A 239,952-nucleotide genomic window follows, 5' to 3' on the forward strand; every position below is an offset into this window, starting at 1 on the left:
AAAGGATTTGGTGGCCTCCCGGTCACCGGACGAAGACCCTTTGGGACCTTTCTGAAAGGTGGTTTGTCTTGATTTCCAGCCTCTACCGTTTTTTCGATTTTCCAGGTCTGTAGCTGCGCGCTTCCCTAGAACGGTTAGCGTTCTGTCTCCTTGGGAAGGAGCGCTTTTGAGCGCCTGGGCGTTTATCCTGAGGGAGGAACCCAGATTTTCCGCCCATGGCCCGAGTTATGGCTGCATCCAATTTTTTCCCAAAGAGGGAAGAACCCTCAAAGGGAATCCGACACCATGCCTGTTTGGAAGCAGCATCGGCAACCCAAGGACGAAGCCAAAGGGCACGTTTAGCCGTAACAGAAGCCAGCATAACTCGGGCCAAGAGGCGAATGGTGTCTAAAGCCGCCTCCCCCAAGAAGCCCGCAGCCATCTTCAGCTCCTGAATAGGGGAGCTCTGAAGAATTTCCTCCGAAACTCCTCCAAGAGTATCTTCGAGGGCGTTGACCCAAACTTCCATGGCCTTTGAAATTGTAGCCAAGGCCAGGGCTGGCTTACAGACCATGCCGGCTGAAAGATACGCCCTTTTAAGATCAGCATCAATCCTCCTATCCAAAGGATCCCTAAATGATGCTGTATCCTCCATTGGGAGAGTGACGTGCTTCGCAAGACGCATCACCGCGGCATCCACACTGGGTGAAGACTCCAGATATTTCACCTCTTCTTGTTTAAAAGGATACAGTTTCGCCATTTTAGTGGTCATGGAATTTTTCCTTTCCACTTTGCTCCATTCCTCAGAGATTATGTCTCCCAGCTCCCATAATAATGGGAAGTTCAAGCGCTCTTTGCACAACTGCTTGATATATTTCTTCTGCTTTGGAGAAGAGACAGCAGGATCTTCCCAATCAAGGGCCTCTCTCACCGCTTTAACTAACCGGGATACGAGGGTAACCTCAAATCCAGTACCGGAGTCATCTGAATCGGATTCGGACTCTGACAGGAGGATAGACGGATGGCTGGGCTGGGAAGACTCAAATGGATCTTGAACCAAAAGATCTCTGTCAGGAGAGCGGGACGGACCTGCGGAAGGACTTGGCCTGTGCAATTCAGCGAGAGAGTCTTTTAGAACTCTGCGCACCACCTCCTCAATATGTTGGTCCAATTTTTCCCTTTCACCCGTAGCTTGGGCATAACAGGGTTTACACAGAGAAGAACCATCCGTTATCAGAGTACGGCATCCCCAGCATTTTTTCCCATGCGGGCGTTCTGAGTGCCTATGGTGCGTGGAGGACTGGCCATCACGTCCCCTACTATGGGGGGAGCTGCGCTTAGATTTAGATGAGGAGCGCCGGTGCTGCGTTTTTGTATGACTGTCTTCACTGCGTGCGCGGGGCTGTTGATCAGACCTGAAAGAGCTGGAGACAGACATATACAGCAAGACATAAGAAGCATGATAGAGACACACAGACCATCCATCTATCAGAATACCCAGCACATACCTTGGAAGAGCGGGCTGGCCACTAGGGGGCGGCGATGAGTCCATAGCTCAAGCAATCCTATACAGTGTAGACTAGCTGGAGGGAGAATATGCACTATCAGTCCCAGCCATACTGCAAGAAAAAACCCCCAATAGGAAAGAAACCTTACCTTAAAACACTAGACCAGAGTCTGGGGGAGGCTACCGATATGCCGACCTTCCCACCAGCTCTGGCCGAATCGTATGTTTAAATAGACCGCCCTGCGGCCATCCCGCCGTATTGCGCAACCGCGAGTGACGTCAGACCTCGCTACTGCGCATGCGCGACGAAATCACTATCCGGCGCGCACTGCGCATGCGCAGAAGCGCCGGACAACCCGGAAGCGACGGACGTGATCGTGGCAACGGCCGCGACCGGACAGAAACAAACAGTAAGCTAAACAAAAGACCACATGCATAGCAACACAGGAGCATTCTGAAAAAAACAACACACTATACAGCATAGACACGAGCGGCAGTATAAAACACAGCACAGAGAGAAAATTAGAAATGGTCCCATATCAGGGCTTACCACCCTGCCGACAGCATAACCGAGTCCAGGAGACTCCAGCAACATCGGCTTGTGTCTTCAGGCAATAATGGCCACCCACAGCAGCAGGGCTCTCTCGGCCAGACCACAGAGCTCCTGCTAAGGGTCTCTTCCATTGCCCCCTCCATACCCCGCTAAGAGCCAGGGCTTATCGGAGACTCCAAGACTCAATCTGCCACCGATATATAGGACCGAAGATAGTAGGAACATAATACCATATGTATGAGGAGGACAAAAAAGGAACACTGATGCTGAAAGGGAGCAAAGATTTATGGGAGTGGGGTCCTATGAGGTAGGAGAGGAGGCGGGGCCTACCCGAACGTATGCTGCCATGGAGTCTGTCAGGAAAAACTAGTTGCTAACTACTCCTAATCCTTGTTTGCTCCATGTTAGGAAATGCGACAACATTTTCAAAATACAAATCCACTTCAGTAACATTTAGAAATTTAGGAGTAGCTCTTGTGGAGTGAAGTTGTGCTGCCCGCCACAAATGGGTGTAACAACATGAATTTAATCGGAAAAAAATCAGCGTGGGGGTCCCCCCCAATCCAAACCAGGCCCATTAGGTCTTTATTATACGATAAATAATTTTTATTGTCTAAGTCGGATTCTATTAGAATGTTTACTTATACATTTTTATTTTTATTTATTATTCTTTCCTCATGGTACTACTATATATTCTAGTTATAAATCTGATCAGCTTCATGGTTAGCACTCTGAGCTAGCAGCACTCAAATCAAGGGTTTGAATTTCAACCACCAGTGCTCCCTCCTCCTGAACCATACCAGGCCACATGCCCTCAAATTAAGTGGGGTATTTAGGGGCACTCATTCACCAAAAAATATTATAATAAGAATATAATTAGCATTTATTGAACCTTTACAGTTACATCTCAATTATATATCAAATATTTTTTAATGTATAATTTGGTTTTTATGAGAATATTGAGTTCTATTTATATATGTGAATTATTTAATCATGGTACTAATGTAAATTTCAGGCATAATTGTACTTATTTCAAATTTCCATAATTTTAATTGCTCAACATGTTTGTCATAGTATGCTATTTAGCAATGATATAGTTTACGTGTGGAACTAGGGGATGGCATCATCCAGGAAAAACATTTTACAATGCGGGGTGTAAATATATCATATTAACCACCTCAATACTGGGCACTTAAACCCCCTTCCTTCCCAGACCAATTTTCAGCTTTCGGTGCTCTCGCACTTTGAATCACAATTACTCAGTCATGCTACATTGTACCCAAATGAATTTTTTATCATTTTGTTCCCACAAATAGAGCTTTCTTTTGGTGGTATTTATTCACCGCTGGATTTTTTATTTTTTGTGATATAAGCGAAAAAATAGCGAAAAAAAAAAAAAATTATATTTTCTATTGTCTGTTTTAAAAGAAATCCAATAAAATCAAATTTTGTCATAAATTTAGGCCAAAATGTATTCTGCTACATGTCTTTGGTAAAAAAAATCCTGATAAGTGTATGAAAATAGGTTTTTGTGAAAGTTAGAGCGCCCTCAAGCTAGGCTACGTATCATTGAAAATTTAACAGTCCTGATGTACTGACTACCTATCTAATTTCTTCAGGCCCTAAAATGTCAGGAGAGTACAAATACCCCCCAAATTACCACTTTTTGTAAAGAGGACAGTCCAAGGTATTTAGTAAGAGGCATAGTGAGTTTTTTGAAGTTGCAATTTTTTGGCCACAATAGTTTTGGTAATGAAGATTTTTTTTTTTCCCACAAAATTGTTAAATTAACAAGGTATTTCTCACACATGACATACATAAACTTACAAATACACCCCAAAATATATTCTGCTACTCCTCCTGAGTATGGCGATACCACACGTGTGAGACTTTTCCACAGCCTGGCCACATACAGAAGCCCAACATTCATTTCCTAACAACCTATCACATTTTTGAAGGCCCTGGAGCACCAGAACAATGGAATTACCCACAAAATGACCCCATTTTGGAAAGAAAACACCCCAATGTATATTCTATGAGGCATAATAAGTCTTTTGAAGATGTAATTTTTTTCCACAAGTTTTTGGAAAATGTGGGAAAAAATAAAAACGTATTTTTTTTTACACAAAGTTGTCAATTTATAAGATATTTCTAATACATAGCATGTACATAGCAAAAATTACACCCCAAAATGCATTCTGCTACTCGTCCTGAGTATGGCGATACCACATGTGTGAGACTTTTCCACAGCCTGGCCACATACAGAAGCCCAACATTCAAGTAGCACGGTCAGGCGTTCGAAAGCCATAAATTACACATTTCATTTCCTAACAACCTATCACATTTTTGAAGGCCCTGGAGCACCAGAACAATGGAATTACCCACAAAATGACCCCATTTTGGAAAGAAAACACCCCAATGTATATTCTATGAGGCATAATAAGTCTTTTGAAGATGTAATTTTTTTCCACAAGTTTTTGGAAAATGTGGGAAAAAATAAAAACGTATTTTTTTTTACACAAAGTTGTCAATTTATAAGATATTTCTAATACATAGCATGTACATAGCAAAAATTACACCCCAAAATGCATTCTGCTACTCGTCCTGAGTATGACGATACCACATGTGTGAGACTTTTCCACAGCCTGGCTACATACAGAGGTCCAACATCCAAGTTGCACAGTCAGGCGTTCTAAAGGCATAAATTACACATTTCATTTCCTGAGTACCTATCACATTTTTGAAGGCCCTGGAGCACCAAGACAATGGAACTACCCACAAAATGACCCCATTTTGGAAAGAAAACACCCCAATGTATATTCTATGAGGCATTATGAGTCTTTTGAAGATGTCATATTTTTCCACAAGTTTTTGGAAAATGTGGAAAAAATAAAAACGTATTTTTTTTTTACACAAAGTTGTCCATTTCTAAGATATTTCTAATACAAAGCATGTACATAGCAAAAATTACACCCCAAATGCATTCTGCTACTCGTCCTGAGTATGGCGATACCACATGTGTGACACTTTTCCACAGCCTGGCCACATACAGAGGCCCAACATCCAAGTAGCACAGTCAGGCTTCTAACACATAGCATGTACAGATCAAGAATTACAACCCAAAATACATTCTGCTGAGCAAAGGGTAAAAAATAATGATTACCTGTGGTTTTAGCAGGCACGAATACGGTCCCAGCACAGGAAAAGCATTGGTCCAGGCAGCCAATGTAGATGTTCAGGAATTTTCCAGGCAGCAGGCAGGGATATTCCAAAGTATTGGTCCTGGCAGTAGTTCAGTTAGCAGGCATAGTCATGGCCAGTTCAGGTGGCAGGCATAGGCATGGCCAGTTCAGGTGGCAGCAGGCAGCACTATAAGGCTTGGGGGCCTTGGTCAGGTAAGACCTGAGGACAGGGGTAGAGGCTTCTCCCACCCAAATCTCTTTGAAGCCTCCGAGATCCAGACCCTAATCCGAGAAAACAAAAACCTGGAGAAAAAAAAGTTTTCTCCACTCGGAATTTCTATTCTGGATCCCCTCACCTGTGTGAGACCCCTGTGTTGAATAGTACAGTGGCAGAGCAAATAATCAGTTCCAGGAGGCAGGCAAAAAGAATGGTCATTCAACAGTCCGGGTCATACACAAAAATAGCAGAAACTGGAAAAATATCTTCACATCATAGTCGATAAACAGTCCGGGTCATACACAGAAATAGCAGATAGTGGAAACTGGGAAAATGTCTTTACTAATAGTGTACTGAAGTGTGATAAACACGATAGCACCCTACAATACAGAGGCCTGGCTGGGAGGGACATTGGGGACAGTAGTATCTGGTGTCGCGGCGAATTCCTCTACTTGAACATACACTACATTTTTTTTGGTGTCTGCGGCCTGTGCGGGTAGGAGGGAGGATATCCGGGAAGTGCCTTTCATGAAGTCTGGCTAATGCATCAGAGCGAATTTGTTCGGGGGGTGGCCATGGGGATAGAGAAGGGCCATGATAACGTCCTCTTGATATTTTAAATAGGTTAGGGATCCTTGGGTACACTTGGAAAAAATGACATAGGAATTGAACAGGGCTAGCTGAATGATATAAATGGCTACTTTTTTATACCAGAACAGTGATCTCCTGGTGGCCAAGTAGGGCTGCATCAGCTGGTCGCTCATATCCACCCCCCCCCATGAATAGGTTATAGTCATGGATGCATTTTGGCTTCTGGATGGGACCTCGTCTTGTCTGAAGTTCCACCAGGGTGTCCTCATGTATTGTGGAAAGGATGTAGACGTCCCTTTTATCTTTCCACTTCAGAGCTAGTACCTCTTCATTGCGCATACTGGCTTTTTCCCCCCGATTTAATCTTTGGCTGATCAATCTCTGTGGGAAGCCCTTGCGGTTGGACCGTGCTGTCCCGCAGGCCACAGTGTTTTTTAGGTATAGATGGCGGAAAAGTGGGAGACTTGTATAAAAATTGTCAACATATAGGTGGTAACCCTTCCCAAGCAGTGGTTCAATCAGCTGCCAGACAATTTTGCCACTTGTCCCGATATAGGTAGGGCACCCAGGGGGGTTTATCTGACTGTCCTTTCCCTCATAAATTTTGAAATCAAAAATGTAGCCCGTGGCCCTGTCGCATACTTTGTAAAACTTTACCCCATATCTGGCACGTTTACTTGGGAGGTATTGTTTTATCCCAAGCCTTCCGGTGAAGTGGACTAGGGATTCATCCACACAAATGTTTTTATCAGGGGTAAACATTTGCTTGAAGCTGGAGCAAAGAAAATTGATTAGGGGCCGAATTTTGAATAATTTATCATAATTTGGATGATTTCGGGGGAGGCACTGGGCATTGTCGTTGAAATGTAAAAATCGCATTATCATTTCATAACGGTGTCTGGGCATCAAAGAGGAGTAGACTGGCATATGATGGCAAGGTACGGTAGACCAGTAGGAGTGGACTTCTGTCAGACCCATGTTGAGGGTCAGTCCAAGGAAAAGTTTAAATTCTTCCACGGTGAGGGGTTTCCAAACAAAGGGGCGGGCATAGGATGAATCCGGATTGCTGGCAATATGTTGGCTGGCGTACAGATTACACTGCTCCACGATGTAGTTCAGCAGATCATTAGTGAAAAACAAATTAAAATAATAAAGTGGGGTTACATTATCCGATTGGATTTGAGGGCCTGGCTGTGCTGTAAAAGGGGGAATTACAGGTTCTGCTGAAGTATCGGGCAGCCATGTCGGATATAACAGAACATCCGGAAGGCTAGTATGGGCCCTGCCTCGTTGTGGGTGGGACGCCCCATTACCAGCAGCTGGCCTGTCATGCAGGGATGATGCCCTGTTTGCGTGGAGTGCTGCACTGCTGGTGGATGCCTGCGGAGTTGTTGCGCGGCTGGTGGATGCCTGCGGAGTTGTTGCGCGGCTGGTGGATGCCTGCGGAGTTGTTGCGCTGCTGGTGGAAGCCTGCGCCTGCTCAAATCTCCTGATCCTCTTTGTAAGGATTCTGTCATCCTCCGTTTCCATTTCTGAGCCACTGCTTTCTACTGGCTCATACTCGCTATCCGAGTCTGACGGAGAGAGTTCCCCGGTACTCTCATCCGACATACTCTGAATAATTTGGACAGCCTCTTCGCCGCTATAAAATTTTTTCGCCATGTGGACAGATGATTTCTGGGACAGGTGTTGAAGTGAGATGCGGCAGATGTTCACTGGGACAGGTGCGTCAGATCACGGACAGGTGTAGCAGATCAGGTGACGATGTGCGCGGGATGATCCACGGACAGATGTGTCAGATCAGACAGGTGTAGCAGATCAGGTGACGGTGTGCGCGGGATGATCCACGGACAGATGTGTCAGATCAGACAGGTGTAGCAGATCAGGTGACGGTGTGCGCGGGATGATCCACGGACAGATGTGTCAGATCAGACAGGTGTAGCAGATCAGGTGACGGTGTGCGCGGGATGATCCACGGACAGATGTGCGCCTGATGATTTTTATATTGGTGTTTTGGGGACACTGTGTTTGGGGACACCAACAGGGTGATCAGTGTGTAAATAGCAAAAAAATGCTTAAAACTCACTGATCCCCTGGCTGCAGCACAGATTGTCTCTTCTTCTCCTCACTGACAGGATCTGTGTGAGGAAAAGAAGAGATGAAAGCCGTAACAACGGCTGTGTTTACATTACATGACAGCTGTGATTGGACACAGCTGTCATGTGATCAGGAGGGCCAATCACAGGGCCCTCCTGCCGAATGTTGTTGCCGTGTGTCCGAGCGACACAGGCACATCGAGATCGCGCCGCTGCGCGTGCCCGCGGCGGCGCGATCTCTCTCCTTCTGAAGGACGTTCCGGAACGTCCATTCAGAAGGACGAGACTCCCGCCCGGCCGTATATGTACTATGGCCGGGTGGGAGGTGGTTAAAGAATGAGGTGCGCAAACAAAAAATTAATCTCCAGCAGCAACCGAAACTTTAACCTTGATAAAGTAAACGTGTGATGTGCAAAAAATGGGTGTGCTAGATGTGAACAATGTGTGTTAAACCAAAAGGAAAAACACAATGAACAAAATACCTAATAAATATAAATATACACCAATATTATAAATGGTGCACAATGTGAAAAAAAACGTGCTATGGAAATATGTGCAGTCCAAAACAAGTCCAAAATGAAAAAGGCTGAAATCTTCTTGATGGTGAATGAAGGTGAAGAAGAGAACGTGCAAACACCAAATCCCTCTTGGCACCCACGTGTAAAGAAAAGAGAGGTAATACCCTTACCAACTCAACATAATAAAACACTTGAGTAGATGACACCAGCCAGTGTAATAGATATGACGTCCCAACCTTTCACTCTTCCACCCGATATGTGGTATATCAAAACTCTTACCAAAGGCAAGTATTTTGCAGGTCAGATGGTGAGTGATAATGTTCTCCAAATCATCAGGCAAATTATCCAGACTAGCAGGTAGTGAATTTTCTTGTAAATCTTATTCTGACTCCTGTTGCTGTATGGGGGTTGGTCTCTCTCCTGTACCCCTCACACTCAGTGACAGATAGTGCCCAAAAAAATAATGGAACAGGCAATAGTGCATTACCTCTTAAACGACTTTATTAAGAAAAGGTAGAACACTTACAGTTAAGTTGAATAAATAGTCGAATACAAATTCAATTGTGGCCGCTCTCAGCCATCACCACCCATGGTCCGTTTAATGGTCAGTGAAGGAGAAAAATTACATATTTACAAAATTTTCTGCAAAAAAAACTAAGATAAACTTTTTTTTTCAAACTTTAGCAAAAAACAAAAACCCAGCAGCGAATAAATACCACCAAAAGAAAGCTTTATTTGTGTGAAAAAAATGATAAAAATGTCTGCGCAATTGTAATTTCCTTTGCTATGTGCTCTTTAAATTATAGAATCATATTAAGGAACAAATGTACTGACAAATCTGAAAGAATAACATGTCGTCAGATTATGGGAATGGTGCTTCCTTTTAAAAATTACCTGTTTGCAAAATGTTTTAACAAACTATGAAAAACTTCTTTTTTTTTTTTCAAAATTTTCGGTCTTTTTTTGTTTATTTAACATAAAATAAAATACCCAATGGTGATTTAATACCACCAAAAGAAAGCTCTATTTGTGTGAAAAAATAATGATAAAAATGTCATATGGGAAGTGTAGCATGACCGTGCAATTGTCATTCCAAGTCCGAAAGTGCTGAAAGCTGAAAATTGGCCTGGGCAGGAAGGTGTAATAGTGCCCAATAGGCAAGTGGTTATAGAAAAAAAATAAACCCCCGGATTTGGTAACAAAGGAACGAGGATCACCACCAGCAGATTTTGGTTCATTCAAAAACCTATTCATATGCTCATCGTCTTCTGAGTATTCCTAAATTTATTGCTCCTGGGCACTACTAGACAATGTAAAGTGCAATGATCACTGCATATTCTACAGCAACCAGATTCCACATTACTGCAGTTACATGGGGGTTGATTTACTAAAGCACTTAGTCGACAAATGGGCTCACTCCCTTACATTAGTGACTATGTTTAGTCGGAGAAAGGATTTACTAAAGCACTCAACAAATAGTCACGATTGCAAATTTACTAATGGTCACAAAGCTTAGCAACCATCTAAATGAGTTCTCCTAGAACGAGGTGCACAGCAGAGAAAAGTTTTGTTTAAAACATGATCTCAAGCAATTTACTGTATACTTCCTGTACATTTGTTGAACATTTTAAAGAAAAACTGCTTTAAAGAATTCTAAATTTGTTTCTATAAAGTGAAATATTTCAAAATATCCAAACAGGCATTGACTTCTCTTAGTTCAAACATCTCCGTAGTGACACAACTGAGCATGCCCAGACCAGAAAAGGTACAACTTGCCTTCCCTTTTTTTTGAAGTGCTATAGTAAATACCAGTGTTCGCAAATCTGGAAATGTTGTTCGAAATGCGGGAACCTGTTTTTGTTAAAGCCAGATTAATAAACAGGTTAACATTTACATATATATGTAACAGTATATATACATCAATACTTGTAACTATAGAACTTTTACCATGCACAGACACCATCAATATAGATGTTCTAAGAACTTTTACATTTCTTTTGTAATTGCATTTAGCTGTCTTTTTTTTTTTTTTTTGCCTCTTATACAATATTTATCTTTTCTCATTATTTAAATAATGCCAGTGGGCGTGGCCAAGCAGGGCATGTGAGCGGACACGCTGCACAGAGCTCCAGACTGTGATCCTCTCACCAATCCTTACTTTGGTCACCGATCCGTCCGAGACGGCCACCTTTCTTCTCCTTGTGCCCTGGGGAGTCGCGGGATCCTTTTCTGCTCAGGCTGAGAGCCTTGATGACCCGGAAAGGTCGGGAAGACGGCACGGCCTCGGAAATCCAACATGGCGCCGCGGCGGGCCTGCAGAGGGGAACGCCGCGCGGGGCGGACAAACCTAAAGAACAGAGCGGTAAGGCTGGCAAGACCACCCGCAGGGATCCCCCTAAGGACATGCTCTACTACGCCCAGAAACTTACCTATGCTCAGGTCACTAGCACCCAGGATGGCGTTGAGGCGGGGGCAGACATGTTGCAAACTGTGGACACTGACACTGTAGCAGAACCTGTGCCTTCCACCTCGGAGGTTGATAACCCTCATGAGCCCCAGGAGGATATGCAGGAGGGGGATCCTCAGCCCACCCTAAGCCAGATCCTTGCAGCGGTCCAGCACTGCACTGCTTCGATGAAAACAGTGAAGGAGAGACTGGGGGGCTTGGCGGAGGAGGTGTCACTGTTACGCCATGATTTACAGAAAATGCGGGAACGCACAACTGTGGTGGAGGGGCGAATTAGTGAGGTGGAGGACAGGCTGCCAGCTCTTATCGGGGACACCCAAGCTAACTCAGCCCTGGCGCGGGCTTTGCAAGGCAAGGCAGATGACATAGAAAACCGCCTCAGGCGGAACAATATTCGCATAGTGGGGCTCCCTGAGAAGGTGGAGGGCAGGGACCCCACTGAGTTTGTGGAGCACTGGCTGATTGACACTTTCGGTAGAAATATGTTCTCCCCCATCTTTGCTGTGGAAAGAGCCCACTGTACCCCCACACGGGCCGTTCCCTGCAATGCACCTAGGCCGGTCCTGGCCCGCCTGCTGCACTACCGAGACTGGGAAAAGGTGCTTCGGTTGGCCAGGGAAAAGGGCGTGATTAAGTTCAATGGGGTGCGGGTGTCCATATACCTGGACTTCTCGGCGGAGGTCCAGAAGAAAAGGGCTAAGTTTCATGAGGTCAAGCAACGCTTACAGAAGATTCAACTACCATATGCCATGCTTTACCCTGCTCGCCTGTGAGTCACTGCAAGGGGTCAAACCCACTTTTTCAACACGGCTAGAGAAGCAGCTGACTGGCTGGATGTCAACGAGCCCTCTCTGCGGGCCCGCCAACGTGAGGAGCAAGATCCTTGATGCGGAATACCACTTCAGATGCCTGGATTCCAGACAGCTGCATACCTTATGGTGCCAAGGCGCCTAATGTTCTCCTGGAGACGCTTGCTGTTTTCTTACTGTGATCGGTGAACTCCGACTGGAATGCTATGACTCTTTCTAAAGCTGCCTGGCAGCACCTCTGGTGTTGCTATACGTTATCTACTCATGTGGTGTCAGTACTGTGGATTGTTTCCTTGCCCCGTTGGCAAGCTTGTTTATCTCTTTTTGCAGTTGCGCTTTGCTTTTCTCTTTACACAGACTTCCCATTCCATGTACAAGCCATTTTTTCCCCAAGGAAACCTGCCTCCAACTGCCACCTTTTGCTGCCCCGTCACGTCCCCTTGCCCTGTCTAGGGGAGCTGTTCCTACCACCATGCCCTGTCTGATGGAGAACTTCTTGTACCATGGCTAATGTCCCTCTAGTCTCGAGGAATGTCAGGGGGTTGGGAGATCCCCTGAAAAGAGCCATGGTGAATGAGCTCTGTACTGCGCAAATACCACCTGGCTATTATAGGGCTTCAGGAAACCCATCTCACGGCTGAGACTGTGTGAAATATGCATGGGCCCAACATATTTACCACTCTACTCATACCTCCTACTCCAGGGGGCTATGTGTTCTAATCCATAAGTCTCTGGACTACCGGGAGTTGTCTACACTCTGTGACCCGGAGGGTAGATTTGGGTTTTTATACTGCACTATGTACTCGCACACCTATGTACAGGCAATGGTATATGTTCCCCCTCCCTTTTCACTGACATGTTAAGGGAGTTGGTGTGCTTTGTTTTAGATAAACCTTCTGCTTTGTTGTATATCATGGGGGACTTTAATGGGGTGTTGGACCCCTCCAAGGACAGACACCCTCCTCCCAGGGTTGGGCCGGGTGCTCGTGATACCCCTTTGGCAAGATTTCTAGGGAAAATGTCCTGGGTGGATGTCTGGAGGCTGCGAAACCCTGTTACAGCCCAATTCTCATGCTACTCTGGGACGCACTGGACTCTGTCTCGCATAGACCTCTGTGTTGGTACGACGAGATCTTCTGGGGTGGTGACTAAGGTGCAATATGCTCCAAGAGGGGTTTCGGATCTTTCGCCTCTGATCTGCTGGATCGAGATGCGACCTGACTCCCCCCTGCTAGGGCGTCTCAACGCTTATTGGCTGAAACTTCTCCCTCCTGACTGCGACATTGGCAGGGCCATAACCAACTTCTTTCTTGACAATGACTTGTACCCGGACGTTCTGATGCAGTGGGATGTGTTCAAATGCTATTTACGTGGGGTATTTATTGCAGCTGTGAACAAGACCTCTTCCCGGGAATGGGAGGCGGTGCTGACTCGCCATGTGTGGGAAAGGGAAGAGGAATATGTTGGGCAGCCCACGGATGCCTCTAGGGCAGCATGGCTGTCGGCGCAGGATGCCCTGACCGATTTTGTCTCATCCAAGGCAGAAAAGAAGAGCTTCTTCTCTAAGGTTACTTTCTATGAGGAGGGGGAGCAGACTGGCCGTCTCCTGACGAAAATTGTCAATGTGCGCCCAGCGGCGCCTGTTATCGGGGCTCTTCGCCGGCCTGATGGGGGCTTGGTCAACTCCCTGGAGTTGATCATGGAAGAGTTGGCACGATTTTATTCTGAACTTTATTCCACCAAGGCCTCGTATATTGCTTCGGCACTGTCCGAATATTTAAGGGAGGTGGAACTCCCCACTCTATCTGCAACACATAGACTGAAATTGAATGCTCCAATTACTGTGGAAGAGCTTCAGGAGGCGGCCAGCTCTTTTCCTACCTTTAAAGCGCCGGGGGATGATGGCCTTCCTATGGAGGTCTTTCAGACCTACTCGGGGGTGCTCATGCCAAGGCTGCTGCGGGTCTTTAATGAGGCTCTTCGACGTGGCGGGCTGCCGCCCTCCATGTCGGGGGCCAGTGTAATCCTGCTTCTGAAACCTGACAAACCCCCTCTGGACCCTAACTCATATAGACCAATTTCCCTGTTGCAGTTTGATATAAAGATTCTGGCTAAAGTTCTTGCCCAACGATTGAATAAGGTAGTTGCCACTATAGTACACGGTGACCAGGCAGGGTTCATGCCCAACAAATCCACGGCAGTAAACCTTAGAAGACTATATGTGAATATGCAAACAGTATCTGACAATAAGGGCTCCCGGGCTCTCTTGATGCTAACAAAGCCTTTGATAGTGTTGAGTGGGAGTATCTGTGGGCAGTTTTGGAGAAGTTTGGTTTTGGTCCCACATTCATTGCCTGGGTGCGACTCCTATATAGGGCCCCACAGGCGGTCATCAGGGAGGGGGGTAGACAGTCCCTACCATTTAACTTAGGGAGAGGGACCCCACAGGGGTGTCCCTTGTCCCCCCTACTGTTTGCTCTGGCCATAGAGCCCCTGGCTGCCAGCATTAGGGCCCATGACTCTGTGGTGGGCTTCCGGTATGGGACATCCCATCAGAAAATATTGCTTTACGCTGAGGATATGCTGCTACTGTTGGGTGACACTGGCCCATCCCGGGTACAGTGATGCAAATTATTACGGCCTTTGGTGAGTTCTCTGGCCTCACCATTAATTGGTCCAAATCGGCCTTGTTGCCATTGGATCAGGGGCTCGACCCCCAGTTAGCTACCTTGTGCCCCGTCCCAGTGCTGGAACAGTTTAAATATTTGGGCATCGTTATTTCAGCAGATATCACAGCATGCTGTAGATTGAATGTTTTCCCACACCTAACGAGGTTTAGAGATAAAATAGGAATCTGGTCTAAACTTTGGCTCTCGGATGCAGAAGGGCAAACTTGGTAAAAATAATCCTCATGCCCCAACTCTTATATTTTCTTCATAATACCCTGGTGGTTATCCCACTTAAGATTTCTAGACTGGTCAATTCCCTTTTCCGCTCTCGGTTATGGAAAAAGGATGCAGCTAGGATTAAGTTGGAGCAATTACAACGCCCTACAGATGCTGGGGGCCTGGCTTTCCCTAATCCCTGGATTTACTATTTAGCAGCACAGTTACAACACATGCTGGGGAACCTTAGTGTCCGGGGAAGGGGGCTGCGGGACTCCACACTTTCAGTAGTACTACAGGCGGTGGGAGTGGATGATCTTCCGGGGGCCCTGGAGTCGCACTTACTGGCAAAACCAAACAAGCTCTTTCACACATATAGATTGATGCATAAGGTGTGGGCTAAGGCGAAGCAACTTCAACAGGTGACTGGGTTTACGGAGTACAGCCCGATATGGCGTAATCAGACGTATCCAGAACTGGCAGACTTGCCCCGTGGAGCTCTGTGGCGTAGGAGGGGGTTACCCACCTTCGCCAATTGTTTGACCATGGCAGGTTGCTGACATTTGCTCAGCTACAAACCAGGTTTGATATACCCCGGAGTATGATGTTCTCGTACCTCCAGCTACAACATGCCATTAGAGCCCAGCCTTCTCTGCAGTCCCCGAAGCTGTCTCCAACACCGGTATTTTATATGATGAAACATTTCAATTCCACTAAAGGATTTATTTCTAAGTGTTATGCTATGCTACTAGGCGATTATTTGGAGCGGTTTCCTAGTCCGGCTAGGGCACAGTGGGAAGCTGACGTGGGCAACCTTACTGATGACCAGTGGGAGGAGGCGTTGGAGACGGTGCAATACTGCTCATTGCATATGATGCAAAGACTTTCACAACTGTATATAATTCTCCGGGTGCACCGCACGCCGGCCCGCTTGCACAGGCTGGGTCTGCGGGCGGACCCTCTGTGCACTAGATGCCACAGGGACAATGGGGACCTCATTCATCTACTATGGCGGTGCCCTAAGCTCCACAGGTATTGGACGGTGGTGGTTCGGACCATTAACGCTGCTTATCTCCTTTCAGTGCCAGTGGACCCAAATCCCAGCCTTCTTGGTATGGTGGAGGACTTCACCCAAGATGTTAATATCAGATTGGCGGTTACCAGGTCCCTGTTTCAGGCCTGGAAAGTTATCTTACACTGGATTTCCCCGTCTCCCCCTACATTGGAGATGTGGGTGCAAGCAATGGGTAATACTTTACGGTGTGAGCGCTTGATCTACCAACACAGAGGGGTCCCAAACAGATTTGACAGGATATACAGGGAGTTCAGAATTATTAGGCAAATGAGTATTTTGACCACATCATCCTCTTTATGCATATTGTCTTACTCCAAGCTGTATAGGCTCGAAAGCCTACTACCAATTAAGCATATTAGGTGATGTGCATCTCTGTAATGAGAAGGGGTGTGGTCTAATGACATCAACACCCTATATCAGGTGTGCATAATTATTCGGCAACTTCCTTTCCTTGGGCAAAATGGGTCAAAAGAAGGACTTGACAGGCTCAGAAAAGTCAAAAATAGTGAGATATCTTGCAGAGGGATGCAGCACTCTTAAAATTGCAAAGCTTCTGAAGCGTGATCATCGAACAATCAAGCATTTCATTCAAAATAGTCAACAGGGTCGCAAGAAGCGTGTGGAAAAACCAAGGCGCAAAATAACAGCCCATGAACTGAGAAAAGTCAAGCGTGCAGCTGCCAAGATGCCACTTGCCACCAGTTTGGCCATATTTCAGAGCTGCAACATCACTGGAGTGCCCAAAAGCACAAGGTGTGCAATACTCAGAGACATGGCCAAGGTAAGAAAGGCTGAAAAACGACCAACAAGACACACAAGCTGAAACGTCAAGACTGGGCCAAGAAATATCTCAAGACTGATTTTTCAAAGGTTTTATGGACTGATGAAAAGAGAGTGAGTCTTGATGGGCCAGATGGATGGGCCCGTGGCTGGATTGTTAAAGGGCAGAGAGCTCCAGTCCGACTCAGACGCCAGAAAGGTGGAGGTGGAGTACTGGTTTGGGCTGGTATCATCAAAGATGAGCTTGTGGGGCCTTTTCGGGTTGAGGATGGAGTCAAGCTCAACTCCCAATCCTACTGCCAGTTTCTGGAAGACACCTTCTTCAAGCAGTGGTACAGGAAGAAGTCTGCATCCTTCAAGAAAAACATGATTTTCATGCAGGACAATGCTCCATCACACGTGTCCAAGTACTCCACAGCGTGGCTGGCAAGAAAGGGTATAAAAGAAGAAAAGCTAATGACATGGCCTCCTTGTTCACCTGATCTGAACCCCATTGAGAACCTGTGGTCCATCATCAAATGTGAGATTTACAAGGAGGGAAAACAGTACACCTCTCTGAACAGTGTCTGGGAGGCTGTGGTTGCTGCTGCACGCAATGTTGATGGTGAACAGATCAAAACACTGACAGAATCCATGGATGGCAGGCTTTTGAGTGTCCTTGCAAAGAAAGGTGGCTATATTGGTCACTGATTTGTTTTTGAATGTCAGAAATGTATATTTGTGAATGTTGAGATGATATATTGGTTTCACTAGTAAAAAAAATTATTGAAATGGGTATACTGTATATTTGATTTTTGTTAAGTTGCATAATAATTATGCACAGTAATAGTCACCTGCACACACAGATATCCCCCTAAAATAGCTAAAACTAAAAACAAACTAAAAACTACTTCCAAAAATAGTCAGCTTTGATATTAATGAGTTTTTTTGGGTTCATTGAGAACATGGTTGTTGTTCAATAATAAAATTAATCCTCAAAAATACTCATTTGCCTAATAATTCTGCACTCCCTGTAGGGCGGATGGCTGGCGATTCCTGGCTTGGCTCCTAAAGATTTGGTCCTTGACCGCCTACTGCAGTGAATGCTTTGCAATTGAGGTGTGGGCTTCTTGTGGTTGGGTTGGGGGGGGGGGGTGCTTGAGCTGGATATACTTGATTTACCCTATACCTTTCAGTTGGGGATTGTTTCTGGCGGGGGGGTCATTTTTGAAATTGGTGCCATTATTGCTGTATGGATGTATATCTACTTGGGAATGATGTGAACTGTGTGCAATCTATAGTTTCTTGTTTTCTGTCATAGACTTTGTTTCAGATTTTTTAAAAAAAAATAATGCCAGTACTGTGTTTTAATATGACAATGTTACAAATGTTGTGCTGTGTTACTAAATTCAATGTGTGTTGATTATATGTATTCCAATACAAAGAATCATAATCTTATTCCAAAAAAATTATATGTGTCCAAACATTATCAATACACATAAAAATGAAAAAAAAAAAAAAAATCAGAGGGTGACACAACTAATCCACGGTGATACTATCAATCCATAAATCAATAAACATAAATCCTGATGTAACCCACCACCTATATGTAAATGTCCAAATAAAATAAGGAGTTATGTGTAGGAGGGTTCCACCATCATTGCAAATCTTGCCATAGGTTTTCCCTCATTAATGACAACAAGCAGCCTTGTGAATTCCACACCAACACCAATTACAGCCTCTTACCAAGTGCTAAGACATAAAATATAGGTGGTCTTATAGCAGCATGTTGTCAGTACTCATCTATCCATATGACATCTCACATATTTGTGTGTTTGCTGCAATTGTTGTGCATTTGTTTCTCAAAATGGGTTTTTGTGGGCATGGCTTTAATTTTGTGTGTATTTTTCCTGTCTGTTCATGCGTTTATGAGCATCTGCTTATCCTTTTCTTGTTATAGTTACTAACAAATGACAATTGTTCCAATCTTACAACTCCTAACTTTGCTTAATCATGTAGTCAGAAATGCAGCTTCCTGCTTACTAGGTACTTTTTCTTTTTTTTATGATTCCCCATTTTTTTTTTTGAGAGTCTTGCACCTAACAACAAATTGATAGGTGGGGTGGGCAGAGTTGTTAAACCTTAAAATGTGTTTGTTGGGTAATATTAGCCTTTTGTTCGCTGCTGTTCACCATAAAAGAGAAGTTGTGATTCCTTTTAGATTGTAAGCTCCTATAGAGCCCTTCTAAGCCTATATTAACACCCATACAAATCGATAAAGCTATAATTGTCTACAAAATAAACATTTTACTCTGCACACATGCAAGGCATTTCATACCCCTTAATGTTCTAATCCTCGAGATGTATGTCCAATAGTCTTTTGAAAGTAGCCATACTTCCCGCAGGAACTACCTCTTGTGGTAGTGAATTTCACAATCTTGTAGCCCTAACAGTAAAGAACCCCCTGCGTTGCCTGAGGTTAAAACGCTTCTTCTCTAATCGCATTGTATAGCCTCGTGCAATCCTTGCGACTGAATAGCTTTTTTTTTCTATGCTGAGATCACCATTGAGGTATTTGTTATCATGTCCCCCCTCAGGCGTCTCTTCTCCAGGGAGAATAAATTAAGCGATTGCAGACACTCTTCATAATTAAGGTCCTCCAATCCCCTAATTAGTTTAGTTGCCCTTCTCTGGACTCTCTCCAGCTCCAACACATCCCTCGTGAGGACTGGCGACCAGAACTGGACAGAATACTCCAGATGCGATCAGACAAGAGTTTTATAAAGTGGTAGGATTATAGTTTTATCTCTGGAATACATCCCCTTCTATCCCCTTCTTTATGCATGCTAATATTCTGCTGGCTTTGGCAGCTGCCGCTTGACATTGCATGCTATTGCCTAATCTATCCTCAACCAAGACTCCCAGATCTTTCTCCATTTTGGATTCCCCCCAAAGGTTCCCACCTAAAGTGTATTGTGCTTTTATGTTTTTAGTCCCCAAGTGCAAAACCTTAGCCATAGCGGCATGTCCTGTGAATTACTGCTAAACATACAGTCATGGTCAGTGTACCCCTCCTTTTCCTGTGTAATGACTGAGGAGAAAAAAGCATTCAGCACGGTTGCCTTTTCAGTGTCCTCTGTAACATCCTCCCATCATCGTTAATTATGTGTGGAACATGCTCTACCCTAGTTTTTTTTGCTGCTGATATATTAAAAACATTTCTTAGGGTTCTTTTTACTATCCTCTGCTATTTGTCTCTCAAAGTTGATTTTAGCCATTTTGATTTCGTATTTACTTTTCTTATTTGCCTCCTTGTATTGCTGGAAAGCCAATACTGTGCCCTCTGATTTATATTTCTTGAAGGCCATTTTTTTCCCCCCAATACGTTTTTTAACATTACAGTTTAGCCAGCCAGGTTTGGCTTTGTCTTTTCTAAATGTATTACCCATAGGAATGCACTGCGAAATGCATTTGTTTAACCACTTGCCTACTGGGCACTTAAACACCCTTCCCATCCAGGCCAATTTTCAGCTTTCAGTGCTGTCACACTTTGACTGACAATTGCGCGGTCATGCTACACTGTACCCATTTGAAATTTTTATCATTTTTTTCACACAAATAGAGCTTTCTTTTGGTGGTATTTAATCATCTCTGGGTTTTTTATTTTTTACAAAAAAAAAGAATAAAGACAGAAAATTTTGAAAAAAAAAAAAAAAGTTTTTCTTATTTTCTGCGAGTAAATTTTGAAAATAAATGTTTCTCCTTCACTGATGTGCGCTGATGAGGCGGCACTGATAGGCTGCACTGATGAGGTAGGCTGCACTGATGGGCACTGATGAGGTGGCACTTATGGGCACTGATGAGCACTGATAGGCGGCATAGATAGGTGGCACTGAGAGGTGGCACTGCTGGGCACTGAGAGGTGGCACTGATGGACACTGACGGGTGGCACTGATGAGCAGCACCATCAGTGCCCATAGTGCTGCCAGTCAGTGCTTATCAGTGCCTAGATGAGCAGGCACTGATGGGCACTGACTGGCAGCACTATGGGCACTGATGGGGGGCACTGTGTATGTTTTTTTACCTTTTAGTAATCAGGGCACTGGTGATTAGTGCCCTGATTACATCGCTGTGTGTCCCCGGCGGCTGACACCCCCCCACTGCAGGCTTCGTGTGAGGAAGGAGCACCGGCGATGAGAGATGATCTTATATGTTTACATATGAGATCATCTCTCATTGGATGGTCCGATCACGTGGTGAATGGCCGCTGTGATTGGCCATTCACCACGATCTGTGATCGGCTGTGTCCAAGGGACACGGCCGACACAGATTCTCCCCGCTCGCGGGAGCACGCGGGGGGTGTGTCACTGGGAGGCCGTTTAAAAACGGCCTCCCGAAAATTTCGAGTCCGCGCTGCAGCCGTATATAGGCTGTAGCACGGATGGGAACTAGTTAATATGTTCCTAAGGGTCCATGTACACTGCAACTTGTAAACGGCCGTTTAGGAGCAGGTGGGCGTTTTTTGCAGAAGCCCCTGAACCCACCTCTAAGTTATCTCATCTGTCCATGTACACAGGGTCGTTTACAGTCATTTACAGGCAGTTGAGTTCAGTGTCATTTTTTGGAAAGCAATTATTTGCATTCGAACATGTGTTTACCAGCGTTTCAAACGCAAAAACGCAACCGAACGCAATCACCCGCGTTTTTCCATTTTAAAGGGGAATGATTTTTTGACCTCTAGAAACGGTTCTGAGCGCAAACACCCGCTAAATGCTGTTAAACGCTGCATGCAAACGCGGCAATGGACGTTTTAAACGTCCTTTTAATTCCATCATTCAAGGGACTTTTTAAAAACGTCCCGTGTACATGTAGCCTAAAGCCTCGTACACACGCGTCGAAATTCGGCAGAGAATTTTCATCCGACGACCGATCTGCCGATTTTCAGCTTGTTAGTATGATGCTTCCAACAACCGACTCCGACTTTTCGGCCGAAAAAAATCTGGTGTGCAGGCTATAAAATTTTTGTTCTCCGTCAAAACACGGCAGATTTTCATGCAGTCAGTACAGATTTCAACAGGGAAAAATCTTATGAGCAAGACTGGGCATGCTCAGAGAAGAAAGAACACAAAGAAAGCAAAGCAACACATGACATCACTTCTGAAGTAGAATTTTGTCGGTCGACAAAAGTCCAGTGCAGTCTAGGCACATTCCAACCAACAAAACACCACTCTGGACAAGACGGACGACCGGTCGGTGGAAAATCGTTGCGTGTGTACTAGGCTTAAAGCATTCCCATTTTTCCTCCGTGGTCAGTATTCCTAGGGTTTGGTCCCAGTTTACCCTTTCCATCATCGAGCACAATTTGGGAAAGTTTGCCCTTCTGAAGTTTAGGGTTCTTATGTTCCCCTTCTTGCCTTATTATATTATTATTGACGCTAAATGTGATCATCCTGTGATTGCTAGAGCCCAGGTTGTCCTGGACTCCTACCTCCGAGATTAGAACCTCACCTTATACCTTTTTGGTCAAAGCAACAAAAATACTCCCTCCCAAAATCTCATAGGTTCTTTTTTTGGCAATGTGTCAACTTCATTCACACTTCATGCAGGGAAGGCAGCAAACGATTAAGGATGTCATTATCCGATCGCCTACTCCAAGAGGGCTCTTATACTATTTCAGACATCCACAAACCTCTGATCAGTAAAACCATCTCCCCTTTCACATCCTTTTCTGCAACAAATTGGTGTAAGGACTTCCAGATTTGGAGCTTTCAAACAAATATTACAAGGCTACAACAAAGTTCTTCAGCGGATTCCTTCGGAACAATGGAGGGAAACCCAGAGGAAAGATCTTCATCCTGCTCACATACCTTTTCTAGTGGATAAGAACAACCCGAATTCTGCCTCATGCCCTCTCTGCAACCAGCCAAGACCCTCCTTAACACACCATTTCTGGTCATGCACATATAGATCTTCTGGGAAAACCATCTTCTTCATACAAGGAATCACTCCGCTCCACCTACCAAAGGACCCTCTCCTAATATTCCACTATTGGGACAAACAACTCTCAACTAATCAAAAAAAAAATCAATATAGATCACCTGTTTACCAAATGTTTCCTTAGCTGCTGGCAGGCATTTAGGGAATCCGCTTTACCCCCTACCAGGGATCCTCAAACTACGGCCCTCCAGCTGTTGCGGAACTACACATCCCATGAGGCATTGTAAAACTGACATTCACAGACATGGCTAGGCATGATGGGAAATGTAGTTCCTGAACAACTGAAGACCCCTGCCCTAGACGCACTCAATTCTTTTCACCTGTCTTTTGTGTATCACAAGGATATCCAACTGCTTAATGACAAAAAGTACACCTCTTGAGATCTTCACTCTCTTCCTTAAATACTCCAAAGATCAGAACTTTTCAACTTCCCTCCTTTTCAAGCATCACTTTAGCAATCGATGGATAACAGCAGAGCGTGTGGTTCTTAAGGAGATTGTCACACCCCTCCCCCACAAGATCGACCCCGTTATATATTTGTTCATGGTCTATGGTATTGGACAGATTATTTTATTGTTATTTTTGTTTCACTATTATTCAGCATGCTCACCTCTCTTCCCCAGTTCTTGGAAGAGTGAAGCGTGCAACGAATGTTCAAATTAATCTCCTCCATTAATTCACAGTTTATGAGCACACTGTTATTTCTCTTAAGCATTTACCTCCTTTCTGACAAATCTGTAAACTCTCCTGAACCCTAATGACAAAATCTTGCTAAGCCATGTTGCTCAGATCTGTAAACAGCACTGTCACAAAATGTTTCATTTCAGGGGATCTGGTTTCCACCTGTCACTCATTTTTCATAGTGTAAAATCTTTATTAAATTCTTATTAGATTCTTAATTTAGAGTGCTGCTCACGTTACTGCTCGCTGGTCTCCTCTCCTGATCTGACAGCTGCAGGGGGAGATGCTGAGAATCCCCCACTGACATCAGCCGGGAAGAGGAGGAGACCGCTGAGCGATGCTCTGAAATAAGGTATTAGGCAGCAAATTTTTATGAATTGCATACAGTGGGGAGCATCATCCTATCTAACAGAAAACTATAGAAAGAAACCAACTCCTTTAGCAGCGAGGGCTGGGGAGTGGGTAGGGAGGGGCGAGAGGAGAGCCGTGGATGACGGAGGCACATAAACTGACCATAGTATCAGTGCTCAGCAGCCATGATAAACAGTGGTCAGCTTACAAGGGGGAGGGCAAAACCAGGCACAATCAGCCAGGTATTTGAGGTGATGAAAGATGCCACATTACACAGCATAAGCACTGCTCTGTATAACATGCTTTAAAAAAGGAACAGGATCCAATTTGTGAGGGTTACAAACACTTTAACTTTATCCATTATCAGTATTCTTTTAGATAGGCCCCCTAATTGCTTTGCATATGCAAAAGATTAGAACACACATATATATATTTTTTTTTGCATAGTCCCATACACATGCGTTTACTATAGCACCAGCTAACAGCTAGTCATGTTCATGGGAGACTGTACACAGCACCTGGCCTTCCTAGACAGGAGGAACAGATTACAGACTTTGTTGCACAGGCTCAGCAGCCCATGTGCAGAAGGCAACAGTCTGTTTAGAAACAAACAAACACAAAAATATGAACACATCCCTTGATCAGAAAAGATTCCTAGATGTGTTTTTTTTTTTAACTCCATGCTGGAAGACACAAAAGTTCTATAATAAAAGAATCTAACCAGATTTCTTAATACAGTGATAGAGTAAACCTTAAGATAATGGCTCATACGTTTCTTTATCCACATATTGACCCAGAAGCAAATGTTTTGATGAGAAAATATTAAACAAGTTCACAAGAACAGTACCGATATTGTATATCCTTGCACAACAGGCTCTGTTGTCCAGAGGCGACACTTCAGAAGACCCACCAAAATGTAAAGACCAACCACAGTAGCAGTCAACTTCAGCAAGTGACTTACTCAGGGAGAACATAATTACCAAACAAATGGGGGTGATTAACTCCTTTGTCTCCATTTTGTATTCTTGCAAGTTCTAGGTTTTAAAACCTCTGGGGGATGAGGACACAGAGAAAGCAGTATGTATTTATGTCCTCAGCATGGTGAGCTCCCAAGTGACTTGCTACTGCAATTTAACATTCATTTACCAAACTAAGATCTTGCTTATTCTGCTCACTAGTTTGCCCTGCTTGTATCTTGATATCATTGATCTCAAGGCTTAACATCCAGCTATCCTGATTTGTTTCAGTTTGATCATGAGCTTCTTTGTGGGTTCTGTCTCAAAGTGAATATTTAGCACCATGTTACACTTATGGTTACAGTTTGTGGGGTTTAAGGATGGTTTCTCCCTACAACCCTATTTTTTTCACATAAAATTAGAGCCACTGCTACCACCATTGTATTCCTTAGGCTGGCTTTTTTTGGTGTTGCCTATTAATGACTAATAGTGCTGTAAAGCCCAAGCTTTAGACTGTGGTAAAAGGGAGAGTGAAGTCTAATTTTGGTCATGGAGTGGCAACCTAGGTGTGATATCCTAAAGAGGCATGAAGCTTTAAGGGTATGTGCAGGGATGCGTTCTACACCTATTCGCAGGTCGACCAGCATACACTTTCCACAGCACCAAACCTTGAGAAAGGTCTTCAGCTCTAGAGATGTAGTGAATATGGTTTGCAGCAGTTCACATGTATTTAAGGCATTTTTTTTTTTTTTTTTTTAAAGAGTGAGGCACACCAATTCATCCCAACAAAATGGATCTCACAAACCATGCAGCTTGCTGGACTGCAGTTGTGTGTATACACAGTAAGCTATTTTAGTGCAGCAGGGCACATCTCACAGAATAGCTACTGAAAACTACATGGAGAGCACACAGGAAAAACTGTTGAGGGGAATTTATCAAACTGGAGCAGCTGTGCAATCAGTTTCTCTTTCAATTTTGAATCATATCTGAACACCCTGATTGACCACTATCAACTGTTGCTCCAGATTCTGGCTGTATGACAACCAAAGTGTGCTGTGTGCAACATCCATTTACCTTTGCTCTAATGTTTAGTGATCATGGATAATCCTTCGTCATTGTAACCAACAAGCTGTTTTTTTATGCATCTCAATTTCACATCCTTGTTAATGACCTACCAGTTCTAGAGTTCTGAACCCAGGACAGAGGTGACTGTATAGCATGCTAGACCACTTACTGCCTGCCCACTGTCAAATGACGGAGCAGTGCAGCTCTCATTCTGTCATGATTACAGTAAAGCAAGAGTGAACCGTGCCCGTCAGTGCCAACTCATCAGCGAAGAAGAGAAGATTAGTTACTGACAAACTAAGACATTTTTCTTAATTGTCTTTTAGTAAAAAATACAAAAACCCAGCAGTGATTAAATACCACCAAGGGAAAGCTCCATTTGTGAAAAAAACTTGGGTAGTGTTGCATGACCACGCAATTGTTATTCAAAAATTTACAGCGCTGAAAATTGGCCTGGGCAGGAAGGGATTGAAAGTGCCCTGTTTTTAAGTGGTTAAAATTAACTTTGTAAAAAAACACACACAAACACGCATAGAAAAACCAAGTGCTTTAATTAAGCAAGACCGAACAGTGCATGATGAATGGGTGGGGTCACATGCTACACTCTCTCAGCTTTACATCGGCTTGTTTGAGAGAAATCCAGGTGTTCAGGGTGCAGGAGCGTAGCTTGGACCATATCAAGTGATTGTTCAAACCAAAAATCTGAGCAGCGAACTGAGCTGCTGCTTCAGGGGACAGAACTGTAGAGCATCCAAGACCTGCAGCAAGATAAAGGGGTGCAAGAAAGGTAAACATTTTCAGGTTGATTTAAAATAAGAACTGTTTGGCTGCTTTTCAGCAGCGTGCATGCATTTCTCTTACCGCTGGGCATCCTCAGGGAAGACCAGATATCCTGAGCCCCCCAGTCAGCCGTAAGAGGGGGGCAGTTAATTACTGGATATGCAGTGTTTCCAGAAAGAACGGGACCCAAACCGTTGCTTCTGCCGGCAACTGCAACAAACACTGTGGGAATGCCATCGCCTAAGAGTGAAGCACAGAATGTGTAAGGCATTGCAGCAGTAAGTAGGTTTCAGATTTCTGTTCATCAGGACAGAGAACCAAAATGTTAAACACCTTATTACAGTAATGAATCGTGTAGTGCAAGGAGCCAAGCACTGTCAAGATGTGTATTTCTGAATGGGTCCCAACCTACTCTAGTCCCCTGTATACTTAATAGCTACCATGGCATGCGCAACTGCCATTATTCACATCTGTATATTGTGTGACACCAGATTCTTCAAACAGAAGTTAAACGTAAGAGGCCGAGCATAACATAAGTCAAACTCAAGCCTTGTTTTTTTCATAGACTTATCAAATACACTTCTGTAAAATTTACAGTATATTGGCATTTATGTACCTGCTAGTAAGATTTTTCTCTTCCAGTACCTCCGACAGAAGAAATGATGGGAGTGGGAGTAACCTGACCGCTTCTAAATGCCCTCCCATTTACTAGTCTTGTCGCCACCAGGAGATGAGAAGTCTTACAGTATGAGACAAAGGCTGCAATTCCATACCTTCCCACTTAAATTCTTACTTTACCTGGAGAATGCTACGATGTAGATCAAACAAAATACCCTAAAGTCTTCAAAGTGTGTAGTGCTGGTCTTTCCTATCATTTCCTTAATGATTTTAAAAGACTTAAATGCAAGAAACAGCTACAAAAAAATAAATACTGTAAACAAAAAAAAAAAAAAACCCCAACAAGCGTTCCACATTTCTTTTTAGAGGTAAAGTGACCCCACTCTAGCAAAACAGGAATTCGATGAGGTGGGCCATCTTACCTTCATATTCAGACTTGATTCTTAGGGTTTCATCAGGACCCTTGTGGGCAGAAGTCACCCTGAGCTCACATGGAATGCCGTAGTTTACACAGGATTTCTTGATTTTCTCACAATGCACCAAGTCAGAAATGGAGCCCATCAGCACAACCACCCTTCCTTGGCTTACACTGGTCAGTAAGAGCTGAAAAGACAGATGTCATTAGTCCTCTCAATCACCAGCAGCTCAATTAAAAACTCCACTAAATACAGATAAAAATACATACAGTAATGTTGAATGATTACCAACCAAATGATCTGTAATTTTTTCAGGTTCAATTATTTTAATGTATATTATACTACGCTCCACAGCCAGGATCATCACCTTCCAATTTAGCCTACAGCTTATCACTATTGGACAAAAAAAAAAAAAAAAATCTGAATAGAGATGGCTGAAGGTAGGAAGGGGACACATGAAGCTGCACTGCTGAACCAGAACACATAACCTAACTGCCAATGTAGTGCGGCAGTGTGTGCAAAAATCACAAGACTACATAGAATTACAAAAAATCCAAATATTTGGCCTGAATTTAGCAGTTTGCTTGGCCTGTAGCTTGAAGGTCATGGAAGGCAAGGGGGGGAATAATTTCTACTGTATAAGACTGGGAAGTAGACTAGTTCTATAACTGCACTGTGGAACTTAATCTACAACAGAAGTTCAAAGTAACATGCTCCTCATTAACAAAATACAAGTCACGCTGCAATTTTGGAAAGGGCTAAATAAAACCCTTTGTCGTTCTATATACGGACAGAAAAAAATTTCCCCATCTTCACAACTGTACAAAAATGATGCATTGATAGATTTATAATTTATCTTACCTCCACCCGGTCAGCAACCCACTCAAAGTTGCGTTTCACCATCTGCATCGCTTCTGGGGTGATTTCTTTTAGATCCCGGTATGTCTGCAGCAAACACATGTCACCATAAACATTTTCTACGACTAGTTTAGAAACATCCCCCCCCCCCCCCCCCCGTTAAAAAAAAAAAAAAACATTTTATTGCACATGTCGGTACAGATATCTCAGTACTGACTCAGAAGCAGTGCACTGCAAGGGATTAACAGGCCAGAAATTTTGACCTGAATAGGATTTGTTTAACACGGTTTTCAGTTTGTGCTTTAAGACCTGGAACACACCAAGCTGGATTACAAAGGAGATCTAAACCTGTCTGATGTCTCCTCAACACCCAGTCCACTAACATGTCACCTTGGGCATCACCCCTAGCCTGTAGAAAAGCCAGGATCAAATTTTCTCCTAATACCAAACATAACCAACACAGGAAAACATAAAACACAGGAGAGGACCACCCTGTGTCCTAAATCCCATATTCTAAATCCATCTGCCATCTTTGGGAAACATTCAATCCCGGTTACTACAAAATTCAGCCACTACATTTACACTTTTTGGGCTCATTAATATGGGTGCAGAGGCCCGTACAGCATGCAAGAACTGTTGGTTTGTCTGGAGCAGTGTGGAGGACCTCCCTCTGGCCGAGCAATTCTGTAAGCGCTACCAGAGGGAGACCTATTGGATATATGCCTTGGTTGTTTTGTCCCCTGGAGGCTTGAACGAGGAGCTGGAAGTTCATACTCAATTATAGTGGTTATAGGATCTAAGTGGCATGCCACTACACCTGCACTAGCCCCCAAGCATGCCCACTGATGCGAATTGGCACTATGGCTTTTGTGTACATGCCTATGTGGATATAAAGATGGACACTCTCCTGCAGGGGTAACCCTCTGGATAGATCAACTCATCCACCACACTTACATTATTCCCCCAATGCATCAGGTTCATATGCTCACAGCAATGACCATATAGCATTCCATTTTTTTTTTATATAGATTTTCCTTACTTGTGACGTTGCTAAAATTTGCTGTCCCCTGCTGCTCAGGATTTACATCTGTCTTATGTATCATATTTCCCCACCCATTTATGGTTTTGCCGACACTTCCCCCCCCCCAGTCCCATGCTGCACACCTTACTTTAAAGAAGGAGCGACTGGGCATGCTCAGAAACGTGTCCCACCCACTCTGAGGTCACTTCCAGTTGCCTGTATTCCATGCCGACAGCACAGCTCTCCATCATGGATCAGAGACAGTATTTCCCCACTGCTGGCACTTCCTGCAGCTGTCTTTACCCACAGGAGGCCATCCTGCTGGACAATATGGATTCGTTGATATGCCCGTTTATCACTTCCATCCTGTAAGTGTTTTTTTAACTTGTGAAAGGGTTTTATTACTGCACTTAGAGAAGCGCCTTCTTCTCTACTTTGTTTTTCCTAGAGTGTGCTTCCCTCTTCTGAAGTGCTGCATTAACCAAGTCTGTTATCCAGAGCGCCCTATTCTCCACACTCCTTGAGCTGCATGCAGACAGCATATGTCTGTCAAGACGCAGCAGCTTTACAGACTCACCATGTGACAGGGAAGGTGCATGCGTCTGTCAACTCATATGTATGGGCGAGTATATAGCCGTTGCATCTCCATTGGCTAAGGCGAGCTGCCTGCAAGCAGCTCCAGACACATACATAAATGGCCTTTTTCACACTAAGGGTCGCTGCATCTGTGTGGATCAGCCCCAACGCAAACTGATTTGTCTTCAGAGCTTCATGTACTAGCTGTATGTAAACAGCAACCAAATTACCTGTTTATCTTTCTGTTGGCTCTTATCTCCTGAAGGCCACAGACGCCACGAGTCATTGTCAATCACGTCAGCAAGAACAAGCTCCTTTTTGGTCACATCAACACCAAATTCAATCTGATGTAGAAAACAGAAACGATACTGGATTAGCTCTTAACTTCAGCATACAAAAAGTGACACTTACTTGAAATAGTGGCATGGTTTTCACATTCCTTTGCAGTTTTGTATTCTTGGATTATTAGATTTCATATACACATTAACCACTTAAGCCCCAGCCCTATTTCAGACACTTTTTGTTTACAAGTTAAAACCAGTATTTTTTCTTAGAAAACTACTTAGAACCCCCAAACATTATATATATTTTTTTAGCAAAGACTCTGGAGAATAAAATGTCGGTCATTGCAAAATTTTTTGTCACGCGGTATTTGCGCAGCGGTCTTTAAAACGCCATTTTTTTGGAAAAAATTTGAAAAATCACATTTCACTGCATTTAAAAAATACTAAACAGTAAAGTTAGCCCATTTTTTTTGTATATTGTGAAAGATGATGTCACGCCGAGTAAATAGATACCCAACATGTTACGGTTTAAAACTGCGCCCCCCCGTGGGATGGCGACAACTACGGTCAATAGAGATCTCAATCTCCGACGCTTTAAATTTATTTAACGGTTACCAGTTTAGAGTTAGAGTGTAGCTCTTTTTTTTTTTTTTTTAATTATTGCCCACGCTCTGGCGATCGCAGCGATACCTCACATGTGTGGTTTGAACAGTGATTTCATTTGCGGTTCGACTTGCGTATACGTTTTATTTTGTGCGCGAGCTAACGGTGACGGCTACATTTTTTTTTTCTCCTATTTATTTTTTCTTTTTTTTAACTTTATTGCAGGTTTTTAAAAAAAAAAAAAAAAAAAAAAAATCTGATCACTTTTATTGCTGTCACAAGCAATGTAAACATCCCTTGTGACACCAATATGTAGTGACAGGTACACTTTATAGAGGGATCGAGGGTCTAAAAGACCCTAGGACCCCTCCACTACACTTCCCTGTATGCAAAACGCCGAAAACGGCATTTTTGCATACAGCCGTTTTTCAAATCTGCCGCCTTTTGCAGCACAGTAACCCGGAAGCGACGTTATGGATGCCGCCTCCGGGTTACGTCATCGGAGACCCGATCGATGCCGTTTCCGGCATTCATCGGGACTCCATCCAGCCGGCGGACGTGCCGGCTGGGTGCTCGGGGCCCATTAGATACATCATACATACAACAAGTCCTGAGCAGGTAGCTTGTGCTCCATGCATTTCAAGGCTCTGGTTTAACTTTAAAAATACAATTTTACATTGACATCTTGTTCACACTAACAGCAGCTTTAAAATCATGCAACTTGATCTGAAATTGCACAATTTCAAGGTCGCATGCGAGTGAAACATCAGGTACAACTTGGGACGACATCTGTCGCTTCATGCACAGATGTCTATGCAAGTCGCACCTGAAATCGCCAAAAAATAGTGCAGGAACTACATCTGCAAATCGATGCGGCACCGCAAATTCAGCGTCACACCAATGTGAACAGTGCGATTGCTGGCAATAGGGTGCAACCTGTCATGCAATTTAGTCTTCCAAAAAATAAAAAGCATGTCAAATGCCCTAAAATATCCTGTCTTCCATGCAAGAAAAGCATACACGTACCTTCATGTCCACCAGGGTACAATCCTGTGTAGACCACGCTTTCTCCAGAATCTCAAAGATGGCCACTGTGGAATGTTTCATGATGTCTACCTCTGCCTGACCAATCACAAGGCCAGCACCAGTAAGCTTTGCAGCAATCAGCTGTTCTTCAGACCACTGAGGGTCATTATTGGCATCATCCTGCAGTTAAAAGCAATGCCGTGCATATTAGTGGAATTAAGAAAGTAGGACTAGTGACTGAAGCTGTTGAAAGTGAACAGAAATTTTGCACACCTTGAAGAACATCTCTACTTTGGGGGGATAAAACTTGAATCCTTCTTTGACTCCAGGATTTCTCTTGAGGAAGGAGCCAGTGGCTATTCTCCTGCATACCCACTCAATAGGAATCATCTCACAATGGGTGGCAATGAATCCTGTCTCACTACACTTCTTGACAAATGCAGTCTTGATACCTGAAAGGCAAAATATAGCCAAATATTTCTGTTCCCTATTAAACGATCTGACCAGACAAAAAAAAAAAAAAATTTTTTTTTATAATTTTGCTTTGGCTCCCTGTGGCCAATTGGCGCGTGCGCATCCCCACTAGCGGTCCCCTGAAAGGACGTACAGGTACGTCGTTTTGTGGGACAGAGCTGACCTGCCGCAGTACAAGTACAGTGGCTGGTTGGTAAGCGATTAAAGATAATCTTCTCTCTCAATCAATGACCATTTTAAAACCCTATGCTGCTAGCTTTAGGAAATAGATAGAAAAGTAGATCATAATTACTTGTTTTAAACCGTAAACATTTCTTTGGTTACTTCTTAGTTTTTATGTCTATGCAAATGAGGTGATTCATACCAGGAGTCTTCAGGAGGGGTTTTCTCAGTTAAGCACACCCTCCTGCCTGCATGATATAAAGGCAGATGGATTCCAGGAAATAAATGCTATATGAACCATCTGCCCGTAGTCAAGATGGCCATGGCCTAGAAATGCTAGGGGGGGGGGGGGGGGGTTGCTTTGAATATTACAAAATAAATTAAAATAGTGCTTTTGGTTTGTGGTGCTCAGATACAGTGTAGTTCCCAAGGGTACGCTTTACATCTGTAGTAAAAGATTTAATCTCCAAATGTGGAAAGGTTAATTCACAGTAAGAGCTGTGAAAATGTGGAATAGACTCCCACACGAGCAGGTTCTGTCCAGGTCAGTTTTTTTTTTTTTGAAGGCCTGGATTATTTCCCAATTGTACATAATATAACTGGGTACTAATAGTTATAGGTAAAGTGGATCCAGGGAATATCCAATTGCCTGTTGAGGGATCAGGAAGGAATTTTTACCCTGTGGAACAAATGGGATCATGCTTGATGGGTTTTTGCCTCTCTGAGTCAACTGTAGGTATAGGATTGTATGATTTTTCTCCACTTTTATTGGTTGAACTAATTGGACTTGGGTCTTTCAACTAGACTATGTAACTATATGAAGAAACGTTGTGATCAGTGGACTGCTGATTGCGCAGTTCTCGGTTACAGCTGGCAGGGGATAGCTACAGCATCAAGCCGGATCAATGCTGCAGACATCTAGTCATTTGTTGAAATATTTTAAGACTAAAGTTAAAGTAGACTCATTTTAGTGGGTTACCCAGACAGAAGCCAAAAGCAAATTAGCATGTAGGCTCCTGCAAGTGCACAGTGGGATTTGCACAGCTCATCAGCAAAGAAGCCCAGGTTGGCTGCCAATTGTTTTTAAAATTGGAGTGTAAAAACGTACTCCAAATATTATCAATAAATAATGCAAGTAAGGCTATCAAGGCTCCATTCACTTGTGCGATTTATCATGCAACTTTGGACATCAAAGTCTGACAAGGCACACCCCAATATTTTACAATGGTACACGTTCCAAATTGGTGCAACTTTAGGTCATAGTGATGTTGAAAAGGTGCCTGCAATACTTGGTGCCACTTTGACCCATAGAATGTAAAGTGAGATCAAACTCGCACCAAAAGTCTTTTGAGACATGTGAATGTAAATGAAGCCTAAAGGAACATGGCAAACATACATCATGTGATAAATCTTACCGGCCTCTTGAAGCAGTTTGAAGACACAGCTGGTGGTCTTGTTAGAGATGGAGGCTTTTCCCTCCATGTGATCCTTCCTGGCAGCATTCCCTGCCGTGATCTGATCCTTGGACTGCATGAGAACACATCCTGGGTGATCGGGCAGCTCGTACACCTCTTTAGTTTTGCCCTCATTGATCTTCTTGCCAAGTTTCAGTTCTTAATACAAAAAGATCTGTGTAAATTGTGCAAATCCAATAACTGAGCGTTAAGCAACATTTATAAACATCTATTTTTGTTTGCCAAGTAAACGTGACCTCCAGGCTACAGAACAGAGACAGGCCTAGAGGATCATTGCCATCTTTGCTCTAGGCTTGATGCACGTGCTCTATTTTAGAGGCGGCCAAATGACTAGGAAGCCTAGAGTAGTGTTTCACAACCTGTCGGTCAAGGCACCCTTTACAATTCCATACAATCTCAAGGCACCCCATTCTAAAGATTAAAACAAAAAAACACTAAAATTATTAAAAATAAATAGTTTTACATGTGCAGCAACACCCATATGTTTAGTACACTCAACATTAGCAGTGGTTTATTCTTCCAAAGCAAACACCTATGGTACCGACTAGTATTCCATTGTTGCTCTTCCTCACTCAGCTAACGTGACCACAACGCTGATTGAGGGGGGCAAGGGCCTTAACGTCCTCTATCAACTGATGTCATTGGCTGTTCGGACACTGGCAGCTAGAAGGTTGTAATGGTGCACAATGAAAACCTGTGGCTTTATGTAACTAATAGGCAGGCTTGATCCACCTGCTGGCTTGTATACAGTTTTCGGGCAGTTTCTAGGCCTTTTGCCAAGGCACCCTGTTTGACAAAGGCTGACTTAGAGAGTAAAGCCTCGTACACGCATCGAAAATCGGCAGGGAATTTTCGTTCAACGACCGATCTGCCGATTTTCGGCTTGTTAGTATGATGCTTCCGACAACCAACTCCAACTTTTCGGCTGAAAAAAAATCTGGTGTGCAGGCTATAAAATGTTTGTCCGCCGTCAAAACACGGGCCGATTTTCGTGCAGTCAGTACAGATTTCGACAGGGAAAAAAAAATCGAATGAGCAAGTCTGGGCATGCTCAGAGAAGAAAGAACACAAAGAAAGCAACCCAACACATGACATCACTTCTGAAGTAGAATTTTGTTGGGCGAGAAAATTAGTGTGCAGTCTAGGCACATTCCAACCAACAAAACACCACTCTGGACAAAAGACAGACGATCGGTCGGCCGATAATCGTTGCGTGTGTACGGTGCTTAAGGCTCCATTTCTCGTCTGCATTTAGGGCAGGGCTGGTTGAAGACCTTGTTGGGCCAAGAGCAAACCTCTCATGGGTGCCCTTAAACTTGCATGAACATAATTTCCAAATTCAACATTCTAAATATAGAATTAAAATTCTCCAAGTAAAAAGACAGTACTTGTTAGACTCATTGGCAATTTTTTATACAATGTAAACATACATGTTCAAAGGATAAGGAATTGAGAAGTCCAAGTAGTATAAATGTTAGGGTTGCACCGATAAGCATTTGCAGGAGTACTTTAACTCGTGCAATTGCTCTGTGGTGCAATTCCTATCTGAATCACAGGCAGTTTCTCCCACCGCTCCTGTGTAAACCCAGGCTTGTTAGTGACTTCAGCCTTGGTTCATACCGGAGCAGTGCGGGGGAACCACATGTGATGCAGATAGGAATCGTACCACAAGCAATTGTTTGCAGAGTGATTTGTATGGGCTTGAATCACACAGGGGCCTATTCACATTGACTTGGCATTAAAATATATGGAAAATGCATGTACATTTCCAGCCATTTTAGCCGTGTTTTAATGTGCGCTAATGTCCGTTGACATGCATGCGCAGCCTTATGGTGTGAATAGGACACATTGGAAAGTTTTTCAGATGTCCTTCTGTTAATTTGGGTTTTATAGCTGCACTAAAACACAGATCAAGGCATTAGTGTGAATTGGCCCCAATTAGTATCAACAAAGTATTGAGCAAAAGTATCAGTACAAAACAGGTTTTTGGTGTATCTGTAATAAAATGCATTTGCATATTGCTTTCAATTGTAATGTATTGTACTTTTCCTCCATTTACCCATAATGTGAGACTTGATGCCCAGTGAATCTGACCTGTTCCAAAATATTCCTTAAGTAGCAAGAGAGGAGCAGGCACATTGTGGTACCAAAATATACTTGTCCTGGTACCTGTGGAACTTCCAGGATCGTAGCCCTGGGCTGTACAGATCACATGGACTTTTGTGCAACTCAAGATACAGCCCCACCCCTTCTACTGACCCACACCCATTCAACTTTCACATGCCAGAGCCTACTGCCCACTGAATGTCTGGCATTTTAACAGATGAAGGAAAAGAAAGGGCTCCAATAGGATCCAAGGAAATCCCAGACATAAGGATTTAAATACAAAGAACACAGGGACTTTTCAATACATTGTTACCTTGTTTTAGACCAGGCTTATTTTAAACAGAGAAATGTATTCTGCTGGGACAGTCATCTGTAAAGTGAGTTACCCTCCTCCCACTTCTGCTTCTGTGTGCCCCTAATGCATCAGAAAAGGAACAAGACCACTAAATCAGATTTTCTTCTCCAGCACAATCCTGCTCCCTTTGTGGTCTCTGGAAATTCACTCCAAAGTTCCAGGAAGCATATCCCTGGTCCGCATCGCCAGTGTAACACCTTTTGCCTGCTGGCAGTAGCTATATCAAACAGTACAGATCTGGCTGTATCTTCGATAATGCAAATTATCGAAGAGCAATACTATCTAGTGGGTTAGAGGAAGGAGAAAGTCAAATATTTTTCTATGAAGACACTGGTGAGCCCTTTTGCCTGTAAGGTTGAATTAATCCTGATCTGCAGTGTGTTGCTATATTAATTTGATGGGGGCAAGATGGCACCCAACATGGCCCCAGCCACAAAATTACTTGACATGTGCCATGTTTTTTTTGGGGATTTTTCCATCCACCTTGTTTGTGTGAATGGAGGAATGTAATTTTGTTTCCATTCAGCCTGCTGAACCAACCATGTATGGCTAGCCTCAGAGCTGGAGTGCACTGTACAGGGGGGGGGGGGGGGGGGGGGGAGATTGAGAATTAGAGGGGTACATAACAGTGCTGCCTACACACGGGGTGTGCATTGACAAGGATTCATGCTTACAGTGCACTAAAAAAAAAAAAAAAAAAAACCCTCAAAGGAGGACAAGTTCTCCAAGCAGCAGCCTGCAAAACTGTGGCTGAAGGAAGAATCTGCTAAAAACATCCACCTTATAAAGCTTTGTGAACATGTGCACAGACGACCAGGTAGTTGCCTTGCAAACCTGCAGCACTGTCACCTGATGGAAGGCCCAGGAGGCACTAAGTGCCCGAGTAGAGTGTGCCTTAACAGGGAAAGGAGGAACCTGACCCTTAATGGAATAAGTCTGAACCACAGTCTGATCCATCTGGAAATGGTCACAGCAGAAGCAGCCAGTCCTTTGCAAGGTACATCCGTGAGGACAAATAGGGAGTCTGACTTTTTTTTTTTAGAAAAACCACACACACACACACACACACACACACACACACGACTCCATAGCTGCCAGGTAAGCCCTTATTGCCCAAACCACATCCAGGGAATGTAAAGCAACTTCCCTTAGGGTGCTTAGGCCTGGGACACAGGGAAGGAAACAATGTCTTCATTCAAATAAGAATCAGGACGACCTTCAGAAGGAATGACAGACATGGACGAAGAACCACCTTATCCTTGTGAACCACCAGGTAAGGTGGACAAGACAGCACCGCCAGCTCCGACACCCTGCGCGCAGAAGTGATAGCCACCAAAAAATGCCACCTTCTGGGATAATGTAAGCAGGGGAACCTCCCAAATATCTTCAAAGGAAGGCTTCTGGAGAACTGACACCAAATTGAGGTCCCACTGTAGCAACGGAGACCACACTGGAGGAACCAAATGTCTAACTACCTGGAAAAAAAGGCATGCGCCAGGGAATGTGGCCAACTGACGTTGAAAGAAAACCACCAAGACCTGGCCCTTGATGGTACTCAATCAAGGCACTGCTCAACCCTCCTTGGGAGGAAAGCCAAGGTCCAAGTCACCGAAAAGAAGCAAGGGTGAATCGAGGGATGTACGTCTTCCAAGTATGATGGTAAATCTTCCTAGAACCCAGAAGTATATTTTCTAGCTTAACAGCGTAGGAATCACTGACTCAAGACAAACCTCTATCCTTCAGCACCTGGCTTTCAACAGCCAAGATGTGAAAACCAGCGACAAAAGCAGGATGGAAGATTGGCCCTTGGGACAGCAGATCTTCCCTGAAAGGAAGTTTCCAAGGGGCATCGGCAACCAGCCGTACCAGATCGGCATACCAAGACCGACCAGGACAGTCTGGAGCCACTAGGATGACCGGAATCCCTTCTGCCTCGATCCTGTGCAGGAGTCTTGGCAGAAGCTTGAGGAGGAAAGGCATACATCAGACTATACTGACTCCAAGGAGCCACTAATGCTTCTGTGGCATCAGCCAGAGGATCCTGAGACCGTGCCACAAACCTCTGCACTTACCTGTTGAGGCGAGAGGCCAACAGATCCTACTGAAGACACAACTGACGAAACACCTCCAGAGGAAGTGACTATTTCCCCCTGGTCCTACACCGTCGAGTGAGGTAATGCGCCTGCCAATTTTCAACCCCTGGAATGTGTACAGCAGAGAGGGTTGGAAAGATTTGTTCTGTCCATCTGAAGATTCCAGCTACTTCCTGAGCCGCCAGGACACTTCTTGTGCCCCCTTGGCGATTGACATAAGCCATGCCATTGTCTGATTGAATCCGTACCAACATCCCCGGAGACGACTTGTCCAATGAGCCAGACAAAGTGATCACTCGCAGCTCCAGTTCATTGTGGTAGCCTGGACTCTTCCAGAGTCCAGACCCCCTGGACATACTCTGGCGTCCGTGTTGACAACCGTGCAGTACAGGGGGAAGAAGTGATTTTTCCCTGGTGACATGCCAGCGAACAAAGCCACCAAACCAGGGACCCCCTCGTACTCTGGCTCAACAGGATCAGATCTAGAGATGGAGGATCCTTGTTCCATTTCACCAGAATCTCCTTTTGCAGAGATCCTGTGTGGAACTGTGCAAACAGAATTGCCTCAAAAGGTAAACACCATCAGAACCCGCACCAGCATTCCGAAGAGATTATAGTCTTGCTGGACAGCAGAAGCCGAATTGCCTCCTGCAATTTCTGAAGCTTTTCCAGAGGAAGAAACACTGCAGCCTCAGACAGATAGTCCAGGCTTGTTGACAGAACCAGAGCAGACTTTTGAAGGTTCAGAATCCAACCAAACTCAGTCAGAGTAATAACCAAGTTGTCCATCAGCAGTCGGGAGGCTCCGCTCACAGAAGAATGTCCAGGTACCCCAGTACCGCAAGACCCGGGGGGCGAGACCAAGGGGTAAAGCCACAAACTGATAATGCTCCTTGTCCACGGCAAAGCAGAAGCGCTAGTGACTGGCACATATTAGAATGTGAAGGTAGGCGTCCTTGATGTCGATAGAAGCAAAAAAATAAAGAATCCCCCTAATGTAGGGGTGCCACTACTGTGCGAATGGACTCCATTCGAAACTTCTGTACCCGCACAGTTTAGCACCTTGAGGTCCAGAATTGGATGTACCTTGCCTTCCTTACTGGGAACTGCAAACAGGTTTGAGTAAAACCCCTGAAAACAGTCCAAAGTCAGAAAAATCGCCCTTGAAGTAACAAGTCTTGCACTGCCCCAAAGAGACCCCCATAAGTGCAGGTTGGAAAGAAGAACCTTTCCGCAGAAAAACTCGATCATGTAGTCAGTGCAGTCAGTTGTTGGGACCCAGGGGGCCCAACAGCCTCAGAAAGGATCAGGTGGTGAAATATGCTCCAGGGAATCCATGAATGGAGAAGGGAACCCACACAAAAGGGTATAACACTGCGAGGGACACCCCACCATGCTGACGGCACCAGAAGGCCCAGCACATAGAACTACCGCTGCAATAGCAGAGAGAGAAAGAAAACCCCTCAAAAGAACTCACCACCACTGGCCAGGTACTCACAGCCCAAACTGCACACCATGCTGCGATCAGAAAGGAATATCCATGGATCAGCACTAGAGGCCGAGGAAGGGCTTCCACCACCGAATCACCCCCCATCCGACTCCAAAAACATGGCAGTGGCTACAAGAAAATGGCGGACCCCCAGCAGCAACAAAAAAGGACCCCAACCAACCGGAAGAGGTGCCCTCACCAGCCCCCCCCCCCCCCCCCCAAGGAACAATCCTTCAGTCGCCGGCAGGTGGGAAGATGGGGGGGTAAAGGCCTGCATTGGACCACTGACAGCAGGAAGGAAGGGGGGGGGTTGGACAGCTACTTACCACACCAGAAACAGGTAACAGGGTGGGCACTGCTTCAGACAGACCACACTCCATTGTAATGGAATAGATCCTGGAGGTCTATAGATGCAGGGATTTTAGGGTTAGGGTGGACTCATTTATAAATTATAATAATGTAATGTATATTACATGCTGTTCATACTCCGTCACTGAGATTAGCTTTCTGTATTTTGCAAAAAACATGGTTCATGTCCCCAAATCAGCTAGAGTTTTCCAGCTGTGGTGGCAACTCTGCACATGCTCAGTTCTCAGTGAGTTTCAATGCCGAGTCTTTCACCCCATCACATCTGAGTAGCCCGTGTGACTAGATTCACACATGTGGGCATATACAGTGGTGAATGACAGCCCACTCCCTCCCTCCTTCATTCCCACTAACCAGCTAAACACAATGGGTCAGGATATTACATATTGATAGATTGATGGAGGCTTTGCCTCCCTTCTATGCTAAGACAGAGGCTGAAAGGGCATACCACAGCCTGTGACTGGTAGAAATCCAACTATACCATGTTATCTCCACAAACTAAAAAAAGTTTATGTTCAGCATCTCTTTAGCCTAGGTGCAGACTGAGGCATGTCTGAAATTGTGCGAGAGATTTCAAAACAGCATTTTTAGTCCGACTTCGGGGGCAATTTCACAGACATCGGTGCGGGTTCCTGTACAGAGGTCTATTGAAATAGCCCCCCGAAGTCGCTAAAAGCAGTACAGAAACTACTTTTGGGAATCAGTGCAGCAAAGTCGGCATTAACGATTCAGACAGTGCCATTACTGGCAATTGGCTCAGATTTAACATGTCAATTCGGACCAATGTGAGCGTGGGCTTAAAGTCAATTCACTAAAGAACACACACCTTGGATATTTATCCCCTGCCAGTGTTTTAGCAATGTACAACATAACAATGAGAAGTCTGCACTGGCCAGTAAAATGAAAGTATACAATGTATCAGTGTGGAAATGTTCTGGCCTGAGCTCAAGAATGAAGATAAATTGCAACATTTCACCAGAGGGAGATTCAGTGAATAAAAGCACGCTCGAATGTTTTATCAGTTTCATAGTATTTCTGTGCATTTATTTCTTCCTCTGGTGCAGTGTTAGCATGTAAAAAGAAAAGTTGTGAAGAAACACTAAACATAAAATTGAAGTGATAAATATTGCAAAACAAATATTTAACACTTTTTTTAAAGAGGTTGTAAACTCAGATTTTTTTTTTTCACCCTGCAAGAGAAAGACATAATGAGCTAGTATGCATCGCATACTAGCTCATTATGCAATACTTACCTTAGAACGAGCCCCCGCCGTGCTGCTCACTCACCTCTATAACGGGCGAAATGTCCAGTCGCCCATCTTCCGGGATCGCAGCATCTGGCCATCTGATTGGCCGGAGCCGCGGTGACGTCACTCCTGCACACACGCGCGGGAGCCGACAGTCACGGCACGGGACTCTGAAGGAACGGCACGAGCAGCCGTTCCTTCAGAGCGCATGCGCCAGTGACGTCACTGGCTGCATGTAAGGTAAATATCTCCTAAACGGTACATGTTTAGGAGATATTTACAGTACCTGTAGGTAAGCCTCATCATAGGCTTACCTATAGGTACAAGTTGTAGAGGGTTTTCTTCCTCTTTAAGTGAACTACTTTGGAGATAAATACTGCATACATTTTTTTTAACTCAAAAATTCAAGCAGTATTTGAATTAGTGAATTGACCCCTTTCACACAGTAGTTTAGATTGTGTCTGCCAGTCAGTTGTTTAGGCAGACCAGACCCACCAGTCTCTTCTATGGAGCGGCGGATGTCAGAGGACACATTTCAGCTGACACCCGCCATCCGATGCTGTCCATCAAAAACAGGCGGACAGGGGACCAATCGCCCATTCATCTGGGAAAACAGATGGAAATGGACAGGCGGTCTGTTTCCATCCGATTGCCCCATAGACAACAGCGGGCTGTATAGTGGAGACTGACCGGTCATACCTACTCAGCAGGGGATCAGCTGAGAGATTCCCCACTGAGCAAGCAGATCCCACTTCATGCAGGCACCCGTGTGGACGGGGCCTTAGTCTCCCTCCTTTCGGGACTTAAGACAGCTGCCTACCCAACTCCCATAGTGGGCTGCAGTGCCCCCTCACTGTGTTGCAAAACCTATAACAGAGCCCCCAGCCACCCATATTGCCCCAAACCTCAGCAATGCACCCAGTTCCAACCCCCCCCCCCCTAAAGTCCCTCTCTCCCCATACCGTATAGGGCTCCCAAGTCTGCTGCAGAATCCCCCACATCCCAGTGACACCAGCCCCAGACAGAATTTCAGTACAGATTATTCTCACTCTTTAGCAGGATGCTGGGCAGGGGGGGGGGGGGGTGCCAATAATTCCCAAAGACACCCCACACAATAGAACACAGAACGGTTTTGCATCATCATGTGGTTCAGTGTGATGGGTTTTTAAAAAAGGTTGAGAGACTGGTTTTCCTGTGGGTATAGCAGTACAGCCAATGAATGGGCTGCTGCACCAGTGACCTGCATATGTACATGCACAGACCCTGAGTGTGAGTATAGACTTTATTCACTGTCTGATTATGGAAAGTTCTGGAAGAGTGCACTGGGCCTGGTGCCAGACGACTGATAACTTCTGATCTACATTGACTACAGAAGACAGGAAGGGAAGTGCTCACCAATCACACAGCAATGAATGAAGTCAGCTCATCTGCTGCCCACACACATGGAGGAGGCAGGATGGCAGAGCAGTGTGATCAGGAACAAGTCACATGACCAGTGTGTACAAAGCAGCCAACACGTGTTCATCCATCACCCCCTACTCACCCGAAGTTGCTTCCATCTTCACCCAGGTGCACGCTTCTCCCTGCAATGACAACACACCATCAGAGCACGAACACAGTGACAATATATAGAACCCCCCTCCCTCTTCTACCAATCACCGACTACACAGGCCATTACAGTGCCCCCAGACCGGAGCACATGGCTATGTTATTACCTTAGCCTCACGTCCGTACAGCAAGACCACCGCTCACCACTGAAAGCACACAGCGCCGGGGAACAGATTAGTAAAGAAGGCCTCTGCCCCCGCCCCTTCTGTCAGTCCAATCCAACAATCAGTAAGGACGGACTCTGTCCCCGCCCCCTCTGACTATCCAATCCTAGATGCAGTAAGGAAAGTCTTTGTCACCGCCCCCTTACGCTTGCCCAATCTCAGCGCCCCTCACCGTGTTCCCTCAGCGTACTGACATCAGATGAGCACGGCTGGCGGGGGATTCGGAGGTGCGAGCTCACCCCGGGCTATGGGGTGGGGGAGTGTATAGCCGGTATTCGGCTCAGCACACTTTCCAGTGAATATACAGTGCATGGAGGGACACAGAAGGGGTGGAAGTTATGCGTCAGGATCCATTCACATTGGGCTTCATTTACTGAGGTCTGAGGGAACATTCGCTAAGCTCTTAGGAAACATTGAGTGCAAAGTGCAGTCTTTGTCTTTAGTAAATCAACCCTATTTTTTTTTTTGTTAACGTGCGTTACCCAAGGCACGGCAACCAGCATGCCACAGTGCATTACGACACCTTTGGTTTTAAATAGAATCCCAGTCTATCAAAATCAGTTTTGATTTGAAATCTCCACTCTTCTCCATGTAACGCTTCCAGGACAGACCATATCAATTCTGATTGGTCAGCAGCATCCAATCAGCATTGATCTGGTCCATGCCAGAAGCACGTCAGGAGAAAAGAGAAGGGATTTCACATTCCCAAACTGCTGGAGCGGCTTCAGGCTTTAGGGTAGCATTTGTCGATTCAGTACATATATACACTATATTACCAAAAGTATTGGGACGCCTGCCTTCACACGCACATGAACTTTAAATGGCATCCCAGTCTTGGTCTGTAGGGTTCAATATTGAGTTGGCCCACCCTTTGCAGCTTCAACTGCTTCAACTCTTCTGGGAAGGCTGTCCTCAAGGTTTAGGAGTGTCTATGGGAATGTTTGACCATGCTTCCAGAAGCGCATTTTTGAGGTCAGGCATTGATGTTGGATGAGAAGGTCTGGCTCGCAGTCTGCCCTCTAATTCATCCCAAAGGTGTTCTATCGGGTTGAGGTCAGGACTCTGTGCAGGCCAGTCAAGTTCCTCCACCCAAAACTCGCTCATCCATGTCTTTATGGACCTTGCTTTGTGCACTGGTGCACAGTCATGTTGGAACAGGAAGAGGTCATTCCCAAACTGTTCCACAAAGTTGGGAACATGAATTTTCCACAATGTCTTGGTATGTTGACGCCTTAAGAGTTCCCTTCGCTGGAACTAAGGGGCCAAACCCAACCCCTGAAAAACAACCCCACATCATAATTCCTCCTCCACCAAATAATTTGGATCAGTGCACAAATCAAGGTCCATAAAGACATGGATGAGAGAGTTTGAGATGGAGGAACTTGACTGGCCTGCACAGAGTCCTGACCTCAACCCAATAGTACACCTTTGGGATGAATTCAAGCGGAGACTGCGAGCCAGGCCAACATCAGTACCTGACCTCACAAATGCACTTCTGGAAAAATGGACAAACAGTCCCATAGACACACTCCTAAACCTTGTGGACAGCCTTCCCAGAAGAGTTGAAGCTGTTATAGCTGAAAAGGGTGGGCCAACTCAATATTGAACCCTACGGACTAAGACTGGGATACCATTAAAGTTAATGTGCGTGTAAAGGAAGGTGTCCCAATACTTTTGGTAATATTCTGTATTTAGACCTGGAGAAACCTGCGTCATATGTCAAGTTTTTTTTAAAGATATGTTAATTCGTTTTGTTTAACCACTTAAGCCCCGGAGGATTTGGCTGCTAAAAGACCAGGGGTTTTTTTGCGATCTTTTACTGCGTGAATTTGACGGACAATTGCGCGGTCGTGCGATGCTGTACCTAAACGAATTTCACGTCCTTTTTTTCCCACAAACAGAGCTTTCTTTTAGTGGTATTTGATCACCTGTGCGATTTTTTGATCATGCGCTATAAACAAAAAAAGAGCGTAATTTTTGCAAAAATAACAATATTTTTCACATTTTTTTATATGAAATTCCCCCCAAAAAAATGTAAAAATCACATTTTTTTAACATTTTTGGCCAAATTGTTTTACGCTACCTATGTTTGGTAAAAAAAATCACAAAAAACGTATTTTGATTGGTTTGCGCAAAAGTTATCGCGTTTACTAACAAAGGGAAAGATTTTTGTCATTTTTGGTGGGTTTTTTTTTAACGAGTAATGGCGGCGATCTGCGATTTTTTTTTTTTGCGGTACTGCGACATTGCGGCGGACAGATCGGACCCTTGACTGACATTTTTGACACTTTTGGGGGTACCAGTGACATTACTGCAGTAATCAGTGCTATATATATGCACTGTTACTGCAAAAATGACACTGGCAGGGAAGGGGTTAACTTTATTGGACAGGGAGGGGTTAAGTGTGTCCTAGGGGCGTGTTTCTAACTGTGCAGGGACATGGCTATTGGTGTAAAAGCAAAGATCAACGGTTCTACATAGTAGAACTGTCAGATTTTCATTTTTACACCAGGGAGAATGACGGGCGGCTTGTTTACATAAGCCGCTCCGCCTTTCTCCCTTCACAGGAGCGATCGTACTGTGACCGGCGGACATCGAGTCCGCCGGACACACGCACTGACTTGTCTGTGAACGAGCCGCGGCGCGCCCGCCCGCAATAGGCTCGCAAGTCAGTGACAGGCGAGTGACGTATCGATACGTCACTCTGCCTGGCCGGGGCTGACCGCCGCAGTATATAGTCGTGCGGCGGTCGGCAACCGGTTAAAGTTCGTAGTGTCAGAGTATCACAATGGAAAAGATACACAAGACCACTATGTAGAATATAGCTGGATACATTACAGTTTTATTTAGATTTTTCCTTTAGAGTCGGTTCACACTAGCGCGACTTGTCAGGCGACTTGTCAGCCTGACAAGTCGCGCTCCCTCGTGGTCCATTGACCGCTACAGGACCCGTTCTAATAGGAGCGACACAAGTCACTCCGAATTAGAAAAAGGGTCCTGTACTACTTCGAGGCGACCTTCAGAGCGACTTGCATAGACTTTCATTATGTGAAGTCCCTGCAAGTCGCTCCGAAGTCGTGGTGCACGGGACTGCACAAGTCGCCCCCGAAGTAGTAAGGAGTCGTGTTGCCTCAGTGTGAACCGGCTCTAAGATTTACCAAAACCATATAATATGAGGTGAAACCTAAACACTTCCAATTTGTATGCAATCAGGCAGGCCCTTGCAGTCCATTGTTGAAGGTAAATTAAAAGGAAATTGAACAACAAAAGTTGTATAGTGTGTATCCAGCTTAGGAATATACAAAACAAATATCCTGGCTGTAGAGGGGTCAGCATAAGTGGGCTAGACACCCATTTACCCCATATTTTATCAAAAAGTTTTGTTTTTTTTCTAAGTTGGAAAGTAAGCTTGTTTATAGTAAGGCCACTGGTCACTGAAGGTAAGTCAACAACATAGGGCATGCCATCCCTTTCCAGGACAGGAGTATTATTTTCTTAGCAATAAAATATGGGATATGTAGTAAATGTTTAGCATATTGAGATGCAGAGGGTAGAGTAGAGTAACCAATTGAAGCCCTATTCTGACGTTTTTTTTTAAATCAGCATTTTTTTGCTAGAAAACTACTTCAAATTCCCAAACATTATATATATATATTTTATAGCAGAGGCCCTACAGAATAAAATGGCAGTTGTTGCAATTTTTTATGTCACATTGTATTTACACAGTAGTCTTTCAAACAAATTTTTTTTGAAAAAAACCCCACAACAACACGCAAAAAAAAAACACCTATTTTTTTGTAAAATATAAAAGATGATGGTATGTAAGTAAATGTAACTTGCAATTAAATAGATACCTAATATGTAATACTTTAAAATTGCGCACGTTCGTGGAATGGCAAAAACGAAGATATTTAAAAATAATTATTTTTACAGGTTACCAGTTTAGAGTTACAGAGGAGTGTAACAAAAAAGAGGGAATAGCAAGAGAGCTATACAAAAGAAGGGAAGGTACCCACGAGGTGTTAAGGCTAAAATACGTCAATTTTTTTTTAAATACAAAGAGTAAAAAATACCACATGTATCGGCAACGGGTCACAAACAAGGACATACAAACAAATTAAAATGATCCAGATGGTGAGTTAGGGACTAACAATAATTCTAGCGGGCTGTGCACCTGAAATTAAATGTTGCAACAAAAGCTGACACACAAAACTGACAACCTACTGAATTCAATAAAAATAAAATGTTGATGCTGCAACAAGTCTTGCAATAAGAAGAATGTCATTAACTCACAGCTGGGAGATTAGTAGAGAAGAAAGTTCTCATGTAACAAACTCAGGCTAAACCTGATTACCGCTGGAAAAGAGGTATCAATGTAATGTGTGAATCACTCTTCATAGTGCAGCAGTTTGAAGTCAGTCAAATACAATCAATATAATAGGGTAAGGGCTCTTTCACACGGGCGTTCCGTATGTCCGTTTTTCATCCCATCCGTTTGCGGATGAAAAACTGACATAATGTATCTCTATGTAAATACGGATGTCATCGGATGATCATCCTCTGACATCCGTTTTTTGTCAGTTCAGTTCAGTTAAGTTTTTTTGAACGAAGGAGAACCCTATTTTTTCTTCCTTTCAAAAAACGGAACTGAAGCAAAAACGGATGTCAGTGGTGTCATCCGCAGACATCCGTATTTACATAGACATGCATTATGTCAGTTTTTCATCCGCAAACGGATGGGATGAAAAACGGACATACGGACCGGATGACACAAGTGTCATCCGTGTCCGTACAAAAAAAAAAAAAAAAAGGACCTGATCGGGCAAAAAAAAAGGAACGCCCGTGTGAAAGAGCCCTAAGGCTTCTTTCACACGGTCCGCCTCCGCAGGCGGATCCGTGTTGCTCAGCGGGGATCGATCCGCGATCCCCGCTGAGCCGGGCGGATGACAGCTCCGTCTCCGCTTGCAGAGTGGAGAGGGAGGTGTCTCAGCACCCGCTGCCCTCTATGGGGGATCGGAGGAGAGCGGACCGCTTGTCCGCTCTCATCAGATCCGCTCCGCTCCGATTACTGAACGGATGGAAAAATAGGGTTTCCATCCGTCCAGATTTCAGCACAGGATCGGATGCGGATGGCAGCGGGTGTCAGCGGAGGTGACCTCCGCTGACACCCGCTGCCCCATAGAGCTGCATGGAGGATCCGATCAGATCCGCCTAAAAAACTGACAGGCGGATCTGATCGGACCGCCCGTGTGAAAGAGCCCTAAGGGTCCTTTCACACGGCCGCTCCGTGTGTCCGCAAATCATCCAATCCGTTTGCGGATGATTTGCGGACATAATGTAAGTGAATGGCACTGCGGGTGTCAGCGGAATACCATCCGCTGACACCCGATTTTCCTCCTGTCAGTTCTGTTCCGTTTTTACGAACGGAACAGAACCCCATTTTTCCTTCCGTGTAAAAAACGGAAAGGAAGGAAAATCGGATGTCAGCGGTGTCATCCGCTGACATCCGCAGTGCCATATACTTACATTATGTCCGCATATCATCCGCAAACGGATAGGATGATATGCGGGCACACGGAGCGGATGACAGAAATGTCATCCGCTCCGTGGAAAAAAAAAAAAAAAAGTCCCGCAGCGGAGCTCTCACACGGAGCGGCCGTGTGAAAGGAGCCTAAGGTTCAGATGGAATGTATATTTTACAAACTGATAAACGCGGAATTCCAACAGCTTAGAGGTGTTGTAGCTCAAATTGCATATGGAGTGGAAAGGTGGAAAACTGTGCAGTTCAAGAACAAATGTTCTAAATTCAATGGAGACCATCCATGTTAATGATCTAACTCAAAATTGGGCGTATTAGATGCACTCAGGCAGTGCACTGCTGTAGTTTCCCAACGGGGTCATTCACAGTAAGGGAGGAATATATCCCAAATGGATGTACACAAATGAGCAACACAGATAGCAGTTCCCACCTCTATCAAAAAAAGGGGAAGCGCTGAGCAGGAACCATACGGAATCACCAAACAATTATTGGGAGTATTTACTCCCTGCTCTTAGCCGCTTCTTCGGGTCCCTCAGAGTTTAGGATGTTCGGCAGTTGGAAGACCGCTTGAGTTGTCACTCCAATCCTTATCCTGTGGTGTGTGTGTCAGATGCCTCTTGTTCATGGGTAAAAGCAATGAAGCAGTATAAAGCAATGACCCATGAATGCCATGAGTAAAATTGCCCAATATAGTTGCAATCAGCAGATCCGCAGCTGAACAGCTAATGCCGGTAATTACTATCTGCCTTGCACGTGGGCTTCGGATGGAACTCAGCCCAGCTCACTACCTTGAAAGAGGAGGTCTAGCACTATAATTATTGCTCTCGCTATAGCATTCGCAGCAATAACTCACATATATGGTACGAACAACGTTTACACATGCATTTGCTTCTGCGCAGCAACATGGAGGGATGGGGGCTCCTTAAAAAATTGGATTTTTGTCTTTACCGTAAAATCAATTTCTCTGATGTTCATTAACCGACACAGCTCCTGATCTTCTTAACCCTCAGGTTATACTGCCCCCTACAGGAGTAGGACACTGGAAGGAAAAAAAAGTCTGGCTATGCCTATGGGCAGCCCCAGGGGGTATACTCCCTCTCTGCTATAGGTACTCAGTTTTGGTACAAGCAGTATCAGAAGAATTACAACTCCACAGAGGGGGGTGGGTGCTGAGTCTGTCAATGAGCATCAGAGAAATTGATTTTATTGGTAAGTCAAAAATCCCATTTTCTCTTTCGTTCATTGACGGACACAGTTCCTGATCTTCTTAACCATTGGGACGTCCCAAAGCAGTCTTAAACATGAGGGGTGGGAACAGTGAAAAATAAATTCCCAAGGCTAAACTATAGCCAACCAAGTAAGCAGGAGCTCAACCAAAACAACTGGAGCCTACCTGAAAAGAACAATACACCCTCAAAGAGGACCAGGTCCTCTAAACAGCAGCCTGCAAAACTTTGCGTTCAAAGGAAGCATCCGCAGATGCCAACACATAGAACTTTGTAAAAGTGTGCACCGATGACTAGGTGGCCACCTTGCAAACCTGCGTCACTGACGCCTGATGACGGAAGGCCCAGGAGGCAATGAGCGCCTGAGTAGAATGCCCCTGACAGGGAAAGGAGGAACCTGACCCTTGATGGAATAGGCCTAAACCACCGTCTGTCTAATCCATCTGGAAATGGTCGCAGAGGAAGCGGACACCCCTTTCCAAGGCTCATCCGTGAGCACAAATAATGAGTCTGATTTCCTAAAAGACTCCATAGCTGCCAGGTACATCCTAATTGCCTGAACCACATCCAAGGCAAGCAAAGCAATTTTCTTTGGATGTTTTGGCCTGGGACACAGGGAAGGCAACACAATGTCTTCATTCAAATGAAAATCAGAGACAACCTTTGGAAGGAACGACAGACAGGGGTGAAGAACCACCTTATCTCTGTGATCCACTAAGTAAGGTGATCAACAGGATAACGCCACCAATTCCGACACCCTGTGCGCAGAGGTGATAGCCACCAAAAAGGCCACCTTCTGGTACAACGTAAGCAGGGGAATCTCCCGAAGATTTTCAAAGGGAGGTTTCTGGAGGACTGAGAGCACCAAAGTGAGGTCCTAAGGCACTAATGGAAACCGCCAAGTGCCGAACTCCCTGAAGAAAAGTGCAAACTAGGGAGTGTGTGTCCAAGGGCCATTAAAAGAAGATCACTAAGGCCAACACCTGGCCCCTGATAGTACTCAAGGCCAGTTTCTGCTCTAGTCCCCGTTCAAGGAAGGTCAAGATCAAAGCCCCCTGAAACAGAACGAGGATGAACCCCAAGAGACTCACACCACGCAATGTACGTCTTACACGTACAATGGTCGATCTTCCTAGAAGTAGATTTCCTAGCTTTTAACAGCATTGGAATCACCGACTTTCAAAGCCAGCGACTGTAAAGCAGGATGGAGGATTGGTCCTTGGCACAGCAGATCCTCCCTAAGAGGCAGCTTCCAAGAAACGTCGGCGACCAGTCACACCCGATTGGCGTACCAAGCCCAGCGAGGCCAGTCCGGGGCCACTAAGACGACCGGAATCCCTTCTGCCTCGATCCTGCGTAGAAGTCTTGGCAGAAGCCTGAGAGGAGGAAAGGTGTAAATCAGACAATACTGATCCCATGGGGCCACCAGTGTGTCTATGGGGTCCGTCAGATTATCCCGTGACCGAGCCACAAACCTCTGCACCTTTCTGTTGACCCGGGGCGCCAACAGATCCACCTCAGGGATGCCCCACCAGATACAAAACTGATGAAACACCTCCGGATGAAGGAACCACTCCCCTTGGTCCAACGCCTGCGGACTGAGGTAATCTGCCTGCTAGTTTTCCACCCCTGGAATGTGTACAGCGTAGAGGGCTGGAACAAACCATTCTGTCCACCTTAGAATGCCAGCTACCTTCAGAGCCACCAGGAGCTTCAGCTGAATCCTCCATTTTAAAGGTCTCACGCACAGATACAATCAGTGCATTCACCAGCACCTTCTCGTGTGCGGTTGCAGAAGTGGACGAATCATCCTCACTATCTGAGAACTCAGGACGTGTGGTCGCAGATCCAGCAGAGTGACCCACGTCCGCGGTGGCCAAATCAGATTCAGGATCTGAGGAGACAGATAAGGCAGGGGGCGCTTTTTGCTAGCCCGTCGCCCAAAGGACACAAAGGACTCCAGGACCGCCGTCAGTGCATCAATGGATGGTTGGGATCCAGAGTGCCCTGCAACCTCTGAGAAGGGTTCAGGTGGGGAAATGTGCTCCAAAGACTCCATGAGACAATAGGGGGACCCCACAAGAAAATGTGCAAAAACACTGCTAAGGGACACACCCACCGCTCCGGAAGCATCACTTGGTCGCCAGTAAAAGATCACCTAATCGATCCTCAGCAGAGAGGTAGAGGACCACACCAGACTCACCACTCAGCAGAAACAGGCATCTGCAGCCACCAGGATAATTTGCACTCTACATGCGGCGATCAGGAAGTGAAAAGGTCCAGGAGTCAGCACACTGTAATGACCGCCACTATTTTCATTTGCAAACCACCGCAAAATGGCTGCCGGACTACACAAACATAGCTGCAATGCATTGAGCACACAGACTACAGCAAAATGGCAGCACCGCAAGGCTCCCAGGGACCCAGGAGGGATTTCTGGGCCTCAAAACATGACAGGCAGGAAGGGGGCCTCTGGTAGGAGCCCCCACCAGGTACATCCCCGCCCACAGCTGATCATCGGGTCGCCTGCGGCGTACCAGGCGGGCACTGATCCAGACAGAACCGCCTCTCTATCGAAATGGGGGCTGTCAGCCAGGAGGAACACTGCGACTCGGGCCAGGCACTCGGTCGTATGGGAACTCACGAGGCGTTTAACTTGCAGGCCAGCCCCTGTAAGGTGTGGCTACGTCGTGGCCAACCTAGCGCCTAGTTAAGGTCTGCACACGCTCCCTGGCCAGACATAAGTGACCACTGGATCTAAATTATCCAATCTGTCGCCCAGTCCGGCAGTTGATTTTAAATCTCACAGGAAAAAAAAAAAACAGGAGAAATAATTCTAAAAAGAAAAAAATGCCAGGACCAAAGGTCAAAGCAAGGAAGTAGGTCTTTACTCCTGACTAAGAAAAAAAAAACTGAGTACCTATAGCAAGGAGAGGGAGTACACCCCCTGGGACTGCCCATTGGCATAGTCAGACTTTTTTCCACCTAGTGTCCTACTCCTGTAGGGTGCAGTATAACCCAATGGTTAAGAAGATCAGGAGCTGTGTCCATTAATGAACAAAAGAGAAAAACTTGTTTAATATTATTATTTATTTTATTACATTTTTTTTTTTTTTTTACACTGTCCCTTTAATATTTTCTTTTTTTTATCACTTTTATTCCTATAACAAGAAATGTAAACATCCCTTGTGATAGAAATAAGGAATGGCAGGTCCTATTTATAGAGACATCTGGGGTCTATAAGATCCCAGATCTTTCCTCTACAATGGAAAGCTTGAGATAAAAAAGAAAAAAAAAACATTGATCTCGTGCTTTCCAAAAAAAAAACATGGCAGGGTTTACATCTGCCCTAACAGAAAGGGACATCACTTCCAGTTTCCTAGAACACAGAGATAACCAGGGACCTTCCGGGAAAGCCCAGAGAGGTGGCGGCGGGCGGCAGGGGAATCCCCTCCTACTGCCTGTAAAAGCAATAAAGTGGCTAATAAGCCACTAGGATTGCTTTAAGATGAAAGAACATCACTGGCTGAGAAAAAATAAAAATACTGGGGTTATGGCATACAGCTGCAGCCATAGCCTAAGTATACCTACTTGAAGCCACTCACGTACATATACCTGATTTGGCAGAAGTTGGTAATATTCAAAAATCAACCTAGTTGTGTTGGGACTCCGTAGCAATTTTTCAAGGGGAGTGAGTAGGGGTGGGTCTGTCAATGACCCAAGTTGTACCTGAAGGGCATGTTGCAGTGGATAATTACAGAGTAGAAACATAGGGAAAAGGTTGAATTCCTCCTGCAACTGGAAGAAGCTCTAAAAGCCTTGAGTATTACACAACTGACACAAATATCTAATCCCTCGTGCAGATCACCTTTGTGGGTCAGGAACTGTGCGCAGCTCATTCAGTGTGGGTTTATTCCATAGTGGTTCTTTAGGAAACTAGTCCACAAGGCTGTACAGATATGGGTAACTATTGTAAGACATAGAGACAGAGTAGTTTCCAGCATGGTGGTACCTTTGCAAGGGGGTACTTGTCGTCTATAGATATTGTTATATTTTTTTTTTTAAAAGACGAGACTATAGCAGCTTCAGTGGTTGTACAGGCGTTAGCTGAGAAGGGATGAAGCCAGTCATGAACATTAACTAGCTAGGACGCTAAATATTAGATATAGGGGTAGTGTTAATACCAGCGCTATGGAGTTTCAGTACCCTTATTGGACTGGGATAAACAATGTGATGTAAGCTGCCACCAACCTACCTCTGAGGTAGTGAAAAGTGAAAAAGTGCAAGGTTGTTGGGTTCGGCGCTATCACTCTTAAGATATTTCAAAGATAAAAAATGTGTACTGTGCGTATTGGTGAAAGATAAAATACATAAAACCATACGTCTTTAGTAAAGTGCATATAGTGCGTTTGCCACTTAAATGCAAGGTGCTTAGTGCTGATTTAGCTGCTTGCCGACCGCCGCAAGTAGATTTACTGCGGCGGTCAGCCCCTGCCAGGCAGAGTGACGTTAATTAACGTCACTAGCCTGGCAGGGTCTGGGGAGCGAGCGCGCGCCCGCGGAGGCGCGCTCCCGCTCCCGCGCGGTCACGCACCCCCCCGCGCGTGTGACCAGCGGACCCGATGTCCGCCGGCCACTCGGCGATCGTCGGGGGAAGAGGGAGAATGTCAGGCAGCTTGTGTAAACAAGCTGCCTGTCATTCTCCTCGCTGTAAAGACACTGATTTCACGGATCTAGTATGTAGATCCGTTGATCAGTGTCCTTACAGCTAGAGCCACAGCCAATCACAGTAAGAATCACGCCCCTAGGGACACACACAGCCCCTCCCTCCCAAATAAAGTTAACCCCTTCACTGCCAGTGTATTTTTACAGTAACAGTGCATATGTATAGCACTGATTACTGTAGAAATGTCACTGTTAACCCCAAAAGTGTCAAAAATGTCAGTCAAGGGTCCGATCTGTCCGCCGCAATGTCGCAGTACCACAAAAAAAATCGCAGATCGCCGCCATTACGCTTTAAAAAAAAAACAACAAAAATGACAAAAATCTTTCCCTTTGTTAGTAAACGCGATAACTTTTGCGCAAACCAATCAAAATACGCTTTTTGCGATTTTTTTTACCAAACATAGGTAGGATAAAACAAATTGGCCAAAAATGTTAAAAAATTTTGATTTTTACATTTTTTTTTGGGGAATTTCATATAAAAAAATGTGAAAAATATTGCTATTTTTGCAAAATTGTCGCTCTTTTTTTGTTTATAGCGCATGATCAAAAAATCGCACAGGTGATCAAATACCACCAAAAGAAAGCTCTGTTTGTGGGAAAAAAAGGACGTCAAATTCGTTTAGGTACAGCGTCGCACGACCGCGCAATTGTCCGTTAAAGTCACGCAGTGCCGAATCGCAAAATACCCCCTGGTCTTTTAGCAGGAAAATCCTCCGGGGCTTAAGTGGTTAAAACATCAATAAAGTGCATAAGCTGTGTTTAGTGTACCATATCATATGCCACAATATACATAGAAAGTGCTGAGTGCTGGTATTTGCATTAAACCATGTGAGTGATTATGTGCCTTTAAATAATGAACATGGCGCTTGTGGATCTCCACTAAATGCACCGCTGCTTACCGCACATTTAAGGCAGATGATTCAACCACTCTTCGGTCACTGAAACACAAGAGAAGCCTCCATTGCATAGTATATGTTGGTTATATAAAAGCAAGTTAGCATCCACTCACATTTAGGGAGTTCACTATCAGCATACGGTGTTTGCCAGTTGCTTCCGCGTTCCAACGGCTCAAACCACCGTTACCGGAAGTGACGTCTTGGCGTAAACAAACCATGCCCTACGTGTTTCGTCATACGCTCCAGATGATGTCGTATGACGAAACGCGTAGGGCGTGGTTTGTTTACGTCAATACGTCACTTCTGGTAACGGTGGTTTGAGCCCTTGGAACGCGGAAGCAACTCGGCGAACACCGTATGCTGATAGTGAACTCCCTAAATGTGAGTGGATGCTAACTTGCTTTTATATAACCAACATATACTACGCAATGGAGGCTTCTCTTGTGTTTCAGTGACCGAAGAGTGGTTGAATCATCTACCTTAAATGTGCGGTAAGCAGCGGTGCATTTAGTGGAGATCCACAAGCGCCATGTTCATTATTTAAAGGCACATAATCACTCACGTGGTTTAATGCAAATACCAGCACTCAGCACTTTCTATGTATATTGTGGCATATGATATGGTACACTAAACACAGCTTATGCACTTTATTGATGTTTTAAATCCGCACTAAGCACCTTGCATTTAAGTGGCAAACGCACTATATGCACTTTACCAAAGACGTATGGTTTTATGTATTTTATCTTTCACCAATGCGCACAGTACACATTTTTTATCTTTGAAATATCTTAAGAGTGATAGCGCCGACCCCAACAACCTTGCACTTTTTCGCTAAATATTAGAGGTGAAAATTATAAAACGCTAGACCCACTAAATGGGCCAGTAATTTCAGGACTTCCAGTGCTATTTTGGGGGTGTGGCAATGCCAGAGTGGTGGTAATATACTGCGCCAACCTCAATACATTCACAATATAGTAACAGAAACTGGCACAAATCCTGAATAACAGATATAAAATAGAAAACAATAGGTGCAGCGCTCATGTAGATAGTGAACAGTTCATATAAAGTCCACAGGCAGGGGCGAAAATAGGAGATCAGTGATCAGCCAATCCCAACACAGATGTTAATCCAGGGGCCACCACCAACAATCACCCAAGTGTCAAAGCCTCTTACCGGACATGACTGACCCCCATTACAAAGGCCAGTCAAATGCACACAATCAAATCCCCAGGAGAATCCACAAACAGTCCCCACCGCGATCCTTGGTTTCCAGCCCGATATCAAACAGTACCAGACCTCAGATCAGACAGAGAAGGAGAGACTCCTCATGGTGCAGTATGTTCAACAAAATGTTTTATTAAAGGTTAAAGTAGCAACTTACAAAATGCCAAATGTAAAATCGCTCATCATGTTGTAGGCAGCTGCCTTGATAACCTAGAAGATGGCCGCCGTGTCTTCCAGTGTGTTGAGCGTCACGCCAGCCAGGCTCCTCCTACATGTTTCGTCATTACAAGACGTCATCAGGGGGCGTGGCTACGTGGCGCTACTATTACATTAAATATACCGGAGGAAGGCGGAGCACATCAAACAACAGGAAGCGGAGCTAGATGCGTTCCAGCAAACCGGACATGATCGCCCTCATAACCAGAAGGAGACCGCCGGCAATACCGCACTAATATCCCACCAGAGAAACCTTGTCCAAATGCCATTAATCTGTTCAAAAAGTAACTTTACAGAGAGAATTAGCCACAGCCTAAATCATTTTGGTAGATAAATCATTTTGAGCAGATTACCGCTACCCATGAGATCTAAAGAAGGATCCATCCACTATCTGGTCCACTGTAATTAAAGGGCATACATTATTCGTGACATACAAGATTAAAGAGGAACTTTACCCATGACAACTTTATAAAAAATAATGTTCTTTAGCAAGGAACATACGGTATCTCACAAAAGTGAGTACACCCCCCACATTTTTGTAAATATTTTATTAAATCTTTTCATGTGACAACACTGAAAAAATGACACCTTGTAATGTAAAGTAGTGAGTGTACAGCTTGTATAACAGTGTAAATTTGCTGTCCCCTCAAATTTACCCACAGCCATGTCTAAACTGCTGGCAACAAAAGTGAGTACACCTCTAAGTGAAAATGTCCAAATTGGGCTCAAAGTGTCAATATTTTGTGTGGCCACTATTATTTTAGAGCACTGCCTTAACCTTCTTGGGCATGGAGTTTACCGGAGCTTCACAGGTTGCCACTGGAGTCCTGTTCCACTCCTCCATGAGGACATCACAGAGCTGGTGGATGTTGGAGACCTTGCGCTCCTACACCTTCTGTTTGAGGATGCCCCACAAATGCTCAAAAGGATTTAGGTCTGAAGACATGCTTGGTCAGTCCATCACCTTTACCCTCAGCTTCTTTAGCAAGGCAGTGGTCATCTTGGAGGTGTGTTTGGGGTCGTTATCATATTGGAATACTGCCCTGTGGCCCAGTCTCCGAAGGGGGGGGGGATCATGCTCTGCTTCAGTATGTCACAGTACATTTTGGCATTCATGGTTCCCTCAATGAACTGTAGCTTCCCAGTGCCAGCAGCACTCATGCAGCCCCAGACCATGACACTCCCACCACTATGCTTCACTGCAGGCAAGACACACTTGTCTTTGTACTCCTCACTTTGTTGCCACCACACACGCTTGACACCATCTGAACCAAATAGGTTTATCTTGGTCTCATTAGACCACAGGACATGGTTCCAGTAATCCATGTTCTTAGCCTGCTTATCTTCATCAAACTGTTTGCAGGCTTTCATGTGCATCATCTTCAGAAGAGGCTTCCTTCTCGGACAACAGCCATGCAAACCAATTTGGTGCAGTGTGCAACGTATGGTCTGAGCACTGACAGGCTGACCCCCCCCACGCCTTCAACCTTTGCAGCAATGCTGGCAGCACTCATATGTCTATTTCCCAAAGACCACCTCTGGATAGGAGGCTGAGCACATGCACTCAACCTCTTCGGTCGACCATGACGAGGCCTGTTCTGAGAGGAACCTGTCCTGTTAAACCGCTGTATGGTCTTAGCCACTGTGCTGCAGCTCAGTTTTAGGGTCTTGACAACCGTCTTATAGCCTAGGCCAGTGATGGTGAACCTTGGCACCCCAGATGTTTTGGAACTACATTTCCCATGATGCTCAACTACACTGCAGAGTGCATGAGCATCATAAGAAGTGTAGTTCCAAAACATCTGGGGTGCCAAGGTTTGCACTCACTGGCCTAGGCCATCTTTATGTAGAGCAAAAAACATCTTTTTTTCAGACCCTCAGAGAGTTCTGTGCCATGAGGTGCCATGTTGAACTTCCACTGACCAGTATGAGAGAGTGAGAGTGATATCACCAAATTTAACACATCTTCTCCCCATTCACACCTGAGACCTTGTAACATGAACAAGTCACATGACACCGGGGAGGGAAAATAGCTAATCTGCAGATACGAGAACATCCACCTTGTAAAACTTGGTGAATGTATGCACAGACAACCATGTGGCCGCCTTGCACACCTGAACCACTGACACCTGATGATGGAAGGCCCAGGAGGCACTAAGCACCCTTGTAGAATGCACCTTAACAGGGAAAGGAGGAGCCTGACCCTTAATGGAATAGGTCTGCACCACTGTCTGCCTGATCCATCTGGATATGGTTGCAGCAGATGCAGCCAGCACCTTACGAGATTCATTCAGAAGGACAAACAAGGAATCCTATTTCCGAATCTACCCAGTCACCACAAGGAACACCCTGATTGCCCGAACCACATCCAGGGAATGTAAAGCAATTTCTTTAGGATGTTTTGGCTTAGGGCACAAATAAGCCAACACAATGTCTTCATTCAAGTGGAAACCTGAGATGACCTTAGGAAGGAACGACTGACAGGGATGTAGCACCACTTTGTCCCTGTGATCCACCAGGTAAGGTGACCAACAGGACAGAAGTAGTGCAGAAGTAATAGCCTCAAAAAAGAAAAAACCTACCATCTGTGATAGGAGTAAACAGAGGAAGTTCACAATTATTTTCAAAAGGCGTTTATTGAAGAACCGAGAGTACCAAATTGAGGTCCCACGGAGGTACCAAAGACCTTACCGGAGGAGCCAGGTGGCGAAACCCCTGGACGAAAATGTGAACCAAATAATTTGCAGCCAACGGCCGCTGGAAAAAATTGCCAAGGCAGAAATCTGCTCCTTGATGGTGCCCAGAGCCAAACGTTGATCTACACCTTGTGGAAACTCCAGCAGACGGGACACCAAAAAGGAATGGGGAGAAACCCCCCGAGACTCACAACAAGAAATGTATGCCCTCCAAACCCTATAATAAATCGTTATAGAAGTCGATTTTCTAGCTTTTAACAGTGTAGGAATCACCAAATCCGATAACCCTCTATCCTTCAGTACCTGGCTTTTAATAGCCAGGCCGTTAAAGCCAGTGACTGTAAAGCAGGATGGAAGATCAGCCCTTGAGACAAAAGATCTTCTCTGAGAGGGAGTCTCCAAGGAACATCGGCTACCAGCCTTACAAGGTCTGCCTCCCGAAACCAGGGAGGCTAGTCTGGAGAAACCAGAATGACTGGAATCCCTTCTGCCTCAATTCTGCACAGAAGTCTCAGCAGAAGTTGTAATAGAGGAAAAGCGTAAATCAGATAATACTGACCCCAAGGGGCCACCAGAGCATCGGCCAAAGGATTCAGAGATTCGGCCACAAACCTCTAAGCCTTCTGGTTGAGACGAGAGGAAAACAGGTCCACATCGGGAGTCCCCTACTACTGGAGACACAGTTGTAGATGAAAAGACCATTCGCCTGAACTCAGGGCCTTCTGACTGAGGTAACCCGCCTGCCAATTTTCCACACCTGGAATGTGCACAGCAGAGAGGGCTAAAACATATCATTCTGCCCACCTTAGAATACTAGCTACTTTTCTGGCTGCTAGGGCACTTTTGCTACCCCCTTGATGATTGACATATGCCAGTCGTGGCATTGTCCGATTCTTACCGGACACCCCTGCAGACGGTCCGTCCACAGGCAAAGCCTGATCGCCCGAATCTCCAGGATACTGATCGGCAGACCAGACTCCTCCTGAGTCCAAACCCCTTGAGCCGAATCCGTACTCAAGACACCTCCCCACCAGGACAGGCTGGCATCCGTGGTAACCACTGTCCAGTACAGGGGGAGAAAGGACTTCCCTTGTCGAAGCACCGGGGAACTGAGCCACCAAAGCAATGATCCCCTCGCACCCCGGCTCAACAGGATCAGAGATTGAGAATTCTTGTCCCATTTGGCAAGAATCTCCTTTTGCAGAGGCCTGGTATGGAACTGAGCAAACGGAACCACCTTGAAGGTGCATACCATCAAGCCCAGCACTTGCATGCAAGTCCTAAAAGATGACAGGTGGTTGGACAACAGGAGCTGAATCACATGCTGAAACTTCAGCAGTTTTGCCTCCGGAAGAAACACGCTGGCTGAGGCTGAATCCAAAGTCAGGCCCAGGTAGTCCAGGTTGTTGGACGGAATAAGAGCTGATTTCTAAAAATTCAGCATCCAGCCGAACTAGTGCAGAGTTCGCACAGTAATGTCCAGATAGTCTTTTAAGACAGATGGAGATTCTGCTCGCAGAAGGAGATCGTCCAGGTGCCCCAGTACCACGATCCCCCTCTGCCCGAGCAAGGCTAACACAGAGCCAACATTTTTGTGAACACCCGAAGAGCTGAGGTTAGACCAAAGGGTAAGGCCATGAATTGATAATGTTCCTCTCCCACGGCAAAGCAAAGAAACGCTGGTGCCCTACATATATTGGGATATGAAGTAGAGGTCGACTGATTATCGGCAACACCGATATATCGGGGGCCGATATGCACTTTCCCCGATATATCTGTATCAGCCATTCGGATTTACTGATATTGTCGATATTTTGATGATGTCATTGCGTATGTTGTGCGCACACTTTTTGCCTTCTAACACCGCCTCCCAAGTCTGCGCGGATCATATGTTACGCCATTTCACACGTTCTCTACCTTAAGACCGCCTCCCATGCCTCACACAGCCTTGTGTTACAGCCAGCTGCAGTCCGGTCTGGTCACTGTGCCAGCCATCCATCCACCTACAGGCCATGGCCTCAGCCACCCACCACAGGTTGCCATCCGACCCACAACAGAACAGGGTGCCAGCATCCAGCCACCCATTCCACAACAGGGTTTCAGCGAGCAAAGCAGCCACCCAGATGACACCACCAAGCCAGCCACCCGCTACCTTGACCACACAGTGTTCCAGCAAGCCAGCTACCCACAACAGGCCAGGGTGAGTGAGTGACCCCAAGCCAGCCACCCACACAACACAGTGACCCCAAGCCAGCCACCAACCACAGTGTTCCAGCCAGCCATCCACCCACTCACCACAGTGTTCCTGCAAGCAAGCCACCCACAACAGGGTGACACCAAGCCAGCTAGCCACCACAGTGTTCCTGCAAGCTCGCCACCCACCACAGACTGTTCCTGCAAGCCAGCCACCCATAGCAGGGTGACACCAAGCCAGCTAGCCACCACAGTGTTCCTGCAAGCCAGCCACCCAGAACAGGGTGACACCAAGCCAGCCAGCCACCCACCATAGTGTTCCTGCAAGCCAGCCACCCATAACAGGGTGACACCAAGCCAGCCAGTCGCCACAGTGTTCCTGCAAGCCAGCCACCCATAACAGGGTGACACCAAGCCAACCAGCCACCCACCACAGACTGTTCCTGCAAGCCAGCCACCCATAACAGGGTGACCCCAAGCCAGCCAGCCAGCCACCACAGTGTTCCTGCAAGCCAGCCACCCAGAACAGGGTGACACCAAGCCAGCCACCCACCACAGTGTTCCTGCAAGCCAGCCACCCATAACAGGGTGACACCAAGCCAGCCACCCACCACAGTGTTCGTTCCTGCAAGCCAGCCATCCATAACAGGGTGACACCATGCCAGCCAGCCACCACAGTGTTCCTGCAAGCCAGACACCCATAACAGGGTGACACCAAGCCAGCCAGCCACCACAGACTGTTCCTGCAAGCCAGCCACCCTGAACAGGGTGACACCAAGCCAGCCACCCACCACAGTGTTCCTGCAAGCCAGCCACCCATAACAGGGTGACACCAAGCCAGCCACCCACCACAGTGTTCGTTCCTGCAAGCCAGCCATCCATAACAGGGTGACACCATGCCAGCCAGCCACCACAGTGTTCCTGCAAGCCAGACACCCATAACAGGGTGACACCAAGCCAGCCAGCCACCACAGACTGTTCCTGCAAGCCAGCCACCCTGAACAGGGTGACACCAAGGCAGCCAGCCAGCCAGCCAGCCAGTGCCACCACAGTGTTCCTGCAAGCCAGCCACCCAGAACAGGGTGACACCAAGCCAGCCAGCCACCACAGTATTCTGGCAAGCAAGCCACCCACAACAGGGTGACACCAAGCCACCCACACTGCCAGGCGTCAGCCACCAACCCACACTGCCAGGCGTCAGCCACCAACCCACAACAGGGTGCCAGCAAGCAACCCACACTGCCAGGCATCAGCCACCAACCCACAACAGGTTGCCAGCAAGCAACCCACACTGCCAGGCGTCAGCCACCAACCCACAACAAGGTGCCAGCAAGCAACCGACACTGCCAGGCATCAGCCATCAACCCACAACAGGGTGCCAGCAAGCAACCCACACTGCCAGGCGTCAGCCACCAACCCACAACATGGTGCCAGTTCCAGGAGCAGCAGCAACTTTAGCAAGCCATTTTTTTAATCCTTTTTGTGTCTTCAAATTGAAATGGAGATGGATGAGGAGAGAAAAAGTAAGAGTGTGGTCTGGGACTATTTCTCGTCTCAACCTTCTCCAGGAAAAGCAGCAGTGTGCAACACATGTACAAACCACATAAGCATGGGATCAGTAACTGCAAAAAACAAAAATACGTCAAATCTTTGGGCCCATCTAAGAGTTCATCATATTGAATCGTGTCATGCAGCACAGAATATAACAAAATGAATATCAATGTGATTTTGATTCAGTACCTCCTCCACTATCCCAGGCAACAATACCAGATATGTTTGTGAAAAAAAAACAGATGTCACTGTCTAGATTCAAATGGAAGATTCCAACTGCTGGACAGAGTAATCACAGAGATGATTGTTACTGATAACCAGCCATTTACAATGGTGTCTAACTCAGGATTTCAGCGGTTGATGTCCATACTTGAGCCAAGCTACACACTGAAGAGAAGTATTATCGAACCGAAATGCTGGCAAAGCTTCACCAAAAGGTCGTTGACAAAGTAAAGGCTATGCTGCAAACAGAGAATGCTGGCAACTCACTCTCATTCACGATGGACTGCTGGTCACAAACAGAGTCAGAGTCACTAATCATTCTTACATGCCACTTCATTGACAGCAGATGGACAAAAAGGCAATTACAAAAGTGATGCAAGGATCCCAAACTGAGTACAGTAAAGAAATGTTTCTAGGCATGCTTGAAGAATGGGGAATCAACAAAGACCAAGTGATGCTTGAGCAACTTTGAGACAGTGGAGCAAACATGCGGAAAGGAATATAACAAAAAAACTATCAGCGCAAAACCAAATATGTGATATAACACTCAAAATAGGTAAAAACACTGTGCGTGAATAATGTACTGAAAAAGTGCTTGAATATCACTGTGCATAAAACAAATATAGCCGGCAGCAAACACCAATCGTGTTCACATCCCACAATTAATCAAAATAAATACAAAAAATGTGCTGCGCCAGACGTGCACCAATAAACATAAATGATGTTAATATAATCAATATCTGAAGTCCATACAAGCTGTAATTGTGCTCAAAATCCAATAAATGTGCATTAGTGTCCAAATCAGAAATGCAATCTGGTGAAAAGTGCACACCAATCTGTGAAATCCCTCCACCTGCTAGATTGGCCTCTCACCTCCAAACAGGACCCAGACGGGCCAGCAAAAGCATGTACTGAGGATATCAGACTCCTGGAAAGACACTCCAGCCTCTCACCTCCGGAGGTCTCAAGACACGGGACATGCAATGCAAAATATAAAAGGGAAAATATAGTGCTCTCCGTTTCAACAATCAGGCTTTATTGAGGAAAATAGAAGTTTACTCACATGTACAGGGCACTTCACCGTGCCTGCTGTTATGGCAATAGTAATAGCGTGTGTCACTCGAGAGATGTTCGGCGTCGGTCACGCAAGCTCCGCCCCCCTATACGCGTTACGACGAGCCTATGGCTCCAACGTCTTCCTCGGTAGGGTGACCCCTATATATGGGGGGCGGAGCTTGCAAATAGAGAAATGGATTTTACGGTAAGTTCTTACAAAAATCCAATTTTCTCTTACGTCCTCTGACAGACGCAGCTCTCAATGCTTCTTTACTAATGGGATGTCCCAAAGCAGTGTAGGCATGAGGGGTGGGAAGAACGCAACCAAAAAACTGTTAACGCAATTCCAAGGCTAAAAAATTTAGCCAACGGGGCAACAAAAAAAGCTCAACCAACAGGAGTTAGGGTATGTGCACAAGGTTCATTACCAGAATAATAGAAATGCAAATTTATTGCAGTTTTTAATCCTTTTTAATCATTTTATTCTTTAATTCTTCCTTTAAACAATGCTTCCATATTTCATTTAGTCTTCATTCTTTTTTCAATCCTTTTTTCTAGCTGCTTTTTTTCACTGGAAGATGCACAAACCTAAAAAAAAAAAAAAAAAAATGAATGAAGACGTATTAAAAAAGGAATGAAAATAGATACCCGCTTTCCACTTGTAGGGGCCAGCAGGACCAAAACTGCAGCATGCAGCAGTTTTAAGGTATGAAAGAAAATGCAATGTTCCAAAAACACAAGGCTAACATTTAAATGAAGAGGCAAAAAAGTAAGACCTGAATGAAGAAGCACTGTTCTTTCTGCTTTTAGTGGAAACACGAGGAATAAAAAGGATTAAAAACACCGTTATTAGATGGCAGTGTGCACATACCCTAAAAATATTTAAAAGGAGAAAATGGAAAATTGTGTTTGTGATCCCATGTCATAACTTCCAGGCCCCACAAGCACTCACATTTCCTTGGTCTTATATTCCCTATTTCACCTGTGGTATGGACATAAAATACAGCTGCTCTACAAGGGGACCTGCTAAAATAAAAAAAATTCAGTACTCCAAGTACTGTCAACAGGGCATTCAATCTCTCATATCAGATAGTGGTTTTCTAATTTTGGGGGATATTTACAGGCTATCTGAAAATATTCCTGTCCTGTGCACAGAGATCCTAACCCACTCAATAATGCACGGACAGTACGAAAATCCTTGATTAAAACAGTGTTAGTTACTTATGCCCGCATTTACGAAATTGTCTGAGAAATATAGGCACTTTTTTTTCCATCTTGGATACAGCAAGGGAAAGTTATAACCCCTGTCAGATTCTTTTTTTGCCATCTGTGTCCCATTGGGGAAATTTCCCTTTACTATATGTTCCATAACCAAACAGGAAGTGAGAAAAAATCCCTGAAAATAAAGGGAATTCCTTTGGGACCCCTAGGTCACCAAAACTAGTGTCCCCATTGGAATATTTCCCCTCTATTACTTTTCTGGGGACAACCCAAAATTTGGGATTTTCTTTTACTTTCACTTTCAATGATATTAGTAAACAGGAGAAATAGAGAGGGGGAATCTCCCTAACTGGGGCACAGACTGCAGTAAAAAATGACAAGCGTTCTAATCCCTCTTTAATCTATCCAAAACTAAGAAAAAAGTTTGCCTTTAGTTATACTTGAAATGCAAATCAGGAGCACAGATGTGATCCTGTTCTAAGTTTATAGTCACATGATAGTCAGACTAAAAGATGTTTTCCTGTGAAATGCTGCATGTCTGACAGCATTAAACTGTTTCCTTCTGACTCCCATGCAGAGATCACATTGCAGTCATCAGCTCAGTCATAAATGAACAATAAAAAGAAAATCTGCAGCATCAAAGTGCTTATGTAAACCTACTCTACAGTTACATGTGATAAAACATGGTAATATCTCACCTGGTCATTTACATCTGGCTGTCCTAATACACCACCTGTTGGCTGAGGCTCCCACGGACTGTCATGACTCTGAGGAGGGCTGATCAGTTTTACTGCTGAAGGTATTTCACATGAGTTAGCAGAATCCTGATAGGACTGTTTTGTTGGGGTGTGAATCCATGCATGCTTCTTTAGATCTGGACAATGAAGTTCTATGAAGAAAAAATGCAGCAACATTTACATTTCACACTCAGTTCAAGCAAAAGATCATCAAGACTAAGCCCCATTCACATCAGGCAGATTTGATATGCAATTTGAGATGTCAAATCGCATGCCAAATTGGAAGCCTATTGCCCACAATGGCACCACCCGAATCAGTGCGATGCCGGCTTTGCTGCGCCACACCGATTCCCAAAAGTAGTTTCTACAATACTTTTGGCAACTACGGGGCTGATTTCAATAGACATCTGTGCAGGAACCCACACAGATGTCTGTCAAATCACCCTCAAACTCACACTGACATGTGGGTTCGAAACCGTGCGAGTTTGAACTCGCATGATTTTAAATCAGCCCTCAGTGTGAACGAGGACTTAAGGTCAGTTTGGAAAAGGACATCATGAAATGGGGTTTTTTTTGCTAAGTTAGTTCAGCATTCTAGGTGGGCTTTACTAAAACTGATGTACGCAGAATCTGGTGCAACTGTGCATAGTAACCAATCAGCTTCCAGGTTTTAGCCCCTGTTCACACTTAACATGGCTTTGAAAATGTTCATCTGAACTTGCACGATTTCAAAGCCGAATTTCAGTCCAACTTCGGGGGTGACTTCAAAGATATCTGTGCAGCTTCATGCACAGATGTCTATTGAAATCACCCCCGAAGTTACCAAAAGTAGTGCTTTTGTAAATCGGTGCGGCACTGATTTAGACGCTCCCATTACCGGCAATAGACACCGATGTGTTTGGGGGCTTATTGTCATAGTCTTATTTAACCACTTAAGGACCGCCCGCCACAGTTATACTGCGGCAGGCAGCCCCTCCTGCGCAAACCGATGTAGGTATACGTCGGTCGCGCGCCTGCAGCTAGGCCGCGCTCCCGCCCCCACTCGTCAGCGGGGACTCGGATGCACGGGGCAGGCGACTCCGATTGACGCCTGACACCCGCGATCGTTCCCCGCTAAGAGAGAAGAACGGTCAGCTGTTGTAAACACAGCTGACCATTCTTCTCTCTGTAATGATCACAGAGTGCCTGTGATCCTTCTATATAGGAACACAGGTCTCTGTGATCATTTCACAAGCCCCCACAGTTAGAGTCACTCCCCTAGGCTCACATTTAACCCCTTGATCACCCACAGTATTAACCCCTTCCCTGCCAGTGTCATTATTACAGTAACAGTGCATATTTTTAGCACTAATTACTGTAGTAATGTCGCTGCTCCCCCCAAAAGTGTGAAAAATGTCAGTTAGGGGTCCGATCTGTCCGTCGCAATGTCGCAGTCCCGCTAAAAATCGCAGATCTTCGTCATTACTAGTAAAAAAAACAAACAATAAAAATGACATAAATCTTTCCCCTAGTTAGTAGACACGATAATTTTTTTACCAAAAATATGTAGCAGACAACAAATTGACCTAAAATGTAAAAAAAAAATTAGATTTAAAAATGTTTTTTTTTTTGGGAATGGTATATAGCAGAAACTGAAAAATATAGTTTTTTCTTCAGATTTATCGCTCATTTTTTGCTTATAGCGCAAAAAATAAAAATCACAGAGGTGATCAAATACCACCAAAAGAAAGCTCTATTTTTGGGGGGAAAAGGGACACCAATTTTATTTGGGTACAGTGTCACACGACCACGCAATTGTCCGTTAAAATAACACAGTGCCGAATCGCAAAACATGGCCTGGCCATTAAGGGGGCAAATCCTTCCGGTCCAGAAGTGGTTAACAAGCTGACGTTAGAAGCTGATTGGTTACTACTGTATGCACAGCTGCACCAGATTATGTGCACACCAGTTTTAGTAAATCTCCCATATGTCTTTGGCTGTTAGTACTATATGACAGATGCAGTTTTGTTCTCTAAGCATAGAAGAAAGGCAGAAAAATGGTGATGCCCACAGCAATTTGATTAATAAAAGACACTTTATGGGGGTAGTATAGAAACAATACTATGAACAATAACAGGATGTCAGTTGAAGCTGAAATCTAAAAATTCTCCCCTTGCTCCTGCACTGCAAGTGTTTTTTTCATATTGGATTGTTTACTGATTAAAAAAGCTGTGAATTTTTATACCATAACCGGTTGATTCCTTTTGTAAGTCCTTTTTGTGGATCTTTAATCCTCTTATTATTATTTCTGCACTGCAAGGGTTGCCTGCTTGTTAAGTCTAGGGTAGTGGTCTCTAAACTGTGGCCCTTTTGGTAATATTTAATCTGCTGACACCAACAATGGGGCATAATTCTCCCCACTGACACCAACGAAGGGGCACAATTCCTCCCAATGAAACCAACAATGGGGCACAGTTCCTTCCAGTGACACCAAAAATGGGCCATGATTTTTCCCACTCTGACACCAATGATGGGGCACAATTCCTCTCACTGACACCAAAGATGGGGCATTTGTTTACTGATTCTGGGACAATTTCTACTTCAATGTGCACAGTCTGGCCCCCTCTAGAGTCTGAAGGACAGTAAACTGGCCCTTTGTGTAGAACGTTTAGAGACCCCTGGTCTAGGGGGTTTTAAAAGCAATTTTTCTTACTTAACCCTCTGTTCCCTTGGCAGATGGTGCTCCTCCATGCTGTGGCAGTGAACTGTCCCTCAGCCTCCTCATGACCAATGCAGGGATATAGATATAGAGGGTCAAGTAAGTAAATCTACTTTCTTTTCGTACATCACGGGACACAGAGCCATAAATCATAACATATGGGTTATATAGCCACCTATAGGTGAAGGACAGTGGTGGGATTCAGCCGGTTCGCACCGGTTCTATGGAGGTTTACAAATGTCCATGGATGTCCAAGTTTACATCTATAGACAAGTGATGCCTATTATACTAATTGCGGTTCAATACCCTATTGATTTTATGATCGTTCATTTATGTTTATATAGAACCCTATTTGTTAGAAATATGGCGGCCTCAACACTTCCTGTTGGGTGGAGATGAAGTTGTATACACCCAACAGGAACAGGAAGTTGATACTTGCTAACGAGATGGAGTAGTATATAAACACTGCCCATCGCCGCAGACCGGAAATACGTCTTTGAAAACGCCCGGAAGAGGAGGGCGAAACGCGTTAGCGATACCTCACTTCCGGTGTGGTGGAACGCACGCCGCAACCACGGAGCGTCCAAGCGCACCATACAGTCAGGAAGGACAAGACCATTTGTATTACACGCCTGCTTTATTCTACGAAATGTGAGTTTTGATTTTTGATTTGCACAATAAACTTTTATAATCGGATTTACACTATTGTGAGCATCCTCTCTCCATTTATATGCATCGGGGTATTTGAACCATTGGAGGTACACCTGACTTGGAGAAGTGTGGCAGCTGGTTCCTTACTAGGACACAAGCTTTGTCGACCCTTATAGCTGTATAGCGTAGGGGTCATTTTTGTCCGGTAAGTGAATACCCAAAGGGGGAGGATCGGCACCTTTTCACTGCACTGGAATGATTGCATGATAGTGCACTTTCTTCTTGGCACTCCAGCACTTTCGTGGGACCCATTTGGAATTGCTTATAGTTATCCATTTATTGGAAATCTTATTGAACTAATTTTATCTGGACTGGCACCTTACCTTATTTATTGATTTCATTAATTATTACGTTCTCTATACTCAAGCTTTTTTTGCACATTTTTGCACTTAATATTGCACGGTGCACTTTTAAGAGCTCTACATTGTAGATAACTTTTTTGTGTATTGTTCACATTCAATACTGATTTGCGCTGAGTACTTACATTTTTGCACTTGAGAATTTTGGTTACCACCATTATTTATGAACAGCTGCATTTTGGTTTCATTTATTTCACTTATTAATGGTAATATGCAATTTAGCTAACCATCATTTATATTTCTTATTTATATTTCATATCTAACACCCCCTTCTTTGCGCTGTATTTGCACTGCACTATGGAACCGGTTTCAAACTTTCTGAAAGTTCGCAGAACCGGCTGAATCACTCTAAGCTGGCGGCCAGGGAGCAGCAGAGCGGGCAATGCTGTGGGCACTCTGCAATGGTTGGGGGCAATGCTGTGGGCACTCTGCAATTATTGGGGGCAATGCTGTGGGCACTCTGCAATGATTGGGGGCAATGCCGTGGCGCTCTGCAATTATTGGGGGAAATGCTGTGGGCACTCTGCAATGATTGGGGGCAATGCTGTGGGCACTCTGCAGTGATTGGGGGCAATGCTGTGGGCACTCTGCAATGATTGCGGGCAATGCTGTGGCACTCTGCAATGGTTGGGGGCAATGCTGTGGGCACTCTGCAATGATTGCGGGCAATACTGTGGCACTCTGCAATGGTTGGGGGCAATGCCGTGGGCACTCTGCAATGATTGGGGACAATGCTGTGGGCACTCTGCAATAATTGGGGGCAATGCTGTGGGCACTCTGCAATGATTGGGGGCAATGCTGTGGTCTCTCTGCATTGAAAGGGGGCACGCTGCGCTGGTCACTGTGCATTGAAAGGGGGGCACGCAGCGCTGGTCACTGTGCATTGAAAGGGGGGCACGCAGCGCTGGTCACTGTGTATTGAAAGTGGGGCATGCTGGTCTCTCTGCATTGAAAGGGGGCACGCTAGTCTCTCTGCGTTGAAAGGGGGCATGCTGGTCTCTCTGCGTTGAAAGGGGGCAAGCTGGTCTCTCTGCATTGAAAGGGGGCAAGCTGGTCTCTCTGCATTGAAAGGGGGCACGCTGGTCTCTCTGCATTGAAAGGGGGCACGCTGGTCACTGTGCATTGAAAGGGGGCACGCTGGTCATTCTGGACCCCCTATATAAACCCTCCCACACAGGAAGTACCTCAGTTTTTTCCCTAGTTGCTAAAGGTGAAGGTCGCTGTGGACAGTCGCTCCACATGTTTGTTATGTTTTAAAGAAGAAGAAAGAAGATTATGCTACATACCCCGATCAAAGATCATTGGATCTAAGGGGTTAGCTATCAGATCCATCTAAAACAGTCAATGGACTAAAAAGATGGTACTCCTGGTACCGCGGGAATCTTCGTTTTTTTTATAACAGGTGCACGCCGCATGAGGGGCGGGTTCGAATGCAATGGCGTGAACGTGGACGCTGAAAGGGGGCACTTTTCAGCATAAAAGGGCGCGATGTTAAAGGAACTGTTTTCAACGAGCTAGCCTCTGTCAGAGGCTGAAGGGGACACAGAGCAGCAGCAGCTGGGTTGCATGAGTCATTGTGGGTGTATGTTACTGGCACAAACAGGTCCTGTATCTTAGTATAATCAGTGCTGTGTGCATTAGGCTGTATAAGCTTGACACAAGCCTTGAGTACACATAAAAGTTTGTACCTCAAGTTGGTCTTGCTATAAAGCAATGTCTGCCCGAAAAAGGGCTGGAGTGAGCACAGTTGGAAAAGGCACTATGATGCCACCATCAGGCCTTGAAGGTTCTAGTCGTGCTTCCACTGTGTCTACTCCTCCTGAGAAGCCAGAGGCATCCAGCCAATCTGAACCATTACGGTTGTCAGGCATAGTAGCTACTCTGTGTACTTCTTCTACAGCCTATGTCACTAAGGATGATTTGGCGTCGGCATTGGCCAGCCTGGAGGGTAGGATTGCTGACATGATTGCAGCACCACATGGAGGAAAGAAACGGGATAGATCACCCTCTCCTGAGCCACCCTTTGAATCAGTTCAGGATTGGGCAGAGGTTGTGGAAGATGTAGCTGATGGTGACCCTATGGAAGGTCAAGCTGGACATTTCTGCAGTCAGCATGCCACACCTGTGAGGTGGATGGATTATCTCGGCAAAGGAGAAGTGCTCACTAACACAGATTTAGTCAGATTTCTGAAAAATATTTGAGAGAAATAGGCCTTTTGTGTACATAGAAAAAATCTTAGATCTTTGAGTTCAACTCATGAAAAATGGGGGCAAAAACAAAAGTGTTGCGTTTATAAATTTGTTCAGTGTAATTGCGATAACTTCAGCTAGAAGGGTATCGGAACTATCAGCTCTTTCCTGTAAAGAGCCATTCTTGATATTTTATCAAGATAGGGTGATTCAGCGTCCACACCCAGATTTTTTGCCCAAGGTAGTGTCTGCCTTTCATTTGAATCAGGACATTATATTGACTTCTTTTTTTCCAGATCCTCACTCAGAGGAGGAAAAGTTATTACATTCTCTTGTTGTAGTGCGTGCACTTAAGTTTTACTTAAGGGAGACCGCTCAGATACGTAAGACCCAGAGCTTGTTTTTGCTGCCGGAAGGGCCTAGAAAGGCCCTACCAGAGGAGTAGGTGCCTCTTGGGCACAACGCCATCAAGCCTCTATGGCTCAGATTTGCAAGGCCACGACTGGGTCGTCTTTACATACGTTCACTCGTTTCTACAGAGTGGATGTTGGGACTCTGCTTTTGGCCGTAGTGTTCTGCAGGCGGCAGTGTAATCTTTCTTTTGGGGTCAGATGGTGGTATTTTTCGGTGTCCGCCTTCCCTCAGATGCATTGCTTTGGGACATCCCATATGTTATGATTTATGGCTCTGTGTTCCATGACGTACGAAAAGAAAAATTGATTTTTAATTTATCCTTACCTGTAAAATCCATTTCTTGAAGTACATCACGGGACACAGAGGTCCCTCCACTCTTCTATGGGGTCTTTATTGCTTGCTACAAAACTGAGGTACTTCCTGTGTGGGAGGGGTTATATAGGGGGTCATCAATTCTGATTGGTTGCCAATGTCCTTCACCTATAGCTGGCTATATAACCCATATGTTATGATTTATGGCTCTGAGTCCCGTAATGTACTTCAAGAAATGGATTTTACAGGTAAGTATGAATACAAAATCAATTTTTTACATGCCTGCTAGACCTAAACGAGCAGTTAAAGCTTGCAGTGCGGATGCAGCACCACTGCAAGAGAGAATTTCCAAGTGTCCTGGAGTTCAGCTTTAAGACCAGAACAGATATACACATGTTTATGCTTTTTTTTACTGAACTGAGGAAAAAAAAAGAAAGTGATGGTTTATCTCAACCCTGTTACATTCTTTAGTTGGTCTGAAGATAAAGGGTGAGAAAAAATATTGCCAGATAATTATTTTCTTGTAGTCCATTGAGGGGAAGGAAAGGTCTTTAACCTTCAGGTAATATTGCCGCCTAAAGAAGAATTTGAACAATGTAAAAACTGTGGCCCGTCCAGGATAACCTCTCCTTCTACCAGCATAGTTACATAGTTAGTCAGGTTGAAAAAAGACACAAGTCCATCCGGTTCAACCATAAAAAAAAAAAAAAAAACAGTATTGAAAACCCTACCATACAATCCCATATACACAATCCTATACCCGCTGTTGATCCAGAGGAAGGCAAAAATGAACCCCAGCAAAGCATGATCCAATTTGCTACAGTAGGGGAAAAAAATTCCTTCCTGATCCCCGAGAGGCAATCGGATATTCCCTTGATCAACTTTACCTAAAAAAAAAATGTTAGTACCCATTTATATTATGTACACCTAGGAAAGAATCCAGGCCTTTTTTAAAGCAATCTAGTGAGCTAGCCAGAATCACCTCTGGAGGGAGTCTATTCCACATTTTACGGTGAAGAAACCTTTCCGTATTTGGAGACGACATCTGTTTTCCTCTAACGTAAAGAGTGCCCCCTTGTCCTCTGTGTTGACCTTAAAGTGAACAGCTCAAACCCAAGTTCACTATATGGACCCTTTATATATTTATACATGTTGATCATATCCCCCCTTACTCTCCTCTTCTCAAGAGAAAATAAATTCAGTTCCTCTAATCTTTTCTCATAGCTGAGGTCCTCCATGCCTCTTATCAGTTTGGTTGTCCTTCTCTGCACTTTCTCCAGTTCCCCAATATCCTTTTTAAGAACTGGTGCCCAAAACTGAACTGCATATTCCAGATGAGGTCTTACTAATGATTTGTACAGGGACAAAATGACATCTCTCTCTCTGGAGTCCATGCCTCTGTTAATACAAGAAAGGACTTTGCTTGCTTTGGAAACAGCAGCTTGGCATTGCATGCTATTATTAAGCTTATGATCTACCAGAACACCCAGATCCTTCTCCGCTATGGATTCCCCCAGTTCTACTCCACCTAGTATGTATGATGCATGCATATTCTTAGCCCCCAAGTGCATAATTTTACATTTATCAACATTAAACCTCATTTGCCAAATAGTTGCCCAATGAAACAGTGCATTGAGGTCAGATTGTAAGTTGGAGACATCCTGTAAAGAAGTTATTCCACTGCAAAGCTTGGTGTCATCTGCAAAGACTGAAATGGTACTTTTAATCCCAGACCCTATATCATTTATAAAGATATTAAAAAGTAAGGGTCCCAACACTGAACCTTGGGGTACACCACTGATAACTTTAGACCAGGGATATGCAAACTATGGCCCTCCAGCTGTTGCAAAACTACAAGTCCCATAATGCCTCTGCCTCTGGGTGTCTTGCTATGCCTCATGGGACTTGTTGTTCTGCAACATCTGGAGGGCCACAGTTTGCATATCCCTGCTTTAGACCATTCAGAGTAAGAATCATTAACCACTACTCTCTGAATTCTATCTTTTAGCCAATTTTCTATCCAATTACAAACCGATCTTTCCAAGCCTGTAGACCATGGGTGTCCAGCAGGACCCACAGGCCATGGCCAGCTCTCAGCAGGACCCACAGGCATTGGCCAGCAGGACCCCCAGGTCATGGCCAGCATGACCCACAGCCCATGGCCAGCTCCCAGCTGGACCCACAGACCATAGCCAGCTCCCAGCAGGACCCACAGGCAGTGGCCAGTAGGACCCGCAGGCAGTGGCCAGCAGGACCCACAGGCCATGGTCATCAGGACCCACAGGCCATGGCCAGCTCGCAGCAGGCCCACAGGCAATGACCTGCCCAGCAGGACCCGCAGGCAATGGCCAGCTCCCAGCAGGACCCACAGGCAGTGGCCAGTAGGACCCACAGGCAGTGGCCAGCTCCCAGCAGGACCCACAGGCAGTGGCTAGTAGGACCCGCAGGCAGTGGCCAGCTCCCAGCAGAACCCGCAGGTAGTGGCCATCAGGACCCGCAGGCCGTGGCCATCAGGACCCGCAGGCCGTGGCCATCAGGACCCGCAGGCCGTGGCCATCAGGACCCGCAGGCCGCGGCCATCAGGACCTGCAGGCCATGGCCATCAGGACCCGTAGGCCATGGCCATCAGGACCCGCAGGCCATGGCCATCAGGACCCACAGGCTATGGCCAGCACCAGACAACCAGACAGTATTGAAGGCTATTTCCTATTTTAAGGTTACTGGGTGGGCAGGGCACGGGGGCAGGGTAAATGGGGTGTATGGGGGGGATGGAATGTAGGGGTTAGGTGGGGGTGTCAGGGTCTCTCACCTCAGTAATGCCGATTGCAGCTCCTTGCACGGCCTCCTGGAGGGTGATGACATCTTCCTCTGCCTGCCTCCAGTCCAAAGACTCCGGGAGTTTTATAAAAGTAAGCTGTTCTCACTGCTGCAGCCATCCAGACATACATGACCCGTCCCCTCGTTGTAGTTTCCTGCTTCCTGCTGCTCAGTTCTCTCCACCCACCGCCACCAAGAACTTGAGCACTGTCCGCACTACAACTCCTGGAATGCAGTGCAGCAGCAACTCAGCCAATCAGCGGCCGTGGCGGGCGATTTCCTCAAAAAAAAAAAATGTCAACAGACAGCGGCCGTGAGAGCGGCTGTTTTCAATAAATGTTAGCGGGCGGGAGACTTAAATTCTGCGGCCGGTGGGCCGCATTACCGGCAGCTCTGGGCTGCATGCGGCCCGTGGCTGGCAGGTTGGACATGCCTGCTGTAGACTTTACCTTACACATTAGCCGTGTGTGGGGAACTGTGTCAAACGCTTTTGCAAAATCCAAGTATACTACGTCCACAGCCATCCCTCTGTCCAAGGTTTTACTTACCTCCTCATAAAAAGAAATCAAGGTTTGTTTGACAACTTCTGTCTCTCATGAATCCATGCTGTCTGCTGCTTAAAATATTTTTTTCCAGCAAGAACTCATCTATGTGGTCTTTTATTAAACTCTCCAATATCTTCCCGACTATAGACGTTAAACTAACAGGTCTATAGTTACTTGGCAAAGACTTTGATCCCTTTTTAAATATAGGCACCACATTGGCCCTACACCAATCCAGTGGTACTATTCCAGTCCTTAACGAGTCCCTAAAAATTAGAAACAAAGGCTTAGAAATTACAGCGCTCAATTCTTTTAGGATGCGTGGGTGAATGCCATCTGGTCCAGGCGCTTTATCCACCCTTATTCTGTCTAAATATTTCTGGACCATATCACTTTTGAGCCATTGTGGATCATTTGGGGCTGTGTCTATACCGTCCTCATTATGGTCATGAGCTCCCCCATGCTCCTTTGTATATACAGAGCTGAAGAAAGTATTTAATAAATTTGCCTTCTCTTTGTCCCCAGTCACCCACTCCTGGTTATTTTGTAAAGGGCCTACATGCTCAGACACAACCTTTTTACTGTTAATATATTTGAAGAATTTTTTGGGGTTTGTCCTACTATCTTTTGCAATCTGTTGTTCATTTTTAATTTTTGCGTCCCTGATTTCCTTTTTAACCGCTTGCCGACCGCCGCAAGTAGATTTACTGCGGCGGTCAGCCCCTGCCAGGCAGAGTGACGTTAATTAACGTCACTAGCCTGGGAGGGTCTGGGGAGCGAGCGCGCGCCCGCGGAGGCGCGCTCCCGCTCCCGCGCGGTCACGGACCCCCCCGCGCGTGTGACCAGCGGACCCGATGTCCGCCGGTCACTCGGCGATCGGCGGGGGAGAGGGAGAATGTCAGGCAGCTTGTGTAAACAAGCCACCTGTCATTCTCCTCGCTGTAAAGACACTGATCACATGGATCTACTATGTAGATCCGTTGATCAGTGTCCTTACAGCTCAAGCCACAGCCAATCACAGTAGAAAGCACGCCCCTAGGGACACACACAGCCCCTCCCTCCCAAATAAAGTTAACCCCTTCACTACCAGTGTATTTTTACAGTAACAGTGCATATGTATAGCACTGATTACTGTAGAAATGTCACTGGTAACCCCAAAAGTGTCAAAAATGTCAGTCAAGGGTCCGATCTGTCCGCCGCAATGTCGCAGTACCGCAAAAAAAATCACAGATCGCCGCCATTACGCGTTAAAAAAAAAACAACAAAAATGACAAAAATCTTTCCCTTTGTTAGTAAACGCAATAACTTTTGCGCAAACCAATAAAAATACGCTTTTTGCGATTTTTTTTACCAAACATAGGTAGGATAAAACAAATTGGCTGAAAATGTTAAAAAATTTTGATTTTTACATTTTTTTGGGGGGGAATTTCCTATAAAAAAATGTGAAAAATATTGCTATTTTTGCAAAATTGTCGCTCTTTTTTTGTTTATAGCGCGTGATCAAAAAATCGCACAGGTGATCAAATACCACCAAAAGAAAGCTCTGTTTGTGGGAAAAAAAGGACGTCAAATTCGTTTAGGTACAGCGTCGCACGACCGCGCAATTGTCCGTTAAAGTCACGCAGCGTTGAATCGCAAAATACCCCCTGGTCTTTTAGCAGGAAAATCCTCCGGGGCTTAAGTGGTTAAACATTCTGTTTTATTCTTTGTAACAATTAAACAATGATAGTGTTCCCTCATTTTTATATTTTTTTAAAAGCTCTTTTCTTTTTATCTATAGCTTTTTAAACTTTTGCTGTGAGCCACATAGTTTTAAACTTATTACCCATGGGAATATACATTGCAGTGAGTTTGCATAAAGTCTTTTTGAAAAATTCCCATTTATGTTCTGTGCTCATTGATGCCGATATTCCCTCCCAGTCTAAATCCTGGAGAGCAGCCCTCATCCTTGGAAAGCATGTCTTAGTTTGTAGCAAAGCAGTGAAGCCAAGAGCATGATCAACACAGAGGGATGGGCTCGACAGACTTGCATCTTTCATGAGGATCCTCAAAAAAGACAGGAAAGAAAGACTTCAGAGCTGGATTCCTGGGACACCTAGGCCTTGGCGCACAAAATGGTCTGTCAAGGGACCCAATCAACTTGTCCCAAAATGACAGAATGTTGCATTGCAAAGGTCTGGAGTGAAACTAGACCAGTGTTTCTCAACTTTATTTTTAGTCAAGGCACCCTTTAAAATTACAGACAGACAATCTCAAGGCACCCTTTAAAATTATGGACATTCTTGAGGCAACCCATTCTAATATATTCTATTCTAATAGTTTTACACAATGCAGCAACACCCACACATAGGAAATCCAACATTAGAGGTGATTTATTCTTCCAAAGAAAATACACTTTTGCACACTGGTACTGACTAGTATTCCAATGTTTCTCTTCTCCCTCTAATGTGACCCCAGTGCTGAGGGAGAGAAGCAGAAGAGGGTCAAACAAGGATGCTGTGGGGGCGACAGACATCCTCCTTATCAACTGATGACTTTATTAGTTGTTAGGATGCCAGTGTCTAGAAAGTCATAATGGGGCACAATGTAAACCTGTGGCTTTGTGTGTGTGTGTTTTGTGCGTGGTTTTGTGTAACTAAAAGGCAAGCTTGATTCACCTGCTGTCTTGTGTACAATTTTTAGGAATTTTGCCAAGCTACCCCTGAAGAGGCCCCAAAGCACCTTGGTTGAAAAAGGCTGAGCTAGAAAAATGGAACTGCCTTGAAGGAAGCAACCATCAGGACCTCATGCAAAAGTAGAGAGTCTGGCAGCTCCTGGTCTGGAGAGTTCAAATCCCAGACCTGTCTGAAGTTTCTCCTCTAGAAGGAACACTCCAGCCTAAGCTGTGTCCACAAGACCTAGATTCTCCAAATGATGACTCCAGCAGCAATTTCTCAAGGTACAGGCTTATTATGAACCGCTGTGATGTCTAGACGGTCAAAGCTACATTGTACAACAAAGATGGAGCTGACTGTTCCCTCAATCGGAGGTCTTCTAGGTATCCCACAATGAGGATGCCACAAGAGGCTAGCAAGACTAGTAATACCTGATGTGCAAATGAGAGAGAGGCTGAAGAGCAGGGCGAACAGGTCCTGTAAGGGACCCCACAGCAGTACATAGGATGGGTGAACTGGCGCTGCAGGGAGCACACAGCAAAACATAGGAATTGCTGCTTCCTTGGTAGGATGAAGGTATGTAGGTTAGCATCTTTGATGTCCAGGAAGTCTTCTTGGTGAAAGGAGGATGATGGATTTGGTAGATTCCATGTGGAACTTCTAGACCTGAAAAAAGAGCTCTGGCTTGGGAACAGTAAACAGATTGGAGTACACCTGGAACCACAGTTGACACCTTCATCTAGAATACTCAGGAGGACTCATTGGAGATCCGCTAATCTGTATGGTAATATAGGAAGTTTGTAGGTGAGAAACTAAAAATTTGATTAGTCTTTAACACAACACAGCTGAAAAAAACAACAAAAAAAAACCCCTAGGGCACCAGCAAAAAAATGGTGGCCTGCTGGTAGTAAGAGGGGATATTCTGGGCTAGCCCACATTTCTTTTTTTGTTGACTGAAGTAAAAGTTGAAAAATAAAAAAGAGCTAGTAAAAAGTCCAAAAAACTCCCTAGGGCGCCAGCAAAAAATGGAGGCATGTGTGTAAAAAGAGGGGTTATCCTGGGCTGGCCTACATTTATTTTTATTGTTTGTCAGTGGACAATCCTCTTGTAGACAATGGGGTTGATTTACTAAAACTGGAGACTGCAGAATCTGGTGCAGCTCTGCATAGAAACCATTTTTTTTTTTTTTTGTAAACGCTTAAAACGTAACAACTCATGCCCCGTACACACGTGCAGATTATCTGAAGACTTTTGTCTGCAGACTTACCAAAACCATATAATATGAGGTCAAACCTAAACACTTTCAATTTGTATGCAATCCGGCAGGCCCTTGCACTACATAGAAAAGGTAAATCTGAAGACAAAAGTCTTCAGATAATCTGCACGTGTGTACGGGGCATTAGAAGCTGATGGCTACTATGCACAGCTTCACCAGATTTTGCACTCAGTTTTAGTAAATCAGCCCCAGTATAACCTGGGAGGTAAAGACTTCCCAGGCCCCTCAATGGGCTAGAAAGAAAAAGAAATAAAACCATGTGATAGAGAAAAAATAAATCAATATACTGAATAATATATTTGCATGTATTAAGTTATTAACCACATATAGTTTTTATAAATACAACATATTTTGCAATAGTGGTACTTTAAGCATTAGAACAGGTGTTGATCAATATTAAAACAAGTGAAACTTGTCTCACCATTGGGGGAGGTTTTTCGCTTTAGTGCAGATAATGCTTGATTACGGAGCGTCACTAAACCTTCTTCTTCTGTTAAAATAGAAGAATAGATCCCAGAAATCCAGAATTTACAGATCAAATGTTGTGAACGAGTTAAAAAAGAAAAGCACATTTTTTTTTTTTTGGGTTTGTTTCCCCTTCATTTGTTTTATGAGATTTGTTGTTTTATCTGCCTGTTACTGTACGGATGACTATGTAATACTATGTGCTTATACTTTTTGATGCTTGTTGTACTTCTACACAGTTCAATAAACTTTGTTTCTGATTTAAAAAAAGACAAGTACAAATCTGTAGCAAATCAAAGTGACAGCAACACTCCTTCAGGTGAAAGAATGGGATGGACAAGCCAGAAACAAGCCAGATACAGACCTAAACTTTCCAGTAGTAGCATAGAAGCCCGGTCTGAAGGCTGGGCCCTCTGCATTGCTTATCTACTTGCATTTTATCTACTAATACTTTTCTCCCCAAAAAAAAAAAAAAAATTTTCACAAAAAAAATATATATATATATATATATTGTACAGGTGATAAACTGTTTATTTAACCACTTTACTACCAGTCACGTAACCTCTACGTGATCAGACTTTGAGTGGTTATACCGGGATGATGCCTCTAGCTAGAGGCATCATCTCGGTACCGTTGTTTGAAGCCGACGGTCGGCTTTCCGTCGGTAACGATCGATGCGGCTCGGGAGCCGCTCGATCGTTACCCGGGGGGGCGGGAGGGGACGTCCCCCCCCTCCCGCCGCCTTCCGCGGCTTTGCTCGGGGCTACCGTCCCACCGGGAGCCCCGAGCACCCAGCCGGCACGTCCGCCGGCTGGATGGAGTCCCGATGAATGCCGGAAACGGCATCGATCGGGTCTCCGATGACGTAACCCGGAGGCGGCGTCCATGACGTCACGTCCGGGTTACTGTGCTGCAAAAGGCGGCAGATTTGAAAAACGGCTGTATGCAAAAATGCCGTTTTCGGCGTTTTGCATACAGGGAAGTGTAGTGGAGGGGTCTAGGGTCTTTTAGACCCTCGATCCCTCCATAAAGTGTACCTGTCACGACATATTGCTGTCACCAGGGATGTTTACATTGCTTGTGACAGCAATAAAAGTGATCAGATTTTTTTTTTTTTAAAAACCTGTAATAAAGTTTAAAAAAAAAGAAAAAATAAATAGGAAAAAAAAAAAAAAAAAAAATTTAGCCGTCCCCGTCACCGTTAGCTCGCGCACAAAAAAAAACGTATACGCAAGTCGAGCCGCAAATGAAATCGCTGTTCAAACCACACATGTGAGGTATCGCCGCGATCGCCAGAGCGTGGGCAATAATTAAAAAAAAAGAGCTACACTCTAACTCTAAACTGGTAACCGTTAAATAAATTTAAAGCGTCGCAGATTGAGATCTCTATTGACCGTAGTTTGTCGCCATCCCACGGGGGGGCGCAATTTTAAACCGTAACATGTTTGGTATCTATTTACTCGGCGTGACATCATCTTTCACAATATACAAAAAAAATGGGCTAACTTTACTGTTTAGTATTTTTTAAATGCAGTGAAATGTGATTTTTCAAATTTTTTCCAAAAAAATGGCGTTTTAAAGACCGCTGCGCAAATACCGCGTGACAAAAAATTTTGCAATGACCGACATTTTATTCTCCAGAGTCTTTGCTAAAAAAATATATATAATGTTTGGGGGTTCTAAGTAGTTTTCTAGGAAAAAATACTGGTTTTAACTTGTGAACAAAAAGTGTCCGAAATAGGGCTGGGGCTAAAGTGGTTAAAAAAAAAAAGGAATTAAATTAATATTTGTGATTTATATAGTGATGCCTTTACTGAACTGAGAATCACATATCTCTCTCTCTCTCTCTAATATAAATTATATATATATATATATATATATACACACACACACCGTGTACTAGTTAAGCTGGCCATAGACAATTCAAATCTGGGCTGGTTCAGCAGGAACCAGCCGTGATTCGAACCATGTATGGGCAGGCTGAATGTACCCAAGTTTATCGATCAACTTGGATACAACCAGCCTGATCGATCGATTAACATGGGTACAACCAGCCTGATCGATCGATCAACTTGGGTACAACCAGCCTGACAGATTTTACATGCAATTATTGCTAGTAGCTGTTATAGCCGTCCCTGCCAGGAGAACACAATGGCTCAGTGGGAGGGATTCCCTCCATCAACACTGTCTGTGTTGATTTGAGAATTGAGCAATTTTCTTTTGCAAGAAAGAAAATTATTCCATCTATGGCTGGCCATACACAGTTCGAATCCAAGTGGTTTCTGCTGAACCGGCCGAGATTCGAACCGTTAATGGGCAGGCTGAATGTACCAAGTTGATTTAACGATATAGCCTCTATCAATAATCACTGTATTCTCCAGCCCGCCCCCGCTGGGAGCAGACAATGGCTCAGCAGGAGGGATTCCCCTGTTAGCACTGAGTTTTGATAGGGAAATGATGCGTGTTTGGCCGGCTTTAGTCTTTTAAATTGTAGAGATCCCCTTAATCACTTTGAACAGGGTAACCCTCTCCCAAATTGAATGATTAGTAATCAGTTGTAGAGAATTATTTTTGACATGTGGTAACCAGCACTACTGACACTCCAAAGCACTATTTACCCTGCTCTTGTACACTGCCTGATTGGCAAAAGGGAAGCCCAAAGTCTCATACCGCTGTACTAACAATCTGATGTTAGTACAGCAATCTCCCCTACTGTGCTATTGTGTGTTGACAGGGGGACTGCCCCCTGCCAGAACACTCTGGTCAGCGCTCTTAGCTGAGAGCGCTGATTGGGAGCCAGTTGGCAGACCTTTTTTGGTCATGACCCTTTGACAGAGGGTTTCTATTGAGCCGGCCGATGCTGCCTCACATTCGGCCCGTGTGTACTAGGGTTAAATCTATTGCCTTGCTTGCAAATCTGGATGAGGCGATGGAGTGCACTCTGGATAACAGATTCTGGCCAGAGGTGTCTCAGCAGCATTTGGGCAGCAAAGAGCGAAGCAAGCTCTGGTACAAAGAAAGCAAACAGAAGGCGCCTCTAAGTGCAGTAACAAAAAGATTTTTTGCCAAAAGATGAAAATACACTTATTAGCATTAAATGAAAACAGGACTCATCATAGAGTGTGGCAGGGAATCCAATGGCAGGTGGTCCCAGAGATGGTCCAATGTGCAGCTCAATGGTGAAAGAATCAGCCAACCAGCAGAGGGGAGCTGCAGTAGAGAGGACCAGGAAGGACGGCCACGCTGCCAGGGCCAGGACCGGGATGTGACATCAGCGGGAGACGCCCAAGGCCAGCGTAAAACGTTAAACCGCTGTATGGTCTTGGCCACCGTGCTGCAGCTCAGTTTTAGGGTCTTGGCAATCTTTATGTAGAGGAACATTTTTTTTTTTCAGATCCTCAGAGAGTTATTTGCCATGAGCTGCCATGTTGAACTTCCAGTGACCAGTATGAGAGAGTGACAGTGATAACACCAAATTTAACATACCTGCTCCCCATTTACACCTGAGACCTTGTAACACTAATGAGTCACATGACACTGGGGAGGGAAAATGGCTAATTGGGCCCAAATTGGACATTGTCACTTAGGGGTGTACTCACGTTTGTTTTTATTGCCAGCGCTTTAGACATTAATGGCTGTGTGTTGAGTTATTTTGAGGGAACAGCAAATTTACACTGTTATACAAGCTGTACACTCACTACTTTACATTGTAGCAAAGTGTAATTTCTTTAGTGTTGTCACATGAAAACATATAATAAAATATTTACAAAAATGTGAGGGGTGTACTCACTTTTGTGAGATACTGTGTGTGTGTGTGTATATATATATATATACTGTATATCCTACATGCATATAGTGCTGTTCCTTCCGTTATTCACCGAGTGGTTGGAAAACCCAGTCATACTAGTAACCAGTATAACACCACGCTCTCCTTGCTTCAACGTGCATTCCCCACAGTTCATCTTTATGCATTTTTAGCGTATACATATGTATATGTGCACTGTTTCATAGAGCCCTTTATACATTCATTCATTCTTCCTCTCGCTTACCCTACTCCCCCTTTTTTTAATCTTCCTTCATGTATTTAACCCTCCCCCCATTGCTTCTTATGCACCATTCTGGCATTTGTAGTCCCACGAGCCCCCCCCCCCCCATTCTTGTGTTATTTGTGACATTTGTCTGATGTTTTTAATTTTTCATTATTTTTTTATTATTTTCATGTCCACTTCATTGTACCATTGCCCAACATGTATTTCATCAGATATAATTTATTTAGTATAATGCAGTATCAATATTCATTATTTGCCTTTTTTATATTTATCCAATACACTAATATTCTGGGCTGTGGCTACGGTTGTCCCTGTTTCCGCCCATAGTCCCGCCCTTGACCTCGCCCCTAGTGGGTATATTAAGATATGCTCATGAGCTGAGAGTTATTGCATGAAAAAGGAGCCAATAGACGCTCCGAAATGCGTCCTGCTCCCCTGGCACTTGCGTTCCATGCTGGCCTGAGCTGCACACTGGACCATCCCTGGGACCACCTGCCACTGGATTCCCTGCCACACTCTATGATAAGCCCTGTTTTCATTTACTGCTAGTAAGTGCATTTTTATCTTTTGGCAATAAAAGTATTTTTGTTTCTGCATTTAGAGGCGCCTTCTGTTGCTTTCTTTGCTTGTAAATCTGAAGCTGCATGTGGCTGATATTCTATGATGCAACACAAATAATTATATTTACCTGAGAGGTTCTGTGCTCCACTAACTGTTCTGCACTCCTCTGGAAAGATTGTTTGGTTTAGGATACTACCACATGGTTCATTTTCAGCAACCTGTGCTGGAACTTTTGGAAGGTGTTGCAATATGTTATCAATCTGATTGAAGAATTTTACCGTCTGTCTCATTGTACGTTGGCTTTCGTTATTTTCGTCTTTTTGAATGCAATGATATTCGTATTTTAGGTTCTTGTACTTTCTTCTGCACTGCTTCCAGTCTCTGTTGATCCCAAACTCCATGAGTCTAAGTGAGATCTCTTCAAAGACCTGTTTGTTCCTGAAAGTGCCATCTAGCCGGCGGAATATCATCTCATCTGACCAGATGTGCAGCAGAGATTGGACTTCATAATCGCTCCAGTTCCTGCCCCCTCCTGTGTCATTTGGTGTCACTATTCTGAAGTCATTGTCAGGGTCATCATCCAGTTCTGGGGTATCATCTGGATAAATAAATGATGGTATATGATTTACATTTCGTATGTTAGGTGAATATACACTAGACCTTTTCACACCAGTATCAGCATGTACCATTACTCATTGGATGACGTTTTTGAATATGGGAGGTTTGGTTACACTACATTTTCTAACAGCTCTTTGTGTTGCCCCAGAGAAACCAATTGTATGCAAAGGGCAAAGACCCCAAATCAATAAATTATAAACTATTTAAATAAAGTAAATATATAAGATATCCTTCTCTCGCTCTCTCTCTATATACAGTGGGTACGGAAAGTATTCAGACCCCCTTAAATTTTTCACTCTTTGTTAAATTGCAGCCATTTGCTAAAATCATTTAAGTTCATTCTTCATCCTCATGAATGTACACATAGCACCCCATACTGACAGAAAAACACAGAATTGTTGACATTGTTGCAGATTTATTAAAAAAGAAAAACTGAAATATCACATGGTCCTAAGTATTCAGACCCTTTGCTCAGTATTTAGTAGAAGCCCCCTTTTGATCTAATACAGCCAGGAGTCTTTTTGGGAAAGATGCAACAAGTCTTTCACACCTGGATTTGGGGATCCTCTGCCATTCCTCCTTGCAGATCCTCTCCAGTTCTGTCAGGTTGGATGGTAAACGTTGGTGGACAGACATTTTTAGGTCTCTCCAGAGATGCTAAATTGGGTTTAAGTCAGGGCTCTGGCTGGGCTATTCAAGAACAGTCACGGAGTTGTTGTGAAGCCACTCCTTCGTTATTTTAGCTGTGTGCTTAGGGTCATTGTCTTGTTGGAAGGTAAACCTTCGGCCCAGTCTGAGGTCCAGAGCACTCTGGAGAAGGTTTTTGTCCAGGATATCCCTGTACTTGGCCACATTCATCTTTCCCTCGATTGCAACCAGTCGTCCTGTCCCTGCAGCTGAAAAACACCCCCACAGCATGATGCTGCCACCACCATGCTTCACTGTTGGGACTGTATTGGACAGGTGATGAGCAGTGCCTGGTTTTCTCCACACATACTGCTTAGAATTAAGGCCAAAAAGTTCTATTTTGGTCTCATCAGACCAGAGAATCTTATTTCTCACCATCTTGGAGTCCTTCAGGTGTTTTTTAGCAAACTCCATGCGGGCTTTCATGTGTCTTACACTGAGGAGAGGCTTCCGTCGGGCCACTCTGCCATAAAGCCCCGACTGGTGGAGGGCTGCAGTGATGGTTGACTTTCTACAACTTTCTCCCATCTCCTGACTGCATCTATGGAGCTCAGCCACAGTGATCTTTGGGTTCTTCTTTACCTCTCTCACCAAGGCTCTTCTCCCCCGATAGCTCAGTTTGGCCGGACGGCCAGCTCTAGGAAGGGTTCTGGTCGTCCCAAACGTCTTCCATTTGAGGATTATGGAGGCCACTGTGCTCTTAGGAACCTTTACAGCAGAAATCTTTTTGTAACCTTGGCCAGATCTGTGCCTTGCCACAATTCTGTCTCTGAGCTCTTCAGGCAGTTCCTTTGACCTCATGATTCTCATTTGCTCTGACATGCATTGTGATCTGGAAGGTCTTATATAGACAGGTGTGTGGCTTTCCTAATCAAGTCCAATCAGTATAATCAAACACAGCTGGACTCAAATGAAGGTGTAGAACCATCTCAAGGATGATCAGAAGAAATGGAAAGCACCTGAGTTAAATATATGAGTGTCACAGCAAAGAGTCTGAATACTTAGGACCATGTGATATTTCAGTTTTTCTTTTTTAATAAATCTGCAACAATGTCAACAATTCTGTGTTTTTCTGTCAGTATGGGGTGCTATGTGTACATTCATGAGGAAGAAGAATGAACCTAAATGATTTTAGCAAATGGCTGCAATATAACAAAGAGTGAAAAATTTAAGGGGGTCTGAATACTTTCCGTACCCACTGTATATACAGTATCTGACAAAATTGAGTACACCCCTCACATTTTTGCAATTATTTTATTATACCTTTTCATGTGACAACACTGAAGAAATGACACTTCAGTGTAAAGTAGTGAGTGTACAGTTTGTATAACAGTGTAAACTTGCTGCCCCCTCAAAATAACAACACACAACCATTAATGTCTAAACCGCTGGAAACAAAAGTGAGTACACCCCTAAGTGTCAATATTTTGTGTGTCCACCACTATTTTCCAGCACTGCCTTAACCCTCTTGGGCATGGAGTTCACCAGAGCTTCACAGGTTGCCACTGGAGTCCTCTTCCACTCCTCCATGATGACAATATGGAGCTGGTGGATGTTAGAGACCTTGCGCTCCTCCGCTTTCCGCCACAGATGCTCAATAGGGTTTAGGTCTGGAGACATGCTTGGCCAGTCCATTACCTTTACCCTCAGCTTCTTTAGCAAGGCAGTGGTCATCTTGGAGGTGTGTTTGGGGTCAATATGTTGGAATACTGCCCTGCGGCCCAGTCCCCGAAGGGAGGGGGATCATGCTCTGCTTCAGTATGTCACAGTACATTTTGGCATTCATGGTTCCCTCAATGAACTGTAGCTCCCCAGTGCTGGCAGCACTCATGCAGCCCCAGACCATGGCACTCCCACCACCATGCTTGACAGTAGGCAAGACACACTTGTCTTTGTACTCCTCACCTGGTTGTCGCCACACATGCTTGAAACCATCTCAATCAAATAAGTTTATCTTGGTCTCATCAGACCACAGGACATGGTTCCAGAAATGCGTGTCCTTAGTCTGCTTGTCTTCAACAAACTGTTTGCTGGCTTTCTTGTGCATCATCTTTAGAAGAGGCTTCCTTCTGGGATGACAGCCATGCAGACCAATTTGATGCTGTGCGCGGTGTATGTTCTGAGCACTGACAGGCTGACCCCCCCCCCCCATCCCTTCAACCTCTGCAGCAATGCTGGCAGCACTCATACGTCTATTTCCCAAAGACAACCTCTGGATATGATGCTGAGCACATGCACTCATCTCCTTTGGTCGACCATGGCGAGGCCTGTTCTGAGTGGAACCTGTCCTGTTAAAACGCTGTCTGGTCTTCGTCACCGTACTGCAGCTCAGTTTTGGGGTCTTGGCAATCTTCTTATAGCCTAGGCCATCTTTATGTAGAGAAACAATTCTTTTTTTTCAGATCCTCAGAGAGTTCTTTGTCATGATGTGTTGATCTTCCAGTGACCAGTATAAGAGTGTGAGAGCAATAACACCAAATTTAACACACCTGCTCCCCATTCAAACCTGAGACCTTGTAACAACAATGAGTCACATGACACCAGGGAGGGGAAATGGCTAATTGGGCCCAATTCGGACATGTTCACTTAGGGGTGTACCCACTTTTGTTGCCAGCGGTTTAGACAATAATGGCTGCGTGTTGAGTTATTTTGAGAGGACAGCAAATTTACACTGTTATACAAGCTGTACACTCACTACTTTACATTGTAACAAAGTGTCATTTCGGCAGTGTTTTCACATGAAAAGATATAATAAAATATTTACAAAAATGTGAGGGGTTTACTCACTTTTGTGAGATACTGTATATATATATATATATATATATATATATATATATATATATATATGTTAAGATATGATAAATCAGTGAGTAGATCAAACCTCAACACATCTACAATGACCATAAAAATGTGCAAAGAATGTGCAATCAATCATGTAAATTGTTAAATAAATAATAGCATAATCAATCTATATTTCACAGTGATAAATATATTCATTCCAAAGTAAATATAAAGTGCAGCAGTGGTAGAAGAAAAAATATATAAATACATTTTTAAAAAGTCCATAGAGCCCCATACACCATTCATTTTTTTTCAATTTCCTATTGCAATTAAGTCGATCTTTGGACAGTGCAAAAAAGCTCCAGTTTCCACACCATGCGCACCACAAGCAGTGCCCTTCACCCTACCTTATGGGTATCTGCTCAAGCTAATTGTTGGACCCCTACTGAAAAAAGAAGGCCAACTGCACTTTATTTACATGTGTACAAACCTAACTCCTCTCAAGTCTTCTTTTTTCCTCCCAGACCATCTCCCAATGGCTAAGATAATATGTGGGGAAGCAGGACAGTGCAGATTATTCTCACCAATTTTATTGAGAATGGTAAAAAACAAAAACAAAAAAAAAAACACACATTTCAGCAGATAAAACATGTCATAAGGCATGTCACATTCATATTCCAATATGGAATTTGGATGTGCCTTTGCACTGATAGCACTTCACTGTTTGTAATATTGTTTCTGTTGTAGTGTGATGAGTGCACATTTTGTAGTGATAGCTGCTTTCTGATTATTTATCTTTTTTTATATTTTTGAATAGCGTGTGGGGTATTTATTATATTATTTTTATTAGGGATCAAGTGGGGTGAGGCTGATATTCACTTTTTTTTAAGTATCGGTATCGGCCACAAACTTGCAGATATGACCGATATTGCTTCAAGTGGTTGTACCAGAGTGATGCCTGTTTTGTTGGGCTGACGGTCAGCTTTCTTGTAACAACTGATGCGACTAAGCAACCGCTCAGCTGTTCTAACAAGCAGCGGGAGGTTATGTCCGCCCCCTCCCACCGCTCCTCTTGGGTCTCTCATCCCACCAGGAGGCCCGAGCGACCAGCCGACACGTACGGCGGCTGGCCGAAGACCCAAACAAAGCCAGAATTGGCTCTGATCGGGTCTCCTATATAGTAATCTAGAAGCAAGGTCATGACATCACTTCCAGTTACTAAAGCCTTAAAGTCACCGGATTTTTTAAAAAAAATTACAGTATTCAAAACAGCCAAACTTGTCGTTTTGAATGCTTTTAAGTACAGAGGAGGGGTTTGGGGTCTTATAGACCCCAGATTCCTCCATAAAGAGTACCTGTTACTGCCTATTACTGTCACAAGCATTGTTTATATTCCTTGTGACAGCAATAAAAGTAATAAAAAATAACTTGTTTTTAAAGGACAGTGGAAAAATAAATACTGTCCGAAAAATCGGTATCAGCCCTTAAAAAAATGATATATGCCGATCCCTCATTTTTATTTCTCCTCAATTGCTCCATTTGAGGTTTGAAACTAATAGGGTGCTATGGAGCAATTCATAACATTCTTTTCAGAAACTATGCAGGGTTAAGGATGATTGCTACAGCATCAATGTATAGGAATCCATGTATAACTCAAAGCAGTCAAGAGCATGGAGGAGGAAGATGGCACTGAGCTCCACATAGCAGTGGTGTCCCGAAACAGTGTGAAGAAAGACGTCACTCTCCTCCTGGTAGATATATTGTATCTATGGGGGGAAGTGACACAGTTGCTTTGCCTAAAACCAGGAAAGGCCTGTCAAAACTAGTAAGGGGAAGTTAAAGATGCTACCAACAAGGCCCATGGAGACCTTTAAAAAGTCATTAGAAGACTAAGCCTAAAAATAAGTATTAATTTTTAAAGGGCTGGTTAGGCTGAAACCACTATAGGGGGAACACTGGAAAAAGTGATACCCTTATCTCTTCCCACACCAAAAGTAGCTTACACAGTTTCTTTACAGAGATTACAGATTCTTTTCAATTACAGATTCAGCATTTTTGGTAAAACCAAACAATAGACATAAAATTCCCAATGTTTCTGTTGGTGATTTGTCTTTATTGTCCAAAGCATCCAACAAATTCGACCTTATTTAAACCTGCACTGAACTGACAGCTAGAAGATGATTGAAGACTATAGGGTAACCCAGACAGTTCTTCTTTTAAAAGATTAAAGGATTAGTTCACCCTTACCAAAAAAACTGCCTATGCAGATAAGGGGCATCTGTAGATAAAAACAAACTACGTATTCTTTGACTAAAGTTTAATAATGCTCTTGCTTTTGGTGTAGGCCATTTACGTACAGTACCTCCTGAAGCCTTGACTCGAATACTCCCAGGACGTTGCTAGTATGTTGCTAAGAAAGTCCTAGTCATTACTGCTCACTTCCACTATCACAGGAGTGAGCTCTGAAATGTTAAACTCAGGGCTAGTGCATTAGGGGAGAGAAATAGCATGTTAGGGGGATTGAATCAGAGAACGAGCTCACACCACTGATGATGGATGTGAGCACCCAAACACTAAGAGCCGGTTCACATTTGTGTGATCACAGAGATCGCATGTAATTCGGAGCGCACTGCTCCTAAAATTACATGCGATGTCTGTGCTGTGCAAATTCAGCCATACAGTTTGTATGGCTGAATTTGCACCGCAATCGCACTAAAACACGCACAGGACCCTTTTTTTGGTCCACAGCAGAATCGGATCGCATGGTGGTTCACACTAGTGTGATCCGATTCTGTGCAAACTTTCAGATCGCACTGCGATATGCGATCTGATCTGGGGGTGTCGTTAACTTTTAATTGACACCCCCAGCGTATGGCATATGGCAGTGTGAACTGCCAGGGGTGCGGATGCGATGCAGGAACACGCTGTATATTCACAGCATTCCGGCATCGCAGAAATGTGAACCGGCACTTAGTAACTGGCACTTTGAAAATACTGTAAGAGGGAAGGAAACTTTATTGCAGCCGTGGCTCCAGGAAAAGAACTCTCAACTGTCTCAGTGGAAAGCTGGGAAAGTGTTGGGGGGGAGGGTGCTCTGATCAACCTGAAGTGTTTTTTAAAACTACTGCCGCTTGGTGGATTAGTTATTTAGGGCTTTTTGGCCTTTCCCGTTTCCTTTTTTTTTTTAAGGTATTGCATTTATTGTTGTTACTCTCTTGGTTTTCCTAAGAGACCCTGATACCACTGTATTGTGATTGCGCTTCTTGTTTGTTTGGTTTTTGTTTGTCTGCAGACTAAAGCCACAGATAGTTATTTATGCAAGTTATACTAAAGATGACAAAAGACCCAAAAGTATGTCATGTCCAGCCAATGCTATTAAGCACTTATCATTTACAACTTCCATGTGAGAAGACATTTCCAGTACCTGTTAAATCTTCTGTATGGTCATACCTCCTGCACCTTTTACTACACACACCAACCTGGAGGAGAGCGACTGAAATATGCACTTATACTTAGAGGAGCAAGAAGAAAAGCAAGGCCTTAAAAAGGATAACCATCCAAGTACTGATTTCCTGTTGGAGAAGACCTGTTGGCTCCTTTAGAGCATTCACACTACCTTGGATATCCAAGAAAAAATAAAAAAGGGCAACACGGAGGTAGGACTATTCCTGCATGACCAGATTTATGGAAAGATATAAGAGGACCTGTGATTCAAGAGAATGTATGATATATTTTCTTGTTAGGACAATATATATATATATATATATATATATATATATATATATATATATATATATACATACAGGTCCTCTTGTATCTTGCCATTTATTAATAAATATATCATGCACAAGTGGGCACCTAGGAACAGTCCAAGGAGGCTTGTCCTAACTAAATCAAGATCTGCTTGCCACTAACTAGACTAAACGTAGGTCAGTTCCTAACTAACCTAAACTAAAAAAAATTCTACCTGGTAAAAGAATGAGTGAACAAAAAACTAGGTGGTGACCCTGTAAATCTGGAAAACAGAAGCTTCATGCTGGAAAGCCCAGGAAACACAGATCTTGTAGAGTGTGCCTTGACTGGAAAGGGTAGAACCTTATCATTAAGTCAGTAGGCTTGTACAAAAACTTGGCTGAGCCACCAAAAAATTGTGGAATGTGAAAAAGGCTGTCTCTTACAGTGCCCTTCTAGTATGACAAAGACAGTATTTCTGAGGACTATATTAGCTGAGAGGTAGACCTTAACCACTGAAGCCCCGGAAGATTTTACCCCCTTCCTGACCAGGGCCTATTTTGCGATTCGGCACTGCGTGACTTTAACGGACAATTGCGCAGTCGTGCGACGCTGTACCTAAACGAAATTGACTTCCTTTTTTCCCCACAAACAGAGCTTTCTTTTGGTGGTATTTGATCACCTGTGCGATTTTTTGATCATGCGCTGTAAACAAAAAAATAGAGCCAATTTTGCAAAAATAACAATATTTTTCAAATTTTTTTATATGAAATTCCCAAAAAAAAAAATGTAAAAATCAAAATTTTTTAAAATTTTCAGCCAATTTGTTTTATGCTACATATGTTTGGTAAAAAAAAACATTTTTGTTATTTTTTTTTAACGCATAATGGCGGCGATCTGCGATTTTTTTTGCGGGACTGCGACATTGCGGTGGACAGATCGGACCCTTGACTGACATTTTTGACACTTTTGGGGTTACCAGTGACATTCCTGCAGTAATCAGTGCTATACATATGCACTGTTGCTGTAAAAATGACACTGGCAATGAAGGGGTTAACTGTATTGGAGAGGGAGGGGTTAAGTGTGTCCTAGGGGCGTGCTTCTAACTGTGATTGGACATGGCTACTGGTGTAAGAACAGAGATCAATGGTCCTACATAGTAGAACCGTCTGATCTCCATTCTTACACAGGGGAGACTGACAGGCGGCTTTGTTTACATCAGCCGCCTGCCTTTCTTCCGGTGTCACGGACGATCGCGAGTGCCCGGCGGATATCGGGTCCGCCGGGCACACGCGCGGAGGGGGTCCGTGACTACGCGGGAGCGCGCCTCCGGCGGCGCGCACTCGCTCCATATAAGCCTCACAGGCTAGCGACATAGACCTACGTCGCTTTGCCTGTGAGGGGCTGACCGCCGCAGTACATAGTTGTGCGGCGGTCGGCATGTGGTTAACAGCTCTAACCAAGCAATGGAGAAATATCCCCTTGAGATGGCCCAGAGCAGGACAGAGAGATTGCAAAACAATGTCCTGGTTAGGGTGGAAATTAGAGACCACCTTAGGAAGCACAGAAACTCTGGGCCTCAAAGACAACTTTATCCTTGTGAAAAATAAGTAAGGGATACTTACAAGACATGGATTCAAACTTGGACACTTGCCTAGCAGTAATAATGGCAATGAAGAAAGCTATCTTATGAGGTAGAGTAGACAAAGGAATATCTCTGATAGGTTCAAAAGGCAGTTTCTGAAGAGCCTGGTGAACAAGTTGAGATCCCCACACAGTCACCGAAAATGGTACAGGAGGAACTAACTTACCTACATCTTGTGCAAAGGAGTTTACTAGGGAATGAGAGGCAATCAGCTTTTGAAAATAGAGCCATTATTTGTGGTTACATTACTTAATAGTACTCAAAGCAAATTGTTGATCCAGGCTGGATTGTAGAAAAGTCAGGGTCTGTCCCATAGTTTAATATATTAACCACTTCAGCTCCGGAAAGGTTTTACCCCCTTAATGACCAGGCCATTTTTTGCGATTTGGCACTGTGTTACTTTAACAATTGCACGGTCGTGCAACGCTGTACCCAAATACAATTTATGTCCTTTTTTTCCCACAAATAGAGCTTTTGGTGGTATTTGATCACCTCTGCGGTTTTTAGATTTTGCGCAATAAACAAAAAAAAGAGCAACAATTTTGAAAAAACCACAGTATTTTTTACTTCCTGCTATAAAACATTCCCAATAAAACAAATTTAAAAAATCTATTTTTTTTTTCAGTTTAGGTCAATTTGTATTTTGCTACATATTTTTGATTAAAAATAAATTCACAAAAAGCATATTTTAATTGGCTTGGGCAAAAGTTATAGCGTTTACAAACTACGGGATAGATTTTTAGACTTTTTATTTTATTTTTATTAGTAATGGTGGCGATCAGCGATTTTTAGTGGGACTGCCACATTGCAGCGGACAGATCGGACCCCTAACTTACATTTTTGAAACTTCTTGGGGACCAGTGACGCTAATACAGTACTCAGTGCTAAATAATATGCACTGCTACTGTATAAATGACACTGGCAGGGAAGGGGTTAATACTGGGGGTGATCAAAGGGTTAAATGTATGCCTATTTGTGCTTACTAACTGTGGTGGGGGGCTCTGTGACAGGCACAGAGAGATCGGTGTTTCAGCTTAGCTGAAACATATGATCTCTCTGTGTGACTGAAGAGCCGCCTGTCTTGTTTACATAGGCAGGCGGCTCGTCTGTCAGTTTCTGTGAAGATTGCGGAAGGCTGGCGGCGATTGTGCCCGCTCCTCCCGCAGTCTGGCTCCCGCTGAGTCTAATCACACATGTACGTGATTATGCGCAGCCGAGCCACCCTGCTGCAGTAAATCTGCGTGGGGCGGTCGGCAAGTGGTTAAAAAGTGGTGCTGCACTCCCAAATGCTAATATGCTAGAATGCCTTTAAATCTGTTTGCATAGCAATTTTCAGAATCTGCATTTCATATCATAGCAAACCATATTTAACCACTTGCCGCCCGCCCGCCGTCAATTGACGGCGGAGCGGTGCGACCATTATTCTGGGAAGACGTCATATGACGTGATCCCAGAATAGCAGGGTAGGGGCGCGATCGCGTGCGCGCCGCCCTGCACTGCCGGTGTCGGGCGGCGTGGCTGTTTCCCACGTGATCGCCTGTGTTCCAATGACACAGCTGATCACAATGGAGGCGCCCGGGAGATGACCGCGCATGCGCGATCGGGGGCGAGCAGCGCGGTCATGTCGGTGGCACTGTGTTCCGCAGGAACACAGCTGTCACCGGCGGTAGTAAACAGTCACTGACAGTGACTGTTTACTAAGTGATCGGCTGTGAATCCATTCACAGCCGATCACAAAATGTAAACAAAGAGCAGTAACTCACTGTTACTAGCTCTGCTCCCCTCATACAGTTTCCAGTATGAGGAGAGCGGAGCTAGAAACAGTGAGTTACTGCTCTGTGTACCTGTAAAAAAGTAAAAATCACAAAAATAAAATGTCCCCACACAGTCCTTAGCCCCCCCCCCCCCAATGTCACCTGTCACCCAACAGTCACCTCATCAGTGCCCAGAAATTGACACCCATAACGTTCACATTTCAGCGTAGCGATCGCAGGCAGAATCACCGCGATTCTGCCCGCGATCCGGAAATCATTGCAAATTGCGTTGCCCGTGATTTGCAATAGCACCCCAAACGCTGTGCGATGTTGCCTCCATTTCCCCCTGCCAAATCGCGGTAACATCGCGCAAACATCGCATGACGCCCAAAAAAGGTACAAGAGTTTCTTTGGGGCGTCATGCGTTGTTTGCGTAATGTTACCGCGATTCGGCAGGCGGAAATCGCAGCAACATCGCACAGCGTTTGGGGTGCTATTGCAAATCACGGGCAACGCACAGGCGCCCCACGATTTGCAATGATTTCTGGATCGCGGGCAGAATCGCAGTGATTCTGCCCATGATCGCTACGCTCACATGTGGACATAGCCTAAAGTTCACCGGTCACCAGAGACTGCCATCAGTACCGCCGTGCACCATCACCCGTCACCTGTCACCCATCGGTGACCATCGCCCGTCACCTGTCACCCCATCAAACACCGTCACCTGTCACCCCATCAGTCATCGTCATCTGTCACCCTATCAATCATCGTCACTTGTCACCCCATCAGTGATCGTCACTTGTCACCCCATCAATCATCGTCACTTGTCACCCCATCAGTGATCGTCACTTGTCACCCCATCAATCATCGTCACTTGTCACCTCATCAATCATCGTCACCTGTCACCTCATCAATCATCGTCACCTGTCACCCCATCAGTCATCGTCACCTGTATCCCCATCAGTCATCGTCACCTGTCACCCCATCAGTCATCGTCACCTGTTTGCCATATACATGCAATCACTTACTGACCGCCTAACGACTATATGCGTCGGCCATTAAAAGCTAAATACTGGGGTTATGGCAGCAGATAGCCCCCATAACCCCGGTATTTTTTTAAACGGCAGGCGGTCGGCTTTCAGATAAGGGTGGTCCCAGTGGCGGATTCTCCGCAGAATTACCCTTACGGTGCAGGGGAAGAGGTGCCCCCCCTCCCGCCGCGTCCCAGACGTTTTCCCAGCTTACCGGACCCGCCGGCAGCGGGGAAAACTATCCGGTCCCGGATCCTCAGAGACAGGAAGTCGAGTGAGGGCAAGATGGCCCTCACTCGACTCTATGGTCTTGGAGGACCGGAGCTACGTCAAAAGACGTTGCCTAGCAACCGGTTTAAAGGGCCGCTTTTTTTTTATTTCCTTTTTCAACAATTTTTTTTTTTTTCTTTTTTAGTGTAGTTGTGCGGTGTGAGGTCTTTTTGACCCCATATCTCACAATAAAGAGGACCTGTCATGCCTATTTCTATTACAAGGGATGTTTACATTCCTTTTAATAGGAATAAAAATGATCAAAACATTTTTTTTTTAAACTGTGTAAAAATAAAAAAATAATAAATAAAATAAATAGGAAAAAAAAAAATTAAAGCGCCCTGTCCCCGTTAGCTCGCGCGCAGAAGCAAACGCATAAGCAAGTCCCGCCCACATATGTAAACGGTGTTCAAACCATACATGTGAGGTATCTCCGTGATCGTTAGAGTGAGAGCAATAATTTGAGCCCTAGACCTCCTCTGTAACTCTAAGCTAGTAACCTGCAGAAATTTTTAAAATGTTGCCTATGGGGATTTTTAAGTACCAATGTTTGGCGCCATTCTGTGAGCATGCGCAATTTTGAAGCATGACATGTTGGGTATCTAATTACTCGGCGTAACATTATCTTTCACATTATGGGAAAAAATTGGGCTAAATTTACTGTTTTCTTATTTTTTAGTTAAAAAAAGTGAATTTTTTTCAAAAAAATCGCATTTGGAAGACTGCTGCGCAAATATAGTGTGATAAAAAATATTGCAACGATCTCCATTTTATTCTCTAGGGTCTCTGCTAAAAAAAAAATATATAATGTTTGGGGGTTCTAAGTAGTTTTCTAGCAAAAAAAATGATTTTAGCTTGTAAACACCAAGTGTCAAAAATAGGCCCAGTCTTAAAGTGGATAAATGGACAACTTTGTGAAAAGGGCTACTTGGATGTTAGGCATCTGTATGTGGCCAGGCTGTGAAAAAGTGTTACACATGTGGTATCGCCATACTCAGGAGGAATAGCAGAATGTATTTTAGGGTGCAATTTTTGCTATGTACATGCTATGTGTTAGAAATATTGCATAAATGGACAGCTTTGTGTAAAAAAAATGTGTTTTAATTTTCTTTCCACATTTTCCAAAAACTTGTGGAAAAAAATGACATATTCAAAAGACTCATTATGCCTCAAAAATTATACATTGGGCTGTTTGCTTTCCAAAATGGGGTCATTTTATGGGGGTTTCCATTGTCCTGGTGCTCCAGGGCCTTCAAAAGTGCGATAGGTTGTCAGGAAATTATATGTGTAATTTGTGCTCCTAGAATGCCGGACGGTACTACTTGGATGTTAGGCCTCTGTATGTGGCCAGGCTGTGAAAAAGTCTCACACATGTGATATCGCCATACTCAGGAGGAGTAGTAGAATGTGTTTTGGGGTGTAGTTGCAAGTATACATATGCTGTGTGAGAGAAATAACCTGTTAATACGTCAATTTGTAAAAAAAAAAAAAATCTTCATTTTGCAAAGAGTTGTGGGAAAAAATGACAACTTCAAAAAACTCACCATGCCCCTTTTTAAATACCTTGGAATGTCTACTTTCCAAAAAGGGGTCATTTGGGGGGTATTTGTACTTTCCTGACTTTTTAGTGTCTCAAGAAATGAGATAGGCCTTCAGTACATCAGGTGTGATCAAGTGTGATCAATTTTCAATGATTCGCACCATAGCTTGTGGACTCTATAACTTTCACAAAGACCAAATAATATACACTTATTTGGGTTATTTTTACCAAAGATAAGTAGCAGTATAAATTTTGGCCAAAATTTGTGAAGAAAAATTACTCATTTGCTAAATTTTATGACAGAAACAAAAAAAAAATGCGTTTTTTCACAATATTTTCAGTCTTTTTTTATTTATAGCACAAAAAATAAAAAACCCAGTAGTGATTAAATACCATCAAAAGAAAGCTCTATTTGTGTGAAAAAAATGACACAAATTTTTTATGGGTACAGTGTTGCATGACTGAGTATATGTCATTCAAAGTGTGAGAGCGCTGAAAGCTGAAAATCAGTCTGGGCAGGAAGGGGGTGAAAGGGCACTGTAGGCAAGTGGTTAACAAACAAAACAAAACAAACAATGCATCAGTCCATAAAGTGTCCTTTGGTATGAATTTGCTTGCATATGCTCAATCTTTCATAAAAAACAGCCTTGTGTTCACATATCCAAACGACTGCTTTCTTAATTAGTGTTTACCACTATGTGCTCCAATCATCTACATTCATTAGTGATAATCCCCTCATCCGATGTGCCCTCATCTGGGGGATAAGACCAACCAATGGTCTATATGCGCATTTGTCCCTCTCTGTTTTTGCTGTTTCACTCCTTTGGTGGCAATCTTGAGTTTAGAATCCTCCTTCTCTTACACTTAAATTTTCCTGGTGTTTAGAGTGCACCAAACTGTAAAAAGCATTCAGTCCTCACAGTACAGGTATAAGATAATCAGACAGTATTACCACGGTATGCTCACAATGTGCCTCAGTGTGATGACAGATTGGCCCCTCCCCTACACGTTACGCCACAGGGTCACGTGGCTTCCTCAGGGAGTGTGTATATGTGTGAGCGATCCGCTTTGTATGTTTTTAGTTTTGTAGTCATATAGTACTCAATAGCACAACACATGGTTTAGTTCTTGTGATTACATTTTCAAACCTTGCATCAGGCAAAGTATTCTTTCCATGTAACATGATATATCTTGCGTGACTCCTTAGCTTACAGGAGAATAGAAATGACCAATTCAAAAAGACACCCCCTCCCCCACGGGACCTAGGCTTCAACAACTATGCTGTCAAAAATATAAAAAGAAAAAAATTCTGCGCTTATCCTGTCACCATTAAGTGAAAAATCCACCAATTAATCAGTGATAAAATAAACCTGTGATGCAGATAAGTGGGGTTGTGATGCGCTTCGGGGTGTTACAAAATATGTTAAAGTGCTTGTATGTGATAAATCGCCTCTAAAATCAATAAATCAATATATGTCAATATATGTATATAAAATTCATACAATCCTGTTACATATATTCCAAACTGTATCTTGTTGGGTGTGAAATAAAATATAAAGTGCTTAATAAGTGTCATGAGGAAGTCACGTGACTCCGTGACGTAACGCGTAGGAACCCGGAACAACAAGTGACGTGTGGTACGGGACAGAGCTCCCACTGAACACTGGAAAGTACGTTTTTAAATGTAAGTTTGCTATATTTTTTGGAATAAAAAGTCTATAATACTGCACAATGATGGCCCCTTAATCTTAATGAGCCCTAAGTAAGTGACATTCACCCCAAGAAGCTGCACTCAGAGGAAGGCATAGAAGGTCCCCGCAAATAGGACAAGGTTGGGAAGTAACACAGGAACCCCGGGAAAAGAGTGTCACCATTGATTCACCATTGATTCATTCACTCCAATATTCAGACTCAAAATGACTAGTTCAGAAACTGAATTACATTAAAAGACTTTATAAGGCTGGAAACATGGAATGGTTTGACCCGTCACCGTCCCAAATCCAAACAGATCTGGAGCCAAAAACCTTTAATTGCCACATCTATATAAATAAAAAGAAAAAGTAGAAAATAAAAAGAAAAAAAGAAAAAATGATTTTTTAGCAAAGACTTAAGATATAAAAAATCTTTAAAAAAAAAACTACAAAATCTTAGGCAGGTGTAATTCAAATTCCTTTAAAAATTAATGCATAACGGATGTTTTCCCTATTACCGAGAAGACATCACCTATGATTAAGAGTGTGCTCACTATCTTAAGCTGGATACACACTATCCAACTTTTGTTGTTAGATTTCCTTCAGATTTACCTTTTCTATGTAGTGCAAGGGCCTGCCAGATTGCATACAAATTGAAAGTGTTTAGGTTTGACCACATATTATATGGTTTTGGTAAGTCTAAAGGAAAAAGTCTTCAGAAAATCTTATAGTGTGTATGGCCCATTACATATGAACACCCCTACAGTTAGACAACCAAGCGGTATAAAGACAATAGGTGCTATTGAATATAATGGACAGTCCCCGGGGGGGGGGGGGGGGGGGGGTTTAAAACTCAACTATTATCAATAAAACAATTAATGTCCCATTTAATATAAGGCCTAACATTCGATAGCTTTGTACAGATATCCCATCATGAAATGCATTGGATTTACACCCTACAGAGTTATCGACCATTAGGCCTTAATATTGAATGGGACATTAGTTGTTTTATTGATAATAGTTGGGCGCGCACACAGAAGTGTCCGTGCTCACCGGGTTCTCACAGATCACAGTAAAGAGCCAATGTCACCGGCCCTTTACCACGATCATAAAGTAAACAATCGGGGTAATGCAGAGGTTGAGCTCCTCTCCTCTCCTTACAGTGTGTGTGTAGAGGAGAGAAATCGTGTGCAGCACAATAAGTTTCATTTAGTTACTGTGCTTTTCAGTGCCCAGCAATGCTACTACAGTGCCCATCAGTGCCACATCTGTGCCACTACAGTGCTCATCTGGGCCACCAGTGCCACTACAGTGCCCATCTGTGCCATCAGTGTCAAATCAGTGCCACCTGTGCCACTACAGTGCACATCATTGCCACTACAGTGCTCTACAGTGCCACATCAGTGCTCTACAGTGCTCATCTGCACCACATCAGTGCCACTACAGTGCTCTACAGTGCCACATCAGTGCTCTACAGTGCTCATCTGCACCACATCAGTGCCACTACAGTGCTCATCTGCACCACATCAGTGCCACTACAGTGTCATTGGTGCTCCTCTGGGCCACTAAAGTGCTCTACAATGCCATCAGTGCCACTACAGTGCCCATTAGTGCCACTACAGTGCTCATCAGTGCCCCTACAGTACCCACAGGGAACATCAGTGCTCATAAGTGAGTACTCATCAGTGCCACCCTATCAGTGGATCCTTATCAGCACCCATCAGTGCCGCCTTATCAGTGCAAGATAATCCATGCAGCCTCAGTGCAGTGCATAAGTGCACATAAGTGCACCCTCATCAGAACCCAGCAGTGCAGCCTCATTAGACCAGCTTCATCAGCACCCATCAGTGCAGCCACATCTGTCCAAGTTCCCCTATGGCATCAGTTTGTCCCCACAGCCCACAGTCACCAGTATGGCCAAAATATTTTTTTCCAGTGACCAGGCATACCAGTGTCTTAGCTTGACCGACAAGAGCAGTGGGTAAATCTCTGAGTCTGAGCCGGATTCTGATTCAGAATTTGAACCAGTTGAAAGTAGTGGATCTGCTACAGAATCGGAGGAAGAAAAAAGTGTGCTCATGAAACGAAGGCATTCTGGTGAGGGACAGGCTACCACAGATGGAGCAGTGGCATCAACCAGAAGCTCACTGCCAACCACCATTAGCGCAGTGCCATCCACTAGTAGCGTAGTGGCATCCACAAGAAATAGAGTACCACTGCAAGAAAGGCCAAGCACTAGTGGGGTGTCATCTCAGCCCCAAAGGGTTAGAACCCATGCCAGCCTTCCCTATGCCCTTCAAAACCCTCTGTGGCTTCCCCCTAATTCAGGAGCAGCAAAGATCCACCCCTTTTACCGCCCAGTCGGGTGTCCAAGTGAACACAGAGTATTTAGCCCCCATTGATTTTTTTAATTACATTTTTACCCAAGACCTATTATCTTCAATCCATTTGGCCCAATGCAACCTCTATGCACAACAGTTCATTTCAAGCAACCCAGGTTCAAGTTACGCCCGTCCCTATGAGTGGAGAGAACTAACAATGGAGGAATTTAAAATATTTTTAGGACTCACTTTTAATATGGGACTCACAAAAAAAAAAAAAAAATGAATTATACTCCTACTGGTTCACCACATGCCAATCTTCATCCATTATGCCAAGATCAAGATAACTAATGAATATGCAGTTCCTACATTACATTGACAACACCTAGTGCCCTCCTCTAAATGACCCAGCATACGACAAAATATTTAAAATTCGGCCACTTCTAAATTTTTTCTCTGAGAAATTCCCCTATTTATTTACCCCCGACCAAAATATCTCCGTGGATGAATCACTTGTCCATTTTACAGGACAACTGGGCCTCAAGCAGTTTATCCCCAGTCACGGGGTACATCTCCGCCTTCCTGGTGTACAAAGGGGAGGACACCCAGCTGCATCCCCCAGAATGCCCAAAGTACATTGGAGCCAGCGGAAAAGTTGTATGGGAGCTTGTATATCCCCTCCTGGAAAAGGGTGACCATCTATATGTGGATAACTACTACACAAGCTTGCCCCTCTTCCACAATCTTTACAGGAAGAAGGGCCAATGTGGTAGAGTGAGAGCCAATAGGAAGGGCTTCCCGCAAAAGCTTGTTATTCAAAAACAACGACGAGGGGAGATGGTGAGTTTGCGGAATGATGAGATATTGGCTATCGTGTGGAGGGACAGAAGAAATGTCTACATGCTCTCAACTATTCATAATTACACCTACGTGGAAATCCCTAAAAGGAGTGGTTCAATCCAGAAGCCAGTATGTGTCCACAACTATAATTTGTTCATGGGGGGGAGTCGACTTCAATGTTCAAATGATGGAACCCTACCTTCCCACAAGAAAAACCCACCATTGGTATAAAAAAGTCTCCATTTATTTTTGCAGTTTAGCCATATATAATACTTATATTTACCGTAAATCTACTGAGACCCCCGTATCCTACCTTCAATACCAAGAAGAAATTATCACCGCACTTTTGTGCACTGAAGGCTCACCAGAAAGCATTCACTCCGATTCAGTGAGCAGACTCTACGAGCGGCATTTACTTGGGAGACTCCTCCGCCATGAAACAGGCCAAAAATTTCAGAAGACATGCCGGGTGTGCTCCAGAGGAGTTAGAAGAGACACCACGTATTCTTGTCCCCAGTGTCCTTCCCAACTGGGCCTCTGTATAGGTGACTGGTTCCACCGTTACAATACTTCTCTGCATTATTAGGGAAGTTTAGTAAACTTAACTTTTACATCCTGTCATTTACCTCCACACCCCTTATGCCACTGCACTAAATTGTACATGCCTCTGCCTTCTCCGGAATTGACCCTGGCTTGTTATTTGACGACGCTTCTGCCTAACGCTAAACTGCACATACCTCTGCCTCTCTGGAACTGACCCTAGCCTGTTATACGACCACGCTTCTGCCTAACGCTAAACTGTACATCTCTGCCTGTTCCGGAACTGACCTTGGCCTGGTATAAAACCACGCTTCTGCCTAACGCTAAACTGTACATCTCTGCCTGCTCTGGAACTGACCCTGGACTGTTTACTTACCCCGTTTTATGCCTGCCTCTTGGACTGATCTTTTACCCTGCTACAGGAGTAGTGGGATTGATAACACAGGGGTCTCACATAAGTGAGGGGCTTCAGAATTGTTTTACTGGATGAAAAAACAAATTTTTAAAATTTTCTCATTCTCAGATTAGGCTCTGGAGCCCGGAGGCTTCAAAGAGATTTGGGTGGGAGAAGCATCTACCCCGTCCCCATTCTTTTCTGGCCTGCTACCTGTAGTATGGACCATGTTCCTGCCTACGACCAAGACTAATATTTTGGCACTGCTGGTAATATCTCTACCTGCACTGATCCTGGACTGTATATGGACAATATCCCTGCCTGTACTGACTATGGACAATATTCCTGCCTGCTCTCTGCACAATTCTGCTCGCTGTGGCTGACCACGTCCGTGCCTGTTGCCTAGACCAATGCTCTCCTGTTGACAACTACACTACTAAAACCAAAGGTAATCTTTTGTTTACCCTTTTCTCAGTAGAATGTACATGCTATGTATTAGAAATATGAAGGGCCTTCAACAATGTAAGGTGCTACTTGCAAGTCGGGCCTCTGTATGTGACCAGGCAGTCTAAAAGTCTCACACATGTGGTATCGCCATACTCAGGAGGAGTAGCAGAATGTATTTTGGGGTGTAATTTTTGATATGTACATTCTATGCATTAGATATATTTGAAAAATTGACAACTTTGTGTAAAAAAATTGCGTTTTCATTTTCTTTCCACATATATCAAAAACTTGTGGAAAAAAATGACATGTTCAAAAGACTCATTATGCCTCAAAAAATATACGTTGGGGTGTTTGCAAAATGGGGTCATTTTGTGGGCGTTTTTATTGTGCTGGTGCTCCAGGGCTTTCAAAAGTGTGACAGGAAAATATATATGTGTAATTTATGCCCTTTGAACGCCTGGAGGTACTACTTGCATGTTGTGCCTTTGTATGTGGCCAGACTGAGTAAAAGTCTCACACATGTGGTATCGCCATACTCAGGAGGAGTAGCAGAATGTATTTTAGGGTGTAATTTGTGGTACGCATATGCCACGTGAGAGACACAACCTGTTAATATGACAACTTTGTGAAGAAAAAAAAATCCTAATTTTGCAAAGAATTGTGGGAAGAAATGACAACTTCAAAAACTCACCATGCCTCTTACTAAATACCTTTGAATGCCTACTTTTCAAAAAGGGGTCATTTGGGGGGTATTTGTACTTTCCTGGCATGTTAGTGTCTCAAGAAATGAGATAGGCAGTCAGTATATCAGGTGTGATCAGGTGTGATCAGTTTTCATTATTTGGGTTATTTTTACCAAAGATATTTAGCAGTATAAATTTTGGTCAAAATGTATGAAGAAAAATTACTAATTTGCAAAATTTTATAACAGAAACAAAGAAACATGCATTTTTTTACAAAAATTTCAGTCTTTTTTCATTTATAGTGCAAAAAATAAAAAACCCAGCAAAAGAAAGCTCTATTTGTGTGAAAAAAGGACACAAATTTTATATATGTACAGTGTTGCATGAGTAATTATTATTAAAAATGTGGGAGCACTGAAAGCTGAAAATTGGCCTGGTTAGGAAGGGGGTTTAAGTGCACAGTGGGCAAGTGGTTAGGTGATAGTAATTGACGTCCCAGATGAGTCTCCTTTCCCAGTCAAAGCCTGTTATGGGGAAACGCATCGGGCGGAGCTATATTTCCATATTTGTGATGTCATTCTACACAAGCAGGCTGGTGCTGACCGCCGCCGTGTTTGATACTAATGTATAAACAACGCTGATTTGTATCTTCATTCTTGTAGGTGTAACTGTTTTGTCAATAAATGCTGTTTTAACTTATTACACTATGAGGTTTCCCTCTTATCTATACACATGGGGAGTTATTACCAGCCAATTGCCTTACCATTGGAACCTATGGGATTTTCCTTATAAATACCAGTGGAATCAATATCCTTCTCCAGCTTGGCTGCTTTGTCTGTTGGGAGTGTTTAAGGCGTGTGTGACCTCTATAATCTGAAATCCACTGTTTCTGGTAAGCGGTGTGTATATGTGGTGAAGGGATCTGTTTCGAGCACCGTTTCATCTGGATTCCTTTGTGAACAAGGATACATGTTTTTTCACTATTGAAGAGCATAAATCACTTGAAAGACTTTTACTTTCTGAATTTTTTTATGGACACTATGTTTGTTTATTTGAGTGTTTGAAATGATCAATTTGTTTTATAAACTGTCATTAAGTCCTATATGATTAGCGCACCCATTTTTCTTATAACCATGCTGTCAAAGCTTAGGACTGTGAAACAGAGTCGCCCTTGGAACAGGGGATCCAGATAACCTGGAAGGGCCTATAGGGTAAGAGCTTTTGAAGTAACACAGTCTCCTGGGCCAAATCGGTTTGATGAGAATCATCAAAATTCCCTCCATCTTGATCCTGTGGAGCAGAAGAGGAAAAAGCCTCAAAGAAAGAAATACATAGATCAGGTTATATTGACCTCATGGATCAGTATACCACTCAGCTTTCACCAGTGGATCATTGCACCTGGAGACAAATTAGTGCAGTTTGTTGATATTGGAGGCTAGGATGTTTACATCCAGTGTTCTCCACCTGAGATTCAGTTCCTGGGTAAAGATGGAGTAGGTCTGAGCAGGCCAAGAAGTAACAGTGTCTAATAACACAGGGTCAGGCAGAAGCATAGTCTAAACAATCCATGTTACAAACAAGTAGATCAGAGTCAAAAATGGTACAGAATCAAAGTGGATAGTAGGATCCGATTAATCAGGGTCATACACAGTAGTCCACAAAGCAAATACAAGCTGGGTCAAGCAAGAGCACACCAAGTAGAATCCGCTATCACGAGTACCAGTGGTTTGTGCAACAGGTGCTTTAAACAAGGGAAGTGAGGAGCTGGCCAATCCCGATTGTTTCCAGGTAAAGGCTGTCTCTGTTGAGTTTTGCTTTTCACTGACAGATCAACTAAGTACCCCGAATTTACAGGTTGGTCCAGGAAACATCCTTAGGCTATCACACTGGCAAGTTTTAGGAGAATCTTCCAGGGTAGTTGCAGAAAAGATTTTTCAGATTCCAGGGCTGGAATGGCTAAAGACATCCTGGTCCAGGTTTCCAGGCAAAATAAGTAGGTCCATTGACTAACTTCTTATACCAAGTAACCAGAAAGTTGAGTTGTAACAGCCTGGAGTGTAACTGGGCAAATCGGACAGGGCTGCTTCCTCATCCCCCTGCATTAGGGATTCAATGTGTTGCCCGTACTAAGACAACTTAAACATACCCAGAATGTATTTTGTGTAATCAAAAAAATCAGCTGCAGAAGCAGGGGGCGTTATGTGGCTGAAGGTAACTGTCACTGATAAGCAGTAACAAGAACAAACCGAGATAAAACCCGTGACCAGTGCACGGAAAGCAATAGCAGGAAACTAAATAGACAGTGTTAAGTGCGTGCAACACAGCTGTTGTAACGATGCACTGACTTCTCCAGCACATTAATCCTTTCAGGGTAATTACAGGATAAATGGCAATAGTGTGCCATGATCATAAGGGAGCTATTTATTCTGAATTGTATACAGCCAGTTGGATGTCATCACTGCAGTGTATGGCAACTATGGTTTCCATAAAGTAGATTTTATGGACTGATAAAACAAAACAACCAGACACATAAGGAGGTGGGTTAAAAGGAACACCAATGGGGGGCTTTTCGTTTCATTTAGGTCTACCTCACTATACCATGTAATCTGCCATAGTGACCATCCTAACCTCAAAGCTTAAAATGCATTGTAACCTTGCTGGCAGACCATAATAGTAACAACAATATAACCCATTTGTATCAGTCTTTAACATCAACTGCATGTGAATCTGAAACAATAAAGAAGTGTAACAATGAAATATGACTAAAGTCTCATGCTTACACCACATGACCGTAGTACATTAGGTATTTGTTACTACATCACCATTAAAATTACATATATTTAGTCATGTACAGAACCAGGGTCTGGAAGATCAATGGGCATTTTACAAATACAGAAGCAGACTAGAGGCTTGTCCCCATGACCAAGTATTTCCTGTTTCATTTAGATTTGGATAGTGGAGGAAAGATTCAGAGAAAAACAAAACTGCATACAAAGCAGTTGGTCTCTATGCATTTACAACAGGCTTCAGGCCTGTACATAACTAAAACTGCCCAAAGACTAAGCTCACAGTCACACACTCAGGCTTGTACTAAAATCTCACTATACATGAGGTCACGAAGATCCAGTTCCATAAAAATTGGATAAGACTGTATGAACCAATCACTGGATCAATTTGTCCACCTACACGTATCTTCCATTTAGATATAACATCAGACTGTACTGTTTTTTTAATGCTGGGTGTGGCAAAGCTGTGTACACATACCATCAAACCACAGAAAAACAAGACTGGAAGAAAATAAAACTGTTATGAAAAATTATATTATAAATGGCATAATACAAGGGTATTGAATTGCAATTTATGGAGGTCCAATCAGTAAAAGACCAGAAACACATGAGCCTCCACATCAGCCCCCCTCCCCTTATATCACAATCAAGCTCCTACATCAGTGTCCTCAGTCCTCCCTACATATCACAATCCCCCTTTTCATCACAGTCCCTCACATCACATTACAGTTCCCCCTTCACAGAAGTGTTCTTAACATCCACTTCACATCCTACCATAGCCATGTCCTCTACCCCCCCTCACATCCCCCTCCCCCTACAGCCAGGTCCTCTATCCACCCCCCCCCCCTCCCCAGCCATGTCCTCTGCCCCCCTTCAAAACACAGCCATTTCTTCTACCCCCTCCCCTCTTCCCCTCTTAACATCACCCCCCCACCCGCATCCTCTGCCCCCCTTCAAATCACACCCCCTTTACACAGCTATGCCCTCTGTCCTCACTGGTAGTATCGCCAAAACGCATACAACATCTCACTATGTACTAAACACAGAGCATGAAGTCTCCTCTTTAGGTTCTCCACGTTCCACTCCGCTAAAAGCTAGCAAGCAGCTGGATGCCTGGACACAAAGAGCAAACAGTTAAGAGGATACAGACTTCTGGTTCAGTTGCTTCATGAGGAAGGAGAGAGTGAGCTTGGCTCCCGCTGCGCCCACCACAGCTCTGCATAAAAATACCTCCCGGAAGAATACACACCATGGCCACCTCACCCGCTTCAACGGAGGAGAGACAAGGAACGGCCATGAATCGCTTTGTGAAGTGTTCACAGTTCCAGCCGCTCACAGCACCGGACCGACACAGCAGTGTGGGTCAGCCTATGATTTATGACACCAAATTTTGAGTGTCCAACATACGATTTTCCACAATCAAGTCAGCCCTGCATGTGAATCTCTGCATTTATTGATTACCTATCCGGTAAGCACATTACCTAAGAGACTCTGGATTGCTAGAGCGCTGATCAAGATTTACATCACTCTTTAATAAATTCACGTAAACACATTGGGACTTTACGTTCTTTGGACATTGATTTGTTCTATATCATTTAGTGCGACTTATTTTTTATACTGATACATAAAAACCTCCCCTGCACCACGCACTCACCCATAACAGACAGTGCGGGTCGCAAGATATCCATTTGTCTCAAGTTCCCATCCCATGATATACAAATATCTAACATCTATGCGCCAAACTCCCCAAAAACTATTTTCTTCGAAGAAACTGCTAAATGGCTTCTTCAAAACCCAACCGTGTCACACATTATAGGGGGCGACTTTAATATGGTTATGTACCCAAATGAAGATCGTAAATCCCAATCAAAGCCACAATCTGCTGTGAAGACAGCACCCCCACACACGATAAACCCCACTTTCGTCCATGATTTCGGCTCTTAACCTGACAGATGTATGGCGACTCAGCCACCCCAGTGACAGAGAATTAATGTTTTATTCTCCTCTACAAGACTCCCTGGCCAGATTAGATTATCTCTTTTGCACCCCGAAGCTGATACAAAATATTCAAGCTTCAGAAATACAGGAACAAGCGATATCAGATCACTCCCCAATATTACTCTCATTAGAGTTGTCACAGATTTTCCCGACACCCAAATTACTGAAATTCCCCAATTACCTGGCCAATAATTAAGATTTTCAACACCACTTACGTAACTCCTGGAACTAAAACATCTCACACAACCAAGAGCATGAGAACAACCCTATATTGTTCTGGGAGGCAGGCAAATCTGTACTGAGGGGTAATATTATCTGATTTACAACACAATACAAGAAAACCCTGCTTAAAAATATCAACAAACAAGCGAAAATCTATGCATAGCACAGAATGACCTAGCTAGGTCAAACTCCCCAGGACACATAGATGCCTGTCACTCGGCCAAGCGCCAATTTGATCTCTGGGCAGAACATCTAGAACAATCAAAGCACTCACATCTAGATGCTCTCTAGACTGGTTAAGGGTCCCTACACGCCAACACATATACTGCTCCTAAAAGACAGAAAAGGCCGCCTTACCTAAACCCCCAAAGGAGATTACAAACATCCTGGAAACCTACTATGCAAGTCTATATTCTAAAGACACCATCAATATATAGACGCCGATAACGTTTTACAAGAAAGAAAGAAAGAAAGTTACCCTCTCTAACACACTCGCAACTAGAATCCCTAAACGCACCAATCTCACAGGACAAAATAACCAAAACTATCAAATCCACTGCCAACCATAAAGCCCCCGGACCTGATGGCTACACGGTTGAGTTCTATAAAATGTCCATAGATACCCTGCTACCAAATTTAACATCCCTTTATAATTCAATCTGGAATGAAAACAAATATTTACCCACAGGTAACCAAGCGTATATCAAACTAATAGCCAAAAAAGGAAAGGACAGCGCACTACCTGGTTCATATCACCCTATCTCGCTGTTGAACTTAGATGCAAAAATTATGTCCAAAATAATAGCATCCAGACTATCGCTCCTCCTGCCAATGATTATACACAATACACAATTAAGTTTCGTTAAAGGTCAATCCACAACATCCAATATATGCAAAGTTCTAGCTGCCCTTGAACATGCTAAATCCCACCCGTCAAAACAAATGGCTTTAATGTCCCTAGATGCGGAAAACTTTGACAATGTGAACTTTAAATGGCTTTTTCTGACTCTAATGAGATTTGACTTCTCGGGCCGTATATTTGAATTTGTCCGATCCATGTACGCCTGTCCAACTGCACGCATTATCACAACAGCGGGCATATCCAATTCAATACCCCTACATAAGGGTACCAGGCAGGTTTGCCCACTATTGCCTATACTCTTCAACCTAGCCCTAGAACCCCTGTCGAGATTTCTATTAGAATTAGCCCCTATACAGGGCACCCACATAGGAAAAGAGGAAATTCGGACGGCGGATCAGCTTGTTTGCTGATGACATGCTCCTATTCACCTCAAATCCGAATTCAGATCTGAAAACGTTACACTCCCTGGTAGATGATTTCAGGGATATTATGGGACTCAAGGTAAATTATGACAAAAAGTGAAGACTGTAAGAATATTTAATAATAAATATCTTGCGCTCGTACTTAATTATGTCAGAATATTTATACTGCTCTGAATATAGCAGTGTATTTATTTATGGTTAATAAGCAAAGATCTGTGCGGTAGGAGAGTCTTCACCTATTCCATAAATCAATGTCGTGAATTATTTTTAATTGATTAATTTCTTTTTAAAAGCATATACCAATCTTAGTGAGTACAGTCTACAGTGTGGAATATATATAAAAATATTTATTCTCAAGACATGTAAACACAATATATGATCAAACAAGAAGTGACACAAAAAGATAACTCTACAGAAAAAAAAAAATACTAACTTCAAATAATCAATGCAATGTGATGTTTAGCTCAATAATGAAAGTGAAACTGAAACAAAGTGAAAGTGAAACCAAAACGAAAGCAAGATTACCATTTCTTCCCAGGTATAGTATAAGCCATAAATTAATGTTCGATATAAACAGACTACAATGGTCTGCGAATCACATAACCCAAAGTCATTCCACTGCAGACGGAATGAGAATAAGCCATGCAAAACGGAAGACCCAAAATTGCAAATAATGCACTAATCTGATATTAATAAAAATGTATAAAAACAAAAATCAGTTATTTAGAGAAAAATCTACTATGGTTTATACGGCTGGCATTGTAATCTCATTACCCTTAAATATGCAATATAAAACATATAAGGAAAGAATAAACAATTGTTGAATAAAATCAAATAACATAGCAAGGCATATTTACCACACTTAAGATGGCCGCTAGCTTCAAATCGTTACCAGAGTCCTAAGATGGATGCCAATGAGGGAGGAGTTTCCTCCAAGTTTCAGATGAATGATGGACAAAATGGAGTATGTCTGGATGAGTCTATTGAGTAATGTAATAGTGTGTGTGATGTAAGTGTATTGTCTGATGGGCAGTGTAATGTGTCTCTCTCTCATCTGGGTTGGTCTTTTATATGGTAAGAACAAAGAGCTATAAAAATTACCATAAGTAAAACCCAGAGGGATGAAACATTATCCCAATTGGTCGGGATATCCTATACCTAAACTGGTGAGGTCAGAGACACACCTCTTTTGATAATTAACCCAATACTTGGTATAATAAAATTAAAGGATGATTTCTCTATATGTAAGATTAATCATATAACACAACATAAAACTTTGTCCAGTACATACATAAATGTCCATCTGTATCTCCATCATTCTCTGGCAATTATGGGATCTGGTAAACCATTTTTACAATAATTATTTTTAATACAAAATAATATTTCTCTATGGGAAATATCAGAATGATCTCAAAACTGCACCTGGTATTTCGCCTCCAGGAGGCAGTATTGCACTGTTCATTAGATTTTGTATTTAACATACGTCACAACATACAATGGCCTACTCTTTGCAAGTGACCTATGACCTAAGACGGTTTCAAGCAATTAAATCACTTGTCTGTGTCTTACACTGTCAATTAAGATGTCTGGCCTGTAGGATTTACGTTAAATAGCCCAGTCCAAAGTAATTCTTATATAAACACTCCTACCACATGCCTTGAAATGAAGTAATACGTTTTTAAGACACACAAGTCCTTACACATCATAGAAAAGTATACTTATGTATATATGTATATTATATATCTAATATTTTATAAGTATCAAGTTCACACTTCTATATTAATAAGAATACAATGTATTATCGTTAATATACATCTCACATATGATGATGTTTTCTAAAACTTATTTTTTTAAATAATCCTTTAAAAGAAATATACTGACTATATTGTTCATTGTTATATATACAGATAAGATTACAGGCCAGACTAGCCATGAGTGACTAGTACGATGTCTCGCCAATTGATTCTTATCTGATGAAATGTATGTATTGCCTTATTTACGATTACATAGATACAAAGATCTCTGTTGAAACTATAAGACCCTATTGTTGAAATTCTATGCTCTCTTGTAAGCTTGTAAGAGACATTTTGTTTAACAAGTACGTAATGAACTTTGTTTCACCCTGAAAACAAGATGGACGCCAGGCTGTACCATTCAGAATCTCTTATGCATAATATGAAATATATGGCTTTTAAAATCATTTTTATTCTATTATTATTTTAATCAACCCCCAATAGTCCTGACAAGACTTACCCCTTATACAAACGAGGATAACGCAATGGGACCCATCTTTGCCCTTCCCATTGGCACACAATTACATCACCTATCTAGGTATGAAGATTGGTAAGGACCCATCCTTATTATACCATTTTAATTTTACACCCCTAATAGAGAAAATTAGAAAGGAATTGGAGGTTTGAATGACTCTGCCCCTTTTTCGGAAGGTGCCACCTAATTAGCTTCCCTCGTCTACTATATCCTCTCCAAACCATACCTACTTTATTGAAACACAAAGATGTGCAAACTTTTAATAAAGTGATCTCATCATTCATATGTAATACCTAGAGACCACGCATCTCACTATCGAAAATGCACCTTCCGAAGAACGAGAGGGGTGCTGGACTACCAGATATCAGATTGTACAATTTAGCTTGTTTACTTAGATACAGCTTGGATTGGATTTCTGGTTCATCCAACTACTCTAACTATTCTCTGGAGTCCAACAAAACTTACCCCCCTCCAACTAACAGGAATACTCCATAGCAAGTTAACTGTGCTTCCGAAAGACCTACAACACCACATCTTAATTCGAGACACAGCAATAGCTTGGAGGGAAGTCCAGAAGAAACTACGTCTACCATCTAACATCTCTAATTACCTCCCAATCCAAGGCACCCCAATGTTTCCGCAATCCTCAGATAATGGAGCATTCAAACTATAGGAAAAAGTGGATCTAATCAAAGCGACCTCCCTCTTCCATACAAAGACTATATCAGTAAAATCCTTCGATGATCTGGCCAAAGAGTACAGTCTCCCCCAGACCCATATGATTTACTACTACCGAACGATATCCTACGTCGCTTCTTGCTCAAAGAGTTTTACCAATGGCTTTAAACCATCCATCATTGACAAAATGGTAACCCAGAATTCATACTCTATTTCCATTGCTTATGAACTGCTACAGAACAAAATAAACGAAACCTCCCCAAAGGACTTATTCGCAAAATGGAATAAGGAATTCCCAACATAAGAATTATAAAAACATATTTTAAAAGGATACATGACGTTACGGAAATACACAATAAATGAAGCATAGAGGGAGACCCAATTCAAACTGATACAAAAAGCTTATATACCAGCCCTTTTCATAAAAACAAAAGTACATAAGTCCATGTGCCTGCAATGCAGCTCCCCTAACCCAACACTGGCTCATAGATTTTGGCATTGCCCTCGGATCTCTTCATTCTTAAATGGTTAAAAATGCTTTAATTCCTGTTAACCCCTAACTTACCATGTTTATCTGTAAGTGCTGTGTATCAAAATATAATTGTGTTCTTTTTTTCTGTAACCAAAATCCTTAATAAAAATATAATATATTATAAAAAAAAAAAGGAGGATGCAGAGACTTCCACACAGTTCTGGACAGCAGGCAGCACAACACTGGTTGAGTGCCAGGAGTGGGAGCTGCTGGACTTAACCAGCAGTTGATTGGTTGCTAGAATGCAGGACGTTTTTGAGCAACCAATCACCAGCTTGTTAATAGGAAAAGTTAAAGCGGTTGTAAAATCTCTTTTTGTTTTTTTTTTTAAATAACAAACATGTTATACTTACCTCCTCTGTGCAGTTGGTTTTGCACAGGGCAGCCTTGATATTCCTTTTCTCAGGTCTCTCTTCGCTGCTCCTAGCCCTTCCCTCCAGTCAAGTGCTCAAAAAGAAATCAGCTTGCTATGGGGGCACCCGAGCCAGGTTGCAGCTCCGTGTGTCCATTCAGACACAGCACTGAGGTTCCCTCTCTCTTCTAATTGGCTAAATGACTTTGACTGACAGCCGTGGGAGCCAGTGGCGCCTGCAGCTGTGTCTCAGTCTATCAGGATGGAGAGTCCTGGACGGCCGAAGGACTTGCGGACATCGCTTGACAGAGATAGGGCTCAGGTAAGTATTAGGAGGTGCTGGGGAGGCTGCTACACACAGAAGTTTTTTTCGTACACATTTTTACCAATAAAACTCCATGACTTTTACATGACTTTTCCATGATTTCAAGTAAATATTCATGACCTAATGTTTCATGAAATGTCTATGTAACTTTGTAATTTAACCAATATTATCAACTATATTCTAATATACTGCAGAAAGAAAAAGATTTGAAGGACGCTCCTGCTTGGGGATAAAGCTTCAGTTCAGGCAGTCATGATGGATAAGGTGCAGCCAGACTGGTATGGATGGCACAAGTGCGGTGCTTACATCAAAGGCAGCTCTTTGTTAGGCCGAAGCAACAGTCCCATGAACAGGCAGAAAAGAGAGAAAGGCGCCACTCAGCGTAGCAGATGTAAATCATTTTATTGACACATATTAGAAACTTACATGGAGGTAAGCGTCTATCTTCATAGCGCGGCGTCCTTCCGGGTCCGCTGTGTTTTAGTCCCTGAGGCTGGCCAGCAGCCGGGAGATGACACTAGGGGAGAACCAATCAGGGGACTCAGTCAGATCGAGGCAGCAGTGAAGCGTATACCTCACTGGAGGGCCGCATGGACGCGGGGGGTGGGGGGGGGTTTAACCAGTTTCGGAGCATGTGTGAACCGCTCCTTCTTCAGGGGTCCCCTGATTGGTTCTCCCCTAGTTTTATCTCCTGGCTGCTGGCCAGCTTCTGGGATGGAAACACTGCGGACCCAGAAGGACGCCGAGCTATGAAGATAGACGCTTACCTCCATGTAAGTTTTTAATATGTGTCAATAATATTATTTACATCTGCTACACTGAGTGGTGCCTTTCTCTCTTTTCTGCATATTCGAATATACAGTGATTGTGAAACAAATTTCCATGACTTTTCCAAAACTTTGTGGGTTAAATTATTTTCCAAAACTTTTCCAGGCCTGGAAATTGCCATTTTAAAATTCCATGACTTTTCCAGGTTTTTCATGAATGTATGAACCCTGCTTAATGCACCTCACCCCTGTCCAGTGCTTTGCTGCCTCCCTCTCTCTAACTGTAACGGAGAAGAAAGCAGCTCCTTAAATGTAGTGACAGCAGCGGTCTGGACTGGATAGTGACTCAGTCCGGATGCAGACCGCGGTCCGCCATTTAAGGATGCCTGGTATATGATCTATGCATAGTGTAATATGCATGGTGTGATTGCGCATGTCTATATTATCTATAAAAGGTTGTAGAATTTTATAGTCAGAATCTATTTGTGCAGTGCAACCTTTTATCTACAAACATCAAGGGACACTTTTTTGATATTATGGTTTATGGCAAAATTACAGAAAAATATATTAGAAAACAAATTGGGAAAGCTGAAGTCCAGAAAGATATAATGAAGTTAGGTATTTTTTTTTGAAAAAATGATTGTCTTTTTAAACATAACTGGTGTAAGTACCTGAATAGGCATCTGAATCTACCTTGATATCAGCCTTCTGTAATTCACTGAACAGCAATATATCTGTGCTGACAAGAAAAACGGCTGATAGGAAGAGACAGCAGAGTCTGCTGCTGTCCCTTCTTCAACCAATCACAGGTTGAGAAGTGTCCAAAAATTGGATTTTTGACTTACTGTAAAATCAATTTCTCTGATGTTTCTTGATGGACACAGCTCTTTATCTTCTTGACCACTACAGTTTACACTGCCCCCTACAGGAGTAGGACACTAGGCAGGAAAAAGCTTGACTACGCCTATGGGGCAGTCCCACTCTCAGCTATAGGCAATCAGTTTTGTTACAAGCAGCGTCAGAAGAAAGCCAACTCCACAGAGGGGTAGGTGCTGTGTTGGTCAATGAACATCAGAGAAATGGATTTTACAGTAAGTTAAAAATCCCATTTTCTCTTTCATTCATTGACAAACACAGCTCTTAATCTTCTTGACCATTGGGACAAAAACAATACACCCTCAAAGAGGACCAGGTCCTCTAAACAGCAGCCTCCAAAACCTTGCGGCCAAAAGAAGCATCCACAGATGCCAACACATCCACCTTATAAAACTTTGCGAAAGCGTGCACAGACGACCAGGTGGCCACCTTGCAAACTTGCAGCACTGACGCCTGATGACAGAAGGCCCAGGAGGCACTAAGCGCCCGAGAAGAGTTCGCCGGAACAGGGAAAGGAGGAACCTGACTCATAATGGAATAGGTCTAAATCATCATCTGTCCGATCCATTTGGAAATGGTGGCAGCAGAAGCGGCCAACCCTTTTTGAGGTCCATCCGTGAGTACAACTTGTGAGTCTGACTTCCTAAAAGACTTCCATAGCTGCCAGGTACACCCTAATTGCCTGAAATTTTTTGGGGCCCAGCCGCAAGCACATGGATCCCAGCCAGGCAGGGGGCTTCAGCAAACCGCACTGGGGCCACCCCCATGGAGGCGCCCGACTCGGCCGCATGGCCCAGTAGGCCGCGGCCTAAGTTTTTGTTCATGCCCAGGCGCTTGGGCGCGTGCCCCTGCGGAGCCGACCACCCAGGGGTAGCGGAGGGGAGGGCGGATGCCCAAACGGTGGGTAGTGGTTTCAGCCACCCTCACTGGGGCCTCCCTGCAGAGCTCCCGACCAGTAGGCCGCGCCCTAAATTTTTTGTCCGGATCCGGCCTTGTGTGACGCAGACCCCCGGATGCTAAACCATCCGCTCCCCTAGCCCAACAATTGCAGCAGGGAGCCCAGAGGACAGAGGACATCCCTGCCCTAGTCACCGACCCCCAGGGTGGCAAGGAACCCTGCTCAACCCCCCCCCGTTGTGCACCAGGAAAAAACGGTCAACAGCAACTCCAACAAGCCCCCCTTAAGAGCATGTGGCAAAAGCCAGCTCATAACCTCACCCAGGAAGGGGGGCCAGAAGACCCACAGTGACCACTGAAATTTAAGAGGGGCGGAGGGGAAGGAGGGGAACCCGGGGTCTCACCGTCCTAGGGAGGGGCCCATGTCCACCCCAAAACCCTCCAGGGGAAGAGGGGGGACAGCTACTTACCACACCAGGAACAGGGTGGCTACCGCTCCTGACAGACCACCACTCCATCAGAATGTGGATGGCTGTCCACCAGGAAGAGCGCTGTGACTCATGCTGAGGCCAGGTCGTATGCGCCCTCGCGAGAGGTTTAACTCGCAGGCCAGCCCCAGTCCAGTGGTGTTATGTCGCGGCCGACCTAGCGCCGAGCTGAGGCCTGCACGCACTCACTGGCCAGACTGGGGGGACCCTCTGGATCCAAATTATCCAGTCCGGCAATTGATTGTAGATTCTCACAGGAACAAAATAACAAAGATAGGAAAAAATTAAATTTCAAGGAAAAGTGCCTATAGCTAAGAGTGGGAGTATACTCCCTGGGACTGCCCCATAGGCGTAGTCAAGCTTTTCCTGCCAAATGTCCTACTCTAGTAGGGGCAGTATAACACAATGGTGAAGAAGATAAAGAGCTGTGTCCGTCAATGAACGAAAGAGAAATTTAATTTTCCTGTGCTCTTTTGCAAGGCTGTGTAAATCACAGAACTGGCCGGGCACAATTATAAATCCTTTGGCAGGTAAAACAGCTCTAGTATAAGTATTATGACTGTTTTAGCTTGTCAGATCAGCTCTAAAAAACTAACAGAGAACCAAGGCTGACAAAGAAAAAGCATAAAAGAAAAGATGCAGGGTGATGGGAAGTTTGTATTCTATAATTCCAGTGCTCCAATTATAGAGCAGCCTGCATGTGTTATGGTAAGGATATCCCTGTGAGAAGTCTTGGGTGAAAATGTATAATTAGGTTGTGGTTAAAAAAGAAAAAAAAAAAAAAAATCCAACATAACTGATCCCTGATCCTTATACAAGGATATGGCAAGTTCTCACCTACAGGTGCCGATTCTTCTTTTATGTTGGTCTCTACAGCATTTCCTCTAGTAGGCAAAGCATGCTCCTCTCTTTCACGACATTGGCCTACAAATAAACAGGTGTCGTATTAATAACATTATTTTCATGCTTGGTAATACCTGTATAAAGACAGAAATTACAGTAGTGGTCAAGTACAGAGTGCTTATTGTTCAAGGTTTTAGCTTTACAATTATAGTAGTTCTAAAAGTTGTTTACCTTAGTGTAGAAATATAGGAAAAACTTTTTTTTTTATCATTTTGGATAAAGAAAGGGAGGGTATGGGTATAACCCCTGTAAGTTTTATTTTTGCCATCTTTATCCCATTGTGGAGATTTCCCTTCACTTCCTGTCCTACAGCCAAACAGGAAGTGGGCAGAAATTGCTGCAAATATAAGGAATTCCTTTCGGACCCCTAGGTCACCAGAACTAGTGTCCCCCTTAAAAGATTTCCCCTCTATTACTTTCTGGGGGCTACCCAAAATTTGGGATTTTCTTTCACCCTTACTTTCAATGACAATGGTAAACAGGACAAATAGGAGGGTGAACAGACAGCAATGAAAACTGTTAGATGTTCTAATCCCTCTCCACTCCATCCAAAACTAAAAAAAAAAGTTTTCCCTTCAGTTATACTTTAATACATTCCTTACATTTGGAGGGAAAAAAAAAGTCCCAACAATGTTGTTGTGCCCCCCTCCCTCCCTAGACACCCGAGTCCTCTTACGATACAGTATTGTCCTGCCTGTAGCACTGCTGCTCCCTCGTCCTGGTCTCACAGGCTCCTGCTGCTGACAGTCAAATCCTGTGAGGAGGGAGCAAGAAGCATGGCGTGTGTCTATGGACGCACATAGCCTAGCTAAGGAGCACGTCCACATGGGTACCCCCTCAGCACATGGCTTGCTGAGGGGGCACCTGCAGGAAAAAGGGAAAGACAGCTCTGGCTGGACCAAAAAACTGGTGGTAAGCCACCACACCACTGATATCCTTGAACAGAGCAGGTAAGCATAACATCTTTTTTACTTTAACCACTTAAGGACCGGAAGATTTTACCCCCTTAATGACCAGGCCATTTTTTTGATACGGCACTGCCTTATTTTAACTGACAATTGCGCGGTCGTCCGACGCTGTACCCAAATAAAATGGATTCATTTTTTTCCTCACAAATTGAGCTTTCATTTGGTGGTATTTGATCACCTCTGCTGGTTTTTTTTATCACTATAAACAAAAAAAGAGCGACAACTCTGCAAAAAAAAAAAAAAAAAAATTAAATTTTTTTTTCTTTCTGCTATAAATCATATCCAATAAAAAAAATTAAAAATCAAATGTTTTCATCATTTTAGGCCAATATGTATTCTGCTGCATATTTTTGGTAAAAAAAATCCCAATTAGTATATATTGATTGGTTTGCGCAAAACTTATCACGTCTACAAACTAGGGGATAGATTAATGTCATTTTTATTTTAGTAATGGCGTCAATCAGCGATTTTTAGCAGGACTGGGACATTGCGGCGGACAGATCGGACACCTAACACTTTTGAGGATACCAGTGAAATTACTACAGTAATCAGTGCTAAAAATATGCACTATTACTGTAATAATGACATTGGCAGGGAAGGGGTTAGCACCAGGGGCAATCAAAGGGTTAAGTGTGCTCCTAGGGAGTGCTTTCTAACTGTGTGGGGGATGTACTCAACAGATGAAAACATTAATAAATGTTTTATAAATAGTAGGAACACAGGATCCCTGTGTTCATCTGTGACAGAACGGCGGTCTGCCTTGTTTACATAGTGTTCTGTCTCCACGGGGAGCATTCGCGGGTGGCTGGCGGACATCGCGTCTGCCGGACCCTCTAATTGGCTCCCCCTCTGGCCAATTGGCGCGCATGCCCCAATGTCTATTACATGAAGCGACGTACAGGTACGTTGTTTCGCGTAATAGAGCTGACCTGCCGCAGTAAAACTAAGGGGGCAGGTCGGCAAGTGGTTAATAAAGAACACAAGTTAAGGTTTAGGAACACTTTAAAGGATGAGCTCACCTTTGGTAACAATGTAACACCAGTATTTAGGGTGTAACATGTAACATGTTACCCAAGAGCACCTGCCTGTGCCCCTGTGATCTCCTGCTGTGACAGCGGGTTGCAGATTGTCCCCCAGCACCCGCTATCACAATAAAAAAAGAGTGCAGCCATGCGAGCCTCCACCCACACGCCCGTATCATTCATTTACAGCGATCTTTGAATTGATGAACCTTAACTACCACCTGCCACCGTGGAAGACTTGTAGTTCTTAATGCACTATGGGGGCTCTGGTAAGCGCTCTTGTAGGTCACTGATCTTCCTGCTCTCCAGTAACTGTCAGCTCATACAGAAGGTACGGCTATACTGTGATTCTGCAGAAGCCTAACACTGCACCCGCAATCTCCTGATCGTGGGTGCAATGCTCTGCAGGCTTGAGAAAACCAAAAGAATAAATGCACATTTTTTTACCTGCAAAAATATGTGCATTTATTTATTTTAAAGGTGAACTTAACCTTTAAATAAGCAAGGTGAAACTATTTAAATTCCAGGAATAAATAAATTCCTTGTAAAAGTAGCTAATACACATGTAACAGAATGAGAAAGTGTTTTATTGTTTGGGGTACACTGAATCAAGGTTTATCAGATTCAATTCTTGGTTTATGAGCAACCTTGAAAATATCTGCTATAGCAGTATACAGTAATTCTCCTACCTGAACATCACTGTTTTATCGCTTGTGTGTGAAAGCAGGTTTGGTGTCACACTGGCCTTCTGGAGTGTAATTTCAGTGCGAGAAGTTATTTTTTTCCAACTATAACCCAAGCTAATTTTTTGACTTTATTGCATATTAAGGCTACGTTCACATCTTGGCGTTGCTATTTACAGGCGTTTTTTCAGGCGTTTTTAGGTTGACAATTAACCAATGGAAAAAAATAAAAACGCCTGTAATCTGCCCAAAAAGAAGCTCATGTACTTTTTGAGCATTGGGCGTTTTGCTTAAAATGTTAAAACACTCAGATGTGAACAGGGGCCATTGAAATTAATAGGATTTGTCTTGTTGGGGCGTTTTTTGAGCTGATGCTAGAGCTGAAAAACGCCCCAAAATGCCTAAATGTTAACCTTAGCCTAAAGTATAACTGTACTTTTAATACACATGAAATCAAGGGATACCAAGAAATTAGAAAAAAAAAATGCAAAAAAAACCTAGTCTGTCCTACCATTTCTCTCTGTGTTTTTAGTGCTTGCAACACAGGTCTAGTTTGTGCTGTAATTGCAGACAATTTGGCTCCTTCACTGCTAGTGGCTTTAAATGATGCTTTCTATGCTGCAATGCATTCATGCAGACATTGGAGATCACAAACTACAAGGAGTTTACCAAGCCCGTACCATCTCTATTATACATGTAATTCCAAAAAATCGAGTTGCACAAAGATGAATGCTAATCTAGTATTCTAGTAGGGTCTCTAGAGATGTCTTCTCCATTCTCAGTCTTCATGTGTTAACATGTAACTAAACATAGAAAAGGGCTGCCTCCTTCCAATAATCTGTGATCAATAATTATTGTACAGGTGTATTATACCATCATGTATGACTTATGCAAGCAAATCAATCAGCTATATGAAGCAGGAGCTTTTTTGTTTCTATTTTTCCTTATCTGCATAGACATAAAACTTCTGGCATAGACATTCAAAATACAAGGGTAGAAAAGACAGAGAACAAAAGGCAATATTGGCCAAGGTTGCTTGGTACGTGAGATTGTTCCTGTCTCAGGAGGTGCTGCCTACTGGAGTGTTTTACTCATCCAACCTGCGTAACATCATTAACTCCATATGCTGCATGAATAGACTTATTCTCATTCAGAGACTTTTTTTTTTTGGAAGCGCGCCACAAATAGTCCGCTTTGCACTATAAGGGGATTTCATGTGTATTACATCTATTCCTTGCTCCATTATACTTTTTTTTTGCGTTAGAAAATTCTAGTTTCCTCGCTCTTATCTGCATATACAGTGCCTTGAAAAAGTATTCCTACCCCTTGAATTTTTCCACATTTTGTCATGTTACAACAAAAAACGTAAACGTATTTTATTCAATTTTATGTGGTAGACCAACACAAAGTGGCACATACCGTAATTGTAAAGTGGAAGGAAAATGATAAATACTTTTCAAAATTTTTTACAAGGGGTATTAATACTTTTTCAAGGCACTGTGTATCCAAAGGACTGGTTGAAGCTCATTAGGCCAAAATGGTACTATCTACAATTCAATATTCTGATCGTGTTTGCCTTAAACATCTAGTTGATAGGACATTTACTTACCGGTCTGTAATGAAAATTATACCCTTACTCAGAAATCCATAAATCTTCTTGAGGGGGTTACTTTCATATCTGCTGCTCTAAAAGCGTATCTAAATCCAGAAAAAAATAAAATATTTAATATACTGCAGCACACCAGTCCTAAGATGTGGCGGCTGCATTTATTTTGTTTTGTTTTTTTCAGACCAAGAAGATTTATAGCAAGTACATAAAATACCTGTCCCGCTTGTCAGAAATGCAGTGTCCTTGTCACTTTCTGTGAGCTGAACTGAAAGCACAAACACCCATTTTTTTTTTGTAAATTACTAATCCAATAATATTTGAACAAAATAGAGCTTCCTCCTCCATGCTTAATCTCCTAGATCTCTTGCTGTCACCTGAACATCAGCTGACGAGCACAGAACGGAGCTGCCCATGCTCCAAACACCCTGAGAGAATAACGGAATAAAGGTCCACTGCACACAGATGATGTCTCTGTATACACAAGTTTTATTCCACTGAACAACCAAAATGACAGTGATAGACTAAAGCCTAGTACACATTGGTAGGTCTTTTTTTTTCAGTACAACCCAGCTTGGCTGAAGGAAAAAAAAAAAAAACCTGACAGCTTAGGAGGAGCAGCTCTACTAACTATCCGACCTTAGTACAGCGATCTCCCCTGCTGTGCTATTGTGTTCTGACACGGGGATGGCCCACCTCCGCTGAGAGAGCTGATCTGGAGCCCATAGGCAGACCGTTTTCAGTCACGACTCTTCTACAGAAATAGGCCAAATTTCGGCTTCTGTCTGAGAAATTGCAGTTCACACGGGCCGAATGTTGGCCTGTTTCTACTGAACTGGCCGATGCTGCCCAACAGTCTGCGTGTGTACTAGGCTTAAGTCCTATTGGGTGAACTGCATTAGAGGGGAGAGTCTTCAGACGGGAACTGTCATTGTAGTTCTAAACAAAAATTGTGCATACAGTGACGGTATCAGCATGTCCTGTCCTTTATTCTCTCTACTAATCCCATGAACTATCATGTAACGGAGATGAACAAATGCAGATATGATTCAGTCCAGCCTTTGTGGCAGTCCTGGCTACCTATATACACTGAACAAAATTATAAAAGCAACACTTTCGTTTTTGCCCCCATTTTTCATGAGCTGAACTCAAAGATCTAAGACTTTTTCTATGTACACAAAAGGCCTATTTCTCTCAAATATTGTTCACAAATCTGGCTAAATCTGTGTTGGGGAGCACATCACCTTTGCAGAGATAATCCATCCACCTCACAGGTGTGGCATATTAAGACACTGATTAGACAGCATGATTATTGCACAGGTGTGCCTTAGGCTGGCTACAATAAAGGCCACACTAAATGTGCAGTTTTACTGTATTGGGGGGTCCGGGGGGGGGGTCCAAAAACCAGTCAGTATCTGGTGTGACCACCATTTGCCTCACGCAGTGCAACACATCTCCTTCGCATAGAGTTGATCAGGTTGTTGATTGTGGCCTGTGGAATGTGGGTCCACTCCTCTTCAATGGCAAAGTTGCTGGATATTGGCAGGACCTGGAACACTCTGTCGTATACGCCGATCCAGAGCATCCCAAACATGCTCAATGGGTGACATGTCCGGTGAATATGTTAGCTATGCAAGAACTGGGATGTTTTCAGCTTCCAGGAACTGTATACAGATCCTTGCAACATGGGGCCGTGCATTATCATGCTACAACATGAGGTGATGGTCCTGGATAAATGGCACAATGAAGGGCCTCAGGATCTCATCATGGCATCTCTGTGCATTCAAAATGCCTTCAATAAAATGCACCTGTGTTCGTTGTCCATAACATACGCCTGCCCATACCATAACCCCACAGCCACCATGGGCCACTCGATCCACAACGTGACATTAGCAAACCGCTCACCCACACTACGCCATACACGCTGTCTGCCATCTGCCCTGTGCAGTGAAAACCAGGATTCATCCGTGAAGAGAACACCTCTCCAAAGCGCCAGACACCATCGAGACCCCAGTGAGGACGACGAGCATGCAGATGAGCTTACCTGAGACGGTTTCTGACAGTTTGTGCAGAAATTCTTTGGTTATGCAAACCGATTGTTGCAGCAGCTGTCCGGGTGGCTGGTCTCAGACGATCTTGGAGGTGAAGATGCTGGATTTGGAGGTCCCGGGCTGGTGTGGTTACACACGTTGGAGACAAAAAAGGAACAGCTAACAGGAGAGCTGTTCAAAGATAGGTATAATTCCCAAGTGGTATTAATGGCTAAAAAATCAAATACTTTACTGAATGTATAAAAAAAATCACAAATATCAATAACGAGTCAAAGGACATGACATGAACACAAAAGTTGAAAGAACAGCCCGGGTGACATCCAGGAGCAAAAAATGGATCAACTGAATGCACAAAAAACTAGAATAATGTATCAGAGGTCGGACCGACAAGGTCCTGTTGTACTGCAGCAACTATCACACACTTCCTAGTTATAAGTAGAGGGGTTCTTTTCCCAATAATTTTGATGCCTTGAAAGAAGTGAAATCCAGGGACAAAGTCTAAGGAATGCCTTGGAGGTGGCTGAGAGGGTTAATATGGATGAACAGCTGATGATGTGTATAGAGAATAATCTACTGCAGAGTCGACTGACGGCTCACACCTATGTCAAAATGCAAAATTGCAGATGACCAGTCAAGTTACTCCAATGTAGCCACAGTCATGTATGATATATCACAGAGGTTTTGGTGGTAATTGTAAATTCTTTCCACAGAAGTATGAATCCCAAGGATGAGTGAAATTCAGGGACATCATCTCTAAAATACTATGGAAGTGGTTATAAGAGTAAATGCAAGTAGTCAACTGACAAAAGGGAAAAGGCGTAGTTCACAGTAAAGCTAACCAACAGCGGCTAAATCGTTAATCAAGATCACGAGTGTCTGATCAATTTTTCTCCATATGAAAAAGTCACTAAATAGCCATAGTTTGGCTGCTGTATAAATATATCTAATTGACCACTCCACAGTTTAATAACTCTTTAATGGGATAATGAAGATTCCTTCCACAATAGTAATTACCCCTGGGAATGGGGAAAATTAAGGAGCTCAAGGTGCATGATAAGGTGCAATATCCTGAAAGCAAGTGCCAAGTGAAGGAGGAAAGTTCATGGAAATGCACTGTAATCACTCCCACTGATGAGGCACAGAGTAAATTTAAAATATGTGGAAGGAAGCTAGGCAGGATAAATGGATTTTAATCACCAACTCTATTTTGGGAGCTTTACTCACTGCTTTGCTGCTTGGCCTTCCGATAATAGTCCCAAAGTAAGTGCCTTGTCTTTATCAGTGCGGAGCAATGGTTTCAAACACTTGGTAGTTCTTTGGCCGTCCTCCTAAATCACTAGGCTCAAAGTACAGTGAGATCCATAGAACCAACATGCCATTAGCAAGACGCGGTTGGTATATAAAGAGCCAGCTGGCTAAAGTCCAATAGTTCCCGCACTGCACAAACAGGCTTGGAAGTTAGTTCGAGTTAGTCCAGGTTGTCACTGGGGAACAACAGACGTCAATGGATGACGCATTTCGTCCACCAATCAGCGGACTTCTTCAGACCATGACACGTGGTCTGCGGTTGTGAGGCCGGTTGGATGTACTGCCAAATTCTCTGAAACACCTTTGGAGGCGGCTTATGGTAGAGAAATGAACATTCAATTCATGGTTAACAGCTCTGGTGGACATTCCTGCAGTCAGCATGCCAATTGTGCGCTCCCTCAAAACTTGCAACATCTGTGGCATTGTGCTGTACAGAGTGGCCTTTTATTGTGGCCAGCCTAAAGCCCCGTACACACGCAAAGATTATTGGCCGACCGATCGTCCGTCTTTTGTCCAGAGTGGTGTTTTGTTGGTTGGAATGTGCCTAGACTGCACACGAATTTTCTCGCCCAACAAAAATCTACTTCAGAAGTGATGTCATGTGTTGGTTTGCTTTCTTTGTGTTCTTTCTTCTCTGAGCATGCCCAGACTTGCTCATAAGATTTTTCCCTGTCGAAATCTGTACTGACTGCACGAAAACCGGCCGTGTTTTGATGGCGGACAAAAATTTTATAGCCTGCACACCAGATTTTTTTCGGCCGGAAAGTCGGAGTTGGTTGTCGGAAGCATCATACTAACAAGCCGAAAATCGGCAGATCGGTCGTCGGACGAAAATTCCCTGCCGATTTTCGACGCGTGTGTACGAGGCTTTAGGCACAAGTGTGCAATAATCATGCTGTCTAATCAGCATCTTGATATGCCACACCTGTGAGGTGGATGGATTATCTTGGCAAAGGAGAAGTTCTCACCAACACAGATTTAAGCTGGATACACACTATACAACTTTTGTTGGCAGATTTTCTTTAGATTTACCTTAAACTATGTAGTGCAAGGGCCTGCCTGATTGCAAACAAATTGAAAGTGTTTAGATTTGACCTCATATTATATGGTTTTTGTGAATCTAAAGGAAAAAATCTAAAGACAATTGTATAGTGTGTATGGCCCATTAGGCTGGCCATACATGTTCAATTTTCTTGTACAATTTTCTTTTAGATTTACCTTGAACTCTGTAGTGCAAGAGCCTGCCTAATTGGATACAATTGAAAGTTGTTTAGTTTGTTTGGCCTCATATTATATGGTTTTTGGTAAATCTAAAGGAAAATTGAACGAGAAAATTGAACACGTATAGCCAGCCTACAAGGGGATTGAACATGTATGGCCAGCCTACAAGAAAATTGAACATGTATGGCCAGCCTACAAGAAAATTGAAAATGTATGGCCAGCCTTAGCCAGATTTGTGAACAATATTTGAGAGAAATAGGCCTTTTGTGTACATAGAAAAAGTCTTAGAGTTCAGCTCATGAAAAATGGGGACAAAAACAAAAGTGTTGCGTTTATAATTTTGTTCAGGGTAGATACAGTGGTAAAAAAAAAAAGAGTAGTTATTAAGAGACTGGAAAAATATTTTTTTGCAGGATTGTCAGCTGAAAATAAAAGGAAAAAAAAACTGGAATACAAACTAATGCAGCCACCACTTCTAGGGACTGATAAGCTGCAATATATAACATTTTGTTTTTTAGGTTTAGATACGCTTTAAAGTCTCCATACTGGCACAATATATGCTAGTAAAGCAAAGCCTATAGAAATACAGCAGTCAAATGCAAGAGCAAGCAAGGGAAATATGAAAGTCACAGCTAAATATTACAATAAAATCTCAAACTGTGTACTCACTGAAAATACAATTATTAGTTTTCCTTTGATGCTCCCTTATGTAACAGGAAAGATATCCCTATAAATTCTAGCAATTGTCTTTAAACGGCAGTACAATACATTATACAGATAGAAGTGCTTGCAGGAAATCAGCAGTTATGAGAAGGGCTTATGTAGGCTACTTAACAAAAACAGAATATTAGTTTAAAAATCTCATAATTCCAGGCATGGACAACAAATGTAACATCTTACCAATCGAATTAAGCCCCTGCTTTATGTTGGGAGTATTGTGATCCGTGGCGTTTCCTTCTGGAATTTCAGAGATATGACCTGAATATAAGAAATACATGTAGCATTTTAACAACCTCAAACAGACTTCATTATTTACCGTTGTTGTAACCAAAAAAAAAAAAAAGTCTGATCCTTTAAGGCAGGGGTGGGGAACCTATGGCTGGGGGGCCGCATGCGGCCCTCGAAGTCATTTGGTCCGGTCCCCCGTGCAGCTGAGTCTGTGTCTCTCAGCTGATCTGTCAGAATGGAGCCGATGCTTCCTGTATAGTTTCGACTCCATTCTGACAGTCTGAGTGAGTCACATGTGGAGTGATATCAAATCCACTCCGCCTGTGACCAATACAGGAAACATTGCCTCTTCCTCCAGCGCGGCGCCGCTGCTAGCCAGCATTTACCGCCAGCAGCACACACAGCAGTACCAGCCAGAGCCAGCATTACCAGCCAGCTGTACCCACCAGCAGTACCAGCCAACATTTCCTGCCAGCAGTACCCACCATCAGTGCCCACCAGCAGTACCAGCCAGCTGTACCCACCATCAGTTCCTATCAAAACTTACCACCACAAAGAGTCGACTGCGCTCCAGACTAACCAATGCAAACCTGGAAAATCAGTTGCGAGTAGCAACATGATCAATACCAGCTAACATCACACACCTCACCAAAGAGATGCAGTTGCAGCCATCAAATTAGGGGTAAGTTAATAAAATGTTTGACCAAATATAATAGGCACATTTTTAAGTTAATAATTTTGTACGGCCCCCGAATAATTTTATAAATACCCAAATGGCCCTTGGCAGAAAAAAGGTTCCCCACCCCTGCTTTAAGGCATGATCTATACTAGCACAGTGCTTGTGCCATGTAATTTGTCCCTTCCTATGTTGTAATATACCTGGCTGATCCTGCCTGTACCTGTGTCCCCCTGTCTGTGCTAACCACGGTAATCATGGTCTCTCCCCCCGTCCCTTCCTGTCAGTGTGGGAGGGGCTCTCCTCCTCTCCCCACCTGCCGCTATTCAGCTGCAACAGTCACCAAAAATACTTGTATCTACTCTGGATTGTGCAGGTATAGTGCGTGTGTTTTTTTGTTTTTATTTTAATGAAAAGTCTAAATACCTTTTCCCAAACCGCTGCTGTGCGGTCACGTTGCTTTCCTCTGCTGGCCGGCTGACGTTACAGGGGACACTCCGCCCCTCTCATTGCTATGCATAGATCAATAAGGAAGTTCGGAAGGGAGTCATGTGACCGCACAGTGTGAGAAAAGGTATCTAGCCTTTTAATTTTAAAAAACACACGCTATAGTTAATGCCAGCATAATCCGGAGGGGATACCAGCAAAGATACAGTGTGACTTTACAAACACTTTAAGGCCTATTACAAAGCTCAGGCTCTCAGGTTATAGAGCAGCGGTCCCCAACCTCTCCGGCATCAGGAACGGCTGCTCGGAAATAAACCCCTCCACGGACCAGAGGGGTGGTGTTGTTTGTTATTTGTGTGGTGGGGGTTGCACAGGCCAGGGGGGTCAGTTGTTAATTGTATGGTGGGGGGGAGGTGTTGCAGCATGTCACCTCAGGGGGAGTGGGGGTGGTACAGCCTGGGTGTCACCAGTGCTAAAAGATTCTGTCCCTGGCCCAGCTCTCCCCCCTCCCGGGCTGGCACCCTCTGCTGGTCAGAGGGTGGCAGTGCAGGTAGTGCTGCTGTTCAGAATACCGCTACCCTTCAGAAAATGCAACGGAAGTTACGTTGCGAACAAAATGCCTTTTTGAGCATGCGCTATTGCGTTCCAACATGGCCGCTATGCATTTCAATAGGTTTCCTAATCTGACAGAACACGAAGGCGGCAGCGGACATCTTCTTACACCCAAGCAAATCTTCAATCTTACACTTTTTTTTTAGCAGTTAACTCACATTATATACTGAAATAGACTATTTCACTATATAATCATTTTGGCGCTGAGCAGTGCGGGGTGTACCAAGATGGCCATCGCCACTTTCTGGCTGCAGGCTTGTCGCTGTATTTACTATAAGACTATAATATGTATTAATGTATTAATATATTTCATTATATAAGGAGAGTTTACTGCTAAAATAAGTGTGAAAAAATAAAATAAGTGTGAAATTGAAGACTTTCTTTTTTTAAAATCTATCTATGGTACCACACTAAATAAAGAAGCGTTCAAAAATCTGTAATTTGGACAGTTTGTTTGTTTTTCAGGTCAGTTACTGGGCACATATAGACAATCAGCTGTGATGTTTTTGAGCCAAAAAAAAAATGAATGAACAAGTTTGGAAAACTTCTGCCGAATGGACGATAAGTTGAAAGGTCAATGTGTTTCTCATCTGTTAGAAAAACAACCTGTTGGTACTGAGCAGATGTGCAAAAACCTTTAACCTAAAATAAACATTTGTGTCAATGAATAGTCATGTCTAGACTAAAGGGACACAAGAAACACAACAGTCAACAGTGGCGGCTGGTGAATGAAAACTTGGGGGGGGGGGTGGCAAACCAACACCCCCCCTTCCCCGGCGGGATGGCCAGCAGTCAAATCTACCACCCCGTCCCTCCTCCTGGGACGGACGGCTGGCTGCCCAGCCGGACAGCCAGCATCCTTACCTGCTCCTTCCCAGACCGGCTGTGAGTCTCCTCAGACCATACGACTCCTCCCTCTTCCTGGCCAGTAAAATCCCTTCTCTTTTCAGCCAATCAGGAAAGGGGTCTCACGACCCACTTCCTGATTGGCTGGGAGGAAAATCAGTGTGATAATAGCAAATAATAGCAAATTTTTACCAAAATTACTATTGTCATACAACTGGGTAGGCTCAGGGCACAGTGCTCTGCGCCCCGACCCCACCCTTTTTTGAAGCCTATTAGAGCCTCTGGCTCTAATCACTCGCTTCGAAAAAAAATAAAATCCCCTATTGGAATCCATGCGTCCAGTGCCCTGAATGTAGATTAGGGGGCCAGAAGCATGGATGGGGGGGGCGGCGCCCCCAATGGAGGGGCCGCCACTGACCGTCAAGCTAGGCAATTTTTATATACCCATTTTTTTTCTGTGAGTGTTTCCTGAACAAAATGTAATTAGAAAATATAGAGACCAATATAATGCAATAATAAAAACAATGTATTGTTTAAAAATCAGTCATTACATGATGGCAATATCGTTTGCTCTCCTGACCATGTGTTTGTTTTTCGAAAACGTGTTCAAACGATGTTTTGACTGGTGTATGGCTAGCATAAAGCTCCATGCAGGCTTCTAGAAAGAAGAAAGCAAGTCAGTGGAGCATGGTGTGGGATATCTGGAAAGTCTAGTACACAGATCATTTTTGCAAAAATAAATAAAACATTTTGAAAGGTTAATAATGTCTGATTGAATGCTAAAATTGAAACATAATTTCATTAAAGTGAATCTGTGCCCAAACTATGCACACTAAAGTATTTATTACACGTTCTCAACAGGCAATAAAAGTGAAAAAAAGCTACTATTTATCTCTGCAGCTACAGGCATTATGGAGAAATTCATCTTTAAAATCCACAAAAGAGGCGCTGAAATCTGAAATCACATTACTTTCATTGCACCAGAATCTTGGCAGGCTCTAATGTAAAAGCACAACAGATGTTCCTAAGCTGTTAAGGTCCATTCACACGTCCTATCAGATCAACCTGTCAGTTTTTCAGGCAGATCTGAATGGAAGATCAATGTTAGTCTATGAGCAGGTGGATGTAAATGGACAAAACAAATGCACGTCCATTTACATCCACTTGTCCATAGACCTAATATGGGTCAGTTAACCATCTTAATATCGGACACTTTCATCCCCTTCCTGCCAGGCCATTTTTTTTTTCAGTATTCAGCGCTGTCACACTTTAAATGACAATTAGTCATGCAACACTGTACTCAAATTATTTGTAGTAATTTTTTTGAGACAGACAGAGCTTTCTTTAAGGCTCCCTTCACACTAGTGCAACTTGTCATGCGACTTTGGACACAAAGAGGTTGATTTATTAAAACTGGAGAGTGCAAGATCTGGTACAGCTCTGCACAGAAACCAATCCGCTTCCAGGTTTTGTTGTCAAAGCTTAATTGAACAAGCTGATGTTAGAAGCTGATTGGCTACCATGCACAGCTTCACCAGATTATGCACTGTCCAGTTTTAGTAAATCAACCTTAAAGTCTCATGACAAGCTGCAGCCCATTGATTTCAATGTCATCCTTTCTAATCTGTGTGGTTTAAAGGCGCAGCGACTTTGAAGTCTCCTGCACTACTTTGATGTGACTTTCTTGTGACTTGAGTGGTAGAGTGTAAATTCGCAGCCAAGGTCACGCTCTAAATCACACGATTTTGGAGTCGCACTAGTGCGAACCGCGTCTTAGTCGTATTTAATGATCATTGGGTTTTTTTTTTTTTGCTAAACAAAAAATACAGAAAGGTTTGAAAATGTAGGCCAATATGTATTTTGCTACATTTCTTGTGTACAATATTGCAAATCAGTGTGTATTATTTAATCTGTGTGAAAGGTATAGAGTCTACAAACTGCACATCTCATTTCTTAAGGCCTTAAAATGCCAGGACAGCACAAACAGGGCTTGAAAAACCCTAGGCTCCAGGTCGCCATGGTGACTAGAAATTGTATCCTGGCACCTGAGCTTTTGTCAGCCTATTTCCAGGAGTGAGCGATTCCTATTGCCCGACGCTCCAGACATGCAGTTCCACTGTGTCCTTAGGATACAGCTGATCACAGATCTAGGTAAAGGGCCACTTACTGCAGCCCTTTACCATGTGATCAGCTGTGGCCAATCACAGCTGATCACATTGTAAACAGACTTGCCGGTTATTGGCAGTACTTTCCTCACGTGCTGTCACAGTGTGAGGAAAGGGGAGCCGGTAATCGGCAATTCTGGCAGGCATGTCTACACTAATAATCAGTGCCAACCGTCAGTGCCCATAAGTGCAGCCTAGCATTACCTATCAGTACCAATCAAAACAGCCTATCAGTGCCGCATATCAGTGCTGCCTATCAGTACCTCCTTATTATTGCCCATCAGTGCATCCTATCAGTGTCAATCAGTGCCTCCTTATCGGTGCCTCGTATCAGTGCTGCCAATTAGTGCCGCCTATCAGTGCTTAATAATGCAGCCTATCAGTGCCGCCTCCTCAGTGCACATTAGTGAAGAAGAAAAATTACTTATTTGCAAAACTTTCTACTAAAAAAAATATATATGTTTTTCAAAAATTTTGGCAGTACTTTTCTCGCCTGCTATCACAGTGTGAGGGAAGGAGAGTCGGTCTCTGGCAATTCTGACAGGCACACATACACTGATAATCAGTGCCCTGATTATCAGTGCAGCCTATCAGTGCCACCTATTAGTGCCTCCTCATCAGTGCCAATCAGTGCCTCCTCATCAGTGCCTCGTATCAGTGCTACCAATTAGTACCGCCGATCAGTGCCCAATAATGCAGCCTATCAGTGCCGCCTCATCAGTGTCCATTAGTGCACCTTATTAGTAGCCTTTCAGTGCCACCTATCAGTACCCATAAGTGCAGCATATCAGTGTTGCCCATTAGTACCTCCTTATCAGTGCCCATCAGTGCAGCCTATCAGTGCCTCCACATCAAAGCCTCGTATCAGTGCCACCAATTAGTACCGCCTATCAGTGCCCAATAATGCAGCCTATCAGTGCCGCCTCATCAGTGTCCATTAGTGCAGCCTATTAGTACCCATCAGTGCCACCTAAAAGGGCCCATTAGTGCAACCTATCAGCCTAACATTGAAGCCTATCAGTGCTTCCTCATCAGTGTCGCCAATTAGTGCCGCCAAACAATGCCCATCAGTGAAGAAGAAAAATTACCTATTTGCAAAAATTTCTAACAGAAATTAGGAAAATGTTTTTTTTTACTTAAAATTTTCGGTCGTTTTTTCCATTTGTTTAGCAAAAAATAAAAAACCTAGTGACGATTAAATATCACCAAAAGTAAGTTCTAAAGTTTTTCTTTTTCCTTCTTCACATAGTGGCATGTCCGTGTATTCTCCATCCGTAAAGATACGCAACAGGGCTACATAACAGAAGGGGTTTTGTCCTTGAAAATAAAGCTTTGTTACAAAAAAACTTACTCCTAACTTTTTTAGCTGGTTTCTAGATTCAAAGCAAATTTTTCAAGCCCTGAGCACCAATACCCTCTAAATGACCCATTTGGAGACAGCCCAAGGTATTTAGCAAGAGGCATGGTACGTTTTTGAAGTTTAAATTTTTTGTCACTGTTTTGATTATAAAGTGAAAACATTTACATTTTTTTTTAACAAAAGTTACTTTCTCAAAAAAGCATAAATTACGCACCTAATTTCCTGAGTACCTATGACAATTTTGGAGGCCCTGGTGCACCAGGACAATGGAACATTTTGCAAAGTAAACTCCCCAAAGTATTTTTTTTAAGAGGTATGGTGAAGTCCTCTGAAGACTTCATTTTTTACCACAAGTTATTGGAAAATGTTGTTAATTTAAAAAGATATTTCTGACACATACGGAATGGGCATACTTAGAATTACAACCAAAAATCACATTCTGCTACTCCTGACATACTGTACATGTGAGACTTTTTCACTTTTTGGACTGATTGTGTACCAGACATTGTATGTTGTGTATGACACAAATCAACCAATTGTATCAAAACCAATGTATTGTAATGGTCACCTCTATATCAGTGGTTAGCAAATATAGCTTAGTGGAACATCACCTATAGCAGTCCTGGTTCCTATAAGTCAAGCAAGCCTAGCCTACTGATGCATGGCTGCCCCCAGGAATGCCATGTTCACTGGCCAGGAAGCACAGGAGGCTAAAGAAAGTAAGAACAAAAAGGTTCCTGTGCTTCCAGGAGTGCAGTTGTCAGTCATAGTCAGTCAGATGTGTAGATGGGTCATTTCAGGCACAGGCAGAGACATGGTCAGCAAACAGGCAAAGAACCAGTAAGGTCAACAGGCAGAAACGGGGTCAATAAACAGGCCATGATTAGGCAGCAAGCAGAGGCAACACTGCGCTGCTGTGGGGGTGATCAGGAACACTGTTGATGGCTTACACTAGTCTGGTGACTTTGACCGCCCAAATCAAATCCAGTGTGTGCAATCCCTCTGTCTCCAAACTCAGATTTTTCCAGATTGAAAATCCAGCTCAGACCCTGTCTGAATCCTGAGAGACATATTTTCCCTCAACCGATGCGCTGATCGCTCTCTGATCAACAGGTCATCTATATATTTCAGGATGCAAGCACCCTGCTCTCAACAAACCCAGCACTAGGGCTAGCATGGTAATGAATACCCAAGAAGCTGTGGGTAGCCCAAAAGGCAGGGCCACAAACTGAAAATGCTGGCCCTCCACCATAAAATATAAGAAATGTTGATGTGTGGCACATGGAGATAAGCATCCCTGATGTCTCTAGATGCCAGAAACTCCGCCTGTTGAAGTGAGGCCACTACTGAATACAGATGACGCTGTGATTGACAGCGAAACGCGTCTAGCGATTGGCTGAGCGGACTGCCACGTCACATCCAGCCGGTGGAGCGCACGCTGCGGGAGCAGCGAACCACCGTGTCGTGTCCTACATGCTTGATTTTACATTATGTTTGTGAGTACAATTCTTGTTTGCTAGAATAAAACTTGCTAAAACAATCTTCACTATGAATGGTTCTTTCTTACATGAGGAAACTCCGGAATAACAAACACCATCAAGGATCTTATCAGCAGCATCAGAGAGTTACATGCAAAGAGTGTGGTCAGCAATATATGCCTGTTTAAAAACACATTGTGGTAAGTAGAAAACCACGCGGGGGAAACCCCCTTCCAAGCACGGATTAAGCACAGAAGCACTTTATTTGCATTTCTTTGATGGACTAGAGCAGGGGTGTCAAACTCAATTTCATTGTGGGCCGCCTCAGCATTATGGTTGCCCTCAAAGGGCCGGTTATATCTGTAGGATTAGATGTCCAGAGCACCCCACGCCCCCTTACACCCGAGCCCCCCCACCATCAGAAGTCAAGAGTCACCCACCCTTTCTTACATCACAATGCCTCCCCTTACCTGGTGCTACTGCCAGGAAGAAGATGTGGGTGGATCTGGGAAGAAGAAAGAGCAAGGTCTGGAGGACGACCAGAGAAGGGCTGGAGTCCGCTTACACAGTCTGCTCAATGCTGGGACCAGGGGAGGCAGAGACAAGGGGGTGTTGTGGCTGCACAGAGAGGTGCAAGATCTGTAGGAGGAGTTCTGCCCTCCTCTCTGCTGCAGACTGCTGAGGAAAGGGGGGGGGGGATACGAGCCTTACTGCAGCAGCACAGAGAAGCACAGGATCTGGCAAAGGAGTTCTGTCCTCTGTTGCCAACTAATGAGACAAGGTGGAGGCAGAGACAACTGGGGTGCCGCAGCTGCAGGAGAGGTGCGAGGGCCACATAAAATGGCCTGGGGGCCGCATTCGGCCCGCGGGCCTTGTGTTTGACACCTGTGGACTAGAGTATGGACATTATGTAAAAGATATTTTTTCTTCACTAATTTTTCTTCATTATTTTTTATGAATTTTTTATGAATATTTTCATGTATTTATATGAATTCTGGATGCATCGCTGCTCAGTATTTATTCATATGGGAATTTGCACTTTATATGTATTTTGAATTTAAGCAGCGCTGCAACCACTGACCTTCACTGAATACACTGACTCCATACGATAGGACCAGTCCTTGAGTGGGGGTGCCCATTCATAATGAAGAGGACTTGGAGTCTGGTTTAGCTGCCTTACCTGGCCAAGGCCTCCTCTGCCCTTAATTCTGCGCTTTCCCCCTGGAACGGGTCACATGGAAGCACTGAAATGACTGCCTTGGAGAAGAGGGCCCAGTAGCCGAAGCAGCCAACCCCCTATAGGCCTGGTGCTTGCCCTTTTTCTTAAGCGGCAAAAGGTAGCTCTTTTCACCAGATCTTTTGAATATACTGTGCCTTGCGAAAGTATTCGGCCCCCTTGAACTTTTTGATCTTTTGCCACATTTCAGGCTTCAAACAAAGATATAAAACTATTTTTTTTTTTGAAGAATCAACAACAAGTGGGACACAATCATGAAGTGGAACGAAATTTATTGGATATTTCAAATTTTTTAACAAATAAAAAAACTGAAAAATTGGGCGTGCAAAATTATTCAGCCCCCTTAAGTTAATACTTTGTAGCGCCACCTTTTGCTGCGATTACAGCTGTAAGTAGCTTGGGGTATGTCTCTATCAGTTTTGCACATCGAGAGACTGAAATTTTTGCCCATTCCTCCTTGCAAAACAGCTCGAGCTCAGTGAGGTTGGATGGAGAGCGTTTGTGAACAGCAGTTTTCAGTTCTTTCCACAGATTCTCGATTGGATTCAGGTCTGGACTTTGACTTGGCCATTCTAACATCTGGATATGTTTATTTGTGAACCATTCCATTGTAGATTTTGCTTTATGTTTTGGATCATTGTCTTGTTGGAAGACAAATCTCCGTCCCAGTCTCAGGTCTTTTGCAGACTCCATCAGGTTTTCTTCCAGAATGGTCCTGTATTTGGCTCCATCCATCTTCCCATCAATTTTAACCATTTTCCCTGTCTCTGCTGAAGAAAAGCAGGCCCAAACCATGATGCTGCCACCACCATGTTTGACAGTGGGGATGGTGTGTTCAGGGTGATGAGCTCTGTTGCTTTTACGCCAAACATAACGTTTTGCATTGTTGCCAAAAAGTTTGATTTTGGTTTCATCTGACCAGAGCACCTTCTTCCACATGTTTGGTGTGTCTCCCAGGTGGCTTGTGGCAAACTTTAAACAACACTTTTTTTTTTTTTTTTTTAGTTACTCTAAGAGTCTTTTGAAAGCCACCATACTACCCGCAGAAACCACCTCTTGTGTTAGAGAATTCCACAATCTTGTAGCCCTAACAGTAAAGAACCCTCCTCTTTGCCTGAGGTTAAAAACGCTTCTCCTCTAATCGCATTGTATGTCCTCGAGTCCTCATGCAATTCCTTTGAATGAACAGTTTTTTTTCTAAGCTGAGATCCCCATTAAGATATTTATAAATTGCTATCATGTCCCCCCTCAGACGTCTCTTCTCCAGAGAGAATAAATCAAGCGATTGCAGCCGCTCTTCATAGTTAAGGTCCTCCAACCCCCTAATCAGTTTAGTTGCCCTTCTCTGGACTCTCTCCAGCTCCAACACATCCCTCCTGAATACTGGCGACCAGAACTGGACAGAATACTCCAGATGCGGTCGGACCAGAGTTTTATAAAGTGGAAGGATTATAGTCTTATCTCTGGAATACATCCCTTTCTTCATGCATGCTAATAATCTGCTGGCTTTGGCAGCTGCCGCTTGACATTGCATGCTGTTGCCTAATCTATCATCAACCAAGACTCCCAGATCTTTCTCCATTTTTGATTCTCCCAAGGGTTCCCCTCCTAACGTGTATTGTGTTTTTATGTTGTTAGTCCCCAAGTGCAAAACCTTACACTTCTCCACTTTAAACCTCATTTGCCATGTCGTTGCCCACTCCGTTATTTTGTCCAGGTCATTCTGTAGGATATCTGCTTCATGCTGTGTAGTTATTGCCCTGGCCAATTTTGTGTCATCTGCAAAAACTGATAACGAACTACTGATCCCGTCCTCAATGCTGTTTATGAATAAATTGAACAAGGTTGGTCCCAGGACTGAGCCCTGGGGCACCCCGCTTACTACCTCAGACCAGTCTGAGTATGCGCTGTTTATTACCACCCTTTGGACACGGCCTTTTAGCCAGTTTCGTATCCAAGAGCAAACCCTGCTGTCGATACCTGCAGACCTTATTTTATAAATTAAGCGCTTGTGGGGAACTGTATCAAACGCCTTAGCGAAATCCAAGTACACCACATCCACTGGTCTGCCCCTATCTAGCTCACAGCTCACCTCCTCGTAGAATGCTAAGAGATTGGTTTGACAAGAACGCCCATTTGTAAACCTGCGCTGATTACTGCTGATGATGTTGTTGTCTTTAGCAAACTCTACGATATAGTCCCTTATCATCCCCTCCAGAAGTTTACATATTATTGATGTCAAACTGACAGGCCTATAATTTCCCGGGATATGCCTCTGGCCCTTTTTGAATATCGGAATCACGTTAGCCTTCCTCCAATCCCCTGGTACATCTCCTATCCTAATACTGTCAGCAAAGATCAGGAACAGTGGTCTAGATATAACCTTACTGAGTTCCTTGAGTACTCTCGGATGTACGCCATCCGGGCCTGGTGATTTGTTTGTGTTAAGTTTATCCAGCCTTTCCCTGATTTCACCCTCTGATAGCCATAGTGGCAAGTCCTGTGTATTACTACTAACCATACAGTCATGGTCAGTGTACCCCTCCCTTTCCTGTGTAAAGACTGACGAGAAAAAAGCATTCAGCATGGTTTCTTTTTCAGTGTCCTCTGTAACCATCCTCCCATCATCGTTAATTATGTGTGCAATATGCTCTGCCCTAGTTTTTTTTGCTGTTGATATATTTAAAGAATTTCTTTGGGGTTTTTTTTACTATCCTCCGCTATTTGTCTCTCAAAGTTGATTTTAGCCATCTTGATTTCTTGTTTACTTTTCTTATTTGCCTCCTTGTATTGCTCGAAAGCCGATACTGTGCCCTCTGATTTATATTTCTTGAAGGCCAATTTTTTTCCCCTAATAAGTTTTTTAATGCTACGGTTTAGCCAGCCAGGTTTGGCTTTGTCTCTTCTAAATGTATTTTCCATAAGAATGCACTGCAAGATGCATTTGCTTAATATGTTCCTAAAGCATTCCCATTTTTCCTCTGTGGTCAGTGATCCCAAGGTTTGGTCCCAGTTTACCCTTTCCATCAATGAGTACAATTTTGGAAAGTTTGCCCTTCTGAAGTTTAGGGTTCTTATGTTCCCCACTTGCCTTGTTATATTGTTATTTATACTAACTGTGATCATCCTGTGATCGCTAGAGCCCAGGTTGTCCTGGACTCCTACCTCCGAGATTATGTCTAGGTCATTAGTGATCAATAGATCCAGGACTGCGTTTTCTCTGGTAGGGGAATCCACCAACTGTGACATGTAGTTGTCCTGTAAGGTTTCCGTGAATAGACGGGCCTTCTGTGAGTGTGCAGTCCCCTCATCCCAGTCAATGTCGGGATAATGATGACTGATCCCAATCTTGCCACTTTACCCAAAAGTGCTAAAAATTCCAGCTCTACCTCCTCCCCTTGGTTAGGTGGCCTATAGCAAACCCCCACAACTACTTTTCCCTTTTCTCCTTCCCTATGGAGTTCAACCCACACAGATTCTAAATCCATGCTCATCCCATCCGTAATGTCACTCCTTTCTATCACCTTTATATTGTTCTTGACATAGAGACATACCTCTCCCCCTCTTTTTCCTACCCTGTCCTTCCGGTACACCGAATACCCTTGGATATTGGCCAGCCAGTCATGTGAGGGGTCGAACCAAGTCTCTGTTATTCCCACAAGGTCTATGTCATCCTCATGTACTAACACTTCCAATTCATCCATTTTATTAGCTAGGCTCCTGGCATTAGCATATACCCCTCTTAGTTTTACAGAAGTTAAACGTGATTGGCGGTTATGTCTATTTTTGTTTGGTCTGAGGTTTTCCCGCACAGACCTGCCAATTGACGTTGTGGACCTACTGTCGCTGCTGACCCTACAACCGCCTTCAGTCCTTTGCTCCCTCCTGACTGACTCTACTTCTGAGCCCTCCCCCCCGTCTCCTAGTTTAAAAGCCCCTCCAACTTGGTGGCCATCTTTCTCCCCAAAAGATCTGTACCGTCCCCATTAAGGTGCAGCCCATCCTTGCTAAAGAGCCGGTAGCCGACTGAGAAGTCAGCCCAGTTCTCCAGGAACCCAAACCCCTCCTTCCTACACCAGTTCCTCAGCCACTTGTTAAGTTCCCTAATCTCCTTCTGCCTCTCTTGTGTGGCTCGAGGTACAGGCAGTATTTCAGAGAAAACCACCTTGGAGGTCCTTTTCCTCAATCTATTACCTAAGTCCCTGAAATCGTTCTTTAGGATCCTCCACCTACCTTTTACTTTGTCCTTAGTGCCCACATGCACCATGACCGCTGGGTCATCCCCAGCCCCGCACAATAATCTGTCTGTCAGATCTGCGATGTGCCGAACGCGGGCGCCCGGTAAACAACATACTGTTCGGTTATCGAGATCTTTCTTACAGATTGCCCTCTCTGTCCTCTTGATAATTGAGTCGCCCACTACCACAACCTGTCTAACCTTTCCTGAGTTACGGCCCCCCTTCTTCCTGGAGCCGCCCCTCCCCTGGCAGCTGGGGGAGGGCGTCTGCTCCAGCTCTGCCACCCCTGAGCTGATATCCCCCTCAACCTGCAACTCGGCAAATATGTTAGGGTGTACCAACTCAGGACTGGCCTCCCTGACACTCTTCCCACTAGGCTTCCTAACGGTCACCCAACTGCGTACCTCTGATGCCTGCGTCTCCTTCCTCCTCTATGCTGGCCCCTGCCAGCGCCTGATGGGTAATGTCCAAGCTCCTTTCCAGGTTGTTGATGCGACGCAGTCTTGCCACTGTGTTCTCTAGATCCAGGATCTGGTCTTCCAGAGCAACAAGTCGCTCACATCTTGCACAGCAGTATTCGCCCTTGATTGGTTCATCAAGGAACTCATACATGGCGCAAGAAGTGCACTGAGTGGCATCCCCAATCCTGTCGGACATTATTACCCACTACTCTATGGGGATAATGTTAATGACCTGCTCGTCCTTACCTACACTACCTCTAAATCCCCTGGTACTAAACCTGGGGTACTCACCAGTCGCTAGTATACTAACCAGTCACTAAGATACTCACCAGTCGCAAGGATCCTCACCAGTCGCAAAGATACTCACCAGTCGCAAAGATACTCACCAGTTGCAAAGATACTCACCACTCACAAAGATACTCACCAGTCGCAAGGATACTCACCAGTCGCAAAGATACTCACCAGTCGCAAGGATACTCACCAGTCGCAAAGACACTCACCAGTCGCAAGGATACTCACCAGTCGCAAGATACTCACCAGTCACAAAGATACTCACCAGTCGCAAGGATACTCACCTGTCGCAAAGATACTCCCTGTCGCAAAGAAACTCACCAGTCGCAAGGATACTCACCAGTTGCAAGGAAACTCACCCGTCGCAAGATACTCACTAGTCGCAAGATACTCACCAGTCGCTAGATACTCACCAGTCGCAAGATACTCACCAGTCGCAAGATACTCACCAGTCGCAAAAGATACTCACCAGTTGCAAAGATCCTCACCAGTCGCAAGGATACTCACCAGTCCAAAGATCTTCACCAGTCGGCCGGTCACAGAGCACTGTCAGTCAGTCGCAGAGCACAGTCAGACAGTCGCAGAGCAGTCAGACAGTCGCAGAGCAGTCAGACAGTCGCAGAGCAGTCAGTCACAGCGCAGTCAGTCAGTCACAGCGCAGTCAGTCCGTCGCAGAGCAGTCAGTCAGTCACAGCACAGTCAATCAGTCGCGGCACAGTCGGTCAGTCACAGAGCAGTCAGTCAGTCGCAGAGCTGTCAGTCAGTTGCAGAGCAGTCAGTCAGACACAGAGTAGTTTTAAGCAGATAGATCAGCTCAGTGCAGATCGTACCACAGCTACCCCTCTCAGTCTATAGCAGCCCCTTTGCAACCTGTATTGCTTGTAGTGTTGTGCTTTTGGTCCCCCCACCAGTCCCACCCCCCTACCAGCTGATCAGTTGTTACCTTACGTCCCCGGTCAGGTCCTGTCAGGTCCTTGTCCTTGCCGCCGCTGCTCTGTCACCCTGTCGCACGCTCTCGGTCACCCCCGCCACCGCTGCTCCATCCCCGCTCTGTCTCCCTGTCAGTCGGTCACCTTCCAAGTCTCCTTCACCCGGCCCCCGGCTCCCTGGTGCGGCTTCCTCCGCACGTACGGCTCCTCCTCCGCTCCTCCTTCTCTCTCACACACACAGCTCCCTCACTGTGCACCGATCACCCTGCAGCTTCTGGCTTCCGGAAATGGTTTTATGAAATGGCTTTCTTTTTGCCACTCTTCCATAAAGGCCAGATTTGTGCAGTATACGACTGATTGTTGTCCTATGGACAGAGTCTCCCACCTCAGCTGTAGATCTCTGCAGTACATCCAGAGTGATCATGGGCCTCTTGGCTGCATCTCTGATCAGTCTTCTCCTTGTATGAGCTGAAAGTTTAGAGGGACGGCCAGGTCTTCGTAGATTTGCAGTGGTCTGATACTCCTTCCATTTCAATATTATCGCTTGCACAGTGCTCCTTGGGATGTTTAAAGCTTGGGAAATCTTTTTGTATCCAAATCCAGCTTTAAACTTCTCCACAACAGTATCTCGGACCTGACTGGTGTGTTCCTTGTTCTTCACGATGCTCTCTGCACTTTAAATGGACCTCTGAGACTATCACAATGCAGGGGCATTTATACGGAGACTTGATTACACACAGGTGGATTCTATTTATCATCATTAGTCATTTAGGTCAACATTGGATCATTCAGAGATCCTCACTGAACTTCTGTAGAGAGTTTGCTGCACTGAAAGTAAAGGGGCTGAATAATTTTGCATGCCCAATTTTTCAGTTTTTTATTTGTTAACAAAGTTTGAAATATCCAATAAATGTCATTCCACTTAATGATTGTGTCCCACTTGTTGATTCTTCAAAAAAAATTACAGTTTTATATCTTTATGTTTGAAGCCTGAAATGTGGCAAAAGGTTGAAAAGTTCAAGGGGGCCGAATACTTTTGCAAGGCACTCTACTAATCCAAGATCTTCCCAAACAGACCATAAAAAGAGAAACCCTGCTAACAACATTTTACATGGCAGTTCCACGGACCAGCTCTTTAACCATAGAATCTTCCACATGTGGACAGACACAAAGGCAAAGCTAGAGATCTGTCAAATAGAGTCCTTCAGGGCATCTACCTCAAAACACAGAGCCCGGGGCAACTCTGATAACCCTTTACCAGTGTCTGTTTCTGCACGTGACGGTTTCTTCTTTACCAACCACCTAATGCGATCCTTAAGGCTTTGGCAAACACTAATGGCTGCTACTGCCAGTTGCACAGCAGAACCTTCAACAACATCTCCAGTCTCTTGTTCGCCTGATCTTTAAAGAACTGTACATTGTCTACTGGGCAAGTGAAATTTGTATTGAGATATCGATAAGATACCACTGCATGCACTGCGGGCATACACCCACCTTTTCAAAAAAAATTCCTCTATAGGATAGAGGTGAGAAAATCTCCTTGGCGACACAAACACCCCATCTGGTTGATTCCATTCAGCATACAACAATTTTTACAAATACTGTAGCTGCTGACTTTGAATATTAGGGCACTTACCTGTCCAGGAATCAAGCGGTGTCCTCACTCAGAGCCGATTTTTCAATCGGCTATTGGGTGCTTTTGACTAAGAGATACCGGCAGTAAAGCCTTGCAGCTTCACAGCCAGTTTCCTACTGCACATGCACGAAGTGTACTACACTTTGTGAATGGGCTGGCTGCAGGGCAAGGAGGGGGGGGGGGGGGCGGAAGGAAGTAGACAAGTGGAGCTTCCCTTTTTGGGTGGAGCTCTGCTTTACCCAATGAGGACTTAGCCAGGGGGCAACCCAAAGTCAGCTCAAACCATTTCAGAGAGAGAATGTACTAACACCTTCTGCTCCTGTGAGACCTGAGGACCCCTGAGCTTCCTCAGGGCCCAGATTCTGCAGAGGTAGAATCCACTATCTAATCCTCTTCAAGCTCTACACCGACCCCCCTCCTCATCAATGTCCACCCATTTCTCTTCTACCTCCTGTGGAGGCTCTAGTGAAGGGGACCTCTCCCATATCTTACCCCCCTGTGCCATGGAGGAAATTATACCTTTACTTTTACCTTCCAGACCCACCAAAGCAGCCATCAAGTTATCTTTAGTGACATAAACCAAGGTGGATGCCCCTGCAGTAGCTACAATACCAGACAAGGTAGTTCAGATGTACCTGTCACCTCTGGTCTTTCGAGGAATGAAAATACAGCTGGAGTATGACTAATGTCCTCAGGACCTGACGATTGCACACCTGCACCCTTAGCAGCTGCGTTCTCCCCCCCCCCCCCACACACACTTTCTGGAAGCCTTTCCAAGGTGTGCTGCTGGATTAAAACAGGTTGTGCACAGTTGTCTAAATTGCACATGCCCACACTGCCCTGAGGATGCCGGACTGCACCTGACCTTGTGCATGCCGGAACGAAGAAAAAGCCAAATACCTAAGAAAAACAACAAACTTACAGAAAGCCCCACAGTCAACAGCACATATAGCACCAGAAAAGGCACAGAGTCACCAGAAAGGGACACAGAGTCTTCCACTGCCCCTAGTGGTTCATAAGGAAATATACGGCAGGCAGTAAAGATACCTTAAAGGGCCAGACTCACCATTCTCTTACGCAGAACAAGGATCTCACCTTCACACATCAAAGTGGGCACCGTCGCCCTGGACCTTCAGGGAGTCAATTCCCCCTTAAACTCAGGGCCCACTGGACCTATACAGCACTCCAGTGGAACACCTTGGTCAGTACCTAACTGTGCAGGGTTCCGTATATGCAGGGTACAGCACCGAAAGCTTGCATTAAAGACAAAGCCCCGCCGAAATCTGACTCCATTCATCTAAGTGTCCCAGCCAAAGGAATGGATACGACCAACCAACTCTTGATCCCTCCTAGAATCACTTTACAGTATAGCCATGGCACACGGAGAGCTGTAGTTCAGTTACCATCACCTTGGCAAGAAAACTGAGGAGCTTCCCGAGTAGGAGGGATTATATACAAGTGGAATGTTTTGTCAGCTAGTGTCCATTCACCTATAGGTGGCGCATGACCCAGTTAGTCATATTTATAGCCTGCTCTGTGTCCCGTGATGTACGATAAATAAATATATAATGTATTGGGGTTTATCTAATCTTCAGGCTTAAAATATTTTTTAAACATGTGTACACAAAATGCAAAAATGGCTCTGGCAGTGAAAGAGTTAAAGCCCTTTTTCTAAAGTTTTAGTGCCTATTTGCCCTTTTCCTTTAAAGTGGCTTTATTACATTGGTATTAACCTACAGTCTTAGTTAATGTGCTCATCATACCCTGTCCACTGTACTTTGGGATAATCACTGACACCAGCAAGTCTTGTGTAACAAGTTCCAGATTTGCGTCTCTCTTCCCACGATCTCTTCTTTGCCATTCACAAAGCAAAGCCTGCAGCAGGAGTCATGCTATCAGGGCAGGTTAAGAGGTTCAAGTTAAAATTAGCTTGCAGGAGAATAACATAATAAAGCATTTTAGAGGATAAGTACAAACGGACTGAAACTGTAAAAAAAAAGCCATGTTGCCTGGGGCTGGGCTTTAACGGCTGTATAAACTTTTCACTCCTCATACAAAGGTATAATGCAGTGCTATGTTCATCTTTTCTACAGATGTTTTAGGTGATTTATACTACTATTATACTTTGATAAGATTTATACTTTGACATGGCACTGCTGTTTTGATAGACTTATTATTTTTTGACTACTTATGCTACGATGTGATGTTCAAAGAGTAGTAACCTATAGCAATAGGGATGCACCGAAATTAAAATTTTGGCCGAAAAGCAAAACCGATAATTACTCTTTTCCCCCCAAATGATTTAAAATTGTTTTTTCTAGTACATTGGGGAACAAAAAAAAGATATTGGAGAAAATGAGGGGATGCCTGGGATGCTAGAGAGGCACTAGTCTCAGCAGTACCAAAAAATAAAAATTCTGTCTGGAAGAGAAAGATAAGGAACAGGGAGAGAATACAGAGACAGAATATGACCTGTTTTCAGCCGAAATGGGATAGGCCCATTTTTGGCTGAAAATTTTGATTGGCGAAATTTCGGTGCACCACACAGTGCTGTATTTTGGCCTAGGCCAACAAGGCCCAGGCCTAGGGCGGCAGATTGCAGGGGGCAGCAAAAAAGCTACCCCCCCCCCTCCACCTGAGACTCTATTGGCCACTGGTTGCTAGAGCCGCCTCTCTCATCCCCCTCTCTCTCTCTCACTCCCCCCTCTCTCTCTCTCTCTCCCCCCCTCTCTCTCTCTCACCCCTCTCTATTTCTCTGTAACCCCCCTCTCTCTGTCATCCCTCTCTCTCTCATCCTCCCTCTCTCTCATCCCCCTCTCTCTCTCCTTACCCCTCTCTCATCCCCCCTCTCTCATCCCCCCTCTCTCTCTCCTTACCCCTCTCTCATCCCCCCTCTCTCATCCCCCCTCTCTCTCCTCCCCCGTCTCTCTCTCTCATCCCCCTCTCTCTCAACCCCCTCTCTCTCAACCCCCTCTCTCTCATCTGCTCTCTCTCTCATCCCCCCTTCTCTCTCTCGCTCTCTCTTTCATCCCCCTCTCTCTCTCATCCCCCCTCTCTCTCATCCCCCTCTCTCTCTATCACCCCCCCTCGCTCTCTCTCATCCCCCACTCCCTCATCCCTTCTCTCTCTCTCTCAACCCCCCTCTTTCTCTCTCATCCCTCTCTCTTTCATTCCCCCTTCTCTCTCTCACCCACCCCCCCTCTCTCTCTCTCCCACCCCCTCTCGTGCGCTCTCAGGGGTTCATGCTGGGACTTGTAGTCCTTCGATTTTGGAGGGAGTAAAATCAATTAAAAAAGGAGTGGGGGAAATTTACATAGGAGGGGGGGGGGTGGCACCCATTTTTATTCTTGCCTAGGGCAGCACAAAGCCAAAATATACCACTGACTATATAGCAAATCAGATTTCAGTTTACTGCAAACCAAGCTTAGGAGATGCTTACTGTTTAGCTGTCACCTTTTTGTACAGCAAATACCGTATTTATCGGCGTATAACACGCACTTTTTCCTCCTAAAAATGGAGGAAAAAGTAGCTGTGCGTGTTATACGCCGATATAAAAAGAAAAATGCCCAGAAAGCAGCGCCGAGAAGTAGAAGGGGCGGGCAGCGCCGAGGAGAAGGAAGGACGCGCTGTCATCGGAAGTCCCGCCTCCTATGCCGACGTCAATCATAGGCGCCAGGACTTCCGATGAGAGCGCGTCCTTCCTTCTCGGCGCCACCCACCCCCTTCTACCTCTCGGCGCTGCTTTCTGGACATTTTTAAAAGTGATGTGTATAGTGGCGCTGGCAAGGCTGCAATTATGGGCGCTGGCGAGGCTGCAATTATGGGCACTGGCGAGGCTGCATGTATGGGCACTGGCGAGGCTGCAATTATGGGCACTGGCGAGGCTGCAATTATGAGGACTGGCGCTGGCGAGGCTGCATGTATGGGCACTGCGCTGGCGAGGCTGCATGTATTGGCTTTGCATTGGCGAGGCTGCAATTATGGGCACTGGCGAGGCTGCATGTATGGGCACTGGCGCTGGCGAGGCTGCATGTATGGGCATTGGCAAGGCTGCATGTATGGGTACTGCACTGGCGAGGCTGCATGTATGGGCACTGCACTGGCGAGGCTGCATTTAAGGACACTGCGCTGATGAGGCTGCATTAGTGGGCACTGGTAAGACTACATTTAATTTTAAAAAAATGTTCTGAGTTCAAAGCTGTTTATTTTAAATTTCAGCTTTTTTCCTGAAATTTCTGCCCTAAAATTTAGGTGCGTGTTATACGCCGGCGCGTGTTATACGCCGATAAATACGGTAGTTTCTCGTGCGATATAAAAATCAGCAGATTAGATAAGATATTCATAGATGAAGTATGATGGAGGCCATCTTTTTATTTTAAAATGACACCTTCGACTCACCTGACAGAGAGTCAGCAGCAATAGCAGCAGGAACAGGTCTCGGGCATGGCAGTGATAATGGTTTGTCATTGTTAATCTTTCTGTACCCAGATGGTTTGCCTGATAAAATAGTATCAAGTTCTTTGAAATATTTCATTGTCTTCCATCGATTCCCGGAATCTTGAGCCTTCTTCACCACAGCATACTCATGTTTCAGATTTTTATACTTAGTCCGGCACTGCCTCCAGTCTCTGTCTATCCCTGCTTGCTGGAGAAGACTTGCAATGTGTTCAAAAATCTTCTGGTTCCTGACAGTTCCTTTCAGCTGCCCCCTTATACTCTTGTCAGACCAAATGTTTATAAGTGCCAGCGTCTCCCTAGCAGACCAATGCTTTCCTCCCTCATTATGGACAGCTGGTACAAGTAGCAGATCACTGTTACCTCCTTCGGGACTCTGACGATCTGTCATAGGGAGGAAAACAAATCATAATTTGTTTAAGTTATAGCAAAATACACAATACATTTTTGGGTCTATGTATAAAATATTTGTTGAGTGCATGTGACAAACGTTCACACAATCAGGGTGAAAACTACCATATACTTCTTGTATCTCTAGCACAAATAGCACCATACCCTCCAGAACATACAACTCATCATGCCCTCTTCTCCTGTATATAGGCCCACTGTCAAACCCTCTGACAGTACTCTCCTGCACATTCTGCCTGCTGTCCTTTACATAGTGCCCACTGTCATACCATCTGTCACTCCTCTCCTGTAAATAGTGCCCACTGTCATACCCTCTGTCACTCCTCTCCTGTACATAGTGCCCACTCCCATACCCTCTGTCACTCCTCCCTGTACAAAGTGCCCACTGTCATACCCTATGTCATTCCTCTACTTTACATAGTACCCGCTGTCATACCCTCTGTCACTCCTCCCTGTACATAGTGCCCACTGTCATACCCTCTGTCACTCCTCTCCTGTACATAGTACCAACTGTCATACCCTCTGTCACTCCTTCCTGTACATAGTGCCCATTGTCATACCCTATGTTATTCCTCTCCTTTACATAGTACCCACTGTCATAACCTCTGTCACTCCTCCCTGTACAGTGCCCACTGTCATACCCTCTGTCACTCCTCTCCTGTACATAGTGCCCACTGTCATACTGTCTGTCATTCCTGTCCTGTACATAGTGCCCACTGTCATACCCTCTGTCACTCCTCTCCTGTACATAGTGCCCACTGTCATACTGTCTGTCATTCCTGTCCTGTACATAGTGCCCACTGTCATACCCTCTGTCAATCCTCTCCTGTACATAGTGCCCACTGTCATACCATCTGTCACTCCTCTCCTGTTGTCAAGGTCTTACCTTACCCTCCTGTTGGTAGCCATCTTGGACATGTGCAGACTGCTGCCTCATCATGCATCATCACTTGCCTGCTGTCTGGGTGTCGCGCTAGCTTTCACTACTAAAAATTTCACTACTAACCTTTTGGCATTCCTCTCCTGCACATTCTACCCACTCTCATGCCATCTGTACTCCTCTCCTTCACATTCTCCCCCATGTCATACCCTTTGGCACTCCTCTCCTGCACATTCTGCCCACTCTCATGCCATCTGTACTCCTCTCCTTCACATTCTCCCCCATGTCATACCCTTTGGCACTCCTCTCCTGCACATTCTGCCCCTTGTCATATCCTTTGGCACTCCTCTCCTGCACATTCTACCCACTCCCATACCCTCTGCACTCATTTCCTGTACAATCTGCCCCTTGTCACACCCTTTGGCACTCCTCTCCTGCACATTCTGCCCCCTTTCATACCCTTTGGCACTCCTCTCCTGCACATTCTTCCCCTTGCCATACCCTTTGGCACTCTTCTCCTGCATATTCTACACACTCTCATGCCATCTGTACTCCTCTCCTACACATTCTTTCTGCTCCTTGTCATATCCTTAGGCACTCTTCTCCTGCGCATTCTGCTCCTCGTCACATCCTTAGGCACTCTTCTCCTGCACATTCTGCCCTTTGTCATATCCTTAGGCACTCTTCTCCTGCACATTCTGCCCTTTGTCATATCCTTAGGCACTCTTCTCCTGCACATTCTGCCCTTTGTCATATCCTTAGGCACTCCTCTCCTGCACATTCTGCCCTTTGTCATATCCTTTGGCACTCCTCTCCTGCACATTCTGCCCACTCCCATACCCCCTGCACTCCTCTCCTGCACATTTTGCCCACTCCCATACCCCCTGCACTCCTCTCCTGTGCATACTGTCTATAATCACACCCTCTGCACTTCTCTCCTGTGCATACTGTCTATAATCACACCCTCTGCACTCCTCTCCTGGGCATACTGTCTATAATCACACCCTCTGCACTCCTCTCCTGTGCATACTGTCCATAATCACACCCTCTGCACTCCTCTCCTGTGCATACTGTCCATAATCACACCCTCTGCACTCCTCTCCTGTGCATACTGTCCATAATCACACCCTCTGCACTCCTCTCCTGTGCATACTATCTATAATCACACCCTCTGCACTCCTCTCCTGAGCATACTGTCTATCACAGGGGTGGGCAAAGTTTTTGACTCGAGGGCCGCAATGGGTTCATATATTGGACCCAGGGGCCGGACCAAGAGTAGATAGTAAAAAATGCTGTAAAAAATTGCGTGACTTTGAGGTCACAATAGTGTGAAAGGGGCCTTCAGTAATTAAGGTATAGTGTTCCCCCTTTCAATGCAGTTACCAGCGTGCCCCCTTTCAATGCAGAGAGACCAGCGTGCCCCCTTTCAATGCAGAGAGACCAACGTGCCCCCTTTCAATGCAGAGTCACCAGCGTGCCCCCTTTCAATGCAGAGTCACCAGCGTGCCCCCTTTCAATGCAGAGAGACCAGCGTGCCCCCTTTCAATGCACAGTGAACAGCGTGCCCCCTTCAAAACAGTGACCAGCGTGCCCCCTTTAATGCAGTGACCAGCATGCCCCCTTCAATGCAGAGACCATCGTGCATGCCCCCTTTCAATGCAGAGACCATCATGCGTGCCCCCTTTGAATTGCAGAGACCATCATGCGTGCCCCCTTTCAATGTAGAGACCAGCGTGCGGGCCCCCTTCAATGCAAAGACCATTGTGCATGCCCCCTTCAAAGCAGAGACCAGTGTGCGTGCCCCCCTCAATGCAGAGACCAGCGTGCGTGCCCCCTTCAATGCAGAGACCAGCGTGCGTGCCCTCTTCAATGCAGTGACCAGCGTGCGTGCCCCCCTTCAATGCAGAGACCAGCGTGCATGCCCCCTTTAATGCAGTGACCAGCGTGCGTGCCCCCTTCAATGCAGAGACCAGCGTGCGTGCCCCCCTTCAATGCAGTGACCAGCGTGCGTGCCCCCTTCAATGCAGAGACCAGCGTGCGTGCCCCCCTTCAATGCAGTGACCAGCGTGCGTGCCCCCTTCAATGCAGAGACCAGCGTGCGTGTCCCCCTTCAATGCAGAGACCAGCGTGCGTGCCCCCTTCAATGCAGAGACCAGTGTGCGTGTCCCCCTTCAATGCAGAGACCAGCGTGCGTGCCCCCTTCAATGCAGTGACCAGCGTGTGTGCCCCCTTCAATGCAGAGACCAGCGTGCGTGCCCCCTTCAATGCAGAGACCAGCGTACGTGTCCCCCTTCAATGCAGAGACCAGCATGCGTGCCCCCTTCAATGCAGTGACCAGCGTGCATGCCCCCTTCAATGCAGTGTGCCCCCCCCCCAGACCAGTGCACTTACCTGCAGCAGCAGCGGTGGCTGCGACTTCTCCTCAGTCCCCCGGCGTCTCCTTGAGTCCTCCCGCCTCCTCCTCAGCCAATGGCATGGGGTTTGCCTTGCGTCCAATCAGGAAGCGTGTATTAGACCTGCTTCCTGATTGGCCAGAAAGATGATCTGTGTGACAATAGCGAATTTTCATTCGCTATTGTCACACAATGGGTGGGCTCGGCACGCATTGCTCTGCGCCCCGGGTCCACCCTTTGCTGAAGCCTAGGACCGGCCGCCACTGTTAGCTAGCGCTCCGCGGGCTGGATTAAAAGGTCTGCCGGGCCATAGTTTGCCCATTCCTGGTCTATAATCACACCCTCTGCGCTTCTCTCCTGCTCATAGAAAATATAAATGTATCTATTCACCACAACAGTGTATAAATTGCTTCTACTTCTTCTTCATACTTCGGTATATAAATCATGTCTTCAGCATAAATCCCCAATCTTACCTATTTTGCACACTTTTCCTAGTTTACAGAAAATTGTAGTTATGTTACGTGCATTTATGTTTGCTTGTATTTTTTTCCAAAGGGTGGGGTATGCCTTTAAGAGTCCTGCTAAGAAGAACATAACAATGAATGGAAGTAATGGCCCTGATAGTGATGAATGGGGAGATGTGTGCCTGCACTTCCTGGCAGCGGCCTCTAGATGTCGTGGTAGTGAGCGGCAGGCCGTGCTGTCTATGGAGACACAGCTGGTTTAATGGAGGAATCGCTTGGCTCTGATACCTGTATGTGTCTCCGGCCCGGGCTCCTCCTCCTCCATCCCGGCCTCAGGGCCCCCGTGTGGGGCGCTCTCCGTGCCCAGTATGGCATGCAGCTCGTCATAGAAAGGAATCTTATGGACGGGCTCCCGGGTGCTGCTCCGCAGGGCTCGGTACTCGTACTTCAGGTTCTTGTACTTGGAGCGGCACTGCTTCCAGTCCCGATAGATGCCCAGCTGCCTCATACGGAGGGCGATGTACATGAAGAGCCCCTTGTTCCTCAGAGTGCCCTGCAACTGCCGCCTGATACTCTCCTCTGACCAAATCCCAATCAGAGCCCTCACCTCCGGCTCCGTCCATGGCGCCGCTCTCTCCATACTCCCAGCCTTCCCCAGACAGCCTCTGTTACCAGGGAAACCAGCCGACTGCTGCTGATGAATGAGAGCCCGGCCTTCCCTCACACTGCAACCTAACTGTCCTTACCTTCCTTCACACTGCAACCTAACCATCTCTACCTTCCCATACACTGCAACCTAACCATCCCTACCTTCCTTCACACTGCAACCTAACCATCTCTACCTTCCCATACACTGCAACCTAACCATCCCTACCTTCCTTCACACTGCAACCTAACCATCTCTACCTTCCCATACACTGCAACCAACCTAACCATCCCTACCTTCCTTCACACTGCAACCTAACCATCTCTACCTTCCCATACACTGCTACTAACCTAACCATCCCTACCTTCCCTCACACTGCAACCTAACTGTCCTTACCTTCCTTCACACTGCAACCTAACCATCCTTACCTTCCTTCACACTGCAACCTAACCATCCTTACCTTCCTTCACACACTGCAACCTAGTCATCCCTACCTTCCCTCACACTGCAACCTAACCGTCCTTACCTTCCTTCACACTGCAACCTAACCATCCCTACCTTCCTTCACACTGCAACCAACCGAACCATCCCTACCTTCCTTCACACTGCAACCTAACCATCTCTACCTTCCCATACACTGCAACCAACCTAACCATCCCTACCTTCCCTCACACTGCAACCTAACTGTCCTTACCTTCCTTCACACTGCAACCTAACTGTCCTTACCTTCCTTCACACACTGCAACCTAACCATCCCTACCTTCCCTCACACTGCAACCTAACCGTCCTTACCTTCCCTCACACTGCAACCTAACCATCCCTACCTTCCCTCACACTGCAACCTAACTGTCCTTACCTTCCTTCACACTGCAACCTAACTGTCCTTACCTTCCTTCACACACTGCAACCTAACCATCCCTACCTTCCCTCACACTGCAACCTAACCGTCCTTACCTTCCCTCACACTGCAACCTAACCATCCCTACCTTCCCTCACACTGCAACCTAACCGTCCTTACCTTCCCTCACACTGCAACCTAACCATCCTTACCTTACCTCACACTGCAACCTAACCGTCCCTACCTTCCCTCACACTGCAACCTAACTTTCTTTACCTTTCCTCACACTGCAACCTAACTGTCCCTACCTTCCCTCACACTGCAACCTAACTGTCCCTACCTTCCCTCACACTGCAACCTAACTGTCCTTATCTTCCTTCACACTGCAACCTAACCATCCCTACCTTCCCATACACTGCAACCTAACTGTCCTTACCTTCCCTCACACTGCAACCTAACCATCCTTACCTTCCCTCACACTGCAACCTAACCATCCTTACCTTCCCTCACAATGCAACCTAACCGTCCTTACCTTCCCATGCACTGCAACCTAACCGTCCTTACCTTCCCATACACTGCAACCTAACTGTCCCTACCTTCCCTCACACTGCAACCTAACCATCTTTACCTTCCGATACACTGCAACCTAACCACCCTTACCTTCCCTCACACTGCAACCTAACTGTCCTTACCTTCCCTCACACTGCAACCTAATCATCCTTACCTTCCCTCACAATGCAACCTAACTGTCCTTACCTTCCCATACACTGCAACCTAACCATCCCTACCTTCCCTCACACTGAAACTTAACCATCTTTACCTTCCGATACACTGCAACCTAACCCTTCTTACCCTCTCTCACACTGCAACCTAACCGTCCTTACCTTCCCTCACACTGCAACCTAACTGTCCTTACCTTCCCATACACTGCAACCTAACCATCCCTACCTTCCCTCACACTGCAACCTAACCATCTTTACCTTCCGATACACTGCAACCTAACCCTTCTTACCCTCCCTCACACTGCAACCTAACCGTCCTTACCTTCCCTCACACTGCAACCTAACTGTCCTTACCTTCCCATACACTGCAACCTAACCGTCCTTACCTTCCCATACACTGAAACCTAACCATCCTTACCTTCCCTCACAATACACTGAAACCTAACCATCCTTACCTTCCCTCACACACGCAACCTAACCTTCCTTACCTTCCCTCACACTGCAACCAAACTGTCCTTACCTTCCCATACACTGCAACCTAACCATCCTTACCTTCCCTCACACTGCAACCTAACCGTCCTTACCTTCCCATACACTGCAACCTAACCATCCCTACCTTCCCTCACACTGCAACCTAACCATCCCTACATTCCCTCACACTGCAACCTAACTATCCTTAAGCCTAGTACACACGCAACGAATTTCCGCTGACCGGTCGTCCGACTTTTGTCCAGAGTGGTGTCTGTTGGTTGGAATGTGCTCTAGACTGCACACGAATTTTGTCGTCGGACAGAATTCTGCTTCAGAAGTGATGTCATGTGTTGGATTGCTTTCTTTGTGTTCTTTCATCTCTGAGCATGCCCAGTCTTGCTCATAAGATTTTTCCCTGTCGAAATCTGTACTGACTGCACGAAAATCGGACGTGTTTTGACGGTGGACAAAAATTTTATAGCCTGCACACCAGAATTTTGTCGGCCGAAAAGTCGGAGTCGGTTGTCGAGAGCACCATACCAACAAGCCGAAAATCGGCAGATCGTTCGCCAGACGAAAATTCCCGGCCGAATTTCGAAGCGTGTTTACGAGGCTTTACCTTCCCTCACACTGCAAGCTAACCATCCCTACCTTCCCTCACATTGCAACCTAACCATCCCTACCTTCCTTCACACTGCAACCTAATCATCCTTACCTTCCCATACACTGCAACCTAACCATCCCTACCTTCCAGTTCCTTCACACTGCAACCTAACCATCCTTACCTTCCCATACACTGCAACCTAACCATCCCTACCTTCCCATACACTGCAACCTAACTAACCCTACCTTCCCATACACTGCAACTTAACAATCCCTACCTTCCCATACACTGCAACCTAACCATCCCTACCTTCCCTCACACTGCAACCTAACAATCCCTACCTTCCCTCACACTGCAACCTAACCATCCCTACCTTCCCTCACACTGCAACCTAACCATCCCTACCTTCCTTCACACTGCAACCTAATAATCCTTACTTTCCCATACACTGCAACCTAACCATCCCTACCTTCCAGTTCCTTCACACTGAAACTTAACGGTCCTTACCTTCCCATACACTGCAACCTAACCATCCCTACCTTCCCTCACACTGCAACCTAACCATCCTTACCTTCCTTCACATTGCAACCTAACTATCCCTACCTTCCCATACACTGCAACCTAACCATCCCTGCCTTCCCTCACACTGCAACCTAACCATCCCTACCTTCCCTCACACTGCAACCTAACCGTCCTTACCTTCCCTCACACTGCAACCTAACCATCCCTACCTTCCCTCACACTGCAACCTAACCGTCCTTACCTTCCCTCACACTGCAACCTAACCATCCTTACCTTACCTCACACTGCAACCTAACCGTCCCTACCTTCCCTCACACTGCAACCTAACTGTCTTTACCTTTCCTCACACTGCAACCTAACTGTCCCTACCTTCCCTCACACTGCAACCTAACTGTCCCTACCTTCCCTCACACTGCAACCTAACTGTCCTTATCTTCCTTCACACTGCAACCTAACCATCCCTACCTTCCCATACACTGCAACCTAACTGTCCTTACCTTCCCTCACACTGCAACCTAACCATCCTTACCTTCCCTCACAATGCAACCTAACCGTCCTTACCTTCCCATGCACTGCAACCTAACCGTCCTTACCTTCCCATACACTGCAACCTAACTGTCCCTACCTTCCCTCACACTGCAACCTAACCATCTTTACCTTCCGATACACTGCAACCTAACCACCCTTACCTTCCCTCACACTGCAACCTAACTGTCCTTACCTTCCCTCACACTGCAACCTAACCATCCTTACCTTCCCTCACAATGCAACCTAACTGTCCTTACCTTCCCATACACTGCAACCTAACCATCCCTACCTTCCCTCACACTGAAACTTAACCATCTTTACCTTCCGATACACTGCAACCTAACCCTTCTTACCCTCTCTCACACTGCAACCTAACCGTCCTTACCTTCCCTCACACTGCAACCTAACTGTCCTTACCTTCCCATACACTGCAACCTAACCATCCCTACCTTCCCTCACACTGCAACCTAACCATCTTTACCTTCCGATACACTGCAACCTAACCCTTCTTACCCTCCCTCACACTGCAACCTAACCGTCCTTACCTTCCCTCACACTGCAACCTAACTGTCCTTACCTTCCCATACACTGCAACCTAACCGTCCTTACCTTCCCATACACTGAAACCTAACCATCCTTACCTTCCCTCACAATACACTGAAACCTAACCATCCTTACCTTCCCTCACACACGCAACCTAACCTTCCTTACCTTCCCTCACACTGCAACCAAACTGTCCTTACCTTCCCATACACTGCAACCTAACCATCCTTACCTTCCCTCACACTGCAACCTAACCGTCCTTACCTTCCCATACACTGCAACCTAACCATCCCTACCTTCCCTCACACTGCAACCTAACCATCCCTACATTCCCTCACACTGCAACCTAACTATCCTTAAGCCTAGTACACACGCAACGAATTTCCGCTGACCGGTCGTCCGACTTTTGTCCAGAGTGGTGTCTGTTGGTTGGAATGTGCTCTAGACTGCACACGAATTTTGTCGTCGGACAGAATTCTGCTTCAGAAGTGATGTCATGTGTTGGATTGCTTTCTTTGTGTTCTTTCATCTCTGAGCATGCCCAGTCTTGCTCATAAGATTTTTCCCTGTCGAAATCTGTACTGACTGCACGAAAATCGGACGTGTTTTGACGGTGGACAAAAATTTTATAGCCTGCACACCAGAATTTTGTCGGCCGAAAAGTCGGAGTCGGTTGTCGAGAGCACCATACCAACAAGCCGAAAATCGGCAGATCGTTCGCCAGACGAAAATTCCCGGCCGAATTTCGACGCGTGTGTACGAGGCTTTACCTTCCCTCACACTGCAAGCTAACCATCCCTACCTTCCCTCACACTGCAACCTAACCATCCCTACCTTCCTTCACACTGCAACCTAATCATCCTTACCTTCCCATACACTGCAACCTAACCATCCCTACCTTACAGTTCCTTCACACTGCAACCTAACCATCCTTACCTTCCCATACACTGCAACCTGACCATCCCTACCTTCCCATACACTGCAACCTAACTAACCCTACCTTCCCATACACTGCAACTTAACAATCCCTACCTTCCCATACACTGCAACCTAACCATCCCTACCTTCCCTCACACTGCAACCTAACAATCCCTACCTTCCCTCACACTGCAACCTAACCATCCCTACCTTCCCTCACACTGCAACCTAACCATCCCTACCTTCCTTCACACTGCAACCTAATAATCCTTACCTTCCCATACACTGCAACCTAACCATCCCTACCTTCCAGTTCCTTCACACTGCAACTTAACGGTCCTTACCTTCCCATACACTGCAACCTAACCATCCCTACCTTCCCTCACACTGCAACCTAACCATCCTTACCTTCCTTCACATTGCAACCTAACTATCCCTACCTTCCCATACACTGCAACCTAACCATCCCTGCCTTCCCTCACACTGCAACCTAACCATCCTTACCTTCCCATACACTGCAACCTAACCATCCCTACCTTCCCTCACACTGCAACCTAACCGTCCTTACCTTCCCTCACACTGCAACCTAACCTTCCCTACCTTCCCATACATTGCAACCTAACCATCCCTACCTTCCCTCACACTGCAACCTAACCATCCTTACCTTCCCTCATACTGCAACCTAACTATCCCTACCTTCCCTCACACTGCAACCTAACCATCCCTACCTTCCTTCACATTGCAACCTAACCATCCTTACCTTCCCATACACTGCAACCTAACCGTCCTTACCTTCCCATACGCTGCAACCTAACCGTCCATACCTTCCCATACATTGCAACCTAACCATCCCTACCTTCCCTCACACTGCAACCTAACCATCCTTACCTTCCCTCATACTGCAACCTAACTATCCCTACCTTCCCTCACAGTGCAACCTAACCGTCCCTACCTTCCCTCACACTGCAACCTAACCGTCCTTACCTTCCCATACGCTGCAACCTAACCGTCCTTACCTTCCCATACACTGCAACCTAACCATCCCTACCTTCCTTCACATTGCAACCTAACCGTCCTTACCTTCCCATACACTGCAACCTAACCATCCTTACCTTCCCTCACACTGCAACCTAACCGTCCCTACCTTCCCTCACACTGCAACCTAACCGTCCTTACCTTCCCATTCACTGCAACCTAACCATCCCTACCTTCCTTCACATTGCAACCTAACCATCCTTACCTTCCCATACACTGCAACCTAACCGTCCCTACCTTCCCTCACACTGCAACCTAACCGTCCTTACCTTCCCATACACTGCAACCTAACCCTTCTTACCCTCCCTCACACTGCAACCTAACCGTCCTTACCTTCCCTCACACTGCAACCTAACTGTCCTTACCTTCCCATACACTGCAACCTAACCATCCTTACCTACCCATACACTGCAACCTAACGGTCCTTACCTTCCCTCACACACGCAAGCTAACCATCCTTACCTTCACTCACACTGCAACCTAACTGTCCTTGCCTTCCCATACACTGCAACCTAACCATCCTTACCTTCCCTCACACTGCAACCTAACTGTCCTTACCTTCCCATACACTGCAACCTAACCATCCTTACCTTCCCTCACACTGCAACCTAACCATCCCTACCTTCCTTCACTCTGCAACCTAACCATCCCTACCTTCCCTCACACTGCAACCTAACCATCCCTAAGTTCCCTCACACTGCAACCTAACCATCCTTAAGCCTAGTACACACGCAACGAATTTCCGCCGAACGGTCGTCCGTCTTTTGTCCAGAGTGTTGTATGTTGGTTGGAATGTGCTCTAGACTGCACACGAATTTTGTCGTCGGACAGAATTCTGCTTCAGAAGTGATGTCATGTGTTGGATTGCTTTCTTTGTGTTCTTTCATCTCTGAGCATGCCCAGTCTTGCTCATAAGATTTTTCCCTGTCGAAATCTGTACTGACTGCACGAAAATCGTTTTGACGGTGGACAAAAATTTTATAGCCTGCACACCAGAATTTTGTCGGCCGAAAAGTCGGAGTCGGTTGTCGAGAGCACCATACCAACAAGCCGAAAATCGGCAGATCGGTCGTCAGACGAAAATTCCCGAATTTCGACGCGTGTGTATGAGGCTTTACCTTCCCTCACACTGCAAGCTAACCATCCCAACCTTCCCTCACACTGCAACCTAACCATCCCTACCTTCCTTCACACTGCAACCTAACCATCCCTACCTTCTCTCACACGGCAACCTAACCGTCCTAACTTTCCTTCACACTACATCCTTCATCCCCACATTCCCTCACACACTGCAGCCACACTGCAGCCACAACCAACCCCACACGTCACTGCCACCTTCCCCTACACTGCAACCACACTTCACCCCCACCTTGCAATCACACCTCCCTGCAACCACACCCCCACCTTCTCTCTCACCGCAAACCCATTCTGCAACCACACTTCACCCCCACCTTCCCTTAGACTACAACCACACTTCACCACAGCCAACCCCTACACTGCAACCACACTTCCCCCCCCCACCTTTCCTCACACTGCAACCACACTTGACCCCACCGTTCCTCACACTTTACCACACTTTACCACAACCAACCCCTACACTGCAACCACACTTCACTGCAGCCACACTTCACCCCCACATTCCCTCACACTGCAACCACACTTCACCACAACCAACTCCTTCACCCTCACTTTCATTCACACTTCACTGCATCCTTAACCAATCCTACCAACCCTATCTTCCCCCTACACTGCTACCTCAACCAACCCCACACTGCAACCACACTTCACCCCACTTTTCCTCACACTGCAATCACATTTCACCTCCACTTTTCCTCACACCGCAACCACACTTCACCACCACATTCCCTCACGCTGCAACCTCAACCACTCCACCTCCTCCTGCACTGCAACCACAACCAACCCTACCTCCCCCTGCACTGCAACCTCAACCAACCCCTCACTGCAACCACACTTCACCCCCACCTTCCCTCACACTGCAACCACACTTCACCCCCACCTTCTCTTGCACTGCAACCACAACCAACCCCACACTGTAACCACATTTCACCCCCACCTTTCCTCACACTGCAACAACCAACCCCATTCTGCAACCACACTTTACCCCCACCTTCCCTCACACTGCAACCACAACCACCCCCACACTGCAACCACACTTCACCCCCTCTTCCCTCACACTGCAACCACACTTCACCACAACCAACTCCTACACTTCAACCACACTTCACCCCCACCTTCCCTCACACTGCAACCACACTTCACCGCACCTTTTCTTACACTGCAACCACAACCAACCCCACACTGTAACCACATTTCACCCCCACCTTTCCTCACACTGCAACAACCAAACCCATTCTGCAACCACACTTTACCCCCACCTTCCCTCACACTGCAACCACAACCACCCCCACACTGCAACCACACTTCACCCCCTCTTCCCTCACACTGCAACCACACTTCACCACAACCAACCCCTACACTTCAACCACACTTCACCCCCACCTTCCCTCACACTTCACCGCAACCAACCCCTACACTGCCACCACACTTCACCCCCCACCTTTGCTCACACTGCAACCACCACCAACCCCATACTGCAACCACAACCATCCCCACAGTGCAACCACATTTCACCCCCACCTTCCATCACACGGAAACCATAACCAACCCAACACTGTAACCACAACCAACCCCACACTTCACCTCCACCTTCTCTCACACTGCAACTACACATCACCACAACCAACCCCTACACTTTAACCACACTTACCCCCACCTTCCCTTACACTGTAACTACAACCAACCCCACACTGCAACCACAGTTTACCCCCCACCTTCCACCACACTGCAACCACACTTCACCCCACTTTTCCTCACACTGCAACCACGCTTCACCCCACCTTTCCTCACACTGTAACCACAACCAACCCCACACTGCAACCTCACTTCACCCCCACCTTCCCCCACACTGCAACCACATTTCATCACAAACAATCCCTACACTGCAACCAAACTTCACCCCCACCATTCATCACACTACAACCACACTTCATCCTCACCTTTCCTCACACTGTAACCACAACCAATCCCACACTGCAACCACATTTCAACCCCCATTTTTCCTCACACTGCAACCACACTTCACTGCAACCAACCCCTACACTGTAACCATACGATCCCTCACACTTCACTGCAACCTCAACCAACCCTACCAACCCTATCTCCCCCCTACACTGCAACCTCAACCAACCCCACACTGCAACCACACTTCACCCCCACCTTCCCTCCACCTTCCCTCACACTGCAACCACACTTCACCACATCCAACCCCTACACTGCAACCACACTTCACCTCCGCCTTCCCTCACACTGCAACCACACTTCACCCCCACCCTCCCTCACACTGCAACCACAACCAGCCTCACACTGTAACCACAACCAACCCCACACTTCACCCCCACCTTCCCTCACACTGCAACCACATTTCACCACAACCAACCCCTACACTGCAACCACACTTCACCACAACCAACCCTTACACTGCAACCACTCTTCACCCCCACCTTTCCTCACACTGCAACCACAATCAAAGCCCTTCTGCAACCACACTTCACCTCACCTTCCCTCACACTGCAACCAGAACCAACCCCACACTGCAACCACATTTCACCCCCACCTTCCCCCAACACTGCATCCACACTTTACCCCCACCTTCCCCAACACTGCAACCATACTTTACCCTCACCTTCCCTCACACTGCAACCACACTTCACCCCCACCTTTCCTCACACTGCAACCACAATCAACCCCTACACTGCAGCCACACTTCACTCCAACTAAACTTCACCCCCACCTTCCCTGTCACTGCAACCACACCCAACCCCATACTGCAACCATACTTCACCCCCACCTTCCTTTACACTGCAACCACACTTCACCCCACCTTCCCTCACACTGCAAACACTATCAACCCCACACTGCAACCACACCTCACCCCCACCTTCCCTCACATGGCAACCACCCTTCACCACAACCAACCACTACACTGAAATCACACTTCACCCCCACTTTCCCTCACACTTCACCCCCACCTTCCCTCACACTGCAATCACATTTCACCCCCACCTTTCCTCACACTGAAACCTCAACCAACCCTACCTTCCCTCACACTGAAGCCACAACCAACCCCACACTGCAACCACACTTCACCCACACCTTCCCTCACACTGCAACCACACTTTAAGCCCACCTTCCCTTACACTGCAACCACACTTCACCCCACTTTTCCTCACACTGCACTCTCAACCAACCCTACCTTCCCTCACACTGCAACCACACTTTACCCCCGCCTTCCTTCACTCTGCAGCCACAACCAACCCCGCACTGCAACCACACTTCACCCCCACCTTCCTTCACTCTGCAACCACAACCAACCCCTCACTGCAGTCACACTTCACTCCCACCTTCCCTCACACTGCAACCACACTTTACCCCCACCTTCCCTCACACTGCAACCACACTTCAGCCCCGCCTTCCTTCACTCTGCAGCCACAACCAACCTCGCACTGCAACCACACTTCACCCCCACCTTCCTTCACTCTGCAACCACAACCAACCCCTCACTGCAATCACACTTCACTTCCACCTTCCCTCACACTGCAACCACACTTTACCCCCACCTTCCCTCACACTGCAACCACACATTGCCCCACTTTCCCTCACACTGCAATCTCAACCAACCCTGCCTTCCCTCACACTGCATCCACACTTCACCCCCACCTTCCTCTACACTGAAACTACACTTCACCCCATCTCTTCTCACACTGCAACCACAACCAAACCCACACTGCAACCACACTTCAGAAAAGAGGACCTGTCTGTACTTAGGAGAGAGAGGGAAGAGGACCTGTCTGTACGCAGGAGAGAAAGGGAAGAGGACCTGTCTGTACGCAGGAGAGACAGGGACAAGGACCTGTCTGTACGCAGGAGAGAGAGGGACGAGGACCTGTCTGTAGGCAGGAGAGAGATGGACAAGGACCTGTCTGTAGGCAGGCGAGTGAGAGAAGAGGACCTGTCTGTATGCAGGCGAGTGGGAGAAGGGGACCTGTCTGTAGGCAGGCAAGTGGGAGAAGGGGACCTGTCTGTAGGCAGGCGAGTGGGAGAAGGGGACCTGTCTGTAGGCAGACGAGTGGGAGACGGGGACCTGTCTGTAGGCAGGCGAGTAGGAGAAGGGGACCTGCCTGTAGGCAGGCGAGTGAGAGAAGGGGACCTGCCTGTAGGCAGGTGAGTGAGAAAAGGGGACCTGCCTGTAGGCAGGCGAGTGAGAAAAGGGGACCTGCCTGTAAGCAGGCGAGTGAGAAAAGGGGACCTGTCTGTACACTGGCGAACGAGGGAAGGGGACCTGTCTGGACGAAGGAGAGTGAGAGAAGAGGACCTGTTTGCTCCCTTATACATCTGGCACTGACCTCTCTGTTGATGGGTCTTAAATGCTATCAGTGCCCCTGAGCTACATGGACTGGCAATTTGTGCCTTGAAATAATTTCGCTGCCACCAAAGTATATCATATGTTAGCAGCAGCAGGGGGTTTTAGATGAAATCCATGTGTTTAAATCTTACAAGTTAGCTATCGGGTGGAAGCAACAGAGTGGCTATACAGCGGTCCTGTCTTTTCTGTGCATTTCTGCGCTCCCACCTACAGACCCAGGTGTGATATGCGACCAGATAGAGGGGAGGGACACCAGTGAGTGTCCATTCTTTGATCTCCCCTACCTAGTAAGAATCTTGAAGCAACGTGTAATAAATTACTTCTTAGTTCAGCTGTCACTTCCCCCAGCTGCTGCGGTTGTGTCAGAAGCTAATGCCCTGTACACACGTTCCAATAATCGTACGAATAAACTCGCTTTCGACCTGATCGCACGATAATCTGATCGTTAGTACACAGCTTTCAACAGCTGATCACGACAGTGCATCCAGCAAAATCCGAAGGGACAATCAGGAAAACTTCTGCCGTACGATAGTACACTATGCATCCGCTATAAATCGATCGACAAAGACAGCGCATGATCAGAAACACTAAAATAGCACGGAAAAGGCCTGGCTGCCATTGTTTTTGTTTTGCTTGTGTTTCTGATACCTAGCTAAGCAACCAGGAAGCTTTTCCCGAATCGTACGACAAAAATCATACTGTTTGTACGCATTGTTGAATTTGATGTTAGTATCATGCAACAAAATTCGAACGATAAGTCGTCCGATTATCTGAACGTGTGTACAGGGCTTAATGCAGTGCAATCTGTACTTTATTAACTACAATAGAGGGCAGGTGGGACATCAGGGGTTGAAAAGATCCATGATGTTTCAATAAAGAGAACATGTCACAACCAGATAGTATTACATAGGAAACTTTTGGTCTCCTACAGTATGTTATAAAAAATGTTTAGTAAAAAAAAAAAAAGTTACACACCCGTTAAACTTACCCCCACCCAGTGGTGGGAGTCAGCTGGTTCGCACCAGTTCCATAGAACCGGTTACTATCTTTTTGCAAGTTCGCAGAACCGTTTGAGTTTGACCATGCTGATGACCGCTCTGCTGCTCCCTCCCCTGTCGGCGCTGTCTCTCTGCAGGGAGGCGGCCCGGAGCTCACACACAGTCACTGGTTGCTAGGCTAGAGCCGCTTAGCGTCTAGCAACCAATGACGTCACCCATTTCTCTTGCAGGCCGCTCCTAGACAGTCCCCGACTCCCCACCTATTGGCTCTAGTAGGAAAGGAAAGGGTGGATCCGGAGCTCAGAGCAGTGGGCGCCCCAAGCCCACCACTTGCGTGACAATAGCGAATGAAAATTTGCTATTGTCACACGGATCCTCCTCCTCCTCGGCCAATGCCATTGGCCAGGAGGAGGCGGGACGTGGGAGGACTTGAGGAGACGCGGGGACTGAAGAGCAGAAGCCGCTGCCTACAAGTCTACAACAGGTAAGTGACAGTCACTGGTCTGGGGGCTTGGCAAGTTGGCAGGCTGTTCACTCTGCATTGAAGGGGTCACGATGATGTCTGCACTGAAGGGGGCACGCACGCTGGCCTGGTCTGGGGGCTTGGCAAGTTGGCACGCTGTTCACTCTGCATTGAAGGGGGCACGATGATGTCTGCATTGAAGGGGGCATGCACGCAGCACGCTGGCCTGGTCTGGGGGCTTGGCAAGTTGGTACGCTGTTCACTCTGCATTGAAGGGGGCACGATGATGTCTGCATTGAAGGGGGCACGCATGCAGCACGGTGGCCTGGTCTGGTGGCTTGGCAAGATGGCACGCTGTTCACTCTGCATTGAAGGGGGCACACACGATGATGTCTGCATTGAAGGAGGGCACGCACGCAGCATGCTGGCCTGGACTCTGCATTGAAAGGGGGCACGAAGCATGGTGATCTCTGCATTGAAAGGGGCATGAATGATGATCTCTGCATTGAAGGGGGAACGCAGCATGGTGGTCTCTCTCTGCATTGAAGGGGGCACGCTGTGACGCTGCACGCTGGTCTTTGCATTGAAAGGGGGCATGAATGATGATCTGTGCATTGAGGGGGGCACGAACGATGATCTCTGCATTGAAGGGGGCACGGATGATGATCTCTGCATTGAAGGGGGCACGCTGCACGCTGGTCTCTGCATTGAAAGGTGGCACAAGCACGATGATCTCTGCATTGAAAGGGGACACGCTGGTCTCTGTGCATTGAAAGGGGGCACGCTGGTCACTGTGCATTGAAAGGGGGGCATGCTGGTCACTGTGCATTGAAAGGGGGCACGCTGGTCATTCTGCATTGAAAGGGGGCACGCTGGTCACTGTGCATTGAAAGGGGGGCACGCTGGTTACTGAGCATTGAAAGGGGGCACGCTGGTCACTGTGCATTGAAAGGGGGCACGCTGGTCACTGTGCATTGAAAGGGGGCACGCTGGTCACTGTGCATTGAAAGGGGGCACGCTGGTCACTGTGCATTGAAAGGGGGGCACGCTGGTCACTGTGCATTGAAAGGGGGGCACGCTGGTCACTGTGCGTTGAAAGGGGGGCACGCTGGTCACTGTGCATTGAAAGGGGGCACGCTGGTCACTGTGCATTGAAAGGGGGGCACGCTGGTCACTGTGCATTGAAAGGGTGGCACGCTGGTCACTGTGCATTGAAAGGTGGGCACGCTGGTCACTGTGCATTGAAAGGTGGGCACGCTGGTCACTGTGCATTGAAAGGGGGCACGCTGGTCATTCTGCTGGGAAAGTAGGAACTGGTTACTAACATTTTTGAATCCCACCACTGCCCCCACCCAAACATACAAATGTAGTAAACACGTAAGCCAGGGGTGCCTATGTAGACAAACAACTGTGATACACATGTTAGATGTTACCACACACACCGGAGTGAGAGCAATAATTCTAGGACCATTATTCACATTCAACTGTAAACTGCTGAGGTATAAGGGCTTTTAAAGTGTCACCTATGGAAAATTTAGGGTACCAAAGCTTGTCAGCTTTTCATGACCACACATGTTGGGTATTTAGTTACTCAACACAGCCTTTTCTTTTATATCTTATCAAAAAAGTGCGTAATATACTGCATTTGCATTCCCTAAACTTAACTTCATTTTTTTTTTAAAGCAATTGTCTGTTAGATAAAATGGGATCTACAAACATATAGCTGCGAACAACACAAAAAGGGTCTGGCACCAAAAGGGTTAAATGGCTAATTTCCATCTAAAAACACTAGTTGCTTGGCTATCATTCTGCTTTTGTAGCTTCTTGAAGTCGCAGAATTGAAACATACATGCAGAAATCAAAGTCAGTATACAGTTAGAACTCCTGATCAAAGTGCTTAACCACTTAAGCCCCGGAAGATTTTACCCCCTTCCTGACCAGGCCCTATTTTGCGATTCGGCACTGCGTGACTTTAACGGACAATTGCGAGGTCGTGCAACGCTGTACCTAAACGAATTTGATGTACTTTTTTTTCCCCACAAACAGAGCTTTCTTTTGGTGGTATTTGATCACCTGTGCGATTTTTTGATCATGCGCTATAAACAAAAAAAGAGCAACAATTTTGCAAAAATAACAATATTTTTCAAATTTTTTATATGAAATTCCCCCCAAAAAAATTTAAAAATCTAAATTTTTTAACATTTTTGGCCAATTTGTTTTCTGCTACATATGTTTGGTAAAAAAATCGCAATAAGCGTATTTTGATTAGTTTGCGCAAAAGTTATTGCGTTTACTAACTAAGGGAAAGATTTTTGTCATTTTTGTTGTTTTTTTTTTTTAACGAGTAATGGCGGCGATCTGCAATTTTTTTTGCGGGACTGCGACATTGCGGCGGAAAGAATGGACCCTTGACTGACATTTTTGACACTTTTGGGGGTACCAGTGACATTACTACAGTAATCAGTGCTATACATATGCACTGTTACTGTAAAAATGACACTGGCAGAGAAGGGGTTAACTTTATTGGAGAAGGAGGGGTTAAGTGTGTCCCTAGGGGCGTGCTTCTAACTGTACAGGGATGTGGCTAGTGGTGTACCTACAGAGATATACGATCCTGCATAGCAGGACCCTATGATCTCTGCACTTACACAGGGGAGAATAACAGGCGGCTTTGTTAACAGTAGCCGCCTGCCTTTCTCCCTCTGTAACGGACGATCGCAAGTGACCCGATGTCCCCTGGGCACACGCGCAGGGGTGTCCGTGAACGAGCGGGGGCGGAAGCGCGCCTCCGGCGGCGCACACTCGCCCCCTATTGGCTCACAGGCGATTGACGTACCCATACGTCACTTTGCCTGTATGGGGCTGACCGCCGCAGTATATTGTAACGGATTAGCTCGGTGGCGGGTGTGGATGACCCCTTGGGGGGTGCGTTTTCCCAGAGAGGTAGCCGACAAGTGCTTGCAAACAAACAGTGTGGTTTATTAAATGGTGTTTTCTTCACCAGGCTGTATGCAGCAAAACATCCAAAATAAAATAAAACAGAAAATAAATCCTTGCCTCTGTGGGCGGCTACCTTCTCACAACTGGAACCTGCCTAAGTGTCTGTCTCCAACCTACCGTCGGGCAGACTTCCTTGTCCTACAGCGGACACTCAATAGTCCTTTTATAATAGCTTCACAGGGCAACACAGTCCTTTTGTTTCTTTCACATCAACAGTTCGTCTTCTCACCTTTGAGACGTATTCACCCTTGGTTACCGTCCCGGGCACACATCACTCCGGGGGGTCTTCTCCCAGGCCCACACATCCTGTCGGGAGGCACACGCTGACTGTCCTCCTGCTCCCAGCCCACATGGCTTCAGGACACAGCTTCTGGAGGCAGCAAACAATAGGAATTTCTCTGAACAAATTATAGAGCCTTAACTCCCTCATTCTGAACAGGTGAAGGCCTTTCAACTTCCTGCTGGCTAGCTCTGTAGCCAACACCCTAAATTAATTAATGGACTTTCTAAATCAGGTGGAAATGTATCTCCTTCCTGTGACTACATTCCCAGATTTAGCTGACTTCCTGTTACATACCCCCCCCCTCTTGTTTCAACCCTAGGGTTGGGACACATATTTCCAGGCACGCATGTGTCAGGCACTGCTGACTCACTGATAAGCCTCCTATTATCCTCAAGCTTCCGGATGAAACTGTTTTGTCATCTTCATTGACGGATTTCTCATAAATGCCACACAGTTTGTCTCTCATCTCATATACACATTCTTCAACTGCATTTTTGGCATCATTTTGCTCCTTCTCGTTTCTGTCATCTTCATTGACAGCTTTCTCATAAATGTCAGACAGCTTGTCCCTCATAACCGTCTGTCCAATCCACCATGGAGGACCGTGATCCATAGGCAACTCAATTGGGCTAGTCTTAATGTCTTCAACATTCTTAAGACGCCTCTCTCTGCAATCCATAAATGTTTTCCACAAAACTTTGAGAACCTTTGCTTCACTAAGCTTTGTTCCAAGTAGGGACTCTTGACATCCCTCTGTGACTTGAGTTGCCTCTCCATACATCTGTACACAATCATTGACTTTTTGTTGTAAAAGGGAATGATCTTCCTTCTTGAGCTTTGCTTGCTCTAAGATGCTGTGCAGAGGATTTTCCAATTGAGACAACAGGCTGTCACACATTTCTTCAAAGTGACCCCTGTTCCTTTTCCCAGAGATATCAATATCATTCACCAAACATTTCATATTCATAGGCAGATCTGAAGCATTTGCACTCATCAACTTCTTAAACTTTTCGCCCTCCTGAGCGAGTCGCAGTAAAGGCCTACTATTTGATTTGATATTCAGTTTATATTTCTTGCCAAACTCTTCACAGAAGAAGCCAACCAGAACATCATCAACTTTCCTTCCACCAACATAGGGGTCAAAGGCAACAACACAGTTGAACCCAGCGATCTGGGTGGTATCCATTATAGACCTCCTCTCTGCATCAGTGAAGAAGCATGGAACTGCAACACATTCTTTTACAGGTTTCTTCAATGCACTTTCTGCTGAACTATTTGACCGCTCAAGGTCACCTAGTTCTTTTTCTCTATCTGAATTCCACATGGAATGCATCTCAAGATCACGATCAAACTTCTGCCACCCGTCTTTCACCAGTTCCATTTTGGAAACACTCCCTGAAAGGCACTTATTCATTTGCTTCACGTTTTCACCAACAGCCTTAGTTTTCTCCACTAGGTTTTCAGCCTGAACTGAGAAATCACCACATTTCTTACTCAGCTCCTTTGTTTGCTGAAGTTCTAATGATACATTTTCCAATGCTTGAAGTTTTTGAAGGAACGGTTTATTCCAAAGGGGTGATTCAAGCCACATGTCGTCACATTTCTGAGGCTCACTCAGGACAGACCCCAAAACACTGATCCTTTTAAAAACTGCATCAGGCACACTATCCCCTCTTTGGGACAGATCCTCTGTTGCCTGGAATTCCTCTTCCAGTTCCTGCAACGGAATCTTCATCTCTTCTACTTGCTGTTCTAAGGCTCGCTTAGACTTTTCTAGCTCCTGAACGCTTTTCACAACATCATCCTTGGAGCTGACCAATTCTTCCATTTCTGTACGCAGCTGTTTAACACTTTCTAGTTCAGCCTTACACTCTAGAGCTTCCTCCAAAGAGCGAGCCAAGAACAGGGCTTTGCTCTCGTTATCACGCACCTCCGTTTCTGCACGTGCGCGTTCTTCTGCATATTTTGCAGACACAGTCTTCTCTTCACCAAGCATCTGATCAAACTTCTTTTTCACATCTTCAACACACTGTAATGAAGCAACGCTTTCTTCCATGCGTTTTTTCATATCCGCTATCTGAGCTTGCAATGTTGCGACTTGCTCTGATAGGTTTTTCTTTGCTTCCGCCTCCTCTTTTAATTGTTCCAGGAAGCCATTTTTCTCATCTTCCATTTGTTTGAGCTTTGTGCTAAAACTCAGCCTTTGACACCTCTCTTCCTGTAAGAGTTCCTGCGTGTCTTGCAGCTGCGATTCCAAGATAGAAAAATCTTCCGCAATTTCTCTAGATTTGCTGTCTGCTTGAGAAAGCTGATTTGTAACATTGTCCAACTCAACCTGCAGTCGGTTTGCCTTCTCTGACAGTTTAGCACACAATCGGTCACCTTCTGACACCTTGACTTGCGATTCCAGAAGCTGTGCCTCTACTTTTTCCCTCTTATGTTCACAATCTTCTTTTCCCTGCATAAGAGCCTTCACCTCATTGGCTAGCATCTGGGAATAAGAATGTAATTCTGCCACACAGGCTTCTTTCTCCTTTAACTGCTGCTGGACACGTTGGGCTTCCCCTTTCCAACTTTCACAGTCCGCACGCCATTCATCTACCACATTGCTTAAAGTAGTGAGCTCATACACAGTACTCAGTAATTTAGCCTCTCTTTCACTTTTCTCTTTGTCGCTGAGAGACAATGTCGCTTCCAGAGCAACATTCTGTTCCTGCGACTCCTGCAGGTCTATTTTTGTAGCTCCCAAAGACTGAAGACTTTTTTCCAGCTGATTACGCAACTCCAACATATCAGCCATACTTTGCTTCTGCAAAGTCTGAATTTCACTTTCCTTTTCCATGAGGATGGTATCTTTCTCCATTATAGTCTCTCTGCGTTTTTTCAACTCGACCAAAAGAAGAGCAGTGGATTCTTCCCACTGTAACACATGAGACTTGAGTAGTTCATTCATTTCCTGCAAGTTTCTATGCTCCATTTTAAGCAATTCCAAGGCTTGTTCCTTTTCTTCCATTTTCCGTTGCAAGGCATCCAACTCAGCCCTGCACACATACTCGGTTTCCTCCAAACCGATGGCCTCCATTGGCTGCTGGCGTCTCTGTTTCCAGCCTGCCATGCTCTCTTGATGAGCCTTTTGTTGAGCTGCAAAGCTCTGCTGAAAATCCGCATTTGCCTGCTGTTGAGCTGCATTTGATATAATCAGATGTTTCAACATCTCCTCCATTTTGAGTTTACTTTTCATCTGAGCACACTGCGTCTCCATAGCGGTTTCATCAGTGTTGCTAGGGACAACAACCTTCCTCTTTAGTAGACTCTCTTTAGGCATGGATGGGGCTGGTTCAGACGGCAACATCCCCTCCATCCATAGAATCCGGTCTCTCATTTCATCTATCTTTGCATTCTTCAGACGTTTTGACAAATTTTTCACAGTCCAGCAAAAATTTTTCAGACCACTGTCTCTTTAACACATGTAGTTTTTCTCTCTCTCTTGCAAGATCTCTTTTCCTGCACACACAGTTTGTGCAGTCACTTGCACCAGACACAACAAAGTTCATCAAATAATTTTGAGACCGCTGTCTCTTTAAAACACTTTTTTTTTTCTGTCAGGATCTTCTCTCCTGCACACATAGATTGTGCAATCTCATGCACCAGATAAAGTTCATCAAACATTTGCACTTCCTTGCAGGGATCTCTGCTTATGCCCACTGCATACCTCCACCATATGTAACGGATTAGCTCGGTGGCGGGTGTGGATGACCCCTTGGGGGGTGCGTTTTCCCAGAGAGGTAGCCGACAAGTGCTTGCAAACAAACAGTGTGGTTTATTAAATGGTGTTTTCTTCACCAGGCTGTATGCAGCAAAACATCCAAAATAAAATAAAACAGAAAATAAATCCTTGCCTCTGTGGGCGGCTACCTTCTCACAACTGGAACCTGCCTAAGTGTCTGTCTCCAACCTACCGTCGGGCAGACTTCCTTGTCCTACAGCGGACACTCAATAGTCCTTTTATAATAGCTTCACAGGGCAACACAGTCCTTTTGTTTCTTTCACATCAACAGTTCGTCTTCTCACCTTTGAGACGTATTCACCCTTGGTTACCGTCCCGGGCACACATCACTCCGGGGGGTCTTCTCCCAGGCCCACACATCCTGTCGGGAGGCACACGCTGACTGTCCTCCTGCTCCCAGCCCACATGGCTTCAGGACACAGCTTCTGGAGGCAGCAAACAATAGGAATTTCTCTGAACAAATTATAGAGCCTTAACTCCCTCATTCTGAACAGGTGAAGGCCTTTCAACTTCCTGCTGGCTAGCTCTGTAGCCAACACCCTAAATTAATTAATGGACTTTCTAAATCAGGTGGAAATGTATCTCCTTCCTGTGACTACATTCCCAGATTTAGCTGACTTCCTGTTACAATATGTACTTGCGGCGGTCGGCAAGCGGTTAAGCCATTACATAAGAGGACACCCACAGCAACATTCATGTTCCTTTGAGTACAGGTTTGCTTTTAAAATATTAATTTTAAAATATTTTAGATTACTTTGGTCATATGTTCTTTTAGCAGTTATCACCTGTATACACAGATGTAATTATAGACCCCTGACGCAACAAACATGCATTCTGTGCATTAAGATAAAAAACCTTGTGTGTGCAGCAGGCTCCGCAGCACTGCCCTAATACTTACCTGAGCCCCATCTCTCTTCAGCAATGTCCATGAGTGTCTCGGCCGTCCAAGACTCTCCCTCCTGATTGGCTGAGACACAGCAGTGGCGCCATTGGCTCCAACTGCTGTCAAAGCAAGTCAGCCAATCAGGAGAGCAAGGGGGTGGACCCAGGCTTCAGCCCCATCCCCCATTCTGTGTCTGAATGGATACAGGGAGCTGTGACTCAGCTCGGGTGCCCCAATAGCAAGCAGTTTGCTGTGGGGGCACTCGACAGGAGGGAGAGGCCCATAGAGCCAAAGAGGGACCCGAGAAGAGGAGAATCTGGGCTGCTCTGTGCAAAACCAACTGCACAGAGCAGGTAAGTTTAACATGTTTGTTATTTTCTAGAAAACAAAAAAAAACAAAAAACGACACTTTACAATCACTTTAAATATGAAGTTTGTGGGAGAAGCAAGGAGTTCAGGGTTCACCCAAAATAAGATACAGAGGCTGTGCAAGGGATCAGGCAGGGATTTGTCCAGCATCTCAGGTGGCACAGTAGATAGAGCCACTGCTAAATGCAAGAGAAGTTCTGGGTTTAGATCCTGATAGTCCACTACAGTAAATGGAGCAGAAGCAGACAAGACTTGTGTTTTTCTTTATGACAGGCCTAACTATTTTTTTCTGTAATCGTCTTCCAAAGCAGGCGGGTCTTCTGTCACACAGGCAGGGAGAGATCAGGAGTTTCAGCTAAGCTGAAACCCCAATCTCTCTGTGCCTGTCACAGAGCCCTTAGCCCCCCCCCCCGCCCCCCACAGTCAGTAAGCATTTTTAGAAATACATTAACCCCTTTGATCACCCCCAGTATTAACCCCTTCCCTGCCAGTGTCATTTATACAGTAACAGTGCATAATATTTAGTACTGATTACTGTATTAATGTCACTGGTCCCCAAAAAGTGTCAAAAATGTCAGGTAGGGGTCCGATCTGTCTGCCGCAATGTCGCAGTCCCGCTAAGGCCCCATTCACACTAGTGCGACTTGTCCCGCGATTTTGGACTGCAAAATCGCATGACAAGTAATTTTCCATTATTTTCAATGAGCCCCATTCATATCAGTGCGTTTTGAAGTCGCACCGACTTCAAAGTAGTTCCTGCACTACTTTGCCACGATTTTAATGTGTTTTGAGGCATATAGCCTTGCCATTGCTTTCAAAATCGCGGCAAAAATCGCGCCGCGAAATCGCGGTAAAATTGCGTCGCAATAGTGTGAAAGGGGCCTTAAAATCGCAGATCACCGCCAAATAATAATAAAAAAAAACAATAAATAAAAAGTCCAAAAATGTATCCTGTAGTTTGTAAAGGCTATAAGTTTTGCATAAACCAATTAAAATACGCTTTTTGGGATTTTTTTTTTTTTTACCAAAAACATGTAGCAGAATACAAATTGGTCTAAACTGATAAAAAAAAAATTTGATTTTTAAATTTTTTTTTATTGGGAATGTTTTATAGCAGAAAGTAAAAAATATTGTGTTGTTTTCAAAATTGTCGCTCTTTTGTTATAGCGCAAAATCGAAAAACCGCAGAGGTGATCAAATACCACCAAAAGAAAGCTCTATTTGTGGGGAAAAAAAGGACATCAATTGTATTTGGTACAGCGTCGCACGACCACGCAATTTTTCGTTATAATAACTCCGAATCGCAAAAAATGGCCTGGTCATTAAGGGGGTAAAACCTTCTGGAGCTGAAGTGGTTAATAATACATATTTTTTTCTTGATTACAAAAAACATATTACTTTTTTACAAGTAAGCTAACTTGTGGAGAATGAGTCTCATGGTTGTGCTCCTCGCCATTTTCCATGTGCCTCAATTGTGATCCCTTGCATGCAATCATTTTCTCACAGACACCGTAGGAATTTCGGGGATCTCCTAGGGATAGGGAATTTTCTGACCGACATCTCTGGTTACAAGTTGTTTTTTCATCCAGTAGCGGAAAATATATACACATTTACTTTGTTCGCATGGATAAGTATATAGAAATTTCATATTACTAATGACATGTATATACTGTACTTTATAGATAAAAATAACCCCTGAAGAAGACTACAAATTTAATAGGTCGAAACGCGTCAGTTAGTCTATGTCTTGCTAGTTCAATATGTTACGATGTACAATTTTTTGCTTGCTGTTGGATGTCATCCTGTTACTGTAACCAGGGTTCATATTTTTATCCCATGTGGAACTAATTTGTAATGAATTGTTAATAAAATGTATATTTTTTTTAAAAAAATACTAGTTTGATTTAATGTATTGCTGCTAAAAAAACCCATGGGGGAATTCTTTTCTGCCTTCTTTCTACAATTTGGGGTGTGCAGCCTCTTTAGCTCCTCATGTGTTTCCTATTCTGTTATAGCTTTTTGTAGTAGGGTTTTAAGGGCGTTTAGGAACGTTTAGGAGCATTAGTATTTCTCATGGGCCGTCCCCAGCTTGGTATATAACCCCCTTCTTCTCCTTCTCCTTCTTTACATCTTTTTTGTTTTTTCTCTTGGGAGATTTACAATCAACTGCCGGGCTGGGCAACGGGCTGGATAATCAAGATCCAGTGGTCCCCTCAGCCCAGCCAGCGAGCGCATGCAGAACGCTGTACGCGCTGGGTCAGTCATGACATAGCCTCACAGACTGAGGTAAGCCCCCAGTTAAATGTCTTGCAGGGTCGCATACAACTGGGCCCCTACTTCAGTGGAGAGGATTCTGTATGGAGCGTTACCAGCACCATGGAAGGGTAAGTAAAGTCCCCCCCTCTCCCCTTTTGCCGTTTTGTTTGGGGAGAGACGTGGGTAACCTCCAGGGATGGTCAGACCCGCCTGCAGGTTCCCTCCTCCCATCCCTCAGTGAGCTGGGCTTCCCAACTCTCATTCCCCCCCTTTCTGGACCTGGAGTCTGGTGGGGGTCCAAGGGCAGAGAATGCAGCGGAGGCCCCTGCAGTCTCCCCCGCTATCCCCACTCTGTAAGAGTCCTGGGGTAGTGTGTGTCCTGCCCTGGTAGTCTGGAGGGGTCCCAGTGTAGGAGACCACTAGGTGCATGCCCTACTTTTTGCAGTGTGGATACAGTACAGGGGGTCCCAGTGCAGAGACCTATGCAGAGTGCGCAGCGGAGTCTCCTCTAACGTGTGTCCTACCTTTGGGGGGCTCCCCTTGCAGAGGGTGCAGCGTTGCAGAGGGCCCAGGGAAGATCCTGGCAGCATGCTTCAGCGTTTGTAGCTGATGGTGGCCATTTTCTCTTAGTCTGGCTTGTCCATGGTTGGCGACCATGTTTGTCTAGCCCGATGATGTCACGGGGGCCATGTTCCCTGAGTCTGGCTAGTCTCCAGCTGGCGGCCTTGTTTGTGTAACACGATGATGTCGTGGGGGCCATTTTCCCTTAGTCCAGGAGATGCTGGAGATGACCGAAGCCTCGCGGTCCTGTGCCCTGGACGTATGAACAGGAATGGGTCCAAATTCTCGGTGCTCCTCCGATCGGTAGCGTGAGTCCTGGGGTGGTCCCTGTTATCTCTCTCTCGGCTGATAGGTACCCTGAGCCCTGGAGGTGATCCTTTAGTGGTGCCAAAAGATAATTTTTGTACTGCAAGGTCTTCCTTTCCTTATGGAGCCTCAGGATCACATCTCCCCCACTGACTCCCTCATGGAGGTGGCAGGTCCCTCAGAACCCCAGCATCCCATGGTTGCACTGACAGTGGTCCTGCAGTCCTTAGTGTCCTGGGTGGAAGTGGCGTGTGGGCAAAGGCCCAGGAGGAAGCATCCTCCGCCTTTCCCTCCTCAGTCTGTCTTATCTGATTCTGAGCCTGATGCCGCCGTGGATGCGGCCCATCAAGGAGGGCTTAATATCGCACCCCCAGATCCATCACTCCGTGGTCGCACCATGGTAAAGGCACTGGTAGACACACTTATCACCGCAGTGCGTGAGACTTTAAAAATGGAGGACGCGGCTGATGTAGCCACTGACGTGTTGTTTGGTACGCATAAGTCACCTTGCTGTAACGCTCCTGCGTTTTTGTAGTAGGCTGGATTTGCAGCTGCAGAATCTCCACTCAGTAGTCATGTAGAGATGTGTTGAATAACCAGATCCAACTCTCCAGACTCATCACTGTGGGCTTGTCAGCTTCAGCATACAGATATACACACTCAATAAGATGTTCCTGGAGTGATAGGATGTATATAACAGTATGAAGATGATGTGCTGAAGGGACAGGTGTGAACAGTGACAGAGATGGCAAGCACTTGATAGGAATTTTCAGGAGAGTATTAGATGGTATTAGGTAGAATGCAGATAGGTTAGTAATCGAGTATGGTAACAGGTGGTAAGGACAGCAGATGACAAATACAGGATAGACTAACCCAGTGCAAGGATAGATGGTAGTAGACTCAAGAGCTAGCAATCTATGTAACAGTGCAGATGATAGAATTAGTATGCATAGATAGTAACAGTCCTTATGTGCAGAGGTAGATAGTGTAAGTAAGGTTATGGAGGATTCCCCTGTGGGGTACTTATCACTAGTAAAGTTAGTAGTAGCAGGGTCCAGTAGTAAGGGAGTGATCCAGTAGCGAGATACAGGGATCGGTAGCGAGGTTCCGGTCGGTTTCCAAGTAAAAGGGAATAGCTGGAGGTTCCGGTAGCAAGGTAAGCTTGTAAGCATGTGGACACACGGCAGGTTGAACGAACGATGTGAGAGAGAACGCCGGCGGTTGAAATAGCCGCTCTGCGGCGCTCGGCGATGACGTCCTCCGTCTTAAAGGTGTATGCGTACCACCTAATTAGAAAGGTGGGACGCATATTTGAAAGAAAAGTGGAAAATAAGGGTACCAGAGGTACCAGAATCTTACACTCGCACTCCAAAGGCGTCTCCTTATGTGCCTTATTTTGACAGGTTTTCCTGTAAGGAATGGGAACAACCAAAATTACTCTTTGTGGTCCCCAAAAGTTTTCTTGTAAATTACCCTTTTCAGAAGTTAAAAAACGTGGACTAGCCCACCAGTGGTGGACCCTCCTGTTTCCAGGTTGAACAAAGCAGTAGAGGAATCCCTGTCCTTTAAGGACCCGGCTGACAGGAAAGCGGAGGCTGTGGCACGCAGCATGTTTACTATGGCTGGTTCGACATTGCGGCCAGTCTTTGTCTCAGCCCTGGTGTCTCAGACCCTACCTGAATGGGCCAAACTTTTGTGTCAGGGCCTAGGGGGTGAGCAGGTCCCCGCTGCTTATGTTGATTTAGCGGACCAGTTGGTCCATGTGCTGCAATTTATTTGTGATGCAGCTTTGGATACAGCTCTTGTGCTGTCCAAACTTTCTGTTTCAGCGGTGGTGACTAGGCACATGCTGTGGCTTAAGAATTGGTCCTCAGCCCAAGCCTCTAAGAAAGCTCTCATTGATCTGCCCTTTCAAGGTGACTGCCTGTTTGGGGCTACCCTGGATGACATCATTAAGGGTATCACGGGTGGGGGGGGGGAGTACCTTCCTGCCATAGTCTAGGAAAGGGAAAGAGCCTCGGCGCAGACGGGGGGGCTTTCCTTCTGAGCACATAGAAAATTATTTTGTACTTCTGGGACAGAGAATAAAGGGAAATACATCTTTCAAATCTTCCCCGGGAGGATCCAAGCATCCTTGGTCTTGTAAGCCATGAGCTAGCCCCTCCGGACCCGCAGACAAGACCCTTTCAGGATGAAGGTTTGCCCTCACCCATTATTGGCATGGGGGGGGGACATCTTCGCTGGTTTCTGACCTCGTGGACCTCCTTCATGAGCGTCAAGGGGATCCTCAAAATGATTATTTTGTGGGTACCCAAAAAGGGGGACAAAGTTTGTCCTTTTCAGGTTTTTTAGGTCCTGAGTCTCCTTGTACGGATTTTATTCCTGCAAAGATTCAGGTGATGTCCAAACTACCTAAGGTCCCCCCTATCCCTGTCCAGGGAACTGATTTACCTAGGTCTGATTCTAATTCTGACCAGAGTGGTCTTTCCACAGGCCGTGATTCACCGGCTGCTGTCACACAGATAAGAAAAAATGGTTCCCCTAAATGGGACTTTTGAGGCACATAGATAATGGAATTATATTTGTATGAAAAAATATTAAATTTTATTGAATATAGAAATCAAACAAAGGATTAAAATAACATGTGCAGACATAAGATAAGCAGCAAGACAAAACTCATAACGCTAAGATTGATAACCCGACATGTTTCGAAGCCAAGAAAATGCTTGCTCCTTCTTCAGGGGTTGTTTTCAAAGCGGTACTCTGATAATACAAGAATGGTTGTATGAGAGCCATATAATGTAAAATCTAAATATTACAGAATACTTTTGCAGTTCGCATGATATAATATATGAAATGTGAGTACTTACAGAGTTTAGGTCATAGTTGGGCTTTCATTGTATGCACAACGATTAAAAACAACTGATTGGTGTAGATCTGTCTGGCAGTGTATGTGGCAAAATAGATTGCAAATTTCATCAATTGGTAAAGGTCCCAAATAATGGGATTAGGAGAGTGCCCTGATGGTAGCTGAGCATCTGAAGTCCTCAAAAGGAGGAGCCAGGAGCAGACCCAGATGGTATAAAGTATCCCAGAGAATCAGGGTATGGCCAATCTGTGAAGATAGGCAAATAGGTGCTGGTCAAAATTAGGCCTTGATTTGAAAGGGATGCATATAATTGATATACAAATAGTTGCAGATAGGTCCCAAAGGGGATCCAAAAAAATGGGGTTTGATAATATTAGGCCATAGAAAAAGAAATAGAGACCAGTAACAATACCTTGAAATTGGTGTAAATATGGGTGGGCGTCCTCTCCACACAGCAACCAGCAGACGAATGCGCTGGTTGTCTGTTAGGAGAGGTGTCTATTTAAATGCTTGATAATTGCTGCAAAGGGGTATCAGCTGGCGTCCAGGAAGGACTTCCTGGAGCCCCGGTGCCGAGACCGCCCCCGAACCACGTGATTCACGCTAGCGGCGTGACGTAGTGTGGGTGGGGGTCGGCATCTGCGCTCCACCGACACGGGGAGCGAAACCGGAAGTGTACCTTGACGCCTCGGCTTCTCATTGGTGTGCGCTGAACCGGAAGGTGCAGCGGAGATGACTGGGGACCAATAGGGCACATCGCTAAGTGCGATGTGTGTCTCACCCGTGCCGGGATGGCCAGCTAGAAGAGGACACAAATAATTAACAGAGGGAATAATCCTCAAGGATGATGAATATGATGATTGATGCATGACACAATGTGCATAGTGCCCTATTAAGTCATCATCATGAGAGAAATAATGGAAAGAAATTGATCTAAATGAATGTCCACAATATGCCAGAAGGTCGACCAACAGATGTATAATCATGACAATCACTGATATACAATGTACACAGGCATCAATCGGGGAGGGAGAAACAAGGAGTGGAATGCAATATTAATTTTTAACAAAAATTATTTATTTATTTTTTTTTTATACAAAAGGCAAAAACCAACATCATAGTATATTTATGTTAGAAGGCATTAATGCAGGAAATTAATAAAGAACAACGAGAATTGCATAGTAGACGGACATGCCAAATACCAATTAATAGGAGCAATGAAGGACAATGTAGGCAAAACATACATGCAAAAGGGGGGTTGGACATACTTCTCGTTGTAAAAGATGACATATAAGATATTATGAGCAACCTGAGAAATTATGTCTATACTTACATACCCCCAGAGCTAAAGCCTTCAAGGAATGGTTTGTAGGAGATGTTACCATTTAACCCTGGAGGTTCTGTGGCCTTCAGACGGTAAATCTATTTTAGCTCGAGCTGGAGGAGAACTTTATTCCAGTCTCCTCCTCTCGGGCCAGGGTGGATTCTATCCAGGATCAAAAATTTGATCCTGGGCATTTTGCCAAAGTGGACCTTAGCCACGTGTCTACCAAGAGGGAGGTCCGGATCAACCTTCCTCATGCTGAGGATATGGCGGTAGGCTCTTTGCCAAAATTCCTGTTTGGTTTTACCAATGTAGAAGCATTTGCAACTACATAATAGAAGGTAGACTACGCCAATGGTGCGGCAGTTGGCAAAATGTTTGGCCTTCAGAATGGTTCCATTGGGCAACAGGGGGTTTCTATGTGTGAGCATAAAGCCGAAATATTTGCAGCTGCCACACATAAAAGTCCCTTTGTATTTGCAGCAGACAGTGGATGAACTATCAACAAACTCACTATGGACTACTTTGTCCCTGAGTGCGGGGGCTCGTTTAAAGGTAAAGTTGGGTGACTCAGACACATACTGGCCGAGCACTGGATCTGATGACAGAAGGTGCCAGTGCTTCGAAACTATCTGTCTGACCTTTTGATGTTGTTGCATAAACGGGGTGATGATCCTGAGTGTCTCATTGGTGTCTGAAGTTTTGGTTGTAGGTGGTGCAAGGAGTTGTTTCCTATCACTAGATGCCGCCCGTTGATAGGCATGTTTAAGGGATTTTTTGGAGTACCCTCGACGTAGAAGTCGTATCTGAAGCTCATCGGCAGCCGCTTGGAATGATTGAAAATCTGAGCAGTTGCGTCTGAGCCGCAGATACTGGCTAGTTGGAATAGACCGGAGTAAGGACAGATAAGTTCTCTGTCACACAGATAAGTTCTCTCTCCCATTTTGCATACAGGTTCTGAGTCTGGTGGTATCCACCTTCAAGACCGTTCTGTTTCCACAGTCCTACATGCAGCTCCTTTAGCAGGTTCAGCTCCACAGGAGGATACAGAGGTTCGTGGCGAGATCACGGATTCCTCTGGCAGACGCCGCAGGCATCCAAGGGCCAGTATCATCCTCGGCTCAGGCATCTTCCGCAATTCCTGCGAGGAATCAAGGGTGAGGATCAGTTTCCCCAAGGGCTGATCTACCATCCTGCTTTACAGTCGCTGGTTTTAATGGCTTAGCTATTGAAAGCCAGGTACTGAGGGATAGAGGTCTGTCTGGATCAGTGATCCCTACTATGGTGAAGGTGAGGAAGTCATCTTCCAGCAAGATATCCCATCATATGTGTAAGCCCGGGCTAAAAAGGGAACCCCAGATGAAATAACACACACACACACACATTATGACAACATATATTACACCTACAACACACACACTACTCACATCCATACATATACTCATCTATACATACTCCATTTTGCTCCATCATTTATCTGAAACTTTGAAGGACGCCAAACGAAACCCTTCTCTAACCGGCCACCATTTTGGGAAGGCAGCCATTCTAAGGACTCTGGTAACGACCATTTTAAGCTAGCAGCCATTTTAAATGTGGTAAATATACCTTGCTATTTATCTGATTATTAGTTAATATTGTTTAGTTCCTTCCTTATATGTTTTAAATTCCATATTAAGGGTAATAAGATTACAGTCCCAGCCATATGAACCATGTTATATTTTTCTCTAAAAACTGATTTTTGTTTTTATACGTTTTTTTATTAATATCAGATTTAGCGCAATATTAGCGATATTAGTCTCCCGTTTTGCATAGCTTATTCTCACTCCAACTGCAGCGGAGTGACTATTGGCTGCGCAATTCGCAGACAATTGTGGTCTGATTATCTAGAACACTTATCTATGGTTTCTACTATACTTGGGGAAAACGTAATCTTGCTTTATTTCTACTTTCATCATTAAGCTACATATCACATTGCATTTATCGTTTTAAGTTTGTATTTTATGTAAAGTTATCTCTTTATATTACCTCAAGTCTAACCATTTATTGTGAATACATGTCTTGTGAATAAATATTCTTATATATTCCCTACTGTAGACTGTTTTCACTAAGATTGGTATATGCTTTTAAAAAGAAATTAATCGATTAAAAATAATTCATTACATATTGATTTGTGGAAATAAGTTGAGATTCTCCTACCTTACAGATCTTTGCTTATTTAAATAAATGGAGACACTGTTACATCAGAGCAGTATAAATATTCTGACAACTTCTTCTGGGGGACTCTCCAGCTGTCTTGAATGCTTATTGATGTACCCAGATGTTTAGTAGCTGTTGAGCCCTTTAGAGTGATCCAAACACAATTATATGCCTGATTTGCATTGATTTGATTCATGTCAATTCTACATTAATTGCACCTTTTTCATGCTCATGTTGAGCAATTTATTGGCTGTACTGATGTATTACTTCTTCATCAATAAAAGGAGTTAAACCCCCCCCCCCCCCCCGCCCCGAGACCAGTGCACTTACCTGGAGACACACAACACTGGGGGTGTACTGGCGCAAAGTAGTTGAAGGGATACCATCAATAACAACCATCTAGGGCAGAATGGAAAAACTATAATGGCATGGCACATATAGAGTCCATAAAGTCCATAGAAAAACGCAAGTCTTTACACACTTGAAGGCTGCTCTGTCACAAGTGAAGAAGAGAAACTTGCAGAGGGCTATAAAAGAAAGACAGGCGCCACTCTAAGTGTAATAGGACTCGTATTTTATTTAAAAATTCGACACACTACATACTCACAAACAAGTAAGTATAAGCAGCAGAGGATATTCGACCATGGGGTTCATCCAGGGAATCGGTAAGTCCGGGTGCCTATGGAAAAGGATCTGACCGGTCCGCTGAAGAGGTCCGCTTGAGCTGATGGAGAAAGGCGTATCCCGGACCCGGGGGACCCTGTTGGAGCTTCCGGCGGCGTACTTCCGGCTTGGACGTGGAGCGTGATGACGTTGACGGGCTGACAGGTGACGCGTTGTCGGAGCATGCGCTCCTTCCTCAGGCCTAGAGGCATAGAGGCCCGAGGAAGGAGCGCATGCTCCGACAACGCATCTCCTGTCAGCCCCTCAATGTCATCACGCCATTTTATTCTCTAGGGTCTCTGCTAAAAATATTTATATACAATGTTTGTGGGTTCTAAGTAATTTTCTAGCAAAAAAATACTGATTTTAACTTGAAAGCAACATGTGTCAGAAATAGGCTTAGTCTTTAAGTGGTTAAACTGACCTCATTTGCAGACCTATCACGTCCTGCTTGACGTGATATAAACACACACTGTGTTTATATTGTCCCTTCTATTTATGTATATGGGTGATAGCACTGTAATTATTTTAATTAAAAAAAAAAAACATCTACAGTAAGTACTTTTTTCCTAATAGATATATTGTACAGCTATCACATGACCCAGATCTTTCTCAGCCTGTCTGCAGGGAAACATAAGCAGGAGGAGCTTCTAGTCCTCTGCTGCTGGTCACATCTTCCAAATAAAAAAAAAAAACAGCCTTTGAAATACAGAGTGAAAATACATAATTAATATCAATTAACTGTTTTAAATTGTCATACAATTATATTATTGAAATCAAATATTTATTATTTTTTGGCAATAACATGGTGTAAATAATGTTCAGACTTAATATGTATATTTTAACAAGCGCAAAAACTGAAAAAATGGCTCTGCTAGCAAAGTGGTTAAATATGTATAGATTCTCCTATTATATTGTGTCTTAGCAAATGTAAGGTTTATAAAACCATGCCTTAACAGTAATGGAATGTGTAACAAATGCAACCTAGTACAGGCGGCTGGAAATTGAATGCTGCAGTCTCTCAGCTTTTTATTTGTTTGTTTCATAGCAATCCATTTTGTTAAGACTGCTCGTGCGTAGCTTGGACCATATCAGGTGATTGCTTAATCCTATTTTGTGAGCGGCAAACTGAGCGGCTGTTTCAGCAGACCGCACTGTAGGAAACCCAAGACCTAAAAAATGAAAGAATAAGACAGAGCTATAAGGAAATCCTAGCAGGGCTCTGCTACTATCAACTTTTTTCAGTAAAGATTATGTTATGTGCTGTAACAACCAGAAATCAGTCAAAATCCAATGTACTGGTCTGACTTCAGCAGAGCGAATTTTGATTGTTTACCTCGCTTAAGAATAAGCACCCATAGGAACTCTTTATTGAAGAAGTATAAACACTAATATAATACAATCAATGCTATAAAATCTATTAGGTCCTCATTACGATGGCTTTTTGTAATCCCAAGTGTCACACCTTATATTACTTTGGAATAGTAAAAATACTTTAAGAAAAAAAGACCTTTGCTTTATATCACCATGATCACAAATGAAACAAAATACATTTTACTTGTGAAACAAGTGGCATCCTACCGCTCTTCATGATCTTTACTGTCCTAGATTATGTATAAACTGGTGCAGTTAGCTAGTCTGCCACTGGGTGGCTCTGTCCCAGAATAGTGTGTGGTGACCGAGTAGTGTAATTAGGTTCTAGGCCCCTTTTTGTTAGCGCCCTCCTGTATTGATATCATGGTTGAGTCAGTGCCTATATATAAGCCAGGTTGGGAGGAGCATTAGTGCAGTCGGGGCATGGGAGTCTGATACCTTACATTGTGCACGTGCAGATGTAGTCACTTAGTGCGGGGGCCCTGGACTAGACTGGAGGACAAGGTGAGATGGGTCTGCACCCAGAAGAGCTGGCTGTAGTCATCCTGTCTCTAATGGTGGTGGGGGCTGGAGCAGGTTGCAAAAGACCTTTCAGGCCAGGCCAAGTGTTCTCTGAAGTGAGTCTATGCCCCTGAAGGACCTTGGAGAAGTGTAGGGGAGCTAGAGGTGCAGCTGCAGTGATCCTGTCTCTGCAAACGCAAGCAGGAAGTCGTGATCTGGACACAAATAACCTAAGGTTAGCCAGAATTCTGATTACTAATGACCCTGGGAAGGAGAGAAGCTGTGAAAGGGAAAGTAAGTAGCTGAAGGGTAAAGTCTTATATGCTGCTTTTTACATGTTGTGGACTGTCCCGTTTATGAGATTGACAAAGTACTGTCAAGTGACCCCAGATAGTATGTCAATGCGATGTGACTATAATTACCATCTTCTGAAGTAATACCAGTAAAGTGCAGCAGTATACTTCTTTTGGATGGACAATCCTTTCTTTGGAATATAAAGGAAAAGGGCTGGGAATGTCAGGGAAGGTCTCTAGCAAGGAGTTGGGCACAAGATGGTGGAGGTAGAGGGCTATGAGCAGGTGGGTCGTCGTTCTAGCTAGAACAGGGGGTCTTCAAACTATGGCCTTCCAGTTGTTCAGGAACTACAATTCCCTTCATGCCTAGTCATGTCTATGAATGTCAGAGTTTTGCAAACCCTCATGGGACGTGTAGTTCCGCAACAGCTGAAGGGCTGTCATTTTCGAGATCCCTGATCTAGAAGAAGAGGGGTATGGGACTTACACTCTTTGGCGCCAACACTCTCAAAAACTACAACTTGCATTGTAAATGATAACCACGGACAATGTTTCTGTTTCGAAAAACGATTTGCCTACACAATAGTAATGCACCTTCATATTGTAATTTTATATCTAGAGCAATGGGGACATGGTGCTTTGGGGTGGGGGGGTGCAGAACCCCTCGCTCAAAGTTCCCAAACCCCCATGTTGAGAGTGTGTGGTCTGGCATGGGCCACACCCAGGGGGGAGGTTGCTCACTCGTCCCCTCCCCTTTCCTGACCTGCCGGGCTGCATGCTTGGATAAGAGTCTGGTATGGATTTTGGAGGGGGGGGGGAGTTTCCCCTTAAAATCCATACCAGACCGAACGGTCTGGTATGCTCTTGGGGGAACCCTAAGTCGTCTTTTTTTTTATTTTTCATTTTGGCGTGGGGTTCCTGTAGCTGGCCAGCTATAACCTGTCCTAGGTTGCTAATATGACCTACATGCACATACCAGTGTTGCCAACCGTCCGTAGATTTACGGACAGCCCGTTAAAACAGGGCACTTTTCTCCTGCCCGTAAATGCCCGTAGCAGGAGAAAAGTGCCCGTAAATCTAAGGCGGCGGCGGCACTGTCAGAACTGCGCATGTGCGGCGCGCAGTTCCGGAGATCCCCGTCGGACGAGTGCCACGGCCGGCCTCTGCCTCCACCCCCGACGCCGCCTCCGCCCTCGACCCGGAGTTAATTACATTGGACGAGTCACTCTGCCACCAACGGCCCGCCTCTGCCTCCACCCCCGACACCGCCTCCGCCCCCGAGAGTTATTTACATCGGACGACGAGTGCCACCCACGGCCCGCCTCTGCCTCCGCCTCTCCTCATTTAAGTTATCCCGCCTGTGTCCCTGGCCCTGCGTGAGGAAGCCGGCCCGGGAGTCGGGACTGGAGGAAGAGTACGAGACTACGGGGGGCGTGAGCTATGGAAGGGGGTCACCGTCACCACACCGTCACCTACCTATCCATGCTGCTGGGCACCATGCTGGCCACTGACCGACCGTCCGATCAGCCGCAGGGTAAGTCAGACTCAGACTGAGCCGGCTCCTCTCATCTGGATGGAAGGGTGAGGGGGGGGGGGGCACACACTGGCCCTGGCATCACGAGAAGTTGGAGAAGATGTTTCATGTGTAACTTGTACTGCCTTGCAATGATATGAGGGGAGCTACTTACCTACCCGTGTAATATCAGGGGAGCTACCTACCGGGTCCTTCAAATTGCGTCCTTCAAAGTTTCAGATAAATGATGGAGCAAAATGGAGTATGTATAGATGAGTATATGTATGGATGTGAGTAGTGTGTGTGTTGTAGGTGTAATATATGTTGTCATAATGTGTGTGTGTGTGTGTTATTTCATCTGGGGTTCCCTTTTTAGCCCGGGCTTACACATATGATGGGATATCTTGCTGGAAGATGACTTCCTCACCTTCACCATAGTAGGGATCACTGATCCAGACAGACCTCTATCCCTCAGTACCTGGCTTTCAATAGCTAAGCCATTAAAACCAGCGACTGTAAAGCAGGATGGTAGATCAGCCCTTGGGGAAACTGATCCTCACCCTTGATTCCTCGCAGGAATTGCGGAAGATGCCTGAGCCGAGGATGATACTGGCCCTTGGATGCCTGCGGCGTCTGCCAGAGGAATCCGTGATCTCGCCACGAACCTCTGTATCCTCCTGTGGAGCTGAACCTGCTAAAGGAGCTGCATGTAGGACTGTGGAAACAGAACGGTCTTGAAGGTGGATACCACCAGACTCAGAACCTGTATGCAAAATGGGAGAGAGAACTTATCTGTGTGACAGAGAACTTATCTGTCCTTACTCCGGTCTATTCCAACTAGCCAGTATCTGCGGCTCAGACGCAACTGCTCAGATTTTCAATCATTCCAAGCGGCTGCCGATGAGCTTCAGATACGACTTCTACGTCGAGGGTACTCCAAAAAATCCCTTAAACATGCCTATCAACGGGCGGCATCTAGTGATAGGAAACAACTCCTTGCACCACCTACAACCAAAACTTCAGACACCAATGAGACACTCAGGATCATCACCCCGTTTATGCAACAACATCAAAAGGTCAGACAGATAGTTTCGAAGCACTGGCACCTTCTGTCATCAGATCCAGTGCTCGGCCAGTATGTGTCTGAGTCACCCAACTTTACCTTTAAACGAGCCCCCGCACTCAGGGACAAAGTAGTCCATAGTGAGTTTGTTGATAGTTCATCCACTGTCTGTCTGGACTAGACTGGAGGACAAGGTGAGATGGGTCTGCACCCAGAAGAGCTGGCTGTAGTCATCCTGTCTCTAATGGTGGTGGGGGCTGGAGCAGGTTGCAAAAGACCTTTCAGGCCAGGCCAAGTGTTCTCTGAAGTGAGTCTATGCCCCTGAAGGACCTTGGAGAAGTGTAGGGGAGCTAGAGGTGCAGCTGCAGTGATCCTGTCTCTGCAAACGCAAGCAGGAAGTCGTGATCTGGACACAAATAACCTAAGGTTAGCCAGAATTCTGATTACTAATGACCCTGGGAAGGAGAGAAGCTGTGAAAGGGAAAGTAAGTAGCTGAAGGGTAAAGTCTTATATGCTGCTTTTTACATGTTGTGGACTGTCCCGTTTATGAGATTGACAAAGTACTGTCAAGTGACCCCAGATAGTATGTCAATGCGATGTGACTATAATTACCATCTTCTGAAGTAATACCAGTAAAGTGCAGCAGTATACTTCTTTTGGATGGACAATCCTTTCTTTGGAATATAAAGGAAAAGGGCTGGGAATGTCAGGGAAGGTCTCTAGCAAGGAGTTGGGCACAAGATGGTGGAGGTAGAGGGCTATGAGCAGGTGGGTCGTCGTTCTAGCTAGAACAGGGGGTCTTCAAACTATGGCCTTCCAGTTGTTCAGGAACTACAATTCCCTTCATGCCTAGTCATGTCTATGAATGTCAGAGTTTTGCAAACCCTCATGGGACGTGTAGTTCCGCAACAGCTGAAGGGCTGTCATTTTCGAGATCCCTGATCTAGAAGAAGAGGGGTATGGGACTTACACTCTTTGGCGCCAACACTCTCAAAAACTACAACTTGCATTGTAAATGATAACCACGGACAATGTTTCTGTTTCGAAAAACGATTTGCCTACACAATAGTAATGCACCTTCATATTGTAATTTTATATCTAGAGCAATGGGGACATGGTGCTTTGGGGTGGGGGGGTGCAGAACCCCTCGCTCAAAGTTCCCAAACCCCCATGTTGAGAGTGTGTGGTCTGGCATGGGCCACACCCAGGGGGGAGGTTGCTCACTCGTCCCCTCCCCTTTCCTGACCTGCCGGGCTGCATGCTTGGATAAGAGTCTGGTATGGATTTTGGAGGGGGGGGGAGTTTCCCCTTAAAATCCATACCAGACCGAACGGTCTGGTATGCTCTTGGGGGAACCCTAAGTCGTCTTTTTTTTTATTTTTCATTTTGGCGTGGGGTTCCTGTAGCTGGCCAGCTATAACCTGTCCTAGGTTGCTAATATGACCTACATGCACATACCAGTGTTGCCAACCGTCCGTAGATTTACGGACAGCCCGTTAAAACAGGGCACTTTTCTCCTGCCCGTAAATGCCCGTAGCAGGAGAAAAGTGCCCGTAAATCTAAGGCGGCGGCGGCACTGTCAGAACTGCGCATGTGCGGCGCGCAGTTCCGGAGATCCCCGTCGGACGAGTGCCACGGCCGGCCTCTGCCTCCACCCCCGACGCCGCCTCCGCCCTCGACCCGGAGTTAATTACATTGGACGAGTCACTCTGCCACCAACGGCCCGCCTCTGCCTCCACCCCCGACACCGCCTCCGCCCCCGAGAGTTATTTACATCGGACGACGAGTGCCACCCACGGCCCGCCTCTGCCTCCGCCTCTCCTCATTTAAGTTATCCCGCCTGTGTCCCTGGCCCTGCGTGAGGAAGCCGGCCCGGGAGTCGGGACTGGAGGAAGAGTACGAGACTACGGGGGGCGTGAGCTATGGAAGGGGGTCACCGTCACCACACCGTCACCTACCTATCCATGCTGCTGGGCACCATGCTGGCCACTGACCGACCGTCCGATCAGCCGCAGGGTAAGTCAGACTCAGACTGAGCCGGCTCCTCTCATCTGGATGGAAGGGTGAGGGGGGGGGGGGCACACACTGGCCCTGGCATCACGAGAAGTTGGAGAAGATGTTTCATGTGTAACTTGTACTGCCTTGCAATGATATGAGGGGAGCTACTTACCTACCCGTGTAATATCAGGGGAGCTACCTACCGGGTAGGTAAGTAGCTCCCCTGATATCACACAGGTAGGTAGGTAGATGGATGGGTATGTCTTTCATGTCCGCAGTGTCTGCCCACCTTCTGTACCATGTCCGCAGTGTCTGCTCACCCCCTTCACCATGTCCGCAGTGTCTGCTCACCCCCTTCACCATGTCCGCAGTGTCTGCTCACCCCCTTCACCATGTCCGCAGTGTCTGCCCACCTTCTGTAACATGTCCGCAGTGTCTGCCCACCTTCTGTAACATGTCCGCAGTGTCTGCCCACCTTCTGTACCATGTCCGCAGTGTCTGCTCACCCCCTTCACCATGTCCGCAGTGTCTGCTCACTCCCTTCACCATGTCCGCAGTGTCTGCCCACCCCCTTCACCATGTCCGCAGTGTCTGCCCACCTTCTGTAACATGTCCGCAGTGTCTGCCCACCTTCTGTAACATGTCCGCAGTGTCTGCCCACCTTCTGTACCATGTCCGCAGTGTCTGCCCACCTTCTGTAACATGTCCGCAGTGTCTGCCCACCCCCTTCACCATGTCCGCAGTGTCTGCTCACCCCCTTCACCATGTCCGCAGTGTCTGCCCACCCCCTTCACCATGTCCGCAGTGTCTGCCCACCTTCTGTAACATGTCCGCAGTGTCTGCCCACCTTCTGTACCATGTCCGCAGTGTCTGCCCACCTTCTGTAACATGTCCGCAGTGTCTGCCCACCCCCTTCACCATGTCCGCAGTGTCTGCTCACCCCCTTCACCATGTCCGCAGTGTCTGCCCACCCCCTTCACCATGTCCGCAGTGTCTGCTCACCCCCTTCACCATGTCCACAGTGTCTGCCCACCCCCTTCACCATGTCCGCAGTGTCTGCCCACCTTCTGTAACATGTCCGCAGTGTCTGCCCACCTTCTGTACCATGTCCGCAGTGTCTGCCCACCCCCTTCACCATGTCCGCAGTGTCTGCCCACCCCCTTCACCATGTCCGCAGTGTCTGCCCACCTTCTGTACCATGTCCGCAGTGTCTGCCCACCCCCTTCACCATGTCCGCAGTGTCTGCCCACCCCCTTCACCATGTCCGCAGTGTCTGCCCACCCCCTTCACCATGTCCGCAGTGTCTGCCCACCTTCTGTAACATGTCCGCAGTGTCTGCCCACCTTCTGTACCATGTCCGCAGTGTCTGCCCACCTTCTGTAACATGTCCGCAGTGTCTGCCCACCCCCTTCACCATGTCCGCAGTGTCTGCTCACCCCCTTCACCATGTCCGCAGTGTCTGCCCACCCCCTTCACCATGTCCGCAGTGTCTGCCCACCTTCTGTAACATGTCCGCAGTGTCTGCCCACCTTCTGTACCATGTCCGCAGTGTCTGCCCACCTTCTGTAACATGTCCGCAGTGTCTGCCCACCTTCTGTAACATGTCCGCAGTGTCTGCCCACCCCCTTCACCATGTCCGCAGTGTCTGCTCACCCCCTTCACCATGTCCGCAGTGTCTGCCCACCCCCTTCACCATGTCCGCAGTGTCTGCTCACCCCCTTCACCATGTCCACAGTGTCTGCCCACCCCCTTCACCATGTCCGCAGTGTCTGCCCACCTTCTGTAACATGTCCGCAGTGTCTGCCCACCTTCTGTACCATGTCCGCAGTGTCTGCCCACCCCCTTCACCATGTCCGCAGTGTCTGCCCACCCCCTTCACCATGTCCGCAGTGTCTGCTCACCCCCTTCACCATGTCCGCAGTGTCTGCCCACCCCCTTCACCATGTCCGCAGTGTCTGCTCACCCCCTTCACCATGTCCACAGTGTCTGCCCACCCCCTTCACCATGTCCGCAGTGTCTGCCCACCTTCTGTAACATGTCCGCAGTGTCTGCCCACCTTCTGTACCATGTCCGCAGTGTCTGCCCACCCCCTTCACCATGTCCGCAGTGTCTGCCCACCTTCTGTACCATGTCCGCAGTGTCTGCCCACCTTCTGTACCATGTCCGCAGTGTCTGCCCACCTTCTGTAACATGTCCGCAGTGTCTGCCCACCCCCTTTACCATGTCCGCAGTGTCTGCCCACCCCCTTCACCATGTCCGCAGTGTCTGCCCACCCCCTTCACCATGTCCGCAGTGTCTGCCCACCCCCTTCACCATGTCCGCAGTGTCTGCCCACCTCCTGTACCGTGTCTGACCAGAGTCTGCAGACTCTGATGTAAGGGGGAACTCTGTGCTGGCTGGGTTATGGTAACCCAACCTTCATGTAAATTTGAGAAATATGTTTTTTGACTTTTGTTTAACTTTAACACATTGCTAATAGCACTAGCTATATGTTTATAGTTAAAATATTGATATTTGCACGGTTTAGCACTGAAAATTGTTATTTTAGGTACTTTTTTCAGTGTCCGTAAAAAATTGGTGCTGTCCGTAAATTTTGGACGTTCTGCCAGTAAATTTCCCTCCGGGGGGTTGGCAACACTGGCACATACAGCTAGACCTGCTAATAACCTCAATACAGTGCATATGTTTATGTGTGAGAGATAAAAGCAGTTATTTACTGTGATTTCATGTTTGGATGTCATATAACAGTTGTATGTTGTGTTCACAGAAGCAAAAAGGAAATATGCCTGTAAGCTTCATTTATATGCCTTTAGGGTAAGCTCAGACACAGCAGAATATAAACCAGAAAGCACAGAGTTAAACTTTATTACCCATAAGGAGTTTGTGGCCAATCACAGCCAATCTCACACTCAGCAACAGTCTTGGCCAATCACAGCCAGCCTTACACCCATTTTTTTGTCTGAAGCCTCATGCTTTCAGCCAGTGTTCTCATTCCACTACAGAGAAAGAGAACTGAACAGACATACAGATCCACAGAGTATGTTTTATGGAAGCAAGTAGCCAAATATAGGTAATTAGCAGTTATATATGTTCCTATTGTAAGTAATGTGATTAGAACTGTATACTGAACTAGTTATGTGTTCACTTGTAGTTCCACCGAACAAACTCTAACGAACAAACTCGAATGAACAAACTCGAACGAACACAAATACGCAACTGAACAAACCCAAACCAACTCTAACGCCATAGCAAACTTCAATCATTATGGCAAACCGCAATAGAGAGAGAAATATATCCACCATTTGTTATACTGTATTCAGCACATGTTTGTACATGGACAGTCTGCTGCAAAGTGTCAGTGTTATCTATGAAGAAAAGTTGAAGTTAATAAAGAAGATATCTTAAGCGTTTGGTGTGCTCTTTAAACATACTGCTTTCCATAGAACGGTATTGGAGGAATTTATAGAGTAACAGACAGTCTGGTTAGACTGAAGTCAGAGAAATCCAATTCTGCTAATGCCACAGCCAGAGGCGGCTCTCTAATTAGGCCGGTAAGGCGGCCGCCGAAGGCCTCGCAGTTAAAGGGGCCTCGCATGATCTTTCCCAAACATTTTTTTTTTTTTTTTATTGAATAGATCCGGGTCCTCAATAGGCGGACTCCGGACCCACACGGATTAAAATCTGGACCGCCGAAGCGGTCTGCTTCCTTCTGTCTCAGCGGGGGGGCAGAATGGAGAGGATCGGGAGGATCAGAGTGGCTGTGTTTACCGCTGCATGATTACAAAAAGCCGAGTACAAGTTCTTCTTACCCGGCGGAGAGATGTCCTACAAAGTCCCGCCTCCTGGGCCGGCTCTTACCTATGATAGACAGAACACTGGTGACGTCTATCATAGGAGCCAGTGTCTAGGAGGCGGGACTTTGTAGGACATCTCTCCGCCGGGTAAGAAGAACTTGTACTCGGCTTTTTGTAATCATGCAGCGCTAAACACAGCCACTCTGATCCTCTCCATTCTAACCCCCCCGCTGATGACAGAAGGAAGCAGACCGCTTCGGCGGTCCAGATTAATGGGGGCACACACACTGGTCAATCTGCAATATTGGGGGCACACACACTGGTCACTGCATTATTGGGGGCACACACTGGTCAATCTGCAATATTGGGGACACACACACTGGTCACTGCATTATTGGGGGCACACACACTGGTCACTGCATTATTGGGGGCACACACACTGGTCACTGCATTATTGGGGGCACACACACTGGTCAATCTGCAATATTGGGGGCACACACTCTGGTCACTGCATTATTGGGGGCACACACACTGGTCACTGCATTATTGGGGGCACACACACTGGTCAATCTGCAATATTGGGGGCACACACTCTGGTCACTGCATTATTGGGGGCACACACACTGGTCACTGCATTATTAGGGGCACACACTGGTCACTGCATTATTGGGGGCACACACACTGGTCAATCTGCAATATTGGGGGCACACACTCTGGTCAATCTGCAATATTGGGGGCACACACTCTGGTCACTGCATTATTGGGGGCACACACTGGTCAATCTGCAATATTGGGGGCACACACACTGGTCACTGCATTATTGGGGGCACACACTGGTCAATCTGCAATATTGGGGGCACACACACTGGTCACTGCATTATTGGGGGCACACACACTGGTCAATCTGCAATATTGGGGGCACACACTCTGGTCACTGCATTATTGGGGGCACACACACTGGTCACTGCATTATTGGGGGCACACACACTGGTCAATCTGCAATATTGGGGGCACACACTCTGGTCACTGCATTATTGGGGGCACACACACTGGTCACTGCATTATTAGGGGCACACACTGGTCACTGCATTATTGGGGGCACACACACTGGTCAATCTGCAATATTGGGGGCACACACTGGTCAATCTGCAATATTGGGGGCACACACACTGGTCACTGCATTATTGGGGGCACACACTGGTCAATCTGCAATATTGGGGGCACACACACTGGTCACTGCATTATTGGGGGCACACACACTGGTCACTGCATTATTGGGGGCACACACACTGGTCACTGCATTATTGGGGGCACACACACTGGTCAATCTGCAATATTGGGGGCACACACACTGGTCACTGCATTATTGGGGGCACACACACTGGTCACTGCATTATTGGGGGCACACACACTGGTCACTGCATTATTGGGGGCACACACACTGGTCAATCTGCAATATTGGGGGCACACACTCTGGTCACTGCATTATTGGAGGCACACACACTGGTCACTGCATTATTGGGGGCACACACACTGGTCAATCTGCAATATTGGGGGCACACACTCTGGTCACTGCATTATTGGGGGCACACACACTGGTCACTGCATTATTAGGGGCACACACTGGTCACTGCATTATTGGGGGCACACACACTGGTCAATCTGCAATATTGGGGGCACACACTCTGGTCAATCTGCATTATTGGGGGCACACACTGGTCAATCTGCAATATTGGGGGCACACACACTGGTCACTGCATTATTGGGGGCACACACTGGTCAATCTGCAATATTGGGGGCACACACACTGGTCACTGCATTATTGGGGGCACACACACTGGTCACTGCATTATTGGGGGCACACACACTGGTCACTGCATTATTGGGGGCACACACACTGGTCAATCTGCAATTTTGGGGGCACACACTCTGGTCACTGCATTATTGGGGGCACACACACTGGTCACTGCATTATTGGGGGCACACACACTGGTCAATCTGCAATATTGGGGGCACACACTCTGGTCACTGCATTATTGGGGGCACACACACTGGTCACTGCATTATTAGGGGCACACACTGGTCACTGCATTATTGGGGGCACACACACTGGTCAATCTGCAATATTGGGGGCACACACTCTGGTCAATCTGCAATATTGGGGGCACACACTCTGGTCACTGCATTATTGGGGGCACACACTGGTCACTGCATTATTGGGGGCACACACACTGGTCACTGCATTATTGGGGGCACACACACTGGTCACTGCATTATTAGGGGCACACACTGGTCAATCTGCATTATTGGGGGCACACACTGGTCACTGCATTATTGGGGGCACACACTGGTCAATCTGCATTATTGGGGGCACACACACTGGTCACTGCATTATTGGGGGCACACACTGGTCAATCTGCATTATTGGGGGCACACACACTGGTCACTGCATTATTGGGGGCACACACACTGGTCACTGCATTATTGGGGGCACACACACTGGTCACTGCATTATTGGGGGCACACACTGGTCAATCTGCATTATTGGGGGCACACACTGGTCACTGCATTATTGGGGGCACACACTGGTCAATCTGCATTATTGGGGGCACACACTGGTCACTGCATTATTGGGGGCACACACACTGGTCACTGCATTATTGGGGGCACACACTGGTCAATCTGCATTATTGGGGGCACACACTGGTCACTGCATTATTGGGGGCATACACTGGTCACTGCATTATTGGGGGCACACACACTGGTCACTGCATTATTGGGGGCACACACTGGTCACTGCATTATTGGGGGCATACACTGGTCACTGCATTATTGGGGGCACACACACTGGTCACTGCATTATTGGGGGCACACACTGGTCACTGCATTATTGGGGGCATACACTGGTCACTGCATTATTGGGGGCACACACACTGGTCACTGCATTATTGGGAGCACACACTGGTCAATCTGCATTATTGGGGGCACACACTGGTCACTGCATTATTGGGGGCACACACTGGTCAATCTGCATTATTGGGGGCACACACTGGTCACTGCATTATTGGGGGCACACACTGGTCACTGCATTATTGGGGGCACACACACTGGTCACTGCATTATTGGGGGCCCACACATGGTTGCTCTGCATTAATAGGGGCACGCACACTGGTTGCTCTGCATTAATAGGGGCACACAAATGGTCGCTCTGCATTAATGGGGGCATGCACACTGGTTGCTCTGCATTAATAGGGGCACACACATGGTCGCTCTGCATTAATGGGGGCACGCACACTGGTTGCTCTGCATTAATAGGGGCACACACATGGTCGCTCTGCATTAATGAGGGCACGCACATGGTCGCTCTGCATTAATGGGGGCACGCACACTGGTTGCTCTGCATTAATAGGGGCACACACATGGTCGCTCTGCATTAATGAGGGCACGCACATGGTCGCTCTGCATTAATGGGGACACGCTCTGCATTAATAGGGGTACACACATGGTCACTCTGCATTAACGGGGGCACGCACAATGGTCGCTCTGCATTGGATGAGGGCAAGTTTTGGGGGAATGCCTTTTTTTGTTATTGGCGTACTGTATAGCACATGGTCGCTCTGCATTAATGGGGGCACGCACACTGGTTGCTCTGCATTAATAGGGGCACGCACACTGGTTGCTCTGCATTAATAGGGGCACACACATGGTCGAAATTTTTTATCGCGCAAGGGGGGCCTCATATTTTAATTTTGCCTAAGGCCTCAAAAAGTCTAGAGCCGCCTCTGGCCACAGCGCATAAGGCACTTTGTAGTGCTGCGCCTGCCACAGTTCCCTTTCAAGATCTATGCCAGATTCAAAGGGCCTGGTATTGAACTTGGGGGGACTCCACACCATTTTTGTTTTCCACTTTGGCGTGGAGTTCCCCTTCAAGATCCTCAGAGCACAAGTCAGATCATTATTATGGGCTGTAAGTCGGATCAAAGATGGCTCTCATAGATAACTATTGATTTTGAATAGTGGCAGAGAAATGCTGCTAAAAGCTAGCATGGCTAAACACCCATTAACGGCGATGGAAAAAGCTACTAAAAGCATGTTTTCACAGCTGCTTTTTGCTGGCGTTGGTAGTGGCTTTGCAGCTTGTTTTTTCTAACACCCTGTGTGTATGAGGCCTTAGAGGAATAAGGAAGGGTTGTATCTGCCCGGCCTCCTAACACCTCACCTGCTCCACTTCCCAATCTCTGCCATGTCATGCTTTAAATCAATGTTGCACATGGCAGCATTTTACTAAAAGATAGAAGATGAGGCTATATATATATATATATATTTTTATATATATATATATATATATATATATATATATATATATATATATATATAGGTATGTGGGTTTGTGTGCATATTACATTCCTGACCACTGCACTCTGTACATAGCACACTTCTGACTGTTAAAGTGAAACTAAACATATGGAATCCCAATGGCATACTTACACATCAAGAGAGACTTACCCCTTACAGTGACCTCATCCTCCAATGTGATGTTTTAGCTTGCTTTTATTGCTCTGTCATTGCCACTTAGATATTCTCTAGGTCTTCTTTTGCTCCAGAGTCTTTGGCTTTCACTAATGGCTGGTCAGGGATGACATAATTCCATCCCAGCACCTACTCACAGCATTCAGGGATTGTACCCTAAACTGTGCATTTACAGTTATCAGCGTATCAGCGTACAATTATTAATTATGTTAGCTAGACAATGTAATCGCTAGGCCAAGGTAACTTAGAATGGAGTTCTGTACCACTACACTGGGATTAACTCATGAATCAGGATCTTCAGCAATAAACAGTGCATATAAGCATTAACTGCAATGTGAATAATAGTACTATAACTAGTCTAGAGTGCTCTCTAGGAGAATTGTACTGTTGGTGCTCATGAGACTAATTCAAATCAAGCCTGCAGGCAACAATAAGGCTACTAAATGGCTGTATGGTCAGTTTTGAAAGGGCTCAGTCTCTCTAGCAGTAGATGGTAAAGCCCCATAGCAGTAGGTCACCAGTCCCAGCGATATTATACCTCACCATCCCGTCACACACAGTGATTAGTCCCCCTCTGCTCTGCACCCATGTGACTGTCTTTTGGCACCCCTCTGAACACAGCTTTTCAAATCCTGCTCAGGCCGATATGCAGTCATGATAGTGCACACTGGACAGCGATGTGTACTCCGGGCTCCCTTGTGGCAAGAGAAAGTTGTGTCCTTCACATCCTGAGAAACTTATGCTCTTTTGCCTCCTACTGGCAATCTGCCTTTGGGAAATGCAGTTCAAAAGGTCTTGATTACAGTACTACTCCTCCTGCTGATATAGCTGTTAACCAAGTGTTGTCTTCCTGAGCTTCCCTCTTTCCTCCTTTTTCTTACCTTGCTTCTGCCTTGAGAAAATTGTCTTTTAATCCATCATCATTAGATAGATCTGTTATCAGTTGGATCCATGAGGTAGGGCCATGGCGGCGTCACTGTCTATCCCCCCTACCTCCACTCCGAGGCCTCGGGACCAGATGGCGGCCATCCCTCTATCCAGGGGCCGGGGGGCCCGGCGTGGGAGTGTTGTGTTGGCAGGAGCTAGTTACCTGGGACAGCCCGTGTCCCTACTGCTTGCTTCCATCCGGCTCCGGCAATGCATGTGGGCAGTGTGGATAAGACAGCTTGAGGCCGGAGGAAGCTTTCTGGAGGTGAACTGGCTTCTGTGGCAGAAGAGGTGGTAGTGTCTGAGCGCCACTCTGCTATCCTGAGAGCCCAGCAAGCGAGTGGCGGGCAGGGTTCCTGGGAGCGGAGGCCGGTAAGTGACATCAGCAGCTGGTCCGGGGGATGACACGGGCCAGAGCCCTGGTGCCCAAGATGAGGATGGCGCATTGGAGGACAATTCCTTAGGCGAGCTCAGCAACTCAGGGACAAGAAGAGCAGAGGGATGCAACCACGGTGGATATACGTGCAACGGCAGGGGGGATCCTTTATCCCAGTGCAGCCTGGTGAGTAATCTTTGTTTTCCTTCTACTGTCTCTGATGCAGTCTTGTCTGGTGGGCAGGGGCCTCGGGTACGGGGTTCCTGCTCATGTTGGGGGGATTAGACATCGGTTTGGGGTCAAGTAGGGGTATTCTGGGGGACTCTGGAATGGGGGAGTTTTTCGCGGGTGTCCAGGAACTTCTTGGTCACTTGGAGGCCACTTCAGGCCGTGGTGTGCCCACGGCTGCGAAGGTCCCTTAGGGGACAACGTGTCCCCCGGTTGTTGGGCACTCGGGTGGCTCAGCTGACGGTGGGACTCCTGCGTTAGCAGTACCTCCTCCTTCCACTAGTTTGGATCCTGCTCCGGCAGCGGGTTCCGCCAAGAAGGCTGTTTCAGGGCAGACGCCTCAGCCTGCTCCAGGGGTCCAGGTGATGGATCAAACAGGTAAGGATTCCACAAAATAAACTGACAGAATTAGATTGGCGGATTCTGCGAGATGCGAAGTCTATGTATGCTTAAGGTTCCGCTAGAGGCGCATCTAAAGCCAGAAGTGAAGAATAAGATTTGGAGGGACGAGTACGTCAACATATTTTCGCTGCTTCCGCTGGAAAAGTTTAACCTGAATAGAGGTAAGTATGAGGACAGCAAGAAGGAAGACGAAGAGAAGCGGCTGTATCACCTGATTCCGCACACCTTTTCAAACTGGTTACAAGCCTGTGCGATTATGGCGGCCGTAATGGGGGAAAAGGCATCAGATAATTGCTCGGCCTGGTTTTGCCACTTGGATGCAATTGGAGAGGCTCATCGTGTCTACGGGGGACTGGCATGGTTACGCTATGATGAACAGTTCCACCAACGGAAGGCTTTGCGTCCGTACTTACGCTGAGATCATAAGGACATCGGTCTGTGGATGAAGCTGATGAGGTCGATGTGGGCTAGTAATTTGTTTTTCAGACTGGGGCCGGTGGAGCAAATACCTCAGGTCAACCGGCCAGTAAGAAGAAGGGTTATTGTTAACAATACAACGAGGGAGTCCTCAGGTTTGGATCCGCTTGAGTGCTCCGGTTGCTCCCATTCCTTTACACAGTGTTCCCAAAAAGAAAAAAGTCAGTCTGGAGATGCTTCAGGAAAAAGGTAAGACTCCGGTGATCATAGCAAGGGTGCTTCCTTTTCTAAGTCGGTATCCGGATCGCAAGGCAGCTCTTCTGTTTCAACAAGGCTTTTCAGTTGGTTACAGATCCCTTGTAGTCTTAACTCCCCCCCTCCCCCCTCGGACAATTTACGTTTGGCACTAGCACATCCCGCAGTGGTTTAAAGACAACCTTTCCAAGGAGATAGTGATGGGTCGCATGGCGGGTCTGATCAGCTCTCCGCTTTTGCCTAAATTGATCTCTCCTTTGGGAGTAGTCCTTAAGAAAGAGCCCAACAAATTTCAATTGATTCATCATTGATTGTATCCGAAAGGAGGATCGGTCAATGAGCATATTGATCCAGCTTTGTGTTTGGTTTGCTACACCTCTTTCAACACAGCGGTTTGTTGGGTTAGGCGCTACAGTCAGGGGACTCTGTTGGCAAAAACCGACATCGAGGCTGCCTTTCGTCTTCTTCCCGTTCACCCCGACAGTTTTCATGCTGGATTGCAGGTGGCTTGACAGTTATTATGTTGACCGTTGCTTGCCCATGGGGTGTTCCATCTCTTGCCTGCTATTCGAGGCTTTTAGTTCATTCTTTGAATGGGTGGTCCGGAATGTGTCTGGGATTCCGTCTGTCATTCACTACCTGGATGATTTTCTGTGTATAGGCCCTGCGTCTTCAAATCATTGCTGGGTTCTTCTGGCGACGGTTCAACATATGGCCGATCGTTTTGGCGTTCCCTTGGCTCCGGATAAGAAGCAGGTCCCTTCTACGGCTCTCATTTTTCTGGGTATTATGATTGACACAGTGGCCATGGAATGTCGGCTACCGGAAGACAAGTTGGTGGATTTAAAGGCTACAGTTTTGTTGGCACATTGGAGTGAAAAGGTGACGTTACGACAACTTCAGTCCCTTTTAGGTAAGCTTAATTTTGCTTGTCGTATTATGCCTATGGGCCGGATATTTAATCGTAGGTTGGCAGCGGCTATGGCTGGGGTTAAGGCTCCTGGGCATCACATCCGACTTAACAGGGATCTCAAGGCCATCTTGCTAGTGTGGGGGACGTTTCTGGAGTCTTAAAATGGGAGGTCAGGGTGGATGTCTGTGGAGGCAGTTACGATTGGGAGCTTTTCACGGACGCCGCGGGATCAGCTGGATATGGTGCATATCAGTGGTGTGCTGGGTCTTGGCATGAGGAGTGGAGGGAAGCAGGCCTTATAAGGAACATGGTGCTGTTGGAACTGTTTCCGTTTGTGCTATCGGTGGAACTGTGGGGTCCCTTCTTTCAGAAAAATAAAGTCCGTTTTTATTGTGATAACCTGGGAGTGGTGGGGGTGATCAACAGTGTATCCACATCCTCCCCCCCTGGTAATTCATTTGCTTCGGCATTTGGTTCTGACTTGTTTACGTTTGAACTCTTGTGTATTCTGTGCATATTCCGGGCTGTACTAATTCATTGGCCGATGCTTTTTCTCGGTCTCAGTGGGACATATTTTTCGTTTGTTGGTGGTGCAACTGGGAGTTCCTTGTCCGGAATGGCTGTGGAAGATTGCCTTGGAGTAACAGATGCGCTAATTCGTCGTTCAGTGAGCGAAACGACGTGGTCAGCTTATTCCAATGTGTGGGCAAAATGGTTTGGCTTGGTGGGTGGTGAGGATAGGGTGGTGTTGGAACAGGAAGCTAAGTTTCGGGTGTTGTACTTTATAGGTAGAAATTATGAGAACGGGGTCTCTGTGTTTGTATTGAACTGAAAATTGTCAGGTTTGGCCTTTTTGTTTAAGCTTTCTGGTGGTGTTGACTATACCAAGGCCGACTATACCAAAAAGTAAGGGCTTTTTTTTATTTTTTTGGTTAGGCAGGCTGTAAGAGGGTATCGGAAGGTTTGGTGTCCTGCGGATGCACGTAGGCCGGTGTCGTTTGAGTTGCTGTGTTCTTTTTTTGGCATTCTTCCTAGAATCTGTTCGTCTTCTTATGAGGTAGTGTTATTAAGGGCGGCATTCGCATTGGCCTTTTTCGGGGCTTTGCGCATTGGGGAACTGGTTTGTTCCTCTAAATGGGGGACGGATGGCCTGCTAGTATCTGATGTGGAGTGTGGTATTGGGTTTGTTGCCTTTTGGATTCCACTCTCAAAAACAGACCAGGCGAGCCGCAGAATGCATGTGGAGTTCTTTGCGGTGCAGCGTTCAGAGGTGTGCCAATTCGGGCGGTGTCTCAGTTTTTGCAAGTGGATCCGCAGCGGTCTGGACCATTTCTATTACATAGTGATGGCTGTGCGCTGTCTCGTTATCAGTTTGTTTCTCTATTTCGGATGGGTTTGTCAGCTTTGGGGCTGTACGCTTCTGAATTTGCTTCACATTCATTCCACATTGGAGCGGCGACTGAGGCGGCGAAGAGGGGTTTCACTGAAGGCGTGTTCAAGCGCATTGGGAATCTCGGCGGTATTGCCTGTACTTTCGTCCGCATTTGTTGTAGGGGACTTGGGCCGGGGTCTGTATGTTTAGGCACAATTATGGCTGTGTGATTAGCTGTATTATGTTATGTTAAAAAAAGGGGGGGGGGGTGGTTTATTGTTTTATGGAAAGTCTACTGGTGTTTTTTTGCTGTCGGTTCTGCTTTGTTTTATTTTGCAGATGGAGGATCATGTCTTGTGTGGATCCTGGTGCACTCCTATGTACACTGGGGTGCTCAGAGAGTGGAAGTGCGGCTGGACTGTTGGCAGCTTGGGATCCCTCGGGAGGTGGCTATTTTACGCTGGATTGGAGTGCCTGGGCTAATGTGGAGTAGGGTTATTACTGAAGTAGCACATTATGTTGGATTTAACAGAGCCCCACAGGTGTTACTTGTTCATGCTGGAGGGAATGATTTGGGGGTTAGGGCTTCGCAGGAATTGATACGAGACATTAAATTCGATTTTGTGCGTCTCCGGATGGCCTATCCAGCGACGGTCTTTGTCGGAGGTGCTCTCTTATACACGGTGGCACTTTACAAGGTCAGTAGAGGCCTTGAATAAGGCCCGTAAAAAGGTGAATATAGCAGTTTCCAGATTTGTGGTGAGGAATGGCGATTTGTTTGTTCGGCACCCTGAATTGGAGGTGGACACGTGGTGTTACTTGTGGGGTGACGGTGCTCGATTGAATGATGTTGGGACAGACTTATGGTGTTTGGGACCGCAGGAGGGCATTCAAAGGGCCCTGTGGGTGTGGAAGACCGCACAAACATAAGGTGTCCTGTTTGTGTGGTGGTGACTGGGTGCAAGGTCCTTGTAGGTTACTGTGGGCACTAAAAAGGTACTTGGTAGGGACCCGTCTGAGGTACGGATCTCAGTTGTTCTAATGGGGGTATCTGCGGCTAGTTGTCTCCAAGTAAGTGGTGTTGTGGCCGGAGGCCTGTTTAAGTAGGTTGCATTTTTTTTTTTTCTTGTGAGTGATGCCTACTAGGACCTTGAGGCTCAGTTATACTGTATTTACATTGTATACATGTTATGTTTTTGTAAGTGTTATTTATTACTTTGATTAATAAAGGGCTGCTTTGGCCATTAACTTCAGCTTGTTGGCCGAGTCACTATTAAAAGGTTGGAGGGTGTGGTATAGGTCAGAGCGCAGGGGGACCAGACATCTTTAGTACCCTAGTCAAGCAAACAACAGAATTATTGTTGCTTTGGGAGGTTTCCATGTCCCACCTTTTGGACATTGCCAATGCTTTTATTGTTTTACCTGTGTTCTGTTTTATTTTTTGTTCTGTATGTAGACCTATGGGATGGCTTAGCGTCAACGGTATGGCGCTTTATGTATGCTGAAAAAAACCCTATTAAAGAATTAAAAAGCAAAAAAGAGTAATATGGTTCAGTAGTCTGTATTCGGCAAACAGAATAAATGCACTAAACTACTCCATGCTGATTGGCTCCTATGGATTACATTTGGTCATATTCCATTGAAGGCAATCGGCATGGCCCTGAAGGGCCAATCAGCTCAGTGCAGAAAAGCCTAGAACACAGATACTTACCAATCTTAGTAACTATCCTATGTCCATATTGTTTAGTCATGTAAATTTGAACCTCACATGCATTGCTGGCATACTGGGGTTTACCAAGTTAGATTCTTTCTAGATCAATTAAACTTTTCATTATCAAGAAGTGTTCTATTTTCCCAGGTGTTTCAAAATGACAGAATTTAAACTAGCGCTGCTTCCACATATACAGTAAATCACATATAATAATTATTATACATGAATAGTGCTACATAAAAAGTGACAGTGCATTAAATAAAGTCCATTAGTGCAAAAGAAGTGTCAGTGCTGATGAATTCTTCTGGTGAAATCTAAAGTGCCACTCCGTGCTTCCCTCCTGAAATCCCCCCAGTAATTTTCAGGCAGGCATGGAATACTTCCCTAGGCAAAGTGTGTAGATATGACTCCTCTCCTCTCTTTTGGTAATAGGGCTCTCAGCAAGGTTGTGTTATAGAAATCAATGAGAGAAAGATTTCCATAGGTTGATACTGTTTAATTTATTAGAAGTTTAAAAAGCAAGTACACTTACAGAGTTAAAAACAATTCCAAGCATGTGTAAAGGTTATGATCTCCACCTCGGCGTGCGTTCCAACCACCACTTCTGACATCACTCTAACCTCTCAGCATGACGCGATTCGCCCTTCCACTGGGTGTTTTCAGAAGCTTCTAGTTTGTCCTAGGCCTATCACAGCCACTTTTGCATGACTGGTTAGTCAGCATGAAATGAGAAAATATAAAAAGATTTTCAATTAAAATAAAAGACTACAGTTCCCAGGATGCCACAGTAGGGAGAGGTGGGGAGGAGGCTCTCTTGGCAGACTACCCCTGAAAGTTTGGGACAGTTGGCATGGGGATGAAGGAGAGTGTGTGCTGTGCTCCTTTCTGTGTATCTAGCTGCCACAAGTCTCAGCCAGAGGTATAGCCAGTGAGACAGTGGCCGCCATTGGAAGATGGAGGTTAATCGTCTTGGCTGCCTAGAGACTGCCAAGTCTTGAGAGTAAGGACAGTGAGATCGTACGCTATCATCAACCATAGTGCTGTTGGGCAGAGCCCGATCCAGTGGCCAATGAGGAGCCCCTCCTACATCTGCAACTAACACTGTTACGCTGAGCGCTCCGGGCCCCCTGCTGGCCTCGGAGCGCTCACAGCGTATGCCTCCAGGCAGCACTCCAGCGTCTCGGCGTGTGCGTCCCCGCTCTCTAGGGCGCGCGCGCGCCGGGACTCTTAGATTCAAAGGGCCAGTGCACCAGTGATTGGTGCCTGGCCTAAAGTGGTTATTAAGGGTTAAGGTTTGTGAGAGGTAGTGCTGACTTAATTAGGCTTCACCTGTGCACTACCCATAAATACCTTCTCCTCCCACAGCTTCCTGCCGGATCTTTGTGCCTTGTGCCTTTGAGAAAGCGTTCCCTGCTGTGTTTGTTTGCTTTGCCTGTTGCCGAACCCGTTGCTACCGACTACTCGCCTTTGAACCTTTGCCGCCTGCCCTGACCTCTGCTACGTCCGACTACGCTCTTGCCTACTCCCTGTGTACCACGCCATATCAGCTGCCAGAGGGGTCGAGTTGTTACTAGGGGACACGACCTGGTAGTTACCGCCGCAGCAAATCCATCCCGCCTTGCGGCGGGCTCTGGTGAAGACCAGTAACTGCTTAGAACCGGTCCTCTAGTACAACCCGTGCCATCGCCTCTCTGGTCCAGAGGATCCACTACCAGTCCTGCCGGTTCCTGACAGTAAGATCCGGCCATGGATCCCGCTGATGTTCCCCTGCCAAGCCTAGCGGACCTCACCACCATTGTGGCCCAGCAGGGTCAACAGCTGGCCCAGTTGACCGCTATGTTGCAGCAGCTCCTGCCTTCTCAGCAACAGCCAGCACCTCCGCCTGCAGTTGCCACCGGTTCCAGAATCTGTTTGTCCCTACCAGACAAATATGACGGAGATCCAAAGCAGTGCCGTGGGTTCCTGTCGCAGTGCTCTCTCCACCTCGAGCTACTGTCCGACCAGTTTCCTTCTGAGCGAGCCAAGGTAGCCTTTATTCTCAGTTTACTGTCCGGGAAGGCCCTGGCCTGGGCTACACCACTATGGGACCGCGCAGATCCTGCCACCGCTTCCGTCCAGAGCTTCTGCCTAGAGTTCCGGAATGTTTTTGAGGAGCCTGCCCGGGTTACCTCCGCAGAGACTGCCTTACTAAACTTGACCCAAGGAGATTCTTCCGTGGGTGACTATGCCATTCAGTTCCGCACCCTGGCCTCTGAGCTGAACTGGAACAATGAAGCCCTTTGCGCCACCTTCAAGAAGGGACTTAACAGCGAGATAAAGGACGTCCTGGCTGCACGTGAGCTTCCTTCCACTCTTAGTGACCTCATCTTGCTGGCCACTAGGATAGACAAGCGTTTCGCCGAAAGACAAGAGGAACTCCTCCTTGAAAAGGAAAAAGCTCGTCCTAGACGTTACCCTCGTCTGGCTCCCGTTTTTCTGCGTCCACCTCAACCCGCTACTGGGCCTCCCGCCATGGAGGCCATGCAGGTGGATCGGTCACGCCTGACTCCGCAAGAACGAAGCCGCCGCAGAGACGAGAACCTGTGTCTGTACTGTGCCAGTACCGAGCACTTCCTTAGAGATTGTCCTCTCCGTCCACCGCGTTCGGGAAACGCTCGCACCTAGTAAACGTGGGAGAGGCGTTGCTAGGTGTGGATTCTTCCTCTCCACGTCTCATCATACCTGTGCAGTTGATCATCTCTTCCAAGTCCTCTTTCTCCGCAACCGCCTTCTTGGATTCCGGTTCAGCTGGCAACTTCATCCACGCCTCCTTGGTTGACAAGTACCGTATTCCAGTAATCCGTCTACCCAAGCCGTTTTTCATCTCTACTGTTAACGGTGAGAGACTCTCTGCCACCGTGCAGTTCCGTACCCAGCCTCTGCAGATGGACATCGGAATATTTCATACCGAGACTTTAGAGTTCTTTGTCCTTCCCTTCTGTTCCTCCGAACTCCTCCTGGGTCTGCCGTGGCTTCAACGTCATAGTCCTGTCCTGAATTGGTCCACCGGTGAGATCCTGCGTTGGGGTTCCTCCTGTTCTGACCACTGTCTCAAGCCTGCTCTGGTCAAACAGGACCCGCAAGTTTCTCCGCCTCCTGGGTTGCCCAAACCATACCATTCCTTTGCGGATGTCTTCTGCAAGAAACAAGCTGAGGTTCTTCCTCCTCACCGACCCTATGATTGCCCGATCGACCTGATACCTGGTTCTACTCCACCTCGGGGCAGAATTTATCCTCTCTCACCTCCTGAGACTCTTGCCATGTCTGACTATATACGTGAGAACATACAGAGAGGATTCATAAGAAAATCTTCTTCTCCTGCTGGGGCCGGTTTTTTCTTCGTGACAAAAAAAGACGGCTCCCTCCGCCCCTGCATTGACTACAGAGGTCTTAATAAAATTACCATCAAGAACCGTTACCCTCTGCCTTTAATCTCTGAGTTATTTGATCGTCTCCGAGGGGCAAAGATCTTCACTAAATTGGACCTTCGGGGGGCCTATAATCTGATCCGTATCCGTGAGGGAGACGAATGGAAGACCGCCTTTAACACAAGGGACGGCCATTTTGAGTATTTGGTGATGCCCTTCGGCATCTGCAACGCACCTGCTGTCTTCCAGGAATTTGTCAATGATATTTTCAGGGACTTACTTTACACCTGCGTGGTCGTATACCTGGATGATATCCTCATCTTCTCCTCCAATTTGGACCAACACCGGGCCCATGTGCGACAAGTCCTTACTCGTCTTAGGAGGAATCGCCTGTACGCTAAACTTGAAAAATGTCTTTTTGAACGGACCTCCCTGCCTTTCCTGGGATACATTATCTCAGCCCAAGGACTTCAAATGGACCCAGCCAAGCTCTCTGCGGTTCTGGATTGGCCACGCCCCTCTGGTCTCCGAGCCATACAAAGATTTCTGGGCTTTGCGAACTACTACAGGCAATTCATCCCTCACTATTCCACTCTGGTAGCTCCTATCGTGGCTCTCACAAGAAAAGGAGCTAACCCCAAATCCTGGCCTTCCCAAGCCGAGGAAGCCTTCCAGTCCCTGAAATCCGCCTTTGCCTCTGCACCCGTTCTCTCTAGACCAGATTCCACCAAGCCTTTCTCTCTTGAAGTGGATGCCTCCTCGGTGGGAGCCGGAGCGGTCCTCACCCAGAAGTCCTCCAGGGGCAAGACTTCAACTTGTGGCTTCTTTTCAAAGACATTCTCTCCCGCAGAGAGAAATTACTCCATTGGGGACAGAGAACTGCTGGCTATTAAATTGGCACTGGAGGAATGGAGACATTTACTCAAGGGCGCCACACATCCTGTGTACATCTTCACGGACCACAAGAACCTGGCTTATCTCCAGTCTGCTCAGAGATTAAATCCCCGTCAAGCCCGTTGGTCTCTGTTCTTCGCCCGCTTTAATTTTGAGATCCATTTCCGTCCGGCTTGTAAGAACATTAGGGCAGATGCTCTGTCTCGCTCCTCTGATGTGGTGGGCGACGAGTTAACACCTCAATATATTATCCCTCCAGAACGCCTTATTACAGTCGCTCCCGTGGACCTGCGCCTTCTTCCTCCTGGCAAATCCTACGTACCTCCACGTCAGCGGTTGCGAATTCTCAAGTGGGGCCACGCCTCCCATTTTGCCGGTCATCCAGGGGTGCTAAAATCTCTCCAACTAATCTCCCAAAGGTACTGGTGGCCTTCTCTGGAGAAAGATGTCTCGGACTTCGTCCAGGCCTGTATGATTTGCGCCCGGGATAAATCTCCTCGCCAGAAACCAACGGGTCTCCTCTTGCCTTTACCTGTTCCTGAAGTTCCCTGGTCTCACATCGCTATGGACTTTATTACAGATCTTCCCTCCTCCCATGGCAAGTCCGTTATTTGGGTCGTGGTGGATCGCTTCTCCAAGATGGCTCACTTTGTACCCCTGCCCGGTCTACCCTCTGCACCCATGTTGGCCAAACAATTTTTCCAACACATCTTCCGTCTCCATGGCCTTCCCAAACATATTGTCTCGGATCGTGGGGTACAATTCGTCTCCAAATTCTGGAGGGCTCTATGTGCTCAGCTCGGGATCAAATTGGACTTCTCTTCTTCGTACCATCCTCAGTCTAACGGCCAAGTAGAACGGGTGAACCAAATTTTGGGTGACTATCTGCGTCACTTTGTGTCCTCACGCCATGACGACTGGGCTGATCTACTTCCCTGGGCGGAGTTCTCCTACAACTACAAACAATCCTCTGCTTCTAACAAGTCTCCTTTCTTTGTAGTTTTTGGCCGTCATCCTCTTCCACCTCTGCCACAGTCTCCCACTCCTTCTTCTGTACCTGCCGTTGACAGTCTTGTACAGGACTTTTCCTCCATCTGGCGAGAAACCCACGCTGCTCTCCTCAAGGCTTCCGCCCGTATGAAGGTTCAAGCTGACAAGAGACGCAGATCCCCTCCGGAATTTCGCCCGGGTGACAAGGTGTGGCTCTCCTCTAAGTACATCCGATTTAGGGTCCCAAGTTACAAGTTGGGCCCTCGTTTCTTGGGACCCTATAAAATCAAGAGTCGTATCAATCAAGTTTCTTATCAGCTCCATCTTCCTCCCTCCCTCCGAATCCATAACTCCTTCCATGTTTCCCTTCTTAAACCTGCTGTCTTTAACCGTTTTTCTTCCAAGCTTGTTTCTCCCACCCCTGTCGCCGGTACCTCCGATATATTCTCTGTCAAGGAGATCTTGGCGACCAAGATCTCCCGGGGGAAAAGATTTTTTTTGGTCGACTGGGAGGGCTGCGGTCCTGAGGAGAGGTCATGGGAGCCGGAGGAGAACATCCTGGACCGCAGTCTCATCCTCAAGTTCCTCGGTACCAAAAGGAGAGGGAGACCAAAGGGGGGGGTACTGTTACGCTGAGCGCTCCGGGCCCCCTGCTGGCCTCGGAGCGCTCACAGCGTATGCCTCCAGGCAGCACTCCAGCGTCTCGGCGTGTGCGTCCCCGCTCTCTAGGGCGCGCGCGCGCCGGGACTCTTAGATTCAAAGGGCCAGTGCACCAGTGATTGGTGCCTGGCCTAAAGTGGTTATTAAGGGTTAAGGTTTGTGAGAGGTAGTGCTGACTTAATTAGGCTTCACCTGTGCACTACCCATAAATACCTTCTCCTCCCACAGCTTCCTGCCGGATCTTTGTGCCTTGTGCCTTTGAGAAAGCGTTCCCTGCTGTGTTTGTTTGCTTTGTCTGTTGCCGAACCCGTTGCTACCGACTACTCGCCTTTGAACCTTTGCCGCCTGCCCTGACCTCTGCTACGTCCGACTACGCTCTTGCCTACTCCCTGTGTACCACGCCATATCAGCTGCCAGAGGGGTCGAGTTGTTACTAGGGGACACGACCTGGTAGTTACCGCCGCAGCAAATCCATCCCGCCTTGCGGCGGGCTCTGGTGAAGACCAGTAACTGCTTAGAACCGGTCCTCTAGTACAACCCGTACCATCGCCTCTCTGGTCCAGAGGATCCACTACCAGTCCTGCCGGTTCCTGACAAACACTTTGTGGCAGGACTGGTGGTAGGCTAATAAACTCGCTATCTACACTGTGAGGCAGGAGCTAAGTCTAAAAAGTTGAGTGCCTAAGGGCTCTTTCTCACGGGCTTTCCGTGTGAGAGCTCCGCTGCGGTCCTTTTTTTTTTTTTCACGGAGCGGATGACATTTCTGTCATCCGCTCCGTAGGTCCGCATATCATCCCATCCGTTTGCGGATGATATACGGACCTAATGTAAGTCTATGGGGATTGCGGATGTCAGCGGATGATTTTCCTTCCTTTCCGTTTTTTGAACGGAGGAAAAATAGGGTTCTGTTCCGTTCGAAAAAACGGAACAGAACTGAAAGGAAGGAAATCGGATGTCAGCGGATGGTATTCCGCTGACATCCGCAATGCCATAGACTTACATTATGTCCGCAAATCATCCGCAAAAAAATAGGATGATTTGCGGACATACGGAAAGCCCGTGTGAAAGAGCCCTTAGGGTCCTTTCACTCGGCCGCTCCGTGTGAAAGGTCCGCTGCGGGACTTTTTTTTTTTTTTTTTCAAGGAGCGGATGACATTTCTGTCATCCGCTCCGTGTGCCCGCATATCATCCCATCCGTTTGCGGATGATATGCGGACATAATGTAAGTATATGGCACTGTGGATGTCAGCGGATGACACCACTGACATCCGATTTTCCTTCCTTTCCGTTTTTTACAAGGAAGAAAAAATGGGGTTCTGTTCCATTCGAAAAAACGGAACAGAACTGAAAGGAGGAAAATCGGATGTCAGCGGATGGTATTCCGCTGACATCCGCAGTGCCATTCACTTACATTATGTCCGCAAATCATCCGCAAACGGATGGGATGATTTGCGGACACACGGAGCGGCCGTGTGAAAGGACCCTATCTCTCCTCACATACACTCCTTATTTCAACAGTATCTTCTGAAGTCGCCCAGTGGGACAAGCAAAACACGTCCAGCGGAGACGATAGAGTGACGTCAGATCCGGTGTTTGGAACGCACGCCAAGGCGGCGATCATAACCTTTACACATGCATGGAATTGTTTTTACCTCTGTAAGTGTACTTTTAAAACTTCTAATAAATGAAACTGTATCACCCTATGGAAATTGTTCTCTCATTGATTTCTATTACACAGCCTTGCTGAGAGCCCTATTATCGAAAGAGGGGAGAGGAGTCATATCTACACACTTTGCCTAAGGAAGTATTCCATGCCTGCTTGAATATTACTGTTGGTGAGTGGGGATTTCAGGAGGGGAGCATGGACTGGCACTTTGGATTTGACCAGAAGAATTCATCAACACTGACACTTTGTTTGCACTAATGGACTTTATTTAATGCACTGGCACTTTTTATACAGCACTATTCATGTATTATTCATTATACGTGATTTATATGTGGAAGCAGTGCTAGTTTAATTTCTGTCATTAACACATGAGGTATTATACCTTTCACTTTAGCAGCAGCTTCAAAAAAATATTTATAATATAATCTTCACAGTTTTAATAATACAATTTTACATTTTTTGGTTTACATAACCGATATGCATAACAAGAACTTTTTTTTATATAGCCCCATAGCGCTGGTTTACCCATAACTCTTTCATTGTTTTAAAATGGTATATGATATTGGTCTGCAACCTAGATCTTCAGAGTGTAACTTAACCCAAAAACAAAAATGTAATCTATTGCAGCTTACTAGTCCTAAGAAGAGGGGGCTGCATTAGTTCTTTTTCAAGCTTTTTTTTCTTTCATTTTCACCTGGTGATTCTGTCAGTAAAACACTTCCAGGACCACAAACTAAAGAACATGCAGATGAGTATACAAGAGTGCTTGCAATACAAGAACAGATTTGTGCTATTCTCCCTCAGCCACATGATGGTGGCAATGCACCATACATATCTCAGCCATTCGTTTTGCAGAAAAAAAGTGTCTACTAGCAATGGCAGATCTTCAGTAGTACAACTGCCTAGGGAAGTCAAGTGCAATCCTCAAAGAATTCGGGATCCAAATGTTTAAAACCAATCATCAGAATATTTATTAAAATCAAACGGCATACATTTTCTCTCTGCAATAAACACAGATTTGTGCTGTTTAAATTTCAATAAACTCTCCCATGCTTGGGTAGACGGAGCCATAGGTCCAGCCAACAATTTTCTTTGGATCAAGTAGGTAGGGATTAAAACCCCTTACAGTCTTTTTTTAAATGGGACACTGTTAGAAAAATTTCCTGTAACTTTCTGTCCTGATGACAACAATTTTACTATACAGGAAGTGAGTAAAAATCTGCAACAGAGAGGCAGGCAGCAATACAGATCTGACAGGGGTCTAGCCTTCCCTTCTCAACTACAAATAGCATTTTTACTTCTGTCTGTGTTGCTGTTGGAGATTTTTCCTTAATTCTTATCTGTAAATAAACATACATGAAAACACCCAAATAGTTATATAAAGCAAGTGATATTACCACCGGACCTACAATTTTACCAGCCACCTCAGTTAGTTTGAACAATAACACTATCATCCAATGTGCAATAATGAGCATAGGAGAAATAACTCTAGTCTAAGGCTCCGAGGCTATGAAGCTCACAAATGCACTTGGGTGGTCATGCTAGGACCAAGTCTGCCTGCAGGATTCCACCTGGACAAACTAACCAGGAAGGAATGGGCCACAGAAGTGAGATGCAATAACATTCGAATGAGCGGAGAAGGCCTTAAGTTGTTTCTTCCGCTGGCTATCGTTGGGGCCCTTACCGTTTGCATTCTTACAGAGGTGTATAATTAACCTGCATCTAGTTAAAGTACAGCGAAGTTTGGGTATAACCCTTATTTCAACTGTAAATTATTTAGAAGCACTTGGGGGGGGATGATGATGATGAGAAGTCAGAAGTAGAGTCGATTTGTAGAAACTGGATGATCTAGAGTGTAAGTCAGATAGTGTAAGGAACCATGAATTCAGACTGAGACAGAAAATGCAGTAAAATTCCATCTTTAACCACGTTAAGGCCCGGAGGATTTTCCCCCTTAATGACCAGGCCACTTTTTTCAACTTGGCACTGCATGACTTTAACTGACAATTGCGGTCATGCAATGCTGTACCCAAACAAAATTTCCATCCTTTTTTCCCCACAAACAGAGCTTTCTTTTGGTGGTATTTGATCACCTCTGCGCTTTTTATTTTTTTGCAATATTAATAAAAAAACATTTTTGAGAAAAAATTGCATTTTCTACTGTCTTTTAAAAAATATCCAATATACTCAATTTTTGTCATATATTTTGGCCAAAATGTATTTAGCTACATGTCTTTGACAAAAAAAATCTCAACAAGCGTATATTTATTGGTTTGCGCAAAAGTTATATCGTCTACAAACTATGACGTAAATACTGGAATTTATGCAGCTTTTACTTTCTGACCGCCTATCTCATTTGTTGAAGTGCTAAAATGGCAGGGCAGTACAACAACCCCTCCCCCCTCCCCCCAAATTACCACTTTTTGGAAAGTAGACATCCTAAGGAATGTCCTGAAAGGCATGTGGAGCCCATTGAATATTTAATTTTTTTGTCACAGGTGTTTGAAAAATGACTAAAAAAAAAAAATGTTTTTTTTTTTACACAAAGTTGTCATTGAAATGATATATTGCTCATGCATGCCATGGATATATGTGTAATATATTCTGCTGCTTCTCCTGAGTATAGGGAACCACATGTGTGAGACTTTTCGGGAGTCTAGCTGTGTACAGGACCCCGAAATCCAATCACCGCCTTCAGACTTTTCAAGGGCGTAAATTGTTGATTTCACTCCTCACTACCTATCACAGTTTCAGAGGCCATGAAATGCCAAGAAAGCACAACCCCCCCCCCCCCCAAATTACCCCTTTTCGGAAAGTAGACACCCTAAGCTATTTGCAGAGAGGCATTTTGAGTGTTTTGCAGATCTCACTTTTTGTCCTTTTTTTCCCAAATTAAATGAGAGCTGCAAAATACTCACCATGCATCTTAACAAATACCCTGGGGTGTCTGCTTTTCGAAAAGGGGTAATTTGGGGGGGGGGGGGGGGTTGTGCTATCTTGGTATTTCATGGCCTTCAAAACTGTGATAGGTAGTGAGGAGTGAAATCAACAATTTACGCCCTTAGAAAGCCTGAAGGCGGTGATTCATTTTCGGGGTCCTGTACTCGGCTAGACTGCCAAAAAGTCTCACACATGGGGTATCCCTGTACTCAGAAGAAGCAGCAGAATGTGTTTTGGGGTGTAATTTCATATATACCCATGGTATATATAATTTAGTAACAACTTTTTGTAAAAAAATGAAAAAAGAAAATAATAATAATTTTCCCAAAACTTGTGGCAAAATATAAAATATTCCATGGACTCACCATGCCTCTCAGCAAATAGCTTGGAGTGTCTACTTTGAAAAATGGGGTCATTTTGGGGGGTTTTGTGCTATCTTGAAATTTCAGGGCCTCCGAAACTGTGACAGGTAGTGAGGAAGTAAAATAAGCAATTTATGCCATTAGAAAACCTGAAGGTGGTGATTGGTTTTCGGGATCCCGTACACAGCTAGGCTCCCAAAAAGTCTCACACATGTGGTATCTCTGTACTCAGGAGAAGCAGCAGAATGTATTTTGGGGTGTCATTTCACACATACCCATGGCATGTGTGAGCAATGTATTATTTAGTGACAACTTTGTGTAAAAAAAAAAAAAAACAAATTGTCATATTCCTGAAACTTAGGGCAAAATATAAAATACTCCATGGACTCAATATGCCTCTCAGCAAATAGCTTTGGGTGTTTACTTTCCAAAAAGGGGTCATTTGGGGGTTGTTTGAACGGTCCTGGCATTTTATGCTCAATCTTAGCCACACATCACCCACTCTTCTAACCACTTGAAGACCAAGCCTTTTCTGTGACTTTTTGTTTACATGAAAAAATATTTTTTTTAACTAGAAAATTACTTTGAACCCCCAAACATTATATATTTTTTTAAAGCAGAGGCCCTATAGAACAAAATGGTTGATATTGCAATTTTTCTTGTCACACGGTATTTGCGCACAGATTTTCCAAACGCAATTTTTGCGAAAAAACACTTTTTTTTAAATTGAATGCACACATACACTATATAATTCCTAATTGTTTGGTAAAACTTAAAAGATTATCTTATGCCGAGTACATAGATACCAAACATGACATGCTTTAAAATTGCACACGCCCGTGCATCGGCAAAAAAATACGTGCATTTAGAAAAGCCTTTAAAAGTCTTTATGGGTTACCACTTTGGACTTACAGAGGAGGTCTACTGCAAGAATTACTGCGCTCAAACTGGCATTCGTGGCGATACCTCACATGCATGCTGCAATTGCTTTTTTTTACATATAACACTAGACCAACGCTTGCGTGCACCTTTGTGCGCAAGCATGGGGGGACAGGGGTGCTGGAATTTTTTTTTATTATTTATTTTGCTTTTTTATGTTATTTTGACTTTTAGACTTTAGATCTCTCCTCTGACCTTAAAGCATCTGACCACTCCAAGATTGGTGTGATAAGATGCTTTCCCAATTTCCCAATGGTGCTGTTTAAATCTGGCGAAACAGAAGTCATGAAATGCTCGTAGCTTCCGGTATCTGGAGCCATTCTCGTCTCCAATCAGCTCTATGGTTAGATAATTGAACCACCAGCTGCACTCTCCGGTTACCCGGTGGGACAGTTGAGCCCGAGAAAAAACGCAGAAGGTGGCGGGAGGGGCGGGGGGGGGGAGTCCCCTCCCACTGCTTGTAAATTATCCGTTAGGATTGCTTTTACATGTAAACCGACCACTGGCTGTAAAAAATAATACCAAGATGATGCCTAAATCTGCAGGCATCATCCTGGTATAACCACTCAAAGTCCAGCAACGTACAAGTACATTGCTGGTCCTTGTTTGGCATATATTGTAGGTTTTTTTTTTTTTTATGCAGCCTGTAGGCTGAACGAAAAAAAGAGAACCTAACAGATTCCTTCATCCACATCGATCGATGTTGATGAAGAAATCTCTGCCAGAAAATGCGTAGTATACCCATCATTAGCCACCCAAAACATCCAACCTACTTTTCTAATGATGGGTATACATGATGAAATCACCTCCTACAGCACTGCCATCAGAGATTTCCATATATGCCGGGCACAAACACTGTTTGTGTCAGAATATATATAAATCAGTGTGGCAGCTGATGGGTGTACCTGCAAGGCAAACTGGTTAACAATAGAATAGAAATAAAACATTACATTGGTACCTGAAATGTAAAAAATGGTTACCAATGAAAAACAGTAACAAAGTACAGTAAAAGTAGAAAGAGTTGATGTAGAAGAGCAGTGTAAGAACAGAAAAATAACTCAAACGACAATTATTTTTGGCTTTTTAATTTTGTTTTTTTGTAATTTTTTTTGTAACTTTTTTTGTTTTACACTTTTTTTTTTTCTTCAACTCAACTTAATGTTCCAGCATAGGGTCTCTCAAAATTACGATAGCCATCAAACATCTTTCGAGACCCTGTATAAGTGTGCCCTAGACTGTGCCATGCTGTACCCTACACTAATACTCCACTAATGTGTGGTAGCGTTGGAAACATTCTCTGATGCAGAGACCAGGTTGCAGAGACCAGGTTGGCCAGGACAGAAGGGACAATAAGTGTGGGTGTCATGCCTAAATCTGCGCTTACGACAGACACGACATCTTCTTTGGGGGTGTCTTTGGGTAGGGGTACTCGGGAGGACATGTGGAAAATGCCTCTCATGCAGCCGGCTCACTGCATCTGGTAGGGAAAGTGAGGCAGGAGCACCTCCTGGATACAGGTAGGCACTGATGATCTCTTTCTGGAATTCTAGGAAGGATCCAGTTTGTCCTGACGCTTTGTATAGCACAAAAGCGTTCAGCAAAGCCAATTGGAATAAATAAACAGACACTTTTTTATACCAGTGTCTGGCCTTATGGGCAACTAAGTACGGCTACAAAAGTAGAGGGGCTTCTCCAAAACACCAGTTGCTGTAGGAATTTGGACCGGTGCGTCTGCGTGAAAGGAGGACAGAACGAAAACATTCCGTGTATCCCTCCACTTCACTGCAATGATTTGGTCGCACGGTGCCACATGCGCCAATTTGTAATATGAGCAGGTGACTTAAAAGTGGCACGCTTGAATAAAAATTGTCCACGTACAAATGGTACCCCTTTCCGAATAAGGGTGACACCAAGTCCCAAACTATTTTGCCACTGCTCCCTATGTAGTCTGGGTAGTTGGGGGGCTCCACAGTGCTATCTTTACCCTCGTAAACAAGGAAACTAACTGTATAGCCTGTGGCCCTGTCACACAGCTTATACAGCTTGACCCCGTAACTGGCATGCTTGCTGGGGAGATACTGCTTGAAAGCAAGGCGGCCAGTAAACTTAATCAGGGACTCATCAATGCAGACAACTTGTTGGGGGAGTAAACAAGGCTGCAAACCACTGATTGAAGTGGTTTACGAGGGGCCGAATTTTGTGGAGCCGGTCATATCCAGGGTCTCCCCGAGGACGACAGAGTTCATTGTCACTAAAGTGCCTGAACCGCAGAATTTGCTTGTATGTTGCCCTGACCATGAAAGCAGAGAACATGAGTATATGGTGAATTGGGTTAGTGGACCAATATAACCGCAACTCACTCCTTTTAGTTATACCCATGTTGAGGGAAAGGCCCAGAAAAGTCTTAAACTCAAAACCGTTATGGGTTTCCAGCCGAATGGTCTGGCAAGGGACGAATTTGGATTGGCGTTGATGAATTGACCAGCATATAAATTGCTTTGGTCCGAAATAGATCTGTAAAGATCTTCCGTGAAAAACAGCTCAAAAAAATTAAGTGGAGTAAAATTGTCTGTTTCCACCTGAATTCCGGGTTGGGCAGGGAATGGTGGAAGTAAGGGCGCTGTAGAATCTGTGGGCTGCCAATTAGGATATGCCAGCGCTTCAGGGAGGGCACTATGGGCTCTACGGCCCTGTCTCTGAATTCTCAGCATCTGCAGGCCACTACCCTTGCTAGCCACCGCACCAGCTTCAGCTACATTTATGGGCCTCCCCAACGTCACCAAGTTTTACTGCAGTGCTGGTTTGTCTACGATCGTGGTGTACTAGGCCGCTGGTGCTTGCCAGTTCACCAGAAGAGTGAGCAACACTAGTACCGACACTTTGCTCCATGAAAAACAGCTCAGAAAATTAAGGGGAGTAAAATTGGCTGTTTCCACCTGAATTTCGGGTTGGGCAGTGAATGGGGGAAGTAAGGGCGCTGTAGAAGCTGCGGGCTGCCAATTAGGATATGTCAGCACTTCAGGGAGGGCACTATGGGCTCTATGGGCCTGTCTTCGAATTCTCGGTGGCTGTGGGCCACTACTTGTGCTAGCCACCGCATCAGCTTCAACTGCACTTATGGGACTCGCCACGTCACCAAGTCTTACTGCAGTGCTGGTTTGTCTACGACCAGGGTGTACTAGGCCGCTGGTGCTTGACAGTTCACCAGAAGTGTGAGCAGCACTGGTACCAACCCTCTGCTCCATATGAGCACCCTGCAATCTCTGCACCTCAGCAACTCCAGAATGGGGTCGGGTATGCCTGACCTTAGCACGGACCCCTCCGTCGTCAGAGCTATCTGTCAGGGAGCCACTGCAGTCTACAGGCTCGTATACTGACCCTGATTCTGCCAGTGAGGCTTCCCCATCGCTCTCATCTGACATGGTCAGTATGCTGTAGGCCTCTTCACTACTGTATCATTTTTTAGTAGGACCCTATGGGGATGACAGTCTTTCCACACTTGCATGATGTTTATCATAGTGCTCAGTGCACTTATGTAATAGAAATGATGAAGATGTAGTTGGAATGATAGAAAATAGATTCTTTGTGAAATAATTGGGTATTCTTATCCAGAGAGATCTGGATAATGCAAAATATTTGCATTGTTGTTTATAAATTGAGGTCCATCCCATCCAATCAGTGAGCCTTTCTGAAGGTGATGATGGATAACACAACTGAAGCACATTTGATGTGGAATTCAGAACACATGCGGTGCTGTGGATAATTTTACCTGGTTTAACTGCTGGTGGATACATTACCAAGGACATTCTTTGGGTGGTGAATCAAACACATTTACACAGAAAGATTGCGGATTTTACAACTTTGTATTTATTTTTTGTAGCACAACTTTAGCACTAATTGGGTGCAGATAAATATCATACTTATTTAATCACAGCTGCTTTTCACTTCATAAAGGTTTACAAAAATGTTGATTGGTTGGATAGTGCGGTTGTAGAGAATATATATTTTTTGAATAGAGTGTACACTCTCAATAAAGTAAAAAAAAATGTAAACCCCCCTCACTGACGCAAAACACACATGAGCCCGCAAGTCAAAGCGGAGTCTAGTGTGAATGGGTCCACGTAGGTAAAAAGAAACTTTCCCACCAATTTTCATTACCCCTTCACCCCCTGCAGTGCATACGTTTCCCACCTTCCTCGCACAAATTGCTATACTTATCTAGATCTCACTCAGAGGTCCATCACATTGTTTACATACCTCAGCCAGCAATTTGTCAGTTTTCAAGCAGGCACAGCATGTGGGGCAAGAACAGTACCTTTTCAAGAACCAATAGACAAATAATCAGCGTAAGTCTGAGAATGGCTAAAGGACAACCAGCAGGCCCTCATTTTATAGGCTTGGGAAGACCGTCCCCTGTAGTCAAGGGTCATATCCTCTCTAGGTGATATGTGCGATCAATGGCTTGGAGCCACTGTGCAATAGATGGGGCAGAAGTTTGTTTCCACAGGTTAGGTATCAGTGCCTTAGCGGCATTAAGGAGATGTGGAGTAATTGACCTGCGATACCGGCCTGCTGGCTCCCTCGTGCCATGAAATAAAACCATCCAAGGGTCATCATCAACTGGATATCCCTGAATGGTTTCTATGATGCCCAATACTCGTGTACAAAACAGACGAATAACTGTGCAGGCGAGTTCTAGGTTAATTCATTGAAAAAGCTTCAAGAATGCTTGATAAATTCCCATGAAAAAGTTGTTTTTGGGGGAAGTGCTTAAAGGGGAAATAATGTAGAGGAAATTATCTACGTTGAGGCGTGATTAGGTTTTGGTATGATAGCAAACATTTCTGTGAACTTTCTGCAAGATGGATTTGTACTTTTTTTTCTTTAACTCTTTTTATTGATGAAGAAGTAAAACATCAGTACAGCCAATAAATTGCTCAACATGAGCATGAAAAAGGTGCAATTAATGTAGAATTGACATGAATCAAATCAATGCAAATCAGGCATATAATTGTGTTTGGATCACTCTAAAGGGCTCAACAGCTACTAAACATCTGGGTACATCAATAAGCATTCAAGACAGCTGGAGAGTCCCCCAGAAGAAGTTGTCAGAATATTTATACTGCTCTGATGTAACAGTGTCTCCATTTATTTAAATAAGCAAAGATCTGTAAGGTAGGAGAATCTCAACTTATTTCCACAAATCAATATGTAATGAATTATTTTTAATCGATTAATTTCTTTTTAAAAGCATATACCAATCTTAGTGAAAACAGTCTACAGTAGGGAATATATAAGAATATTTATTCACAAGACATGTATTCACAATAAATGGTTAGACTTGAGGTAACATAAAGAGATAACTTTACGTAAAATACAAACTTAAAACGATAAATGCAATGTGATATGTAGCTTAACCACTTAAGCCCCGGAAGATTTTACCCCCATTCCGACCAGGGGGTATTTTGCGATTCGGCACTGCGTGACTTTAACGGACAATTGCGTGGTCATGCGACGCTGTACCTAAACGAATTTGGCGTCTTTTTTTTCCCACAAACAGAGCTTTCTTTTGGTGGTATTTGATCACCTGTGCGATTTTTTGATCACGCGCTATAAACAAAAAAAGAGCGTCAATTTTGCAAAAATAACAATATTTTTCACATTTTTTTATATGAAATTCCCCCCAAAAAAATGTAAAAATCAAAATTTTTTAACATTTTCGGCCAATTTGTTTTATGCTACCTATGTTTGGTAAAAAAAATCGCAAAAAGCGTATTTTGATTGGTTTGCGCAAAAGTTATCGCGTTTACTAACAAAGGGAAAGATTTTTGTCATTTTTGTTGTTTTTTTTTTTAACGCGTAATGGCGGCGATCTGCGATTTTTTTTTGCGGTACTGCGACATTGCGGCGGACAGATCGGACCCTTGACTGACATTTTTGACACTTTTGGGGTTACCAGTGACATTTCTACAGTAATCAGTGCTATATATATGCACTGTTACTGTAAAAATACACTGGTAGTGAAGGGGTTAACTTTATTTGAGAGGGAGAGGCTGTGTGTGTCCCTAGGGGCGTGATTCTAACTGTGATTGGCTGTGGCTTCAACTGTATGCAGAGTGATCAATGGATCTACATAGTAGATCCATGTGATCATCTCTCATACAGAGAGGAGAATGACAGGCAGCTTGTTTACACAAGCTGCCTGACTTTCTCCCTCTCCCCCGCCGATCGCAGAGTGGCCGGCGGCGATCGGGTCCGCCGGTCACACGCGCGGGGGGGTCCGTGACCACGCGGGAGGGAGGGGCTGTGTGTGTCCCTAGGGGCGTGCTTTCTACTGTGATTGGCTGTGGCTTCAGCTGTAAGGACACTGATCAACGGATCTACATAGTAGATCCATGTGATCAGTGTCTTTGCAGCGAGGAGAATGACAGGCAGCTTGTTTACACAAGCTGCCTGACATTCTCCCTCTCCCCCGCCGATCGCCGAGTGGCCGGCGGACATCGGGTCCGCTGGTCACACGCGCGGGGGGGTTCGTGACCACGCGGGAGCGCGCCTCCGGGGGCGCGCGCTCGCTCCCTAGACCCTCACAAGCAAGCAACGTAGCCCTACGTTAGTTTGCCTGTGAGGGGCTGACCGCCGACGTAGATAGTCGTGCGGCGGTCGGCAAGTGGTTAATGATGAAAGTAGAAATAAAGCAAGATTACGTTTTCCCCAGGTATAGTAGAAACCATAGATCAGTGTTCTATATAATCAGACCACAATTGTCTGCGAATTGCGCAGCCAACAGTCACTCCGCTGCAGTTGGAGTGAGAATAAGCTATGCAAAATGGGAGACTAATATCGCTACCTTCAGACACGTTTGAGCCCATTTGCTGTACCTCCACTCCATTTATCAGCCTGACATTCAGTGATCTATATTACCCTGGACATGTGAGTACCCAATTGTCAAACTAGCTTTTGTTCTCGCAACTTATGGCAATTGCCCTGTAGAGGTGGTGGCTCCAGTCATCCATCCATCCCTGCTGAGGATATAGTTTTTTATACATGCAATTGCATATGACTGCCATCCAGACTGACACTCAGATCCATCCTCCATCAAGGGAATGATAATTTATTGTCACATTTATGGCAATTTATACTTGATTAGATTACAGGCAATATGACAGGTGCGGATGTCTTCGGGGTGTCTGTACAGCTGATGCACAGCTCACACCACTGAAGTTACCTGCAGCCTGCCGGAGCCAGATCAACATAGTTGAATTTTGTCTGTTCCTATATATTTTATTTGTAACTGTTAGGTGCTCGTATGTCTTGGGAATAGGTGCATTTTATTGGCAACGTTGTCATTTTACCCTTTATGTGTAGTCTGCTTATATTATGTTTTTTGATGTGTGGTAATTTTTACATTTTTGCAACAATAAAGCATTTTTGAATATACCGCGATTTGCCATGTCCTCTTCCACCTAAATAGAACTCCTTTTGCTGGGGCTCTCCCCATTTCCTTTTCAGTTTGAATTGTGTTCTGAAGTTTGAAGGGGTGGGCACCACCAATATGGTGTGTTGGTCATTCATAACTTTACTGGAGTGATATTTTTTCAGTAACCACTTGCCGACCACTCACGTTGAGGGTACTGCGGCAAAGTGGCTCGTTATCGTCCAGCGACGTAGACCTACGTCGCTGAATAACGCTCCCTCTCGGCTGCGTGCGCGCGCCGCCGGAGGCTCGCTCCCATTATATTCAGACACAGCGGGAGTCGGGCCAGGGGAGGAGAGGCGGTGTACACCGCCGCTCTTCCCCGATCGTCTGGGATCGAGTGTGTAAACAAAGTGGGCAGATCTGAACCTGCGATCTGTGTCTGTGTCACACAATCCCCTCCCCCCACACATCAGTAAGCATTAAGCATACATTTAACCCCTTGATCACCAATAAAGTTAACCCTTTCCCTGCCAGTGTCATTATTACAGTAACAGTGCATATTTATAGCACTGATTACTGTAGTTATGTCACTGGTACCCCCAAAAGTGTCAAAAATGTCAGTTAGGGGTCCGATCTGTCCGCCGCAATGTCGCAGTCCCACAAAAAAACCGCAGATCGCCGCCATTACTAGTAAAAAAATAAACAATAAAAATGACAAATCTTTCCCGTAGTTAGTAAACGCGATAACTTTTGCGCAAACCAATCAAAATACGCTTATTGTGATTTTTTTTTTTACAAAAAATATGTAGCAGAAAATAAATTGGCCTAAAATGTTAAACAATTTAGATTTTTAAATTTTTTTGGGGAATGTTATACAGTATATCAGAATGTCAAAAATATTGTTTTTTTTTTCAAAAGTGTCGCTCTTTTTTTCAAAAATTAAAAATCGCACAGGTGATCAAATACCATAAAACCTTGGATTGTGAGCATAATTCGTTCTGGAAACATGCTTGTAATCCAAAGCACTCTTATATCAAAGCGAATTTCCCCATAAGAAATAATGGAAACTCAGATGATTCGTTCCACAAGTCCTTCAGTTTATAGTCTATATACAAAGATTATAGCAATGTGATAGGTTGTGTAACCATAAAATGTCCATCCACAATATGCAGCCTTCCCAAGGGGATTAGAAGCAAAATCTAGCAGAGCTACAGAATATAAGAGAGATGAGAGGCGCCTCTAAGTGTAGCAATATGGTTACATTTAATGAAGGTTCAACATTTAGCAACTCACATGGTTGATGATTAAAATAGGCACACCTAAGTATGCAGGCATCCAGGGTAAAGCTGTCCACATAGACCATCTTCTGAACCACCGACTCTCACCACTGTCAGTCTGCAATCGTGACCGGGAAGAATAGCCTGCAGTAGAGTGATCTGAAAGTGAGGCTTTGAATCACTCATGGAGTGCAGCAGGGGAAGGGATGATGAAGATGGATGTGCAGAGGATGGTCTATGTGGACAGCTTTACCCGAGATGCCTGCATTCTTAGATGTGCCTGTTTTAACCACCCCCCATCCGCGCTACAGCCTATATACGGCTGCAGCGCGGACTTGAATTTTCGGGGAAAATCTGTGTCGGCCGTGTCCCTTGGACACGGCCGATCACAGATCGTGGTGAATGGCCAATCACAGCGGCCATTCACCACGTGATCGGGCCGTCCAATAAGCGATGATCTCATATGTAAACATATGAGATCATCTCTCATCGCCGGCGCTCCTTCCTCACACGGAGCCTGCAGTGTGAGGAAGGAGGGGGAGCCTCACAGCGCCGGGGACACAGGAGAATGTAATCAGGGCACTGATCACCAGTGCCCTGATTACTAAAGGTAAAAATACACACACAGTGCCCCCCCCATCAGTGCCCACAGTGCCCGCCATCAGTGCCCCCCATCAATGCCCACAATTAGTGCCCATAGTGCTGCTAGTCAGTGCCCATCAGTGCCTGCTCATCTAGGCACTGATGAGCACTGACTGGCAGCACTATGGGCACTGAGTGTGGGCACTGATGGTGCTGCCCATCAGTGCCGCTCATCAGTGCCACCCGTCAGTGTCCAGTGCCATCCGCCAGTGCCCATCAGTGCCGCCTATCAGTGCCGCCCGTCAGTGCCGCCTCTCGGTGCCCAGCAGTGCCACCTGTCAGTGCCCAGCAGTGCCACCTGTCAGTGCCCAGCAGTGCCACCTCTCAGTGCCCAGCAGTGCCGCCTATCAGTGCTCATCAGTGCCGCCTATCAGTGCTCATCAGTGCCGCCTCTCAGTGCCGCCTATCAATGCTCATCAGTGCGGCATATTAGTACCTCCTCATCAGTGCCCATAAGTGCCACCTCATCAGTGCCCATCAGTGCAGCCTATCAGTGCCCATCAGTGCCGCCTCATCAGCGCACATCAGTGAAGGAGAAAAATTTATTTTTAAAATTTACTCGCAGAAAATAAGAAAAACTTTTTTTTTTTCTTTCAAAATTTTCTGTCTTTATTCTTTTTTTTTGTAAAAAATAAAAAACCCAGAGATGATTACATACCACCAAAAGAAAGCTCTATTTGTGTAAAAAAAATGATAAAAATTTCATATGGGTACAGTGTAGCATGACCGCGCAATTGTCATTCAAAGTGTGACAGCACTGAAAGCTGAAAATTGGCCTGGATGGGAAGGGTGTTTAAGTGCACAGAAGGCAAGTAGTTAATCATCAACCATGTGAGTTGCTAAATATTGAACCTTCATTAAATGTAACCATATTGCTACACTTTAGAGGCTCCTCTCTTCTTTTTTATACATGACGCTACTTGTATATCAAGACATTGCTTGTATATCAAGTCAAAATTTATTTAAAAAATGTGCTTGTCTTGCAAAGCGCTCTCAAACCAAGTTACTCTCAAACCAAGGTTTTACTGTACCACCAAAAGAAAGCTCTATTTGTGGGAAAAAAAGGATATAAATTTAATTTGGGTACAGCGTCGCCTGACCGCGCAATTGTCCGTTAAAGTAACGAAGTGCCGAATCGCAAAATATAGCCTGGTCAGGAATGGGGTAAAATCTTCCGGTCTTAAAGCGGTTAAAAATACGCTCATTAAGGATTTTTTTGTCAAAGACATGTAGCTAAATACATTGTGGCCTAAATATATAAAAAATGAATATATTGGATATTTTTTAACTGTTAAAGTAAAAATGTCAATTTTTTCGCAAAATTTCCACTCTTTTTTTATTAATATTGCAAAAAATGAAAAGTGCAGAGGGGATCAAATACCACCAAAAGGAAGCTCTGTTTGTGGGAAAAAAGGACGTAAATTTCATTTGGGTACAGGGTTGTCAGTTAAAGTTGCGCAGTGCCAAGTTGCAAAAAGTGGCCTGGACGTAAAGCAGGAAAATCCTCCAGTGGTAAAGTGGTTACGGAGGTACCGTTGATTTTTCCTGTTTTGAGTGCTCCATGGTCCCAATATGCAGAGATGCATTAAAATTCCCTGGGTTACAGAAGAAATACACCTCCAAACATTTTTAATCAGTGGTAATAGTAAGAGAGGAAGAGCACCATTTATCCCAGATCTTACCATACTTCACAGAGCAACCTCTATGTTCATAAATTATTTTTTTGTACTGTAGTACACAATTCACCATCCTTTTTCCAGTTGCGGGGGGTAGGCTGAATCTATCTAATCGATATAAGCTTTTCGGGCTTAGAATAATGTCTCTTAGCATGGTTTGATCATATCTTTGCCACTGTTCCTCATCCAGAAAGCCCAGAAGACATACTTTTTTGGAGTATTTAGTACCGGTACCAAGAGAATGGAGGAGAGAATATCAATCACTTTACCCCAATACCTAGTAATTACAGGGCATAGCCACATAACATGAGCAAAGTCAGCATTTGTACAATTACACCCAGTACAGTTTGGAGCAGGTATACAATGCATGGCATATAACCTCGTTGGTGTGAGATACGATTGATGTAACATATAGAGTTGTATTAATATAATATTAATAGCTGGAGAGACATATAAATGAGAGCAGGGACGGAGTGGGAATAATTTTCAGCCCTGGAGTTTCATGCCTTAGACCGGCCCACTTTAGTTCACGTCTGACTATATTAAAATAATGTGATTAAAACCTCAGAATATAAGTTTGCAATGGTGCTGCCTCAGTGTCTGCAATTTTCACAGACTTGAATACAGCCTATTGATTGGAGGCCTCTGGCCTCCCACATATCCAGGGCAGCTTATAATTTACATACAACTAAAGAGATAAAGACTGTACCAATAGCAGGCAATGGGGGGGGGGGGGGGTAGAAATCAGGGGGTTAGTAGCCTATCTCAGGACGGGGTAGTATTGATCTTCCTCTGCTCCCTGAACACTGAGCTCCCCTGGACCGCTATCTATGTGTGGGTGACACAACTGATGTGTATATAGCAGTCTATGAGATATAACGCCATATACAGATACGGATACAAATCCACTTACATAAAACATAAAACCAAGTAAAGAAATCACTCTTCTTCCGCTTGGTGGAAGCTCCTCTCACCACTCTCACCGTACCAGAGTGGTGAGAGGAGCGTCCACCACGCGGAAAAAGAGTGATTTCTTTACTTGGTTTTATGTAAGTGGATTACTTATATTGAATAAAGCTTTACTAGACATATTACACTATGGAGGATCTTCTCTCTTTTATGGCATTCCTATTGGGGAGCATTTAGAGTATAACCAGAGAATCCGGAAGCTATGTTACCTGTTAGGAATATTGTGTGAGCCCACCCCACATATACCCGGAGTCTATCTGCAGAGGAGCCCTGTACAGCTCAAGGATTTATATCTACATGCGCTCATATAATTACGATCCGGTGAGTGAGGGTCCAAGAGGGGAGCACATAGTGTTTAGCACCTGGCACAGAGCACTGGTTGTGTGTGCACAGAGACTTTATGTGGAACTGCTATCATCAATTTTTGGAATACTGAGCATGGAGCACTTTTTGTATTTATGGGATAAATCCCTGTGGGACATTATTTATTTATGGTCACTTATATAATATAATATATTGGTTTACATCACTTGGCACTTTATATGATTGGCACATGGCACCTATTGATATATTGATATTTATACAGAGAGTTGTTCACATTATTATATGATTTCACATTTATTTAATAAGTATTATATTTAGATAGGTGAATAGAATATTTTGTCATAATAGTAGCATTTGGAATATTGAGCAATATTTTTACAGCACATGTTATGAAAATTTTTTATGAGCAGCGCTGATACAACTACATATTTTACATCACAAAAAGGAAGCCCCCTTTTTTTCTCAGCAGCAGCTCACTCCCACATAAAAATAGTAGTATATACGTTGATATTGTACAGCACATAATCCTGAGCGCAGGTACTTACACATATTTTAGTTTATATACAGATACGGACCACACTTCCCCCATCCCTCTGACATTACAGCGGGGATACTCCATGCACCGGCACCTACTGTCTCCCCTGTGTCACCCCCCCAGCAGAGAAACTCCGGAGTCCCCCATTGACACGCAGCCTCAGATCAGAGCCAATGGCGGACCTGACCGAGACACCGCCCTCCTGTACCGGTCTGACACAGTCACTGGCAGCGCTATTGGATGTCACAGCACTAACTCCGCCCAGCCAGCCAAGGGGGTGCGGGGACCACAAGCACATTATCAAACAAGCAGTGCAGGGGGAGGAGTGGAATAGGCGGGGTTACATGACCATGCCCCAGAGCCCGCCTCCGGCTGGGATCAGAGCTCCGGTGTCCCTGTACTCAGTGATCTGCCACTGGAAAGAACATTGTTCCAGTGCCATGACAACGGCCCTCGCGGCCCAAAAACCGACCAGCCCACAGGAATTCTCCGGGTGCTCCTGATTAGCCAATCCGGGCCTGAATGAGAGGAACAAGCTTCCTTACACTCCTCTTCTGATAGATCTGGGATAAGCTGTTGCCATTTGGAGATGATAGTGGAGTTTGATTGATGGTGGCTGACAGCAAATGGGAGTATATCTCTGAAATAAGACCTTTGGGGCCCTGTGACCTCAGTATCCTTATTAACGGGTAGTTAGAGAAATTAGTGTAGTTTACTCCAAACTGTGTTTGTAAAGCGTGTCGAAGTTGGAGATGCCTATAAAATGCACTACGAGGGAGATCCTATTTTCTTTGTATCTCGGCAAAGGGAGATAGGACATTATTATCAAATATGTCTTTAATATAATTAAGACCTCTTTGCTGCCAGAAAGAACAGTCAGAGGAGCAGAGTAAATGAGGTACCATAGGATTATTCCAGATAGGGGATCATCAAAAATATCTTTAAACTCAGTTATATATTTAGCTTCTCGCCAAACTGTGCGGGTTAAATTGAAAATAGGCAGAGATACCTTTTCCAGCGCTGTTATTAGCGCTTCTAGTGCTATTAATAGATGGTGAGTTTGAGAACAAAAGCCAAATGTGACTCAACCACTGCTGGAGTGATCTGTGGCAACCAGTCAGACAGATGTCCCAATTGTCCAGCCAAGTAATAATAGTACAAGTTAGGTAGTGCCATGTCTTCTTTAGGGCACTGTAGAGTGGCAAATGTAAGTTTTTGTCTGTTGTTTGCCCAAATTAATGAACTAAACATTGCATCTATATGTTTAAAGAATGCCTTAGGTACTACTGTATAACCCGGCATATGCAAACTCACATACAGGCATTTAGGCAAGAGAATCATTTTGATCAAATTATTCTGCCCGCCACTGACAGCGGGAGTTTAGCCCATACATGTAATGGATTTGTACTTTGATCTCTTTGACACTTGGCTTTGTCCAGGTCGACTTTGCTGAAACAAAAAGCTTTGCCACTGACAATAATGCTCAATACCCCCACTCTGGCACTGTCAGCTGGCTGGATTGATGCTTTTGCCTCCACACAGCTGCTCTGAATAAACAGAAAGTGGCTGGAGCTGCTCTGTCCTAGTTCTCAGTTATTTCCCAGTGCATTCTGGGATACAGGAGACTACACTGTCTTCTCCCCAGCGCCCAGCTAACACTATGTGCAGTTATAGAACATTACCATTGAAATATGGCTGACAAGCACTGATGTCTCATGAAAGCGATGAGAATTCTGGGGTGTCATGTAGGGCCCAGTGTCAGAAAGTTGGGTCTTCATCAGAGGTCATGGGTCTTACAGCAGGACAATGATCCAAAGCATATGTCAAAAAGCACCCAGAAATGGTTTAAGACAAATCACTGGAGAGTACTGAACTGGCCAGCAATAAGTCTAGATCTAAATCCCAAAAGCACCTGTGTAAAGATCTCAAAACAGCAGTTGGAAAAAGAAACCCTTCCAATCTGAAAGACCTGGAGAAGTTGGTGAAAGAAGAGTGATCCAATATTCCATCAGAGGTGTAGGAAACCTATTGATGGTTACAGGAAGTGATTGATTTCAGTTATTTTTTTCCAAGGGGTGTGCTACCAAATATTAAATTGAGGGTGCCAATAATTTAGTCCAGTCCATTTTTGGAGTTTTGCATGGAATGTATCAGATTTGGCTTTTTGTTTCTTCACTTTTTTACCTATACAAACAAAAGAAATAAACATGAGAATGCCTAAATATTTGTAATTGAAACAATTTCCGGGGCAAAGTGGTACATTATCTGACAGAAATGCAGGGGTACCAATATTTTTGACCATGACTGTATGTGTCCTGCATTAGATGAAGGCTTCTCTTTTACACATTGACAGGGTTTACAACAGGCATGCCTAACCTGTGGCTTAAACCTATGGCGTCCCCCCAGCCTTCTTCAGGTGCATGCCGCTCTACCGAATGATTGCCAGTCCTCCATAGTGCCAGCAGCTGTCATACACAAGCTGCTATTGTTGCCAGCTCTCCGCACTTCTCTTTCTTTCCTAACATACACACACAAGGAGAGGAGCCTTTAGCTGAGTGGATTACATCTAGTGGCATTCATTGCCCCCAATAATGCACTGATGGTCAATTGAATGAGACGTAATGGTCGGGGAGCAGAGCAGTGCGCCCCGACCCGCCCATTCTGTGACAATAGCGAATGAAAATTCGCTATTGTCACACGGATCCTCCTCCTGGCCAATCAGGGAGTGGGTCCTCCCGCTTCCTGATTGGCCGAAAGGCAAACCCCGTGCCATTGGACGAGGAGGCGGGAGGACTAAGGACTCGGAGACGCGGGGAGCCGGGTACTGAAGAGAAGCCGACCGTGAGGTAAGTGCATGGGTCTCGCGGGGGGATCGCTGGCACTCTGCAATCATTGGGGGCAACGCTGTGGCGCTCTGCAATTATTGGGGGCAATGCTGTGGCACTCTGCAATCATTGGGGGCAATGCTGTGGCGCTCTGCAATCATTGGGGGCAATGCTGTGGGCACTCTGCAATTATTGGGGGCAATGCTGTGGGCACTCTGCAATTATTGGGGGCAATGCTGTGGGCACTCTGCAATGATCGGGGGCATGCTGTGGGCACTCTGCAATCATTGGGGGCAATGCTGTGGGCACTCTGCAATTATTGGGGGCAATGCTGTGGGCACTCTGCAATCATTGGGGGCATGCTGTGGGCACTCTGCATTGATTGGGGGCAATGCTGTGGGCACTCTGCAATCATCGGGGGCAATGCTGTGGGCACTCTGCAATCATTGGGGGCAATGCTGTGGGCACTCTGCAATGATCATTGGGGCAATGCTGTGGCACTCTGCAATGATCATTGGGGGCAATGCTGTGGCACTCTGCAATGATTGGGGGCAATGCTGTGGCACTCTGCAATGATTGAGGGCAATGCTGTGGCACTCTGCAATCATTGGAGGCAATGCTGTGGTCACTGTGCATTGAAAGGGGGGCACGCTGGTCACTGTGCATTGAAAGGGGGGCATGCTGGTCACTGTGCATTAAAAGGGGGCACACTGGTCATTCTGCATTAAAAGGGGGCACACTGGTCATTCTGCATTAAAAGGGGGCACGCTGGTCATTCTGCTGGGAAAGTCGGAACTGGTTACTAAAATTTTTGAATCCCACCACTGGGTATAGGTACAGAACGCTTGCAACCACAACCAAGGTGGTACTGTTTAAGCGAGCCGTACCATGTAGTGGAAAAGCGCTGCCGTACCAAACCGTTCTAACACGTACCATGCGGTACCATGCAGTGGAAAAGCGCCAAAGTGAGCCAAACCGATCCATTCCATGCAGTGGAAAAGCGCCATTATATGGCCCGCACTCAAGAGGTTGCACTAGGGTTGCCACCTCATCCCTTTAAACTCCAACACATGAATTACACAAGTTCTGAGGCTAATGTAATGCAGATAAGGCACCAAGTGAGTTTAATTACCACCTTAATGAGCCACAGAACATTCAAATGTTTGGTTTTAAAGAGACGAGGTGGCAACCATAGGTTGCACACAGAGATGTATAGTAACTAAGTAGAACTACTTCACTACTGTACTTAAGTACCGAAAGGCGGTATCTGTACTTTCCTGGAGTAGAATTTTTTTCTCCTACTTCCACTCTTACTTCACTACATTTTTTCGATGATTTCAATACTTCTACTCCGATATTTTTTTTTTTTTGCGCTGCATAGTTACTCGTTACTATTATAAAAATGACCACTGCCAGAACAGTAGATGGCAGGTTTCATGAAGCTCAAAACATGTGTATTATCAGCGCATATGAAAATAAATGCTACTGTGTGTATAAATAAAAGCTGCATTTGAAATAATAAAAAACAATATGATGTTCAAACTTTTGACTTCTTTCTTTAATAACTACATAACACAGTACTTGTACTTTTACTTTCAGTACTTGAGTAGCAATTTTTTTTTCAAAACTACTGGTACTTTTACTTTCAGTACTTGAGTAGCATAATTTTTAAAAAAACTACTTGCAATACTTAAGTAAAAAAATGTTGAATACTTTAGTACATGGGTGTCCAACCTTTTGGCTTCTCTGGGCCACATTGAGTGTAGAGAAATTTTCTCGGGCCGCATATAAAATATAAACTATAGTTAAGGTATATAAGTAATAAAACGCCGCCGTGCCCTTCCCGCGCTGCTGCCCCCCCCCCCAGCACTAATTTAACGCAACTAGAGGATTATTCCTTCCGAGGCAGCCTCTGCCTACAGTTAGTTGGAAGACGCTGTGGCCGTGCCCCCGACCCGACTTCCTTCTTCCCCATCAAAAAAAAAAAATTGTCAGGGGGCAGTGGGCCGCATTGCCTGGGGCTCTGGGCCGCATGTGGCCCCCGGGCTGCCGGTTGGACATGCCTGCTTTAGTACTTCTACTCAAGTCACTTTTTGATCGAGCACTTCCACTTCTACTCAAGTCACTTTTTGATCGAGCACTTGTACTTTTACTCAAGTATGGGTTTCGAGTACTTTATACAACTCTGGTTGCACACCCCTAATTTACTAAGTTCGGTGGTGCTGGCCACTCTGCATTGGTTCTCAGAATGAGGCTTGGCATTGTATGGGAACGAGGGAGTAGACCACAAGGACACTCGCCAAGCGGCAATCATGTGAGCTGGGGCAGGATTTCATAGCGAGGCTTGGCTCCTATAGAGAAAACAGGGAAGAGGTTATGTG

General features: G+C 45.3%; 1 protein-coding gene across 2 annotated transcripts; it reads right to left on the reverse strand.

Moving 5' to 3' along the window:
* Positions 1 to 26,219: 26,219 nt before the first annotated feature.
* Positions 26,220 to 156,767, reverse strand: PAICS (phosphoribosylaminoimidazole carboxylase and phosphoribosylaminoimidazolesuccinocarboxamide synthase). Of its 2 annotated transcripts, XM_082264893.1 has the most exons (16): positions 156,381 to 156,762; positions 151,891 to 152,331; positions 131,069 to 131,146; positions 121,244 to 121,330; positions 86,087 to 86,557; positions 81,306 to 81,374; positions 66,873 to 67,063; positions 43,181 to 43,220; positions 33,922 to 34,119; positions 32,144 to 32,322; positions 31,871 to 32,050; positions 30,188 to 30,301; positions 28,364 to 28,447; positions 27,509 to 27,689; positions 26,550 to 26,708; positions 26,220 to 26,446 (listed from the first exon to the last, which is right to left on the reverse strand). In XM_082264893.1, the coding sequence occupies exons 1-16, from the start codon at positions 156,730 to 156,732 to the stop codon at positions 26,280 to 26,282; spliced, it is 2,991 nt and encodes a 996-aa protein (XP_082121019.1). In that variant the 5' UTR covers positions 156,733 to 156,762; the 3' UTR covers positions 26,220 to 26,279. The 2 variants fall into 2 exon arrangements, with proteins under 2 accessions (XP_082121019.1, XP_082121020.1); XM_082264894.1 differs by lacking the exon at positions 131,069 to 131,146 and having other exon boundaries at positions 156,381 to 156,767.
* Between the last annotated feature and the right edge of the window lie 83,185 nt (positions 156,768 to 239,952).

This window comes from Pelophylax lessonae (genome assembly GCF_965119305.1).
Source record: "Pelophylax lessonae genome assembly, chromosome: 1".
In the NCBI taxonomy this organism is placed as follows: Eukaryota; Metazoa; Chordata; class Amphibia; order Anura; family Ranidae; genus Pelophylax; species Pelophylax lessonae.

What these genes read in the sequence shown, in the direction of transcription:
- PAICS (XM_082264893.1), bottom strand. Translation starts at nt 156,732, where the DNA reads ATGGAGAGAGCGGCGCCATGGACGGAGCCGGAGGTGAGGGCTCTGATT. An exon ending in CGGGCCGGAGACACATACAG is followed by an intron (nt 152,332 to 156,380) that starts GTATCAGAGCCA and finishes TCCCTATGACAG; the next exon opens with ATCGTCAGAGTCCCGAAGGA. An exon ending in TTCCCTGAGGATGCCCAGCG is followed by an intron (nt 26,447 to 26,549) that starts GTAAGAGAAATG and finishes ATCTTGCTGCAG; the next exon opens with GTCTTGGATGCTCTACAGTT.